The sequence below is a fragment of the Harpia harpyja genome, chromosome 9 (genome assembly GCF_026419915.1).
Source record: "Harpia harpyja isolate bHarHar1 chromosome 9, bHarHar1 primary haplotype, whole genome shotgun sequence".
Classification (NCBI taxonomy): Eukaryota; Metazoa; Chordata; class Aves; order Accipitriformes; family Accipitridae; genus Harpia; species Harpia harpyja.
Genome location: NC_068948.1, coordinates 42436866 through 42679712, shown reverse-complemented (window position 1 = coordinate 42679712; position 242847 = coordinate 42436866). Strand labels below are relative to the sequence as shown.

General features: G+C 41.1%; 9 protein-coding genes and 1 long non-coding RNA gene across 57 annotated transcripts; 7 read left to right on the top strand and 3 right to left on the bottom strand.

The window, feature by feature from the left end:
• Nucleotides 1-8812: 8812 nt before the first annotated feature.
• DRG1 (developmentally regulated GTP binding protein 1) lies at nt 8813-14453 on the top strand. 3 transcript variants are annotated; one of them, XR_008236548.1, is made up of 10 exons: nt 8818-9074; nt 9283-9406; nt 10087-10262; nt 10660-10729; nt 11294-11463; nt 12218-12348; nt 12557-12724; nt 13507-13639; nt 13723-13845; nt 14327-14453. XR_008236548.1 is itself a non-coding variant. In XM_052796265.1 (10 exons), the coding sequence occupies exons 1-10, from the start codon at nt 9033-9035 to the stop codon at nt 14424-14426; spliced, it is 1020 nt and encodes a 339-aa protein (XP_052652225.1). In that variant the 5' UTR covers nt 8818-9032; the 3' UTR covers nt 14427-14453. The 3 variants fall into 3 exon arrangements, 2 of the variants coding, with proteins under 2 accessions (XP_052652226.1, XP_052652225.1); XM_052796265.1 differs by lacking the exon at nt 13507-13639 and having other exon boundaries at nt 10087-10107; nt 10192-10262; XM_052796266.1 differs by lacking the exon at nt 13507-13639 and having other exon boundaries at nt 8813-9074.
• A 1332-nt stretch (nt 14454-15785) lies between these two features.
• EIF4ENIF1 (eukaryotic translation initiation factor 4E nuclear import factor 1) lies at nt 15786-38925 on the bottom strand. 5 transcript variants are annotated; one of them, XM_052796596.1, is made up of 19 exons: nt 38614-38925; nt 37946-38072; nt 34535-34608; nt 33595-33722; nt 32705-33000; nt 31813-32014; nt 30364-30539; nt 27690-27825; nt 27174-27353; nt 24833-25062; nt 23276-23347; nt 22721-22904; nt 22147-22226; nt 21632-21771; nt 21361-21445; nt 20163-20295; nt 18617-18961; nt 18224-18388; nt 15786-17672 (listed from the first exon to the last, which is right to left on the bottom strand). In XM_052796596.1, exons 2-19 carry the CDS (start codon nt 38063-38065, stop codon nt 17446-17448), a joined length of 2973 nt encoding a protein of 990 aa, XP_052652556.1. In that variant the 5' UTR covers nt 38066-38072; nt 38614-38925; the 3' UTR covers nt 15786-17445. The 5 variants fall into 5 exon arrangements, with proteins under 5 accessions (XP_052652556.1, XP_052652555.1, XP_052652558.1 ...); XM_052796595.1 differs by having other exon boundaries at nt 37946-38069; XM_052796598.1 differs by having other exon boundaries at nt 18617-18898; nt 37946-38069.
• A 1640-nt stretch (nt 38926-40565) lies between these two features.
• On the top strand, nt 40566-71673 carry SFI1 (SFI1 centrin binding protein). Of its 6 annotated transcripts, none has more exons than XM_052795548.1 (31): nt 40566-41079; nt 41627-41820; nt 43892-44071; nt 45147-45218; nt 47476-47583; nt 47888-47982; nt 49562-49679; nt 49956-50058; nt 51487-51643; nt 52444-52605; nt 53045-53115; nt 54316-54408; nt 54746-54843; nt 58605-58686; nt 59609-59787; nt 60020-60095; nt 60904-60999; nt 61422-61498; nt 62160-62262; nt 62777-62873; nt 63541-63701; nt 64135-64209; nt 64495-64569; nt 64948-65124; nt 65984-66111; nt 66770-66865; nt 68077-68338; nt 69027-69168; nt 69961-70084; nt 70794-70896; nt 71434-71673. In XM_052795548.1, exons 2-31 carry the CDS (start codon nt 41801-41803, stop codon nt 71539-71541), a joined length of 3438 nt encoding a protein of 1145 aa, XP_052651508.1. In that variant the 5' UTR covers nt 40566-41079; nt 41627-41800; the 3' UTR covers nt 71542-71673. The 6 variants fall into 6 exon arrangements, with proteins under 6 accessions (XP_052651508.1, XP_052651507.1, XP_052651505.1 ...); XM_052795547.1 differs by having other exon boundaries at nt 65981-66111; XM_052795546.1 differs by having other exon boundaries at nt 40567-41079; nt 65978-66111.
• A 107-nt stretch (nt 71674-71780) lies between these two features.
• On the bottom strand, nt 71781-101639 carry PISD (phosphatidylserine decarboxylase). Of its 7 annotated transcripts, XM_052795554.1 has the most exons (9): nt 87445-87505; nt 87166-87315; nt 82873-83289; nt 80453-80618; nt 78174-78410; nt 77906-78044; nt 76823-76969; nt 74910-75070; nt 71781-74611 (listed from the first exon to the last, which is right to left on the bottom strand). In XM_052795554.1, the coding sequence occupies exons 3-9, from the start codon at nt 83067-83069 to the stop codon at nt 74387-74389; spliced, it is 1272 nt and encodes a 423-aa protein (XP_052651514.1). In that variant the 5' UTR covers nt 83070-83289; nt 87166-87315; nt 87445-87505; the 3' UTR covers nt 71781-74386. The 7 variants fall into 7 exon arrangements, with proteins under 7 accessions (XP_052651514.1, XP_052651515.1, XP_052651511.1 ...); XM_052795555.1 differs by lacking the exons at nt 80453-80618; nt 82873-83289; nt 87166-87315; nt 87445-87505 and adding exons at nt 92682-92857; nt 97869-97963; nt 101555-101639; XM_052795551.1 differs by lacking the exons at nt 87166-87315; nt 87445-87505 and adding an exon at nt 92682-92857.
• Nucleotides 101640-101699: 60 nt separating this feature from the next.
• Nucleotides 101700-120276, top strand: LOC128145651 (melanotransferrin-like). Of its 5 annotated transcripts, XR_008236535.1 has the most exons (19): nt 101967-102139; nt 104349-104486; nt 106998-107161; nt 108301-108400; nt 109453-109629; nt 110110-110272; nt 110378-110442; nt 111120-111277; nt 112368-112554; nt 112715-112863; nt 113087-113177; nt 113477-113545; nt 113843-114025; nt 114313-114469; nt 115209-115291; nt 116536-116720; nt 117111-117297; nt 118061-118225; nt 118313-120276. XR_008236535.1 is itself a non-coding variant. In XM_052796106.1 (18 exons), the coding sequence occupies exons 2-18, from the start codon at nt 104435-104437 to the stop codon at nt 118108-118110; spliced, it is 2220 nt and encodes a 739-aa protein (XP_052652066.1). In that variant the 5' UTR covers nt 101700-101737; nt 104349-104434; the 3' UTR covers nt 118111-120276. The 5 variants fall into 5 exon arrangements, 4 of the variants coding, with proteins under 4 accessions (XP_052652066.1, XP_052652065.1, XP_052652063.1 ...); XM_052796106.1 differs by lacking the exon at nt 101967-102139 and adding an exon at nt 101700-101737 and having other exon boundaries at nt 118061-120276; XM_052796105.1 differs by lacking the exon at nt 101967-102139 and adding an exon at nt 101775-101854 and having other exon boundaries at nt 118061-120276.
• A 116-nt stretch (nt 120277-120392) lies between these two features.
• PRR14L (proline rich 14 like) lies at nt 120393-141358 on the bottom strand. Of its 5 annotated transcripts, XM_052796101.1 has the most exons (10): nt 141177-141354; nt 139316-139825; nt 137700-137781; nt 136409-136474; nt 130684-135526; nt 127188-127256; nt 126261-126429; nt 125856-125962; nt 124776-124847; nt 120393-124099 (listed from the first exon to the last, which is right to left on the bottom strand). In XM_052796101.1, exons 2-10 carry the CDS (start codon nt 139778-139780, stop codon nt 123823-123825), a joined length of 6150 nt encoding a protein of 2049 aa, XP_052652061.1. In that variant the 5' UTR covers nt 139781-139825; nt 141177-141354; the 3' UTR covers nt 120393-123822. The 5 variants fall into 5 exon arrangements, 4 of the variants coding, with proteins under 4 accessions (XP_052652061.1, XP_052652059.1, XP_052652058.1 ...); XM_052796099.1 differs by having other exon boundaries at nt 130684-136474; nt 141089-141355; XM_052796098.1 differs by having other exon boundaries at nt 130684-136474; nt 141177-141355.
• An 89-nt stretch (nt 141359-141447) lies between these two features.
• Nucleotides 141448-189765, top strand: DEPDC5 (DEP domain containing 5, GATOR1 subcomplex subunit). 18 transcript variants are annotated; one of them, XM_052795713.1, is made up of 44 exons: nt 141552-141611; nt 142017-142202; nt 143061-143178; nt 143926-144013; nt 144707-144753; nt 145247-145332; nt 146119-146202; nt 146885-146934; nt 147469-147538; nt 147886-147964; nt 148902-148963; nt 150396-150465; nt 150876-150948; nt 151687-151790; nt 152115-152189; nt 153037-153171; nt 153655-153716; nt 153823-153896; nt 155077-155146; nt 155664-155700; nt 156425-156545; nt 157619-157842; nt 159418-159621; nt 160136-160271; nt 162005-162102; nt 165467-165532; nt 166872-167055; nt 168219-168379; nt 169439-169556; nt 169728-169895; nt 170763-170982; nt 171870-172003; nt 172860-172968; nt 175838-175900; nt 177496-177647; nt 178425-178502; nt 178939-179071; nt 179913-180021; nt 180308-180532; nt 184470-184639; nt 185570-185741; nt 186856-186916; nt 187991-188073; nt 188962-189765. In XM_052795713.1, the coding sequence occupies exons 3-44, from the start codon at nt 143121-143123 to the stop codon at nt 189255-189257; spliced, it is 4809 nt and encodes a 1602-aa protein (XP_052651673.1). In that variant the 5' UTR covers nt 141552-141611; nt 142017-142202; nt 143061-143120; the 3' UTR covers nt 189258-189765. The 18 variants fall into 18 exon arrangements, 15 of the variants coding, with proteins under 15 accessions (XP_052651674.1, XP_052651671.1, XP_052651670.1 ...); XM_052795714.1 differs by lacking the exons at nt 141552-141611; nt 142017-142202 and adding an exon at nt 141448-141529; XM_052795711.1 differs by lacking the exon at nt 142017-142202 and having other exon boundaries at nt 141493-141645.
• Nucleotides 189766-189886: 121 nt separating this feature from the next.
• ANHX (anomalous homeobox) lies at nt 189887-203457 on the top strand. 6 transcript variants are annotated; one of them, XM_052795727.1, is made up of 10 exons: nt 189994-190125; nt 190793-191045; nt 191770-192043; nt 192685-192809; nt 193012-193135; nt 194378-194564; nt 195045-195177; nt 195452-195735; nt 200007-200094; nt 201994-203457. In XM_052795727.1, the coding sequence occupies exons 3-10, from the start codon at nt 191795-191797 to the stop codon at nt 202181-202183; spliced, it is 1380 nt and encodes a 459-aa protein (XP_052651687.1). In that variant the 5' UTR covers nt 189994-190125; nt 190793-191045; nt 191770-191794; the 3' UTR covers nt 202184-203457. The 6 variants fall into 6 exon arrangements, with proteins under 6 accessions (XP_052651689.1, XP_052651686.1, XP_052651690.1 ...); XM_052795726.1 differs by lacking the exon at nt 190793-191045 and having other exon boundaries at nt 189966-190125; XM_052795730.1 differs by lacking the exons at nt 190793-191045; nt 201994-203457 and adding an exon at nt 201531-201640 and having other exon boundaries at nt 189966-190125.
• A 7656-nt stretch (nt 203458-211113) lies between these two features.
• On the top strand, nt 211114-221053 carry YWHAH (tyrosine 3-monooxygenase/tryptophan 5-monooxygenase activation protein eta). Its single transcript, XM_052796776.1, has 2 exons — nt 211114-211555; nt 219627-221053. Exons 1-2 carry the CDS (start codon nt 211469-211471, stop codon nt 220281-220283), a joined length of 744 nt encoding a protein of 247 aa, XP_052652736.1. The 5' UTR covers nt 211114-211468; the 3' UTR covers nt 220284-221053.
• On the top strand, nt 211563-212640 carry LOC128145932 (uncharacterized). The gene is made up of 2 exons (XR_008236620.1): nt 211563-212386; nt 212481-212640. It is a non-coding gene; the product is annotated as an uncharacterized LOC128145932 (long non-coding RNA).
• Nucleotides 221054-242847: the final 21794 nt, after the last annotated feature.

The window sequence follows — 242847 nt, the reverse complement described above, 5'->3', positions numbered from 1 at the left end:
GGGCTGCGGTCTCCCCCTTCCCCAGCACCGATCCTCCAATGCCGAGCCGGCAGCGAGGCCCCCGCCCGCGGCACACGGGGGGGCGGCGGGGCTGCGCTCGCCCCCTCCCCCAAATATCCGGGCTGCGGCTCGCCCCCCAGGCCCCCCTCCCGCCGGAGAGAGGAGGAGGAGGAGGAGGGGCCGGCGGGGGGGGGTGAGGGGGGGGCTGCAAGCAACCTCCCCCCCCCCCCCCTCCCCAGGCACAAATCGTCCAATGCAAACCCTCCCGGAGCTGCAGAGGCGCAGAGCGGCCCCCACCTCCTCGCCTCGCCTAAGGAGAGCCGATCCCTGAGGGGCCAGGGGCTGCAGAGCAGACCGGCCTCCCCCCGCTCTTTCATTGCATTTCTCACCCGCCCCCCCCCCGCCCCCCCCGCCGTACTAGGATCAACTCTCAGCCTGACTAAAAGAGCGAGGCGCCGGCATTGTGGGGGAGGGAAGGGGTACCGCGGGAATTCTTCCACTGCAAAAATGCCCTCCCCTCGGGAGCGGTTGGGAGAAACGGTACCCGCGGGCCGGGGGCTGCGGGAGGCACGGGCAATTGCACAGCCCCAAGCGCCTGCCTCCATGTTGGGGAAACTCTGCCGCCCCGCCGAGCCTCGTCCCGCCCGGGGTTTCCCACGGCACCCAGCGCACCCCACGCTCCCCTGAAGTTAGCCTTCCCCAGGCCCTAGGTTAACCGCTCCGAAAGGCACCGCTGTAATTCACGGGCGGGGGTTGCTTGGACTGTCCTAGTGCTGAATCTTCCCTGTGCGCTCAAGGTCTCTCTACGAAGAGCTTCTCTTTCAACATCATCGTCATTACTCATTTTCAGCTGAAATGTGCTTTCTGTCTCAGGGAAGAGTTTTTCTCTACTTTTGAAGAAATATTCCCACACAGGCACACACTGTCTCCGAAAAGAGAGTTCTTTGTTTTGTTAAAGACAACACTTTTTCAAGTGTTCAAGGGCACACTTCTTTTGCATTTGTAACATCAAGACTAATTAAGAATCCTTGGATGACCTATTCATGATCCAATATCGTCACTTAAACTGTTCCATGGAAAATACTGAACTTAGCGCATGTGAGGGCATCACAAACTACAGAGCCTTCCAAGAGCTCGAACCCAGCATTTGAATTAAATAGTGGTGGAACTGAAAAAGCATGCTGGGTACTGATGTGCAAATGAGCGCACCAAGCTTCCAACTTCCAAAATGCAATATTACATTAACACTTAAGGCCACGCAGTGCCCTCAGCCTGTACGCCGGATTTCTCCTGCTTTTGATAGGAACTGTTTGTCTACGCTGCCCGCAGAATATTACCTGCGGCTTTTTGTTACTGCATTATGTATGCACGCTTCCTGATATGAACATATATTTTTAGAAATTTGAGGTTGTTCGAGTGGTAGCAATGCTGATGAACCCAGCTCAAATACACCGTATTATACAGATAACACGGTGCTCACATTCTGTAAGTCTGCTTGTGTGCCACAGACACAAGAGTTGTACTCGCTACAGTGAGGAAAATGATTATATTAAAACACGCTAGCCAGGCTGCATGCACACAGACAGAGAGCAGTTAAAGGATCTGGAATTTGCTTATCTTTCCTAGTGGCTTTGGTCAGTTGTGCACCTTTCCCCCCAGTGGTTTATTAATTTGCTTTCTTTTAGTCCCCAGCCCCTGACATGGTTCCTGCTTCCTATTTCAGTTCCCTCCTTGCCTGTTCTTTGTCTCTCCTCTAGGCAGGGGGAGGGGGGTCCTGCCGCTCTCACTGCACTTTCCTCCGAACTTTCTCCAGTTGCCATGGAATGTTCTGGTTTCAGCTTCCAGCCCTCCTGTTTAAAAGGCACCATCCAACACACCCTGCCTGCTTCTTTAGGTAAAAGCTAGGTATTCTCCCCAAAGCATGGCTGTTTCTTGGCAAGTGACCCATTCACACTTGCCATGAGGATGCCAGATCAGCATACTGGGAGCTCATATTCTGAGTAGTTGCTGGATGCTCATTAAAGACGACCGTCAGCACCTTGCACTCCCAAGGAAATCACAAGGAGACCAACATAGCCGTTTGCCTTAGCTCCTCAGCGCTCTGACATGGTTAACAGCTGGATCTCTCCTCTTAGTACTGCCACTCTTACTATACTGGCCTCCCCCACCTTATGGCTTCACCAACACGCTTAAAGGACCACTTCTTACAACTTTTTCTGGTCCCAAACTTACCCTGTCTCAGAATGTGAGACTATCAAAGTAGTCATTCAACTAGCATTTGTTACAACGTAGCCAAATTTCTCCTATTTGCAAATAAGCAGTTTGTGCCATACTGAGACAAAATTTGGCTCATCCGTATAAACAGACTGGGAAGATGAAGTTCCCTAAATTTAATGTGATGATTAAATGTCATTTCCCCATACTTAACTATCTAAGTGTACAGGTATGATTACCTTTGAACTCATTTATCATCACAACTAGTTAGTTACTGTCTTGAAGACAAAGTTCCAGGTGATGTGAAAGAGAGTTTTAAATTTTTATTTAAAAATTTACATTTTCAATATACAGAATTTCCTCCTCTTTTGAGATGATCCCTAATCTATTTTCTCGGACATCTTCTGCACTGGGATCTGCTAAACTTCTTTTGAATTAATCTCTCTTTTAAATAAAGGCATTTTCCTCAGCTACTTTATTCAGCTTCTCACTATTTCCTGTCTCACTCCTGCTCATGGGAATTCCTGAGCTGTCCCTAAATGTTTTGCAGCTGTCTGGTGTCTGCTGAAGCACTTTGATTGGTATTTCAATAGTATTAAAAATCCTCTTTTGCTCTGAACATGTGTGTACCATTTGGGACTGTACACTGTACATTGCTCACTTTGCTGCAGATCAATTGCTACTGGCCTTACTCAGAAGTGCAGCCCTTAAATTAGTCTGCAAACATACGAGGTAACAAAAGACTGTGTTAGTCAAATCTATTAAAACATATTTGGGTATATGTTAATTAGGCTTGAGTCATACCTATTTGTTGAACATTCTGATCTCATGAATCTGTGTGGGTCTTGAGGCTACTGAAATTTTTCAGAATAGTCTCCATCGTTATTATACTCTTTAAGAAGGTTAGTCACTATTTCACATGGATTATAATATCAGCAGAGACATTTCTGCGTAGCACTTGTGCCAGCTAATTCAGTCATATGAACCATTTCCTTTTTATGTGTGTTCCACAGAAATATATAACATTGCACATTTCATGGCACACTTGCAATTTCAGTAAGTAGCTGTCAGTTTTTCTGAGCTTGCACTGGAATTTTAATTAACTGCGACTGATCTAACAAGCAATTAATTCAGCATTCATTACTTGCTAGGTTTATTATTACTTAAATTTAGCTCTTAAAGCTTGCTCAATTTCTTATTGGGAATGATCCCATGAGAATGCTAACCCTAGCAGCAAGGATTCTCAGACTCAGAGATAGCAGTTTCCTCTGTAGTCCAGACGGGGGTTAGTGATTTGTCAGCTTTCTCCTCTAGAAGCTGACGAACAACTCTCTTGTTTAAAAATACCTAGCATTCTCACAAAAATGACAGCAACTGCTAATAGGGAGCTATATGATGCTATGAAAAGTATGCAGAAAGGGTTATTTTAAAACAGGAAAACTGCACTGTTTGCTTTTCTTCTTTTTGATCACTCTCCTCACTGCACTCGTGCTGTATAGCTGTTGCATGGCAGTCCACGACAAAGTCTGGGGGGCTGATGCTAAACTACAGAACTTTTTGTTTTTACACTAATTTAACACAGTCTTGGAAGCCAACCTTTGATACTTAATCTCCCTTTTGTTCCACTCATTTCTTCACTCTGCCCAGTTTAACTTGTACTAGACTGCCCAGAACCAAAGCAACCTGAGCCATTCAAAACAAGATTGCCACATTAAGGACCTGGTCAAAACGGGAATACAACCTAGGATTCCGACCCTCCATGAATTAGGCATCCATGCCTAGCTAAGTAAACCTGACAGACAAATTTCTCATGTAAAACATATACTACAATACAATCCTAAATATGCAATGCAATTCGTAAATGTTTGGCATTTACAGATTAATAGCTAAACTATGGTGCTGTCCTGAGAAGGACAACTTCTCCATAAACACCAAGTAAACTGGCATAAAAAAGTTAATTCAGGAAGACAACTAAGAATGGATACATCTGTATTTCTTACACCATTCAAAAGATACACAACTTTCTGTCAATTGCCTCAAGAGTCAATTAAGATGTGAATTGCGTCAACATCCAGAGTCACTTCACCTCAGACAATCAGTCTTATGGTCCCATTGAAGACTCAGTAATATGGATGTCAAAAATCTTACCTTTTGACAGCGAGTTCTCAAAATCTCTTTCCTCCAAACAGGTACGAGGCTGGCCCTTAGTGAGCTCATTATAACCACCTTAAAAAGGTTTGTCTCCTCTTCAGCATGAGCAGCTCTTCCCTGAAGTACAATAATAGGGTTAATTAGCAGCCAGTTCTCAAATCAAAGTACAATTCACGGGGGGAGAAAAAGGTAAATTTGCAAAATTGTAAAAGAAAAAAAACCAACAGAAAAATCACCTTAAAATTAACAGATTCTCTATATGCCTTAAATTGCAGTTAGCCTTTTTTCAGGAGGGAACTCTGGCAGGTTGGTTACAGTCCCATACCCACAATTCTTAAAATCATAAGTACTTAGGTCGAGGTTATCATTTGATACAGATTATTTTTCACTGGGCTGGTGATAATTTCTGAGAGGATATGAAATTTCAAGAGCCTTGTTTCACCTGCAATCACGATTTAATTTCCTCCCTGTCACCTCCCTCCCACTTTTTGTAAATCCTGCAGCAATCCCCACTGCTAAACTAGAAATGTAGTCCCTAGCAAGTCCACAAACACACAAGTAGTGTTAGCGTAGCTGTTTGCCAGTATATTCTGCAGCCTCTGTCATAAGGTGAATTACCAAAACCACAAGTGCTGTACTACCAGAGCAGCACTTAAGCTAAAACAACCTTCTCAGTGCATTGTAAATAGACTTGATACCCACAAGTGTTGGAGTTATTTATGAGAATAAAAAGGAGGAAAAGAAAAAAAAGAATTAAAAAAATACCTAACTAAGAGAGTAGGCACTGCCTATTTTTAAGAAGGGTCTTTATGTGATTTTAATGAAGCATACACTACACAAGTTTTCATGGTTAATTTCATACTCAGAGTTTTTACCATGTATTTTACAATGGTAAATTTTACATCGTTATCCAAAAGACTTGCAAGCCTCTCCTCAACATACTTAGTTTGCATGTCACGTAAGTAAAACTCTTACTTGAGCTAAAATAATAGCTGTTTCAGAAAGAATTTCACAATTTGGCCCATAATGAAGCAGCTTATTTAAAATTGGTAGTTTGACAGAAAACACACTAAATGCATTAACTTCTCAGCTCTCCTATTGAAGTGATCTACAGTTATCATACTTGCAGGGCAGTGCTATGGAAACATGAAAGTTTCAATCATTCTGCGGCAACTGCACATTCCTGTTGTGCAAAAATAAAACTGAGGCACAAGTAAAGGAAATGACTTGCTCAAAATCAATGAGTCAGCAGGACTGGAGTGTGTAGAATATGAATTTCTGAAACCCATTTTTGCTACAGCCCTCCGTCATTCAGATCTTGCTAATGAGGTATGTGCCATTTCAGTCACATTCCTGTCATTGTAGCTTGATGAAACAAACACTCCTGTTTTTTCCCAATCACTGATTCCATACAGTGTCATGTTTCTTAATTGTTTGATGAGACTTCAGATGCAGTCTTCCTGCATTTTCTAAACAGCCTATAGTATACTGCTTTCCTTACCTTATTAAAAATATTATTTGAAAAGTGCTTATGTTATATACTTTCAGTTTATCAGTTAGTAATTCACATGACTACTTGATCATTTGTCTTTTTTTACTCCATGTCTGAATCTTTATTCTGACATAGCAGGCAGTTCACCACCTGAGAGATTGACTCTGCAACTGTTGTGCAATTCACCACCTTTGGAAATATACCCCCTCTTGCACTTCATCTAGATTTCCTAAATGGAATTCTCTCAATTTAAAAAACACACATATACCTTTTAATAAAAAAAATGGCAATTCACATACTCCATCTTCTGTCAGCACCCACTGCAAAGCTCAATTAACCTTCCAAGTAGATCTGTCTCTTGCATCTCCTTTCATTTTCTCTCAGGTTCCATTGCAGACTTTTTCCTCTTCTGACATTATATCTAATTTTCTATTAATATTTTCCTTGATTTTTCCCTTCTCTGACGGAACTTTTTTTTTTTTTAATCAACTTTTATCATTTGCACTCTGTTTTCTAGTTTTGACTGCTGTCCTCAGAGGACATCATTTATCCATTCCCAACTACCCACCTTTCAGTCACTTTCCCAGTTGTCACACCTAACTTCCCATGGTCATAACCACCCTGTTCTCCAAGCACCACATCACATAAAACACCTTTATATTAAAAAATTCACAACAGTCATCACAGTAAATAAAAATAATTACACTCTATTCACAACCTGGAACCAATCTCTATTGAACAAGCCTTTCTGAAACTTAAAAGAGGGTGCTGTTATAAACTAATATAAACTACTTTAAATATTCTAACCAATTAGAAAGTGTTAATTTGACTAGAAAAAAACCCAGACAAATTATCTTTATTAATTAAACTCTTACTCCCTTCAGGCAATTAAGGACAATATTCAACACTGAAAGAAGTTTTTAGGTGCCTGAATTCCTTATAGGATCTCTGCTTGAGTAACTTTCTGGAAAAAAAAAGGATTTAAGAGCATATACTGAGCAGTTGTCCATTAAGAACGCTATGAATACCTAAACCAGGAAAACAAAACCCACCCACTAACTAAATTTTCAAACCATGTATTTTACTGACACCTTTGTTCATTCAGCCCACACTTGGAAAAATAACTTTTAGTTAGACTCAATATATGGGATTTGGAGTGAGTTTGTAAGGACAACTATTACTGTTGCTAGCTACATGTTCTGAAGTTAGCCATCATCTACTGCAAAAATAGAGGTGGTCTTAAATCCTGATTGAGCATGCAGGATTTGCATTTTTCTCAGTGTTTTTCCTGTTACTAAAAGGGATCCCAAATGTGGACTGATTGTATGGCTGAATTCAGCTGAGGCATAAACAAGTCCAATTGCATCTGAAGTAAGTAGGAAAAAATTTATACTGGGACCAAATCTGCTATGTCCTATGTTGAAAACAGATATTGTTCACAAGGAATAATGAGAAAACCATTAACAAATACATAACAGTAGGTGTGTTTATATTTACCCTAGCTTAGCTGAGCTAACATTACCAGGAATAGTAATCCCATTTTATTTGAGATTCTATTTTAGTAAGCTCTGTATAAGCTTATATTAATGACAGTTTCTACTATAAAGAGTTTATGACATTAAAAGCTGCTTTTTTTGATTAAGATGAGACAAGCATGGGATATGCAGAGGCAGAAAAAGATAGCAAATAGCAGTGCGGTTTCCATTGCACTAGTGCTTTATTTTTTTTTTTTCTTTTTACTGTGAGTTAAAGAAGACTTAAGGACCCATAACAATTCTATTACCAAAATCGTTAAAAGGTTAGTTAAATTTTGTCAATCGTATGAAGCTCAGAATCCTGTCTGAAGACACGGCATGTGATTCTGCAAGTGCCATATTATAAACACTTCTACAGTATGGGCCCAGGAGAGTACATCTTTGTTTAAAAACATGTTAAGTTTTAGATTTCGATACATCATATAAAGACAGACGTTGTAATAAACTGAGATAGAAAAGCCTTCCTGCAAAGGATACTGAATATGAAGAAAAAGTTTTCCATAAATTATTCCAATTCAGACAAAATACAACAGGGAAACAAACTCGGAGACTCTAAAATCCTGAAAACTTATAAAAGTATATTTCCTTATGTTTTAAGAATACTTTTTATTCCAAATCCAACTGTTTGGCTTCTTGTGATACCGTCAAAAGCTGGAGATACTCGGCTCTTTGAAGTTTGAAGGGGCCGTTACAAAAAATCCTTTATCTATTTAATTAGCCTGCATTCTATGGAGAGTTACAGATGCCCCTGGGGCAAAGTGGTATGGCCTGGGTTCAGCTGAAAGGAGCCCTGAGAAAGCTTCGGCGTGGAAGTCCTGGTTTTATAAAGCAACAGCTAAAGAAGGCTCTCCTGCGAGCAGTGTAGCAGCTCTACCCGATTCAGCAGGGCTGTGGAATACATACGCACATCTACACACCTGGTGATGAGCAGTACTGCAAGTAGACTACAAGGAAGACCAGGGCAGAGGATCTCCGCGTACGTCGAAGCGCCAGGTCCAGTTTAACCACAGGGAAAGGCACACACCACCTCCCCTTCACGGGCAGCGAGTGCCCCCGGCTCCAGACGCAGGCCCGCTCACACACCTGCGAGCCACCCTGCCTCACCACACGGCCGTTTTCCCTCCCACCGCCACACACTCTCACCACACGCCTCACGCGCGTTTTCTCTCACAGTCCAGCGCCCCAGCCTCACACCGCACTCGCTGCCAGCCCCGCAGCCCTACCGCCTCTCTCACAGACGAGTACCTTAGCCTCACAACGACCGTTTTTACCTCCCCCCCCGACCCTTCTCCCACCAGTTCTCTCGTAGCCCCCCCTCCCCCCCACCGGCTCCCGCTGCTGTGAGGCGGCGCGAGCGCTGCGGCGGTTGCCGCGCAGGGGGCGCTGTGGCGCCTGCGGCCAGGTCAGCGCGCGGGCTGCGGAGGAGGGGAGTGGGGGGGGAGGGCGCGCGCCCGCCGCGAGCTCCTTCCCGCCTACCGCTGAGGCGCGCTCCCGCGGCTTCTCGCGAGCCCTGGCCTCGCTCCCGCGAGAAACCGCTGCGCGCCTGCGCGGTGCCGAGGCCGGGGCCGGGCCTGAGGAGAGGAGCTGCGTGTGGTGGTGGCTGCCGGCCGGGGCCGAGACCGAGGAGACCTGCCGCCAAGATGAGCGGCACGTTGGCCAAGATCGCGGAGATCGAGGCTGAGGTAACGCGACGACCTTCTCCCCCGCCGGGGTTGGGCCAGGCACGAAGCGCTAGACGGGGCGGCCGCTGTGCCGCTCCGTGAGGCGGTGACAGGGCCCTGCCGGCGCCGTTGGGGTCGTGAGGCGCCGCGCCGGAGCGGGGCGGGGGGTGGGCGTGCGTCCCGGCAGAGGCTCTCCCGGTGGCGAGTCCTCTGTTCCGTCCTCTTGCAGATGGCCCGGACGCAGAAGAACAAGGCCACGGCTCACCACCTGGGGCTGCTGAAGGCCCGCTTGGCCAAGCTACGCCGGGAGCTCATCACCCCCAAGGGAGGCGGCGGCGGCGGCCCCGGGGAAGGTGCGTTGTTCTGCGGGACGGCTCCGGCCGCCTCGGAGGCCTCTGCAGAAGTGGCCGCTCCTAACTGCCGAAGTGTGGGGTGTGTGACGGAAATCGATCTAAGGGGGGCGGCTCCCGTCCGCTTAAGTCGTGTCAGACTGTCTGCGGAATAAATCGGAGCAACCTTCTTCTCTCCCTCTTGTCATTCCTGGTACAGGAACTTAGCCATGGTTTGTGGCCCTTTGTAGGGCTTTGGGGTGGAGCCGTTGTTGAAGTGTAAATGAAAGGGCTTCTGCATTTTGGCTAATATAATCTCGTATTTGCAGAAGTCTTAGGGGTTTTACATGAAGAAGCGTCTTGTAGCAGCCACCTGTTTTTATATGTAAAGGTGTGAACTGTCTAAGCTGTAGTGCTGAAAGGGAATGCTCCACCTACTCTCAAGTCAAGTATAGCCCACCAGGAAGCCTTGCAGCCTACACTTTATTGACAGGTCCATGCCATGGAGTGTTATACAGACAAAGTGGTGCAAGGCAATGTAGATTATGAACTCTTTGTTTCATACTCTCTTCCTTCTCGTAGGGAAGCTTACCTGGCTTTCACTCAGGCAATATTATTAAAAGTAATAGCGGGACTGCTGTCCAGAACCTTAAAAGATAGAAAATGTCAATCTTTAAATGAATATTTTTGCTCCTTATTTGCAGGTTTTGATGTTGCAAAGACAGGTGATGCGCGGATTGGGTTTGTGGGTTTTCCATCAGTGGGGAAATCTACTCTTCTAAGTAATCTTGCTGGTGTATACTCTGAAGTGGCAGCATATGAATTCACTACACTAACTACTGTGCCTGGAGTCATTAGATACAAAGGAGCAAAGATACAGGTGAGATCTTTTTGTGTCTGTGAGGATATAGATGCCGTGTTAATGGCTGAATGGTCTAGCCTGACATTAGCAGGTTAGAAGTGACTCGTAGAAGTGCTTGAGAATACATTGGAAATGCTTCCATGAGGTACTAATTTTACCCTGCTTTCCACTTTGTTCTGGGGAGAAGTTCCTGTGGTAGTCCTCATATTCTCCATGAGATGATCTCTTCCTTGTACCGACAGGGCACATGGGGTAATACAATATATAAGAATCAAAGGGGAAACAATTTTGCCATATTCTGTTCAGATTTGCAGTAGAGTCAGCTGTTTTAGGAGAAAGGTGAAAGTAGGATTTATTTTCTCCATGAAGGAAAGTATTTTTCTCATGACTTACTTTCCTTCCTCTGAACAAATAGCTACTTGATCTCCCAGGAATTATTGAAGGTGCCAAGGATGGTAAAGGCAGAGGACGGCAAGTCATTGCAGGTGAGTATATTAGAGCTGGAGGCAGCATCCTATCCCTGGTTCAGTTAGTACAGCTTATGAGAATGAAGGGTTGAATCACCATTTCTGATGTCTTTAAAAAGCTGAATTGTATGCTGGAATTGAGCTGCCTACTGTGAAGCAGTAGCCATTTTCATTTCGGTCTGTTTTCAGTTCTGGCTTTATGCATTTGCTGAGTTTGTGCTTGTTGACACTGCAGTGAAAGTGTATTACCAATTTTGAAGGCAGATGTGATCCCATGTTAAGCAAGACATGCTGTCTTCATTTCTTTACCTAGGTTATTGTCATCAATCTGGGGTCTGAATGTAGACAGGAAAGATTTTTCCAGCCTCTGTGATTCTTGTAACATGTCAGGATCTGTGTATCAGTGATGCTTGGCCAGCACTACAAACGTCGGTCTTATACTGGAATTTAAAAATAAGCAATGTACTGGCCTTTAGGGTTTTAGTATTGTCATCAGCCCACTGAGCCATATTTTATGTTGTTTTGTCTCAGATTGTGTGAACGTACTTTTTCGAGAGATTACTTTCTTTTTCTGATTCTTAGTTGCTCGAACCTGTAATCTCATTCTGATTGTTCTGGATGTGCTGAAACCCCTTGGTCACAAGAAAATCATTGAGAATGAACTGGAGGGATTTGGAATTCGTCTGAATAGTAAGCCCCCTAATATCGGATTTAAAAAAAAGGATAAAGGAGGCATTAACCTTACAGCCACAGTAAGTTGGAAGTTTTCTTTAACGAAAAAAAAAAATTGCTTGAAGAAAGAGGCATTTGCAGTTAATGGTATGCTTGGGACCATTCCTGTGCTGTGACTTCTTTAGAAGCTGAGCTGCTGTATTGTGCTGTAGTCAGTTACTTTTCTTGGAGGCCATCCGTACCTGTCTTGGGAGCCTGACCACCTCCTCATCCCCAAATCAGAGGCTTGGTTGCTTTCCAACAATTACACGATCCGAGGCCCAAAGGAGAGTGTGCAAAAACTGACTCTCACTTGGTGGCTACAGCATTCTTCTGGAGAAGGTTGCTCAGAGTTCCAGGCCTTGCAACCTGGACTACTCCTCATTTCCCATTTACCACTGATTCTTTAAAAGCGTGAAATAGTCAGAGATACCAAAAATCAGAACTCTGCTCTGGGATCTAAGTACCTAACATGTAGCTGTCTGGGCACTGGACTAGTAGATACATGGGTTTGTATCGCAACTGGTCCCAGATTGACAGGAAACACTACTTCTGAAATGTCTGATTGCAGCTATTAGTGGGGCATTAATATAAATAAAGCTGTTACAATTTAAATCTTTTTTTCCCTCTCCGGAGGCTAACTATGGTAAAATCATGGTCAAGTCCAATAAGTTACAAAGCAGCTATTATTTCTAGTAATCTATATGCAGCGATTGCTAGGTGATAGCATTATTAATTGTTATACTTGATTTGACTGTAAACTCTTCCATTCCTTAATGCTGTGCCTACGTTCAGTGTCCTCAGAGTGAGCTGGATACTGAAACAGTGAAGAGCATCTTAGCCGAGTACAAAATTCACAATGCCGATGTCACGCTGCGCAGCGACGCCACTGCTGATGATCTAATTGATGTTGTTGAAGGAAACAGGTACTGTTGGGACCCTGGCTTTGGCATACCTGCAGTTTGTATTACAGAGAAAAGAACTGTCTCTCAGGTTTGCTTCCCACAGAAGCTAAGCTAGCAATGTGGTATCAACATAGGAATATTCTTTTAAAAAAATGAAGTTTTTCTTTCCAATGAAGGTAGCAGTGTACTGCTGCTACGCTGCTGTAATGGTATTTCCTTGTCTTTGCAGGGTTTACATCCCATGCATTTACGTCCTAAATAAAATTGACCAAATTTCCATTGAGGAACTAGATATTATTTACAAAGTACCCCACTGTGTACCAATATCTGCTCATCATCGCTGGAACTTTGATGATCTGCTGGAGAAAATTTGGGACTACTTGAAGCTAGTACGAATGTGAGTCCCAGTTGCTGCCTTCTGTGGAGTTAAGTGTAAGGCTGAGACTGAAGAATGTCTCAAGAATGGATGAATGATGATTATTTTATAATGGTTTTCTATTAGCTTAGAACTCTAGCTTTCAAATGATGATGTCTTTTGTCACTGAAGTATGTTTACTCTGTAAATCAGAAATTGTGCTCCTCTTGTCTGTTGTGTGATGGACAGAGTTTCTTAAGAGTCACAAGTGCTATGTTTTGAACTTGTAGGGGAATTAAATGAGGACCTTGTGAAACCAAGTCCGAAGTACCTCTTAAAAAATTCCTGAAAGCATGGAATTCTAGTCAAACTTAGTGAAAAGTTGTGAATTTCAGAGGTAGTCCTCTATTCAGGCTGTCATACATTCAGCTGTCTTAACAGAACTGAATTTAGTTCTTCATCTAGCATTTCAGATATTTTTACTATAAATTATTCCAGGTTTACCTCATACTTCTAATGCATTTCTTTGGATGAATTTATTAATGAATCTATTCATACTCATAATACAGTAATTGTAGTCTTTGAAACTTGTATCTATCTTCCTGTGACAATATAAAAGCTACTGTAAAAAGGGATTTAGTATGTCTAGGTATCTGGGCTATAGACTTCAACAGTTTTTTTCCTAATATATGTTGAGTTTTTTAGAGAAAAAAAAAATCACAAGTCAGAACTATAATACTGTAGAAGTTCTTTTCCATCAACTGTTCCTGTTTCATCTTCTTCTAAGCAACTACAGAAAGCTCAATAGTGAAAAACCTTTGCAGTTACAAGGGAGAACCTGCTGCAGCCATTGGCTACCCAGATGCATTTTCAGCTTACAAACACCGAACAATTTACAGAGTATCTGTTGTCACCACTGAAATAGTGGAACTCGGCACAAGTGCCCAGGATGACAGAGCAAATGACCTATGAAATTTCATGATGGGTTGAAAGAGACAGGGAGGTTTTGGTATTGACCGACTGTTCCATCTGCGTTACAGCTACACCAAACCTAAAGGGCAACTCCCAGACTACACCTCTCCTGTGGTACTACCTTACTGCAAGACAACAGTGGAGGATTTTTGCATGAAGATCCACAAAAATCTCATTAAAGACTTTAAATAGTAAGTATTATTGTAAAAGAATAATTTATAGACAGTAGAAAATAATCTGCCTCTTGGTATATTCTTTCAGTCTCCTGTAAACTAGAAAGGAAAAGAGGATTTGATGGTTTTTCATGTTGAATGGAATAGATTTGCCTATGACAATTGATGCTTAAATTACTATAGTTTATGTTCCTATGCACTTTTCTGGATAAATTTCCTCTATGGGGAAAATGTTTTCCTTTATATTTGAAAGTAGCGCTAGATGCAGCATTACGGGCCATTGCCTGTATGCACAAGTATTTTCGATGACTTCATACTTTGTTTTGATCTGCTTGTACTCTGGTTCACACAGACCACTCATCCAGGTACTTGCAAGAGAACAAAAATAGCTCTTAAGCATTGCTTTCTGTATTAGCTTTGTGACAGAAATAGCTGTTGTTCTGCTGTTTGCGTATTATACTTCTAAGCCTTTCAAATTTGATTTCTCTTCTCCTTTCAGTGCACTGGTCTGGGGTTCATCTGTTAAACACAACCCTCAAAAAGTTGGTAAAGACCATACTCTTGAAGATGAGGATGTTATTCAGATTGTGAAGAAATAAAGTTGTTCTTGCATGGTTTGCCACTCCGCCTGAAACTTGTCATTAGTTCTAAGTGGCAAAGAACAGGCTATTTCTATCAAATCTGTAACAAATGGGTATTGTTGGTTTTTTTTTTATGGTAGTACCACACTGCATGGTAAAACTGATGTTTCTGGTCTACTTGTACTGCAGCGTCCCATTCTGGGAGAACTTAACATATGAGAAACTCACATTAAGTGACTTTCACAAGGGCACAAACCTTATGAGGAAGCTTTGATGCCTGGGATCATTTTCTGCTGCATGTGTCTTTCCAAATTGGAAAAAAAGTTCACACATCAGGAATTATGTTCTTCTAAATTAGAACAAAACACAAAAAGCAGAGGCTAGAGAACCATATCTTATGAAACAGTGCTAGAAGAGAGAGTTCTAGCTCTAGCTACCTTAATCTGAAGTGTTCTTGTTTGAATACTTCAAAGCTAGTAGTAGTCCTGTGGCTGTGGAAAAGAGGGTAGGTTCTGTGCATGAGCAGTCACTTTTTCAGCTGTTTATACTAGTGGAAGTAAACTAGATGCTTGTGTTCTACTGTGTCAGTGACTGGAAACTTTAAAAAAAAATTAAAAAGAATTCCCCCTTAGTTTAGAGAAGTCAAGTTGCACAAGAGAAGCAGGCTGCTGTAAAAGCAGCAGTTCTATTGCTTTTTTAATAGAAATGAATAAAGTTAGAGCTCTAACATGAGCAAAAAGCTTATCAAATGTATTACACTCTAGCATTTGCTCTCCTACAAAAAGGAAGTAGAGTGTCAAAAATGCTCCCTCTCACGTTAGGACACATGCAAAAAGAGAAGTACAGTGATTTCAGACACCCATTCAAGCACTAAATCCTTGCAACAGTGGTTGCTACTCAGCTTGTTAAGGAAGTGTTCAAGCCTTGGTTCTACTCCAAGCATTTTCCCTTTTATTTTTTCTAAGCTTGGAAGTAAGATTCCTGCATAAGTGAGCTGAACTACTGCAGATGTGCTGGGGCTATCAGCCTTGACTGGAAGGGGGCAGAGTTAAAGCTATGAACAGTGAACCTCATTCACCCTTTTTTTAGAGCTGGTTGATTTTACAAGTTCTTCTAGTACACTGGAATCTCATTCCTTACACTTAACCAAGGCTATAAAAAAATTGAAACGCAGCAATTTCATTGTATGTCTTCAGTGAGGCCGGTTACCTTCATCAAAGCAGACTGTTCCTCTCCCCCACATGGAAGATAAAACTAAAGTTGAAATTTTCTGCAGATTCAGCTCAAAACATGGTTTTAGCTTACACACAAGAACAATGCTAGAAGTTAATCAATATAGTGACATTATAGTTTAGTTAAGAGCAGTTGATACAGACAGCTGGTAGAATCAACTTTATTTACAGAATGTTACTGGGAAAGTGTCAAGTTAAAAAAGTATGAAAACAATCTTACAAGGACAAGCTGGTGATTGCATGTTCTACACAGATTGTTTTAGGAACAACTGCTAGAAGTAAGGGTGACCCCCAACAGATTCCACATTGGCGATTTCAGCTTGCTATTTCTGTACAACATTGTCTCTGCTGGACTGAAACAAACCCACCACAGCATGCTGGCAATTATAATATAGTCAAGTGATTTTTTTTTTTTTTCTGCTGCTGGTTTTGCATTCAGTGAGACCTAGGAAAGAGCAAGTCCGTGAGAATTCTGGTTTTGCTTTCACCTTTTTTAAAAGAGCACAATGGCCTAAGCTAGATAGAGGACATGACAGCAGTACTAGACTCAACGCAAGTGAGAGAGTGAAGTGAGGAACCATGCAGTAGAAGGATGGAAGAGAACACTTAACTGTTCAGGAAACAGGCTTAAAAGGAACATAGTATTTTAAAACCAAATATACACCATAAGATCACAAAACTACCCCATCCTCCCCCCTTTCAAGCCACAGAACAAGACTCCAAAGGCAAGCTTCACAGTAATTGCATCAGTAGATGCACACTAGATTGAGGACAGTTCTTGGGACTCCCTTCTGTAAATAGAAGTGAAGGCAGCATAGAACATACCACAGCTATGACTGAGGAGTTGAAGGGCGAGGATTCAAAGGTTCCATTTTGATGACCTTTAGTAACTGGTTTGAAAGATTAAAACAAAGAAAATACTGCAGCTAAACAAGGACCAGCACCAGCCCTCTTGAAAGAGCTATGACCATCAGGAACCTACAGTCTCTTTGCTTATGGCAGACTGAAGATCTGGCTTTATCATTACTGTACCAGGTCTCATCCTCAAGGCTGTTCAGACTAAACAATTCACTCATTTGGTGGCAAGAGTCATACACACAAGGAATCAGACCTTTGTTACACAGCAAGATGTGGGCTTTTTACTTTGACACTTTAGCTACACTGAGTGCACAGTACGTGACAGAAGAACGTGAGAGGGAGACCTAGAGGAGATGAGCAGCAAGAAAAGGCAAAGCAACTTTATCCTGTTCACTCACACTTAGGATATGCAACTTTAATCTTAAAGAAAGTCCCACACATACAATGGAGAAAGATCCAAACCATAGGCACAACTAAAGCTCAACTGTTACCAGCTACTCTTATGTACAGCTGTATAGATTCAAAAAGGCTATTCTATGTGTATATATACAAAAGATTGTTTATACACAAGTCTGTACACAAGGGTCTATACATTTAGTTTTCTGCAGGAGGAATCCATAGCTGCTACCTCTACACTAGAGAATATCAGCACTTCATTCACATATCTTACAAAACCAAAAAAAAAAAAAAGACACTTCCAGGATTAAACTGGCTTTGTCTTGCATCTAAATTTCTTCAGGCTTCACTATTCAAGCCATAATGGATCCTTTAGTCTTGATGCAGACATGAGACCAGGACAGGTGCCATGTGCTTTAGTCTCTCAAAAAGAAATTTTGCACAGAGTGCTAAAAATAAAAGCCCCAAAAAACAAACAGAGGTGAAGTCCTGACTATGGACATTTTTATCCAGTCTAAAGAATCACAAGTGTTCCACCCAGTGGTCACTGTTCACTGCCGGTATTCCAGTTCATCTACACTGATGACTTTGGATGGCATGGAAGGGAGAGGCTGCTGCAAGACATCTGAACCAAACCATTTTGCAAGGCCAATGGGAGAGCCACTTCTCTGGCTGGGGCGATGATCAAGCTGTGTGTGCCCATGAGATAATCCAGTCCGAGGCAGCACATTTTGAGGGGTTGTTTGTGCACCAGCGGCTGATCCCTGTGCTCCAGTGCCTGTGAAATGTAAAGCTATTAGAGGTGGAGTAATACATTCACCCAACAATGAGATTTGCCCTAGAGCAATCGCCTGATAAGGCATGTGAGCTGGACATGGCTTTTACTCATTCTACTAGCCCTGGGAAATCCAGGCCCCACGTGTTTATTCTCTTGTTAGTACTCCCATAAACTGCCTGACACTGCCAGTTCTGGACACAGTATCATGCAGGTTTTAACTGGAAGACCAGCATCAAATAGCATTTTGAGATAGGTGGGTAGCCTCTCACCCAGCAAGGAAGGAAAGACAGCACATGGGCTGCAAAAGGCAGATGTCAATAGCAACATCTATCTTGAAACTGAATGCTTCGCTTACAACTTTCTTCTGGCATAAGAGCCTGCAGTGCCCCAAACTGCTCAATACCCACACAAGATTAGTGATTATGAATATCTAAATTAACAAAGTAGCTTCCTGTTAGCTCAGCATACTGAAACAGGCCAACAAGTATAGTACCTGGAGCAGGCTAGTCAGTGTCCTGAAACTCACACTCCTGTTTTATGTTTTAGCCTACCTGATCGTTGTAGTTGCTGTTGCATCATCGCTAGCTGCAAAGGTGTCCCAGAACGCGGATTTAAGATGTGATGGCTTGCTGTTGGTAGCGGATAGAAAGGTTGGCCAAGGATGGGAGCAGATATTCCCTGCAAGTGAGACAGGTCCACCCCAGGAGGAAGCATACCTGTTGAACAAGTAGTGAGGAAACTTCTTACCTAATAAGCATAAGGAATTTAAAGCAAAACGAACATTTATATATTTAGATGGACTAGAATTTATTGCCTGGTTTTAAAAGGTAAGCTTTGACGTAATAAACTTTACCAGTAATGAGTATCAGTTTGTGCTGTTCCTAACACAAAGCCAGTCTTACAGAGAACATGCATTAACTTAAGGGAAAAGAAGTACGCGTTACCTGCTTGCAGTAGAGGAAGATGTTGCGGATGAACCCCCTGTGCCAGCATTCTCTGGACCAATCCTGGATGCAGTTGATGAGCAGGTCGTACAATTGGTACATGGGGAACAAGGGGTACTTGATGAACAGGACGAAGAAAAGGGCCTCCTGGTACTGGGGAGGCCATTGTAGGAGTCTTTCTACCAGTTGATTTAGGCCTGTAGTCTTGCTCTTTGGTGCAACGATTTGCTTGGGTAAGAGGTGTGGAACATGCAGAGCGTTGCAGTGCAGGTAGTTTGGTACCTAAGGTGGGCAAAGTTTCTTGATCTGCATTCTCCACAGAACTACACAGTAGGTTATCTGTAGCTAGAATTGAATACAACTATTATAGTCCACAGCTAGAGATTACACCTAAGGAAAATTAAAGCCAATGACTGGATCTGATAGCTAGATTCCAGGACTAGCTGAACTTTAGTCATATATATATATATATTTAATAGCAAGCATCTGTCATTCCTGGCTGCTTTTGGCCAAATTATTTCAAAACAGTAACGAGAATGAATGTGTCGCACAGAAATCCCTTGGCAGCAAGCTTAAATTAGGTCAGAATCAGCAGTAAATCCACCTTTAATTCTTATTTTTCCCTTTTCTTAGAAATTTTGAACTGGCAGCATGGATGAGTTAGTCCCAAAGGCGACAGGAGGTACAAGGGATCCTCCCTAGACAAAATTGTAATATGGAGTTGTGCCAGAAATCTAGCCTGAAGTTGTTTTCCAGTTTAGATGTGTGTGGAGGTTAGCAGCAGCCTTCTGTGTCTGACACATGCTTAGCAAGATTTGGAACACTAAGGCACCTCAAGAAGGTACTTCCACAGGCCATCTAGATCAGGTAGACAAGGCCTAAAATACCTTAGAATCATCTGCTACTAGTTGAGGTAGCAGTAATAGTTGGAGTGCTAAAAGGAAAAAAAGCCAACTGTATAATAGGAACTGCAAGCTACTTCTGTAGTTACCAGTATTGAAGACAGTGTCATTGCAATTAGGCATGTTGGTCCTACTGGGTCAGGCAGTTGGTATCGAGCATTTCCTTTTAATAGCCACTTATATCAGTTAGGGTGACAGAATGCTTCCTTGACCTGCTACACTTAAAAGAGCTTAATTGGTCTCAGCTTTGATTGTTCAGTTAAGATGTCCCAAGAGGGCTCTAAGTTGCTTGTACTCAATTACTGGTGTAGAGATATATGGAAGCATTATTGTTAATATGCCTGCTCGTCAAGACCAGATGCAAAGAAACAGTTTTGGTCCAGGCCTCTTAATATCACTAGTGCTCACAAACTGGCAGGTAAAGAAAAAATGGCTTTAAACCCAACACTGCTGGAAGACTGCACTTGGAAGTGTATCCTCTCCATGGCTCTAACCCTTCCTCTCATTATAGGCTCATTTCTACACCCTCCTCATCTCCACAAATCAGGAATGTCTAAAGTTAGCCTGGGCATATTATGTGCTGAAGCTCTTTGATGCTATTCCAAATCTCTCTGGTGTGTGTTATTTTAAAGCCATTACGATACCTTCATTTGGCCTCTGATTTTCATCTTTACCATCACCAACTTTCATTTTCCCAGAAACTGGCTCCTCTTTGCTTTTCTCCTTGCTCTCGTACATCTTACGAATCACAGAGGTAGGTGTAAAGGAAGGAGACAGCTGTAGAGAACATAGTAAGAAGCAACACCTTACTCAGTGCTCGTTATCTAGGCCACACTATCTTAGTTGTGGGTGGACACCAATTACAGCACATCCTTTCCATTTAAAGTTCCTTTGAATCAGCCATGCATGCCCATGATTTTACTTCACCTCATTTCATAGCTTTATTCTATCTTAAGCACTCTCTTTAGCTTTTGCAGAAGTCCAATACCTATATTAAAACCAGCAGATGTTCTCAAAGTTAAGTGTACCTTAACAGGCTTGAAAAAGTGGATGAGCTGTATTTTAAGTTACAGCTGTTTCGTCTCTGCTATTGGTTCAGAACAGCAGCTCAACAGGAGTTCCTACAGAGCTGCCTTATCTATATTAACTCAGGACTGATGCATCTGCAGAAAACTATTGCCTCATTTATATTTTTCCCCCATTCAAAGTCATAGCATCTGTGGAAGCCACTCATTTGGTATACAAACAAAAGTACTTGTTTGATTTAGCAGCTGATCATCTGTGTTAGTCCTGAGCTGCAAGTACTTGACTGATTAATTGAAAAATTTAGATCATAGCAACATTCTACACAGTACTGAAGGCAGTGAGGCAACAGCTTGGCTTTGAGGTTTTATTTATTTTCAGAGTGACCCTGAAGCTCCTAGGTAATATTTCAACCTACAGGCACTTAGGTAAGTCACTTCATAAGTGAAGACCAGTGTTCTCCAAAGTGGCTAATGGCTTTCAGCATTTGTCCTCTGAAAACTTAAGTGCCAAAATATAAGGGCCCGAGTTTTCATAGTTATCTTCCTTTGGTTTCAGGAGACCAGGTCAAGGTAATATTAATGGTGCTTCTTCAGTTTTAGATAAGATAGTGGTCAGGAAGGGCTGTTTTCCAAAGTGAACACATTAAGTTAAATATGAAGTGTAATTCATTCTTGTATCATGTGGCCACTGATAAAACATGAATATGATTAACTCCTCTGTGGCCTCCCTTTCTCCCATCGATTACAGTTGCTATAATCTAGTTACTGCAGATACTTTTACAGCTTTTCCTACAATCATTATACATTAGGTACTGACCATGCTAGTAATGGATGCTGTAGGGGCTGGAGAAGATGCATTCCCTCTGTGTCCTGGTGCAGGTGATTTAGTCACTCGCTGCTGCCTGTTGACAGACAACAAGTTAGTAAGAAGCAGCTCTACTCTTGGCACAGAATGAAAGGCAGGATTGCCAAAACCCAATACAAGCTTGAATGACTAGTACTAATATCTAGCAAAAGACAATACTCACATTAAAAAAAAAAAAAAATCAGTTGACAGTGTACCCCTCAAATTTCAGTCAGATACTCACCTGTTTCTGTAGCCATCTCTGCTTTTGTCCATTTGTGGTTTACCAAAGCCATGCTGATAGAAGTTTGCTGCCTGTATGGCCAAGTCATGTGGTAATGCTAGTCCCTCTAATGCAGCTTGTTGTATTTCCAAAGGACTCATCTGAAGTAGAGTTGTATAAAAACCACACAAATCAGAGATTGTATTTGGTTGGGTTTTTTTTAAGATACTGAAGTTTCACTGCTATAGCTACTAATGTCTTCACAGAGTGTCTGCCCACCAACAGCTATCTGTGTTATTGACAGACAACAGAAGTTTCAAAAAATCTTGCACTTGGGGTACTCTAAGATGGGTCCAATTGCAATGAGGTTTTGAGACTGTACTAAATTGGACTTTACATCCTCAAACTCGGAGTGAACTTAATTAAGCATAAACATCTGAATGCGACAGCTAAGCATGTGTTTCCACAAGTTAGTTCTAGACCACACAATGTAAAAAGAGATGAATACACATTAAGCAAAGAGCATTTAATCTAACCTGTGCAGCAACTGGACTCATGGGCTTCCTTACACCTGGAAATGGATCACCAAGCAATTGCTGAGAACCTTGTCCAAAACCTAAAGAACATTCAGCAGTTGTATTTAAAAGGATTAACAGTTTCTTTCAATATATACAATATACGACCTAAGTTAAACAATTCTACATGAATAAAGGATTCCTTATGAAGGCTCTCAGCTCATCCTTTAAATCTACACACAGCTATGTCTCTTCCTTGTCACTAGGCTGGAAAGCTACAGGGAAGCCATAGTAGTGTGTTTTGCAATACAAATGGCCAAGTAGTCTCTGAAAATTAGCTTCTTATATAGTAGCTGAGCACATTACTCCACACCAGAATTTACTGTGAGGTCTAGATGATCCATCACAGACATCTACATTTTTTTGAGATTAATTTAACATTAGAGACTAGTAAGTAAAAAGGCATCTTGCACTCAAGAGGCAGACACTGACCTAGTTACCCACCAAGTGCCAGGAAGTTTTATTGTTCTGCAAAGAATTCTTTAAAACAAACTCAAGTAATAAAAAAGAAAAACTGTTTTGCAAGCAGTCTCACCAATGGGTGAAGATATTCTATGGCGCAGGTAATCTGCAGAAGCAGCTCTAGTTGGAAACACAGGTGGAATCGGGGGAGAAGGTGCTCTTTGTGTCAGTAAAGAGGCTGCAGGTTCCAAACCACCTATGAGGCCACTTAACACATTTGATGAAGCAGGTCTGGTAATGGGTGGACCAAGAAGTTCCTAAGAATAAATAATGAAAGAATGTTCAGAGTAGGATCAATTTATACAAATGAGCTCACTTTACTACACTATTTATAGCAAGTTAAAAAGACAAGGTGGACTTGTACAACAAGATACTCCAATTCTGGATTGCCCTTAGAATTAGGCACTTGGCCAGGTTTTTTATTTTCAAGTTGTAATCATGGGAAATAGCATGACAAGACAAATTTCTAAGTAAACTGAATTAGTGACAAGTTCTCTTTCCTCTCTCTAGAGTCCTGTTTGATTAGTGATCCCATAATTGCCTTAAAGGTCTTATTTTCAAATATTTTTTGTTTTCCCATTGGGGATACACTTTTAAGTACTCCCCCCCCCACCCCAATAAGAAGTACCTGCAGAATATTCTTTGATAGAGGCTGGCCCGGCATCTCTGGAGGTGACAATAAGTGGCTCTCGAGGCTCTGCTAAGAAAATGAAAACATTGTAAATTAGATGTAGATACAACAAGCATCAAACTTGTTAAGAGACAATCCACATTTGTCTCAGTGACAGAAATAGTTTCACCTGTTCTGTTATAACCATAGTTTATGCATCAGCCAAATAAAATTCCAGCAAAGTTAAGGGCTGAACTGGCTCACAGATCTTCCCTAGCTATGAAAATGCCTAGTGCTGGATTGCATACAGGTAGTTCAATGTGCCTTATTCGGGTTTGGGTAAGATATATGAATTTATAATTGTGTAAACTGGAGATGAAATATCAGGCCAAGTGGCCAACTGAGACTATGCACAAACAAAAGTATTTGTGTATTAGACAAATTATTTAAGATATTCTTCTATGCATCAGAATTACATGTCAATGTAAAGGGACAGCCAGAAATGAAAGTCTCAATTTAAGTGTGAAAGTCTGCAAATTCTTCACAGGGAAAATTTACATTCTTCACTATCTTTTAGTGAAGTGGGATGAGGCTGAAAGTCCTTGGGTACAGTTTGGCAGAAAAAACAGATGCTTTAGACTTACTCAGTTGTTGGAAGTATTTTATGATGCCAGAAGTAGTTATTGATAGCTTCTGGGTCAAGCATACTGTTTAGGCAGTTAGTGGCAGGATGAAATTTCATACTACAATCTCTTCCAGCCTAAAGCTTAGTATCATCTGTTGTTTAATATTAATCTTTCAGCTAATAATTATTCAGTTTAGTTTAATCTTAATACAAATAATTTTACAATCCCATTTTAAAATATTAGACCATACACTGACATACCTCTCAAAAGTCACTAAAGCAAGACATCTGAGCTTCAAGTGTTAGCTGTACCCATACTACAGGCATTTTAACAGACATACCTTTTAATAGCAGCACTAAGGCAACCATTAAACTAACACTAGTGAGTCTTCCATAGAGTGGAGTGATGATGTCTGTAATACGGATAGTACCTTTTCTACAGATGTATTTTTGTTAAATAAGGTTCAGACAGGATGAGTTCAAATGTAGGAAAATTTTAGACACTAATCAAAGTGTCCTCTATAGTAGAAGATTCAGCCTTTTCATCATACAGGATCATTTTGGGGGCAAGTATTTATAGTCTAAGGGTCCAGATATTAATCAATGGTATTAGATATTCACATAGGTCCACTTTCAAGGTGAAAATTATTAGACTTCTCACATGGTATTAGAGTTCTGGGGCTTTCGGACACTTAACATGGAATCAACCCTGTGAACTCTGAACTGAGGAAAGCCCCACTTTTAATTACCTTGGCTAGGGCAAAATGACCAAAGCACCTTCCTTACTTTCCCCTCCAAGCAACAATATTCTAAATGTAAGCCTATATTTAATGTCACACTGCTGTATCCAGTCACGGCTCCCATGTTATCAGAAGGCTCATGTAAGGGGTTTCCAGTTCATAACCCATGTCTTAGCACAAGTTCAGAAAAGCCAGGAGTCTGCTACTTACATTGACTTTGGGCTGTGAAGGTAGAGTCCCACTTGCCTTCATAGTGCTGACTAGTTTGTTAAATGCAGTCATATCTCCATCTTTCTTGATCTGTCTGGAGCCAGCAACATTCAATGCTTCCTCCATTTGCTCAGCCATAAAAGGAGTAGCAATTTTTCCCTCCTGATCCACTTTCAGGCCTTTTAGCCCAGCTTCGACTTCTTCCACTGAAAGTACAACCCCTGAATGTGCTGAGAAATACAGGGGGAATACTGGTAAGCCACAGTTCTCTGTTTACAAGTGAGCTAATAATTCTTGTACAGCTGTTGAATACAAATTGTTTGAAAACAAGCAACAGCCAAAAACCTATCTTCTGATATTCATACTAGCTGTCAAACCATGTCTGACCTGTGTTTAGACTGATATTCTAATATCCAAATTAGGAGTATTGCCGTGAACAACTACAGGCACATAAGACTCCACAAGAACCCGTTCAGGTTTCCACTGATAAGTTCTCACTAGCTTTCATTTATACTGCAAGACATGTTATTACATTTTACGACTTCACCTGCTTTTAATAGAGAATATTCACCTGACAGCTGAGTTTGTTCTTTTTCAATTAGGAGAGTTCCATTTATCTTATACTCCAGGAGACCAGATGGTCTTACAGCCACAGGGTAAGCAATGTCAAATGGTCTGAAGCTATCATAAGTGGAGAGAATACATACCTGGAAAATTTAGATACTTTGGAGACTCAGTTACACACTTAGTTTGGTGTGCATAAAGTCTGAAGTAGATTTTTTGCTCAGAAATAAAAGCCACTATAGAAAGATTTCACTGGCATAACCAGAATAAGGTACAAGTGTTATTAAGCAGTACTTTTTTCCTGTGTATGCATATATAAACATCTGTCAGTGCCCAACATCAAGGCTAGACATGCTTTATGGACCAGCTAACACACATCACAAGGTATGACACCTTAAGAGAAAAGGCAGAAGAGACAGGAGCATGCCATGGATTGCTGTAGCAGATGCTGGCCCAAAGAAATAAGATTTACTGGAAATTTGGGCAAGAAGGTGGAGAAAAGAAACAATGATGCAGACATGCAGCATGGAACATGAGGAAAAATATGACATTGGTGGAGAGAAATTGACCTGAAAACTCCACAACACTTGAAGAACTGCACAGCATTTTATGGGAATAGAGAACCAACATCAGGTACTTTTGAGTGCATGGAAGCTTCCCCACAATTTTTTGTTCTTTCATCCTTGGTTTGTGAGGATCAAAGTTGAAAAAGCTTTTAGTAAGAAAGTCAGACTAAGCAGAACACAGAAAGGACTTGCAGTTCTATTTAAGTCAAATTAAGAAAAAGTTCTCCACATGTTAGCTGACACTCCCTACTCCCAGACTGGATGCTTAAGAATATTTGCAGTGCTTGGATGCTTTCCTTCCTAGCTACTTCACACAAATCACAAAGTAGCATTACTTTTTGTTCAGTCCAGTTTACATGGCAATACATGCTACTTGCCAAAGAGAAACCAATCTGGAATTAGACCTTCAGATTTCACAGAACACATGCATTTTGTACCCTCCATGCATGCTATGGGCCCAAACATGCAAATCCCTAACTTGGAAGTGTCCTTGAACACTAAGTTTAAAGTCAGCCCTGAACTCTGTCTAGAACAGCTGGTGCTAGCAAAAGTGAATTCTAACTAAGTTCCCTGGAATGCCATGATTCTAGCCAAGTTAGCATAACTAAGACAAATCTCTTCCTATGTTGCAGCTCTATATTAACCATTTAATTAATGCACTGAACAGTGAGCAGAGACCACTGTGCTTCAAGTGATAGCCACAGTCTTGAGAAGTTCAAGTTTACAGTACACACCTGAAAAAATTGACATCAGGCTACTGTTCCATCTTTTTAGATACTGATACTTAATGGATCAATGTGATCCATTATAGATGTTTGCAAGAATGACTTACACTAAGTTTTTGGTAAAGCCAGATTTTATATGCCACAGTTTCAGAGCTGACATTACCAGTCTCCAGTATGAAAAACTTATGTAAATGCCATAGACAAAGCTGGAAACTCAGATCAAGACTTGCATCATCTTAACTTATGATTATTACTGGCCAGTAAAGCGGTCTGATAGAGTCCCGATGTCATCCTGTGATTAGGATGAAAAGAATCAGTGATGATATTGACAACTGAGATCTGTTGAATACTGGATTTTCAGTAGTGTAAGTAAACCTGTAATACTTCCTACTCCTGGACTTGGCAGTTGAGGTTTCCAGAATACCAAGCCTCTTGCCTTGAGATACTGCATCACAAGAACTCGACAATATCTGAAGAGGCACTTACTGCTCTCTCTAAGCTTTTCCTTGTTGGCTGAAAGACTTGAGAGAAGAGGTTTTAAGTCCACTTTGGCTTTCTGTAGCATTTCTAGGATGTCCACTTTGTTTTCAGAGTGGTCTTCCAATGGAATGGGAGCAAAGTAGTTTCCAGAGTTCTGGCCAGGGGAGAGAATGGCTTGCTCTAGACCTGAAACAGCAAAACCAGGAGCACTGCGACATCAGTTTACCAACCCAATGTCTCAAGATGAACATACACTGGTAACCAACTTCAATATGTCACTGAAAAGTTATGCCTCACACCCCTTGCCCAAGATCAGCTGGAAAGTCATCAGGAAGCATGACATGAGCATTTATAAAAAAAGAACTTATAGGTGCTTACTCTAAAAGCTTCCAAAAGAATGTCAAGTGCTTAAACTGTGGGAGAATTCACTACCCTAAAGCTTTATCTGCCATGTTCTTATTGAATGAGTAGGAAGGAATATGGAAGGAGGCTATCTGACCCTGCATTGTCCTATAGTCTTACCTGCTAGCCTCTCCAGTTCCTCATGTGGTGTAGATCTCAAGCTGCTTGACCGACTTCCAGAACGACTAGGATTAGAAAACCACCTGCTGAACCTGCTGGCAGACACTGAACCTTCCCCCAGCACATCTTCTATCATCTAGATTATGGGGGGGGAAAAAAAAAAAGATACTCTTAACAGAAGCAAGATCAGCAACACATTTGAGAAGCTTTACTGTGCAATCAAGATTCTTCTGCTACAGACAACTAGATGCTACTCCCAGAGTTTAGCAGCTTTGAACTGTTTTTTTTCCTCCTAATATGGCAGCATTTGTGTAGTCAGCATAACCCATCATACATCTTCTATTTATACCAAGTATTTGTTCAGAGTAAAACTGTAACTGAAACAGCATAATCAGAGCATCCAAAGATCATTAACTATTCCATTTTAAAGTGGATATGCCAAAAAAGTGAGAAGCATTTGCCCCAAGAATTACAACAGATTATAACAATTAGTAATTCTGACAGTCAGATGGCTCAAGGCTGGTCCCTATCAATGTACAAAAGGAGTACTCTGATCCATTGGATTTTCTGCAATCACAATTCAATTCAGTTCCAGCACTGGCCAAGGACAGTGCCTAGAATGAAGCGCAAAGATTACTCCCTGACTTGCGAGCATCCCACAAGGACTGGGGGGAGAAGGCCAGTAGCTAAGGGCTACTTGCTTGCACTTCACATGCTGAACCATTTTGGGAATAAGAAGAGGGTTGCATTCTTCAAGTCAGAGTCTGCATCATCAGCAAAGTACTAGCAGCTAGCACTTTCTCCCTTCCAGGCAGAACTGAGGCCACTAAGCAGTATGTCATTGAGTTAATCTGTCAGAAGTCACTACAGTTTATAGCAACTGTTTACTTCTTTGCTCATCATTACAAGTATTTAAGAAACAGCGCATTATAAAATTTAACTCAAACTAAAGCTCTTATCTTGCAAGATAGCATCCAGTTAAAAACCTGCTTAATAGGCACAGATGCAGTTTTACCAAGCAGCACATTTACTTTTAGAAAAAAGAACAGCTTCCTTCTGCCAGAGAAGCTGTTTTCTCCGAAACAAGGGGCACTCGACACTATTTACAACAGCAAAACCAAGACAGTATTGATCCGTTTGGTTTTGATTGTTTGAATCTAACATATTAGAAGAATTAAGACAGTTATGTCAGGAAATGTACAAGTGTACTATAACACTTGTCACAGACATCACCAATACAAAGAAAGAATATTATGATAAGTTCTGGTTAGTCTGAAACTCGCTTTTTTGACAAATTATAAGCATCTGCCCACTAAAGTTTCATCAGCAGATATTTTGTGATTTGGGAATTCCCTGTTTTTGAAAGGAGTCACCATCTTGCAGATATGCTGAAAATCAGATTGTCAAGCCTAAAAGACACATCATTTACATCTTCTATAGGGAGAACAAACTCTCCACTATGTATGTATGACGAACTTTTTTAATGTAAGCAGCTTTTCCACATTAAAGACTAGGTCAGGATTCTACTTTTTTAAACCTTAACATTTCTAAACTGTATATCAGGTCTGTTTCTTTCCTGTCAGAATATGATTTTTTTTTTAACTTACCTTTCTACAACACTAAGCCTTTTTACTCAAATTCCATCTACTAATCAGTTATACCGTCTAGAATAGTCAAGAATAGCTTTTCTTCCTAGTGATGTAGAGGTCAGAATAGAAACATCAGCAGTTGATGGATTAGGCCCGTGTTTAGTCAGTACTTGCTGGACCTGCTTACCCCTTCTTGTGGTGAAGAGGAAAAAGCATGCTAAGGTACAGACCAGGTACAGCTTTCAGACTAAAAACAGTGAACACTAACCATCTACTATTACCTCTAGAAATCAGATAGATGTTCAAGAACTGCACACTACCAACAGAAGTACCAGAATCCTCATCAAATCATGGCTGGAGGTAAAAATCCACTATTGGAAGAAACTTGTGGTGCAAGTGTCAGTCTTTCTTCATAGTCTTGTTACTAGCTCCTAGGTAGCATCCCACATATGACGTGGGCTACACAGAGTATCTACTAGTCACATCAATAACATTGTTTAAACATGCTTTTGACTGAATTAGTAGGCTATGTTTCTTTTTCCAACTCAGTAGTAATAGTTCTAAATAATGAATTAACCAGTATACAGAGGTTTAAGTAATAAAGATTCAAATCCTGTCAGACATACATCCTTTCAGGCACATTACTGGTATCAATAACAACGCAACTATATCTGAGACAGTATTCATCAGGTGTCTCCAGGCTTACTGCCTTCCAGGAAGCTTGCACAACACATCCATTTGAATGGATTTGAGTGAAACTTCTCTGAACATATCTGTAATAATTTCAAAGATCATCCACCCAGGATGCTGATTTTGAGTCTTCAAGTAATGACCAAAAAGGAAAAATAATCAGCTAGCTTGCCTCATACACTTTCTTTGGAGATGGAGACGGTCCCAGGGATAACACTTTAGAAGTAACATCCTAACACTGCAAAGCTAAATCTCTGCAAATTCATCTTAGACTTACGCACTGCATGAAGCAACTTCACAGAGCAGTAAGTTTTAGCTTTCACTGAATGCAGCAGCAGCAAAAATGCTGCTTAAGAATACAGCCAGCTTTAAAAAAACAAAACAAAACACCTCACCGAAGCCAGGCCAGGAACACTTTTATCCAAGTTAAAGAACTCATTGAAGTCAAACTCTCCTGGAGCTGGTTCTTGTAAAACAGCTTCCCTAGGAACTTCTTGATCTGCTGGAGTTTCATTGGCAAGGACAGTTTGCGCTTCATCCTCTTCTGCCACTCCACCATTGCATTCTATCCCTTAAAAAGAAAAATCAAGTGATTGCCAAGTCACTGAACTTGACTATTTCCTATGGGAACAGTGCCTAACAGTCAATGCATTTGCCTAGGAATTAGAAGCATAGGACCAGAGTAATCTAGCCACCTATGTGATATTTCATCAGTTCTATTGTGCTGGCTGCCGTCTGCCACAACAGAAACTAGCACCCACTAGAACTCCTAGCACAGAGCTTCTAGTCTGTAATGAAGACTATCTACTTCAAGAAAATAAGAATTGCCATTGAATCATGTGTAAACAACTGCATCCTGATCAACCCAGGAAGTATACAGAACAGATCAGATGTTACATCACAGCAAGCAGATACAGCTGTTACAGTAAGTTAACAGCTGCTGCTGTTTTCCCATCAAGAATCCTTTGGCAGCTCCTGCCTTCTTCCTAGGTGCCCCAGAGAGCAGACTCCCTGAAAGCTGTTACTTGACATGAGTTCTTAATATTGTCAACATATGACAAACATTGCTCCTACTCCTCCAGCAGGAGCAAAGCACATGTCATTTTAAAGACACAACAAGCTTGTGCAGGTGCTGCAAAAAAGCTGTGACATGACTACAAACCTAGTATGCTTGAAACTGTACTACATTTTGGTTAAGTGAATACACAACTAAACCCGAACTCTTCAGGTTTATGTTGTCCACCTGTGGAATTTCTAGCATTAAGAAGTCATCCTCTCTTGCCTCAGAGAGATTTATACTACAGCTTTTGCAGTGGTAATAATAATTGTAGACTTGAAGTCCAATGACTGCAGACAAATTCAGATAGTCTCCAGATTCAGCTTAAAGCTGTATTACTGGCAGCTGTATGTCTAACTCAGTGTTCCTAATGTTAGTATTACTATAAGGAAAAAAAAATATTTCAAGTACCTCAGAGCATTAGCTTAGTTTAAACCATCTTTAGCACCCAGCAGGGTAGGGTATAGAAATGGACAAGACCCTTTTAAGAGTCTACAAATTCCTGGTATCATTCAACATCCATACAAGATTTTTTTCCCAGCTTCACAGTCCTGCCTGCCTTTTGAAAAAATAGTATTTTATCTCTTAAAGGTATTTGCCATCTGAAAGATCAGTCATGGGCCTTACATCTTATGCTTCAGGATGACCAAAACCTACGCAAGTTTAAGATAAAGGTTGGTAAACTGCATTATTCTTTACAATTGCCTGGATCTGTAACAATCACCTCTACACCCAGCAATATGCCATACTAGCCAACAAGCAAAGCTTTTGTCAAATCTGCCATTACCTTCCTTTAGTGAGGCCGTGCGTCGTCTTGTACGTTTTCTCCCTTTGTGATCTTCCTCCAAAATTTTATCATCAAAGCCGGTGAGCTCAATGGTTTCAGACTGACTTGTAGGACCAGCAGAAAACCACTCGGGTTCCTCTTCAGTGTAAGAGTCATTCCTTCTTCGCTCCCCAAAGACACGTTTGCTGTCACCAAATTCCCTCTGAAGTGGGATATTAAAAACATTAACCATAAAATGCTGTTTCATAAGATTCCTCCCTGACCTCCAAAGCAAGTTACAACCTTTTCACACCAGTTCTGTTTGGTTTTGTTTTGTTTTTTTGTTTTGTTTTGTGTTTTTCTTTTTTTAAGTTTTATATGCACACTCTGCATGCTCAGTAAGCTTTTACATTTTAAGCTTCACAGTTGAACTTCTGCTTCATTACACTGAAGGCTATTGGTCTGCCAGTGCCTGTATAAACTCAGTTTTGTATCCTGAAAGGTAGGCTATTGGTTGCTCCTTTTTAAGTAAAAAAAAAAAAATTACACCTGAAAGCATGGAAAGCTTCCATCTGCTGAGGTTAGAGACAACACTCACCAACAACTTCTAGGTCAAGAACTACAAGTGAACTATTAGACTTTTTAATATCTTTCTATTACATCTACCACAGGCAAGGTTTGTAAGCTACACAGTATTAGATGCATCCCAGTTGAGCTGTCCAAAGGACTGAAGACAAAGTTTTTGAAGCACTGAGTGCTTGCCCTTTACACCATAAAGGTGCTTTTAAGAAGAAATGGCCTACTTGCACAGAACACTCAACTGCTGTATGCAGTTAACTTGCCCCTGTTGCTTTTAGTGCAAAGTGTCCAAAACCTCTGATTTAATATGCAACCAGGAAAAGAAAGAACAAACCCTGAAGCGTTTATCTTTGTAGTCCCTCTCACGATCTCGGTCTCTTGCATCTCTAGAATCACGTATGTCTTTTTCACCACCCCGGTGGTCTTTATCAAAGTTACGAGAAGAGATAATTCTTCCGCTGCCAATCCTACGGCCACCAATAACACGGACACCATCATTCTCCTTTTCTAATGGGCTCCCTGCTCGACGTGAGCTAATAGCTGCAGTTACATGACAGCCGCCTCCAAAGCTTCGCCTTTGTGGACTTAAGACTACATCCAAGTCATCTTCTTTCACTCGCTCTCTTGGATCTACAAGTCAAAGACCACACAAAAAGCACTGAATTCAATGTATTAGTAAATACAAGCTAGTTATCTGTATAGTAGCCTTCCATTCCATAGCCTTGCTGCTATCCCAGAACTTTGCGAAGGAAAACACTCATGATCTATTTTTGCGAAGCTAATCTAGCTGAGACCACAGGAAGTGCAGAGGAAAAAAAATTAAATTTACAGTTGGATATTGAGGAATCATTGCAGTCTCCTAGGAAGTACCTGCTTTCCCACTATAGACGTTTTAAGTACTCAGTCTTGAATTGTAGGGAAATTGTCCCCTGCGTTACTACATTTACATTTTACTTGCATTATTACATGTGTATTTACTATTATATAGCAAAAATAGTAGGATATAATAACTGGCTGCTACTGAAGTTTGTTGTTAGATAAGTTACCAGAATACCAGAAACTAGACTATAGTCGGAGCAACCAAGATTTCCTTGACACTTATTCCGTGCAGTCAAACAACTTTCAGAGATACTTTGTTTAGTCTCATTTGTGTCATCCCAAAGGAAAGGTTTTGCCAACAGCCTATGTTCACTTTTGAGTCTTGTGCTATAAGAATGCACTTACCTACTATCCTACGCATAAGAGAAGACCGATCTGAATCCAAATCTTTTTTAAAGCTTTCCACTGGTGAAGTTCTTCCTGAACTCGGATATAAAGATGCATGCCACTTCTCTGGATCCCAGACACCATCACTATGAAAATAAAATTGCAGGATTGTTTGCTACTTGTAGTCTAATAAGTAATTCATAGTACTGCTGCTGAAAATCTGGAATTCACTGACTAGCAGTCTGTACAAGTGAAACACCTTTCATATCCAACTTCTAAGTCTTTGCCTTACTATACTTTATTACCTCATACACAGTATTCTGGATCCCTTCTGTAACAGTAAGGAAGTAAAATACCCAGCATCAGATTATAAAAGGGACAACATATGGACATGTTGTCCCACCAGTTATTGGCGAAGTTTGCCTGGTACACTGAAAAACAGCTCAAGTAGATCACGTGCCACTGTTTTTAAGCACTCAGAAAATTTTACCTCAATCTCATACTTGTACAATAAATTAATCTGAATAGTAGAGATACTGCTGTTTAGCAAACTTAGAAACACAAGCCAAAACACTCTCACCTTCATTTTTAAATAAGGTACGCTATCAACGTGGGAGTCATCTATCAAGCAAGTCAGCTTGTTGCAACATGACCCAGTCAGTCTGTGCTATACAGCCACCTATATTCTTGGTAGTTTTTCCTGCAAGTCCGTAAGACTCATGTGAAGTTATTTTCCGCTGGATCTCATGTTACAATCTTCATTCAAAGCACAAAATTCCTAGCTAGAGCATTAAGCCTTTCCTAGTAGATTAGTACTTCTGAAAACAGTCATACACTAAACTCTGCAGGACATATACCTTGCATCAATGTAAGTGCACTTCTTGGCTAAGAACTTTTTGCAATTTAAACTTTTATTTTGAAAAAAATGTATATAGTTTTTGTAGAATGAAGAAGATACCTGTCATATTTTTCAGAAAGACAAGAAGGTCTTTGCTTAGAGTAGGGACGCTCTTTAATATCCAGCAGTTCCTCCTAGGAAAAGCAAGCAGTTAATTCCAATTCTCACCCAGACAAGACTCAAGTGACCCAAAATATCTATTCCAGACTGCCTGTTCAATTTAGTGTTTTAATTTGACTACCCAAGTTTCCCAATACGTTGTTTCATTTACTGTGAAATAGTGCAGTGAAAAGTTGACCTTAGACAGCAAGTTTATTTTTCAGTTCTTCTGCCACTGGCCACTGAGCAAACACTTATTTGAAGTACTAAGACTTACTAGGTCAGGTTCGGTCCTCATTAACACTTCAAAGGCCATTCACATCATACATGTTTACCTATTCACTTCCCTGGACAGTTCAGCTTATAAGCAAGACAGGCATCATTGATACTGGAGCTAGTAAGTTCTCAAGATGGAATCAAAATTGCTACATTTAACACTATATTAAGATTCAGCAGGTAAAAAAAAAAAGCATTACCACAATACCAGTTACTAATGTAGATCTGCAAATTCCACAGAAGCTTGCAATTTGACCATCACCAATTCCAAGATACCTAAATGTATGTTATACAATTACCGACTCTACCCAACACCAAATCAATGCTGAATAATTACTTCAGTTTTCCCACTTTCTACCAGCTTTCAAATACAGTCCTTCGTTTACTATCGCACACCCCTGAGCAGTTAGTCATTTGAGGCAGACTAATAATCAATCTACACTCTCACTGCAGTTTGCTACACTTAAAAAGCATTACCAATGGTGTGATCATCAGTGCTTTGAATCATCGTTAACTTGGCTGCAGTCAATGTGCACATTTCTAATTAAACTTACTCACTCTCCCTAGGATTACCTTTCTTCAATCTGCCTCACTCCCAACTGTACTGAATTGATTCAGAACTGTGCAGAAATCAGTGGGCAGCTGGAAGGATAAAGAAATCCTAACAGCAGACACCACACATCAGCCAAACTGAAGAAGGAAATCCCTTTACCTTTTTCCCAAGGATACAATATCCTCAAGACCTTTTACAACATTATCCCTGTGTGATTAAAATCAGTTCGTTAGCTATGGGAGCTTCATACTTGAAAGTTTCCAGATGGCAGCTTCCTACCTGGACAAAACCTTAATATGCACACACACATACCTACATCTATATCCAAGCATCATCCTGTACTAGTCTTCAGCAAAAAGAGTTCCATTAAAGGGAGGGAGACTAGCCTCTCTGCCCACAGCTTCCCAAAATAAACCTTGATCTACAAGGAACATCAGTGCTGTAATGCTATCATTGCCTGATGCAGATATCACAAGTATTAACAGCACTGTCCATCACCAGACTTGAAACTCACTATTTTGTTGGCCACGAGAGGGAGTCCATAGACTCTCAAGCAGATCCTATTGCAATTCTTCCATTGAAGTGAGGAAAATTTGAATTGTTTCTTGGCTTTCACTCATTAGCTGTGCACCCTTGGAGCAACAGCTTCCAAAAAACTAGAGGAGACACAGCTTGGACTATATAACATTCTCATGAGAGTGGAGATTAACAGTGGCACTTCCAGAGTGTAGTTTTGGGTGGTTTTTGTTTTTTTTTTTTTTTTAATTCTCACACTAGTACTTTTAAGTGGATGGAGGAAAGTGTGTTTAGCTGTTATTAAACAGTTTTATTCCATTTAGAAGGATTCATAGTACAAGCCAATTGTTTTCCTACTGGTAGTAAATGCATATAAACTGTTAAAGGAAATCAGTTCCCCCTTCCAAATCAGCAGCACATGTCTTGAAACAGTGTTTCTCTCATCCCTAATTAACAGGAAACTGGATCATGTGAAATTGCCTTCCAATGTTGATTACAGGAGCACCTTAAACCAGCTATATTTAAGATGCTGCTTGTAAAAAAAAAACCCACAATGCAAGATATTTTAACACAGATTGATTTCTGGTGTTTCTTGAGTTTAGACTCCTTGGAAACCAACAGATAAATAAGACTAGATGCCTTCTGGCACTAGTTCTGCAACTTTATCCTGATCAGAAACTACAGCTACTGAATTAACAAAACTGAAGCTACAAGTGGATCAGTTTCAGTGTACAGCTGCCACCAGCACTAGCTGAATACCACCCAAAAAAAGCACGCAGAATTTGAAGCTGCATTCAGTTACTACTCTTGAGAGGAGCTGGGCAAGGCTGAACAAGTATAGATACACCACTTTTCCAGCAGCAAAAAAAGTTTAGAGAGCTCCTCTCCTTCACTTTATAGTTAATTAAATAACAAGGTCTGAACAACAGTATAGTTTACATCTCAGAAGGTTAAGTCTACATCTTTTCGAAGAAGTTAGAGATAATTAGAAAGCCATACTATTCCCATGTAAGTTTTGCCAATTATGAAGTACTTGGTTTATTGTTGATGTCTCATTAAAATAAGCTAGCCCTACTATCTCAAGAGAACAAAGCCACAATGATAATTTTTTTTTCTTTTAAAAAACAACCTAGTAGGAAGCTAACAGTTCAGAATTCCTCAAGTAAGATAACACAGTCAGCAACAGCACACTGTCTCACCCTGTTCCACACTTCAGGCCATTTGTTGCAAACAGTCTTAAGAGATTTCCACAAAGCAATGACCACCTGTTCCCACAGGTTTCAGCAATGGGAAAATCAGCCACCATTACAGGCTCTTTCTAAAAGCATGTTTTTCAGCAGTGGTACCAAAACCTCAAGCAAGATTTGAACCTTGAACCCCACAGCATATCAAACTCACTTAGTATTGAAAGAATCTTTATTTGCAAGTTATTTATTGTTCTTCCACTCATACACATATTTAGGTATCACAGCTAAACAAAAGCACCTGTATTAAAGTTTTAACACTAAGCACTGGTTCGAGTCAGAAGCACTTTGGCTTCCAGCAGCCAAATATGAGCAATTCTAAGATTACAAAAGGCATCTTAGTAAACACCTTAAAGCTTCCGATAAGATCTAGTGTGCTACATGTTCCAAGGAAATGGCATCTACTGTAAGGAAACATTTTGGTCAACTGCTCACAGGAACATTGCTGAAAGTAGAACTACAACTATGAAGTGCAAGTGCTTGGGAAAGCTGGTAGAACAACATACTTCAGTCTCTACCATAATCTCTCCAGCACATGCTGTGAGGTGCTCAGATATTAAAATAAGGTGGTGGGAATCAAAAGTGCATCAAGGACAGGACCGCGCAGCTACATCACACTTAAAAGGTCGCTCATTTCACACCACCTTGCAAATCCTAATCCAGGCAAACGCTTTTCAGCCTTCACCTTGCTGCTTCCCTCTCAGAGAAGCCTCCACCTCCCACTCTACTTCTGTGACCAACAGCTCCACGCACAACTTTCAGAGGAAAGGGGAGAGTGCTAACCTTTGTGTAACGATGCGGGTATTTTGTCACAATTCTGTTCAACTCCAGGAAAGCATCACCGTTTTCAGTTTCTGTTATGCCTCCTCTTTTATCCATGGTTACTTCAAAGCCTTTGACCATGGACCTACTTAAAACAAAACCAGGCCGTCAGCTTTTGAGACGTCCCTTTCTAATGGGTGCATCCACCTTCCAGCCTAAGACCATCCACTACTTGCAGAAAACAAACCCATTCCCTAACAGTGCCTTTTTTTTTTTTTTTTTCCCCTACTCGTAGCCCCCCCCCACAGCCCAGCCCAGCCGCTCCCGCGGGAACACTCAGCCCGATCCCGAAGCCCGCCGCCCCCGAGCCCAGCTCCTAAGCAGCTTTAGCACAACAAAGATCCCAAAGGAGAGGAGCCGAGCGGCAGGGCCGGGGCGGGGGGGGGGGACGACACCGGGACAACCCCCCCTCACACACACACCACCCCCGCCGCACCGGGAGGGGACGGGCCCCACTCGCCTGGCGGCGGGGGCAGCGCGGCCCAGGCCCCGTCCCAAAGCACCGGAGCCAAAGGGAAGGAGGAGGAGGACGACGACGACGACGGCGGCGGCGGCGGGGCAGGTGACTCAGCGGATCCTCACCTGCACCGCCGCCCGCCCCCCCCTCTCACCCAGGCGGTCGCACTCACCGCGCCGGTCGGCGGGTCTCCCGACGGCGCTCCGCTGAAGGCCTTACCGCCGCCCGCGGCGTTTCCTGCTCCCGGCCACCGGCTCCGCTTACAACCCCTACACCGCCCTCCCGGCGGCGGCGCCCGGCGCCGCGCTCGACCCCCTTCCTCCTTCCTTCCTTCCTTCTTCCTTCCTCCCTTCTCCTCCTCCTTCCCGCGCCACACGCGCACCGGGTCGGCTCCGGCCCCCTCCGCGCTGGCTCGCGCGCCCTCTCCCTATTCGCCCGACTCTGTCTCTCCTCAGCCGCCGTAACCGGGGCCTTCCGCTCCCCACCCCGCACCCATTTAATGGCCCGTGCGCAGGCGCGGCGGCGGGAGCGCGCACCGGGGCTCTCCCGCGCGATGCCTGACTGGGAAAGGCGGGCGGGTGGCGGGTCGGGGCCGCGCTCGTCCCCGCCGCGGGTTAGTCCGTCCTCACCCCCCCCTTTCCCCGCTTCGCTCCGAACCGTCTTCTCACCTTGCGAGCGCTGCGGTGGGTGAGGAAAGTTGCTCGGGGAGCCTCCGAGGGCCCGCAGGCGCTCTCGCCGGGCAACCCGGCGGGGGAGGAGGCCGCCGGGACGTGGTGGGCGCCATGTGCCGCGGGAGCGGGGCAGCCGGGAGGCAGCGGGGACGGGACCGACCCCACGGAGTGGGGGGGACGGGGGACAGAGGGGACGCGGTTGCGGGGTGGGAGAAGGGCGGGAAGCGGCGGCGCGAGCGCGGCCCCCTCAGCGATGGCTGAGGCGCGGCTGGCGGCTTCGTTAGCGCGTTCGTCGGGCTCTCCCCCTCCTCGTACCGCACGTTTGCACGGAGTAACTGAGGGGCTCGGGGAAGGGTCCCCGTCAGCAGCCTTCGCCCCTGGCAGCGGTACTGAGGTACCGACGGGAGCGTAGGCGTGAAATTCCGGTGCGCCACGCAGACCGCCCTGTCAGGTTGCGTGTATTATAAAACGCCTTTTGTCCGTCTTCTGTCAGAAGGGAAATTTGGGCTTCCCGCGGGACAGCAGGGGGTCAGTCGGTGTAGTGAGCGGAGTAGCTTACTCGGACCTGGCGAATCTTTCGGTTGTCACTGACAAGGAGCAAAAATCGCGTTCAACATCAGCTTGAGGCAGTTACTTGGTGAGTGAGGCGGCTTGCGCCGTTGAGGAGCCGTGTCCCCAGCACCTGCATCCCTGCTGCCACCCAGAAACGCGGTGGGGACCCCGGTTTTCCAGACACACGTGTAGGAGCAAGGAAGTACTTGCAGGATCTGATGAATAAAAAAAATGTTTTCTTCCCTGATCCCTAATGAAGCTGAATACCAGTATTAGAAACTGGTTACCTGTGCAATGAAACAAATAAACACGTCTCTCTTTTTTTCTTAAATGACAAAGCGCTGTATTATAAATAAGATAGCTTTGTAACTATTACAAAGTTTCTGGTAGCGACTTTGCTTTTCAGGGAAACGCAGCGAGATGCTGCAGGCACTGGCTTTGAGCGTGTCAGAGTGGTGCGTTTTTCACTGTAGCTTTCGTACACACGACTGTTGCGAGCTGACGTTCCGTTAGTTCCTAAAGGCACATCTTCCGTCACACGCCGGCTACCGGATACTCGCACCAGAAAAACCCAATGGCCCAGAAATGCCAAAAATGCTTCTTTCCCTCCACCTACCCCGCTGCAGCGTGGGCAGCAGTTCAGTGCCATGGCACCCTGAACCCCTTTTTTTCCCCCGCTGCTCGGGACTGCCGTTTATGCCCTAAACCGATCGGTATTTGTCCGGGGGGCGGCTGCACCCCCCCGGGCAGCCCCAGGGCTCCATCGGCCGGCCCGGCCCGCCTTCCTCCCCGCCGCTGCGGGGCGCTGCGCCGCCGCCAAGGGGTGTGTGGGGGCGGGAGGGCGGCGCTCTGGCCCCTCTTTGTGGTGGTGGGCGGGGCTCTCCCCGCTGTGAGGGCGGGCGGGATGCGCGGGAGTAACGCGGCCGGTTCCGTGCTGAGGCGCGGCGGGCCTGTGCTCCCCCCTCACCCCCGCCTTGGGGCTCCGGTCGTCTCCCGGTGGGGCTGGTGCCATCTCTCGCCCCCCCACCACCACCCTGCCGCCCCTTGGAGGCGGCTTGCGAAGGCAGACGCGGCCGTGCAGGCGTGTGCGGGGCCGTCTCGGTTAGGGAGGGCAGAGCCCCCGGGCCTGCCGAGGAGCGGGGTGCCGGTGACCCGTGAGGCGCTGCCTTCGTCTAGCCGTTAACGCAAGCCGACCGGTCCCCCGGGGCTGGCCGCGGCGGTGGGGCGGCTGGATCTGGTTGTTGGGTGGCCCGGGAGGCAGGTAACGCGGCCACGGCCTCCAGCGCCTCAAGGCAGGGCTTTAGAGCAGCATCTTGTGGTTCTTGAGTGTTTGTCCATAAGCACAAACAGCGTTCAGACTATAACTCTCCGCTGCCGAGAGGAGTTTCGTGCAGGCAAACTCTTGCCTGACTGCAGTAAGTGTTGGTTTTTTTGTTTTTTTTTTTCTGTCGCCCCTTAAACCTTGCTTATAGAAATGCCCACCTTGGATCTCACACTTATGAGGAGGTTGCTGATCATAAGTCACCGGGTGTTTTCACAGAGTCTTACTCTCCCTGAGACCTTTGGCAGGTAGAAGGTTCTGTGCGTACAGGAGTTCTCGCTGGAGCTGGTTGGAATTCATTTTTTCATTTTTATGTGCTTGTGAAGGGAGAGAAGCTTAATAGTTTAAGAGAAAAAGTGAAAAGGAGTAGGTTTGATCAGGTACTGGTTTTGTCACTCTTGATTATTAATTTGTTTCTGAGTAGGGGAACATAACTTAGGGTCATCTCCTTTTTATAGCATCCTTCTAGCATGGCTTTATTTAGGTAGGCACAGCTGCTGTCTTAAGATTCAAGCGGTTATGACTTTATTACCAACAGATTACGTCAGCACAGTATCGTTCAGGTCAGCAAGGCTGTGAGTGTGCAGACAGATGCTTTTTGTGTTAAACATCTAGAATTGCATTATGCTATTTGTATGCAGGTCGAGTGAGTGGAGTTCCTGTCATTGTTAAGATACAGACTGCGTTTAGCATAGACCCGTTTGATGGATTCATCACAAATAACAGGAACCAATTTATGCTTTGTCCAAAGCTAATACACAACGTTGCAGTGCAGAGAGTGCATTTGTTTACTGCAGGCTTGGAGTTATAGCAAAATGGAGAAATCCAGAAGCAGGTAAGCAATAAGAAGATGCTACCTTGTTAAAAACCTCAGCTGTAATTTTTTTTTTTTTTATTATGACATCGTAGGCATTCCATGGGACAGAAGAAAGTTGTTATTCGCATATGAGGGCTTATTGGTCTCTATGGAATATTGTTAACCAGAAAGCGTTCCTTTTAAAAACAAAACAAAAAACAACAAACAAACACACCACCACCACCCCCCCAAACCCATCACGAAACACAGCTTTATGTGGGTTTGCATTATCATGACATTCAAATATAAAAATGATGTTCTTGAGCTTGAGGTCTTAGACTGGAACGTAAGATATTTGGATGTTGTTGTTGGCCCAACCACACATTTATTTTGTGGTGTTAGTCAGTTCTCTTATTCTTCCCGTGCTTTTATTTTCTAACTTTACAAGGGACAAATGATCCTTCTTCAACTCTTATTTTTCGTGGTTACTTGCCATAAATTCTCATGGACATGGGCTGTTGTCACTACATATGTGTAGCACATATGGTGTTTCAAATCTAGGAAAATCTGTTAAAAATGACATATATTGGAAAATCATTAAGTATTCACGTGCCTCAGACTTAATACAGAACTTCTACATGCTCTACCCGAGCTTGATTTTTTTGACTACTTTGCGTTACGTTTTCATTGCATGTGGTCAGACCAGGTTTACCTTTGGAGCAATTTAGAAGGTTTTAAAGGGAATTGGGCCTAATAGACATGTACAAGAACTTTTGCTGAAAACTATTTTGCATAATTTTAAAAGTGCCTGAAACTCTTTTCTTCAAAAGTGCGTACCTAACTGTACATCTTGACATGAACAGAATTTATTCATCTGCCAGACGGGGCCCACCTCTTTCAGAAAACGTTCAAATAATATTTTACAGGAGAACAAGAATTTCTCTCTCTTTCTCGCACAAAATATAGGTCTTGTTTTCTTTCATTAGCTTTGTTTTAGCTCCTTGCAGCTTGCTGGCATAAGCCAAAAATACTGTATTTCCTCCTATGAGATTTTTTGGGGGTGGGTTCTGGTTTTGTTGTTGTTTTTTTTCCCCCCAATGATTTGTTGTTAATACTGTGAGCAGTTGTTCAGCTGAACTCCTGAAATTTAGTAGTGTGGATTGTTCCAAAAACTTCATAGAACCATTTTTTTTTTCTGGCTGCAGCCATGTTTTTCCTAGTTCAGTTCAGGTGATTATTAGGGTGAGACTTCAGACTATCCTCTTCTGTTGCCTGTTTGGGAGTTCAAGAATGTGTTTGTGGTTCTAATGTGCAAATTTTCAGGGTGGTGGCAGTATTTGTTTTGGGAAAGAGGCTTCAATACAACTGGTTCAGCAAGTTTTATCTGGTTAGATTTTTTTTTAATCATTCGTGTTTTTAGAAAATTACTGAGAAAATACTTGGGATTCATAAAAACATACTTGTTTTTCAGATTAGAACTACACGTGAAAGTAAACTGTATGATGGAAAAATACATCTAATTTTGCTTTTCAATGATGAATGTGTAAAAACAGGAAGGGATTTTTTTAGTTTGTTGGTTTTTTTTTTAAAGAAGAAACACAGTTAAAATATGAGCAAAACTAGGAAAGAGTTTCTTGTAAAATAACTGTACGTGTAAGTGCATTTCGTGTTAAAATGGGAAGTTTTCGCTTCAGTTTGCTAGTCCTCAAGAGAATTTTTCAGCAATAGACGGAATACTTTGATATGCTTGAGAATAAAAGGCAGAAAAACACATTCAAATCTCTGCAAAGGCACACTGTATGCACACACATGGGAGGGCAAGCACAAATGCATTTTAGTGCTTTTTCATTTCAACTTTAGAGGAGAAAGGAGTTGTCTGTGACATGATTGCAGTGAAATGTATCTTCCTGCTTGTCTTGCAGAAACAACTTTAAAATTCCAGATAGTGAAAAATGCCTGATAAAGAAACAATAAACGTGTTTTAACATTTTGTAGCGGTCAACTTCTATGTGTGATGGTATACCTTTGTTATAGATTAATTTATCGAAATAATGCCACTTCTTTGCAGTGAATGTAGTTTTACAGAAAATATTTCTTCTTTCCTTTTAAGTTCAAAATCTCTGAAGATGCATGAAATCCAACAACTACCTAGGCATCAGATGCATGCAACTGGGCAATCTGTTGCTCCCCAATCTGCCAGACATCGAGTTCAGGACAGAGGTCATGACGATCTGGATCAAGTTGGGTATACCTGGCATCCCAGAAGAAGGTTAAAAGAATTCCAAATCAGGTGATGAGTACAAAACATAATTTTCACAGGATGGAGCAGGGGGATCAGACCTAAAGAAGTCTGGTCTTAGTAGTACAAGTGCATGCTAAGGCAAAGGTTTTTGTTCACAGGTGTGCCAGACAGTTCTGAAGATGTCTTGTGGTAATTTGAGGACATGCATTGGCACAGTCAGATTTCACATATATTTGATTTTCTAATGTAAAATTTAAAAATAGCTATTTAACAGCATGCTTTGATGGGGACTGCCAGTGTAATGATTTAGTCTTGCCCTCCTCTTGTGTTTCTTTACTTCTTTTGTTTGTTGAAGGAATCTTGACAAAGGTGGGATGGTAATTGTTTAGAGATTAAAAGCCTAATATTTGTTGAACAAGTGGAGCTGATCTAGCAACTCAGACTTGCTGAAAGAGGGAGGCCCTGTTCATGGCTGTGTGCTTTAATTAATTACCTTGTGATGTCTTTGGTGCTTATTGGGGCCCTGTGTGTGCCAATTAACTCTAAAATCCGTTTGAAAGAAAAAGGCGGGGGGTGGGGGGAGGGTGATAATATCACAGTTACGGATTACTGAGTTGAACTGGTACTAGAAGCTTGCTGAGAAGTGAACTGCTGTGGGGGAGGTAGGAAGAAGGAAGATCTGCTGGTTTCAGGCAGGAATAAACATTAGATTGGCTCAAATATTCTGGAAACAAGTCTGACTCAGCTGGTTGACTTCAGGAAGACAGCTATGTTACCTCTTCTAAATCACAAAAAGGCTTCCCGGTTAATCGGCAGCCTGGTCATTAGTATCACTGGGTGTAAGCGGGCTGCTGGGAAGACATTTAAGCTCTCTAGGTTTCCTAAAGAAGTATGTCCCAATTCAGGTCTTTGCAGTGATGCTTGGGCCTCTGTTAATGCTTGGTGAATAGTCCTGTTACAGGTACTAATTTCAGGGTGTAAATATTTCATATGTGCATTGATCTCTGAAAACCAGACCCTTAGTTTTATTAGTGAAACTAGCGTAAAAGTTCCTATTTTTACTGCTGCCTGGGAATTAACGGAGGGAGAGTACAAAGGCAACTAACCTTTCCTTATATTCCAGATACTTAGCAAGGAAGTTCTTCCATCTTTGGGCAAAAAAGACATTTGGACAAGTTTTCCCTTCTAAAGCCAGGTAGATAAAATTACAGAAATCAAGGGTGGCGTTTTTTTGTGGGTTTGTTGGTGGTGGTTTTTTTGTTTGTTTTTTTTTTTTTGTGTGTGGTTTCGTGCTATACCATTGGGCTAAGAGAGCGCTGGCTGCCAAGAAAATATTTGGATATCTTTTGGATCACTTGAAGGTTTCCTTTGAATACGCTTCTTGCTCCTGCTTTTTGTTTGTTTTTAATAATCATGGTTAAACTTTACTAACTAAATTCGTACGAATTGTGGTTGTCTTGATGAAGTTGAACTGTACGTGTATATAAATGATGGGGTATGATTGTGACACCTGCTTTAAATTTAACAGTTTTTCAAAGTTATAACTAGAGATAGATTGTGAAATTCAGTTAATTTTATTGTTTGCACTATTGTTCTTAATGTATATCTATATATGCTTTGTATCTGTCTGACTTTGAAATACCTGTGGCAGATAATTCGTTTCTGTTGTTAGTGTTCTGTCAGCTGCTGAAAACTAACACTTTGATACTCTTTTCTTGTTTTGCTTTAATTTGCATGTTCATTCTTGTTTGACCACACCCTTGGGAACTGAAGCAGTTCCCAGTGGAAAGACCTGCATTTGCTACAGTCAGAATAAGTTACCCAATTTCATTGTACTGTATCAAATATACTCTGACTACATCTGCCTTAGTTGGTAACCAGAAGTTGTCCTGTGAATCTTGCTGTTCTTGCTATCCCATATACTGAATTTGCACTACTTTGTGTGTAAACTCAGGACAATTTTTTTTTTATTTTTTTTTTTTAGGAGGATGAGTGGAAATACGTTTTATAAAGTTCAGCAAAGAACATAAGCAGTAATTAATTTTTTTAGATTTAAGAGTCTCCAATTCTCCTTAGCTTTTATTTGCAATGTTCTGTTAATGCACCAAGTAAAATAAAAATAAAGTATAGCTCATTTCTTTTTTCTTTTTCTTTTTTTTTTTTTTTTCCTTTTCTGCTTGAGTGCTTGGAATGACTTAGCAACTTTGCTTGGGGTAGGTAGCTATGAATTGCAACTTGTGAGAGGATTCATATGTGTTTCACTGAGGGACCTCTAGGTATTCTGGGCCTAATCCTGTTATTACAGACATGAGCAATTTCATTAAGCTAGTGGGATAGTTGTGATCAAAGGTTGTGAGTCTGGGCTTGTGTGCTTTTTGTTTATTAGCTTATATGTTTTCATGGGTCCTTTTGTCTTCCTTCTCTCCATCACAAATACAAAGAGATGAGAAATTTTTTGAAAGTGTTTGTACTCCAGTTGATGAGACTTTCCGGTTCTTACGCTGCTGCCCAGGTCATCTTGACCACACCGAAAAATGTTTGAGATAATATTTTAAAATAAAAAAAAAATTGCTTGAAATAGTAGGTTATGACCATTATTTTTTGTTAGGTGATCGAACTGCTAATTCCCTCATGCAGACCCTCCTATATTTGAATTTTCAGTTGTTCACAATTCAGTTGCAATGTAGTGTCACTTCTTACCTGGTCAGGTATGTGTTAATTAAATCTGGGTATAAAAGCAGAGGCTGTTCTACTGAGGTTAAAGAATTTGAAGGTCATGTGTGACTTGTGAATCCATTTTGTACGTGGCTTAGCATCTGTTGGAAGGAGAAGGAAGGTACATGAGCAGATGAACAGCTTCGTTTTTAGCATAGACGATGTGTAACTAGCTGAAGGAGTTCTGAAGCCTATTTAAGTGATCTTTGGGAAGATTTTTTGGGGGATTTGGGATAACTTAAGATCAGCATGCTCTTTCTAAGAACACAATGGAAATATCAAAGTATTATAAAATCTAAGGTAGCTTTTGTATTTATTTCTATACATAAAATATTTTGTATTAAAATAACAAAGAACAAAATTAGCAAGGAAAATACACGTATCATTATCAACCATGCTGGTTTTTTGAGTAAAACAGAACTGAGGATAAAAGATGCGAGTTATTCGTAGGTTTAAAGTCAACTGGCACTGTGATATTTGGCCAGCTAGTTAACATCAGTCTTTCCTTCCTTGACTTTATGTGAAGTATTTACATAGCTGATTGCTTCTTGTCATACTTCATAGAGTCTTGGAATAAAGTGTCACAGTAGGGTAGTGTTTTTTAGATGCAATTAGATGCTGTTAGGCTAATCAGACAAGACTGGAAAAGAGGTAGCATAATCTTCATTAAAACTGATTTTTGGTCAACCTGGAAACCTGTATGAAGTTTCCCATGTCCAAATTTTTCAACTGTTTAGATGCTTTTATGACCAGAAGATTCTTCAAAAAACTTTTGGAGAGTGGAAGGAGTGGTGGACGGTTTGCAGAGAAAGGAAGCTCAGCCTCAGAGCAGGCAGCCATTACAGGTTTGTGACATGACTTCCTATTATTGTGTGTATATAGCAGTATGAGAAATTTTCCTTAGGTTCTGAAGGAGTTATTAATGCCAGTAAGCAAGTTACATCAACAGTACCTCTAGGCCAAGAGCAATGTCTTCATTGCTTATTTTCATATCTATCTTCTCCTCTTTCTTTTTTTTGTTGCTGTTGTCTTAGGATGAAGTCAAAATTTCCTATCCAACATATCTTTAAAGTGCAATTGAACTTGCAAGAATCCTACTTCTGGGCATTGGTAGCTATTTCACTGAATAGTGCTTTTTTCATTTTTCAGGCATTTACTCCAGAATTTGATATTCAAGGCTTGGAGAGCCTATGTATGCCAGCAACAAGGAAAGAGGAACAAATACTGTGTTGCAGAGTCTCATGGTAAGTGAAGTGATGGTAACTACCTTTATTTGGGGACATACTGAGATGGGAGTTTCCAAAGGAAATATTTACACAGAGTCTCTTCCCTTGTGCATGTTTGCACATTGACCTCCCCCATCCTATGGAAGCGTAATGCTTTTAGGTACAGATGGTTGTCTGTCTAAAGCTGGCAGGGGGGTTCTGTTTGATGCACTACTGTGTGGCTATATAGTTATTTAGGGATGCCAGTGAATAAGCTTAAGGGCCTCTCCATCTGCTCTGGATTGCGTTGTTTGTTTTTGGGGGGGTGGTTTGGTTGGTTTGGGTTTTTTTTTGTTTGTGGGGTTTTTTTGTTGGTTTTATTTTACTTTATCACATTATGTGTTCAAATAAATATTTTTTGTTAGAATGTGTTGCTGGAATTCTGTTATCAACTGTGGCTATAGAAATTAAACAATAATTCCCTGTGGTATTAACTGCACGTATTTTATCTGTATTCAGTATTCCTTCCAGCTTGTGTCTTGCAATTGAAAAGCAGCCTAAGCTTTTGAAGTGCCCCTTGTCTTATTGTGTAGATTCTTTGTTCTGCAATGGATTTGTCCTGTTCATGACATTGCTTATATTGGTTGCAACTTCCTTTGGTTTCAGGGAATATGTTTCCCTGAAGGGGAGGAGGACCCTCTTTTAAAGATGATGCTGTGGTTTTTCTTCTGTGCTGATTTGCAAAATAAGTTAACTGCTCTCTTTGCATATGCATGTAGCCTCAGAATATTGTATAGACTGGCACCTTTCAAAACGAACTGATAGGCTATCTAGATTTCCGTTCTTACTGAGTGAGGCCAGAGTACTTGCAGAAGCAGCTGTGTGTTACTTAGTCAAAAAGATAGAAAAGCAGCCTGTTTTAAGGTAGGTTAATACTTGATTCACCAGATCACAAGGAAATCTTTAAAAAGTGTGGTGGTTTTTTGGGTGTAAGTGTGGAGTGGCATAAAATCTATGGTGTTTTTTCTAATAACTTTGCTTCAATAGTGTCAGTTCTGACAAGCCAGACTGTTGTGAGGAGAAAGTGCAGTGCACTGCATAAAGTGGTAAACTGGGATTTGTGACACCACTTCTGTTTTTAGCTGTGTGACTGACCTGCTAAATAAACTTGACTTGTTTCTGGTTGATTTCTCTGCTTGTAATAGAGAATAACTCTTGAAAAGCCACTGATGAACCTGATGAACTTTTTTTTTTAAAATGAACCAAAGAAAATCCTGTAATTCTTACCCAATAAGGTTGTTATGCTGAATATTGTTATACAATTATATACCCTGTAAGCACTGAAGACAAAGCGATGCCGTTGTCTGATAATTCACGCTGCTCTGAACAAGTGGCATGATGCTGTCAGCATTTCGGAGATTCTTGTCAGTGTGGCACCCTCAGCCAGGGTGGATGGTTGTGGCTGCGGCTCTGGTGGCTGTTGTTTCAGGGTGTCCCACGAGGTGTCACTGCGGGTTGAGGGGACTGGAGGTCGGGGACAAGTGGTGTTACGGAGTGGTTAAAAAATGCCAGATTCTTGCATGAACTTAAGATGCTGTAATTTTTCTGTTGTGCACAGCAAAGAAGCAAAAATTGCTCAGGACCTGGCAGCACTGGCTTGTTTATGTTGATGTTCAAAGGACAAAACATGGGATGCAGTCTGTGGCACTGGCTTTCAGGGAAAGAAGCTGTTTGCGGTAAGAATGGAGTGGAAGCAGGCAGAGGGGCGTTGACCATAAGGCCATGGTTTTTACCTGTGTTCTGTTATCTTTTCCTGCAGTGACTTCGTTCATATTCGATTTTTTTTTTTTTTTTTTTTTGAAGGGTGTGTGTGTCTGAATTCTTCTGGTATGCCCATAGACTGTGAATGTAAAAGATTGTTTTTCGTACCTTTTTCCAGTGAAAGGAAGGTGATTTCTTGCACCAAACTATGGAACCTGTGTTTGAACATGTCTGTAACATTGTTTTGGCAGCATATCGTGGGCAGTGTGGAGAAGACGACACTATCAGAACAGCAGTGGACGTAAAATGAATATTTTAGCTCTGCAGCATTGGGCCCAGAGCCTGCAATTTCGAGTAAGTCCTAGGAGCTTCAGCTACTACCATTTCTGATGTTTAAGTTGCATGCGCATGTGACTAATTTTGCAGATTAATAAAAAATAGGCCTTATACTCATTTGCTTTGCAAATTGCAATACTTATGATGGAAGAACATATTAGGACATGAGGAAATGGAATGAAGCTGTGTCAGGGGAAGTTCAGACTGGACATTAGGAAAAGGCTCTTCACCGAGAGGGTGATCCGTCACTGGAACAGGATCTCCAGGGAAGTGGTCACGACACCAAGCCTGTCAGAGTTCAGGGAGTGTCTGGACGATGCTATTAGATGATTTAGTTTTAAGTAGTCCTGCAGGGAGTTGGACTCGATGATCCTTATGGGTCCCTTCCAACTTGAGATATTCTATGAAGAAGGTCAAAACAATATTTTGACAAGAAAAATTTCTTTACGAGCAATCTAGGCAAAGCAAACTGGATCCGTGTCTTATATTTGCTGGGAAGCAGACTGTCCAAAGGAATTATTACTGTCTTATACAATGCTTGATGATAGTGAAACTGTCAGAGTTCTCTCCACCAGAGAAACTAGCCACAGGTAAATAAGAGGTAAAAGAAAACAAGTGTGTGAGTTTGCAGCTGTGGCATTTTGAGCAGGGCATGAAGGGTAGTTGCATCCAGCTCTCCAGAATGCCAAACTCCACAGAGGTCCAATCCACTATCCCATTAGGAGGTAACATAGTACTGGTCAGCTGTTTGACGGCACCTTGCCTCTTTGTAAGACAACATTTCTTATGTCCTAGTGAATTTCTGTGAGCATGTTTAACTCAATTTGGGGTAAGAAAATACAATCCAGCATTTCATGTTCTTTTGAGAGGTTGTCAGCTCCTTCAGTAAATTGTTCAGCTTAGCTGATGTGAAAATAGTGTGGTTTTCTTTCTTTCACTGGAACTGTGGCTTTTTGTCCATTTCGTTAAAAACAGGTGATGGTATTTAATTTGGCCTGTGCTGTGAGATGATAACACTGCCTGTTTGAGGCCACTATTCTACTAAGGAGATAAACTTGTGACTTGGGAAATCTTACTGTATCTCAAGATGTGATTCTCTTTTATATAAAAATACTCTGTCTGAAAGAAAGCCTGTTGTCCAAAAAGTATTATTTTGGCCTTTTAATGGGAAAAGTGCGAAAGTATCCAAAAAAAAGGAAAAAAGTTTGATATCGACATTCTTTGACCTTTTCTATGCTGATATTCCTTTGGTGTTTGTTTGGTTTGGTTTGTTGTTTTTTTCTCCACTTGTGGGGAGGAACCTCACTGCTTATGGCTTTCACCTTTAGATCTTACATGGAATTTCCTATTGCCTATGTGTTCTTCCTCTTCTCTTCTTTGTTCTACTTCCCTAATCTTGTCCCTTTTTTTCCCCTTATTGCCCTGCCTCCTCAATTGTTTGGTCAGGCTTGGTTGCAGTGGCGAGAGCTGTATTTATACAGCCAGAATGACAAGCAGAAGGAGACTAGGGCAGTAACTCACCATCGGCACTGGGAATTAAAGAGGTGCATGGAAGCGTGGCTAGGATACTTAAACCTCCACAGAGAAAAGAAACTTCAGAATGGTGAGTGAAAATGGTGAGTTAGGGCAGAACAGGGCTCAGCCCCTTTGCTTAGGGCACAGTGATTTTTTTTTTTTTTTTTTCTCTATTCTAAGAGAGGCTGTAATGTTTCTGCTTGCTCAACAGATGATGAGGTGCAACTTGGGCTGTACACTGTTACAGGCCTGGCTAGCTAAGGTTATATACTGAACTGTTGGGAAGATCACCTGCTTTCCATGTGATTTAAAAGAAAATGCTTTACAGTTCCCTTGACAAAAACTTGCACATTGCCTATTATATTCTGACTGAGATAGCTGTGAGAAGGATATATTCAGGACTATTATCAGTCAATCTGTATGTGGATTTTCTTGATAATCAGACAAATCACAACTCATACAGGATGGTAAAGATTATTACACCAGTTCTTTTGTTTCTTCCCTTGAAGCCACTGGAATGAGTTCAGGCATTTGTGTGAATTGCCTGTTGATTGGTGGCAGTAGAAAGGAATCCAGCTTGGATATCTGGGAACTAGTAATAAGAGTATGCTGAAATGTAAGCAAGCTTGTGTATGTTGAAAAAGTGATGCAGTGTCTTAACTTCCCCTTCTTAAGTCAGTACAGCACATTCCTGCTTTGTAACTGCTTTTGTGATCAATAAGAACAACATAGTCTATAGCTGAGTATTACTGTGAATTTTTACCACCATATTTCAGTTTTAGAGTTTCTGTCACTTCAGAACCAGTGGCTGAAATGTCATGGCCTCATCTGAGATGAATGAACCCAGGATGGAACAAGTCATGAGTAATTTGTGTGTTTGTTTTCTAGAGCTGGCCCAAGAGCATCACCAAAGCAGGATAGTCCGGCAGTGTTTCTCTGATTGGCAGCTGTCATGGGAGTGCAGGAGAAGAGTGCATGCTCACCAAAAGGACATTGAAAAACTAGCAGCAAGGATTGCCTTATGGAGAGTCTTTGCACACTGGAAGCATTGTATCCAATCTGTATTTAGTCCCTAGCAGGGACAGCTTAAAAGCATTCCTGTGGGGGAAAGATCTGGTTAATAAGCAGGAATGTTGTGCAGTAGTGTGGGTGACAGCAAACCCTGTCATTAGAAGGATGTATGTAAGGCTATATTAACAATTAATAAAACTGTTGCAATTACAGTATGTTAGCCTGTTGACAGCTAAGAGCCTGCAGAAGGTAAGTTTGGGGAGGAATTCCTTACTTAACAGTGAATCAGAAATGTATTGTGATAAGCCAGCAAAATCTAAAAACTTGACTATAATCAAAACTTGCGCAGGTAACAGTGCTTGGAAATTCAGATATTGAAGCAAATATAGATGGAGATTTAGTGCCCCTCTGTGGGAGAAAGTTGTGTATATATCAGAACGGATGTTTCTGTGTAAAAGATACTTTAACTCGGTGACAGATGTTGTACTGTGTGTGGAAGAGACTCAACAGTATGAGCTGGCTGAAAAACACTACAAGCATCATCTGTTGGTAAGAGCACTGTTATGTGTCAGGTGGAAGAGGCTGTGGAGAGGATTCAAATACTTCTGACTGGCAGTGTGCTTTTAATACTAACAGTGGTGTGTGGGTGTTAGGTGGGGGATGCACCATTTTCTGTCATGGTGAGTTTGGATCAGGCATCAGGTTTCTAAATTCCAACTGTTCTGGAATCTGCTGTTTGAATCCAAATGGGGAAATTGTCCTGCTCTCCAAAATAGTTATTCTTCCAACTGGGAAAATGGTGACGTAGCAGATTAATCTTGATGGTATTGGGCTACTGTGCTCCCTGGCCATTTCACCATGAGATTGCATTTTCCCCTTGACTTGCCCTGATATTTTTTTTTTTCCTTCTCCACTCTACCCCAAATTTTTCTGTCTGCTTACACTCTTTTGCTACAAGAATTATTTTTTTTTCCCCTCTGTAGTAATGCATACATGCTTATTTTCACAGGAGTCCAAAGATAGCTTATTGCATATGCAGGTAGTTGGGTGTCTTATGTTTTTTTTTTTTCTGTGTTTTTTTTGTTTGGTTGGTTTTTTGTTGTTGTTTTGGTGGTTTTTGTTTGTTTGTTTTAAAAAAGAGAAATCCTTGAAGGCTGTCTAAAAGGTGGGCACAAGCAAGCCTCTAGCTTTTTTGGAACTGAATTATTTTCAAGCGTGGATCAGTACCGATCATCAAAAGAATGGCAATAAACCTGTTTGGATCATAGACTGAAAACATTAGTGACTATAAGAGCACTTTAAGGCAGGATGCTCTCATAATGCTATTTACCATGTTCATCCCTGAAGCCAGGTATTGTGGGATTGTAGACCAAAAGACCTTGTGCAGAGGAGACCTAAAAGGAAAGTGGATCTTTTTTATTTTTGATAAGGAGTGAGTTATGAGTCTTGAACTGAAGGAGGAGATAGATCGGGAAAGGACTTGGGTAGTAGTGTTGATGGCCGAATAAGGAGTTCGACGTCTCGCAATAAAACCCTGGGAAAGTGGAAGGGAATTTTAGTTTAGCTGGAGAAGTGACGATTTGTGAGAGGAAATTGATGCATGGCTTTGATTACAAGTTCATAAATCTTAGCTATTGCAAGGAGTAGCATCAAACATAGATTGTCTGTAAGGAGCAGCTGGTTCTAAACTTACCAGTGCTTGCTGATTTTGGATTACATGGAAGTTGTGTACATTTCTTGTTGTTACAGAAACTTGGGTTTAAGGGTCTTTGGCAGAATGTCATGAATGCTCGTCTTCAGCAAATGAGAAAAAATCTGTCATACCGTCAGCATCAAGTTACAGTGAGTTTGACTTTATTTTTGTTCTTGTGTTAGTTTTTCTTGAGCTTTCCTATTGGCTTCCACTTTCACCTACAAAATACTTTTTTACTAAATCAGTGGCTGTGTTCCTAAATACTAATAGCCACAGAAAATCTCCTGTGTAAGTCAGCTGTCAGTCTTAGATATGTTGTTTTAGTTTTCTGTTTTCCTATATTTGGTGACTTTTTCTTTTACCAGAAAAATTCATACCAGGTTATAAAACAAGCAGTTTCAGTAGGCCATTTAATAATTTCTTTCTTTGCATTCTTCTCCTCCCTCAATATCTATGTTTTTTCATGTCTTTGTTGTTTTGTTTCAGGTGCTGCAGAAGTTTTGGAACCGTTGGAAGTCCCGTTTGGAACATGAGGAAGAACAGCAGCAGCAGGCCTTAACATCAGTGGCTCATGCCCATTACAGGTACGCAGAGAAATATTAATATAATTTTGTGCAAATGTGGGATTTGTGGGCCTTTGGTTCTCTCTTAAAATCTGGTAATACCTTTGGGGGCATGACCATCCTAGTGCCAATTGCTCTTACATTTTCTATGAGTAATGGACAATTTATGTCTCTTGCTTCTCTGTGAAATGTGAGAGGGAGATTGATTAAGCCTAGCTCTGAGGCTTGTTTAGATTTAAGAGTGGGATGCTTTACTGGTAAGAGCAGTAGGTTGCAGCATGAGCATGGACAAAGCTCAAAATGCTTACTGCTGCTTTACTTTGGGGAGGAACAGGGGGAGTTGATGGCTTGTGTATGCTACCTCTGCTGCTAGAGGTACTCTAAGAGTGAAGGTAAGGCTTTTTTTGTAGAAGCTAAATTTATTTAGTTCTAGGAATAAGTCAACATTAACAAAGCAGCCAGAAGGCTTTCAAATTTGACCATGTTTGTTATGATGAAGTTGAAAGGGTATATATTTTATTCTTATGCTTCCTTTGTCTGTTGGGTCTTAATGCTGCTTTCAGTTGCTCCCAAAATTGCAGGACGTGCAAATACTCTAAACTTTGTTGCCTTAGAACTTCCTTGATTTTTGGGGGAAGCTTAGCTGGAGAGAATGAGACCTCTACAAGACAGGTCTGTGCTACTCAGTACAGCATGCTGTACTCCACAATGCTCAGATCCTCAGGCTACAGTTGAAACTGAAAACACTTCAGCCACAGTACCATGGTGTTGCTCTCAAACAAATGAAACCTGTTGAGATGTCACCATGTTAGTATATTAGTGCAACGAGCCACATAGAGTTGCTTGGTTTAAATTAGATGCAGGGTAGTAAAGGAAGGAAGGGAACCTTCATTCTGATGTGCAAGCTTGTGTGTGATGTTCTTTATGAGCTTAGCACAGCCTGCACTCAAAAAGATACTTGATTTTACTACAGCTCAGAGAACTACCTTGTGGCCTAATCAGTATCTTCTACTCAATAAAATTTCTATCTCATTTCTTTTAATCCTCCCAGCAGAGTTTGCTTTAAGTATTAAAATTTTCTTGATTGAGAGGCTAATCCTACAGAGTAACTGATACACTTGGTACTGAATTAGAGTTTATTCTTGTTTTATTTTCAGGGCATAATTTTTGCACAAATCTCTCAAATTGCCTGATGGCTTGGCATCAGGATCACTTTGGTTTTGCTCAGAGGTCACTGAAGAAATAAGAAATATTACTCTGGTTACAACTGACTTACAGTCAGTTGCAGTATGTGCAGTTGGATTCAATATGAAACAAACAAGGTGTGCCTGCAAGCTTTAATTCTGGCTCCAAGACCATTGTGGGACTCATAGGAAAAGAACCTGCACTCAAAATGATGATACAGTTGTTTCACAACTGCAGTTGCACCAAAATAAATCCATTACAGCTGCTGGAGTTATTCTTATTTAAGTTTGCAATATGAAATTGAGTGATATTGCTGGGAATCTTTCTTCTTTAGAAGTGCTTGGCATTTCTGTTTTCTGTTAATCGATGCTATAGGTTCTCATCACCTCTTAAAATTCAACCACTAGCCTTTGTCTCAGAGCAATGATATATCTTACTAACTACTTTTACTGGCATATTATGGAGGCACAGACATGCACAGGAGCTACAAGAGTGTGTACTTGTTCATTGTAGAAATCAGAGGTGGGGGAATATTGATTGAGAGGAAAAAAAGTATTTGCCTTTTTTTGAGATGCCTTAAAGGCCTTGCCTGGGCTTGTATTTTTACCCATGGATTCAGTGCTGAGTCTTCAGGTAGATTTATGATTTATGATGATACTAAAACCTATTTCCCATTTTCTGTATTAGAATACTAACCAAAAAAAAGTTTGCTTTTCTTGGGAAAGGATATGTTTGGAAATATGCTCTTACAGTGAGTCCCCTCCTGGGACACTTTTTCCAGTGTAAGTTGAGAGAAAAAAGTGTTTTTCAACATCAAATCTTCTTTCCTAGTAGACGTGGAACCTTGTACCTTTCATTGGCAGAGGATGGTCACACCATGTGTTCTAGATTCATACTGTTCTGTCATCAGAAGCCTGGCTTCACAGTTGAAAAGCAAGCTGCAGAAAGTCTGTTTTGCCTTGGATATTGGCTTGCTTTTTGGGAGATACACAAATTGGTTTGGAGGGCAGGCTGAATAATAAGGGCAGCTGCATTTCTGCAAGCAATTAAGAGTTTTTCCAACTGGTGTGAGAGTGCAGCTGTGGTGCATTAGCTTACCCTCTGGAGACAAGGAGAGAGAAAAGGGTCAAATACTCAGGAGGTTAAGCTTAGTGAAGATGAGTTGCAGCATGCAACTGCTGCAATGTAACTTATGCCTCTCTCACCAGGGAAAGGATGAACAGATGGTTTGAAGGCTCCCATTGGTTCTGTGGGCATACTTTGATTTCATGGGTCAGGAATGTTTTTGTGTGCAATCTTTTCTCTTTAGAAAGGGTATAAATGAAGTCCTATTTCCTGAACACAAAAGAACAAATTATAAGAAGTGTGTTCCTTGTTCAGAGGTCCAGGGCTGCTTTCCAACCAGACCTAAGTAAAACTTTCATGGCAGCTTGCCAGAACTCAGCTTCTCTGTTGGTCTCTGATGCGTGTACATGCTGTCTCACAAGTCAGTGCCCCAGTTGCTGTGTCTGGTGGTAAGGCCTAGGAGATATCCCAGAAGAGCCATCAGCTGAGATTTGTGGCTGTCTATGGATCAAAGACACCCTTGCTGGCAACTACTAGTACCCTCCAGGAAGACTTACTTAACTCATATTGTTTACCAACCTATAAACTTGTAATGAGCTCTAACAGCTACCTACCAAAAATTACCTGGTAAGAATCCAAAATATCTTTTGGGCCTCTTTAGACTAGAGAAGAGCTGAGACTTGCTGACAATCTAATTAGTACGCCCACATGACTGAGTTCTGGAAATAACTGATGTAGTTTGAACTGCGTGCTATTTCCACTAGGCTGTAGCTCAGACTTCTGGACTAGGACACTTCTACTGTATGCTTGTTCTGTGAGAGATGTATAGTGCTCCATCACAAATATATATTAATTGCATTTTTGGGATGCTATTTGATAGTGATTCTTGTGCATCCCTGGGGAGGAGGCAGACTAGCAAGTATTATCTTCATCTAGAGAGAAAGAAGCTTTGATAATGAGGGCAACTAACCTGACCTTGTTCATAAAAGAAAGCTTTGGTAGAATCCCTTTAGTGTTGAGATCAGACCATGCTGCTCTTTATTACTTGTTGTTATAATTTTTTTCAAGTCCTATTACAATGTTTGTTTGTTTTGTTTTTAAATAAAAAAAGTAGAGTAGGATTTTCAAAATATTTCCAAGGGAGGAGGGAGTGGACTATATTTACAGTGGAGAAGAAATAAAAGGTTATTATATAATTTTTTCTTTGTGTGTGTTTATAAATGAAATTAATTGGTCAGAAGGATCTTTTGAATTATCTGAATGAAAGCAGGGAGTTCTGGTAACTTCAGAAAATTAATTAATCTTGTCTCATGTATTCTGGGTAAGATTTCAGGGGGCAAATTGCCTGGTTTTTTTAACACAGAGAATAATGAGGACATATAGCTGCCTGATTTCCAAAGAACGCTTGCATGATATGAAAAATCAAGTAACTGTTTAAGTTGTAGATGGATTGGTCTTTTGACATTCATAAAAACAATCTCTTTTCTGAAGGAATTCTCTCCTTTGCTGACATTCTCCCTTTTTGCTTGCAGGAGGGTGTTGATGAAACAGGTATTTGACACATGGTTGCTGAATGCCTGCAAGCAGCAAGAATACCGAATGGGAGAGGAGAGGGTAAATGTAACTCTTTTACCTGGCCTTGCTTAGGAGATAGAGGGGATGATTTCTTAGTCACTGTCTGGGAACATGCATTAGCATGAGATGGACTTGGGTGTTGTAAATTCCCTTTTCCCAGGTGGGGGATCAAGTCAGGGGAAAAAGAACCAATATTTACTAATCACAATTTTTTAAGTTAAGCTGTTTATTAATAGTAGAATTAAGCTGTTATTATTAGAGGATAGCTATTCACACAGTTCATTCACTTATTCCCTCACCCAGTAAATATGTGTGTGCGTGCTCTCTCTCACACTCAGTCTGTTTCATAGTTAGCTGCTTGAAACAATAATAGGAATAAAGAGCCAACCCCAATCTATTGAAGAAGTGCAGGGTTGTACTGACAAGCTAGTTGCTTCTAGGTAGGTGTCCATAAAGACCCTTAAGGGGTCCTTCATATCCTGAGATGTGCATGTATATATATAATCCTGTAGTCTTTATACATAGCAGCCACTGCTGCCTTTTATGTGGTCAGGTTTACACAACTCATAGTTGATGGTAGCATGTGTGGGTGGCCTTGTGCAGATATGGCTGGCTCCTGGTGTTCTGAGATTATCGGTTCTTGCAAATTCAACAGGACTGGTTTCTGGAGCTTATCGGTTCTTGGGAGTCTTTCACATGCTACTTATCAGCTTGTATTTTTCCTCTCTTTGGCCCACTGTTTTCTGGTAACAGTTTCTCCATCCGCATGCATATAGATACCTGTAGAACATGTTCACATAAACTTGCAGCAAAGGGCCTTTGATGACATGTCCATTGCTGTTCAAGGTGAGAAGAGGAGAACAAACATTGGACAGTTCTGTGCATGTCGTCTTCAAGGAATTCTCTTCTGTTTGTAACTGGCCTGTGTCATGAATTCATTGCCACCTTCTTTCCATTATAGGCTGTACTTCATTTTGAAAGACAGCTATTGCATTGTTGCTGGCGCTTCTGGCATAGAAGAACAGCTGCGTGTTTGGAGGAGCAAGAGGGCTTGGTTCGTGCGAGAGATCACTACAGCAACCTGCTGCTGCTAAAGGCTTTCAGTCTGTGGAAGCAAAATACTCAGGAGAGAAAAACAGAGTAAGAAGTTTTTTTAAAAGGGAGATTTATTTGGATTGGCCTTGTGGTGGCTTACTTCTAAGCATTTCATTCACAAAGATTCTGACTCCTTATTTGTGCTTTGGAAACTACTAGTTTGTCTTTCAGTAAATGACTTACTGAAAACAGCAAGTGTGGATTCAAGTCTCTGCTAGAGAGGTTCAGTAACATGGATTGCATTGTAGGAGAAATAATTAAATTATGTTTCTTATAGGAGGCTCAAGGAGATGCAAGCCTTAAGATTTCAATATTCAAAGTGTCTGCAGCAGACGTGGAACAAGTGGAAGGAGGTGAGAGAGTTAACAGATGGGGAAGAGCTTGAATCCTTTTTGTTATGTTCGGATTGCTTGTACCCATATGGCTAGAAATTAAATTGTTTATTTTCAATACTAGGAATTCCTAAGCTTTCCTCCCTTTCCAGGTGGATAAAACTGTGTGGGCGGAACAGGAACTGTGTAAGGAGGAGAGGGAGTTCTTTGACTTCTTGTTCACTTGTCTAGGTATAGTGAGAATGGGACCATAGTTTAGGAGGTTTATCTGGGAATGTCACCAGAGTTAGTGTGATGAAATTGTCCCTAGACAGTACTGTGTATGTCCTTCTCAAAATTTTACTTAAGTTAAAAGTTTGCAGCAAGGCCATGGTGTATGGTCTGTAGTTGTGTACAGGTCATGGCAGGCCCTGTCAGATGGCGCTTCACTCTTATACTGGGCCTTTTCCTTACCATGATGTGATGTACCAGAGGTGCCTTGCAGCATGTCTTGAGAATCTGTGAGAAATTTTAGAGTTGATGCTAGTCTGTTGGTCCAGAACTGTTAAGCTGAGTGAAATGCGTCAGTCTTCAAGAGTATTCCTAAAAAGGGCAGGGAAAAAAAAAAAGCCTCAACTAGGCCTTTTGGAGGAATAGCAGAGTGCAGCACCAGTTTGAGTGAAAACCTATTACAGCAGGATAAAGCATGGATAAAGCATTGATGTTTCCCCAGAGACTGGGAATGGTCCTTTTCCCTCTGCTCTCTACCATTGCCTGTTTTCCCTCCATCACGGGTACATGTGGGTTTTTGGTTTTTGTTTTTGTTTTTCTTTTCTCCCCTGCATTATAGTACGTGGGACATCAACGTGAGAAATGGAGGAAGTTGGTGCAAGCAGACATGCATTACCGGCACACATTACTGGGCAACACCTTGGCAGCCTGGAAGGTAGGAGGGAACGTCCTTTTCTTTGAGGGACTTGTCTGTGCGTGCTTAAGTGTTTCAGTGAGAACTGAAGAGCTGCCCCGCTGTTTCACTCTAGGCACTTACACACCAAGTGTGCAAGGTAGAATGGAGGCTGTTGTAAATAGGGTTGTATAAGCTCTAGCATTGCTTTCTGGAGCAAAAGAACCAGTCTAATCTTGTGGCTTTGGTGAAGGGTATATAATAGCTAGCATTAACTAGTGTGTAATGACTGTTCATCTCAGAAAAGCAGTGTTTGATTTCCGTGGCTGTAACTTAATTTTTTTTCCCTATACTCTACTGTTGCTATTACTATCCTAAGCTCTGCTAAGAGTTTCTAGATGTCTCCTCTCCTCAGAGATGTTGGCAGTTGAGGGAAATTTTACCTCTCGCTGCTTTTCTTGCAGAGTTACCAACATAACGTACAGTGCGTTTTATACCAAGTAGCTGAAAAGGAGAAACAGCACACTAGACTACTGCTGCGGTAAGCCTATGTTTCGTTGTGCAGCGTGAGAGAGAAGTGACTGCACTGCAGTCAAATTACTCTCTTTCATTGCCACATTTGTAAATTTTTGAGTGTTCAGTGCTGGGAATTGACTCTACTGTGCGTTTATTTCTGTGCAGGTCATCTAGCTAAAAGAAGTCAACCTCTTCCTGGATTGCTTTAACTTTTTTTTTTTTTTAATCTCTGTTTAGTCCCATAAGAGACAGCAGAGAGCAAACTCTTATCATTCCCTACAGTGCACGGATTCTGACTGCTATGATACTAAAGCAGTCTGGAAGATGTAGAGGCTGTCTTGCGTTACAGGGAGGAGAGCGATTAAAGATAGTATCACTTTGTGTTTGTTGTAGTTGTTTTAGTTTTAACTACCTCATTTGTTTTAATGCTACACAACTTGAGTCACTTGCAGAGCCTGATTGACTCAGCTTAAGATGCTATATTTAAGGGTGTGTTCTGTTTTTGCACTGCCTTCTCTTCAGCAGAGACCTGAAGGGGCAGAAGTTGATTTGCAAGTCTGAGTTTGTAGAGGCAGCTGGTTTTGGTTCCCCTGTGAGTGAGAAGGTGCCAAATCCAAATGAACAAGTGAGAATCATTCTTAATGGTTTTTGTTTGTTTTTTAATTTTTTATGTATTTTGCCTTCAGACAGCTTCTGTGTATGTGGAGAGAAAATACCCTTGCTCTTATACGTGAAGCTAAGGCAACTACTCGGGCAGATGAGCACTACAGGAGAGCAATCCTGTCAAAGGTAGGGTCTGTAGAGCAGATACCAAGGTCTAAGTACAGATGGTAGTTTAGGCAGGGGTCAGGTAATGCAATTAGAAGGACCGAAAACTTAATCTAAGAGCCACTACTAAGAAAGGTCTAAAATGTAGGAGTCCCATCTTACTTTTACAGGCATCTTTGAAATTTGTCTCTGAGTGACCTCATGGTTTTTCCTCTTCCTTTCTTTCTCCCCATTTCCTAGAAGGAAGGGGAAACCAGTAGTATGATACTGCTTAGTAGTATTACCTGGGGCAGGGAGGACGGGGTGTGGTGTGGACAGACGGACGGAAAAGAAGGATGCCTTGAAAAATGCCAGGGGACCCTCTGAAATACTGTTGTATTTAATTTGTAGGAAATTTGAACTGTCTTGCTGAGCCTCATGAAAAATGAGATGGAAATGGTTATGGTGCCAGCAATGTGGAGTACATTGCTTCCCCTTCCAAAGAACATTGCAGTGTTAGTCTGTATCCTCTCTCTTGTTTGCATTACATCTTTAGGTGTTGCTACAGTGGAGATATACTGCCTTGCTACAAGTGCGTTGCCATCAGCAGAAGGTGACAGCTGTGATGGAGGCCAGAAAACATTTGGATATAGGTGAGCTGATGGAGGTATTAAACTCTCAAAAGACTTAATTATCTGTGTACGATCCTTAGAAAGATATGGGTTAGTAGGACAGTCTTTTGTGTCATTGTATAGATGAAATGACTGGATGGTCTATTAAGCCTACAAAGGACGTCCCCATATAATGGGGAATGACTTGGGACCCCAGTGATCTGTTGAAGGCAGCTTGTGTGACACTGCTTCTCTATTGGTTCCTTGTCTATATAAGGGATGTTAACACCTCCTTCCTCAAAGGAATTTTCCATTACTAATTTTGAGAAGCTCAGACATCTCTGTTTTGAGGGCAGTGCAAGTAATCTTATCAATTACTGCTTCAGTCTTTCTCTAGTAATTAATACCGAAAGGCCTTCAAACTCTGCAAGTGTTTTCATGGTACAAGCCACATTCTTGACATGAGAAGAGCACAGAGGGCAAATGATTTCCTAAAGATTATACAGAATGTCAATGGCAGCAGGGCAGATTTGCAAGTCATGGCTCGCTGTCCATTACCTGAAGTGTTTCATGATCTTTCTTCCTAGTGCTGAGTATTGTCAGTGTTAAGTATTGCTAAAACAGTCTGGAAGAGTAGCTGATCACTTGATACTCTCTGAGATTAATAATCTCCTTTCGGTACATTAGTTAATTTATCTTCTCCTAACAGTGCGTTTACAGACCCTGTTTCTTCACTGGAAGGAATTAACTAGGGAGTCTCTGATGCTGAGGGCTCAGCAGCAAAGGGCAGTACAGCACCACCAGCAGCACCTACTCCAGAAGTACCTGGTGAAATGGAAGGAATATCATCAGCAGCGTGTTGGGAAAATGGTGAGAAGGATCAGCAACCTCCCCAGCCAGTGACCCAGGGTGGAAAGTTATGAGTGTGGAGGAGCAGGCCATGTGCCCTGGTGAAGGGAATGGTAGTCTTGGCTGAGGAGGAGCATGACAGCCTTGTGCATTGAGGAGGAAGCAACATGCCTGTGTCTTGCCTGAAGAAGCTTTGGTAGAACTAATAGACTTAAGAGATGACAAGCTGGGCTTGCCGTGTGTGGGATCATTTACTCTTAATGAAATCCTTGCTGGGCTCGTAGATACTTGCAAATGGGGTTACACTGTAAGGCACTTAGATACTGAGGGTGGCCTCAACAGAACAAAAGGAGGGTGATAAAAAGCTGTTTGGTACCTCTTCTGCTCTAATAGCATTTGGCTCAGATAAGTGGAGTTTGTCTGCAAGTGACTCACTGTTTTGATTGCCTTACAGCTACTACAGACACAGGGAGATTGGCTAATGACTCGTAGACTTTGCTCTGCTTCCTTCTCTTGCTGGAAGACACAGGTAAGGAATTGTCCCCTGGGTAGGTATCTAGCTCTTTGCTGATCCTTATCCCTTCTCATTCATATGCCATTTACGCATGAGGACCACAAGAATTTATTTAAATGCTCTCTGGATTTTTGGTTCCACTAGCACAAGAGAACCTTGCCATATACTGGGTGAACTGAGTAGGTTATTCTGCTATGGCTCCGCCAGCACTTCCTGTTTGGTTGATGCTCTGGCTAGCATTTCTGGTGTGGGATATACAAACTCCTGACCTGGTTGCTGTGCAATTTTTTTCCCTGATAGCTATTGCGGCAGCGATGGGAAAAGCGGAAGACGGTGCAAGCATTGTGGCACTGGTCCCTTTCATTGCAGAGAAAGGTAAGGGTGTGTGGGGGTCGGGGCAGACAAGTGAATTTGCAGATGTGCAGATCATATGCAGATTTGACTGCAGTCAGCAGAGTGTGCACTGAATATCTGTTTCTTTTCATCTTTGGGGTGCTATATGTTATTTTAGGATGCTGGAAAGCTGTCCCTAAATCCTCTTATCTGATTAAAAAAATTTGCACGTGTTTTTCCCCATCCAGCCTCAGCTGACTTAAATCCCTGTCCTTTTGTCCTTGTGGTAGTGTCCTGCTGTTGCTGTAGCTCTGCCTATTGCTATCCAGCGGAAGGGAAATTGTTCCTGTCTGCAGGGGGAGTCCCTGGCCTGGAACCTGTCTTTGTAACACTCGCAGCTATCTGTTTTTCATGCTGTAGGTATTTGATGCTTGGCTCACATTTGCCAAGGGGCAACAGCAGAAGAAAGATCACGTTGAAGAAGCCACAGGAGTTTACCACACAACTCTTCTGAGAGAAGGTGTAACCCCGGTCTTGAGATACACTGCTGGCACGAAACAGTTGCAGGGACAGCTGCAAGCCCAGCACCAACTGAAGGTGAAAGAGACAAGTGATTGCTCAGATACACCCAGGACTGGTCTGGTCTGATCCTCTGTGTGTGTGTTTGTCTGTATGTATGTATCTTGGAGCCCTACATCTCCGCTCTTGTTTGGATCTGACATACACTTCTGCCTGTGGTTCAAAGCAAAACACTTTGTCTTTTCATTCAGCTGAGACTAGAGCACGTCAGACTTACATTGCTAATTGGGAACCTCTCTTAATGAAGCTTTTTCAAAACTGGCCAATTCCTACTGTAGACAGTATTGCTGGATGAAACCTTTGCATGTGGCTAGGGTCTGGTCTCTACATTCTGTGCTAGAACGAAGCATTAGAGGCTGCATCTAATCCTGTCTTAGCTTTAGCACCGCTTATACCTTCAAACGTGGGCTTGTGGCACTTCTCCCTTTGCGTATCAGCCCAGCCCTGTGTGTGGAAAGGAAGATAGGGATGCCTGTATTGATTGCTCTCTTCCTGCTCCTGGGCAGCTTTCCCAGCTCTTTTTTGGGTTTTCAGGACACTAGTCGTTCTGTTTGCTAATGTGCAGCCTGCCTCATTGAAGAAGTACCCAGTTAATTCTCCTTACCCAAATGTTACCACAGTAGACCTAATTTAGCTTAGAGAGCTGGTATGGCTGTGAGGTCATCAGAAATCTCAGTTCCTTTCTGTGGTGTTCTCCCTGGGTGGTGTTGTGTTGCTTCCTACTCTCAGCCATCAAATGCTCTACTATACTTTATGTTGGCAGGCAGCCGACAACCTTCACCAGTCAGTGTATCGTTGTGCCATGCTGTGGAAACAGAAGGCTCTCTCCAAGAAATTAAATAAGCCTTGTTCTTTTCTGTCACCTCTGAAGAAGCAGGTGACATTTAAAATGCCTGCTGTTAGCCCTGAGACAAGAGGACATTTAGCAGAGGAAGAGCCATGGCCTTCAAAATGCAGTCATCTACCATTTCACCTTGCTGATGGGGACTCAGTTCTCAGTGATCTGTAAGTGTAAAGCTCTAGTCCCTCCTGCGTTTCTCTGGCATATATGTAGTTTTGTATATATGTAGTCTATCTGTCTGCATCTCTCACTTTTGTATTCCCAAGCTTTCATACTGATGACCGAGTGACCTAGAGCTGTTACTGAAGCTCTTCTTTTTTTCACTGAAGTCATGTTTAGGGTCTGATGAAATGATAAACATCAAGATCCTGGCTGTGCAGAAACTGAACTTTCTTCTTGCCCCTTTCTTTCCCTTGGGGAAGCTATTCCTTAAAAAATTCTTGCTGATCATGGGGCAATTGCAAGGAATATTCTTCCATGAAGCTTCTGAGTCCAGGACAGGCGCCTTACAAGGAAATACAGTGATAGCTTCACATTTCTTTAAGCTAGTATATGCTGCCAAAAGAAGTAGTTCTGCCTTGTTCAGTTCTGTCCCTTCCACCACTCCTTGTGTTGGCACAATCATTCATAAGGTGAACCAGATTGCAACATTAATACAGGTCGAGATTTAATCGTTAAAAATTATTATTGCATGCAAGGGGAATGTTGCAGAGCAGGGATGAATGATAGAATAGGACTGTTTCTTTAGCTGCAATGCCAGCTTATGCCAATTTAAAATAATCATGAATCTGGGGCATTACTGAGTCTGTCTGTTCTTTTCAGAAATGCTATTCGACGAGCAAGATTACCACCACGGAGGCCTGACTTTCTTCTGGAATCTCTAGAAAGCAAGGAAATGCTGGGACCTCCTTTTACTAGGTAGAAAATCTGTTTTTAAAAGTAAAGAAAAAGAGGGTGACTTAGAGTGGGCCTTATGCTATGCTTATCCCCTCAAATCCCCTTACCTTTGTAATAAAGAACATTCAGTAATTATGGGACTGTGCATTGCTCTGTACTATCAAAAGGCCATGGTGACCTTAAAAACTTTAGGTTTCTTACATGAAACAGACAAGAATAATGGAACTTTCAAGTTAATTAAATAGCAACCAAGGCCTTTGTTGCATTAGTGACAGATTTTGATGGAAAGATAAGGCACATCACTTATTTCCAAAATTAATGGGCTGAATTAATAAGTTGCCTTTTCTGTCAGTCTTGCCACATAAACTTGGAAGTTTGAGTTGTGCAGGATACTTTTTGGTTCATAGATCATATTTGCTCCACAACAGGTTTGGGTCTGGATTTAACTGATCTACCGGGGAATAATTAATGATTCTGGTAATGCAGAGCCAGAACTGAATATTTCGCTCTGTTTCAGCTGAATCAATTTTGCTGCTCTAAAAGGAGCTACTTTTTTATTTTTACTTTCCCTAAAAGGTCTATGCTGCTGAAATTGTTCAACTAAGCAGTAGTTTCACTATCTATCTTGAGTGTTCTGCACTTGTTTTAGTTATGGTATCACTTCTTAGCCCTGAAAGTGAGGGAACTGAAACTGCTCTTGCTATAGAAGCTGAAGTTGCTTTTAAGCAGATGTTTAGACTGAACTTTTTTAATGAAACTGTTCTGTAATTAGCTTTAGAGAGGGGAAATATCTATCAATTTCCTGTCAAAATCCATCTGAGATTGCTGCTTCTGCTCCCCTCTTTCTCTTGTCCCCAAACCAAAATAAGGCAGGATTTTGTTAATGATTTGGATTCACAGCTCTAAAGAAATTGTTCAGCCTGGATTAATGTATAGAATTTGGAGCAGGGCAGGTAGGAGTAATGGAAACCTTAACTGCTTTGCTGCTTTTTTTTGTTTTTTAAACCATCGTGGTGTGTTGTTTTTTGGTTTGGTTTTGGGATTGTGGTTTTTCTTTTCTTTTCTTTTTTTTTTTTTTTTTTAAATTGGGGTTTCCCCTGCATATTAAAGCAGCTAACTGGGAAGCTGTATGCAAGGGAATAACAAGAACCTCCCTTTTTTTTTGCACTGGCTGCGAAGTACAAGACCAACAGGTTGCAATGTATAGGGACCTCATCCTTCTTCCCTTACAGATCAGAGGCACCCTTTCAGCAAACATCTGTGAAGAAATGTTCTGCACAGACTGGGAACTTAATGCTAACACCTCAAATGGAAGAAAGTACTTGTAAATGTGTCTCTCAAATGGGCAATACCTCTCATTCCTATCCATCTCTCATACATGCTGCTCTCCCATCTGTACCACCGTGGACAAATGATGTGCACCGTGCTGTTCAGAGGCCAGAGCTATGGTGTCCTTCATCTTTCATGCCCCAAATGAAAGCTGGAGCAGAAATGGTGAGTGTATTGCTGAAGGAAAAATTAGTGTGCTTACTGGGCTACTGTCAATATGCATGCTGCTTATTGCTGGTGTTTCCCGTGGCTCCTCTGAACAGCCGTTCCGGTTGTTGAGCTATTCTTTTCTTGTTCTAGCTGTTATCTTAAAAGCTGACCAAATTAACTGGCTCTGAATGCCCAAGAACTGTTTACCACCAGTCTGAAGCAATATTTCGTTAGCTGACCAATCCACATGTGTGTTATACTGTAATTCATGCCTTTTTTCTTGGTCTTGTGTCCTTCCTAGCCAGATGCTTTTCCTAGCAGTTGATTTGAGAGCGCTTCAGAGCAGCTAGTTTGCCAACCAGATTACAGGGATTTCAGAGTAACTCAGTTTAGGAGTAGTGGCTATGGCTGAGAGTCTCAAGAACTGAAATTCACTTCACCTGCAAGTAGATGCTTGCATTTTAAACAACTCCTCTGTTCCACACAGAATGGGAGGTGTTAATCTTGATGAAATATCTCCATCCTAGAAATGAAAGAACCCATTTCTTAAGCTCTGCTTCTTCTGTGGTATTTTATGAGAAGGGCTTAGTGACTACAGGGGATGTCTGAGTGTGAGTAGGGCTTAGTAGCTCAGGTACATCCTACTTGTAGGGCTTACTCAAGAAAACCCTTTGAGAAAACCAGTATCATTCTGACTTTGTAGAGAGGTCAGCCTGTGAGTGGTCACAAAGGACCCCATTCCCAAGACTCTCAACAGGACTCTGTGAAGAAGTTGCAACCAAACTTGCAGCCACATTTGCTGTCACCTGAAGACTTGGTGGGAAAATGGAGTCACCAAACTGCAGGTAGGTCCTCAGATCTAAACCGTAGCAGTTGTGTGTCCTCCTCCAATATATGCAAGACTGCAAGTCAACTCCACAAAATGTAAGGGAGACAAGGCAGTCTTGTATGCCTGCATCAGGTGAAGAGTATCAGCCATTCCTTTTCAGGATGGTAATACAGTTTTGTGGATTCTGCTGAATCGGGGAGCTTAAAACCCTGTTCTAGGGATTGGAGGATAGGAACTGCTAGGGGTCAGCTTTTAGCAAGAACGTGCTCAGGCATTCATGTATGCAAGGCTGAATGTACAGCAGAACTCGCTTCAGGAGGGAAGAATTCACCCAGTAAGGTTCTCTGTTTTCCCCATACTTACAGTATGGTTGTAAAGGGGACGGATGGTGTCTAAGCACCTCTCAATGTGGCGTTTTTACTGACGTAAGGGCATGAAATTTGTGTTCCACAGGACTAGACTTACTACTTAGTTCTAGAGTAGACATAAAACACTAAATCGTGAATAGGCCAAAATAGCATTTGTAGTACCGAACCATTCACTAGAGCATTTCTTATCTTTTTTTGTATGTTTAAACTGAGTCTTCAGTGCTTGTAGTGCTGTCAGGACTCCTGCCCTCTCACGGCACCTGATCTTTGGGTGAACAGGTACATGTCACAGGGTGACAAAATGTGTGAAAAGGACGCGGGAGGGTTCCATGTTTCCTGTCTACTAACCTGACTTTCCTTGATAAAAAGAAACAGATAAAAAAAAAAAAGATAAAAGTCTGCTCTACTTCCATTGCTTGTGCCTTGTATCTTCCATTCAGCTGAGGGGGAAGAAAGGGAGCATAGTTCCAGAGAAGAAGTGGTATTACAGAGAAAGCTGGAAGTTGAACTCCAACACATCAAACAGCAGATGCAGTACTACTTCAGCAGGAAGCAAGAACTCAAGTATGTTGCAAAGCCCCTTTAGCCAGACTTTCTTCATGCCATTAACTCAATATTGCAATTTTTGTATGCATCTACTTTGAAAATAACCAGTCTGTTAACAGCAGAACTGTGAATGAAACGGAGGAAAGTTCTAGATATTTTTATTTTCTCCTTTTAAGAGTTCACTCCAGGTGGGGAGAGTACATGTGCAACTTCTTTGGTAGTCAGCAAGTGGTTTAATTATACTTTGGCAGCTATTGGAGAAAGCATGACAAAGGTGTCATTGGGTGTAACCTGAAGGCAGTACAAATGAACTTGGCAGAGCAGCTGGAATTTAGCTTTTAGTTCTTTTATCATGAGGAGTGAGAACTTAGCTTTTACAACTTCAATTAAAAAAAATATGGCTGGTGTTTGACAACGTCTCTGTTAGAACAAGAACACATTTACAAAAATGCTTCAAAGAAAATGGGGCTTGGAGGGCATTCAACTGTCGGGAAAGGAAGAAGTCAGGAACTAGGAGTAGGAAATGGAGACAACAATTTTCAGACAGATTTCTCTGCTTTCCAGCATCCTTTTTTTTTTTTCCTTCTCTTTTATTTAAAGACTTTTACCATTCACTGGTTTGAGACAAAAATTTGGGTCTTATTGCAAGTATCAATTGCAAGTCTAAGTTGGCTTAGACTGCTGAGCTCCTAACTGGGATAAGAATCCTTCTAATCCATTTTATCAGGTCCTGTCAGCAGCAGGCGCAGATTCTACAGAAGTGGCTAGAAATGAGCATGCAACCAGAGGACCAAGATAGTGTACAAGGAGTTGAGGAAGAATTGGATCAGGTGCGTAAATAGCAAACAAATTGAAGTTACTTAGGTGATTATCACTATGCTATGCACTTAGCCTAAAGGCTAATGGTAGTTACTAAAATGCCAAGAGAAGGGAAACTTGTAATCAGAAGTGGGCTGATGAATGAGCAGACCAGACTGCTGTGTAGATGCATCTTCCTGTTTGTTCAGAAATGTAGCTCTAACTCCAGTAGACCTTTCTAAGGGTATTTCCAAGCTACATAGCAGGCTTTAATAGATTCGGTCTCAGAATTTTTTTCTGTGATTTCTCAGGACAGTGTGGCTACACTACAGTGACTGCACCTGCATTGCTCGCAGTCCCCAAGTTCATACAGCTGTGAGTGGGTATTGTACTGTTACCTCTAAAGCTAACCAGTACTTGGCTGTTCCCCAGTGACACAATCCTGTCACTTAATGGTTCTTAAGTGGGATAATATAAAGGCTGCTAGAGCTCATTCACTCTTCCTCTGTCAAAAAGACTAAATGCTCTCTTGCTGTGCAAAAAGCTTATGCAATTGTCTTCACTTTCAGTTGCAGGTGAGGATCAACACTCTCAGCAAAGCACAAGTGAAAGAGAGACATCATGTGCAGAATCTGGTTGCCCGCCTGCGTGACATCCGGATTGCTCTGGATATATAATGCATCTGAACCAATTTTCCAGCTCGGGGGTAGGACTTTTTGCCCCTTTCATAGCAGGGGAGGATGGAAGAGATGTATACATTCTCTCAGTCTATGTATGGCATTTTTATTTTATAAATTAAATACTCTTGCTTGTTTTGTTACTACAGCTGGTTAAAAACCAAACAAAACAGGAGCTAAATGCACCTCATGCTGCACTCAGAATACCTAGCTTAGGTTACCCTGACATTTCAGAAAGATAAGCAACACTGATAAGACTCTTTATTTCAAAATGTTTGCAGTTAAATGAGTTCATGTCAGTAAGTCATACACTCTGACATACAAAAATACCGTGCTACTGATACAGTTGAATTAAATGGATTCTCCATGCAGGAGAAATTCACAGCATTATCAGTACCCTCTAGGAACTTTGCTTTGCTTTCACTTCCAGGGTGCACTGCTGACCTCTGCATAACAAGCGATGTTTGTTAATCAGCTAGCTCTGCACAGTGTTAAGACCATCACAAAAACAGCAACTTGCACACTGAATCCTCTCCTCCTCAGATTTCTAAAAAGCAAACATCAGGTAACCTATCTATTACTAGGCTAACAGGAACCTTCAGATACTGTGGATGGTGATGCTGAGTAGGAAGAAATTAAAGCTTAACGTTGCTTTGGCTGTGTCTGGATGCCATAGGCCCCAGTGGAAAAGAGGGAAAAGATTCAGTTTTCTCTCATCCACTGGAACGAATTTGCTTTCTACTGTTAACATGACAGTGAAGTTTAGTCAAAAGGCTAGTCATAGCTTTATCTTCTTGGGGGTGATGTTTGCCTTAGTCTTTTCTCATTCTCACTGGTTTAAAAAAGTGCACATTTCTATAACCTGTGTATGGTAATATACTGCTGCAGGAGTAAACTTGCTAGTGCCAAGAAGTTTAACAAGAAAGGTGGCTGAGAGCCACTTCAAGCTTTCAACTCCTCCCAGTGTAAAGTGAGGAAACATTGACTCTCGGAGCCAAATGAATTTTCTCTTGCTTGTCACCCAAACAGCCACCATCATCTGAGTCATGGCTGGGCTACATCACTTAGAGGCAGTTTATCATCCCTTCTTTCCTCATGACAAGCTAAGTGTACAGGACTTGGCAAATGGGACATTTGTACAACAAAATTATATTCTATTTTCTGCAGTGCATACAAAGAAGGTAAGTTTTTTTTCTTTAGGAAATCAGAGCTGGTCAAAGCCTACCATCTCCTTGAAGTAGCAGAAAAGTAGCTCAAGCAAGGAAGTAATATGAGAAATCTTTCAGAGAGCAGAAAGGCAGGTTTCATAAGCATGTCCACTCCAAGCAGCTCTGGACAGCAAAGTCAGTTCTAAATGGTTGAGTGCCTGGACTTGAAACAGTTTATTCTCTAAAAACAATTGATATATTGCTTTAAAACTCAATTCCTCTTCTTCACTTTGGCACCAGTTTCAGACAGTGCCATATAGTGCCACATTCAGCAGCTCCAAAGTTGATTTAAAGTAGATTTTAACTCTTCTTAACATGAAGTTACAAAGAGGCTCTAAAGTTTTGTTGTAGGATGAAGCTTCAGCATAGAGCTTTCAGCCCCCAGCACATTCCTAGCGTTAAGTATGAGGGCAGAGGTCAGAGCTGGTGTGGGTTTTTTATATTTTGAGTAAGATGAAATTGTTGCCAGTCCATTATAGGATGGCCAGGTTGGCACCTAGGAGGCAACTTGGAATTGCTTCAAAGGTCTGTAGTATTTTTATACACAGTCAGTGCATAGGGCATTTCACTCTGTGCAATAAAAATTGGTCCTGAAGTAACTGAAAGTGTTCTGTAGAGGAGTTAATTCTTCAAGAACTTAGTGGCAAAGCAACAATGAAGACAGATACATAGTAGAAACATATTTTGGCTGCCATCTCATCGCCTCACACAAGAAAAACATCCCCTATGTCTTCTAACCCCTTAATCCAAGAGGTGAAGTAACTGTCTCTCATACAAACAAAATCTTTAAGGCCTGGAATAGCAAATTAAAACAATGGATTAGAATAGGACACACAGCTTTGCTTTTTTTTTTTTTTTTTTAAAGAAAATCCCAAAGATGACCACCTTCATCATATGGAATGTAGACACAGTGTTTTCAGGTTTAAAATACAGTGCAAAGTCCATTTTTACAGGGACAATGTCAGGTAAAAGAATTAAAGTTGTCCAACAGTAGAAAACCTGGATGAGTGTAATTTACTGTACTGATGCTGTTACACATTTTGCTTAATTTGGACTGTGAAGCCATACTAGCCAATTATACTGTTTGGTGCTCTATGCATTCACAGGCTCCCTTTTATATAAGAACTTCAGCAGAGTGTCTTAAAATAAAATAAATATGAGAACACATTCTTCACTCAAGGTCTGAAAAACAGATATTGCAGATAAGGTACAAGGTCTGACTCAGCTTGTCAATGTCCCTTTAAATACAGTTAATCTCTACCTCCACCCTTCCCCATTGCACTGGCACAGCCTAGGAAGGCTCAAAAGGGACTTACAGGCTCTAAGAACATAATTATCCTGTGGCACGTTGAGGGGAGGACATGAAAGACTACAGGCACAGGGTGGGACAGAAACCTCCACCATCAACATCTTTAAAGGCAGCTGTACCTGATACATATATGGTCATTCAATTCTCTTTCTGCATTCAGCAGCATGTAAATGTAGACCAAATACTCTCAAGTTTAACATAACAATGACATCCTCTTTATTCCTCACCCAGGTCCTGCTGAGTGATACATAATTGTTAAGTAAGTGAAACACTCAGTGGTGTGGTAAGAGTCCCTTTGTATAGAAAACCTTCTTGCTCAAGGGAGTTTCTATAGAGAGCCCAGTGCTTCTCCAAAGCGGATTTTCTGTCCAGCTTTGAGGTGGAATTTGAAGTCCTTGGGTGCCTCAAAGATTAGTACAATCGTAGAGCCTAAGTTAAATTCCCCTAAATGTTCCCCTTTCCTCATGGGGATTCCCTCCTTGTTGTTGTTGGATATGAAGCTGAAGTCATTGTAGGAACCTTTCGAGTAACAGGGACTGTTGGTGTGCAAGTCCTGTACAGAGAAGGAAGAAGCTGTTACTTGAGAATTTCAGTACTCTGTATTCATTAGCACAGCTGTAGACCACGGGTATCTAGGCATTTTCAATGCAGGAACTTACTTACAATTAAAAAGTGAGATAGGAATATTAAAAAAAATAGTCTGTACTGGAGAGGACTCCCTTTAAATCAGTCTTAGAACATCAGTATTGTGAAACACCTTAATTTCAGGGTAATAATATTTTGTAATTTTACTATACTGTACCAACCTCAACCATCAAACCCAGAAAGCTGCCTACTACCGTCTTGCTCACCTGGTCAAAGTAGATGCGGATAGAGCCGACATTCGTTGCTCCTACAGCTGTTAAAGAGAAGAAGCCATGTTTCCAGTCACCTGTAAGGACAACCCGTTCATTGTGGCAGAACAGTTCCTTGATCCAGCGAGCAACTCCAGGATTCACAGACATCAGAGAGCCTGCAATAGTAAGAAAATAATCAAGTTAAGTTGTCTGGTTTGTAGCAGAATTGTAATGCTACCTAAATGGTATTTTCAATATAACTGTAGCTGATCCAGTAAACAATTCTGTCGCTTATTTGCACGAAGAGAGGTAAATGCTAGGCAGAGCAAATGAAAGACAAGGCTGTAGTATAAACAAGGGGTCATAGAAAGATGTCATCTTTAGTCTTCTGTCCAGAAAGATCAACACTCTTGGGCAGGGCTCGTGTTACTTTGCATTTTTCCTAGCAGAATCACAGGGAAACTGAAGACCATGCACATCCTTCATTGTAAGGCTTGAATGCAATCTGGCACACCATCTACAGTTCTCTCTGTTAAAGAGCAAAGGGTTTCAGTTTTCATACCTGGAAATGGTTCTTTGTACCCCCCTGCCTCCCTCAGCCTTTGCTTATTCCCATCTACAGCTTCACCTTGACTGCACTTCCAGACAGTGAAAGCCTGCCATTAAAGTAGGGAGCAAAATCTGGGGTGGGAGTCCCTTTCAAAATACCTGTCATTGCTGAAGCCTATTGTAGCATCAGTCATACCTACTCCTCTATCCCCAAACTGAGGTGGCAGGGACTCATTTCCACACTATCTGATGCTATTCCTCCAGCAAAGATGTAACCAACCAACTTCACACTAGTGTCATCTACAAATTCACAAATAACAACTACTGTTCATTGGCATCCAATAGGCAGAGCTAGTCCCTAGTCTGAGATGGAATTGAAAGAAGCCTTCTAATAAGCACATAAGATCCATCAAACAAAAGGCTACAGGCTACTAAAAGGAAGCTAAAGAAACTTTTTACAGCTTAGGAACAGGTTTCACTGGTTAACTATCTAGTGCATGACAGCAGCCCCTTCCAGTTCTCTTTGGTAAATGGGTAAAAGTGGTTGCTGAGACTATGGCTGAAAACCAAGTAGCTACCTAGCTAGAGCAGACCAGGAAATACTAATAATGTGAATCGGTTAAAAAAAGTTTATTACAGAATAACCTCAAAAATTTAAATCCCTACATAGTCCTTCAAGTAATTTAGTAAGGTAGATTCATTACACACATTTTTAGCTGTAAAACGCATCTGCTTTGCTGCACTGAATCTGATCGTAGCATTTCACTAATACTCCTTTGTTTCAACCAAGGCCTAGCTTCAGTCTGGAACTTGACAAATTTCTCAAACTTTGTGGCAGGTCATTGTCTGTGTCTCTTTTTCATGGTGTTTGAAACCAAATCCACGTTTTTGCTAAATATCAAGAAGTAAAACATTTTTGTTATCTGCTGACCTAGAGTATGATGATCTGCGAAGAGGAGGACAAACACATCTGATCCCAGCTCCAGTAGCGTAACTGTTTAATTGCATCTTCTTTGCCAAGCACAGGCAGAGATCGTATTTTAGGCTACTGTTTGGTCTGATCTGCAGAACTCTTATTTCAGGTGCAAACTGAACAAATCGTGTTTGGGAACAAGTCAGGTCAGCTTGCATCACCAGTTATTTCAAAGATCTAAACCAGCTTGAATACGATATTACTGTTTTCACCATTTATACGTGATTTGTTCTGGTAAACTATACTACTATAAAATTCATTACCATTTGTGACAAATCACTTTTCTACCATTATCCATCATGCGACTGTACAACTGCTCCACTGGCGTGCCTCGTTCAGCAGTGGCCCACACCAGTGCTTCCCTCCATAGCTGCTCTGCGTTCGTTTTCTAGGGATGGAAACCTACCTGGGAAATGACGACGGTGTGACACCCTCCAGTCAGTGGGTGAGTGGAAGCAGTGATAATCCCCCGGTGCAAGGTAGATTACACAATGATAGAGCTCATTGCCCTCCTTTGTGACTAGTTGTTGCTGAAAAGAGTTACCAGGTGGGGCTGCAAAGAAACAACGGAAAGAAAGGGGTTAAAGATACTCTTCATGCAGTCGTCCACCACAGCCAAGCATTCTACATTAGAACGAGTGGTAACAGCAGAGAACTAAATGCAGTCCACTTGTATTGTTGAGACTACAAAAAAAATACACTTTGTCCAGGAATCCAATATTTCAAAGTGTTCTTTTCCCTTTACAACAAAATTAGACCCTGTATTGTTTTAATAATTTTGGAAATTCCTTAATTTTGGAGTTTGCCCTTCCCTAAACAGAAGAGCAGAAACTGAAATCCAGTGAAACAGAGTTTTTATTAAAGCTACCCTTTCAAGAACAGAATTTTTCTCAGAGCAACCCTTTTAAGAACAGAATTTGTGAAGAGGCCCTATTTTTATAAAACGCAGTAGTTGCATTTGTGCTCATGTTGAAAATAACCCTACTATTTGCAGAACTCGGTCTCTCCAGTTCCCTCACCAGTTTAGCAAAATGTGTTGCTTTCATCAAAACTGAAGACCTTGGAGACAGTGCTCCAGGTGCAGCAGAGCAGTAACAGCACAAGTCATTAGAAGTACAGTGCTTGAGCATAAATCTTGTTAGAGTAGCTTACACCAATTTTTGCTAACCAGGTGCTTGGGCACATTTCAGTCTGACAGCAGGAGTGCTACAGCCTCATTATTAGTGGCAGATCTTGGAGTCAAGTAGGAACCAAGCAATTAAATTCAGATAATCAGATTGAGCCAGACAAGAGACTATAATGCACTGGTGAGAAAGAGAACTAGAACAATGACATGTTTATCCCCAAATAAAACAAAACAAAAATCAGACCCGCTTTTGTTCCTGACAGTGTGAGAAAGAGAGGAAAAAAAAGTAATCTCTTTTCTCATGATCTCTGAGAACACTGAAAGGGCAGAGCAGAATAAATGCAGAACTGATGCAGAACTTACCCTGGCTAAAATGCAGTTCCTCTGTGGAGATGCGAGGTCCCAAGAAAGATTCCAGAGAATAAGTAACCCCTTTTACTTGCTCCACTTCACAGTTTTTTACCTGTCCAAAATTAAGGATCTTTCCATCAGAGGGACTAATCTACAATGAAGAAAAAAAAAAAATTAAATACATTAGGAATTCATTCATTCCTCACAAAGCAGACATGTTCCTTTGGGGCGTGGGGGAAGCTGGTAGCGTAGTGTAAAGCCTTCATTTCCTTTTACTCACCACACTGTGCAAACAGCAGACTGGCCGTGCTTGTGGTTTCAGCTTCCTGCGGAAGAATTCGCTGAGGTTTCTGTAGTGATGCAGATCTTCAACAGCTGCCTCCTTCATGTTCACTCCAAATGTCCAGATGTACAGGCTGTAAACAGGCTTCCGGAGCCATGTAGGCAGCTCCACCTGGTTCAGGCGACCCCAGGCTCGTGAGAGCAGTCGAGTTGGTACCGATTTGTACAGAGCAACCTAAAGAAAGATGGATTGCTCCACATCATTCAGTTCTTCCCACCAATGGCTTTCTCTTACTTCTCCCCATAAAACAGAAAGGATCAAACTGTTCCTGCTAACCAATCCCTGGAACTCAGTGGGTTATACCACAAACAAAGTAGCCTTTAAGTCAGCAAAAAATTAACACTGCACTGCACTTAGTCCTCACTCCCTCCATTCTGCTGAGAGCAGGTGAGGGACAGGATGAAATTTACTATAACCTTATACTGAAGCCAGCATCTCCACACCCCTGCAGGCTGAAGCTCCACATTCAAGTTACTGGAAACTGCCCAACATGAGGCTTACAGAAAAAAAAAAGACACATTTCACATATTCCAGTAGAACACTCATCACAAGGGTTTAATGTTACCAATATATTCATTTTTGTGAATAACCAAATGAAAATTGACTGAAAAATAATTTCTGTGTTTGATGACGTGCTTCTCAGATGCATCTACTAATGAGGGTGTTTTCCACATCCCAGTATTGTACTGCTCTAATGATACTGGTACAATCAAAGAAACATACCCACGTGGATGCAGCTACACCAGTATAAACTTATGCCAGCCTTACTCCTCTCACAACATCGGGAGCTGCTAATTACAAGGGTGTAAAGTGCCTTTATTCCTGTAGAAATATACCTTTGGACTTACACCAAAGCATAAGTTTTAGTAGCAAGAAAAACAAATGAAACAATGTTGGCAAGAGGTATATGCTGTTGTAACTGGAAAGATGACTCTGTCTTCCTGTTGGCAATTCCAGCAGGTAACTCTTCTGGGATTTGTGGTACTTCGTATCAGCCAAAAAGCTCACATGACCATGATGTAATCGGGGGAGTGTGGACCAAGGGAACTGAATCCTCTAAAACTAGTTTTGCCAAAGAAATAGTGATCTGCTGCATCTGGTACAATTTTTTTGAACAGTACAGCTCAGCTACATTTAGCTCCCGATGAAAAGTTGTGGGTTTTTTCATTTTCTTAGCAAGAGTCATCATTTGTTCTCAATATTAATCATATCCTTCATAATTAAGTCTTGGAAAACAGCCATAAACACAAATAGAAGCACACACTGGCTGAGAGCCTGTCCATCATATCAAATACAGCGAATTAAGATTTCACTCAGAAATCGCCATCCTGCATCACATTAAAACACAGTGATATTTCAGAAAGAAAACACCAACCTAATCTTACTTCAGATAAAAACTTCTAAATGAACAGTACCTTAGGTTATATAAGCTGAAGTACTGAACAAAAAAATGTTTTGCCATTTTATTTGACATGCCTTATACAGTGTTAATTTCTAAAATAAATTTTGCTCAGTTTTCCACAAACACGGAGAATATGCAGATACAACTGTAAAAATCACAAAAATTGTCAGACAAGGTATTTCCTAGTCGCCCCTTCTCTTCAAAAGAGCCTGGTTTTCAAGTTGATAGGATCAAACAGAACAGCTGTTCAATGAAATAGGCTTAAGAATGGCAATTTTGTTCCAGTTTTCAATCAAAATATTTGTGGTGGTGTTGCATTCTGAAATTGCATGACTTGCGGGGAGAATAACCTTGTGAAAGGCATCTCACACCCTGCTCTCAACAGTGTCAGAGCAGAGATTTGTGTAGCATTTGGATAGGCTGGATTACAAATGCTCAAAAAACTTGAGGAACAAACCCCCTCTGTGCAAAAATGACAAAGCAAGAGACCATTTCAATGTGGCCAGGAAAGGAAACTTGAGAAGAGGTTTGGTCTGCCTTATCCTAGCACTGATATTTCAGGTGACTGAATTAATTCAAAAGTTTCTGTTGATTTTCCTGGGTAGACCCCTGACTGTTGTCTGTGAAGCAATCAGTCGACACAACTATGAACAGTAAAAACTAAAGGTAAACATGAAGTGCATCTCTCTGCTTTCCTACTAGTGATCATCAGCCTGTCCTATATTAAGGATCTCTCCAGCCAGCTGCTGCCAGCTCCCTTCGGTATAAAACAGCTAACATACACGAAGCGCAAGAGAGACCTGCTCACACTTACCCTGCTCATAGGCCTCCATCCCACTCTGGTCAAGGGTTTAAGAGCACCGAAAGGCAGAAGATAATAGAGAATAGTCAGAGGCCAAGAACGGAGTTTCAGAGCAGGCCTAGACATACAGCTTAGCTGGCCCAACCTTCGCCTCAGGGCCAGCTGGGGAAATTGCAACCTGAAAGATTACATACACAACATAAGAGGGTCAGCCATCTCAGCCTCAGAACCACCAGCGTCTGATAGCTGGGGATGATTTATTCCTGCTAATCTTTACTTAAAACATTGATTCTGCAAGTCTTTACTCCTTTATTTTAATCAGTTCTTCCCCTTCCCAAAATAGGAGACCAGTTATCTTAAAAAAAACAAAAACAAAAAAAACCGGACAAATCCTCTGTCCAAAAAAACCAGTGTTCACTCTCACAGGTCACATTTTATGAATGACACCCTCAAAAATTAAAGGCAAGATCACTTGCAGGTGACATTTGAAAAACAAGACACAGCTGGTTCATCCAACTAACAACATAACAACATAACATGATAGTTTACAGTGGAAATAACAAAGAGCAAAGGTTCTTCTTCCAAATCTCAGAAGATTACATCCCCAGAATATGTTTCTTGTGACTGCTCCAGCTGTTGGATAGCCAAAGTGGACAGCAGACAATATTCTGAAAGCTAGGAATCTGTGATGCTGGGACTTTAATAATAACTCTATGGAGGGACACTTTTAAGGAAAGAACAGATACTCCAATGAAAGAAATCCTTGAAACCTAATAAACTGAGGTCCCTCCAAGGGTTCACGTGTTGAAGGCATCTTGACTAGATTGTGCCTCAAGTTGTACTTTGTATCACAAAAGATGACGGAGCCAAATTTACACAGACCTGTTGGTCATTCACGAACTTTGAGAAACAAGCAGTTACTTGAGAAACAACAGGAGTGGCACTCCTGAGTTAATACAATTTACAAATAACTGGTTCCAAAAGACATCCTTCCAGGTCTTAAAACCATCACTGGGCATCCTGGTTCTGAACAGAGAGCATGTGGACAAAGCCAATATTGCTAGTGCTGCAAGATAATCTAGTCTCCATAGCCCAATAACCAACTCCTTCGCCTCAAACCAACTGCATCTATGTTTTTTTGTCACGTGGACATCCTGACTGAGAGGAAACTCACTTTGCACAAATGGCCACGGGGAGAAGCTGAACTTGTAACTCTCAGAGGGAAAAGCTGCTCAGCTTATTAGCAGAGGACATCGTGGGCCTCAGTTCAGACCCTTGCAGGAGGTCTGGAGGAGAGATCCTTCAGGTCCCCATTTATTCTTTGGCTTCTACGCATGAAGAAACCACTGGCATTTCCAAGGCCACATTATCAAATGAAAGTCTGCCTACCTGAGGGCAAAATATTCAAGTCTTCTGGGCACTGACTTAAATCCTGGCTAAAAGATTGTTCTCCACACATCGCTGAAGCCAGTATGCCTGCAAGCAGGATACAGCTATGTGTGCGCACAAACTGGAAGTGGTACGCTCTGTCTGCCGTGAACAGCTCTCTCACTGGATTATATGATACGAAGGATGAACTATAAAATACTGTGTATGTCTTTCCAAGATGGAAAGAAGCTGGGAAATTAAAAGGAAATTTTCTTGCCAACACATTCTTTTCAGAACTTGGATCAGAATTAAAATATCATGCAGGCAGGTACAACTGTCACCACTTTGGGATGCAAGATGGTGCCTTTGGCTCAGATTCTTTTCTGCAGTGAACACAGCTGCTTTCCCCCCAAGAACTAATAAATAAAAACCAGAGAATGATCTGTGCATCACAATGCAAGGGGAAAAAACCAAACCCAAAAACCCCCCTGAGGAGATGAAGTGCTGTCTCAGTAGAGGTAAAGCCGGCTTTCTTCCCAGCAGGAGGTGGGACTGCCTCAACATGGGAAGAAGGGACACTTCACATTCTTCCTCCCATCCTTACCACCCACCAGCCTGCGGTCTGCTCGAGGGCTGGCGGGGCTGGGAGCCGGGTTGCCAGCATGGAGCGCGGAGGTCCCGCTCCCCCTCCCACTGCTCTCCCCCTCTTCACTGCAGTCGCTCATGGACCAATCCCTGCAGAGCTGCATCCTGGCAGCTCCCGCCGGAGCCCTCGGGCTTCTCACTGCCTTGGCCTGGTTTCACAGTGGTCCCTCGCTAATTTTTCCATTCTCCTAGTGATGGAGAGGAGAAAGGAAAGGAATGAAAGCCTCCTCATTCCCCTTGTCACATAACAGCACGCCCTTCTCTGCCAATTCAATGCATAAGGAGCTTTATAGTAATTAGGCCAAACAAAAGCTTTGCAGATGGCTGCTGCTCCTTCTGCCCAGAAGCCCTCCCATCCTCCCTCCCTCGTTTCTCCCTTCAGTCACCATTCCTGCAAAGCAGAAAATACTGAACAGTACCTGAAACGAGTTCTCCTATTTGGTGTACCACCGGCAGAGCCAGCCGGGCCTGGACTCTCCAGTTGTGGGTGCTGGTCCCCGGCACAGCTGCTGCTGCTGCCGTTCCCTGAACGCAGCCTCCGGACATGAATTTTAACTTTGTGGAGGTTGTAGCAAGAGGGTGGAGGGTTAGATAAAGCTTTATAGCATCTCACCATTTCCCTGTGTGCAGATCTGGTCCCTGCAGGGTGTTTGACTGACACATCGTCAGGGTGACGGTTGGTTGCAAGGCTCAGTCTTTTTTCCTCTACCTCTCTTTCCTTTGCTTGCTCCGGCACAGGAGAGAGGACACGGCGTCACAGTTCCTAATTCCCCCGCTGGTTTGTCTCTGGATTCCCCCTCTGTTTCCCACTTGAATCTCTGCTACGAGGGTTGCAGCTATTGCAAACAAACAGGCATTGTGTCATATTTCAACATCCCACTACAAAGCCGACTCTGCACAAGATAAAAACGAGCTGTCCGTATAAGCAGTCCTTGCTTCCCGCTAGTCAGGGTGGCCATTGAAACCCAACTCTCCAAAAAACACCCTGCAGTCTCAGGCTGCTGGGCAGCGATGCACTACAGTCAGATGAGCAGCCAGCTGGCCTTGCACAGCTAACCCCAGAGCCAGTCTGAATCCGAGGCTGGGAGGAGGAGTGGGGCGGAGAAGAGGAGGAGATAATTCCCAGCTTCAATTCTGCAGTGCAGCAGCTGCCCCTAAAAGAGTTCTGGACTGCTGCGCACCAAAAATCCTTTCCTCCTCTTAACGTCCAGCTTGGAAAGAAGAAAACAGAAAGGAAAGGAGCATCTTTCTATTTTACAACCCTTGCCAGACACCGACATCCATCTCCTGAAGTCTCTTGCCGTCTCAGAGACTCACATAGGGAGCAGGTAAAGAACATTCTTCTACAAATACCCAGATACATAATGAAATAAGCCAGTTTTAGGGCCAGCTTCAGAATCGGGTATGAAAGAAGTGTTAACATGTCTTATTATGTGACTCTCAGTACTGTCACAGTTTTAATGTCCAGTAGAACTAAAATACAAAACATGAGTAAAGGAAGCTGTTTTGGTTTCATTTTGTTTTTTAAAGACAAAAGGCTGCAGTATTTCTATCTGAGCATTCTGAATACACAGAAAGAAATTTCCCTCTTTGACCCTGCAGACCATATCTCAAACAGATTTTCTGCATCTCCTGTGACTGGTTTTGGATTGTTAAGGGAGCTTGAAACCAGACCCCTAGTTCAGAAAGTGGAAGTCAGCTAGCTACATCTCACCTCAAGATTAAACCAAATACCCAGAACAATTTAGGGGCTAACTCTCTAGTGGCTAGCCATTTCACTTACATTTTCTCTTAAAGTCTGGGTTTAAAAAACAAAACAAACCAAATTCCTTGTTTCCAAAGCTCTCTAAACACCATGAAAGCTGTATGCCTACAGAGTAGATCAAATAGAATACTAGTGCTCTGATGTGAAGGGTTGTACTGTGTTAGAGACAGAAGTGGGAGGGCCAGCAGGAAAAGCTAGAATTAACTAGCTAATGGCATCCCACTCAGGCCTCGAAAGGAAAAAATTCTAGAAAGAATTGTGTATTTTGATTGGCCTTCAAATATTACAGATATTCCCTAGAAACACCTCTGGAGTCCCTGCATTAGAGTATTTTCTTCAGGAAGAAAACTGCTATATGGTATTCTGTACCTCGGGAAGTTCCAAGACCTGTGTGCACGTTGTTGTTTAAGCTGAATTTTAACAATTGCATATTAAAAAAAAAAAAAAAAATCCAGTTTATTGAAAGAAGATAAATTTAAGATCAACTGAAAGCACTCAAAACATACTCCTTCCTCCCTGTGCCAACTTTTTTTGTTTTCCTAGTTAAAATATCATTCAGTCTTTCTCTGGCTGGCACAAGAAACTCCTACACAACAAAAATGAAGCCATCTGTATAGTAAAATGATGAAAGCAGTTACCCCAAATCCCACCAAAATTCAACGAAAAGCAACGAGGAGCACAGGGGAGCTATTTCTCCTAATTTGCCTGGAACATTAGAAATTACCACCATTAAATACTAAATTTTAAATAGAAACAAGCTAAATTGACAACATCGTTTCAAAAGGCACTTCATTGGACCAAGATGAAAATCATTTTCACACTGAATACGCGTCTTCACAAAACTGTGGAGTTTGTTCATTCATTTGGCGCTGGTGGAGCCAGGCAGGAGGAGGCAGAGCACCCCAACCCGCAGCCTGCCCTTTGCGCGGGCGGCTCGCAGCACCTGGCCATGCCCAGCTCCCCAGGACAGGCTGGCACCCTGCTCCCCTGTCTAATCTCCTTTGAAGACCTTCGCCTATGCATGAGATTGCAGAAAGACAACAGAGCAAACAGAAGTCTTAGCTACATTGTCTTCAGTAGTCTTCCCTTAAGGGTAAGGGAGATAAAACCCACACAGTCTTTCAGTAGAAATTCAATCTTATCCCCCAAAACATTTTCAAGAAATTATTATATTCTAGACTGAACAAGCCTGATTCTCTGAAAGCATGGAACAAGTTAAATAGCCCACCTGCTGCCTAGAAACAAATGGACATTGAAATGTTCTACAGCCCAATGCAGTGGGAACTACCACCCTTTAGTTCAAAACAAAAAATATGGTGCAAGAGAGATTCCTCTCCAGAAAGGGAGAAATATCAGTGTTAAAAGCTTTTTTCCTCCACTTCTTCAAAAAACTGAGTTCAGGTGAGTAAGAAGACCTAAGTTTCTCTTAAGTTCTGTTCTACTGACCTCATTACATTCACCAAGATGCAAATACCCGAGTCCTGCTTAAACGCTGACATATATGGCAGGTTGCCACCCCTGTTGCAACTGCCCCAGAAGCAATGTGCCATTCCTACAGTGTAAGAAGGCTGAAATGAAAAATCCACGCTGAGTTTACCTACTTTCCTACCTACTTGTGAAAGGAACAAGAACTGGTCATCAACCAGCTCATGACAGAGGAACTCATATAATGGCGTCTCAATAGCTGGACTTCTTGGGATGCAGGCAGTGCCACAAAGCCTGCGTTATCAGCTTAGACAAGAATCTTATTGCTGGTTTGCAGGAGGTTGGACAGCAGTACCAGACTCCCCCACCTGTCTGAACTCGCCCAGAATCCATGTTAGGTAAATCAAAGCAGCAGTTACCAGCAGGTATAAATCCCTAGAGAATTATTATCTAATAGAGAACTGCTAATCTGCCAGCTATGTAACACCGTTCTGCTCTGTCAGCTCAAATAAGCATCAAATCCAGTGGCCCCATTTAATTACTTATCATTACTACCTCAAGCCCTTCCCTCAAGTTTTAAAAAATAATACAGCAAGGCGTTTGCAAGAAAGACTAATATACAACTGAACTTCAAACCTGCGGTCTCAATTTTAAATCATAAGCACGAATCGTTAGGCTTGGAATGCGCTCGTAGAGTGCTCAAGGCCCTCTGGTCACATTTTCTACATTTGGTAACTGAACTACTGTTTAAAAAATGCACCGTACGCATCCAAATGCTGTATTCTATGTAAGTGCCAGCAAAAATAAGGTCTTGCAATCAGGGGAGAGGTACTCAGTGACCATTTATTAAAGGTTCCATTCCTTTCCCAGCAGCATCTGTTTAATTTCAGACACGTAATCCCTGCTCCCACCCAACCTTCTCTGGAGCCAGCCCAGCAAGAGAAACACTGGATGCTCCACACCCAGTCAGGAGCTCCTGAACTCCGAGAGCATGACAAAACCTCAAGCTCTCATGCTGCTGGGGAAACCCGAGCGCAGAGTTAGCATCTGCCAAGGCCCCATGATTTTCGAGTAGCACGTTCACTTCCAGCTCTGCTGGGGAAGTTTGCCAACTGTACCGCTTTCTGCAGATTATTGGTGCTGGCTAATGAAACGTACCACGCTCTGCTTTATCCATCCTTAATTTCTAAATTCTTTACTTTTCATATGAAGAAGCCTTTCTACATATTTTTTCTTAATTTATTAGGGTTTAATTTATTAAGAAAAAAACTTTTGATCGTTTTCCCCTAATTTTACGTTGCTCTTTTAGTTGCATTCTATAGAGAAAGAGTTTTATTTACTTTTGCAAAGTGACATGAAACTTGATGACACCTAAAATACACTGTATTATTTTAATATTTTGTAGTAATATTTTCCATTTCACGTCTTAACCCCCCCCCCCCCCGCATTTTAGCTTAAGATACCTGTAAAGCAAACTCCCTGTTGTGTAAGGGATCTCTGATGGAAGCATTAACCCCGTTACATCTTCCCAACAAAGCAGGACCTGGCAGAAGCTGAACAAAGCCCCCGGCGGCTCCTCCGGCCCCACCTGCCCTCCCCCGCCGCGGAGGAAGTTAACAACGGGACTCTGAACTCCGATAACGCTGCTCCGAGAGACTCATTTTGTTTGCATCTGTTAAGAGATGACTCGTGAGAGAGCCGAGACTTTGGAACGACTCTCCTGAAACTTCCAGCCAGCCAGAGGCTCAACGATGACGCCCAACCCTTGGCCACCAGACCTCGCCCGTCCACAAGCCCTTACCCGATGCCGGCCAGCAGAGCGAGGTCTCCTCCTTCCCGGCTTTTTTGCTTTCCCCCGCTGAAACGCGATGCCGACCCGCCCTTTTAAAGCAGTTTTCAGACACGTGAACAAAGCGCCGGGTCGCGCACACCCCACCACCGCGCACGGCCGGGCCCGGCTCTCCCGCCCCCGCGGGGCTCCGTGGTCGGGCCGGCGGGGAAGGGGGGCTCCCCCCTGGGCCGGCCAACCCCACCCCCCCCACCCACCCCCGGGGCCCCTTCGCCGGCAGGACAGGGGACGGGAATGGGGGGTTCCACCCGCACCCCCCCCCCACCTACCCCGCCCGGGCAAGGGGACACCCCGCAGCCGCTCGCTCCCCGCCGCTGCCGGTGCCGGTGCCGGTGCCGGTCCTCGCCTTTAAGGAAGCGGCGCGGAGCAGGCGGCCCTCCCCCCGGGCTCGCCTCCCAGCCACTGGGGCTCCAAAGCGGCTCTGTCTTCCCGTAGGGCCCCGTCCCCCTTCGGAGGAGGAGCCAGGGCAGGAGAACCGAAAAGGAAGAGAAACGGGAGGGGACCGGAACACGGCGACAACGGTGGCTCGGCCCGGGGAGGAGGGGGCTGGACCTCCGGGGCTCCGCGGGAGAAGGGGTCTGGCCAGGGAGGCATCCAGGCCCTGCCAGGCTGGGGGTCGGACGCTCCCGGGGAACGAGGAGGTCCCTTCATCACCGCTCGGCTTCCCAAGGAGCCACCGGCCAAGGCAACGGGGAAAGCGACTGTGCCAGGGAACGAGACCCCGGCGCGGCTCCGGCTGCGCCTTCCCGGTGGTGTCCTGGTGCGGCGTTAACACCGTAGAATCACAGAATCATTTAGGCAAGATCATCGAGTCCAACCATCAGCCATGCCCACTAAACCATGTTCTGAAATCTGACCATCTGACTGACACACACAGTTTCGGCCAAAGCAAGAAAGTGCTCCCGAAACGCTCGGATAAATTGCTCCATAATCCCAGCAAGATGCTCAGGAAGTTGTACAAGAGAGAACAGATTTACATCGTCAAAAAGCCAACTCACGGGTCAGATTAAAAAAAAGTATTGATTCTACTAAGTTCAACTTTCCAGGACAGCTGAGAAAAATATTTATACACTGTCACACCCTTCACACATTTTGATGTTGTTGAAATTTCACCGCTTTTAACATTTTCTGACCATCTTTGTCACGTGCATTGGGCCACTCTACAAGAAATTTTTTCATAATTGCATATTTGCTCAAATAAAACTCCAAACATCAGAACATGGGAGCAAGAACGACGAGTAAGAGACCAACCAACCAGAGATTGTTTCATTCTTCCAAAGTTGGATTAAAAAAAATAATGAGATTTTTTTCCATTATTAGCTCTTTCCTGAACTTGATGCACACCTCTTACCATAATACTAAATGTCTGTCTCCTCTGGGCCAAGGAAAGCACCTTCTGTATTGTACTGCCAAAATAGTATCCAGTATCCTCTGTTCCATAAATACGAGCAGTTTTTAATATCAATAGGAAAGACTGGTGCTCCTACCTCTGAGAATCAAGATCCTAAACCCATACTCAAGCACTTCCCCACTGTATTAAGCTGTTTTTAAAAACTGTGGCCCATGACAATAAGCTGAGGTTTGAAGAGAACTGTGTATTAATCTGTCATCTGTATTATCAGATGGCACTACAGCTCACTTCCCTTAAAGGTTCACTGTGTTTTTCCTGGTGCACGTCACTCCAACAAACACTGCTTTTTGCTTACACAAACCAGAACAAACTATGGAAGCAAAGGACAGCTACGAGAAGTTCCTCTCTCTAGAGGAAAAACTCTTGTTCATCTGGCCACTCTGTTCATCTGAACTCACTCTTTGGCCAAGGTTGCCCATAGTAACTCTTCGATCCCGTATCAACGCTGCCTGGTGCCCAGGTGAAAGGAAGCAAGTTGCCTCTAGTTAGCATATGGATGGCGTGCTATGCATGGAGATCCCAGTCAGGAAATGTTCTGTGACAGCAAGGATTTGAAACAATAAGCTTCCATCCATCTGATAAATATCTACCCATCTCCCTCCAAGCCCTCTGCTTTACCTCATCTAATTAAATGAAAGCTGATCCTCACTGGTATTCACAGTAGGAGACACACTAAGGCGTTAATCAGCTCAAGCTCTTAGCTACATAATGTCTCTAAGAAAATTACAGGAAGAAAAGATCTACGCTAAAGAAACAATAGTTTTGTCTTTCCCTGTGGAAAAACTTACGGGACACTCGACTTCAACCAGATTCATTATTTTCCCCCATTCTTTTATGGAGCTTGAGCAAAGCAAAACCATATAGGAGTATACTCTTCTTAATTCAATCAAAAACTATGCACACTTCTATGACAAAACCGATATGTACCTCTGGAACAGGGAGAGATTCCCTGCTTGCATAACATGATGATGATTACCTATTTCATACCTCTGTCTTCCGCTCAGAAGCAGGGGAATCTGCCTTACAGAGCTGTCAGGTGGAAGATGGTGCGTGTTCGCACATGAACACGAGGTTGGTACTGTGGAATCAGAACTTCATAGCAGCAGGCTCCGCAGGGAGGGGATGTGCAGCAGTTTCTTCTTCTATATTGCCCTTTCAAAGCCTGTTCAATCGCACTTGGTCTCTTTTTTGCCTATGCAAAGGCTTATTCTGCTCTAAAAAACAAGCTGAAACCCCTCTTTTCCACACTCCTAAGCGTGCTTCCAGGGATGCAAAAACCAGAATAATGGAAAATGATAGGTCAGCAAAAAAGACACTGCTTTCCAATAAAAAGGAACAGCGCAGCTCTTATTTTTCTTGAATCCTTCATTGTTTGGAATATTTCTTGCAACCTCTGAACACAGTTTCTCTTTTTCCTTGTAACTGTCAAGCTTCCTTTCCCTCCCACAGAAGCATTCAACAGAACTTAAGCACATCAGGAAGGACTAGGAAACCTTGTTAGTGTCTCCTACTAGTATCTGCTGCATTTGGAGCCCTGCTTATCAGTTTTAAATACTTTGTGTGATTCCCCACTGCAAAAAACAAATCCTTTAGAGCTGTTTCATCAAAAGCAATACTCGTAGCTTCACCAAATAGCCATCAAACAATAACAAAGCAGCATATCAGTATGATGAAAGAAAGCAAATTTAATAAGGGAATTACCCAATTTCATACCTAAAAGTACAAACAGTAACAAAAAAAACATTTGTTTTCGAGTATCAAAACTGAACTGACATCGCCTTTTAAAATAAATACTCCAGGAACACTTACCAGTTCTTTTTTAATCAAAACATAAAACCTGTTTGAAATAAGCTTCAGCAGAAAAAGAATATACAGAAGACAGATTTACAGACAAATTCCTCAGGAGGTATCACTGCCTAAACTGTTAGCATCTGGACTGTCTGGATCATATCTGATTTGGGTCACTAGTGAAAATGAATTTAGGGATTCCAGCCTAGTCCCCCACAGGCATGTGGCCAAACCACTCACAAACTGGCAGTGTGCTCAGGAATGCAAAGAAATGGGATGCTAAAGGTCAGACTGAAGCATCTCCTACACAATCCTACAATCCTAGGATTTTTAACTCCTTGCCTTCAGAAATGGCACTGAAGCAGGCACTCACCTGGCTGTTTGGAAGAATACCACATATACTTTAAACTGTCTAACATGGAGTTGTACAATACACTTAGTATTTCAAAGGAGATAGAGCAGTTACAGGAAATTATGAAGTATTTCTTACTTCAATGCTGCAATGGATATTTGACCTATGAATCCGACATACCTACTGCAATTCCACAATAATTTCTGAACTCCTTGGAATCCAGAAGGAAAAGGCAAAAATCCCTCAGGATCACCAAGAGCCATTACAGACCTAGGTGTTACCTACAAAAAAAAGGTCTTGCTATATATTCACAAAGAAAACAGGTAAATTTTTATTAACTAGGTATTAATTCCGTCTCAGCTTCCTTGTAAAGTATGTAAGGCATGAAGGCATAGAGGAAGTAACTGAAGTGCCAAAAGTAGCACAGATTGAGCAGCTAGTGAGAAGATAAACCCTACAACTACTGCACAAGCTGTACCCGTAGCTAGAACTGCTAGGACAAAAAAACCCCAACAACTCAGCACTGAATGTTTTTTGAATTTTATGATATGTCATTTTAGTCCTGCCTATTTTGATTTCTGTATTTAACTCTGTAAATTGCATAATGTGCTTAATTTGCTACCTTGCAACGCAAGGTGGGGAAAATGAGAAAATGCATTGCGCTAAGCAGAGCTACAGCTCCATCAATTACTGCAGATGCATGCCTCATGCTCTCTCAGGAGTGCAAGTGGACAGTAGGTTGAAGATGAGTCTGCATCGTGCCTTGGCAGTGATGAAGGCCAACAGCATAGCGGAGCACAAGCCAAGGGAAGGTCATTCCATTTTACTCTGTGCATGTGAGACCAGATCTGGAATACTGTGTCCAGTTTTCTTAGGATCAGAAAAGATGTTGATAGACTTGAGCATGTGCAGCGAAGGGCCAGCAGCATGGTCAAAGGGTTGCAGCACATGGCCTTTGAGAATGGGCTAAGGGTATTGAGCTTGTTTAGCCCGGAGAAGACTTAGGAGGGACCTAACAACAGTCTTCCAACTTCCAAGAAGAGGTTACTGAGAAGATGGAACCAGGCTCTTTACTGCGGGAGATGGAGAGGTAACAGCCATCAGTTGAAACAGGGACAGTTCTAACTGGATATAAGGAAAATATTTTTCACTACGAAGGTAATTAAGCATTGGAACAGGCTGCCCAGGGACACTGTGGAATCTTTGTCCTTGGAAATTTTTAAGACCTGAGTGGACAAAGCCCTGAGTAACCTGGTCCAAATTCAGGCCCTGCTTTAAGCAGGAGGGTGGACTACATGACTTCCATCTGAATGATTCAATGCCTACCAAACTTTTTTTTATTCAAAATACGTAATACAATCACTTGATTAACTATCCCCTCTACCTCTGATTTGACAAGTATTTAAAAAAATAGTGTCAGCCGTACTAAAAGATGGCGGAGATGCCAGCAGTTCCTAATGTATCATTACATTGACTTCAGCCAAAATTATAGTTACTTAAGTGACAGAAACTTTAGTTCCATGATTTGTCAAAAACACATTGGCAGTAGAGGACAAATTAAACATTCCTTTGTTGGAATGAAAGCAAAGGAGCTTTGCCTCAAATGTGCCAGAAGCAAAACTGCCCCAAGTTTCTTACCTCCCACTCACTTGCAAGCTTCACAGGCACCTCTATGCCCCTCTTCTCCAGCTGTTCCAACTTGTAATCTTCATATTTTCTGTATCCTGCATATCCCCCACCTGTAGCAATCAGAACATGGAAGGGGCGCAGGCGGAAGACTTGCCCTAGTGGAGCAGTATGAAGCTTCTTCCTGTCTGTAACAGAAAAAAAACACACTTCGGGATAGAGAACAACTACACAGTAAAGAAAAAAGTTATTATGTGCAGTGAGGGATGTCAGCTTAGGTGATGAAAACGTGATCAGAAATCTATGAGACAAGCTATGTTTCGATGCTCCTAAGTACTCCAGTTATTGCAGCTCAGCAAGTTACTGAAACTCAGCTGACAAGCACTGACTGGTCATCTGTGTTTTTAACCTCATCCCCCTCGCCCCTGCCACACATCTCTCCAACATTCTTCCCCCCAAAACATATAAAATGAGCTCCCTGAAAGCACTATCATACTTTCCAACTATGAGATCTTCTATGCTGTTACTATATAGAATCATCAGTTGCTGGTGAACAATCTGTAGTACTGAAGACCTTCATGCTTCTCAGTCATTAAAGCTTTCATTATAGTTAGGGAATCCCCAAATTGTACCGCTAACTGGAAGAGGGAAGGAAATGACGACCTGCTTTAGTGTAGGTTTGGTAAACAGGATAATAGGCACATTTCTGCTGTAATACAGGTCATCACATGGAAGAAAAAAAAAAAAAAAAGACGTCTAGTATTATGTCTGTTTCTTACTGAGAACTGCCACACTCCTCCTGCATAACACAAGCCCTGCATGTCATCTGTGAGATACATGCACACCACATTGGCACTGAGCAACAGGACAGCCACACAGAGCAACCACAGCAGTGGGAAGTATTTCCTTTGCAAAAATCTTCAGAGAAAACAAATATGTTTGGGCTTAATGGGCTAAGTATTAGACTGCGCTTCTATCTGTGTTACAGTCAAAGTCTGAAGGTTCTCAGCAATGAGCATAAGTCACTCCCGGACAGAGAAAATGCCCAGAGGAACTAATTCTGATTGGTGTCATTTCCACAACAATCGTTAACATGGGTGAGCCAGAATCAAAAACAATGGACTATATCTTGTTCCATCAATGTCAGGCTTAGGGTTTTACTATGAAAGGATGCATTAACAACCAAAAGAATAAACACCAAATCTCTTTCTAGGCACGCATAGAGACAAAGCATAATTGCTTAGCAATCTGGGAAGCTTTAGTTCTAAGTAGTAGAGTTGATTAGAAACATTCAGCTATTCTTCATCCATTATGCGGCAAAAAGATGCCCAATAAAAGTAATTGTTGCTCACATTTTGTTTTACCAAAATAATATTTTTGCTCATTTCTTTCCTACGTATGTGATTTAAAACAATGTTTGAATTATATGTCCTAAAATACATCATAATACGAAAACAGCTTTATTCTTACAGGGAAAAAAAAATATCTTATTTTCTGGGGGAAAAAAAAAAAAACCAAAACCCCAATAACAAACAAACAAGGCAGCAACTACAGTTACAGTTAAGATTCTAGAAAATATTCTGCCCTAAAGAACAATGCTCAATAAAGGACAGGCATCATTTAGAACAGCTAAATGTTTATAAAGACACTTTTCTTTTGAATTTACAAAGACTCTACAATCTTTCAACTTTGCATCACTATTTCCACAGAAATATCTGTACCGAAGCCAACCATACTCTTTAGCCCTAAAGCCTTTAATTCCCTTCCCACCACATCTTTGGTCCTAAGTTAGCAAAGCTGCTCAGCTGTTTCACCAGAGCTTAGCAAATTCCCAAACCAAAACCCCTCAGTGGGAACAGCTCCTTCTGGTTTGTATCCAGCAAGAGGCTGTTTCCACTTCAAGAGCCCCTATTGATTACACCGATGTGAACATTTCTCTTCCTGTGCTAGAGACCAAACCATTTGATGTTCCACAAGCCACAGCAAACACAGTTTAAATTGTTGATAAATGATTTGAAGACTTGACTTTTCCCCATCTCCAGCATTAAAGAAACAGCATTTCTGTAACTGGTATCCAAACCATGATCATTGGCAAAGACATCTAACACGCCATTGTTAAGCTTTTTTTACCCTGACAGAATAAAATTCCACACCTCTCAGACACGAATGAAATTCACACAACCAGTTTACAAATTCCAAGACAAAAAGATTAGTTACTGATTCTGGCAACAAAACCATGTTCAGGCAGTTGGCACTGTTGAGAGATTTCAGCTGAACATCATGTTCTCTAACGATACTAACACTACTGCAGCTCTCTGGCAAGCAGCATGAGAATATGAAGAAAGCTCATGTCTTGGCACATGAGCCAGTAGAGACAAGTCCAGGACAAGAGGAGAAAGGTGTAGGATTTTTAACATACTAACGACACATTTTTAGATGCTTTGAACCCTAAATCTGAACTCCTTACAGGTAAAGCTAGCCTATTTCAGATTTCTTTTAAACATTGAGTATATTCAGCAAATGAGAATAAAAACAATTTCCTTCTTTGGAACAGATGAGAAAACCTCATTACCTCAGAAACATTAGAAAATGCAGGATGAGAAAGCAAACTGTGTAATCAAAGGCATGCTCTAGTCTATGCAATCAGATGCAATGATATAAATATTGCTTTGTTACTCTGACAAAATGAAGAATTTCTTCTAGGAAAGGATACAAATGTGTAGGGGAGGCTGTTATAAGGGGTAGAGATAAAACTAAAGAAGAGTTATTTGCTCTTCCTAATGACATCATTTGCAAGTCATCTAGATTTAAATCCACACCAGAATCTGAAATATCAATGGATTAGAAAATGGCTGGCTAAAAAGTTAATTTGTTCAAAGCCAACTTCAGATGACTTTTTCTTCCATGTGATCAACAATTTTGCATTATGCGTCTCAGCTTCCTAGATATTTTTTTTTCCCGTAATGACTAACTTTGATTTCTAGGCTACAAAGAGCTGCTGTTTCTATTAACCTGTCCAAGCATATTTTTCAATAATGAAATATCCGTATATGGCATGCCAGACAAAGGATTTGGACAGGCAAGTTAACCCCCCAAAATGGTTATAGAAAATGGGATCCACACCTCAGCTGGCAAGGAAAAAAAAAAAAAAAAAAAAAAAAAGACAACTGCATGCAGTTGTTACACTAATATACAACAACTCATATGCTACAAGTTTACAGACAAATACTTATTAGAAACAAATAATATTTGATCTTCACAGCATTACCCAGCTACAGTAACTCGAAGTGCAAGCACCATTTTAATCAGGTCTTAAACATTTCATGTAAACCTACTTTGATTTCCTGATTTATTAAAACTACAAGTACAGTTTGAAATATAAAAGGATATTTATACCTTTTCTTTCTTACAGACCTGAAACTGCTGAATTCTGAATTCCTCAGACCTCTCAAGGTGAATAGCTGATAAGACTTGCACTACAATGCAGGTAATACAGTTGAACATTTTCAACAAATTCCCACCTGGTTTGTGCTGTTACTTTCTTTTTTTTAATACAGAAACACTGTCCTAACTTGAACCTCTCTGCCAAATTGTGTCTTTAAAAAAGTAATTTTTCCACTGTAGACTCCTCAGAAAACTAAGTAATCTGCAGAAGTTAATTAAGAAAAATTAACCTATGATTAATGGGTTTTAATGCGCTACACAGAGATCATCTTCACTAGAAGAATTTCAGATGTTTTGAAAAGTTTAAAGTCTACATTTAAAGAGATTCCATTATATACGCTCTTCCCCAGAGTCCTTCCTCCTCTAGCACCCGATAATAGTATCACAGTCAATCTGATTAAATTTGCTTTACAAAATAGTCTACTTTCTTCAGTTGTTGAGAGTAGAGAGAGTTGAGAGTACAGGGAAACCTGAAATCCCTCATTTTGCATACAGCTGACCTAATGAAGCCAAGAAAGTGACACTGTTGTTACACGACTAACTTCTAGTTTACAATTTGTTGTTAAGTTGTACAAAAACACTCACAGGGGAAAACCTTGATTCATTAGTGTGCCGAGATGGATGTGATATAAGAAAGGTGCATTTGTATTGTATTTACATGCAATAAGCCATGTACGAAGGATGCAGAACTGCCCAGCTATTGTAATGTATGAACATATAAATTAAATACCAAACTTGTAAAAAAAACATATTGCCAAGGAAGATGGAAACAGATCCCAATATAAATTTCCCATAGGAAAAAAAAAAAGAAAGAAATAGAGAAAATAGAAACATAGCAGCCATTCACATTATTATCCTAGCTCCTTTTCTGCTGGCCCTGTTACACAGGTTTCTTCAGAAGTGGTAATACCAGTGAAAAGGATGATTGTCAAAGTATCAACGAAGCTTAAAAAAAGGCAAATACCATCAAAGGGGGCACATTAAAAGAGACCATTAGGGCAGCAGATGTCACAATGACAAAGCAAGCTGGTTACTTGCTGATAAACACACACAGGTATAATACAGTGTTAGAGTGAACAAAAATAATGAGAAAAAACAACCCAGAAAACAAACAATTGCACGGTCTATTCATAAGCCCCAATGGAGGTATTCCTGATTTGGGGGGCTGACATTCCCCCAGGTAGGATCAGCTTTGCCTTTCCAGTTTTAGCCAATACTGCTCTGCATACTATAGCATCTTAACTGCTGCCCAGATTTTTGTCTCTGCAAGGCTCCTCATACCTACAAAATCATTGTGGAACAGATGGCACTTCTAAAAAGGCAGAGAAGAAGCTTTAACCATGGCTAGGGAAGCTATTTGTCCAAAATGCTCCTCTTGTTAAAGGAAATGATTTCTGGCTTTTGGGTTTCTGGTTTTTTGTTTGTTTGTTTGTTTTTAATTTATTTATTTTTATTGCTACATTTGCTATCCAAGTATTCCAAAATAGCTGAGAAACAATGAATAACACCTCACAAGGAATCTCATTAAATAGGTAAATACACTTCTTTTACTATCTGGAAAATGTAACACCAAAGGAGTAAACCATAATTTACAAGCTTGTGTCTATGGAAATGCCATGAACTGAATAGGTCTCTGATGCTGGACTCCCACTACTACTTTAATCTCAAGAACTTCACCAATATGTGACCGTAATTTGCCTAACTTTGAGTAACCCTGAATTTGAAAACACTGGGTAGATACAAGCCTTCACTTACCACTGAAAAATGTCCTAGAAGGTGGCTGCTTCCAGAGGGCTTCAGTTCTAACACACAGGTTCTCATGTATAAGGAAGTTACAGCTAGTCAGCAAACTGCAAATACAATAAACAAGAAGCAGTTGCTTCAGTACAAATGTTTAATAATGCAAATGTAAGCAGTTCAATGTAATGATAATGTTATATTCAGAAGCTGAATAATATAGGAAGTAAAAGTCCCCTCAAAATATCATAAAATTTCCACTGAGCCTATTCCCTTCTGGCCTATTCCTTCCCTAAAAAAACAAAAAACCTGACAATCCAACTGCTCCTGCAGATACTTATTTTATGTTGCATCTATTTTATCCTTTCTTTTTCTTACCAAATATGGACATATGTTCCTCTTGAGCTTAATTCTATTGTAACAGTGATAGTCTTCTGAGTATTGTATGTGCTGATCTTGGCAATAGCCCTTTTCGTGCAACTAGTTATGTTGTCATTATGTACCATATCTTGGGCTGTTTGGAGTTCTAAAATGTTTGTGATGGTGAATACAATCTGAGTCTTTTTTAAAAAGCAAGATAATATAATCTAATTTCATCTTGTTTTATGCACTGCCCTGACCTACATGTTTAGTAATCTGTTACTCTTTTTTTCTTTTAAATAAGTGATTCTAGAACTGATGAGAGTTACTATTCTCTAAATCTGCTTCCAGTTTAACATAGACAATTTTATCCAACAGCATGCAAAAGACTCCTTTTAAGATCAGTAAATTACTTGTATTTTGCTGGAGAAAACACAAATGTTTAAAACACGATTGCTCAGCTTACAAGGAAAGTACATACTACAAGCATCAGTATCTTCTATAACAACATGGCTAACGTATTCACTTCCATCCAAAGGTAATGTTTATAATGGACAAAGTTGAATTCAGCCATGCTGATCAAAACAAACTCTGCTTCAAATGTAGTGGTAAATTTTGTAATGATTGTTTAGTGCTTGGGATTATTCCATCTCCACCAGGCTGCTACACAGGTGTGTCACGTAGGAAACTCCTACAACAGCAACTGTCTTAAGAGACACTTAGGAATTGGGTTCATGTATCTCCTTCGTTGCCATGCTGGCGAGGAAGAGGAGTACCTAGAAAAAGCTATGGATTCTGTGAGGAGGTAGTGTCATTTATTAGACCAACTGGTATAGCTGGAAAAGTAAAAAGGCTGCCAGGCACAGAAGCTCTTCTTTAGAATTTGTCTTACCACTCTGTATGCTGGTGAACTGTAATGCGAGTGGTTCTGCCACTCTGAAAACACATAAAACAGACTTATAACTGGCCAACACAGGGAAAAGGTTCAACCAGGATTTTTCATATGTTTCATATATCATATTTCATTTAATGTCTCTAATAAATCTGAAAAGGATCCATCCAAATTGTACAAGAACTATTCCTGTTCAAAGTCTGTAATTAAGCACGTTTAGAGAAGTACTTGAAGATGGCATGGCAACACCACACCCTGCTGTTAGACAGGATCACAGGCCCAAGCCAGGGCAGGATTGGGGCAGAGTTCTCACACCAACAGGCTCGGTCCCTTGGGAAGAACCAGGTCTGGCAGGTCTTTGTGCAACCTACTCATTCCTGGGATGTAAATGCCACAGCTGGGATGTCTTCATTTGGCCCTCTGACCTTTTGTCTGCTCTTCATCAGATACATGCTGAATACTGAATTACTTCATTAGCTTACAAGCTACTGCATCATTTAGGGTGATTCAATTCCAGGAAGTGATTATTAAGAGTTTTAAGAAATAATTTTGGGTGTCTACTGAGTAGACATTATATAGACATTATCTTTTTATTTAGAAAAGGAGCCCACAAATAACACATTTCTTGTCTAGAAATCACATAATGATACAAGCAGACACTTGCTAACAATGTTTTAATGTTAGCCAAGGATAAATAGCTATAGATTTCACTTATCCCCATAACATGGTGTCAGTAACATTTCACTCTGCCCTTCAGCTTCATGGTCTCTATTAAAACCACTGTATTAACCCAAATGTGACAGGACAGTCCCTCCCCAAAACATAGAATCCGGTAACCAGGTGCTAAACATGCCACACTGCTGCATCATCTCCCAGGATATTATTTCCTTAGCGAGACAGAAAAAGCATCCCACACTGCTGCAGAACCTGTATGTTTGACATAACAACATGATGTAATTTTATCATGAACAATGAGGTCAGCTGATCCACATGGCTCATACACCAGAGCTACACTAATTTGCGGTATTACAAAGCCTGCGTTACAACATATTAAAACACCTGGGATAAAAGGAGTACTTGCCCATCAGCAAGCTGGGATCCTGTGGGCTACTTCTAAGGGATTCAAAAAAAATAAGAACAAATCCAGTTAGCATTAGACTTAAATTTACCAGAAAAGTTTGAGAGCCCTAAAAAGTCAGGGAAAAAAAATAATTAGAACTTAGCTACAGCCTAAAGCACTAGTATTCTCAAGACACATACTAGTCCTGATACATAATAACCTACAAAAAAAAATGCACAGCCAGAACAAAACTAGCTGCGTTAGCTTCACAGGAGCATCCAGGAGCTGTTCATGTTGCCAAGGTAGAGTAGGGCATACTGGGACTGGGTACTTCAGTAGATAGATCATCACAGAAGAAGGATGCAATAATTAATTGCAGACCCTAGCTCTTACCAAAACTGTTTTTGGTGTCCAACATGGGAAAACCAGTCTCCTCTCTACTCTGAAATCTGTCTAAAAAGAGGTAAAGATGTCAAGACTAAATAGTTTACTGTCAGCCTCACCTTCCCTGCTCCTGACAGCCTGACCTTGATGGGTACAAGTGTATAGGAGAGCGTTGGCCTCCTGATTCTGCCACCTGACTGGAGGTTGTTGGAGGGGGAAATGCCGGGACCCCAGTTAACAACTTCAGCCCCTCGGTGACTTCAACCGTGGCGGGACAAGGGATGACACTCCGGGGCCGGATGGTAACGGCGCGCTCTGCACATGACATGTTTTCTCCAGGTTTTGAAAGAGAAGGTGAAGTAAAGGGACTGTGTGTTCTGTACAAGAACACAGAATCGTGTCCTATAAACAGTATTCTTAAAATTGTTTCGTTGCAATGGAAAACATTAGGAGAATATCTCCTGTGAAGAACCGCCGGGTTCCCAGTGAGGTGCTTCTCCTCACAGCTGGTCCTCCCCGGGGGGTTACATAACCTCAGGGGCAGTAGCTGCCCCCCTCTACCAATTTCTACTAAACACTTACACACTGACAACTACAGACTGTGAAACCGAGTTAAAATTATACAAGGCCACACGCTTTTCTTTCTTAAAAAAATGTAAACCCTTCACCTTTCTTTCCAGCTTGGAGAACGAGGACGAGACTCCTCGCACATGCCCAGGGGGACAGGGCCGAGGTACCAAAACCAAACGTATTTTCACCCCGGCAGGGAAACGTCTGCGAACGAGGCGGCCGGAGAGGAGGGGGCGGCTGCAGCCCCCGGCCCGGGGGAGGCCGGGCCACCGCCCAGCTCCTCCTCACGCCCCCCGCCCCCGGGGGACCGGCTGTCAGTCAGCGGCAGACCGCTTCGCCCCCAGCGCTGCCGGGAGCCCGACAGCCTCAGCCCCTTTGCCGCCGGGCCGGGCAGCGCGGTGCCGTGCTGTCCGTCCCGCCCGCCCGCTGTGCCCGTACCTGCTCCTCCGCAGCGCGGCCACGGCGCCCCGCGCTACGGCCGCCGCCATGTTCCCGCTCCGCCGCCACCGCCTCCTCTGCTGCGTCCCGCGCGTGAGGGCGGGAGACGGGCGGGGGGCGGGGCCGGGCGGAGGGGAGGGGCCGGCGCGGCTGAGGGGAGAGCGGGGCCGGCGCGGGGCGGTGGTGTGAGGGGACGGGGACGGGGATGGGGATGGGGTGTGGAAGGGGTCGTTACCTGAAGGGAATGTGGTGTGTAGGGACGGGACCGTTCCTCAGGGGAGAAACGGAATGGGGAAACGGGTACGAAGGTGTTCCCCAAAGTGGGATGTGGTATGTGGTGAGGGTTGTTCTCTGGGGGTGGTGAGGGGACAGGGTTGTCCCTGAGGGGATGTGGTGAGGGGGCAGGGTGGTCCCTGAGGGGATGTGGTGTGGGGACAAGGCTGCTCCGCAAAGGGGGTATGGTATCAGGACAAAGCTGTTGCCCAAAGGGAGGTATGGTTTGAGGAGAGGACTGCTTCTTGGGGAGCTGAGGATGCGGCAGTTGGGGTTCAGCTGCTTCTCAGTGTTGCTGTTGTTGAGGGGCAGGTAAGTCCTTGACCACAGATATGGGAACATCAGGGATGTCAGGGCTGGGGTTTTACTGGGGGGGAAATGACACGGGACAGAGACAATGCTGTTCCTGCAAGTGAGATGTCGGGCAGGGTAGTGCAGTAACATCTGTTCCTACTCTGGTGTCCCTTGCCTGTGTCCTAGCAGCACAGAGGCGGTTTTATAGAGATTATTTGGTTTCCACCCTCTTAGATGCATCCCTAGATAGACGCATAGATGCTACATTACTGGGAATTAGCTAATTACCATTTTCTGACGGTGGTGGGGGGGTAGTTTTGTAGGGTGAATCAATAGGGAAAGAATTCCAGAGTCCTGCCACTGTGTTTCTGCATCCTCAGTGCTTTAGGATGCGGTCCTCTCAGCAGACCTGACTACATTTGTGATTAATGTTTGTTTGTTTTCCTGACCAGGCCTAAGTGAAGTCTACAACACCTTCATGTCATCCTTTTTTTTTCACATCACCACAGACAGCAGCATAGTATCTGTACAAGTATCTTAGACAAGTACAGGAAAGCCTTTTATTTTTAAATATGTAAAATTTGAGCAGAGATCCAGATGCAGCCCTCATGTAATGGTAATATTATTAGCTGACTGAATTGCTGGGATGTACATATATCCCGTACGTAATGGTAGGATTGGCAGGAAGTAAAACCTCAAAGAAGGTGGGATTTGATCCTGTTAGGTGCTTTGCTACAAGCATTGCAAGAGCCATTATTAGCTTTGATGTCTAACTGCACCCTGCTGGTGGTCCTGATGGACAAGTTTCCCCAGAAGTGATTCAGAGGTTAAGGTGTAGTTAGATGAAACACACTTGTTTGTAGTGTATATTAATTGACATTGACTGAACTGGTTAGTGATCTGCCCTGATCTAATCTTTCTCCCTGGAATTAAAAGTAAATATGTGGACCTTTAACTATTTTAAAATTACTTTTAGCATGTGTTTTGTTTTTACATTTGTGTTGCTTTTTTTTAACATCTGACCGCACTCACTGAGGAATAAAACATACTTCCCAAAGGGTACTGAGCTGTGCTAGACCTGTGCAGGTGAGCCAAGTCAAAGGGTGGATTAATACCACAGTTGTTCTCTTAGCAAATGAGAGAACGAAGATCTTGGGGCTTGAGACCATTTGTTCAGGGAGTGCAGGAAGGAGTGAGAAATATAACTCCTTCTGTGATCGGATTAGTGGGAAACATAACACCTCAACAAATGTTGCAGATCTAGTGAGGGAACTTGTGAAACGCAGAGATAAGCAATGGAATCCATGTATGTGAATGCAAAAGAAGCAAGTGGGGAATAAGGACTGTGAATCACTAGGAAAGAGTACGTAAGGCAACAAAAGAAATCTGGGAAAAGTGTTGGCAAAAATACATGAAGCAGAGAAAGTGCTAAGAAAATCCATAGGATGAAGAAGGAAAACAAAACTAGGAAAAAGACTTTCTTTCTCCAGGACTCTTGGACTAGTCAATTCTTCCCTGAACAGGAAAGATGAAACCATATTAGCAGTATTTTATGCATCATCAGATCAATTTAGTATGCATGCTTCTGCTTTATATATATATATATATATGTATTTTTTTCCCTGCTGTAGAATTAATGACGTTAATAATGGCTGCTGTAGAGTAATTAAGAGGTAATACTCCAGGCTAAGTGTTAGAAAACAGGGAAATAAGCCAGTTTGGATGAGACTGCTGTGCTAGAATGGAATGAAGAGAGTCAAGAAAATCAACAGTGTCACAGTTCTGTTCTGAATTCTTAGGGAGGCATGGGATTACTTTTTTTTTAAATTACTCAGTAGATAAACCATTATCCGGTGAAAAAATAAGGTAAGAAGGTCCCTTCAATATTCTGTAGAGAGATATGTTCAGTAGTTTGGACAACTCAGCTTTAGGTATCTTTTTTTGTAAGATAGAGGTAAGTCTTACCTATCTATCTCCCAAAGGCACTTTGGTGCCTTTTGAAATAGGAGAAGCACGATTTGTTTCAAAAGCAGAGGCTTACATTTCTTCCTATGTCTGTTCATAACAAAGCAGAAAATGCACGGGTATTTTCCATCTATAGATAGGAATAGGACACTGTCCCTTTCTCCTTTGCATACAAGGATATACCATCCTCTGACAGTTTGGTTTTTTTCTTAAATCTTGGTTTATTCTTGTTGATGCCTGAAACCCCTTTGTTATCTTCCAGAAGCTTTGGTCATCACTGTGGAATTCCTGGTATGAGAAGGCAGAGCAGCAGGATAGAGAGAGGATCCTTGCTGAACTGCTGTAATCATGAAGACAGTGATTTTAATTGTTCTAATCATCTTCACTTTGCTGTCTTCAGGTAAGGCTGATACAGGGAGGGAAAGAGAAAGGTGACCTCTGGATGGGTTACCAGGATACAAACTCTAATATGTGCTTTGGTTTTATTTTCTTCTGTGCAAAGAAGTTGCAGCTAGAACTATGCCTGTGATTTCCATTTGCCTGTATTTTTCTTGTTTGATCATTGGCAGATGGTGACCCTGTTAGTTTTGAAGCAGCTTGATACACTAGTTTCTTAGTAATTCAGTGAAGGCTTGTTTCCTTTGAATAGCTGAGGTCTGTGTACTCATAAAAGCTGTCAAAATGAATCAGTGTTATTTCAAGCTGCTCCCCTCTAAAACCACAACGGGTTCTTTTTGGAATTGTGCCAAATTAACATCAAAACAAGTGGAATACTAATGTCTGATGCTATGCTCAAAGAAATAAGAACTTCAATGTTTTAATTGTAAACATTATTTATTCCAGGCAATATTTTTGTTTAATATTAATAGATCGCCAGAGAGCCAAATGCTTAAACACCGGGAAATTACAATGTTAGAGATGATGTAGTGTTTTCTATTCATTCAGTCCTGGTTTTCATTACATGGTATAAGATTCTCTCAAGTTACATAACTGCATGGTATTTTTATATGTAATAATAACTTTTTTTCTCCTTAAATGTATAGTATCTTCTTGAGATGTATATGATGATGTATTTCAGAGTAGAAGGCATTTAATAGGAAGAATACAAAATAAGTCATAGTACGTCCAAGATGGAATAAAATTGGAGTCTAAAGCAAAAGAGAAAATTTTGTTGACGTGTCTGGACTCCCATAAGATGTAGCTTTATAGTCAATTTAAACTAATCGTACCCCTGACTCCTAGTGGAAAAGGAGGTTTCACCTTCTTCTTGCATCTTCTTAACCCCTTCTTTCTGCTGGCGCTGTTTTGGGGTTTTTTTAATTGGTTACTTAGTTTTCAGCTGGAAAAAGATCTGACAACTGAATAGTTCAGTTCTGCTACAGTTCTGCCCAGTGTTCCTGTGCAGGTTATTTAATCTCTTTGTTTGGTATCCAGAAATGAAGATAATTCTTACTAACTTCCTGCTTGAAAGAAGTAAGATTTTGAGGATTTTGTTGTTAATGTTTATTCAATACTCTGTTCAACATAGTACGTGATTCTTCATTGTCAACAACCAAATTGTCCCTAGTTCCTGTCTTTCATAGTGGGTGTTGTCATGGAAGATAAACCTCTCTATCTTGAGGGAAATCCAGCAAGGTACTTGTCATTGCTGAAGAAACACTTACACAGTACATTGTTTAGAAACAGAAGAAGGTCCAAGTCACAGAATTGCCATCATAATTTTGAATAGTTCTAGATCCTCACCTCCTGGGTTGAGGGGTTTGGTTTACTCTATTATAAAGTAGCATTTAATTGTCAATTTCTTCCAACTTAACATTTTCATATGTCTCCTCTGATCTAAGGTTCTCAGACCCTGGAGCTCTGATATGCATCTTATTATTTAAAATCAGGTAGTATTTGTCTGGAAAGAAAATGGGAAGAAAATACTATTCTAACAAAGCATGGTGTTCAGTGGGAAATGCTGTTCTAACAAAGCATGTAGCTCAGTGCTGTGAGACACCTGGGACTTGGAACAGTAGTTATTGTCTCTTTAAAAAACAACAATCCCCTCTTGAAAGACTAAATTCAACAAAGCTAAAGCAACTTGATCCGATCTTAACATCCTCCCTCCATATTTCTTGTTCTTTCGCAGGCTTAGTTCTGAATCACTAGAACTTTGTAACAGAAATATTAAGATTGGTATGGATAAATTATGCATGGGAATATGTGTGTGTGAAAGCATCAGAGGAAACAGCAGAGCAAAGGTTAGAAGAATGGCCTGTATTGATAACCAAGGACACAACTGACAGCAATAAAACTGATAAACCCTGGGGAATGCATTGTTTACATCAAGATTAGGAGGTCTGTGCTCTGATAAGGTCACATCACAGTTGACTTGTTAGGAGAAAAACTGCAGTCTGATAACAGAAAGATGGTAACAAGGTTACCCTACATTGTGAGTGCCATTCCTCTTCTTGCTATCCCAACAGGAAAACAGACCATAGCCATACAGATGTCCTTGCTTTTGTTTCCTCATTTTGGGTGACAACCTTGCCTAAAATTCATGGAGCATGAAGCAAGGAAGATTCTGAGGCAAAAGATCATGCCATAATAATTGTTGATTCTTGAAAAATCTACCCAAAAACTAGTTTGTTGCTGCCAGTCAAGAAGAAGCAAAGAGACTTAGTAAAGATTCAACAGCAAACATTCATTGTCCTCCCTGTTAGGCAAAAGTGATCCTGGTCAGACTGCTTGGGCACATTTCTTGGGTGCCTGTAAGTATGTGGATATGCGAGTGTGAGTGAGCAGAATCAACTTACTTGTGAAGTTAAATAAAATAAAATAACTTCCTTCTTCCATAAGGTCTTAAACTGAGGGTTTTTTTTTTTTTCACTAAATCCTGCAAATCTTGACTTCTTTTTTGATCGTCCAGGGAAGAAATTCCGATGGTGCACCCTTTCTGACCTAGAACAGAGAAAGTGTGCTGAACTGTCCAAAGCACTTACGGCTGTGCTGCCCCTTGCTACTGTCAACTCGTTTGCTAGGATTTCTTGCATCAGAGCCCACAATACACATGACTGCATTGATAAAATCAGGGTGAGTTCACAGAGATTTTTAAAACTGATTTTGAGTTCAAATCCTCTTTTGAAGACGTAACTGGTAAACAGAATTCATGGGAGAATAAAATGATACTGAAATGATGGTATTGCATATATGACAAAGTACACGGTAGCTTGAGAGGCAAGAATTAAAACCCATGAGCATTCTACTAGATGTACTATTTTACCCCAGCTAATGTCCTTGCAATTTCCGGGAAATAAGTAAAAAGCTGCTTGGAAATAAATGGACAAGACCAAACTAGTAAATTAAAACGTGCTCAGAGCATTCCCCTTGCTTGTGGGTTTTGGTCCTGCTCTGACTATAATGACTATTTTCTCTTCCCTTTCTTCCCTGCTATTTTTAGCCCCTAGTCAGTCTTTTCTGAAGTAAAGAGCAAAGCCTTTATTCATATAAAAACCTTTAATTTGAAAAAGTTAGACATCAGACCTTTTGTAAGTGTAAGCTCTTGTAATTGACCAGTTCTGGAATGAAATTTTCATAATGCTATATGCTTTGAAAAAAAATCACTAATGAAAAAGGAAGATAAGCATGTGCTGTAGAATAATTTCATTAACATACCTAAAACTTGACTGGGATAGAGAATTTCAGTTTCCATTTTCATTCAGTCCCAGTTGCCCTCAATGGAGTCCAAATCTGACCTGGAAAACAAAATGAAGAAAACCTTTCTTGTTGGTTCAGGGAATAATTTATTTCATGTTTTCATTCAGTCCTGCAACCCTTGTTAATAGACTTCAGTTCCATTTTCTGGGTTACGGAAAGATTATAGGCAACAGAACTCTGAGAAGGATTTGGGGTGTTGGGGGAGCAGTAGGAGAAAATAGGGGTTGCCTTTGTCTTCAGTGGCATCAGAATTGTGTTTTTGGAATGGAAGGCCCAAAGACGAGGTGAGAAAGGATGTTACTGGAAAAGAACCGGTATTTTTTGAAGGTAACTCAGCCTTCATTGCTAACATTTCACCATGCTTTGTAGCAGGGATTCAATTAAAAGCAAAGCAAAGCAAATGCTTGTAAAAATCACTGGTTGCTACTTCTCAGGCAAAAACTCTGCTCTTGAAGCTGCTCTGTTTGTTTCCCTGTAAACGCACTTGTTTTGAGGGTTTTGCTGTTGTTTTTAAGGTGAATAAAGCAGATGCTGCCTCCTTGGATGCTGGAGATGTTTACTCTGCTGTAAAGCTCTATGGTTTGACAGTGGTGGCAAAGGAGATCTATGATCAAGGTAGGTTCGTAAAGCAAAAGAATAAGCTGTACTTCTGATTTGGTTAATAAATTGCTGTGCAGTGAAAGGCAAAGCTCAAGAATTCTTGAAAAGAAGTCTATAAGTTTTCATTAACTTTATAGGAGTACGGAGGTGACTAACAACTGTTTCTAAAATACTTAGTGATGATGAATAAAATACTAGTGGTGCTTTGTATCTAGTGGCCTTTCTGCCTGTGGTACTGTCACTAGGACAAATTGTATCTGCACTTGCCCGCAAGGAGTTCTACGTCTTGTAGGGAATAAGAAGGGGTTTATTCCATCTGTGTCAATTCTTATACCATACTCTTTACTAGTGCAGCTGAACATTTACTAGTAGTTCTTTAAGAGATTAGCTTCTCTCATGACTTAATTCTCTCCTTCTCACCCTAAAGAGACAATAACGTAAGGTGGAGAATCTTGTTACAGTAAGATTCCTCTTCATTCCTGGCAGAGCTGAACAGTCTGTGCAATGAATGATTTATAAGGCAAGAATAAGTAAGTCTGAGCCAAAATCAAGCATACAGCAGAAAATACTTGTGGGACATGAATCTGAGAAGGAAGCCAAATTAGCAGATGGATGTAGGAAGAGACTAAGAAGGGGATAGTATAAGAACATAAGTTAATTTTGTTTTGGCTGAAGAACTATGAAATCATAGTGGAATTGATATGTTTCAGGTGGTAAGCATGTTCTGAGGATAAGACATAGGAGTTCTTTCCATTACAATACCTAAACAGTGTGATACAAATGTTCAAAACTCTTGAGAAGCAATTGCATTGGATGATGGAGCTGGATGATCTTGTAAGCCTTTTCCGCCAGATTTTTATGTTCTTGCTTTGCGCATCACTTGCATTGCTCAGTTTGATGAGGTGCTGTGTCGCCAGTATATGGTAAAGTTGAGTACATATGTTTCATATGTCTAAGATTTTTTTTTCCTTAGCCATGTTCACAGAAGTAGTTGAACTCCTGTACACAAATGGAAGCTGCAGAATTGGGATTTAGTTATTTCTGTTACATATTTTGTCCTATCGCAGGAAATTGTGTGTTTGCTGTGGCCATTGCCAAACGAGGAACTCTGGATATCCAGAGGCTACGAGGTGTGCGCAGCTGCCACAATGGAGCGAGATGGACATCAGGCTGGAATATTCCACTTGGCTTTCTCCTTGCAAGAAATTATCTTTCCTGGGATGAGGCGCAACCTCTGAGCCAAGGTGGGTAATAGGAGCCGTAGGGCTATGTCTCGCCCTCAGCAAAAGTGAGTGAAATGCAGACAGATGTAGAATGAACTGAGCTGTGCAGAAATTGAAGGCTTTGTGGATGAGATATCCTCTTGGAGTGTTTTTGATACTGGCTCTTAGCTCTTTTCAGAACTCTTCTAGTGATCTCAAAGCAGCAGAATTGTTACCAAAGCAGGAAATCTTTGTGTTCTCTATGCAACAGGGAACAAATCTTTGCAATATCTAACCGGCACAAAGATGGTTTTAAACAAGCAAAATTTGATCACTCTGTTTCCAGCAAATGTTTCAAATTTGAAGTTTAGACAATGAAGCTACATATGCTGATTTATTTATTTATTTATTAAAGCACCATAGTCCTAATAATGTCCATGATAAGTTTGGCCCCTTTTCCTTCTTCCATTTTTTCCTATTTGACTTTTTTTCTTCCCCCCCCCCCCCCCCCCCCATCTGCAGTAATCAGTGAGTATTTCAATGCAAGTTGCATCCCTGGGGTTGGTGTTGCTGCTCCTCGACTGTGTGCTCTCTGCCAAGGACAAAAATCCTATGTCAGAGACAAGAACCACTTCTGTGAGACAAGCAGTAACGAACCCTTCTATGACTCTGGGGGAGCCTTCAGGTGAGCTCTGTGACACTGCTATGAATTTACCTTTGGGGAAAAAGAACTTGTGAGGGAGGAAAAGGCAGGTGACATGTTAATAGGATGCTGTTTGTCTTTCTGCAGGTGCTTGAAGAATGGAGTGGCAGATGTTGCCTTTTTAGATCACCTAACAATTACGAGTGCCACAGGTAATCCTAAAAACTCAGATTCCTTTTAACCTCTGGCTGTGCTCTTTCCTGCATGGGAGTTTGGGGGATACGCCTATATTTTTATTGTTTCCACGGAAAATTCAATCCCTGCAAGCAGTTCAGTGGTATTTCTTGGCTCTCCACGCAAGTCGGAAGGAAACAGAAGAGGAAAGAGTAAGTGAGAAATATTTGCTCACGGGAGATTCTTAGAATAGGAGCAGATGTTTTTATACAGGTGATTTTTTTAGCCTAAAGTCTCTGATGCAGCTGTCAGTATTTGCATTGCCTGAGTTATAAGGTTCCTTTTAAAATTCAGTGTATTGAGCTTCTAGAATGTGCAGTTCCTGTATACCTGTTTTGTATTTTTAAACTTAGTCGAGCTCTGTACCAATGTTTTTGAAGGTGATTAGCAGTAGTAGTTACAAGTAAGTATTTTTAAACAAACATATTTACAGGGGTACAGCTTAAAGAGTATTTTGGAGTATCCCTGGCTGAGGTCCCTCTCTTTGTTAAGAGAAGAGTGTATCAAAGACAACTTTCCCAAGTGTGCTTGGCACACTGTGCTGCTTGCATAATCTTTGAGCAACCTCCTCTGAAAAACATTTTACCTTCCATCTCTGTGCCTGCTGCCAAGTCATGTCTCACTTCATAGATTCATGAGTATCCCCTTGTTTCAGAGTCAGAACAACAGGAATATGAACTCTTATGTCCTGATGGGACTACAGCTGAGCTGACTGAATACAGCACCTGTAACTTGGGCAAGGGGCCTGGCCGTGGCGTCATCACCCGCCACAACTTCCAGAAGATCACCAACAAATTTCTTAGCATGATCCAAGTGAGTGGATATTACAAGCTGTCTATCTCCAGACACAGGTTTTTCTTCCATCTTTGTGTGGAGATTACCACTCAGTTTGCCTTCTTTCTTGAGAAATTTATAGTTAGTGTGAACAAAGCACAAAAAATTGGTTGTTCTGGGGAAGGATCCTGCATTGGCTTCTGGAAGAAGGTTTTCCTTTTCTCTAAAGTGTTCTTCTGTAGAAGGGTGGGAATAAATAAGTAAAGATGGGGAAGATGCCATAACACCCAAACTGGAAAATGGCTAATGATGTTCATCCAGACCTGGAACTTACATGAATTCTTATGTAGCTGAGGGAGACGCATAGATTCAGGCAGGGTTCACCTTTGTTCCTCACTTTTTCTCAACTTATAAATAGTATCTGTTACCTTGACATCCAGGAATCTATTTGAAGCTGAACCTGAAATGTGTATTTAAATGCAAATTTAAAGAATTTATGAAGCCATCTGGCCCTTAAAATAGTCCAGTAGACAGTGAAAAATTCAAACCAGTGGGCTGGGTTGTGCAGTCACGCAGACTCTGGTAGATAGCAGTTGTACAAAATCTCTTCTTTATTGAGAGATCTTCATATGCCTTTGTCAGTGCACTTATTAACACATCTTAGCTGTGTTCCCCCATACGTAGCAATGGCTATGCAGCACTATTCCTAGTACACTTCTCCGTGCCTTCTGTTCCAGTACCATCAGGCTGAACAGAGCTACTTTGCACACAGTAATTCCCCATCATAAAGCACAAGAAATCTTGCACCCCTTTACTGCACTGATCTTTATTACAAATGTTTCTCACTCAGCTACACTCCCTCAGTTGCCTTTCCAGGGTAGGAGACATTAAGCATAGCCCAATAAATTGGAATAACTAAGATGGGAAAAAATTCTTCAAAAAAGTGAATCATATAATGCTTTTAGGACTGGAACCATCCACTCACTGCTGTACCTGTGGGCTTTGTCCCACTGTCATGGAACCCTGAGTGCTGTGTTACAAACAGTTGATATGAAGGGAGGGAAGGATGAGGCTGTTACTGGAAGGATGAGCACATTTGTTGCAATTAAAAGTGTTGTTCTTGTCCTAGCGCCTCTTTGGGCGAAAAGGAAAAGAAAGAGCCAGGTTTGAACTCTTCACTTCAGCACCCTTTGGGGGAAAGAACCTGCTGTTCCGGGATGCCACTCAGCACCTGCAGCTTCTTGAGGAGCAGCTAGAGATTGCCTATATCCTTGGTCTGGATTATGTAGCTCTCCTTAAGGGACTAGGCCATGAAGGTGAGAAGCCTTCCTGTAGCTAAGGAAAGGGAAGAAAAAGTTCTCTTTCCATGTTATTCCTCCCTGCCAGGCACAGTGCGTAGACCTAAACGTCCCTTAAGAAAGAACAGATTGGTGCATAGGTGACATGATCTCACTGAGCTCCTTCCTTCCAATTCAGGGAGCTCTTTGGACAACAGTGTTGTGCGCTGGTGCTGCATCAGTGATGCTGAGCTTCGCAAATGTGAGGAGTGGGCGCTGAGTATCAAATCCGACCCATTAGTCTGTGTCCAAGCAACTTCCATGACGAAATGCATTGAAATGATAAAGGTAGGAGACTCCCTCTGGTCAGAGTATATGATAAGACCGCACAGGGTGTGTATGTCCTTGTCTGAGCTGAACAAGAGGAAAAACAGCTTCTACACTAGAGAAACCAGTGGGAATGAGAGGGAATTTATGCAGGGGAATTTCCAACCAGTGGGGAAGTACAGCTGCTTGGTTACACAATTCATGCAAATCCTGGTTTTGTTATTTTCTGTAATGCTGTTGGCAGAGCGGTGAGGCTGATGCAGTCACCCTGGATGCAACACATGTCTACATTGCAGGGAAGTGTGGATTGGTGCCTGTAGCTGCAGAATGTTATGGTAAGTTCTCACGTGACCTTAGCAAGAAGGGAGGGAATCAAAAAAGTACCATTAAAAATGTAGTTAAATTTCCACAGTTTGTGATGTTCTGTGATGGAAGCAGGAATCCATATATATGTCCAAATACTCTTCCCAGCTCTTCCACTAACTGGCTCTAGCATTTGGTCTGGCTGTTTATTATATCTCTTCTGTAAAAGGGACAGAGATGCTGACATGGCATAAGATGATTGATGGGGTGCTGCCATGTCATCTGAATGACAGCAGTCGCAAGATCCTTAATGGTTTTCTCTCCTCTCCAGGGGGAGATTGCGCCCCAGCTGCTGAGAGCACGGAGGAAACAGGGAAACTAATGCTTCTTAAGCACAAAGGTAACAGGACAACTTTGAGAAGGCAAAAGGTTTCAATTTTCCTGAGATTGCCTCTAGGATTTATGTAGGAATGTATTTGCATGTTGGTTTGGGAAAGAATTTGCTGTGCATGTTCAGTAGGAGCTTTACAGACAATGCCACGCAGCTAGGAGAAGAGCTTTGTGGCTAAGCAAAGAATACAGATCCTCTACTGTAACTGAAGATACTGTGACAGGATGAGGGAGGGAAGAGGGGGGCTGTACCTGTGTGGAATACTTAATTGCCTTGGTATCACTGGTTGTTGTCATTGTTTTACAGCACTGCCGTCTGCTTATGCTGTTGCCCTAGCTAAGAAAAATGCCAAACAGATTAACATCCATAACCTTAGGGGAAGGCGATCCTGCCACAGTCACCTGTATAGTCCTGGAGGATGGTTACTTCTCTCCAGATACACAGTGGGAACTCTGGAGAATGATACTGAGAACTGTGACATTGGCTCTGGTAAGAGCTGCTCTAGGTTATCTGTTGACTAGACCATGGAAATCTGAAGCCCCAGATTTGGGAGTAAAATAGAGATGGGGCCATGAGGATTTGATGAGCAAGTGGTGATTGCAGTCTCGGAGGGTGTTGGAGCAGCTCTTCCGCCTATCTGACTATTTGTGATTCTTCACACTATTTAGCCCTCTTCTTGCTAGCTATTAGGATGGAATTCCATTCCTGTCTTTTCCCATGCACCAAGAGCCTTTGGAATACCTTGCCTTAATCTCACCTCAGTTTTCTTTACTCAGCTTATCAGAATTACTTTTGGAAGGGATGCATGCCAGGAGCAGATGGAAACCTGTGCAAGGTGTGCATTGGAGACAGTGAGGTGGAAGGGGCTCGAGTATCTAGCAGATGTGCTGCAAGTCACAATGAACGTTACTATGGCAATATGGGAGCACTCAGGTAAGCTTTTTGTGAGAGTTAGAAATGCAGAGCAATAGCCAGAATTGGCTTATTATTTTGCTGATGGTTTTCTTTGGAGGTTTGTTTTTGGTTTTTTTGTTAAGCAACTGGCTACGTAAACTTTTGCTAGCATTTATTTTGTTTTCGTTGCAGTTGCTATAGGATGTTCAGCTGACTGGTGATTTAAAACAGTCTTGAAATCATTTCCAGAGCCAGACAATGCTTCCAAACATGTAAGGTTTAAAGCATTGGTACTGACTCATTAAAAACAAGGGATGAAAGACAGTTAGAAGGGCAGAGAGCAGAGGTGTTGTGGTAAGAAGCAGTGTAGGGTGCAGGAGGTAATTAAATAGACTGGAGATATTAAAAAAAATAGTTGAAGACAGAGGAAGAGAAAAATATTGAAGCTGAAAGCACTCTTATAAAATATATATAATGCATTTAGTTGAATTACATTCTCTTTCCTGGCTAGGCACAGGTGAGGCTGCATAGACATTGTGCCACAACTTTGACTTGGGAGTTGCTTTAACAGATGAAAGGGATTGCCTTATCAAATAGGTGAATACGGTCCACTGAGATCTATATTGACATCACTAACTTGTTCCATGTAACAACCAAGTAATTACAGATGAGAGGGATACTTCCAGCTACTCCTGGTTTAGCTTCAGATGACTGTCCAAATGTCAGTCGTCGTGTAGTGGCTGTCTCTAATAACTTCTTGGTTTTTTTCCTGCACTAGGTGCCTAGTTGGCAATCCCAGTGGAAGAAGCTTTGGAGATGTAGCTTTCCTGGAACACTCTAACCTACTCCAGAACATAGAGAGTGAGATGCAGATATTCTCTTTTCCTTTGAGAATGTTCATTAGCGTCAGTTACTTCCCACACAGTGACCATCACTCGTGAGGATCAGCTTTTACAGGTTTAATCTAAGTCCATGAAGTTGTGTTTGTGACTGGAAAGTTGCAAGAACCTTCCTGCATGTAGGTGTTCCAGTAAAGCTCAAAATTCAGATACTGTTCAGTTTTAGAGAGGAAAGAGGAAGAATCACTGAGTGCAAAGATCAGTGTGTGTGTTTGGGTGGTATTCATCCTTGGAGACTGTGCTAATTTTTGGAAAGCGCAAAGCTTTAAAAAGCAAGTGACCTTTCCCACCAGACCTTCTCCCATAGGCAGCCATAGCACATGTACTCGTTCTTTTTAATCAGAGTTTCAAGAATTAAAATGGCAGATAAGGGCGATGCTGTGGGCTGTTTGTGCTAGGGGATGTTCTATGGCTTCATCATGACACAGAAACTTCCTCGTGTAGTTTCACAGGCACTTAGGAATAAACAGTCCAAATAGCTTAATAGGTAACAATACTGCAAATTATTTTGTTTTTCACAGTTTCTAAAACAACATTGTTACTACACTGTGAAATGTTTAATATTTCCTCTGGGAAATACTGATCTTTGCAACACTCTAGCAATTGGATTGTGTTGATGAAAATGGTTTTGGCTACAGTACCTTAAATCCTCAATCTCTTAAATTTTGCTTACTTCTCCAACAGCCAAAGTATGCTGTCTTTTCATAGAGTTGAAGAGAAAGGGAAGCCCCATTTTGTTCAGTCTGATAAAGCACACTGAAATTCTATTTTAGGCAATTTCAGTAACAGAAGAGACTTTTCTAAGAGGAATCTCTCTAAAATCAAGTGGAGTTATAAGGGCCTGGAAACCCACAGGAATTCATGCAGCAATGAGCATTTTGTCTGGGGAAGCAAAGGAGATGCAGGCTGAATTGCTTTGTTTTCAGAAAGCGATCTGATTACAGATGAAGATGAGACATGATAAGCTGTTCATATGCCTTGGTATTACTCTAGTTTTTAGTTGATAGGTGCAGCTTAAGTTCACTGACCTGTTTCCTCAGTGAAAACACTACCTTGCTCCTTATGTGTTCCTAATAAATGACCATGTAGCATGGAGTATTTGTTTTGAACATTCTGCCTCTCAATTTTTAACATTTTGCATGAGATTCACCCTGTTTTCTCTTTCATTTTTTAAAAGGATTTGCTTTCACTTCATCTTCTTTTCAGATCTGGACAGCTCTGGTTGGGCAAAAGGTTATGCCGCTATTGACTTTGAACTCTTGTGTCGGGATGGAACGCGTGCTGCAGTCACAGAATGGGCAGGCTGTAACCTTGGCCCCATTCCCCCCAGCACAGTCATGACTCGACCAGTCACTGTCACTAAAATCTATGACTTTCTAATGAAATCCCAGGTAAGACAGAAAACAGGGAAGAAGTTAGCATGTTATCGCTTGTTATGTATGACTGCTGAAAACCCTTTCAAGATCAAAAGCTTTATGTACTAAATACATGAAGTGCCTTCAGGTCCAATGTGAAAGAATTAAGAATGTGCATAGGATATTGAGAAAATAATTATTTGGATTCTCTAAAGGGGCATTTTGGCACCAGTTGCCATTCTGCAGCGGTCATACTTTTGCTGAGAAATAAGCCACTGCAAAACTGCATCTTTTTGTACCTGTAAGGACAGTGCTAGGTGAAAATGGAACCTTTTTTCTGCTAGATCTTGCTGTAAAACTGAGGGTCACCAGCTTAACTTTGCTATTTATGATTCAAGCTGTAGAACTTATTTCTTTTCTGTTTAGGAATCTCTGGGAAGCAAACTGGATTCTGAATTCCATCTCTTTCAGTCGAGGAAGTATGGTGAAAGTGATCTGCTTTTCAAAGATACTACTCAGTACCTTGTTCATGCAAGTCACATGAGCTATCAGGAACTTCTTGGAGTGTCTTTCTTTCAACTGGCAGAATCAGTATTTAATTGTACACCTGCAGGTAAAGTCAAGTTTTTAATTGTGAGTTAGAGAAAAATGCAAAGCAGGAAGCCTTCTGTGCATAGCTATTGCCCTTTTGTTTAGACTGAATGGAGAAGTATGTTCTAGATAATCCTGTTAGTAACAATTTTCCAAGGAGTACTGTGTTTGGAGCTCCTTTAGAGCCTCTTACAACTCCTATCCAAAAGCACTGAAACTGGAGCTCTGCAGGAACAGAATAACCAATACATTTTAGAGCAAATATGAGGTTACTGAAATAGGACTGTTTTATTCCCACTCTGAAATTTTTCCCTTCAATTCCAAAGATCAGTTCTGGGAAAAGGGAATATAATGTTCATCTGGATATGCCAAACTTGGGAAAAAGATAACGAAATTTTATATTTAATTCTTGAATTAATCTCCAAATAAGTTAAATAATTTCCTTTTTAAAAAGAGTGCATTAGAGAACTCAAGATCAAAACCTTTATAAACTTAAGGAATGGCTTTTTCATGATTTTCCACTGTATGAAGTATGCATTTAGCTATCACTAAAACTGAAACTGTCTCTAAGCCAGGGTCAAGCTGTTTTGGGATCTGAAAATCTGTATTGAAGTAAATGAAGATTACACAGCAAATTAGACTTCTGTGAGTCTAAGCTGTTAAAGGACTAAAATTCAAAGGGGGAATTTTATCTCTATTCTGCTGTTTTAGTGAATAGTATCTGAAGAATGTGTTATTTTTAAAGCTGATAGCATCTTTAAGTGTATACTTTTACTGGTTTGTAGGCATCTTAGACTTCTGCAAACAGGATATCTGTGCATCCTCATCAAACTGACAGCTAATACAGAGGCTTTGCAAGGCATATATATCACCGTCAATGTTGAAAACAAGGAAATATGCAAGTCCAACCTATCCAAAGCAGTCAGCAAGGAAACAGTCATCTCTAGAAAGTATGCTGAATACTCTTTTTTTAAAGCAGATTTTTATGTTTATGATAATGTAATACTACTCACATGTCACCCCTTTCTTGTTTGGAGCATGGCATCATGTGGAACAGCACAAGCCAGTCTGCATAACCCACAGCACAGAACTAGGATCAGCAATTCTGTACAACTACTATGGAGAAATTGGCATTTTTGTGGAAATAGCAGGGCCAATAACATGGACTAAAATACAGACTGTCATAATTGGCACAGGTTAGTTGGTAGCAGTTTGCCTTGCTTGTCTTTATAAACTGTTTCCATACAAAAAACAAACAAACAAAAAATCAACTGACATTTTGGTAGTTGCAGCATTGTCCTCCTGTACCCATGATTTTGGTTGCAGCTAGATAGTCCTTGCTGAATACATATATATGTTATAGGTTGTATATGTAACTGCTATCAGAATCAGTAATCTTTTCTGCTTTTAACGGGGAAGAATGTATTTGCTTTTTTAACCAAGGATTTATACTAGTAAATCAAAACATTTTTATCTGACAAATTAATGTATTAAGGCATCTAATAGTGAGCAGAACTGGATGCTCGCAGCCTTAAAGTGAAGGAAAGCAATAGATATTCATCCTTGTAAGAAACTCTAACTTTGAATCTATGATTCTATGAAGCGTCAAAATATGATTTATCAATTAAAAGAATTGGTTTTACAAGCAGAAACTGCCTGAACATGATATGAAGCCTTTTGAACAGAATGCATCATGTATTCGTTTTGCCTGTTAGTGGATAAAGATTTAGAGTAGATGGCTCTTCACGGTCAGGGCTCATTTCAGTTTGCAAGAGTGTTATCACCTTCTGTTCCCATGCACCCTGAACCAGGCAAGGTTAAGATTTTTAATTAAAAAAAAAAAAAAATTCTTCACCCCAAACTGTCCAGTCCTTGCTACATATATTGCAGTTGTATTAACCTCAGCTAGCAATAAATGACATGCAAATAGTGAAGACATGCTAGCTGCAATAGAGATAATCTCCATGTATCTGTCATATAAAGGAAAAAACGTAAAAAAAACCCCTCCACCAAAACCAACGCTAGGCAGCAGTAAAGTACTCGGTTGTAAAATACACTGCTAAGAATACCTGGTTTTAAACAGTTTGTTCCATGCCTAGCTTGTCTTTCCTGTTGTTTGACTTAGTCACCCCTCTTTTCGCCCTTTTCACTTCCTGAGAAAGAAAAAATTTGCAATCTATCTGACCAATAGCAAGGGTTTTAGATCCAGTGCATCTTAGCTGAGACTGTTCTCTTATCTATCCCATTTGTTCCATTGTTTGACATTGACTAATCAAACAGAGAGAGGATGCAAGTGCAAACTCATCTACCTTTCAGAGAAAAAGGGGAAAGCTAAACAGTGAATGAAGCAAGTCCCAGTATGGTAACAGACCAAAATCCTCATAGACTGTGTTGCAGCCAGCCAGCTATAGCCCTGAAGAAGCTGGGGAACAGGAGCAGGATGCTTGTTTAGGTCTCTGAGGTCCTCCCTTCCTTTCTTTACTGGAGCTTACATGCCATCTGCAGGACCCACGCAATACTGCACTTCAATCAGAAAACGGAGTTATAAGAACAGAGTTAAGAAATATATCTGCCAGCTTAGTTTTGCCAAGAGCAGCATGCAGCTGAACAGCAATAAATTGAAAAGCTGGGTTATACACAAGATTTTAAGGGTTGGAGGGGCAGGGGTGTTGTTTTCTGGCATAGACATTACAGATGCTTAATCGGCCTTTTTGATGTTCCTATGCTTCAGCTTTGGTTTAAAAGCACCAGTCTGATGCTTTGCATAGACTGTAGTACATGAACCAGTAGCCTGCTTCAGCTGTGAATCTCTCACTTCTGAATCTAGCAGGAACTGTCTGTGCTGTCTGGCTCCTATCACCTTAAGAGATGGATGCTGTCTCAGCGCTATGAATAGTAGCTAGGATCATGCTTAAAATCCCCCGGTCTGTTTCTGTTCCTGTTAAAGCATGGCTATGGATGAATGAACACTAGAATTGCTGTTCCATGCCTCACTAACAGCCCACCCAGTTACTTAGTTGTGTTAATCTCTTTGGAGATTTGACCTCTTCCCCCCACATATGCAAGACAGATATATCACGCATATTTACTGATAAAAGCCTAAAGGCCTTAAAAAACTGAAAGGTTCTCAGAAAAATTTATTTCCATAAATTAAAAACACACACAAAAGAAACAGTAAAATTTTAGATTCACACAATATTGAACAGAAACAAAATGCCAAAAGCATGATGGAAGCTAATGGCACAAGTGTACAAATTCTCAATGAGCTATTTGTTAACTTGATAGCATCATATAGACTTTTAATCCACAGTTACCATCCATATTCTAGAAGAGCACCTGGAACATAATATACAAAAGGCCCACCTCAAATCAAATACAATAAATGAGGACTGCTTGCAGAAAATAATATCCAGCAAGCATCAGAACTCAGATGTATGCAGCCACAAGGCCAGCCAGGCAAATGCTGTAACATACATTAAAGAAGCCTTAGCTGGCCCAGTTGTAGCATGATGAAAAGTCTGATTTTTTTTTTTTTGGAAAGTGATCTTTACCTCCCATAATCAGCAAATTTAGCAAAGAGCTGCCTGGTTCTGCAAAACTTACTACTAAGAGACAGTACACAGCAAAAGCCTTCCAATTCTTCTCAAGCTGCTCTAGTCATCATTCTGCGAGCAATATGTACAATGTCTTTCCATGATGATACAAAAAAAATCCCCACTGGAGTGGGTTCGCTTTATGAAAAGGCAAGTGTACATATCCTTCAGCTAGGGATGGATGCAAGACCCCCAAAAATGCATCCTCTATACTTTTTTCTTTCCATTATCTGGGACAGAAGCAGCTCAGAGTGGCAAATACCTAGCTTTTGCACAGTCATCACACCCAGTGTACAAGCAGCAGCTGCAAGGAACAAGGCTGTTCCATGAGTGCTGTAAACAGGAACAGAGGTGGGAAAGGAAAAAAGAAAAAGTGCACAAGCAGGACTGACATCTGTATGCTGGAGTGGGGGAAGAGATGTTTTGTCTCAATTGGCTTACATCTCTGTCATCATACAAATACTAAACCAAAACAGAATAATGCTGTATATTTGGGTTTCCACAAACAAACATCTGGGACAAGCTAGGCAACTGCAACATCATTTTATAACTGCTCCAGTTATTGTGAACAAAAGAAAGAGAACTGAGTGTTTTCTTTGCTCTGCTCTCTCTGCTGTAGCTGTTAAAAAGAAAGCTAAGAAATGTTATTTCAAAGCAATCAGAAACAAGACAACAGGGAACAGACAAAAAAACCAAACCAACCCCAAAACAAAAAAAACCCCACAACCCAAAGGAAAAACCCAACACGTTCCATGTTTTGAAGCACATTAGAGGTCTGAACTTTACCTGGACCCAAGTTTCCTCCCTCCCCACCCATATCCTTGTTTCCTTAAAAGCCCCAGTAACGTTACAGCTCAATTGTGTCACAGCACTAGAAGCCTCCCATATTAACAGAAGGTGAATAAATGCTGTGTAACAATCCCATTCTATAGCATAAAACCATAAAAATATATATCTCACTCTTGCTACAGCTTCCAACCAGTCAATAATTGGGCTTATAAACCAGCATAGGGAAAGTTTCAAACATTTTTTAAAAGCAGTCGACCTTTATTTTCTAGGGATTTCTTTTTATAAAAATAAAGAGGATCAATTAAAATGTTCTACAGCAGCCCAAGTAGGTTAACCAGACCTTGCTGCTGAAATAGTACTTCAATACGTTCAAAGTTTGCCTGCCTTGTTATTTTACCCTTAAAACCCAAACACCACTACTTTAAGTGTGCACTCCTCTCTTTTCTTCAGTCTTCCTGATTAAAGATAATTAGCCTCCAAAACAAGACTGTAAACTTCTAGGAATCCCAGCACATAAACTGGGAGCAAAACAAGCCCAGATTACATTTCTTTCAAGACTCAGGCACACACAGTATAATAATCTTCTTCCATTTCTCTACTTTCAAAGCTCTGGAATTCAACAGATTGCTTTTTAATTTTAGTTTTCTGTTTGGTCAGTAACAGAAGCAGCAGAGCAACAGAAGATGATGGTATTTTCAGTCCTGCATTTATTGGGACTTTATTAAAAATACCCACCCACTAGATATTTGCTCATTTTGAAGGTAAATAAAACTCTATTATATGGGTAGGTAAATAAGAAAGTGCAAGTTTCAAGTGACAAGTGAAAGAAAGAACAGACTAATTAAATTTGAGCATCCCAGCAATGACAGCTTTGCCTGAATAACTTCTATAGGCACTAAAGGACAGAAATTACCTGAACTGCAGCTAGCATTCATTTTGAATTATGCTTCAAGTAAGTTTAACAGAAGTTATCCCAGAAGGGAGCTCTCTTCCCTCAAAAGGTATAGCTGAGAAATTGCCCAGTGCTGCATCAGATAATTACAAATGGCCTTACATAATGAAAAAAAAAAAAAATTTCCACATGCTAGGAGGTCTTTGTACAACACTAGCTATTATATACAACAGTGCTGTACAGAGAACATCTAATTACGAGCTACATGAATTGTAAATCTAAAATGGTAAGAAAACCCTCAAAATGGAAAAAAAATTATTTTCTTGTTCGCATTAAAATCAAGTTTATATTTTTAATGGAATTAAAATCACTTAAAAATTAGTCTCAAAAATTTTGCTGGTGTTCCCTGCATGCAGCAGCTCAGCTCAGTTAAATAAAAACCTCTACTTACGTATCCTACAGCTTAACATCCTCATGGGCTAATTACCTTTTCCGCTGGAGAAGAGGTTGGCGTCAGCCAAGTAGGTAAAAACTCTACTATTTGGGAAAAATTAGTACTGGGCACAATTTTTTCTTAAAATATTACCTTTTTTTGAGCTCAGTCATGTTAAAAGGTGTCCTCATGCAGCAAATAAAGAAATGTATACAAAGTGCAAGTTATTTAAAGTCTAGTTATGTGGGGCTTCTGCTGCCTGAAGCCAGGAAGGGCACAGAAACTCAGAAGGAACCTTCTAAGTAAACAGAAGGAAGGAACAAATGAAAGCAAACCCAGACAGCTACTTTTAATTATTAAAAAGTTAGTGGTATATCAAGAATGTGTTTGCTAGAATTCATCTTTATCAAACACCATATCTCTTCTGTCAGGTTGTTCAAAATAGCCATTACAGTAACAACAGCAGACTCAAATGTGCAAATGATCTGGAGTACAGAGTTCTAGCATCACTGAAGGTGCACTACTTCCTCCTTTACACTCCTACTCTACCCCCAAAAGGTGTCTAAGCATAATTAAACATTAGCAATAATTTCCAGAGGTTGGGGAAGGAATGGTAAATTGTATGTGGCTGTGTTACACTCAAACAGGGACCTAGAAGAATCCCTCCAATAGCATTTAAAAAAAAAAAAAAAATAGCACCTTAAAGAGGGCCACAGCCAAAAACTGATCATCAGAGATTACAACAGAGTGGTAGAGTAATGTATGAAGTCAGTAGATTTCTCCCAACAGGACTAAAATACTAAAGGAGCTGATTGGACCATTTTCAGCTAAATGGCTCCCTCAGATGCTAGAGGCCTGCTCCTGCTCAGCCTCCTTTGCAAAAAAGGCTTCAAGATCCATTAGCTTCTGACTCAGAAGAGCATCTAACTCTGCACTCTGTAGTGCAGCTTTTTTTGCTCGGGTGAAACTACCCACTGCTTTGATTTTGCCTCGTGTCTTCCTTTTCCGGGGAAGAGTAAAGTCCTGAAACTCTAGAATCCGCTTTCTCTTCTGCTGGCTGACAGAGATCAAGCGTCCATTTTTCTCCTTGGGCTCTTCAAAGATTGTTTCCAAGCTCCTGGTAAAAGCGAAGGATAGAACTCATAAATACTCAAGAAGCAGTTAACCACCTTACAAGGACAGGGAGACTGGTGGATTTCATAACCCAAGTAAACACACTTCTAACTTTTACATTTTTACAGTCCCTCCACACCTCTTGTAATGTATACTTATCTACAGCTTACACCTTCTGCGTGTTACTGCTAGCTAAATAATTTGTTATTGGTGCATAGGCATTTGGGTTGAATCTCTATCCATATTTCTGTTCAAAAGCACAATTACAGAATCTTAGTTTTATAGAATAAATAAGATTTGAACATTAAAAAAATGTTGTGGTCTTGATAATCATGCTATACTTGATGACAGGCAGTTATTCTTAGTATTTTAAAGAGTATTTAGTTGCCTTTGAATTTTGAAAAAGTACTGTACTTGGATGACGGCTGGAATGAATAAGTAGATGAAAACAATATACAAATCCACACTTAAACAGCTGCAAATTCTTATTTCATATTCTACTTCACTGCTTTCCATCCAAATAGTAAAAGATACTATTTTTGAATTAACTTTCTCTACCACTTTAAGCTAGAGCAATTTTAAAAATTTATCTCCCTCTTAGCTTGCAGACACCTTTAATGTTCTCTCTGCTTAAGTAATTTACATTTATCTTAGTTTTCTCATTAGGAAGCAGAACCAACCTGGCTGGAGGAGGGGACTTATAGTTCTTGTTTGTGTAAATTTCTTCTAAACTAAATTCTTTCTTCTTAAGCCTGAAAAAGTAATGAACAAATCAATCAATCAAGAAGAATTTCAAAACTACCTCTCTTCACAACAAGCAGATTTATGAGAAACAAGTATGGTTTGCATTCTATGCCTAAACACTAACTAATTATGCCTTAACTAATCGATGATAGGGAGGAATGAAAAATGAAGTCGTTGAGTACCTAATTTCACACAGTCTTTTTATAAGGTCTGGGTCAAGGCTTGCCATTTCTGCAGAGGTCAATGTTCCTTCTAGCATTCTATGATGTTTTGAAATACTGATGCTCAAAAGAAGAAAGGGAAATCCCTTCACAGGTCACTTGTTTGTGGAAGCTAAGAAAAGACTTACAGTTTTGCAGATTAACATTTCATCTCTTCGGACTGATTTTAAGTTATTGACACTTAATTAGCAAGCTGATCTCTGAAGAAATGCATTCCTTTGTCAAAGCTGGCACTTCTGTTTAGGACAGAAGTGAACAAAATACTAGATGGCTGACTGGAAAAGCTTTATCAATATCTGGCACTGTGATTACCCACATTTACACTGAACTGATGTTTCCCTAAGATCATATACCACAAAGAAGGAACTGTGAAGAACTCCAACATAATTTGCATCAACAGAACTTCCTAACAGATCACTTCATCTCACTGTGCACTGCAGAGTGACTTATTTTCAATGTATGTTAATCAATATGAACTTCTTTCGAGAAATCATTCCATTGCAGCTTAGTTTTTCACATTTTGCCTAAAACCCAGTCAGTAGTTCATATCCCATAGTCCTTTTCTTACTTGAAAAAAGTTCTGTTCAAAGACCAATTTCTTTCTTCAGTCTTTTATACAGTTGGTACAGCTGTGTCAATCTTTTCTTATAAAGGAAGCAAACATCAGACATCACTCAACTGGGAGCATACAAAATAGTGGTGGTAAGAGAAGCATTTATTGAAATGATTACATTATTATGCAGGAAACGTAAGCAACAGAAGCTAGTATGAGTCCATTTAAAAAGTACTGCTCACCTTTTTGGTTTGGGGAGTCCCATTGGAGTAAGGTTAGGGTCTGGCTTAGGAACAGTTTTCCTGATTCGGATTTGTGAGACTTTCTTTGGCCTCTTTTCTGGCTCAGTCTTAAGAAAGAAAAAAAAAAAAAAAAAAAAAAAAAAGTTAAAATTAAGGAAATAATGACCACGCTAGTCAGCAGCAACAGAATTCCCTTTTGAGTATACATTATCTATAGAATAAGCATTCCTCTTTGTTTTATCACCTTCTGTCTGCTTGAATAAAAGAAAGCAGCAGCACAGATGAGGACTAGTAGCCTGTTTTCTCTCCTCATCTTTAACAGTTACTAAATAATATTCAGCAGCAGCCGCTTCAGGTTCTGGGGAACCAAGAGTCTGAGATATCTAAAATCTAAAATGAGCTCACTTTTTTCAGTTCTGTGTCATCCTGGGGTCTAAGACAGGCTGGAACGGAAGCATCAGCTTCATCAAGGGCACGGACCTGGAGCTCAGAGGCTGAAAGCCTGGGGGGAGATGGTGATGATTCTGGAAGTGAGCAAGACTTTGGTAACGGAAGAGGGAATGAAGTTTCCAGGCTGTAACAGAGGAAGAAGGGAACATATGTAGATTCATACCCAATTTATGCTGCAATAGCATTCCATGCTCTCAGGTGATGTTCCTAAATAGCAACATGGCCACAAAAAGCAATGAGTTCACAGGAATTGCTTTCTCCAGTAAATACATACAGTAAAAAACTGCTGCAGCCCGCATTGATACTGAAACAAACTAAACTGCCAGTGTATTTGAACATGTAATTTTAAATCCTCTCTTTTCCTTTTTGTATAAACAGTTTACAGCTCTATTTAGTAACTACTGAAAGTGATTAATCCTCCTTTTCTGCCAGCAAATTTCTTTGACCCAACTATTAATTTAATACTTTTTGTTTACAGATAAATTTAAAAAGATAGCTTTTATATCTGCCATCCCAACACTGACAAAGAATAGAAAGAAGTTTCAGCACCTAACGTCCAGTCGCCCAGGCAAAAAGAACATATATCCAAGTAAGGAAACAAACTTCTATAGTTTCACATATTCATTTCATAACAAGCAGCACAACATGGTTGAAAGGAACAGAATTGTTCTGTGCAATGACCTACACGGTGTTTGTATTAATGCCCCTCCACACTTCTCCATTACATGATCCAGTCAGTTTATTTCACTAACATTTTAATCAGAAAGCTATTCTTGGAGTGAACTGCCAAAAGCTGAAAGCCAAAATGACATAAGCAATGTCTTTCTGAGAAAGCTTACGATCCCACTACTCAGAATAAATATCAAAGTCCAAGAGACTCACCATATCTCATGACCTGCAGCCTGTAGTGCTTCCATACTCTGTACAGGTAAGTGCGGTAACATGGCATAGCTGGTTCAAAAGAATAATGAAAAAAAAAAACCAACAAAAAAGACAGACAGAAATTAGGTCTACACTACAAAAAAGATGAGGGAAAAATTATTAGTATAAACTGGACTATAAGACAAAAAATGCTAATATCAGGAACGAGAATGAAAGACTCAAACGATGTAAGAGCAAGCCACATCTGCCATTTAGTCCACTAAATTTCACTGACACCTTGTTAGGGAAATAGTCCTCCTTTCACTTAAAAATGGTAGTGATGAGAAAAGGAAATAAAAGTACAGAAAGAGAGGGAGACAGTATTAGTCTGAAAGTTGTAATTATTTCTATGGAAGTCTGTATTCCTCATTCAAAAACCCCAGGTTTTAAAATTAAAGTAACCAAAAACCTTGAAGGAATTGGTTACTAAATGAAAAAAGTGCATAGTGGCACCAGTAACAAGTGAACGGAAGGATTTCCATAAGATTAACTCCTTGTTGTCTCCAACCCCCACATTCTTACTTGAATATTCTTAATCGATTGGAATAACCAAAGGCCTTTCCATAAGGGTTGGTAATTACCATAACTCTATGGCATAAAAGTCAGCACAGCAGCTCTAAGTCTTTTAACATTAAACTTTATTTTTGTGCCCACACTATTGACAGCAGGAAGAAAAAAATCAGTTGGGACAGCTTTTATTACATTAAACAGCAGATCTTGTACTTGCTGTTCTCCCAAACTAACAGCTAAAGGTACTTCACTGTTCTAAAGCAAAGAAGTTACAGCCAGACTGGAATGCTACAAAATAAATGAAAACCAACCATGCTGGCAGTACAGGTAAGTCCAAACATAAGGAGGTCAGAAAGACCATTTCTTGTATTTGTCATTTAATATCAGAACTATAACATTTTGTTGCCCAAAATGTTCCAGTCACTGTCCCAACACTACTGGAACCTGTATCAATAGTGCATCAGTCTCCTCTGTGCTAGAAGCAGAGCTTCCTGTTTTATGCAATAATAATAATAAGAAGAAAAAATTACAGGGAGAGAAAAAAAACAGTTTAGAAATTTTGAATCCAAATGAGCATTAATTAGAAAAATGACTTAAAGAATGTCTTATTACTGGCAGTGGAAGTGACAGAAGATTTTTAGGCAGGAGAACTATACTAGTTTCTTGTTTTCCTGGTTATTGAAAACACTAACTATGAATGAAATAATTTAAAGAGGACAAATCTCTTCCAGAAGAAAATGGCCTGCAGAGAACTTGGAGCCACTTTTTAATTTTTCTGATTTTTAACTATCTTAATCAAAACAGGCAAAGATTTTTGTCATACTGGAAGCTGAAAATTCTTCTATACTGCACCAAACATACTTCTTGTATTCTTGTATTTATATACCAAACATTTATTTCATAGAAGATTTTTTTTTTGAGTACACACAAATTTAAGAGAGATTTACTGAATTATCATTTTGTCATTGTTCCTGTTAATACCTTTAAAAAAAGATTTATTAGTTGCTGAGAACAGGCTGTCAATCTTCAGCAAAATGGAAACTAAAATGGTATGAAATATTTAAAAATGTTAGGTTTTGTTCTTTACGTTGTTTTATAACCAAACCTTTAATACTAATTTTTGCTTAACTGTTTTAGGAATAGAATTTATTTGCTGCAATTTAAACTTCTGCAAACATTCTTTTCAACTCACTGCATGCTACAGTAACTTCACTTTAAAGAAAATCTGAGAGGGGCAGAAGAATTAAGGCTACCTCATACACATATTTGTAAGGTATTTTAGAGAAAAAACAAACCGAGTTTTACACGATTTTAACTTTGGGTTATTTTTCACTTGAAGTGATAAGGTTTGATTTGGCTTCTCTCCCTTTGGGATAAAGATCATTCACAGCAAAACATCTGGTTTTCAAATTACCCTTTACGTCAAGGTATTAAATCCTCTTATACTTTCGCTAACTGGATATGCTGTAAGAAGCTGTCTGGGAGTCTGTTGGCTTAAGGATGGGAGAAAACATGAGAGCATAAGTCAGCTCTGATCTCCCAGTCCAAGGATAACATGCCTCAACAATACAAAATAATAAATTCATCTTATACACAGAAGTAAGTTTTTAAAAGGTGTTTGTTTTGTTTTTAAAGAATGGCAACAATGTCTTATTTTTAAGTTTAGTGCTCAAACTGTAGTTTACTAGTATGATTACTTCCAGAGTACTAATTTGTACACTAGAAAATTCAGCCTGATATATTGACTCATATGGATGAAAAAGAATGCAGGTGCAATAGAAAGTGCTGCGAAGTTGTCTCTATGCCATTATTCAACTTCATTCTTTTAGTGCAGACAGCTCCCAGAACGAAGTAGTACTTGCATAAGCTCACTCACACCGTTAGTAGACGTTAGAATTTATACTAACAAGTGATACGCTTAAAACTTTTAGGTATGTTATCCATTTATACAAAGCAAAATGCAGCATTAGTTATCTGGCAAGATTTTTGGTTATACGGATGTCAAGCTATTACATAAGATAAGCCAAATGCAACAGTTCTCTAGAGACTGCCATATTAAACAAAAGAATTAATCAAATGGACTTTTCTACAGTGCTCATGAGCCTATACTCTGTCCAGGAATCTCAAGACTATAAAATCAGGGACTGAACTGCCCCATGTCACTGAGGCATAACATAAAGGGCAAAATCTTTGCTCAACAGCATGCAAAAATCCTGTAATAGAGCTAGGAACCTCTTCTCTCATTCTGTTTCTTAGTAAAAAGATCTCAAATGCCGATAGCAAAGTTAATTAAATAAACAGAGTAGATTTCAGTCCTCTTCCCACTCATAACGAGAACGACATGCACAAAAATTCATTACCAACCTGAACTGGAGCTACAGTGGCTTGTGCCAACAATGCATTGGGCACATACTATCAAGGTTTCAGTTAGCGTAGAACAGTCATGGAATACAATTAAAAATTTAACTGAATGCCATCCCCCACCCCTTAGGACTCTTCCTAATCTGATATTGAGCATATTGAGCATTTTACAGTGGTTCTAAGTGGCACTTGTGGCTCAGACCTCTGAAAAAAACTTTCCTACCTCAGAAATCCAGTTGTTCTGCAGTCACTCTGAATAGACCTAATGAAGTAGCTCACCTTTCTGCATTATATATTCTGATGCATGGTGTGTATATTTTGCAAGGGAGAAGAAAATAGAGTTAGCCATTCTGCCAAAACAGGATAGTATTAAAGAACTGAAGGCAAATATATTTCAATTCAGCTAACAGACTGTTCCATAGGGAAGAATCTTCCACGTTGAGCCATTTTTGAAGCAGAATGTGTAGATTTGGAACAGGGGAAACTGACCCTCCAATGCAAGCTGCAATTACCCTCTCCCTCCCAAAAAGGAGCAAGTATATACCCTATACATATTTAATCTCAGAAATAAGTTGATGGGTTTTACCTGTTCTCGATGCCCACACTTGGCTGCCACTTGCAGTGATTGGAATGGAGAGGAGTGATTTCGGAGGGACAGGCAGAAGGACCATGCTGACTCCATATGGATAGTACCCTGCCCAATGAGTATGGCAATGAAGAGACGAGGTCATCTGATACAGAAGTTGGATACCTTGCCCCTTTCAAACCCTGTGCGAATTGCGATATAAATAGTCTCTGGATGGTAGGAATATGACTGGTTAAGTTTCTTCTTCTTGTCCAAATCCTGTAACATCCAGGGGAAGAAAGTGCTAACACTGTGTGAAGGCCAAGCATGGAGGAACTTCCTCTTCTTTCAGCTACGGCATTTCTTCCACGGTCAGGATGAAGGGCAACAGCCCTTGGGGTTGTTACAGAGAGAGAGGAATGCAGCTCATTATTTAGACTGGAATCTTCCTTGAAAGCTGTTGTATCTGAACAGCTCTGAGACAGGAGAAAAGAAAAAGTCCAGTTTGAAGGTGGTGCTGGCATTTCTCCCAAAACTGATCTGTGATGTACAGAGTGCTGGGATGTAATCCCTGTGAGGTCTGCCACATGACTGGAGTCCAATTTTATGTGAAAAGAAATTGGGAAAACTGGGGTATCCAAGAAAGAGGTTGGAGGCTTGTGGCTCAAGTCTGAAAAAAGTATTTTGGTAGATTCTACAGGATAAAGTGCCAAAGGCTGAAAGCTGAACATCTTGGTGCACCAACTGTCAGCCCAGCGTGAGTGTAAGTTCCTGTTAATGCAAGAAAAGGCTTCCAATAGATTTTTAGATGTACGTTGGCTGTGCCTCTCACCCACTGGAAGAATTTCAGAAGAATATGGCAGAGGGTCTAGGTTAGGGATGCTTCTGGTAGGTGCCAGGAGCTTGCTAGCCATTGCAGTCAGCTTGCTTAACAATGCTCGTTCTTTGGTACATTTTCTAAATTTCAAGCTGTTCAACAAACTGCACCTCTTGGCCCTCTGCCTTGGCATATGCACAGATCTCATGGCTGTTTCAGTTTCCATTGTCGGTGGTTTACATGGAAAGTACAAAGATTTGAGAAGTGTGTTTTCCTGTTTAGGGAATATTTCCGGGGGAATTTCAAAAAAAGGTGAACTTTTAATTTTTTTGCTTTTTCTTACAGTTTTTGGCTGATATGATGTGGGAACTTTTTTGCACATCCTTGCAGGCTGTCTTTTTAATGGAAGAGGTCCTCTTAGTTTATTTGTAGTTCCAAAGGCACCAGGGATTCCATCATACCCTAAATTAAGGTTCAGGTTTTCCATTTCTGAATCCTGAGTCTTCAAAAACTGTGAACTAATAATATCTGTGGTAATCTTTGGCCTTTTGACTTCTTGTAAAGTGCTACATAGTTTATTTTCACTGCTTCTGACAGCAAAGATCTCCTCTGGAGGACCTTCAAACTTCGTGTTTCTTGATGTCACCAGCTGATCTGAAGAGCTGCACAAGAGTTCAGAACTGTGCAACATACTTGGTTGCAGTGTGATTTTTGCTTTCTTTTGGTATTCTGACTTCTGTTCTTGTTGTGCCTTGTCTGACAGATGTGCTTCCACCTTTTCATATTTCTTCTTTCGTTTAAGTACCTGACATTTTTCTATTTGATCAAGTCTCTCTGAACCTAAAGCCTCCTTCTCCTTGCAAACTGAATGAGTTGGTATAGCGTCCTGGCCTTCTGTAATCTCCTTTACATTACCTTTGCTCTGTGCATTTAATTTGTAAGGCACACTTACTCCACTGCAAACCACACAGTTTGGGGATGATTCTTTGCAACTGTTTGATAGTATACCCATATGTGGATAAAATGCGGGTGCTGTATTATATTGCAATTCTGGTGAAGTTTCTGCATCAGACGCATCTTCAGCTTGACAATCACGCATAGTTTCTGAAAGGAGACTGGTACCTGCTAAGTTTGTGAGCTTTGTATCATTTTTTCTTTCTTTTGAAAGATTACTTACGTTAGATCTTAGGATTTCTTCCAAAACCTTTCCATAACTCTCAGTACTGAGAGGGACTATTTTGCTGCCAGACTCTTTTGAATCTTTTAACAAGGCCCATAGAGAATCTTCTCCATCAAAAAAAGAATCTATGGGCAACTTTTTTCTAAGGACTACTTCTCTTCCCATCTTCTCTTCTACACATGTATTCATAAACTTCTCTCCACAGTGAGTACTTTCTGGTGAGGTCACATCCATGTCTTTTACAGTTAGCATGCTATGCCCCTCATCTCTCAGACTTTCTTTGCTGTGTGCACAAATGCCTGAGCTTTTTGCACCGTTCCGAAAGCTAGTTGCCGTTTCATTCTCTGAAGATGGAATCTTAGTATTGCTGGCTTTTCTCTTAACAAATGTTGTTACAGAAAGAGGTTTTGTCATGGAAGAATCTTTGCTAAAAACTTCAGCTGAAGGTGAATCACAATTATCTATTAGTGTGTTCTCAGATGACATACACAGCTTTTCTTTCTCAGGCAGAGAGATTCCCAAGTCCAGAGCTGATGGTGTTTCTGAATCCGCCTGAGTCTCATTAAAAGATTCTTGGATGTCAAATTTTCCGAAATCGGATGGACCCTTTTGAGCATCAATTTCTTTACCAGACTCAAATGTTAACTGTGGGCAAGGGTTATTTAAGATAGATTTTATTCTCAGACTTTTTTTGTTTTCTGTCTCTGAAAGTACATTCATATTTTCTGGCTTATATGACAGACTCCCATGAATTGATGAGAAGAGCGAAAATTGGGCACTAACTGTATTTTCCTGGTTCTCCACCAACCACTTCATCTTTGGCAAAGATTGCTGCATTTTGTTACCTGCTAATACTAGCTCTGCTTTCTCTTTTGCACATTTGATAAAGCAAGCATGCTGTGAGTAATGTGATTTGCTATCAGAAAAGCTTTCTTCAAGAGTTCCTTTATCTTCTCTTTCACATTCTTTCTTGTGTTCTTTTAGTTTGATTGTCTTCTCTTCAATTAGATCACTGATGAAGCCCACATATCCTGAACAGTCTTCATTTCTCACACCATTTAAAGAGTCCAAATCCACTACATTCTCTTTTAGAGTTCCTTGAAAATTGTCTTCTCTTGCATATTTATGAACTAAAGGAGGCAGGTTGTCACTTGTTTTTAATAGTATCTCTTCACTTTGACTAGTGCCAATTGATATTTTGGTTTCTTCCACAAAAGTAGCCGTAGTTTGTAAGCCAGTGTTTGGTTGGTTGTTTAAGCTTTCTAAATGTTGCTTGCTGCCTGGAACTCGGCCATCAAACTCACTCTGACATGCAAGACACTGATTTTCCATTGGACGAAGGGTCTTTTCTGTTTGGCTAGCATGTTGTGTTTGAATATTCATGTTTTTGAGTAATGGACATGTATCACAGGTTGAAGCACTACACTCAGAGGGATTAGCTGTGAGTGATGACACTTCTTTCTTCTCATATGTGCCTAGTTCTCTCTTCTTTGGGCCTAATGGAGAGTTGCAAAATCCAAAATTATGAACACAGGTTTTTTTGTTCAAGTATCTGACTAGTAGCTGTTCACTAGTCTTATTTCTCTGATTGCCTTCAGGAGCCTTTGTAGAATCCACAGTTCTTATTTTATCAAATTCATCGGTCTGGAGAGCACACACGCCGATTTGTTCTTTTGCCTCATCTCTGTCACAAACAATTTCACTGCCATCTGTTACTTTACAAAGATCAAATTGTTTCACAACCTCCATACTCTTATTTGAAATCTCATCTCTTACCAAGGTAGCAAGAGACTTCTCTGCAGTATAAGCTGAGCAAAACATGGTTTTTGCTGTGGAAATGTCATTTATCCCATGCAGATCTATACCTCTGTTGCCCCAGTCATCTTCACAAGGAAGAGATCCACATGCCAAAGGGAAGTGTGCTTCTGGAAAGATGATTGCCTTTTTACTATTATATCCAGCTGAAGCTTCTCTTTCCAAATTATCAGTTTCTTCGATCTTCTTATCAACCTCAACATTAAAAGAATGACTGTTTGGGAGAACATCATCTACACGTGTACTCCCTGATAAAATACAGGAAGTACTGGCAGCTGTACACTGGTCTTCTATACTCTGATTATTACAATTCCATGTGTCATTATGTTCATTTTCTAAACCAGTGACCACAGTCTCTATATTTCCCTCTGAAGACTTCATGTTCTTTTGGGAAATTTTGCTTGTCATATTAGGGTTATCAAAAGTCCTGGAACTTACTGAGGACTTAAATTTGTCTTTATGAAGCACAATTTCAGTGACTTGTTCCCCTGTTGTTCCAGAAGCGCCAACTGACTCTTTTCCAGATAGATTATCCTGAGCCTTGTCCCTGCTTGAAACTTCATCAGCAGTACAAGGAGGACACTCATTACGATAAGGTTCTCTTGATTTTTGTGCAACAGGAGGTAGAGTTACATTTAGCGTATAAATCAAATTAGTTTCTTTGCCAGTGGTCAAACTGTCATTACTATTAACTTCTGTAGCTTCAACTAAACTGCCAGCCAACTCTTCTGATGTTGTATTACTTTCAGATTCCTTTTCAAGCAGTTGTGCCTCAGGTGAATCTTTTTCTAGCTTGGTACCAAGATCCAGACAGCTGTGGCTACTGGGAGGAGAAATTTTACTGGAGGTATTATAAAAGCATATGTCTGCCTGTCCAATTTCACGGGAAGCAATGTTGCTCGTTTCCATCAATAGACTATTTTCTTTTGTATCACCCTTGCATACGTCACTGACAGAGAATTGCCCCTCGTCCTTTTTCACACCTTCTGATGGGACCATTTTAAATTTTTCTTTTGAGAACTCCTCAGGAGATGAAGCAACAGAACTAAAAACTGAAGAATGACAATGCTCAGAATTAGCACTTTCTTGAGCTTCAGGCCAGCTACGAACTTCAACGTTATGTCCCACAGCAATTTTTGTGCACACTTCAGCAGCTTCTTCAAATTCAGAGCTGTATGATTTACCGATACTAGCACTTACTTCCCTGTGATCAATTTTAGCACTAGACAATCCTTTGCTCCTTACCACTGAAATCTGCTCTACTGGTACAGACGTGGAGGTTTGATTTTCTACAAACCCAGTTCCACGATCATAATGAGTCTGACTTTCGATGTTTTGGGGAAGATACTTTTGGGGGGTTTCATTGATAATTCCATGGACTGCAGTACTATTGTTTTCTAGTGGTGTATTTCTGAAGTCCAGATAACCGGTGCTTTTCAGAACTGAACATACAACTTCAGAACTTTTTGTGGAGAGTGTTCTACAGCTTTCTACTGATGACAACCTATGAGATTCATTATGTTTAGGTACAGGACCAGTACAGAAGTCATGAGCATTGTTTTCTTCATCCTGCTGGTAAGTCTGGCAATTAGCAAGTGATGTACTGAATTCATTAACAGGATTTTTTCTGGGTAACTTTTCTTCTCTAGTCTCCAAATTAGATACAACATTACCCCCTGTTCTCAATGGCATGGCAGTATGGGCTTTCAACCCATTATATTCATTTTTTTCTTGTGGATGCTCTGTGGCTGATTCAACGTCCGTGACTTTTAAAGGCTCTAAAAAAACTAACGTGCTGTTTCCAGAAACCCCAGCTCTGGCCATGACTGTGTCTATGTCTGGGCATTCATTGCGCTCAGGTGGAAGACCTTTACTCACTCTGTCATTCCTGTATCCTGCTTTACTAAATATCCTAGTCCCATCAGCCTTCATACCTTGTACTTCTTCAGTGAGCTTTGGCAGAGTTTCAGCTGTCACCTGAACATTTGCTTGGTTTTCGCCTGCATAAGAAAAATAAAGCAAATCAGAACCATATACTAAATTTAGAAGGCATTCAGCTTAATAAGTTCCTTTTAGCATTGTACAGAATATTGTGTACAGTGTTGGTTACCAAAATGTTTTTAGAAGTGAGAATCGATGCTAGAAATTCTACTCCAAGCCTTTAGATGAAAAAACAAACTACCCCACCACAAACCTAAGGTAACAAATGCAATCCTTTTCAATACAGACATTCCCCATGAGCAGCAGGCATCCAAAGACGTACTGAATTTTTCAGATTCCTCCAATATCGAGCTAGGTGCAACGCAGGTCCTATAACTCAATACATAGGAAATCATGGCCAACATCGTAATGCTTATTTGTAACATCAAAGCTCAACGTAGCTGGGTACTTTATCTGCTCTATCCTAGAAATATGGCGGTGCATTGAGCAGCCATCTCCATTTCTTCTTCCTTGAAGGCATTTCTGTCAGTAAGTCATCCATAGGTAGACAATGCGTATCTCATTCTGTCCAAGCAATTATGATTATTACTAAACTTTTTTGTAAAATCACAAAGAAGGTACTAATTAAAAAAATTACAGTTACTGCAGAATATCTTCATATTCAAAACTTTACAGGGAGCATATTTGCTCAGAATTCTGCAGATCTTTTTCATATTTTCTAAGGACCAAGACTAGATGGTATTCTTCAACTAAGTACAAGTTTTGGTTATGAGAGCACATTAGGAGAAAGAAAATTACTAGATGCAGGCAAAGTGACCAAAGTATTTGGAGCTAGAAGATTATGGATCCTAATGAAATCAAGAATGAGTTTTGTTGTCCTCTTCATTTGGATTCTGCACTTTTATTTTTTAAAACATTAGAAAATTAATGAGTCATACTTTTTCACATCTTTGCTATTACTGCTCTTGTATAATCCAGCTTTGAAACAAAAGGAAATGCAAAACATCTGCTCTTAACAACACCTTCTGCTTTGGGGTAAGTAAGTATTTGAATTAAATAACTAAAACACGTCTTGTACATAAAAGGTCTTCAGGCAAGTACACATGCTGTCAGGAAAATGCACAGGATTAAGTTTTCATATTGTTCTAGCTGTGCAGGGTAATAGTTTCTACTGTAAAGCAAAATAAACGAGCTATCCTACAATCACTCATCAATTTTAAATTAAAAAAAGTAACCTGGGAGAGAAGCAGGGGGTAGATAGGGATGTACAACTAAAATACGCACCTGTGTTCTTCAGAGATCCCACTATTTCAGTGCAACAGGTTCTCGAAGACTTCACCTCATCCTGGTTTAAGTGAGGGTCCTCCTGAAACAAGCCAGAAATATCAGTGGAGATTGATGGAATTTCTGAAACGTTTAGCACATTTCAGGGACTGTACCTGCTCAGCTAGGTTAGCTCTGAACAAGAAAACCACCAAGAAACCTCAGAACATATCAGCCCTTGCACAGAGGCAGCCTTGCATTGCAAGTGGTTCACACAAGCACTTGTCATTCCTTTCTGATCCTATCAATCACTATCATCTCACCATTAAACAACGATGCATCTGGAAAAGATTTGTATTTAGCAGCAACAAAGTCTTGCGATGCATCTAAAACATAAGTTGCTTAAAATGCAAATTGTCACAAATTTGAATCAGAAGAATAATCCAGTCTCCAAGTCTATCTCGCATCCCCAAACCATCGCTGTATACCTCTGGTAAGATGCATGCATTTTCTGATCTTTATTAGAACTTGCTTTCTACCTCTCCTTCCCTTGGCTCAAAAACACAAACCCAGGAACACATGACCTAGGTCTACTTGCAAAAAAACGCCGAGCCAAACCAAAACAAACCCCACAACCAAACTATCTGCATTTTGAAATATGTGACAATTCATCTTGGAAAACTGAACGACTACGGAAAATTTAATTATTTTCATAAACTTTCAAATAAATCAAACAGACATCAAAATCCAAGTTAAAACCACAAAGTATTTTGCAACATCCAGTAATTAGTGTAAAACATGCACCTATGTACCTTATCCAGATATTTCCTGGCTGGTATGTGTTCAGTCACAATACTTTTTTTCCTCCCCTATGTTCTTTTGGTGTGGTGAAAACTATTTACAAACTAAAGAAAACTGATCAAGAAAGTCACTAAAAATCTCAATTTTTAAATAGAGAGTTTTGTGACTCTTCAGTTTTTAATAGAGTATTCTTTGGCACATTTTTCAGAAGCCTTTGCCTAGAAATAACATTTTACCATCAGTGTTTGCTAGAGGGGAGGAAAAAAAAAAAGCCATGACCATGTGAGTCTCTTGTTTTGAAAGCGGAAACTAACAGAGATTTCCTCTCTAATTACAAACAATAATTCTAAAAATGAAGAATAATCTTTATTTTTAGATTAAAACCTGAAATACTAAACTGGAGCCCCCTGTAGCATTATAATACTATTAGCAGACTGAAATAGCTATTATTTAGTGGTTAGTACCTTGACTGGGGATGACGGTACCGGCAGAATACGCTATACCCACAAAATGTGGATACTGGGCAAAGAGCTTTTGAAGTTGTTTCTCTTCTCCTTTTTAGTCACCAGTCAGTTCTGTTCTTCATTCTGTTACATACCTGCCTCACACCATTCCAACAGTATTTAAGAAAGTGAAAAGCTTGATATTTTAAAATAGGGCTGGTCTACTGAGGTATAGTCTAATTTTTCAATGGACCCATGATAATCCAAATAATGACACACATGCCAGAAGACACAAATAAGAAACAGGAAACCACATGGACAAAGTCCTCTGCCTAGTCACTCTAACCCTAAATTCAAAATATCACGCAGGGATGAATTTTTGCATTTGCTTACTTGTTTTGAACAACTTTCCCCAGGTCTTAAAGCACAGCATTCAGTGTGATACTCCTCAGCGTCTTGTGCCTCTTTGTCTTCTTTCTGGTATCCATCACTAGAACAGTCTAGTTTCCTAAAGTTTCTTTTTTTGTTTTCTTCATCCTCTTCAAGGTCTCCAGCCTTTAGTAATTCTTCAGTAAGGGATTCTGCTGGCCCATGAGAAATCACCTTGAGCATATCACCCAAATCCTCTGTCTTCAGGCAAAAGTTTTCTACTCCAGAAGTCCTATGATGCCCAGCTGACAGGCTGTCACTGCGTGCCAGCACAGGCGTCGATACCTCAGATTTTGCATCTAATCCAACATTAGGCTCCGATACAGCCATAAGTTCAGTGGAGATGCTCTCTGGCAGTCCAGTGTACAATTCCTCTATTACAGCAGACACAGAAGAATCAAGGAGAGATTCCACCCCAGATGATAGCATCAGGGCAGCTGAAGATTGGTTGTCCTGAGCTGTTCACAGTTTACCCTAAAAATAAAAGCAATGTTAAATCAATGTATGTAGGAGTAAGCTCTAGATTAAAAGGAAAAGCTTCATTCTTCAAGATTCAAGCATATATGTTTAAGAAAGATACTTCCAAATAATTTTTTTAAGAAAGGAGCTGAGAAAAGTTTGAGTATCTAAGCAAACGCTTCATTAACAAAACAAGAGAGCATGGACAAACAGATATTCCCGAGCCTCATTTTCACATTCAAACGCCTCCCTGCAGATATAACTGTGTCTTCTGGAAAACCTGAAAAGAGACTATAAAGCAAATCGCTAGGGCTTGTATTAGACATCCTTCTCCTTAGCTAAAACTAAAGCATCATTTGTTTTCCTGGGATTTTCTTAAGTTTCTACTCTTTGGGAAAAAACCCATCTTTTCTTTACAGGTTTTCTGCCTCAAAGGAACACTTCTAAGACATCATCCACCCCACACCGTGCCTCGTAGCTTCTCTCATACGAGCACCTGACGCGCCGTACGTAGGACGCATTGCACCAGCAACTGCTTTTCCGCACACAGCCCCGGTACCGGCGTCGGGATCCGCTTCAGCCCAGAATGAGACGCACTGGTCCCAGCAGCCTGCTTTGCCAGCGAGAGCACAGAGCTGCATCGCAGCAGAGCGGCGTTCCGACTGACCCGACCCGAGCGCCGTCGGCATGACGAGAACGCTACAATCGAGGGGTTCCTAAAGACACACGCATGAACAGGAATGGGCGAAGCCAGGGTTTTACAGCAGCGCCAAGTTACTCGCTTTACAAAAACACAGGTTTATTAGCCCAGCCTTGACCTCCCTGCTCCTTAAGCAAAGCCAGCCTAGAAAGAAAGAAGCTCCGCCTGCCCCAGCCCGACGGGAAGGCAGCAGGACAGCCGTCTTTAGGAGACGATCCCCTTTCTAGCGACACGGACCGGTTCCAGCTAGGCGCCGGCCTCCTTTGTTCCAAGCACCGCAGCAGCGGGGAACGGGCTCAGCCCCGAACCCTTCTCCTTCCTCCGGAGGCAGGAGCTCCCGCTTCTTCGATCCCGGACAGCGGCGGACCGACCGGAGGCGACAGCCCTTACGCCCCGGCCCCGAGGCAGCGCACCGGAGGAGGCCGCCGCTCTCGGTAATTATGCAACCGCCGGTGTTTCCCCCGGTGCTGGCAGGGAGCGGGCTCGGCCCCGCAAAGCCCCCGCCGCGCCCGGGAAGGGCCGGCCACCCCCCCCTCCCCCCCCGCCCCGGCAACCACTCGCCCCCCGCCCCGCCTCACCGGGGCCGACGCTACCCACTCCCAACCGGCGGGCGGAAGAGGCGGGCTCACGCCGGACCCGACGGTGGCAGCGGATCGTTCCCCTTACCTCAGCGGCAGCGGCCGCCGGCCACCGCTCCTCGCACCGCCGTGCCGTGCCGTGCCGCCCCGCGCCGCCCCCCTTCTCCGGTCAACATCACTTCCTCATCCGGGCCCGCCGCTCAGCTCGCGCGGACCGCGCGCCCGGCCCACGCAGCCGTTGTGCCGTTGTTGCTGCCGTGGCCTCGCCCCCGCCAACGGCCGCGCCGCTTCGCCCCGCCCCGCCCCGTCCCTCAGCAGGGGCCCCGCCCACCGTGACCGCCAATCCGAAAGGGGTTGGCCCGGCCCGCTCCTTCCCACGTGACGCGTGCCTGTGCTGGCCCCTTGACGGCCCCCGGATGCGGAAGTAGCGAGTGGTCGCCCGTAGGTGGGAGGGGGGGGGGGGAAATCTCGTCGGGACGGTGCCGCTGAGGCCGGTCGCCGGCGGGAGACACGGGACCGGGAGGTTAGGGTCCCCGCTGCTCGTTCCGCGGCCGACTGTAAGGGGGGGGTTTGCGCTCGGGCTCTGCCGCAGAAAAGCCGGCCCTGGCGGCGCTGCTACCGGCGGCTGGCTCAGTCCCGCGGCGGCACGGAGCGTTGAGGCGTCCGAGCTCCCGCCGTGCATCCTCCCCTTCTCCTCCGTCGACCTTCCCCTGGGGTTGCCGGGGCTCTGGCGCGGGTCGCCGCGCTGCTCGCTCTGCGGTACAGCATCCCCGGAGGATAGCGGCTCCCGACGGGCCCCGCCGCTGCCAGACCGCCCCTAGGAGCTGCTCCGGGGGGAGGGGGGGGGGGCGGAAACTCGGGCCCCTCGCTTTACTCCTCTAACTAATTTTATAAATGTGCAACTGAAGAAACGCAGGCGTTTCCATAGCAGGGTTAGCGAGCGTGAGAGCTGGCTGGGAACGCATCGGGTTTATTCAGTCTCCCCGTTCCACCCGTGCGGGGCAGTACGCTGCCGGCCCTGCTTCCCCGCGCCGTCCTCGGTGCGAGTCCTGCCGTCACACGCTGCAGCCGAGTCTCTGATCGTTCCAGACCCACGTCAATCCCAAGTTCGAAGGTTTTACAGAGTTTGTTTTCACAAACTTTGGATGTGCGGGTTTTTTTTCCCACCGTGCCTTTGTAACTCGGTAATTGAATCGGCTTTCTGAAGAGCGCATCTGCAAGCTTAATACTTTAGTATTGTTGAAAGGCATACTTCTAAGTTCCTCTGCGTTTTCATTTGCTGTAAGAGTACAGTTGTGACTAGAAGAGCTTGTATTTTAATTTACTGACGTGGCTATAGCTTTATGAAGAAAACCTTATTCCTACTGATAATTTCCAGTTGGAATGCACTTCTAAAAAGAGTAAATCATAAAAGTAAAGGTCCTCCTTTGAAATATGCTTTATGTTAAATGAAAGTGGCAGAAAGAAAAAATGCGGTGGTTGATGCAGTTAAAGTAATGCACACCGGTGCCTCCGATGTTTGCTTGGCCCTGTACCTCTGTACCGCTGCCCTCTGCTGGGTACAGCTCTGCTGCGCTGCTGTGAAATCAGTCCGGTTGTGGATTCCAGCATCTTTGGGAGACGTGGGAAAGATATGTGAAAGAGATGGAATGACAAAATCAGGAGATATAGTTGGCAGTGGGCATGAGTCTGGGTATTTGTTTTAATGCGTTTAACACAACGTTCAGAGTTTATCCTTGAAATATGAAAGATGTGATTTTAGAGAGTGGTACTAGCTCTCTGACAGGAGGCTGGTAGAAGAGGTCGTTACTAAACTTTTAGTCTGACGTTTATTAAACTTTGTAGTGTGCCTGCCTTTCAGGGGTGGCGTTCTTGGCTATGGGGTGGTACAACATTCTTTGATCACGCACAGAGTATAAAGAATGGTTTTGTAATGACGAGAGATCTGTGTTTGCTTTCATTTCTGTATTAGGTATGCAAGATGTCTTCAACTGTTTTTACTCAAAGCAGCTGAGAAGAACTGGAATTCAAGATGAGAACCAACAAGGTGTACAAGCTCGTCATACATAAGAAGGGTTTTGGAGGCAGTGGTCAGTATCTCCTGGTTTGTAACAGTGAGACCAGCACTCTCTTACTTAACTGAAAGCAAATAACTGATTTATTGATCTTTTTAACAAAACAGTGAAGATGGAACTTTGATGTAACAAGCAGTATTACCAGCCAGAGTTTGGAAAGCTCTTTTTTAAAAGCAAGGTACAGCAGAATGAAACTGCATTTGTCGGAACAGAACGAGATTGCACCCATAAAATAAAATTGCTTTATTCTACCTCTTCCCCTTTTGTTGCATTGCTTTTCTTTTAAACTTGTATTTCAGTCACCCTAGTAAGTGACAGACATGTCAGTGACTTATGACTGTGTGTAGGTGTGTTTCTGTGTACTAAGAACAATGTCATTTATTTGATTGCTCCCTACTTCTAGACTTACAGCATGTTAATGAATCTTGTTAAGATTCTGTAGCTATCTACTTTCCTGCTGGTGTTTCTTATATGAAAAATACAAAATATGATTCTGCCTGCCTAATTAAGGCACGCTCTTTTGCCAAACAAATCTTTTGTGTAAGTTCTGTGATTTGAAAGAGAAGTTTTCCCCACAAGAGCGGCCAGACTGAACTGGCTGGATAGGGGCAGTGTCATGTAGTGAATACAATACATTGCTGATGTGTTAATCCTGGGCTAGTGTATTTATGTCGAGTAAGCTATTGCATATGAACATGCAAGCATCTGTGTTTGGTATATATCTGTTCACTGCAGTTTTCCTCATTCATTTATGTCTTGTAGATGATGAACTGGTGGTAAATCCTAAAGTATTTCTTCAAATCAAGTTGGGAGATGTTGTGGAAATTGCACATCCCAATGATGAATACAGGTGAATTCCCTTTTTGCTGATATCCATCAGGTGTGGTTAGAGTACTGAAAGGGCGTGTTCATGTGCGGCGGCTTCCAGAGCAAGAGGCTCTTAGAGCTGGTATACCTTTGCTTCAAGATGCTGCCATGGTTTTTTTTCTGCCTGAAGAAAAGTAAAGGGGATAACTGCAGCAGGAGCTTTTCCTTAAAGTTTATGGAATTGTTTTTGTTGTTAGTTTGCTGACCTTTCATAGGGCAAGTAGCACCTGAACATAGGATCTACAATGTCTTTATCTTCTTCATCGAGCTGCTTTTACCTGATGAGATTATTCTTCTGTCCTATAGTATATCTTAGGCAAAATGAAAACTTCCTGGTCAGCTATAAAAACATAAACCTTCTTATATGAAGCTGTTCATCCTGCAGCCTGTATCTGAAAAGTACCAGTGTACTTGTATGAGGTTCTGAGAAGTTCCTGTGTGACATACTTTCCCATTTAGAGTATCACCTTCACCTAAAGAGTAACTTATAATAGGTGTAAAGAACAAGACAGGGTGACAGGCAGGGAGGATGCTGTATGAAACTTTCTAGAAAAAATTAATGTTTCTCTTGGCTTATCCCATGCTCCATGTTAGTAAACAGTTTTGAGAGGGTGATTTACCAGAGTAGACTATTGGTATCTCACCTTGTCTATCTTTTTTTTTTTTCACATGCTAGTCCCCTGCTTCTACAAGTGAAGTCACTTAAGGAAGATTTGCAGAAAGGTAAAACTCTAGACTCATAGTATGCATAGTAAAACCATAGACAAAGATTATGTGATTGGGCTGTACCTGTGATTGACTAATGCATGTATTTTACCTTTGTAAGAAAATCAATGCTTTGTGTATTTAGGAAAGGAAAGATTATAATTTTATCAGAAGATGAATAGCCAATTAAAAATCTGCTTTTGATTTAGTAATGTGGGGTATAATTTAAACAAAATTGGCTTTTTAGCCTTAATTTTTTGTTTCTGCATTCTCTGACTAGCTTTGTATCTTTTCTTCTTGCAAGAATTAATTCAGCCTAAACTTTGAGTTTCTCTCGCCTGCTTTCATTTTAATGACTCTTAAATTGGGCCGTAGCTGAAGGAAGCTGTTGTCTTGCTGAGGCCCTAAGTGTTTAATGACAGTCTCGCTGTATTGCTTTTGTATTTGTAAACCACTTGAAACCTTTTGGGGATGTTCACTTCTCTGTTGTCCTTTCTCATTTTTGTGGCAGAAACTATAAGTGTGGATCAGACAGTCGCACAAGTGTTCCGGCTGCGGCCATACCAGGATGTCCATGTGAATGTTGTTGACCCAAAGGTGTGTGGCTTTGCAACTTTTTTCCATCTGTCCCTCACTTAGCTCAAATCAGAGCCATGTGAATTTCCATCTACAGTAGTATTGGAAAAAAAGGCCTTTATTTTTTATTGAAATGTATTTAGCCTTCTTTCCTAAGAAAATGAGGCTTGGGCAATTGAACTGCTTGTTTGTTTGTTATGTGTCTCTTTCTTCTCTCCCTACCATCCCTGCTCTCTTTTTGAAGTCTGTGGACCAGCTTCAACACAGCTTGATAGAAATTTAGAAATTTCAAATGTCTTTAAATTCCAGAAATTCAGGATAACCAGGCAGAGTAAACAGTAAGTGGCCTAGCCAAAAGAAGAGCCATGGCATGGATTTGCATTATTTGACACCAGAGAGGCATATCTTGTAAATGTCCCAGCTATTAAAAGAGCTTCAGTCAGAGCTTACATTCAGCACAAGACAAAAATCTGCAGGAAACGAGGCTTCTGTAATGTCATGAACAATGGAAATAATTTGTTTTACTTGTGCTTCCAATCTGCACTGAGACTTGTAGCACAGATTGTATCCTTGGGCTTTTTCTGGTCACATTGTGCAGTGTCTTGCAGCTCACAGTAGTTCCAGGTACACCTGCAACTTTGGCAGTTATTCTGATGTGACTTCCCTTTTATCTTGCATCTGTTAGGAGTATTGACTTGCTTTAGAACAGCCCTCCCTGTAACATTTGGTTCTTACCGGAACAGATTGAAGGGTGCTACTTAGAAACAACCAGTAAAATCTAAGAACTGTTTTTCTTCTGTTTCCCAGGAGGTGACCTTGGACTTGGTGGAGCTGACTTTTAAAGATCAGTATATTGGGCGTGGGGATATGTGGCGACTGAAGAAAAGTTTGGTAAGGCCTCTGCTGTCCTCATGTGTAGGGTGGAGACTACCTACCTTTTTCTTTGCTTGCTATAAAAGAAAATAAGTGTTTTACAAAATACAGAAAACTGAGGACAAGACCACTATCAGCAGCTCCTGAGGAACTTATGCTGTAAATGGTACATCAGGGTACCATTCTCTAAATGGATGTAAATGTGTCGCAGAAAAAATTAATCCCATCATTTCCTACTCCATTGCCATAATGTTAATTACTGCCTTGGGCACTGAAAATGCTGTTGAGAGTTTTTTTTTCTTATGTTCTGAATTTTAATGATTTACTACATTTGGCAGGAATTGAATCCAAATATTTTTCAAGTAGAAGTATGCTAAAGTATCTCCTCTCCAATAGCCCCACTTAATAAGCAACTATTAGAATATTTTGTTTCTGTATCTCTGAAGAGCAGTCTTTGGCTCTTCTAAGCGCAGTGAATTAGACAAGTGAACCCAATAAAAGTTCATATGTGTTAAAAACTATTTTCTGTTGTCTGTTGCAGAGGTTCTGTAGGCTGAGATAGTAGTAGTAAATATGCTAAGTGGTTTTCATGATTTTATGGCAGAAGTCAGGTGTTTGAGCTTGAATGTTTTTTTGTGTAAATTGGTCTGCTCACTCTGAGCCTACTGTTCTTTTAACACCTGTAACTATTCTTTCTTAGGTCAGCACATGTGCATATGTCACCCAGAAAGTTGAATTTGCAGGTATCAGGTCAGTGCCTCCTCTGAGGGCTTACTGTTACTTACGACTTTAGATTAATGGGTCCAGAGGATCCAACTGGAGTATCTACTCTGAAAAATTCTTCATGTTTTATTGTTCTCTTACTCTTATGCAGATGTCTGTCTGCACCATGAGGTGGGGGAAGGTTTCTATCTGATTTGGGGTGGAAGAAACTAATAGTAGGACAGCCAGCCACACTTGTTGCCTCTGATGAATGCCAAATAATTTTCCTTTTACCTCTTATAATATTTCGCCCCTTCCTAAGATGTGTTAATAGCTCAGATGAGGGTTACTTCAGTTGCTGTTGAGATGACAAAGGGACAAGGAACTGTGCAGATGCAGAGGGAAATGGCTGTTTGGCATCTTTTGGATTAAAGATCGGGTTTTAACCAAATAAACTTTTACTCTGTCTTGAAGTCATCCTTGAACGCAGATTTTGGTACATCCCTTATTTGCTCAAATACTGATTCTCTAATCTTCATATTCACTCCGGTTAGCAAATATTCTGCACTGCTTTTCTTCCAGGGCGCAGGCAGGTGAACTGTGGGTAAAGAGTGAGAAAGTCACTTGTGGATACATCAGTGAGGACACTCGGGTAAGATTTCAGGGAGCAGAGGAAAGGAAGTTTTTTCACTTCCTTTCCTTGTTGGGTTTCTTGTAATTCTATCTTGCTTGCAGATTTGTATGGATCATTTGAATTGGCTGTATTGTAAGGTGAAGAATGGCCATAAATTCAGGAGAATGAATGATTAGTAAAGTTTAACTTTTCTGCGCTGGCAGCACTAGGAATTAGTCAGGCTGTTGAACTGCCGGCTTGTTAGAGGGTAAATTCCCTATGATGCAGTGGGCATAGTCATAGAAGTTGCTCTGTAGTTAACTTCTGCATTTGGCCCTTTTAGTGAATGTACCTTGTTTTCAATAAGATCTTTCATTCCTTTGCAGGTAGTCTTCCGCTCCACTTCTGCCATGGTTTATATTTTTATCCAGATGAGCTGTGAAATGTGGGATTTTGATATTTATGGTATGTAGGTAACTGACCTCCCTGATTGTGAATGTGTATGGCAGCAGCTATCCTTTCTGCCCCTACCGGAAAACTGCCACAACTATTTATTTCTGCCACTACTAGGAAGCTAAAATATCCTGCCATTGGCCTATGCAGTGCTCTGAGGGGCACTGTGGTGCATTATTAGATCCTTACTTGCTTTTCTGTCTCCTGGGCATTCCATAATTTTCCTGTCCCTACTGTAGGGCCTGGGTACTGTTAGCTCAGTGACAAAATCAAGTGGGACAACTGACTATGAACCTTGGAAAGGTTTTCTGTGGATATGAACATGTTTGATGATGAGGGCAGGTGCAAGCCTGTGTGAATCCTGAAACCAGAAATGTATGGAAGTCCTGTGCAAAGAGGACCTTGATGTTTTAGATTTCTCTTGACTTTGGCTTAGCAAGGAAGCAAAAACCCTGCCTTAGCCCTTGTGAAGAGTCAGTTAGAAGTATTAAAACTGTAGGCATTAAGAATGAGTCACTTATCTGTGTCACTGTCTTTTTTTTTTTTTTTTTTTTTCTGGCTTAATTCTTTAGCAAACCTCTTACCACTTCCTTTGACCATGTGTTTGGGCATATGCAACTGGGCAACTATTCAAAACTGAGCAGGGAATCAGTTGTGCATACTATGCCTGAAAGATAGTACAGATGCTTTCTCAGCATGCTGCGTATGTGTTGGAAAAATGAATTTAAAGGTCAGATCCTTTTGACACAGAGTCTTGTTTACATCCTCTGAAACATAGTCATGCTTTTTAATCTTTTTATCATCTTTGCTTTAGTGATCTTAGCATTCCTTATGCATACAGCTGCTCTGATTCTAATAAAAATAATTGTCCTACAATCTCAGGGTTAAATATACCCTATAGTTGAAGTAACTGCTGTTATGTGATGCTTTGGAGATGTTTACTTTGCAGGGGACCTATACTTTGAGAAAGCTGTGAACGGTTTCCTTGCTGACCTCTTCACAAAATGGAAGGTAAATAGCTGATTGAATTCATTCTGTTCTGAAAGAACAAGTCAATGCCATCTTAATGAGCCCACTGATATGCCAGTTTGAGGAAGACCCAGGTTGTGTCAGGCAGTGCTAAGATTTACAGCACTATGAGAGGTGGCTCCTGGGCATCAAAAGAGTGGTTACTGCAGGTCTGCATTAAATCATACATGTGCCGAGTGACCCCAGTACTGATCTGTTGTATCTGCTGTGTTTGTATCATGCAATTTGTTTGTGTGGAGGCTTTGACTGCACTAAAGTCACTAAATGTGTGATATGGTTGTTTGTGCTTGTGCAGTAATGCACAAGTCTGGTTTACACAATTTTATTTGTTCTGGGACTCGGTTCCGAATATTTCCCTGGTACAGTGTGTATGTAATCTGTTTAGTGCTGCAGTCTTTTAGCATGAGGGGTTCCAGGTTGTAGCATGTGGGCCACTGATGATGTGCAGTGTTCTTGAAAGCGAATTGCTTCAAAAACAAAGCCTTACTACCTCTTATAGCTGAACAACCCAGAGCTGTCTCCTGTCTCAGTGCATGATCTGGCTCAGAGCCAGGTTAACTGCTGTTAGCAGTCCTGCAGCAGACTTCCACTGACTTGAGAGAACCATATCAGTACTCAAAAAAAGGCATATATAAATTCTGCAACCTAAGTTGAAAGAACAGCTAGACAAGGCAAAAGAGTCTGAAATCCTAAATGTGTAACATCTATGCATAGTGCAGCTCATGATGGTCCTGAATGTTAAGGAGAGCAGGAGCGTGCCCAACAGATTTGTCTCATTTTCACTGTGCTTTTCATTCATTGGAAAGTTATTAGGAGCCCTGTGTGACATGTCTGTAAAATGCGTGTTTCACTTTTAGTACTACTATAAAATGTTGAATATGGACCTGAGTGATGCCAGGGCTCACGGGGCTTTTCAAACTTTTCCTTTTGAGGGGATGGCCAGTGGGCTCTTTACAGCTTAATTCCATTGCATGCATTAGCACTGTAACTGTTTAGTGAAGTTTTAATTTCTCTGGAATTGTTAGGGGCATCTCTCTAAACAGAAGCAAATAAGAATATCAAATTGCCATGAGTATTTATAAAAAAATTAAGTCAACTGTCTTTATTTTTTTAAACAAAAATGTTGTATCTTAGCAACTACAGAGAGGAGTTTCTTTAGAGACTGTTGGAGAGTGCTCTTGTTAAATGTGACATAGCCTAGAAGCACAGAATCTACAGGACAGACCATTATGTTATTTCGTAGAGGCACATGCAGCACTCATGGAGGTATATTAATACAGCAGTCTGCCTTTTTCTAGTTACCTTTGGCCCTAGGTGTGAGGGGAAGGAGGGTGTTACCATATGTGTATATACACAGTTTTCTACTGAATGTGACCTGTAAGGTTTTCTTTTTTCATCTGTTTTTCCTGGACAGGAGAAGAATTGCAGCCATGAAGTGACAGTGGTTCTATTTTCTAGAACATTTTATGAAGCAAAATCTATAGGTATGTAAATTCTGTATTTTCATGTTTCTGTTTTTAAACCCATCTCCTTCTCTCTTTAAAGTTGGTCACAGGTTGCCAGTGACTTTTTTCCCTTTTTTTTTTTTTTTTAATGCCCATGTCCAAGGTATTCCCTTCCAAGCACAGTGGATACACAGCTATTCTTATGAAAGTACTGCAATGAAAACCTTATGTAGAAGAATATACGGCAAATTTTCCTCATCATACTCAAGCTGTTATATTGGTTTAAAAGCAATTTTAATATTGTGTAGGAGATCTGATATTTCTCAAAGTGGTTTTGTTGGGTTTTTTTGTTTTTTTTTTTTAAATGGAAATAATAGCTTCTTACTAGAAAAGATGAGTCATTTCTATACAAGAGCATAGGATAATACATGCTTTTGTTTCTGTTTCAGATGAGTTTCCTGAATCACATCGTGCGTCAATTCGGCAGGATCATGAGGGAAGATTTTATGAAGATTTTTACAAGTATGTCTTTCTCCCAGTTCTTTTACCTCTTGTTCTACAGTATATATGCAACCCATGTGGGGAATATCATGTTAGTAACTGTAGGACCTTGCAAAGAATTAAGACAATGAAAAACATCTATGTCTGAAATTGGCAGCAAATTGATAAGCAGTCCCCATTCTATCAGTGAGTGCACACCCATATTTGCCAAGTCAGTCTTCCGTGTGCATGTGAATATTGTGTTGTCTGTGCTCTACTGGAATTGTCAGTAAACTTAAAAGTTCTGTAGTGTTGGGAGTGGTTTTTGCATAAGGCTTGGCTATTTTTCAGATCTTTACATTCTTGAGTAGCTGAAGAACAGATGGTGCCATTGCTGAAACCAGAAGTGTTTGCAGTTAGGTACTGGAGCTCTTTGGCTGATGGTCACAACAGATGAAGCTGTTGAAGCTGTCATGTGATTCTAAACTTGGACTGGTTAGCAATCTTACTGCTTTGCAGAACAGTGATGCTAGTTGATACATAAAGTTGATCACCCATTTAGAAGTGAGAAATTATTCTGGCTGGGCATGTGCCCAGCTTTGTGTGTCCATCTACACCTTAGTGATTGCTACAAGTATGCAGTAATTCTAATGTGCTGCCTAGCAGAAGGAAGAGACACTCGCCTTTTTGTGCATTCCTTTTTCTATAGTTTGTTCATTCCTTCTCACTTCCTCTTCATAGCTTTCTTTCATGATCCTCATTAAGTTGTGCTCTTTGTAGAGTTGTAGTTCAGAATGAGAGACGAGAAGAGTGGACCTCATTGCTTGTGACCATTAAAAAGCTTTTCATCCAGTATCCTGTGTTAGTACGACTAGAGCAAGCAGGTACAAGAATCCTCCTTTCCCATGCTTTTACCCTTTTCTCTCTCTCTCTCTCTTTTTTTTTTTTTAAAGTTGTCTCTACACTCTCTAGTTGCAGTTGGAGTCTGGTATTGTACAACTTAGTGCTCTCCTGGCTCGACTATTTTGCTTGGGTCTTTCTGTGAGATACACCAATACCAATTTTGCCTGTAATTTGTTGGAGTGATGGGATTTACTACAAATGCAGTTTTATTTTGGTTTGTTTCGGGGTTTTGTTTGTTTGTTTTGTTTTGTTTTGTTTTAGAGATGATAATTTTTTTCTTTTTTTCCTTCTGAACACCTGTCCAGAGGGCTTCCCTCCAGGTTACAATTCTACCTCAGCACAAGGGAACTACCTGGAGGCCATAAATCTTTCATTCAATGGTAAGTTATGAACAATGGGTAAAAATACACAGGGGAAGAACCATTAAAGCAGCTGCCAATAAATGGGTGTTGACTTCTGTTGCCTGTTCCTTAACACTGTGAAGAGGAGGGGAATATTAGGTGGTTAAGTTATCATTTTCAGCCTCAAAAGAATTGGCTTGTGTGTCTCTGGAAAACCAGTGGCTCTCAAATAACTGAGTATTGGGTATTTCAGGCTTCAGGAACCATTTACAGGGCCTTCTCAGGATGAAACTTTTTCTTCCAGCTGTATATTTGTATGAGAACCTCTTGGTATAGAAGTTGAAACTTTAAATTACGGAAGCATTTCAAAATCAGGTTAGATCAAACATGATTTAGGTGAACCTGATCCATCTTTTTTTAGCAGGGAGATGGATTTGATGGGCTGGAAGGGCTCTCCAAAGATATACTTTTTGTGATACTGTACATCAGATGTTGTTCAGTCACCTTAATGGCTCCCATGAGAGGGAGCACAGGATGTTATTTAAATGATTAGTAATGGACTTTACCTTGTTGGGGTTTTTTGGGGTTTGTTGGTTTTGGGGTTTTTTTGAGATGTTATAAAGGAAACACTAAGAATATGAGGAAAAAATATTCCTTTTTATGTATCTGGTTCCCATCTTCTCTTCTGCCCTAACTCCGATCTCTCCTGTAGCTTTATTAACATTTATCGGTTGGACGAGGCTATATACAAGCCCTCTCATGCTTGCATGTACTTTGTGGAAACTTGTTTAATACCACTGTTAACAGTCACCTCCTTTGCTCTGAAAAAAACCCGACCATCCAGCATCTTTTTTCTTTTAAAGTATTCCCTAATTCTTTCTCTTAGTGTTTGACAAGCATTACATAAACCGGAACTTTGATCGGACTGGCCAGATGTCTGTGGTTATCACACCAGGTGTGGGTGTATTTGAAGTTGATCGACTCCTTATGATTCTAACCAAACAGCGGATGATAGACAATGGTAAATAACTAGTGATACTGTGTAATCTTTATGAAGGCAAACAGATATATTTGGAAAAGCCCTAGCCTTTTCTTGCTATGAAAAAGTATCTATTGTAACTTGTGTACTCTGGGAAGAGGGGTTACAGCTGGGAGACTTGTGTCTGCACTTCATATTGAAATGGGCAGATTTTTGGAGACCTTAGAGGCATTTAATTTCTTTTGTTTGTGATACAGAACTTCATCTGTCCATGCAGACCTTTCCCTTAAAGGATAATCTTGCATGACTTGCATTGGTTTAGAAGAAACATTTCTTACATCCCCACTGGCACTGTTGGTTTGTAACCATACCACGGGACTGTTAACTACCATTTTCAATATAATTACATCTTAAAATCTGGTATGAATACAAGTTGGGCCTTCAGCTCAAGTTGATGATCTGTTTTGGCTTAGTATATCAGTCCTGCTTGGTACATAGCTGAACTCTACTGTTCCTTGTTTACAGGGATAGGTGTGGACTTGGTGTGCATGGGAGAACAACCACTGCATGCTGTACCACTCTTTAAGGTAATGCATGCTTCTTTTCCCTTCTCTCTGCTCCTACTAGAAATGTTACTAGTTTTGTGACTAGCTAGACACAACTAGTTGCTATGCTTCTGAATTACTCTTACAGCTCCATAATCGCTGTGGACCTGGCGACTCCAGATTGGGTGATGACTACAATATTCCACATTGGATAAACCATAGGTAGGTGAACTCTATCAGCCTTTGCTAAACACTTCTGCTTTATAATCTGTTGAATTCTATTCTTTCATTGTTTATTTCCTCTGCTCTCCTTGTGAAGCAAAGACATATATTACAATAGTCTTGCAGAATTAGGAATGTTCTTGCAGAACTCTGGGCATTAATGCAACATGTCAGATATGATAGGCAATTTGCAGAGGAAAAGGTCTTGATCTTAAGTTCTCTTTCCAGCTAACTTAGTTCTAGCCTTTAGCTGTGCTGGAAGGAAGTCGGGAAGCTAAACAAAAAATACAATCACTTCAACTAGGTTGGTTATTAGTAAAACCAAATACATCTCAAATGAAGAGTTACGGGTAGAGAAAATGTGGATAACATGGATAAATGTTGAAAGAGTTGCAGGAAACACTGAGGCTCAGCGTTACACTGCTTCACTCTAAGACATGGTAGGTTTCCTTTCTGCTTTCTGGAAAACATTCTGTGCCATAATACTCTCTCTTCTTTCCCTACACATAGAGATCAGGGCTCAGGATGAAAACTACCACTTCCTCCTCAGTTCTTGTTCTGCTGTAGGATTATTTTTTTTCTCTCTTTTAATACCTCCTTCTATCTGCATGCATTAATTGACTGTCCTAACCAATTAGCATTTATGGGTTTCTTATACCGAGTATTTTTGAGTGGCTGGAAGGCATCTGGTCTTTGCCATAGATGAAAAAGGTGTTTGAAGGCTTATAATAAGGCAGGATTTAAAAGATTCAGATAACAAGAAACAGGTCTTAATGACTAAATTATTTCAAATGGGAGGAGGTCTGTAGTTTTCAAGTAGCTGATGCGAGTCATTATTGTCATGTAAATTAGGGAGAGAGTCATGTAAACTGCACAGTACTGTATAGACAGTGAAAGTGGATACTTTTCTGTAGAAAGAGGAAGTGAATGGGGGAATGCAGATGTAAGCATATTAAGAGGTCCAGACTGAGGCTGTATGGGAATCAAAGGCTGGTCTTTAAGGAAAGAGTAGCTTCTCTCAAGTTAATAATTTGTCAGTGTTTTCCATATGTCGTCTTATGCAGAGGAATGTATCCCCTTTTCTCCGTCTAAGCTCAAATTCACGGGCTGTTTGCTGTGGAGCTAACCAACTATGTTCAATTCTTAGAAGGCAGCTGAGCCACCCTGTTTTTCCTTTCAGTTTCTACACATCCAAAAGCCAGCTCCTGTGTAATAGTTTCACTCCACGGATCAAGCTGGCAGGAAGGAAGGTAGGTATCTTTCTGATTTATCTTGTCAGATAGCTTTTCTCAGCCAAGCATCAGAATCTTTCTAGCAAGTATTCAAACAGCTATAACCAAGTTTCTGTGTTAAGAGACAGTGAAAGCAAAGCTGTAATGATTGTTGTGGGGATTGTGAATGAGGGTCTAGTTTGTAGGTCTTTCCTTTCTAGGATGAAACTAGGTGAGAAATGTTTTAGCCACCATAAAAATTAGTTTCATTCTGTAACGAAGAACTTCATGGAGAGGAAGAAAGGTGTTGACAAAGATGTGTTTTTTACACAGGTCTGTGACCCCTATTGGTATTTAATACTTCTGCAGTGGTCTGGCTGCCTCACTGAGTCAGCAGGATAAACTTTAAGTCTGATGCTTGATCGCACTGGGGGATATTTCCTTAGAACATGCTGACTGTTTCCCTTCTCTCTGTCTTTTGTCTTGCTCTCTCTTTTTCTTTTTTTCTTTTTTGTTTTTTTTTGTCACTTCACACTTCCTTTGTTGGACCTTCCAGCCACTGACTGAGAAAGCAAAAAATAACCGAGATGCCTGTAAGTAATTCTGTTCTGGAATGATCTATCCCACTGACTCCCAAACTAACAAACAGCTGTAGTAAGACAGTAAAAACATTACCGATGAGTTGTGGGAAGGGACAAAACCATTAAAAGCACATAGTCATTATCCGGGATGTTAATGTGCATATGTCAGTTGCCACCTTGGCAAATAACTAATACGGATGGGTGAGCTTCTGCCCTGGCTGCTTGTCACCTGGCTAGAGGAATAGATGGTATCTGGCTGGTGTGCTAGCGGTACTGTTTGTGGGAGTAGGACAGGAGGGCATTCACTGGCTTGGGATGTTGTCAGTGCTATGGCCACAGAATTACAGTGGGAGATGCCTGCATTCTTCTAATACCACCTCGTTTCAGGAAGGTGTATGTTCTGTAAGTGAGTCTGTCCATTCTTTCAAAGGTGCTTTAAAATGTGCAGTTCCCTCATGAGGGAACTCGAGGCACCTGTTTATACAAGGATTGATTTGTTGATTATTAATTTAATGTCTTGGGTATATGGGGGACAGATATTGGGGCCTCAGCAACCCTGATTCAGAGGCACCAACTTTGATAATTGAGCTGCTCCAGCTGTTCTGCTCATGAGACTTTTATGTGTGATTTCTTTTGGAATAGACACTTTTCTTAGCAGTGAGAGTTGGATACTTCTAACTTGCAGATCTCAGACATTCTTGAAAGAGGTTCCAGTGCTATATGACTTTTATTTCAGCATTAGGGGCTCCAAAAGATGCTGAGAATGCCCTGCCTATCCAGGTAGATTATGATGGCTATGATGCCCAGGTGTTCAGACTGCCAGGCCCATCCAGAGCCCAGCGCTGTACTACTTTCAGGTAAGAGGCTTGTGAGTGTACCAGTTCTAGAGAAGCCATGTTATGGTTGATGCGTAAAATGCTTTGAGAAATACAAGGAGAACTAAGCTTCACGTGCTTACAGTTGAACAAAAAGCTTTATCTGTAGCTAGTATTTATGGCTGGTTATCTGGTATTTTACTTCTAAGGTGGCGTGTGGCATCTAGGAAAAGGCATAAGTATACTTTTTCCTTACATCTTTAATTTCATCTGAAGTAGAATGAAGCTAGTCTTCCTTGCTAAGTTCGTAGCAGATTTTGCAAGCTGGATAAGAAAGTACTTGCACAATAGACTTGCACAGAGTTGTAGAAATAGCATTAGGTTGATGTACTGCTTAGTAACTGGTGCTGAACAGAGTGGTGGGGAATCTTCCCTGAAAATGATGCCTTTCTGAATGAGAGAAGAAACAGAGAAGCTGAGTGCAGGTTCTCAAATATTCCATGGTCTTTCATCTGAGAAGAAAGGCTAATTATTCTCTGGTCCTGGCCAAATTCATTGAACAACCTATAAATTTTAGTGCTTTTTCAGGAATATGGAATTGATGAATTTCTTTTGAAGTATTTTTTTGCTTTCCTCCTTTCAGTAGTATTGTCTAAATCTGAGGAAGCTGTGCATGTAGACTTACTTTTTAATATGAGCAGCTTGTAGAAATCCATGCTGGAAGATGCCAGTACGATTTAATGTAGTTAATAATTCCAAGTCGTTTCCCTATAGCTATGTGTTCCTAGCACTGTAGGCTTAGGTCTATTATCTTCTACATCACATCGATATTACCAGCTTGGTGTGGTGTCTGTAGAATTGCATAGTCAAGCATGCTCTTTTCACAGCTGTTGTGCTGGAAGCATTTTAATGTTCTGTTTTTCTATTATATGATGCACAAAAGTTATATAGTACCCACATAGTCAAAAAAATAGTGATAGCTTCCTTGTAGTCCTCTTCTTGAGTTCACCTATTGAGTATTGAGTCTCTTACATGACTTGGGCCTGTTCAAGCCCCTTGATAACCCAGGAATTAATCTCTTCTTCATATCACTGGACATATCTGTTTATTTTCAGCAGGTCTGTGAGGGAGAGAGAAAGTCGTACCAGAAAGAGCTCTAGTTCCTATGACGTCTCATGCAGCCCTTCTCTGCAGAGCCGTACGCTGCCCCCAGAGGAGGTGAGGAGCCAGGCTTCTGATGACAGCTCACTGGGCAAGATGTCCAACATCCTGATGATCCCACGGCCTCATCTGCACCAGTGTGAAGTCAGCAGCTCTTTGGGCTATACCAGCACCAGAGGTCAGCCTAAGGCAGATGGGAAAGTACCTTAGGTGGTGAGAGGGGAAAGAGAAGTTGGAAGTTTGTGTTGGCCACTGCCAGGCCAGCACAGGGGAGATGGTGCTTATATTAGCATGCATGGTACACCTTTTCCGCAGCTTCAGCTACAGCCGGGTGTGTGTTCTCCCTTTGTTATCCTTGTCTAATTCCATTGCTTTTTTTTATTGGCTTGTCCTAAATAGAAGTGTCCTGACACTGATTTGCTCTTTTCCCTTGTCTATTGCCTTCTTTAATATTTGACTATTCTCCTGTGCCTGCCTGCAAATGTGGACATATACAAGTGACTTTTTATTATCCAGGTCACCTATAATCTGTCAAATGAGAATTGGCCTTAGTAACGAGCCCTGGGGGACCCTGCTTATAACTTCTCTCTATAGGGATTTGTTGTCATTAAGAGTCACTTTCTCGATCCTTCCTTTTGACAATGTACTGCTGAGCTATCTTGGTGTGTTAGCAGTGCTGGCAGTCTCCTTTCTTTCCTTCCAGTTTAATTTTGTTCTCAGACAGTAAGTGGTATCTTCTACAGACCCAACTCATTTCTAGGTAAATTGTATTCCTCCTGCAATTGCTTGATCTTCTGTAAAATTCTGTCCCTGAAGGCTCTTTATGGGGTTTTTATGTCATGCTGTATGACACCTGATACCATATTCATCCTGTTACAGGAACTGGATTTACTGGTGTGGAACTGCTATCACACAGCGTACTTCACATTACATTTACCTTTCATGTTTTCCCCTGCTGTCAGTTAATATACGCTATTTTTTTGTATTTCTGTTACTCCTTTAGTTTGAAGGATAGCCTTGTGACCCAGCTGAAGGTGTGCAACTGGATGGGGATGTGTGTGGAATAGGACTGGTGGGGAGGGAAGAGTCAGAATAACTGAGGGTTTTCACATGTTCTAGTTGGCAGTATAGAGTGGTAAATGAGACCCTTCTCTTTGGGATTTCTGTTTATTGAACAGAGTAATTGCTACTTAGTCATCTGGTTTATTTCTCTCTCCTATTTCTAAATGACTGCACTTCTTTTCTACATTGAATAGTAGTGACTAACTGCTAGCTTGCTGAGATTGTGTCCCATGTCTTCTGGAAGTAATCCCTTATTTCAGTGGTCAAATCTGAATGTTACAAAAAAGACATATGTTGCTCAGTTGTAGCTTCTAGCTATGTTTTTGCCTGTACATCTCCCAATGTATGAAACTCATCCTGAAGTTTCTGGTGTGTCAGTCTTTTGATTTCTCACGAATTCTCAAAGCTCTGAGTAATTCTTCATAGTTGACTTAGCAAGTGGTTTCTTTATGGCTTCATTTAGTATAAAGTGACACAGTATACAGCAGTGCTGTAATGGCAGATGAAATAATACTCTCTCTTGTCTGGATTCTTGTTTATGTTGTAACTTGTTTTCAGCTTCTCTCCCTGCCTACTCCTCAGCTCTCCTTATTCCCACTTACCTTGGGGAATTGTTATATCCCTAAGCAATTAATTCTCTTTTGCTTGGCTTCTGCGTGATCTCATGCTGACTTTAAGTTGTGTTTTCTAGATGTCCTTGAGAACATGCTGGAGTCTCAGCAACGTGACTCCAGTGCCCCTGGGAGGTTCCATGTTGGCAGTGCAGAATCCATGCTGCACATTCGGCCTGGGGGATATACACCCCAGCGAGCACTGATAAACCCATTTGCCCCGTCTCGCATGCCCATGAAACTTACATCTAACAGGAGGCGCTGGATGCACACTTTTCCTGTGGGTAAGTCTGTTTCATACCATATTAGATCGGTGTTACTTTTTCCTTGTCCAAGCATTAACACAAGAGAACCAACGTGAACTCTTGTGTCTTGAAGTACTCTGCGCTGTAACAGAGACTGAACAAAGTGTATAGGCTTGATAAATCAGAGATCCTTTTTTTTGAAAATATTACCATCTGTTGGCAAACTTGCAGCATCAGGTATTGTGGAACAATCTTACAGTAGATGGAGGCTGTTGAAGTGAATTGTAACACTAATTTGGGTTGACTTTCAGTGCTGAATTGTTCTCATATTTGTTTAGCGCCTTGTAAGTAGGCCCTCCAAAATGTTTAGAAGAATGTTCTGCTTCGCTGGCTTCAGAGAAGATGCCAGGGGTTCAAGTCTTTGGAGAGTTCATAAAGATGCTTTCTTAATTTCCATTAGTTAGCATTGCATATTTGTTGACAAAAGGAGGGTACAAGCAACTGAGGAATCAATTCAGATGTGGTGATTAATGATCAAACTGTAACTGTGTAGGTCCATCAGGAGAAGCTATCCAGATCCATCATCAAACCCGTCAGAATATGGCAGAAATGCAGGGCAATGGGCAGCAGGATTTGACGCATTCCTCTGCTGAGCTGCTGGAACTGGCTTACCACGAGGCAACTGGCAGGTGAGGTCCTTAGGATGAATCTGTGTAGACTTTGCATGAACATCCCTTTTCCTTAAAATTTTATATATGTTACAGTAAGGCAGCTACAGGTTGTGATCTTTAAGTTTAATAATACACTGTATCAGTGCCACATATGCAATATATACTTTTATTTTGAGATATAAAGCTCTTTCGGCAAGGCTGGAGATGGTTTACCTCCCCTAATTTGGTGAAGATGGTTGTTTATCACATAGGGCTTGCAGTGCGCATGCAATACAATGCATCATTCTTGGAATTGTTCAAAATTGCCTTACAAAAGCCTGTGTCTTTAAATCTTGACTTATTATCCCAATAGCTGTGACTGTCATCCTGGAATAGAAAATTTTTTAGCACAGGGCATAGCTTTGCCTCACAGTAACTGTTGAGCAATTTCAGTGCTATCCATTCAGTCCTGTCTTCCCCGTGCTGATAAGAAATACAGCAATCACAAACATCAGGGATGGATTGCAAATGAAAGTACCTGTGTTCGTAAACTATTTTTCTTTTGAAAAACAGGCTTTGGTCAGTGTTGGGAGCTTACATTGATTGTTGGCTCCAAGTAGAGAAAAAGATCCCAGTGTTACTGGATGTGGCATAATTGTGGGGAGGCTGTTTTTACAGTGAGAGAAATTAGATCATTCACTTCACCTAGGCCATTTTTCAAGCTGCACAATTGTTCTCCAATCTCCAGATAGTCCTACCTTATCAGGTTTTTATGTGATTATTCTTTTATTGACAACATTTTGTCTGTGTTTTTCACTCATTATTAAATGTTGTTTACCAAAACCATTTTGTAGCTTAGGCAACTTTAGAATTCCCAATGAGTTTGTTTCTTTCATCATTAACTTTGGTATCTTTCCAGCTATGTGTTTCCTTCCTCTGGTATGCTTATAGAAATTCATGTTACATACTGTTTCTGGATGTCCAGGGTGAGTGAGTACACTGCTGGTATCCTCTGCCTTTTTAATTTTCATGGTTTTTTCCTGCTATCTTCAAGAATTCCTTCAGGGGATTGCACTGCCTAATTAGTCTTTCATGTTGGTTTTTTTTTTCTCTTTTATAGGGAAATTGTTGTCCTGTTTTATACTTTGTATTGTCCTTTAGAATACTCTAATCTCTTTCTGTGTTGCATAATTTTAATATTACATCATCCTCACCAACTTTGTTCCCTAGTTCTACTTTAAAAAAAAAAAAAAAGATTGCCTTTTTATTACTTCATAAGTACATCCAAGTGTGGTAAAGTATCTTGTCATTAACGCCAATCACTTGTGTCATTCTTGATAATTCTTTTTCTGGATCCCTTTGTCATCTCTGTGGATGATGTAGTCATCCAAAGCAATTTGCTCAGTCTGGAATATTGGTTTTGTAGACCATGAAATCAGCTCTGTAAATAACTAGCTAAGTTTTATTTCTCTCCTGGGAGGTATGCGAGTAGCTGGTTGTCCACTGTCCTGCAAAGACAGTGCATTGGTTATTGCTAGAGGCAAAGACCAAACACGTATGGGCAGATATGGAATATTGTTGTGGCCTTCTCTGTGCTGCTTTTGTGCCTGTTACCATCTCTGCAAACATCATTAAGAACATGGTTTCACCACTGGCTCAGCTGAGATGGCAGGCTGATTACTTGTTATTTGTTATATCAGCCCTTGTTAAAAGCAAGGAGTGGCATGAGCAAGGAAAGTTTGTATAATACAGGTTACTTTGTTTTTCTCTAGGCATATCAGCTCTCGGCATCCAGGTGACAGTGCCTCTTTCCTGAGCTTCAGCGGAACAGAAGAGTACTCTAATGGTCTGGCTGGCAGCAATGGTGCAGGTAACAAAGCAATGATAGAGCATGGAGTTGGGAGAGAAGGCCCTTCCTTATTAGCAGTGACAAAGTAGTAGGGCCAGAAGTCATGGAAGGTGGGGAGACCAGGCATTACAAAGTAGAAAGAATCAATAATGGAAAAACAGTTTTCAACTTTGAGTGATCTGTTAATGCTCTTACTTGGACTTTTTGGTGTGTGGTAGCTTTTGAGTTGGGTTGTTGTTTTTTGGGTTCTTTTTTTTTGTTTAATGTGTTTCTACTTCTCTAGGTATGTCTTATAAACTTTACTATAGTAAGATGCTCATTGTTTACATATGATAAGCTCTCAGGCAGTTGCTTAGTTCCTTAATAACAAAGCACTGACATCCAGACACAAAAAAATAACTAAATATGCACTGGTATTGTTCAGAACTTCTTTTTCTGGGTGGGGTTGCCTTAAGGTGTCACCCTTTGGTTTAAGAAACTTGTTTGAATATATATATTACATATACAAGCTGATGAAAAGAATAAAGTTTGGTCCTATCTAGGTTTTGAGAGAAGCTGAAAAAAGCACGTTTATTTTGTGTGGTAAGTTCTGGGATTCAGTGTTTTCTAGCATTTCTTGTCATTATCTACAAAAGCACTTTCTCTAGATTTTAGACTTTTTGAAAATGGCGCTGCTTATACTAAATGTTATTCACATAGCCTGAAATATTTCATCACGTTTTTGAGAGAAGGCACATGTCTGTACTTTCAGTTGAAGATTAGCACTGTCTTTCTTACCTTACCTAGACCCCTGAATTAGTGGAAATTCTCAACATTTCTTTTGAATCCTGTAAGTGGAACAATATGCCACACTAAGCATTCTGTTGTGTTGTCTGGTTTTTTGTAACCTACTTCCTGATTTTACGGACATGCTTTTTAGATAGGCACATGGAAAAAAATTCTATCTTTTGAACTATAGCATTCAAGAATTCTGTTCTTTTTTTCAAAACCAATTCAAAGATTATTTAAAAAAAAATAAATTCACCCTTCTGAATTACATTTGGATGAAAACAATTATGTTTTCCCCTATGCTCATACCTTGAAGAGCCATAAAGAAGTTAACAGACTTAATTTTCTTGTGTTCACATAGTCTCATTAAAAGTGATTTTGTTCTGTTGTTTCCTTCTGTGAATTTAATCTGAATACATTTCATTTTCTTGCTTTACTTTTTTTTTTTTCCCTGCCTTCCAGATAAGCTGTTTGTTCTTCCAATTGCTAAATTGCATTTCAGCTGTTGGATGCAATTTGCACAATGTAGATGCAGAGCATATCCTGGCAATAAATGTGCTTGCATTTTATAGAAGTCTTTTGTGTCTGTAGATTGGATATAAATCATGTATGTGGTGGAAGTTAATCTGTGTCTGTCTGTGTGACAGTCGTTATGAGCACCTTCCCTGAAGAAATGCCCTCAGCCATCTGTAGCTACCACACTGTGACTCAGTGATTTGACTTATGTTTCCTCCCTTATGGTTTGAGTCACCTATGAAATGAAACAGTTTGGGTTTTTTGTTGTTTTTTTTTTAAAATTTCCAAAAAAATGATTTTTTCAGTTCGTCTGGGTCTCCTCTGCTGCCCACAGCATGTTTTGCTGCAACATGGGCTTCGCAGTGAAAAATCACCCCATCTATTTACACTGACATTCAGTATGTTGTCTCTATTGTCCAGCAGATGGTAGATGATAGTTCAGAGCAAATAAATCTCGTTGCAATTCCCTAACTAGATGGCAGATGGCATCAGTGGAGCTGGTGAAAGATGAACGCCAATTTGAGCCAGCTCCTCTGCTGTTCTACTGGCATCATCATGGAAGCAGAAAACCCTCCTTTCTGTTAGTAATGCTATTTAGAGTAACATCTATGATGTTGATATCAATTTCCTGGATAAATCTACATAAACTAGTTTTATAAAAGTGGCTTCTTTTAAATATTTGGAGGCTTCCTGAAATTTGTATTTTGATAAATGCATTTTAAGCTAGCAATTTTTCTTGTCTCCTTAGCTGCTTGTTTCCTCTTATGTGCCACAACAGCTGTTTATACAGCTACATGGTGAACCAGCTCAGGGAACTGATCCAAATGAAGAGTAACTGGGTTTTTTTCTTTGCTGTATGGATTGTTTCACCGTAGCTACATAAATATTGATGCAAATACAGCAGACAAATGTGAAATGGGGAGTAGGAAGAACTGGTCAAGGGGTACCATAGCATCATGTTGGCTTGGTGTTTACTGAGCTGTAGTTTTAGTATCTGTTTTCCAGGTTAGTGGGCTGCTTACAATGAATCCATTTGACAGTGAGAAAAATCATAGTGTTTTAAGTCCTAATCAAAACTTGAACATAAATTTTCATTAGTCTCAAGTCCCTTATTAGTCTTAGTTTAGTATAAACTGAATTTTGCTCAAAAACTGAGCATCTTTTCGATAGCTATCATTTTGTCTCCCTTCACAATGAATAAAAACTTCCTTACTATTCTTTTAGTGAAGTGTGAACCAAGGTATGTCTTGCAGGTTGAAACATAATGGAAGTTGCTGCCTTTTCAGAACATGGTAGTTTTAAACAGTCTGTAGTTAATATATTGGACCTATTTAGGGGAACTGAAGGCTTAATTAATGTTTTTCAAATTTTCAGCCTGGCAAGGGATAAAGAGGTAGTTTGTATTTGCTGAGTCAAGAAGATCAGCTGTTTGTTTTGTTGCCTCCCCACCCCCTGGCAGAGAGCTGAAATGTGTACTGGTAGTTTATGCCTAAAAATGTTGGAATTGGAGTAAATCTGTGTTGTGATTTTTCATAAATCACTTAGACTCTTTAGAGTCTTAGATAATTAGAATCTTATGCATGGGTTCTCTTCTACCACTGAGTCAGTCTGCTACAATTTTCTTTCTTGCTGCTCCTGTGTATTATGAAATTCCTTCCTCTTAACTTATCCTGTGTTCATAAAATCAGAAAACCAATAAAAAAGATCCTGGTTTTGAGTACTGGATGTATTTAAAAGTACTTAGCTGCTGAGACCTTGAGATTAGCAAGCTAAATTATTACAGGTGACTCTTCTTTTTTTATTATTTGCTTTTTTATGGTATCTACTTTTCAAGATGTGTTTCACCATTTCGGGGAGGTTGTTTTTGCTTGTTTTTTAGCTACTGAACACTTCTAATGAGATACTCAAATTTCATCCAAGATGTCTTTTTTTACTCATTAGTTGGCTTTTTGTATTTTTCTGCTGTGCAGAACCCTGAGTTCTTTCTAAGGAGAAAAATGCCATATTCTTAAAACATTTGCATGCTTTTGATTTATTTTTATTTGAAATGAAAGTGAAGTGCACAATTGCTTAAAATAAAATACATATTTCTTTCTTGTAGGGATGAATCTCAAAACTCAGAACAAGGATTCCTTGGAAGATGCTGTCTCTAACTCTCCGGATCCAAGTAAGCAGGAGAAACGTTTGGAAAAGGGTTTGCATAGGTGGGAAGATAGGGAGGGAAAGGGCATGTACATATATAGAGGCATCAGGAGGTGGTAGGCGAGAAACTGAGGAGCCTACTTGGCTTTTGGCAGTATTTTATTTTGCCCTGCAGTAATTTGCAGGTTTTCCCTGTACTGTGTGTCTCACTGTGATTGCAGTTCTATATCTCTTAAGACTATATGAAACTGGTTGTTGTATTACATCTGAAATTCTTTCCTTACCAGACACTATTATGCAAAAAGCTAAAGCTGCTGAACTCTTATCTGCCTCTCAATAGGAAAAATTTGCTTGGCACTGGCTAACTGAAACAGAAGTAGTACAGTCAGTTTCTGAATTTGTTACCATTTACTGAGAAATATCTGTCTTCATCTAATACAGAAATAAGTGTGTGACTGCTTAAGAAAACTTTTTTTTTTTTCTTATAGCGGTCTGTCCTGTATTACATTCCTGTGCAGTGTTCCTGCCATTAATGTTAACATTTTTATAGTAAAATAACTTTCTGTCTGTAATATCTCTATGGCAAGATGTTAAGAATTAGTAGTTGGCCAAGTGCCTTGATATAGGTCATTTGAGGCAGGTTAGAATGTAGTGCAGCAGTGAATTGATGATTTGATATAATTTAGTTAGCTTTTGCTTTTTAATGTCTAGTTTTAGATCTCTAATCTCAAAACTGCAACATAACTCTAGGAAAGGGTGTGGGGAAGGATTGCTTTTCGAGTCACTATTTTTCTGGTCTTCCCACTCCTGTGGATCTGTCTTCTGTTTTTGAAACTACAGAAATACTCCCTTTTCTGCTGTTGTACTATTCCAGAAAGAGGCTGGTCTGTCATTCTTTCTCTCCTCATCCCTAGCTCTTTCTGCAGTTGTCTAGGATGCAAAGCTGGTCTTGTTTAGACTTGGAATGTTGATCTGTTTTATTAATAATGAGTAACTGCACCTGACTCGCTGTAATTTTGCAAGAGTGGTGGCTATGTCAGCTCTAGCTTTCAATCAAGAGAAAATTAAATGTATTAACTTTGAATGCCATTTGCATGATGGGATTGAATTAGCATGTGCACTGCATTGTTTAACAAACTCTGTCTCTTTCTCTCCCTCCCTTCTTCCCGTCCTACTTTCCTTTTCCCTTCCCATCCCACCCCCTTTTTTGTCCCTGTTGACTTTATGCCAACTCTGTTTCTGTCCCTCATTCTTTCTAACTTTCCTCTTCACACATTTCTTTCATCTTCCTCTGCACCCTGTTTTTTCATGGGTGACCATATATACCCCCATTGTCTGCCCCCCCCAATGATACAACGAGGCAGTTCTGACGCTGTCTGCTCCCCCCGTAGTGCCAGGCTTCTGTTGTACAGTTGGAGTGGACTGGAAATCTCTCACTACTCCGGCATGTCTCCCTCTTACTACGGACTACTTCCCTGACCGTCAGAGTCTGCAGAATGATTACACTGAGGGTTGCTATGATCTCCTCCCAGAAGCTGACATTGACAGGTTTGGCCAGCACCTTCTCTGTAAAGTAACTTGTATTGATTCAAAGTGCTTAAGGCGCAGTTGATGGAAGAGGAACACTTTGGAGACTGTACAAGAGAAAGATGAATTGCTAACATTGTTAGCAGCAGAACACTTAGATTTTTCTCTTTTCAGTGGTAACTTTGCACCTTTTCTGATGTTACCATCTGACAGTATCGTGTTCTGCAGATTTTATGTTAGAAATTGTTTGCGTACAAAACTTTACATCTCTTGTTCTGTTGTGTTTCAATCAAAAAAATCAACCTCAAGCTATTATTTTTGTTAATCTATTTTCTAGAAAGTATTTTTGAAACAGTAAATGAGCAAATGCATGTGTATACACAGTCATTAAGATGCTTATCCTCGCTTTCAGGGATTTTAGTTTAAAGAATCTTGGTGGAAAATAGTGTTAGTGGGATAAGTAGAACTTCTCGGCTTGTCTTGGAGGTCTCTGGTAACTGTTCCTTAATAGGGTTGGTTTGGTTTTTTTCTGAAGCTGTGTCATCTTCTTAAACACTTTTCAAACTTGCCACAACTTGTAAGACATCAGAAGGACCTGTTCATGTTGCTGCCTTATGGGAACAAAACAAAAATATTAGTCAGAGTGATTGAAATGCATAGGAAATAGCAGGATTAATGAAGAAATGTCAAATGTCCGTTTATAGCAGGAAGGTGAAGTTCAGAGCAGAAGTAGTTGTAATAAGATGCCATAGTGATGTGTCTTTTAATCTCTGTGTGCTCTAGACTTCCTGCTGTGGGAGAGGGTGGAGCATTGCCTGCACACTTGCAATTCTGAGCTCTGCTGAATGTTTACAAACTGCACAGAGATTCTCTGCAAAATGCTGTAAAAGTGATCATTGGTGAATTTATTGGAAGTTTAACAACTGTTGTAAGCAAATTTGTTACTAGTTGCAAAACTGCTTTCAAAGGCATTAATAAGTATTGCCAGACAGCTAATTACCACCTGTTTAAAATAGAAAGGTACCCATTTTTCTCTCCTGTTCCTGCAGGTTGGTTTTCGCAGGCAGAGGGCTCCACTTGCACAGAGCCCAGTGCAGGCATAAATCCTCAATTGGGAAGTGCAGAGCTAAGAATAGGTGTGTAGTCAGCTTCCTTATTCTAGTCTGCTTAACCTTTGTGTTCAGGAGAGATGAGGAAGGAGTGCAGATGACAGCCCAACAGGTGTTTGAGGAGTTTATTTGTCAGCGTCTCATGCAAGGCTATCAAATTATTGTGCAATCCAAACCACAGAAACCAGCCACAACTGTGCCACCCCCGCTCAGCAGCAGTCCCCTTTACAGTCGAGGTGAGTGACTTTGTATTGACAATTCAGTCTTTTGTCTTTCTCTCCTTCTGCCAGTCCCAGTAACCTCTATGAATTGGGCATAGTTGCTGATTGAAGCCTTCTGTTCTTTTTTTCTTTCTTTTTTTTTTTTTTTTTTGGTGGTTTTGTTGTTGTTACATGAAAATCTTTGCTGGGGGAGAGCCTGATCTGGGGCAGCACAAACAACTCAGCTGCACCATGAAGGGACAGGTGCAGGACTTTTGAACTGTAATAAGAAACTGGCCTCATTCATGATGGTGAACCCAAATGAAACATGGCTTGAGTGCCGTTTGGTTGAATACATCTTAAACACAATTCATATGGTGACTGCAGAAGACAGACACAAAGCTACCAACTAGAAGCAGTTTCCCAACTCTAAAATAGCTGTGAAGGTTCCATGTAGACAGGTAAAGCTTCATTGTCCTGAAACCATGAGTCAGCTAAACCTCGTTGAACCCCAGAGGACTGGAGTGGGTTAAGAGGGTATCATATTCCTTTGAGAGAATCTGACTTACTCTTTGACTTCTGCCTTTTTTTCTGGATATTCTCTAGACAAGTCAGCATGATACAGTGTTCATAGAGCAGGGAATATACATGAATAGGATATGGTTGTTATTCACTGGTTTGGGAACAGGCAGCAAGGCTCCTTTGGTAAAGTGCCGAGCTTAAGTGGTTAGTTCCAGGAATGAAGCACAGAGAGGAAGCGAAGGTGGAGCCCAGCTTTACCATCATACCCACCAGTTTCTCAGCACTTCATATTGTCTGTTCTCTGGTTGTCCTGACTAGAGAAGGTCTATATTTGTCATGTATGAATTGTGAATGTCCCCCTTCTTCAGTTGTGATACTAGGAAATCTTAACTGTAAGAACAAAAGGCTCATTGTGCATATGTTCCTTAAAAAGGTGGCCTGAAAGATGGCTTTTTGTTTGTCTTGAGTTCAGAAGCCCAATTCTAGAGTCTCTTTCTATAGGTACAGTTTGTTGACAAAGGTCTGGCTATTGCAGTAAGCTGAAAGGGGGTGTGTTTTGCTTTTTACAATTAGGTCTTGTATCAAGAAATCGACCTGAGGAAGAAGATCAGTACTGGCTGAGTATGGGCCGTACTTTCCACAAAGTAACACTAAAAGACAAAATAATTACTGTGACTCGATACCTGCCAAAGTGAGTATCTCTCTGAGCTGTTTGCTATCAATGTTCAGATGAACATGCTTTTCCAGCTGTCTGTACTTGCTTGAAAGAACTTGCTTGTAGAACCTTCTTTCTCTTTAGGAGTCGAAAGAGAAGCACTGCTATTGATGATGCTGAGATTAATGTTTGCGTCTTCTCTTTTAGGTATCCATACGAATCTGCTCAGATAAACTACACTTACAGCTTGTGCCCGTCACACTCTGACTCTGAATTTGTCTCTTGCTGGGTAGAATTTTCCCATGAGAGACTAGAAGAGTACAAGTGGAATTACTTGGATCAGTATATCTGCTCTGCTGGTTCTGAGGATTTCAGGTGAGATCTCCTTTTCCATCCAGACTGTTCTGTGTCCTAATTGCCTCTTTTCCTTTTTGACCTAAAATTTCTTCAACAAGTTCAACCCACAAATGCTCAATACTCCAGGGAGAGTAACTGGCCTGCTTTCACTTGTATGGTGCTAGCAGCTGTTGCCTTGTAGGAATCTTACTCTGTTGCTGTTGCATTATCTGATCTTTGATACAAAGTCTTGATCGCAAAATTCAGCATAAACTATTTTTTTTCCTCTGCTACAAATGCAAAGAAATATGATGGCATTTTGTACCACACAGATGCTTTTCTTGGCTTCTTACTCATTTCTGGATCTGACTCAAAACTTCCATTTAGTTCGAATCTGTTGAAGGCTTGCTTGAGTCCTAGGCTTAGCTTGACTGTAGTCCTACTCCTAAGCTATGCAGAGCAGGGTTTCTTATTAGCAATGTGGAATATCTCCACTAGTATCAATATGCTTTTTGATATCTTCTCTCAACAAAACCTTTGTTTCTTTTCATGTCTTAATCAAAAAGGTACTAATGTGTACCTTTAAAATTCCTGCTTCTTTGCTTATTTTTAGAGAAAAAGCTGTTTTAGCCTATCTTTTACAGAAAAGAAAATATATTTCTATGGTACAATTACTTTGAAGATAGCCTTGTTTTGTCTTTTGCCTGTCAATGTTTTAATACTTCACAGTCATACTCATATTGCTGACCATTTGTTTGCATATCTGCTCTTTCTCATTCAGGGACAGCAGAATGAGATTGTCACTACTCACTGAAATTTACAGCAGATAGATATGTATTTTACTTACTGTAAAATCCTTCATAGGAAACTGTGCTGAACTCTGTCCTGTCTTCCATGTTCCTTCAGCCTTATTGAGTCACTGAAATTTTGGAGGACCCGCTTTCTGCTTCTGCCTGCCTGCATCAGTGCCACAAAGCGCATTATGGAAGGAGAAGTGCACTGCGATGTGTACGGTGACAAGCCCCGTTCTGATGAGGAGGAGTGGCAGCTCCTAGATGGATTCATTCGCTTTGTGGAGGGTTTGAACCGCATTCGTCGACGCCATCGATCTGATCGAATGATTCGAGTGAGTCAGCTTTTAGTTGGGTGAGAAGCTGAGTTTGAGTTTTATCCGAACCATCTAATGAAGCATTAGCAGAGAGACCCTGAGACAATCCCAAGCAAGTTGGAGGGTATATGTGTATATGTGTGGGTAATCCACGCATAAAGCATAGTGCTGACTCATGTACTATTTCAGATTTCAAATAGTATGGCCTTGCTAACACCTTGCTATTCTTGAACTAATTACATTTACCTGGAATGTGTATCCCATGCTGCTGTGGCTGGAACCAGAATCAGAACAGTTAGCTCACTCAATGAGAAGCCAAGCTCTTCTGCATAGCAAAGCCATGCCTTAGTCTGTTGGTGCTCTATTTTTTCCTCAGCTGATGTTCTCTTACCATAAGGCTGATGCCACTTCTTCGCAAATGTGCATTGCTTTGTGCTGTAGGTGTGGTTAGCCTGGACATGTTATTGCACCTTATGATGCAGATAATTGATAAAAAGGGATCTGTGAGGTAGTTAAGCTGGTAACTTCTAGCTGGGTTGGCTGTGTGCTGCAGACGTAGGAAATGGATTGTGAAAAGAGAACCATATGGGTGAATTCCTGGTGAACAGTAGTTTCAAGAGGGTGATGAGAAACTGGTCAGTGTGTATCAAATTCTCTTCCAATTCACACGCTGAATGGCGTAATCTATTTCAGAGCAAATCCACCTTTTCCAAAATAACATCCATTTTATTTTGAGAATAGCATCCACACAAGACACTAGGCTGTTCCATTTCTTGTATACCTGTGGTTTAACTCCCTTTTTAAAGTGTACCTATTAAAGATCTGCTGACGTGAGGTGTTGTGTTCTTGCTTACTAGTTAAGCCTAGCTTGACTGAAGTCTGTGCTTTCATTTTTTCTTTGTTAGAAAGGGTCTGCCATGAAAGGCTTGCAGATTGCTGGTCCAATTCCCACCCACTCTCTGGAGCAGTCTGGGCCTCCCATTGGGAAGAAAGGAACCTCAGCACTCTCAGCTCTGCTGCAGATGGAAGCCAGTCAGAAGTGAGTCTCTACAACTAGGCTGTGTGAAGACCACTAGAACATCCTTCCTGTGTATTCCACCTGGGCTGGCTAAAGCAGATTTAGGGAACTTTGCCTCAAAAAGGGATGTGGGATCCTGCTTCTTTAGTATCCTTGTGGCAGGCAGGGCTGGGGAAATACTGTTTTTTTCCGGTGACTTCCTTGTGTTATGTTTCCATTAATAGAATGAATATCAAAGACTAGAAAGGAACATGGAGACTAGAGAAGTGAATGTCCAGTAATTTAGAAGGAGCATCTTTTAAAGTAGCATTTCAGTCCATTACACATCAGATTTGTCATCTATTTGTGATTTGCCAGTACGGTTTTATCCACATAAGAAGAGCTTAGCTGGGACATAAGTGTACACAAATACATGACACCAGTTGAGTGGTCTCAGTGTAAACACTGGGTAACAAATAGAGCCTAAAGAAAATAGCTTGTTTACACTGATAACATCTGTTAAAATACCTGTGAAACTTCTGAGGTTCTTTCTCAGTATTGATCTAGAATGGTTCAAAGAAACTCAGAGTACTAATACCAGATATGCTGTAAACACAATTTAAAACATTGTTGCTGTTAAATACATAAGAGACTTTAATATTTTTTTAATGATAAGGTAGTATTACACATGCATAATAAAACTGAGTAAGTTCAAGTGTCCATGTTGTTTATGTGGGGTAAAAAGCACTTACAGAACTTTGGATTGACTCTGTGCTTCAGACTGTGGGAAAGCAAATGCCTGAAAATGCAGTAGTACCTCTCTTCAACAGTTGCCTTCAGGTGGAAGTTGACACAGAGTATGTTTGAACAAACTCTGCATTCCTTCCTTTTGTTTTAGGACACTGGGGGAGCAGCAAGCAGCAATGCTTTCTGGGAAGAGCTCTGGGCAGCCTTCGGAGAGTGGGAGCATTGCTATCACACCTACCTATATGGACAGCCCTCGTAAGGTAAAGACTTTCTGGTCTGTCTTTAGCTACCATTTTTACATAAGAATTTCTCAAATAATAGAAGGTTATTTCTCTAAGCACATGGCTACGTCATACTACATCTTACTCTCTAATCCAGCAAGGACTGGTCCTGGACCGGGGATGCTCTTAAGGCTTTGTGCGTAAGGGCGTAAGAAGAGGTTGGGGCACAGCCATCCGTCAATTCTTTAATACTATGACAATGAGATAGAATCCCTGGGATGCTATCTCATTGTGTTTTGCTAATTTAAGTGGTATTTGTTAATTAGTCCATTTCTTTTTCCGGTAGCACATTTCATTTCAGTCAGGGTTTGATTTTTAGATTTAGTAGTACAGCGCTGTCTGCATCTGTATGAACGCTGTCTTTAAGAGCAAAATCAAGCTCTAGACCGTGACTGTGTGAGGCTTCAGTGGAATTTTAACAGCAGGAACTCCAGTCACTTGCATCTGCTTCGAGGAGAGGATGTGTTCCTGAGTAGTGATTTAGATGTCATGCCTTCACTGGCTGGACTCCAGGCTGGAGAAAACTGTCTTCCTGGAGCTCTCTTCAGACACTTAAAGAAAAGACTGTGCTATCTCTCAGCCTTCCTGTCAACTGTCCTGTGAGTGCCAGGAGGGCAGAAACTCCACCTCCAAGTCCAACCAGAAGTACTTGAATATTTTTCTGTATTCTGGCATGAAGGTCTTTCAGCAAAAGTAACAAGGAACTGAACGAAGATACTATCCTCAAGTGTGACCTGTCTTTGGGTTCAACAGTTGAAGTATTGCAAAGAAAAAGTTCTCAGATTCCCCACTATCAATTTAACCATCGCTTTCAGTGGTTTTTTCTTAGCATCTAGTGTTTTGACATCCACCCTTTTCTGCCACCACCAGGGAGGGACAAGTGTTGTGTTACTCTGGAGACCTGGATATTGCTAGTTGAAGTGATAGAGTAACTGTAGTCATCTTAGTAATAGACACCTATTTGTAGAATGAGAGTGTTTCCAAAACACAGATGAGATTCTGGAGCAGGTCATGCTAGGCTTGGAAAAAATAGGTGCAGAAATTGACTTGAGACATGTTTGCAAACTTCCAGATCATAATTCAGGCTTTGCATTCTCCTCTTCTACCATTTTGGAAAATTAACTTCATCAAACTTCCCTCTTTAAATACGGAAATTGTAAATATGTCTTTCTACCAGTAAAACCGGTGAAAATTCGACGTAGGACACAGAACAGAAGCATGTTGTGTCTGGTGGTTCTGTGCGGCAGAGGGAAAAAGGCAAAATGGGCTTCCGTAGCAATAGCACACTGGTGTGTTGGAAACAAAGTAGCAGACTTTGTGCAACCAGCAACTGCAAATAAGTAAATGAGATCTTGTGTAATTTTAAAAGTAACTATATTCAAAAGCCTTTCTGGAGGGCTAACCGGGGAATCTGGAAGAGTGTGTTATCAGTTGAAAGCCTTTCACATTACAGTAGTAAACACTGCTATAAATATTTACACGTAGGGACTGGGAGAGAAGCTATTGGGATCTCCAAATTGATGGTTCACGGTTGTTGGAAAGGTGCCAGTGGACAGGCAGCCTTATCAGGCAGCTTTGTGCTCACTTGGAAACATCAGCAAGTGTGTGCCTTGTTCCCAGGACAACACAACTCCTTTAGGGCTCACCAGCATGGCTATGTCTATTGACTGTCCAGAGCCTTGCAGCCAAAGTACTGACAAATTGTCACAGCTGTGTGCTCTGTCAGCAGTCAAGGGAGCAAGTGCTTTTCTAGGATGCTGTTCAGTGCTGGAGTTATTCCAAAACAAACCTGAGCCACTGGCTCCACCTTTACTCTGTTTCAGAGTAGGACTGACAAGTCACTTCAGCCAGTTACTGGGCAGTACAGTATGATTTTAACAGACTGAGTTAGCTTAATGCGTAATCTGTTTGGGAAGTTTTTACCCTTATGGATACAGGGTGCTTGGCTCTGTTTCTGCACTGCGTAAACTGCCAGCCATATAACCCTGGTGTTGATTCTTTCCAGAAAATGTTTTGTATGTACATACCAGGGTAAGCATCATCTTAATTGCAGGCTAGACAAACTGTTTTGCCTAGGGAACAGAATAAAGAATTGCAAATAGGGAATGAAAATCTAGTTGAGTTCCACTGCATTGTCTTATGTGATAAGAGAATCTTGACACATCTTTGAATAGCAGCCGGGGATAAATTCATCCAGGGATTGCAAGTAGGCGGGGAACATAGCACAGGCAGTATCTGTTTAATTTTGCATCAAGTATTAAACACAATGTTGGAAAGATCTTTGCAATGAATTTTTCTTCCCTTTCCTTTGCACCGTACCAGACCTGCATTTGAGAGGAAGAGTGTGCTTCCTGAAAAGAGCTTCTTTGCCTCTCCTTCTTTATCGTTTGAATGACTGACAGATTAGAAAAAAAAGCTGTTCTCCTTTGGATATTTGTCATTACACACGCAGTTCTACAGGTTTCTGTATCACTATTCAGCTTTGCATTTGGGATGGAAACCCACATACTTTAGAGCTCAAGCCTTACTCCTGTGAAGTGTGGAGGGAAGGCTGTAGTTTCAATTGGCTTCTGATCAGTGTGGTTTTCAAAACTTTGAAAAAGCATCTGTGCTAAGGAAGAGCAATGTCTTGTTACAGAGGGAGAAAGTAAGGGTATGTGTGTGAATAACTCCTGATGCTCTGTGTTCTGCTGCATCAGACGTTCTGGGTCTGTTTGGGATTTGCATTCTCCTCATACTTTCTCTCTGTGGTCATTTCGTATTTGCACAACCTTGTATTTGCTTTTCTTCAACTCCTTGTTCCTGTTGCTGTTGCCATTAATGGGCCTACTTCCTCTGATGCCTTCAGGATGGGGCCTTCTTTATGGATTTTGTTCGCAGCCCACGTACAGCTTCAACCTTCTACTCACAGGTTAGTTTTGAATGGGGTCTTGTCATCTCTGGCTTTTGGACAGAGGTGATGGAGAGCATTTGTTGTCCTGAGCTTGCCACGTGGGGAACCTGTGTTAGTTTCCAGATCTGCTCGTTGAGAGGGAGATGTGCAACATTAGCAGGACAAAATGACTGGTGGTCGTGGATGCGACTATTTCCTTCCACCATTCAATGTTTGTGATGTGCTTTGGATGTTCATGTGCCCTGCCTTACTGTCCTTTGCAGTACTGTCTTGTCAACTACTGAAGCTTCTCTTTTTGTGTTTCAGTAAGTACTTGTTTTCCATCTTCCCTTGCTAAACAAAATGGCAACAGCTTACTCATCTCCTTCTTGGCTAAATTTCTTCTATGGTATTTGACTGACAGGTGGTGGCTCTGGGAGATCCAAGTCAAATTGTGTCCTTGGATTCTTAAACAACTGAGGGCTGAAAATATTGGTGTCATTTTGGTTTAAAAGAGTCATCGTGACAGAACTTGTTTGTACACTTAACACCGGTTAGGAGTTAGCAATAACATGGTGTCCATAGAAAATACTGCTGGTTGAAGTGAGCTTTGAGAAGGGAGAGTGGATTTAGCTGGCTGTGGGGACTGTAGGTTCCACATTGGAGCATCTGCCGTTTTTGGCTGCCCAAAACCAGGCATCTGCCGTTGCAGAGTGAGAGATCTTTGGGATGTGAGAAATGGCATAAATAAAGGACTCTGGTCTGGCTATCAGACCTAAGTCAAACTACCAGCTTTGTGATTTTTAGCTGTGCATGTGCTGTGGCTTCATCGTGGCAGATCAGCCCTCATATTTACACCAGCTTGAGTTACTGAGTTACTCTGCTGTTCGTGTTTCTCTCCCCCACCTATCTAGCTTTTATATAAGATGCCTTTCCTAAACCATACGTGTTAATGACAGATGGCAATTACAGCCTGTACTTTGCTGAATCTTTCAGCATTCATGTTCTTTTTGAAACGATTTTATGTTAATTTTGTGAACTATTCAGTCTACCGTTGGAGTAGTGCAAGTGTTCCTGCGGGAGGAAAGTGTTCTTGTTGTCTTGGCAACATAGGTGTGGGTGGGTGCCAACCAGCCTCCTGATACTACCCTAAGAAAGGAAGGAATATGAGCTGATTTCATGCATTATGAAACTTGAATTCCATGTGATACATTTGCATATTTTTGTCTGAGAGTTAGAGTTGAAATGATTTTTTTCTAACTGCTTACTACTTTTCCGTAGTGATTAAGTTTCCTGTTCTGTCCATTGTATGATTATAATCGCAGTTATTCACTCAAGTTGAAAATGTTAGGTTGGGACTGGTGTTGCTGGTTTGCCAGTAGTTCTCTCAACACAGTTGTTGCTGGGTTGGTGATCCTCATCTTACTGGGGTCTGAATTCTGTGTTTGTCGGTAGTTCTGTAGTGATGACAAAACTAAGACTGTATTTATCCTTTCTGCGTATGCTTGTGCTTGCCTTATAGTACTGCTTGTTGTTAACTAACTTGAGCTTGAGATGATGCAGGGAGGGGAGAAAATGAGAAATGGATTACATCGTAAATTTCATAAAGATGTTGCTGTGTTTACTCCTTACAGGTCTCTATAGATCAATCAGTTCCTGCAACCTCCGATGGCAACACATTGATAACCATGGGGCAGTTACCTGATAGGAGCAACACACAGACCTTGGGAAGTTCCCAGAATGTTGCAGACCAAGGATATATCACAGCTGGTGTTGCAGAGGGCAGGTAAGAAAAGCACAGTAGTGCTATACTGCAGTTCAGTTCAGTTACATTCCCCTTTCTGGTGTCAAGGAATGGGCACTTAAACAGGAACCTGAGAACAAGATGTGCTGTGTCTGTCAGCACTAGAAGGCACTTGTCACAAGACCTTACTGCAGCATTTCCACATGCAGAAAGATTGGTAGTAAAATAAGCCCTGCAACCCAGTTTTCCAGAATTAAATGAACACAAGGCTTGATTTCCCCACCCACAAAAAGAGCTTCATTCTTCAAGAAATGAAGAACAAAGAAATTCCATTTCTGAAATCTGTTAGCAGAAAACCAGGCTTTGAATTGACATCTGTCTTCTGTCTGTTTTAGCAAAGGGGTGGGCCCTGCAGGTCTAGTTAGATTGAGTAGGTTGATGAAATCCAAGAGGTTCTAACCTGGAGGCGAGACACCAGGGAGGAAGCAACATTGAAAATAAACTACATTAGCACCTGCTTCCTGCAGTTGTATATTACAGTAACAAAGAAAAAGCCAACCTCAAAATGTTTGCTCTCAATTGCTCCCGAGTACATCTGTATGTAATACAGTGTGCATTGGTTCAATATAGCAATGACCTGACGACCTCAGGGGGAAATACAGGTCTGATGCTTTTAGTTGTCCTTCTTGAGATGAAAAAGGAAATAAATGTGGCAAAGTCATTGTTGGGAAGAGGAGAGAGCATTTTTCTTAAATGTGCGTATTTGAACAAATCTGGCAGCTTCCTTGACTTTTGAACATGCTTCTGTTTACTTCCCAGCTCTCAGCAGTGTTCAGCAAGCACTCTGACTTCCTCCTCCACCTTGATAGAGATTCTTGAAGCCATGAAACACCCCACGTAAGTTTTTAATATAAATATGCTTAACATCTGTCTAGATGTTTTGTAAGAGGACATGAGGCATGGAGTCACTCAAAGGAGAGCCCCATGTCAGCTGTGGAAGAGTTTTAAGCTTCCTTTTGTTATTCAATTCCAATCTCTCCAACAAGGAATTTTATAGAAATTGAGGTACGAGTATTGCTGCAGAGACTCCAATTATTAGAATTCCAGAATCTTGTCAAAGCAAGAATTCTCAGTAAGACGCTAAAGTGCTGTCAATGTCAGCTCTTCATCTTGTTATCAGAAGCTAATGGTATGTCACTCTGGGGGCATGGTGTGTTTCTTGTCCGGTATCTTTAGCCCCCTTTTTTTCCCCCAGCAGTGATTTTTGTCTTTGTAACTTAGAAGAACTATCAATCAGTCTGTGTTAACGTGTGTGTGACTTGCTGTGATTCAGCACAGGGATCCAGCTGCTCTCTGAACAGAAGGGCCTCTCTCCATACTGTTTCATCAGTGCAGAAGTTGTACACTGGCTGGTGAATAATGTGGAAGGTGTGCAAACCCAAGCCATGGCAATTGACATAATGCAGGTAAGAGAACTATCAAGGGGTATATGGAGGGCCAGAGATACCTCACTCTGTGACGAAAGTAGAATTGTAGAGGAAATCATAGCAATAATTTTTGTTTCGTACTAAAATCCTCTTATTGATAGGTATTGAAAACAGTCTTCAACAGACTATGAGGTAATGATGACATTTTTTGGATTCCCTATCACAAAACAGCAATGTATTCTTCAGCAGTAATACATATTATTTTTTCCACCTCATGTATGATGACAGTTCTGTGTATAACCTCCAATTAGCTAGTAGTTACTAAGAACTCTCCATTGTGTTAGAATTATGAGGCACTACAGTGTGATTTGGTTTGGGTTTAGTTTTTGTTTTTCTTCTGATAATTAGTTAATGGAGTTGTAATAAAAACAGCATATGACCTCTCTTTTATGGATGCTGAAGTATACACACCTTATGCAAGATACACTGCTTGTGTTCATGAATTTTTTTTCTTCTCTGTCGAACTATGTCAGGGCAGAAGGTTGGAAATGTTTTGGAGTTCATTCCTCTGCTGAGATCCCATATCAATTAACAGAGAACCTAGAATGTTTCCAACCTCTTATCTTCCTATAAATCCATCTATAAAACCAGAACAGGGTAAGGGAGGAAGCCAGGTATCTGTGGAAAAGTCAAACACAATTTCCTAGGGAGATAAGGACTTGGTAACATTGCTGATATTCTCGTTAGGCACGTATCTGGGCAAAAAGATGTCAAGAAAAAGAAAATTGTTTCCTAATGTTCTCTAGCAACCTTTTTATGTAACTGGAAGAGTTACTTCTCCTTTTTTATCGTGTTTGCTCTGTTTTCTTTTTTTGTTCAGAAAATGCTAGAAGAGCAGCTTATTGTCCATGCATCTGGAGAAGCTTTACGAACCTTTATTTATGGCTTTTATTTTTACAAGATTGTTGTGGACAAAGAACCAGACCGAGGTCAGCATTGTATTATTACAAGACTTTCCTCATTATCCCTTCGCATAATCACTAGCTGTACTTGATTCTTATGGGTGCTGCAGCAGAAATGCATTTAGGGAGCAACCAAAAACACTGCTCTAAAGAGAGTCAAAAGAAATTCAGCCTATTTGAATAAAAAAAAAATTGCAGACAACATAACCTAATTCTTTTTCCTTCCTCTTTTTCAGAAAGAACTACATCTCTTTCTTGATCTTGAACACTTGTTTCTAACTGCAATCTGTCCTTCCCCTTGCTTTTTGTTCAGTGGGCATGCAGCAGCCTGCCATGTGGCACACAGCTGCCATGGATGACTTCTCCGCCTTCCAGAGGAAATGGTTTGAGGTGGCGTTTGTGGCAGAAGAGCTCCTGCACTCGGAAATCCCAGCATTTTTCCTGCCCTGGCTTCCCAGCCGCCCAGCCTCCTATGCAAGTAGGCACAGTTCCTTTAGCCGCAGTTTCGGAGGACGGAGCCAGGCAGCTGCACTATTAGGTAGATGCACAGCACAGGTGACAGCTGGGGAAGTTCAAGGGGATAGTTTGAAAGGGGAAGAGCAGCCAGCCAAGGGTATGATCTCACGTGGACCAGCAATAAAGCTGCAAATTTCATGCTGGCCTTACATGTGTCTTGCACGTGGACTTGTTCTCATATGCTGGAGGTGTGTTTCACTGGCTGAGCAGGCAATTTCTGCTTCTGAGTACTGGAATACAGTAAAAAGTATTCTTTAAATATGTCTTGTTCCTGGACCTCCCCTGCCATGTCATCCTCTAGAATTCAGAGAGGAAAATACTGACTTTGTCTCCTTGCAGATCCAGAGAGACTCTTCACAACCTGTGACAAGCATGGAGTTGTGATAAGTTGTGAGAACAGCAAAGCAACCAAACTGTACTTTAAATGACACATCTAACTGCTTCTTAGTGGCAAAAGCCACAGTGAGATCCAGATGTGTTAGAAGTTTTCTGTGATGTGATGGACGTTTCTTGGCTAATCTGATCCAGGCATAGCCAGACTCCTTATATTTAAGTCTGGGAAGCACAGCTACAAATGATCCCTGCAGTGTGGAAGCATTAGGGTTTGCATATGGAAGATCTTGCTGCTGGCCAAGATACCATTACAATAACTAAAGTTCTGTAATGTGTGAAGTATAACACTGACTGCCACTAACAGCCCGTGAAACATACTGGCTGCATGACTGACTGTGTTGCTTTGTCAGCTTTTTGTTGCATTTCCAGGCCAGCCTGAGTCACTTGCTTTTTTTCTTCTTTCCCTGTTTAAAATTACGAGAAAAATCATTGCTATGGAACTGCAACTTCAGATTTACTTAGATGCATCTTTTAAAGGCCTATCAATTAAGCATAAAAAGAAAATTCTGCTGTTCTCCTGTTTTGTATATTTGACCTGCTGAAGAAAAGTGACTTACTGCTGGTGTAGTATCTCTTAAACCTGAAGTTACAGTAATCCTTGTGTATTTCTGAAAGCCTTGTTGGAAGAGGAACAGCATCAGAAAGTGTTAAGGGATAGGAAGTCTGAACTAGTGGTTAATTCCCTGAAGCCAACATATGCAGGATGTTTTTCCCTGTCACACGATAAATCCATTGCCTTGGCTAGTATCCAACCTCATTAGGTCAATGATTGGCCAGAGCTGATGCCTGAACATAGGCTGGCATGAAAGTATTGTGATGGCTGGAGGTGCTTGGGCCAGATCTTGTTCCTGCTTTGATCTCTTACTCACTGTTTAGCCCAAGAAAACCACTTTACTTTTCTACGTCTTTCCACTTTTGTGAGATGAGAAGACTGAGACTCCATAAGCTTGCACCTAGGGAAATGGGCAAAGAAAGAAGTGTGCTTTAGTGCCCCTCTCGCCTTTTCTTTAATGCCAGTCAGGAAAGAGTGTATTTCTTCAGCATGTGATGTAGTTACACACCCGTGTAGCCCTCCTTTTTCATTTCAGTTGGAATTATGTCCATTCTGCTATTTAACTAATTAGCAGTCCTTGGATGAATGAAAAATGCCTCCAGATTCCTCACATGCGGTCTGCTTATTCCAGGAATAATAGTTTCTTAGAGAAAAATCCAGTGTGGAACCTTTTTCTTACAAAGGAACTGGTTTAATTGATGTTTCTGTGCTGTCCCTCTTCTAAACAGTATTCCAAAAAAAACTTTAGCAGTTCATCTGAGGCAAGGAGCTTTACTAAACCCAGATGACCTCTGGTCCACGTGACTTCATTTGTTCCTCTCTTGGCTTTGATTTGGTTGTGGTTTTTATTTCTTCCTCTCCCCACCTTCCCTAAATGTCAGGCTGTGACATAAAATTGCATGCAAGCATTGGGAGCTCTGGAACAAGCTCCACGTATCTCTAAAATCTTTATCCCTCCGAATACCCCTATCACTTGCCCAGTGATTGTCCCCTTTCCCTTCCCAGTGGAAGTCTGACCTGTGATATACCTAATCGTGTCCCTTTTGATTTATAGCAATGCATGCACTAGCAATTGTAGCGTAGTCTGTGACTGGAGAATAACCTGCCTGCTCCTCTCCGATTTACTCAATAAATCATTAGTTAAATACTCATTGGTACAAGACAATTGGGAAGCAGGTGAGTCCTCTTAAAATCAGATCTATGGAAGCCAGAGTTTATTCTGTTAAAATTAAGTTGGTTTTAATCTGAAGCTTCTGAATTCAGACACATGGATATTTCTCATCAGTTTTTAAGGTCCTTTGGATTAGCTCACCTGGTTGGACTGTTTTCCTGTTGCTTTACCTGTGAATTACAGCTGCAGGCAAGATGGAGAGAGAAGCTCCAGCCCTAATGGGGAGTCTGCATTATCTGGAAAAAGGAACAGTCTAAGGGAGCAGGGAGCTCATTCTTCACAGTGTGCTTGTTTGGGCACACTGGACTGTGGTGTTATCACTGACCTCTTAGCTAATGACCAACATCTAGCTGACTGAGCTGCTTTCGCTTTACAGCTTTTGGGATGTTGTTTTCCAACATACTTCGTTACAAAACTGGCACGGTAACCTTCTAACCACAAGCATTGCATTCACAGTGATATTCCACTGAAAAGGAGCAAGAAAAAGAAAATCACAAGATGTTGGTCTGTCTGACAATACCAGACCAACTCAGAAATTGCAAATGATACATTTTCCAAAAGACGAAAATAGATCTTATGTACAAAACAAAACTGGGTGATGTTCTTCCATTTTTACTGGTTTTTTTCTCCCCCCCCCCCCCCCCCCCCCCCTTCTGAAGCTGCAGTAATAGCAATGTAAAGGATTTTCTTATAACTTTGAAAACTGTCTCCAGCTAACTTGCAATAGAAGTGAAGGTGGGAACTTTCCATCTACCTTGAGGAAGAACTTCAAACATTTTTTTTTTAAATGCCATTAAATTATAAGGTCATTTAAAAGCTGACCATATAAAAGGGTGCACATCTTTCTCTACTTAAGCAAGAAATAACAACATCCATCCTTCATGCACACAATAAAAAAAAAGGGCAAAGTTTTTTCAATAGTAGTTTTTGCAGCCCTTTGTTTTGTGTCAATTTTTGACATTATAGAAATGTTAAATTTTGTATTTGCCTAAAGAAAAGTTGAAAGTGACAATGTGGTTCGTAGCAGGACTTTGGTCGCAAAGTCAGGAGATCTGGGTTCTATCCCTGGCCTTGCAGTCTGCTATATGACACCAGCCAGGTCACTTCCACTTTCTGTGCTTCTCTTCCTCTCTTGCCTGATATCCGAGATTTTCTTTCACGTGGATGCTGGGGTGTCGGGCACAAAGGGAGCTGGAGCTTGGGCACTATCCCAGCACTTACTGCAAAGCAATAGAAGGTATTGCAGTGATCGTAATGCTGCTGCATGAGTCTTGGCTGACTTTTCATGCTTTTACAAAAAGTGTTGGATGTGCAGTTTTAGCAATGCGGTAATGTGGGCTATTGATACGGGGTTAAAGAAACTAGAAGTTTAACTTCTAATCTCCTTTAGCTGTGGAAAGTCCTGGAATGCTCCTGCCCTGTGTAACAGCACCCTGTTGTGATTTCTGGTGGGGGCGTATAGAAATATTAAAACCAATTTGGAATGTCTTGGGTATGAAGGAGTTGATATTGTCTAGCCATATTTAATTATGGCACCGGTCGCTTATTGATTAGCTGCTTGACTCTTGGTTCTGTCTCTTTATTGCAGCTGAAATGTCTTTTGACTGCTTGGGGACATAATTCTGTGGCACAGACCCCTGATATGAGTAATACTTCAGGTCTTTTGTGATCTGGATGAGCAGCATTCTGGGACTATTCTGCTAGCCCAAAAATATTTGGGGAGGAGTGGGAGGACAAATTAATTTCCAATAGCTTGTCTTGTTTCTTCTGTTCTCTTCATCCTGTCTCCTACCCTCTCTTTAATGCATCTTTTAAATATACCCCTATTCCTTGGCTGCGTAGCTGCTACAGTGCCTGAGCAACGGACAGTGACGCTTGATGTGGATGTGAATAACCGCACTGACCGTTTGGAGTGGTGCAGTTGTTATTACCATGGCAATTTCTCCCTGAATGCTGCCTTTGAAATCAAGTTACACTGGATGGCAGTGACTGCAGCTGTTCTTTTTGAGATGGTAAGAGTCCTTGTGTTCTGGGTGGCTGCAGCAATGCCCGTCTGGCCTCTGTATCCTTTAGACTACTGGGGACACTGTCATGGGAAGTATTAGGAGAGAGTGGGTTGGATCTGCCCTTATTTCCATAAGTAATTTTACTAGTGCTTGTTAGCATTGCTGCATCTGGTCATCATTTATCATGCTATCTATAGTCCTTCTGTCTGGAGGATAGTGTTCTGCTTTTAGTGGGTTTCATGCACAGTATGCAGAGATCAGTATAGGTCAAGGTGATAAATTTAAGTCCCCCTTAGGCAAATCTTAAGCCCTGAGCTGGGTCTTTGGAAAAGAATCTATTTCACATTGCATTCCTTCTATCCCCAAACCTGAAAACTTTAAATCTCAGTGGAATTGCTTTCATGACAGGGCTTTTCCAGGCAATGTGTTCTTCCTGTTCAGCAATACTTTTTAGCTTTTTTTTTTTAACTTGCTGAAAACATTTTGAATTGAAAATGCAAGTGGTTTGTGTCACTTCTTAATTTTAGATTTGTTTTCCCCTTTGTAGCTTCTGTAAAACTCAAATTATTTAACACCAGGTTTTACCCCACCCAGCCAGATAGCACTTGCTTTTGTTTAAAATCTATTGCACTGTTCCAGTAAAGCAGCAGTGCTTAGCCACTGATGATAAGTAGGCTGAATCAGTTCCTGAAAAATGTCCTATTTTAAAGTGCTTTCTGATCGATGTGGCACTTCAGAAAGGAAAGCCTGATGTCTTGTGCTTGTACTGCTTTGCTTACAAGGATGCTTGTGTGCTTGCCATGCAAAGCAAGCTGAGCCTGTGGAGAATTGAGCATGTCTGATCTATTCTCGGGGAATAAGTTGGTCCTATGCACGTAAGTGCCCTTCTTCAGTTTGGCATATGTTGTATGATTCATTGTTTGAATCTTTTCTCAGGTTCAGGGTTGGCATCGGAAAGCCACATCTTGTGGTTTCTTGCTAGTTCCAGTCTTGGAAGGCCCATTTGCTTTGCCCAGTTACTTATACGGAGACCCACTTCGAGCTCAGTTGTTCATCCCACTCAATGTTAGCTGCTTGTTGAAGGAGGGTAGTGAGCATTTGTTTGATGGTAAGAAATGTTCTTTGGTTTACCCCTTCGTATACTTTTCTGCAAGCAGGTCCCTTCTGGCATGTAGCTGATGTGAAGAACCTCATTTAGCAGACATGCATTAGCTGGATGAAGGGCCTGTTTCTACCTTTCAGCAGCCACCCTCAGACAGGTGGTGATCAGAGGAGGCTGTGCCGGCAGGCTAATCAGCATGCAACAGTGTTATGAAGTTGGCAGCAAGAAGTGCCAAGGCACAGGAAAGGTTGACTCCCCAGTGGTCTTTGTTGCCATAATGTTGCATACCCTTATAGAGCCTATATCAAGTAGTTATTGTTTGACATGATGCTATACTGTAAGTCTGTTTTGCTGGCAGACCGTGCCCACCGCTGCTCTGCATTTGTATCCTGCATATGTTTATTCTCCCCCTCAGTGAGATTAGGCTTTCATGACTGCCATCCTCTTTTTTTTTTTTTTTTTGTTGTTGCCATGGTTACATTCACGGTAAGAGTGTTTGCACATGAGATTAAGAGCTAGAAAGTGCAATCTCCTTCTCTGCAATGTGACCTCGCCTTTTTGAGTGATGCTGTTGTGGTAGGTCTCAGGTGGAAGCTCAAAGATCAGAGAACTCTGTCCCCATGGAGGGAGAAACAAAATTGCATCATGAGAAGGGACAATTAGCAAAAGGCTCTGTTTTAAAATGGTAAAGATGATGGTTTTCTTTATTTTCATTAATGTTTGACCCAGTGTCCAGGTGTAAATGTAGAACAATCAGTGACAAATCCATATGCTGTGAGGTCACCATAGCCGCCCTGACTTTGAACTAAGTATTTGCAGACCACTCTGTGGTGATATACAGCAGCCCACTCTCCTTCCTTGCCCCCTCCTGCACACCCCATTATGTTCCTCTCCATCTCAAGAGACACAAAAGCTAAATTCAGGGATGAATCTGCTACTGGAGTGTATAAGTCACGTCTCTAATAAGATGGCATTCAAGGGACAGCTGACAGAAAAAACGTGACTAAAAGAAATGGCTAGAAAAAAGTGCACAGAGGTCTTCTGAGGAAAACTGAAGTCTTGAAAAATAAAGAAATAAAGTGGCTTTACTAGGTAATTGTTACCTTTTTGTTTGTTTCAGGCTTCGAACCAGAAACATACTGGGACCGTATGCATCTCCTTCAGGAAGCAATAGCACACAGGTATGTACAGAGCAGAATGACTTGAAATGTTCATATCTATCTTGGTAATAATGTAGGATGAAGACCTGTGCTGAACAGTCACTCCTGAGTCGCATGGGTTCTGTGCCATCTGCCTCTCTGAAGTCTGCTTGCAGGTTATTAGACTAAAATATAACTAGAATGCCTGGAGGTGGTTCTGTGGGTACAAGGGGCAGGTAGATAGTGTTTCAGCCTGTCACTTATTAGCAAACCATACCCTCCTCATAGGGAGGGCGTTGCCTTTGGAAGGTGCCCTGTTTTTCTAAGTTAGCAGATAGACTGTAAATAGATTTCTTTCTGAGAAGGGACAGTTACTTCCTTCACGTGTACTTAACAGTCTTGAACTGGATGATGACCAATGATTGACAATAGCCAGGAGACTGGGATGGGAGCAGTACATAGGAGGTTGGGCCCAGTTTAAGAAGGAATTGTTGGAAACTTTGCATACTATCTAGCCTAACCCCTCTGTGTGCTTGAGCTGCCAGTTTGTTTCATGGTCTTGCTGCCAAGGTCTTTTTCATGACAGAGAGACTGCCTTTTGTAATGGACTTTAGCTTGGAAATAAGCTTTCATTAGCTTAGAAAGCAGGAGAGGAACAAGTATTCTACAAACAGCAAAGAACTGTCAGGTGAGCTGCTTGAAGTTCTGCGTGGAATATTGCCCAGCATGAAAAAAAGGATGTTACAGCTTGAAACATACCCAAGGAATGTCTGTCTTGACTATCACTCTTCCCCCATTGATGTGCAGCTGCCCCATTTTGTCAGAGACTGCTCAGTGCCCTCCCAAACTGAGCTACTGGTGCTCTTGTTTCTCTCACGAGTTAGGACAGAGGTCAGTGTGGAGTTACAAGCTTTCACACTGTGCCTAGCAGGGGTGGAGAATATTTGGAGAAGCTCAGCTCTCTTCATACCTTTTCCCCTTGCCTTCAGGCCATAAGAAGAGGGAGCCTTTGTGATAGTGGAAGGTTTTCCCTGGTGCTCCTGCCTTGGGCTGAAGGAATCCTAGCTGGAGTGGCTCTCTATCTTTTTTTTAATTCCCTGGTGTTTGTTTCTCCAGATTTGGATTTGTGCAAGATAAATACTCGGCCTCTGCATTCAACTTCCCAGCTGAGAACAAGCCCCAGTATATCCATGTCACAGGTGAGCAATACTTGGCAGGCTTTGGGGCAAGGAGGAGGCTATTATAAACAAAAGAACCATTTTACGTGCAGTTTGTGTTTTGTGTCAGTGATGTTGGTCTTCATTATGTCCCCAGTCAGATGACAAGTAGGTGTATCAGCCAACACAAACGGGAAAACTGGAAAGGCAGTATGAAAAGCACAAAGTGTTGCTGCTAATCAATGGCATTGGTTTGAAATCTTGCTTTATAGTGTCTCTGAAATTTTTCTTTCCAGGAGATGGAGAAATGAAAAAAAAAATAAAAAAAGGCAGAGCTTATTCCAAATGCAGTGTAAATAAATATGTATCTAGAAGCCAGAAGGAGATAAAGGTGTTGGGACAAGTCAGTGTTCTGTTCTCATGCTTAAGGTCAGTTGTAGATGCATCTCTACCCATGCACACTGTGTGGGAGATAGATAAAGTACTTAGGATCCACTTGCTGTCATTATTATTCTTCATAAATGGTGATGTATCCGCACTTCTAACTAAGCTCCATGCATGGCATATTAAAGTAAAATAACTTAGTATGTTCAGAGGGGTTGCTAAGACATGAGGAAGACAGCTTTTGGAAAACTGCAGAAGAGAATGGAAATTGATACAAAGTTAGAAAGATGGATCAGAGCCTACGTCTTTGCTTTGTTCCCTTCTACCAAGAGAAAGGCAAGACTAAGTGTGCTCTCTCCCAGTGTTGTAATTTGCAGGAAGAGGTAGCATGTAAAAGCGAAGGAGGAAAAGTGTATCGCATTTTATCTTGCTAAAAGGCAATTAAATGAAACTCAGTCCAGTTTCCGTTTCAGAATTCAGTGAGTCAGCTACCAGCTGTAGGGACTTAGGTCTGCCTAAGACTAAAGTCCTGTCTGTTTCCTCCAGGGACAGTGTTTTTGCAGCTACCATATTCCAAGCGGAAATTTTCTTGTGGGCAGCAGCGGCGCCGGCGCAACTCCACTAGCTCCACCAACCAGAACATGTTTTGTGAAGAACGCATTGGCTACAACTGGGCCTACAACACCATGCTGACGAAAACATGGCGGTCCAGTGCCACTGGGGATGAGAAGTTTGCTGATCGGTTGCTAAAAGACTTTACAGACTTCTGCTGGAACAAAGATAGCCGGCTTGTTTTGTTCTGGACTGATTGTCTAGATAAAATGCATGCTAGTGCTCCATGAAACAGGCTTGTATCTCTTAGGGAGACAGCTAGAAGCTTTACCTTGTGGCAAGGAAGTAGAGGTGAAGGATAACTGGAAAAGAGCCTCTCTGTTGGATTCATCTTGAGGCTCCAAGATGACCTGATCAATAATGCTGTTGATATTCAACAGAATTTGATTAAGCCCTTGGAAAAAGAATCTGAGCTCTTGGCTTGCCAATATCTATCACCTGACCTCAGCTTGGTTTCAAGTAGCTGCAGTCTTCGATTGCCAAAACTTCAGTTAGAGCAGAGGTAAAAGGAGGGAGAGTGCAAGTGGGTTTCAAGGGCAGTTAGATTCAGCACAGAGTGTGATGGTAGCAGCTTACAGTCATTGGAAATGATTGGTGCTGTTTGCATCTGATGTGCCTGACAGCAGCCTGCCTCTTTCCCTTTTGAGGTGTACCTGATTGTGTGAATATGTAAGATAAAATGTGAGACACACTTGTTAAATTTCATACATGTAAATAAGTAAAAATGCAGAAAATCAAGTGACCTGATGTTTTGTTGTAACTCCAGACAGCAGTACAGAATCGGGGAGTAAAGGAGAATAATTGCCAAAAGGAAATACTGCTGCTTATGTTCAGCATGATAATGAAATGCTCGAAGTTCAGTGGTGGGGCTTTGTCCTTTAAGCATCCAGGACTTTCTGTCTCCAGCTCTGGATCTAGAACAGTGTCATGCAGCAGGAGCAAGAAGCTAGTTACTGTCCTGCAAGGCCAGCATCCAAGCCTAAGGAGAACTCAAGGGCGACTGAACACGAGATGCTGCCGACTGGAGGAACAAGGAGGATTACGAGCAGATTTTTAGGATATGTCTGCATGCAGCAAAACGAAGATGCCTACGCTCAAGTATGTAGTCTTTGTCTTTGCAGAGAAAGCTTGCATATGGCGCATGGCCTGGGCATGAGCTAGTTATTTAAGTGTGGATTCAGGGCGGGTTCAGGACCTGCACCCGGGAGCGCTGTGCGTGGGGGGGCTGTTGACTCCTGCTGCGAGATCGTTACTATTGTTATCTGTCCTCGCTAAATTGAAGTCAGCAGAGGGCTGACACATTCACAGTGGTGTTCAGACCTGATTCAAGAAAAAAATCATTGCTGCTTCAGTTTTATCCCCTAAACTGAGTCTGGATGACTCATCTGTTATTAGACAGCACCCACCTAGAAAAGGTGGGTTTGAGCTGCATGCCTCTTCATTCAGTTCATCTCAGCGTGTCAAAATTACCAGTGCACGCCTGGTCCCTGTTAACATCTTCAAAAATACTCTCTACTATTGAAAGCAACTTGCTGCCTTCTATTCTACATCATTTTACTATGGAAGTAGCTGTGCAGGCAGCAGTTGCTTTGTCAAAGCAATTTAAGGGGGGGGGGGGGCGGGGGTGGCTTGCAGGGGCAGCCCTGCAACACCCCCCCCCCCGCCCCGTGCAAGGACCCGGAGGCCACCAGAGGCTCCGCACCTGCAAACCGGGATCGCTTTTAAGGCTGCAAAGCTCTTCCCTCCCTCCTTCCCTCCCCCGCAGGAGGCCCTGGACAAGGGTGAGGTTTCGGCTGGCTGCAGCACTGGCCTTGCGCTCCCAGGGTCCCGCAGCCCGGCCTTTCCCGGCGCAGGGGCGGGAGGGAGGGAAGGAAGGAGCCCCCGCCGCCCTCCTCCGGGGCCCGGCGGACACGTACCGGGGCCCGGCGCTTCGCCGCGGGAGGAAGGGGCCGGGGAGCCGGGGCGGGCTCCGGAGGGGACGGGGCTGCCGGGGGTGTCCGTGCTCCTCAACCTCGCAGGTATTTAACAGCTTTTCCTCCTTTTGTCCGGTGGGGCTGGAGTTGGCCCAGGGGTGGGGTGTCCCCGAGGGCATCGCGGCGGCCCCCTTTCCCCAGGAAAATGGGCGAAAAACAGTCCCGACGGTCATTTAAGTTACACTTTGCTGTAACTGCCGGCTGCTCCTGGCCTGTCCCATGCCATTTTGGAGAAAAAGCTCATTAATTTCACCTGAATGTCTCTGGGCTTCACGTTCTGGTAGTTTTAACCTGTAAGCAGAGGATGTAAAGCTTCGTGTTGTGATTTGGATATGGGGGTACCTGATCCGAACAGGAGCGGAGGGTCTGGAGGCACATGTGGGGGGGGTGGGCAGTGCTGGCAGCTCTGCAGCACCCCAGTGTCCCCAGCTGTGCACACAGACCGAAGCGGGGAAGACTGGGGCCAGCCCAGCGTGTGGGTCCCCACAGCAGCCCTCCTGCTTTGGCTGCCTCCTTCAGTCTCCAAGTTTTGGGGCAAGTTTAATGTGTCTTTTTGAGCTCAGTTTTCTCAACTACAAACCTGGTGTGGCTTTGGCCTTTCAGGGCTGCTTTAGGTCTGGTTTTATTTTAAGTGTTTTGAGGTCCTCAGGCTGCTTTTAACAGCACAGTGAATTTCTTTCCTTTAAACAAACAACAAAAAAGCATACCATAGAAGCTAAAAATAGGAGATAATAGTTTTTATCTAACCACAACTTTGTGCATTGCATAGAAGAAGCTTCCAACAGGACGTAAGGATGAAGCGGTTCATGGCCATGTTAAATAGGAATAAAAACAAGGACCCCCCACCTGCCAAGCTGCTGGATCTAGCAGGACAGCTTTGCCAGGACCTCCAGAGCTCATCTCCTAGTCTGGAGAAGCTGGTTGGGGCCATGATGGGATGCAAACACAAGATGTATTTTCTCACTAACATCCATGTTGTCCGAGCTTGCGTGTTCGTTCATATTCATAATGGGCAGCATGACACAGCCTGCAGACTCCTGGAGGTAGGGATGTGTTCTTTGTTTCTTCATGGAGACAAAAATCATTATTAGAAAAATAGTAGTTAGTGCAGAGGTACCTGAACTGCAGCACGTGGAGCATTTCCAGCTGGTGTACGGCTGTGGAAGGTGATATCTGTGTGTTGGTTGACCTGAAACACAGGATAAAGCCTTTGCTATAGGTGGTTACTATCAATCAGCCAAGGGGAAGAAGGTAATTGGGTGATTAGGGGGTTGGTTGTAGTTTGTGAAAGCAGGATTTTTGTTTTCTAGTGTGGTGGTTCTTGGAGTTTTTCACAAACTTAAGGCTCAGGACATAAAAGCCTTAGGGAGGCCAAGTTTAGAGGGCTTACCAGGATGGGAAGATATGAGGAAGGCTGGAGGGCACCACTCAAGGTGAGGGATTTTGGTCTCTAGATCTGGTAATGTAGCCCTTTTCACCAGGGGAAAAGAAGGAATTAGGCAGGCAACTCCCTGCGTACATTAGAGAAAGTACAGCGAGCCATATACTTGGATAATGCTACTAGCTTTGTCAAAGCAGTAAGAATCTCTGAGTAAGTTTCTAGTTCTTGAAGGTTTTCTCCTATTTTATAGGGAGCCTGACTGACTACCTGGAAAGAGTTTGCTTACATACTGTTTTGTTTTAGTATTGCAAGGCTGAAGAGAAGGAGGAGCTGGTGCAACTTTGGCATGAGATTCACTACCAGAGGGTTATGGAGAAACACCACACGGATTTTCTGACACCACTGCAGAAATTCCGTTGCAGGAAGAGGTACCATGGTGTGGGGAAATGGAAATTTTTTTCTCTGCTGTAGTTAGCAGATGCAGGGGCTGTTTTTGCATCTCAGGATGGCTGCTTCTTGGAGCTAGGTTTTTCTTGGCACTTTGACCACTTGTGGCAATGTGAGCAAATTCCCATGAATGTGAATGACTCTTTTTGGGTCCTTTTTAATCCTGTTTTCTTCCGTGTACAGGAATCCTCCGCCTGTTTCCCTTTGTCCTGAAGGTTTGAAGAATCGAAACTATTCAGATGAAGTACGTCAGCAACTGCGCAGGTTTGCTGCAGAGGTGACGACAAATCCAAACAAGAAACAGCGGGTAGGGATTTGCTACTTTCAGTCAAGTCTCTTAGTGACAGAAAAGCAGAACTCTGCGATCAGGGGTCTATAACTGGTTTCGTTCTAAATTCTTGCTTTCAGAAGCCCCAGTGAGGCTGCGATTTCCCATATTTGATCTTTTCCTAAAGGTTTCTTTAAAAAAATCTTCAAGTTCACGCTAAGTAATTTCACTTGCTTTGGACTAAAGATCAGGGGAAATAACTTCCTTACTGGGCTGTTAACCATTCTAATTATGTAGTGATTGAGCATAGGCAGCAAAACAGCCATCACTCAGAAGAGCTGTATTACAGTGATAAATAGTTCTGACTTGAATGAGTTATAGCCTGTACAAAATTGCAGTTTGCTTACCAGAATATATTTTGTACTGACGTATCACATTAAATTCACAGAGTTTGAAAATGCGATAGGCTGTGTTGATGTATGCATGTATCTACCTTATTTGGACAGGGACGTATTTGTAATGAAAGTGACACATGAACTAATTTAGTAATCCTTGTTGATTACTACCTTGCAAGTTGAAGGCTTCAGACTTTAAAGTCTGCCTCTGTGGTGCTCAATTTTTCTAACACCCTTCTTATATGAAGCAGAATGGCCTGGGGAATAGTTCTGCAATGTCAAGATGGTTTATTTCTTTCTTCACAAAGCAGCAACAACTTCCAAATTTTCATTTTAAAAAAACAATCTGAATTGGGAGCATAATGAGGTTGCATGATAAAAGGTCAGGATACAATGATCACTTATGCATTACTTTCCCAATACGTTCTTCACTTATGTGATCTATTATTTAACAGTTTAATACAGCAGAAATTTTTCTGTGAACGTGATACAGATGTTTATACTGCTTACAGTTTGTGAAAACTATTTAATGTGGTAAATGCATTAGTGTCATGTTAGTGATGTGAAGCTGTCGTTCTGTGGGAAGAGCATGCTTTGGTGAGGTTTTACATTTAAATATGGCAATATAAAATAGCAGTATATGGTTTCCTTTAGCAAACAAATTGACTAGGGGAGCAGGGTTGAATGTGTTTTCCAACAGCTCTTCTGAGTTTATAAATTGGTCTCGATGAGATCCACATAGACTTATCGGAGACCTAGTGAACAAATGTCCTTGGGTTTGAAAGCTCTTTTGCTGGGCTGCTTTTGGAACTGAAGGGAAAAGCCTGATTATTCGGATGTGGTTTATTCTTTTTCCATTGATCTCTCCCTACACCTGGTTTTGCAGGAAGGATTGGCTCGGGACATGAACCTGCAGCCAACTCAGGTCTATAATTGGTTTGCAAATTATCGACGACGTCAAAAATCCTGCCTCCCTCGTACAGAAAAGCTCAACAGCTCATGTCCTGAGAGGGCTTTGACTTACCACACAAAGGAGCAGCAGGATAAAGGATCCTACATTTCACAAACTGAAGGTTTGTTTCTTCCTAATGGGCTTAGGGTGTGATCCAGAAAGCTGAAAAACAATTTTAAATTCCCTCAGGAAGGGAAGGATACTCCTTCTCCAGAACAGCGTCTATATGCTGATGGACCGAGTGGACACTGGAGGACTCTACTTCAGTGGAGTGCCTCATTGTTTGGCTAGAGGCTATCACTCTATCAAAGGAGCAAACATTTATAATGCCTGTGCAAGGACAGGTGAAAAGAGATGCCCATCTCAGAAGGGGCACCAAATGAAAGCAAGTACATGGGAGGCAGCAGGTTTTAGCTCTCAGATTCTGGTATCAGGGCAGTACTCCGGTAAAACCCAGTATTTCCATGACCCTTCACAGAATCTTGACCAAACTTCAGTCACGAGGAATAAGAGGGTCTTGCTACATTTGGCAAATTAGACTTGTTTCATTGCTTTTTGGAGTAACTAGTGTTCCTTCACCTGCCCGGCCTGCACCTTTCAGATGGATCTTGTGTAGGCATCGGCTCTGAGCAAGTGGAGATAACCCTTGTGCCCTGTGACCCAGGGTGGGAGCAGTCAGCTGCAGATCTGGATAAGCCTCCTGAAGGAACTTATTTAAAGATGCTGGAATCCAGGTGATGTATGAAAAGGTCTTTAAAGGGACAGTTCAGAGATGAAGCAACCTTTAAACTTGTTCATGGAACTGACTTTCATGTCAGTTCCCAGGGGACATCACTTAGGAGTTGTGACTCCATAGATGGGAATGGTCCATGCCCAGCATCAGGCAGTCGGAGCATCTAGCAGTTCACCTCCCAGCTGTCAAGGGCAGGATTCGAAGATTTAGCTGGGGGCATCCTCCCTCTTTGTAAAGCAGTATGTCTGGCTGATTTGTTTTCTCCATCATTACAGCTTTATGCAGAGCAGTGAGCTGTATGAAGGAAGGACCACTCACAACACTGAACAACCTGTAGCTTTTTACACTGAGGCTGTGCTGGAACCAGGAACCTGCTTTAACTCTGCTGTCCTGCAGCCCAGAGAAGTAGCGAGCAGTTCTGATGCCAGCCCCCAGCTGGATAACTTTGTCCTGTGCTCTTGTGGGTCCCTTAGCTTCCCAGATGAACGGCTGGCCATGTGGCAGGCCCCTTGCAGCGCCAGAGGAGTCTCTGGCTCGATGTGGACCCCAAGTATAGAAGGTTAGTAAAACTGCACCCAGATCGTTGACCTTAAGAGTTTTCAAGCTTCTCTTGCCTTTGTTGTAAATACTCTTGCTCACTTACGTGGCTTTCCAATGTCATGACAAATGGGAGCAGGGCTTATCTTGAGCTCTGGAGTTCTGCTCCCATAGTAGCTCAATGAAGAAAACCTGTTGATTTAAGGCGTTGAAACGGACATTCTTACTCTTTTGCTTAAACAGTAACTGCTTCCGTAAGATAGTACTTTTCCAGCAAGGTGGATTCCTTTTAGCATTTCCATTGGAAGATTCCCTTCAGGTGTTGTGTGCTCACCTTGTCAATTTGCAAGCTTTTGGGTTTTTAAATGCCTGTCATTCTTAAGAGATTGCCTGAGCAGAGGCTGGGAACTTTTTAACTGTGACATGGTGCTTGTCTTCAGCAACACATTCTCAGTTTCCTTCCTCCTTCCTGCTATTCTTTCTCTCTCCTCTGTTTCCTTCCTGTCCAGTCTTGTTCAGCATTCCCACCATCTCTTTTCTTCTCCCTGTTCTTCAGAATAGCCTTGATAGGATACCTAAGTGATGTCCACCTGCTTTTGCTGTAGGTCCACAGAACAAAGTGCTGTGACTGCCACTCACCCAGCCGCTGGTGAACGTGGAGCAAGGAGGGGAGGAATAGCTAGGTCAGAGGTTGGGGTCATGTTATCTGTAATTGTCTTTAATACGAGCATTTATTTCAGCAGGTATCAGAGCTCCCTTGAGCAGAGTCCCTCAAGGTGGCTGTATTGAGGCCAGTTCAGGAAGACTCAGTCAGCAGTCAGATTTAGAGGTTGAAAGCTTCATCCTTAGAGAAGGACAGCTAGGGACCCTGGAATCTATTCTTCCCCACAGGTAAAGTAGTGGAAAGCACTGGGCTTCTTAAAGGCAGGAATAACAGTGATGCTGTGGATCTAGCCTTGTCCTGATCCCTGCGTTGAAGAGGGTTGCAGAAAGAGTGTAGTGATGCATCTCATTCCAGGGGCCTGACTCTCCTTGTGTCCATCATATTTTGCAGATATTTATATCTGTGCAGTGGAAATAGGAAAAGCTGTATAAATGTATATGTGTTTTACAGTGGTGGCACAACGGAGATTCGGGGCCAGCCTCATCAGAAAAGATATGAACCCCTCTCTTTAAAGCAGGTTTAGCTTCTAAGCTATTTGCCCATTTTTCTTTTTGGCAGAAAATCATATCCTGTACTGATCCAGTGAGAGCTGATGCTGTGGGCTGGGTTGGTAGGGCCCATACTTAATCCTAAAATAGTTTTTGTAGCTTCATAACCTCATGACAAGATTATTCCATAGTGCAAGCTTTCCAAATTGGAAGAAAGACAGGCACTGTTCTGTCTTTCTGTTTTCCACCTGTAACAAATGTTTCAGGCTGCAGGTTTTCTCTGGGACTTGAGATAAATTCACAGAATGCAAAACAACAAAAATCTGTGCCATCTTCTGTATGTTATACAACTTCCATAATGTTACATAAAAATAAAAACTGCCAAACAGACATTACGAAGTTCCTTTAATTTACTGATCTGCAAGACAGAGCAGGAGCACTAGCCCCATTTCATAACCCTTCTGCTTGATACTGTCAATAATACGTCAGAGGCAGGTAGAAGCAGTTTTATTCCCACTTTATAGATGAGGAAGCAGAGGCACAGACAGGCTTTGTGGCTTGTCAAGCAACAAGGGAAGGCAGTGATTCACTGGAGATAAAGATCAGTGGGTTTTCACCTCCCAGTTCCCTGCTAAAAACATTTCTGCCTTTTACCCCTGTTTCCCAGTTGGCTTGGTGCCTACAGTTCTTCACATTCGTGTCAGACTCCTCGCTCTGAATCGCTGGGGAGAACCCAGGTCTGGGCATTGTAAACCCACCTCAGTCTGTGTTTTAGGATTCACAGTTTTAAACAGTGGCTAAAGGTCATGAAAGATCAATGAGGCTTGCTGGCAATATTTTGGCTGGATTTAAAATTGTATGTTCTGACTCTAGAGTGAGCTCATGTTTATTTTTAAAATATGTTCCGCCAGTAGCAGAAATCTATGGTGAATGTCTCCTTGTTGGGTATGTCAGTTGTGCCAGGAATCCACACACCCTTTATCGTATTCCTGGCAGGGGCAGGACTTGCTCCTTCTTTGACACCTTCTGGTGAGGATATAGTTATTTGAACTCTATTCATAAACCCTGTTTAGTGGCCTGGTCCAGCTCCCCCCAAAACCTTGAACTCCCCAAAATACCATGAATGCTATGGAACATCGATCTCTTTAGAAATGAGTGATGCTTAGGCTGCAATTTCATCTAGGCCCTTTTTGCAATTTCTCTCTAGAGAGCTGGGAGACCTTGTGTGGATAGTCTTGGGTAAGATCACTGCTCAGTGAATGGCAATGAATGAGGATCACTTTTGTTATCAGGCAGAGCCCTCTAGCAGAGTTACCGGATTAGAGAGAAGTATGGTGTCACCAGAGTCATCTTTAGCAGTAATGTTGCAATGAGCATCAGTCATCTGGGAATGAGTGTTGCTATCCTGGAAAGAGAGGGCAGTGAAGTTATCCCCGCTTTACAGATAAGAGTAAAGCACAGAGAAGGAAATTATTTAGCCAAGGTCACCCACCTGGAGTGGACTTAGTGTTATGCTTTCACTGCCCTGCCAGCACCTGTGACTCCCTGCTTTGTAAGTGCAGAGGTAGAGCTGCAAGTCAGACAAAGGACCCTTAATCTGCTTGTCTCATTTTTAAAGGTGCCTACTTGGAAAGGACTTGGCCTGAAAGCTTATTAGAACAATTCCTGTTGATTTCTTTAATGGGCTTTTTACAGTCGGTCCTATGCATTTGGGCTGTATCCAAACCTCTTATGATCTACAGGACTGCGAGGTGGGAGTGTGAGGGGGAACCGGGCTGGAAGCTGACTGTCTCCATCTGCTCCTGCTGCCTGACAGGAGAATTTGATCCAGCTAGCGAACTGGAAGTCCCTGTGGACACCAAACAGATGCTCGCTTTTACAGATAGTGGTGGTGTATCCTCCTCACTCCTCGAGTTGGGACAGGTGGAACGTAGCCCAGCTAATGGTTCATGCAGAATATAACTCTCTCATGCTTCCCATTTCAAACAGAAAAGCACACTGAACTCTATGGAGCAAGACAGACTGCATTTGTGAGCCAGCATATTGATTTAGAAAACATCAGTGCTGAGATGTTCATTGCAGCTTACCGCTTCTGCCTGCATTTTTGGGATTCCAGCTTGGAGTGCTAGGAATCTTCCTGCTTGTTAGGCTCTCCCCTCTGGATAACCCAGCACCCTGACACTGGCAGACAGCAAGTTCAAAACGCACGAGGCTACTTTTTGGCATGTAGCCTAATTAAATCGCAGAATTTTTTGCTAAGGGCATTGTGTCTGTCAGTGTAAGTGGGCTATGAAAAAGGATGAGACAAATTCTTGGGGGGCAGGGGGTTGAATCCATTTGTCGTTAGTACATGTAATTGCCTGAATGCAGTCTCCAGCAGAGGAGTCCCAAGACTGATTGCTGGAACCTGGAGGGTATTCCAAGGAAGGGCAACTTGACCACTTGCCTTGTTTCTTGTACTTTTTTCCTATGCTCTGTTACTTGGCACCTTTGGTCTGGGCCTGTGTGGCCCTTCATACCCTGGGCTGTTCTGGGTGCGGTATGGACAGTGTTGCTGGAGTATAGATACTTTTGAGTTGGTGATAAAGGGAGAGAACATCCCACTGTCAAGTACCCAGTGTCTCCTACTTGACCCAGTGCCCGCAGACTATGACCTCTTTCGGGATGTTGGCAGAGCCCCGAAGGGAGGTGCAGACGGGGAAGCTATGTCCCCAGAGTCTTGACTGGCGGCCTTGAAAAGCTATAATAGAATCGTAGCCAATGTTGTGGCTATGTCTAAAGCCACATGTTTATCTGTTTTGACTCTTAAGATCTGTGTTTTTTAAAATATGTTCCAGGAGAGACACATTTTGGTAGACTTCTCCTTGTTTATGGAGAGTGTCCTGAGGGCATAAGGAAAGTTGCAAATCGAGATGTCATTCCTCTATACTGCTCCTGGTCAGGCTAGTCCTCCCAGGGCAGAATCTGTATATTCAGGCCATAACAATTTGGAGAAATGGGGCAGGTTTGTAGACAGCTTAACGGAACTCTGCTGAAAGAATAGTCTTGCCAACAGCCCCTCTTGTCCTGCTGCAAAACATTACAGTAAGTAGTGAGTAGAGCATAAATACAAATGCATTTGTATATCATATTTTCTTCCAGTTCCTGTCAGACTGTGTTTGGCAAGCCTCAGTGCCCACCTGTTTCTGCACCCTGCATGGAACAAAGCCAAGCCTTGGGACAAAGCCAGGTAAAAGAACACACCTAATGTTCAGAGAAAGGAGCTCAGCCCTATACACACTATCCAGCTGTAGCTCTCACACAGGAGATGTCAAATCTCACATCGTATGTAGTATGAAACATGTCTGATCTAAGCAGAATCCAGTTCAGAGCAAACTGAGCATTCCCTGGGTAGCATCCAGCAGATGCTAGGAGGAGAGGTGTTTTTGTTGTTTTTTCCACTTGGATTGCTTATCAGACCCTGATTTTACTAAATGTGTCATTGAAATGATAGCCAAAGCAACCTGTGCAGATCCAAAGTGTCATTTAGATTTTGAGCAATGGAGGACTCACCTAGCATTGTGGAAAGAAGATGACAGGAAAATCGCTGCTTGAGGGTCCTCCCCTCTGAGGGGTTCTGCAGAATTTGAGTCTACTCTCTCAGACATCTTAAAATCTTTCATGTAATTTTCATTTCCAAGTCTGTGTTATTGCTGAGGAAAAGGGATTTTGCACTGTTCCGAGATGGCTGATAGCAGAGCAGTGTTATTATAGGAAATGATAAAAGAAGTTACTCCCGTGATCTGGATGCAGCCAGCATGCCTTCTCATGGTGATTTTAAGGCAGTAGAGAATAGAAGTTAGAAATCTGGTGCTTTCAAGGGGGTGGGAGCACATCTGTGAATTAAATGTTACTTAAAAATAGGACCCAAGAAAGCCCTCTCTAAACTGTACCTTGAGCTATTTTTTGGCTTCACATGTGTTGGTCTACTGATCAGTTATCCATTTGTGTTTCTCTTGCAGTGTAAGCTGCTGGGGAAAACCTTTTTAAGAGATTTTTAAAAGCAGGAGACCATATCTGCTGGCCTCATTATAGGAAGCGGCTGCAGCTCTGAGGGCAGTAACAGAACCTCTTTTGAGCCTTTGAAAGCATCAATATAAAGATCTGTATCTTGGAAAGTGGCCTTATTACCAGCCATAATGTGAGCCAGATGAGCAGGAAAGCTTTGGGCATTAATAATGAATGAGCCTTTTCTAAGATTTCCAGAGCATGCAGTCTCTGTAGCTAGGGTTTTCATCTTGCTGTTTTGCATTCTTGCACTGATTTTGCAATGGTATAGAAACATGACACTCAGTGCAATGTGGGCTGGGGAGCAAGATACCATGTGATGCCTGCAGATGTCAAAAGGGGACATCTTCAAATGTTTGTAATAATTACTCGGTTCAGGAATTCAGAAAAGCAATTCTTGCATATTTTAATGTGCACTGTAGGAAAGGGAAGAGCTGGAATGGGTAAATGATCTTACAGCATTCTACAGACTTCCTGGGCACTCTTTTTCTTGCTGAATCAACTTGCCCTAGGCTTGTTGCAGGAATATGCAGATGTTTGGTTCCTATGTGTGAACCACAGGGGTCCAGATGTACACTTCCTTTTGTCCACACATGACTTTCAATTTGCTTTTCGTAGGTAATGCATCCCAGCAGAGCCAAAATGAGAGAAAAACAAAACAAGCAAACAAACAAACAAAAGTTAATTCATTTTGGAGACATTTCTTTCTCTCCCTGAACAGAGCTCCCTCCTTCAGGTGATCACTCCCTTCTTAATTATTTCATTCTGGTCTTACCCTCTGTTTTACTTGCTTTTATAGGAGCCAATGCCTTGGGCAAAGGGAAGGGAATTGCTCTTCTCTGAATTACTAAGAGTTGAATTGTGCACTAATTGTGCTTGTAATTTTTACACCCACGTCCTGAACTTAGAGGGGAACAAGGACTTTGTCACTTCATGCACACAGCCCTCACCACTAACATTTCCTCCCATCGCACAGTCTTGTGCCACTGCATGTCTGCCCAAAGGAGCTCTTCCACTGTGAGCAACGGCATCATTAAAGATCGTATGTGGTGAAGCTTTGATTCATTCCTGTGTCTTTCAGGTCCTGGAGGATCCAGTTGCTGACCCGTTATCCAGCGACACGTTCTGGGCAGCATGGCTGCTCTTTGAATTCTCAGCTGGTGGACGAATGTGACCTGCCTGCAGAGATGCTCAATGTGGTCTGCACTTCTCCAGGAAACACCCCATCCTTTCCTTTTTTTTTTTTTCTTTTTTTTTTTTTTTTTAAATGAATGAGGGGTTTGACATGGAGGTGAATAGAGAGAGTGAGGTAGAAGGATGAAGACTTTTTCTAATGGTTACAAAGTTTGCTTTAGTTACAGTTGTATTAAGGATTTTGCAAAGGATAGAAGAAACCAAAGGTGCATTGTGGATTGTAGGTTTTTACTGGAGCAGTCTGAAGCTGCACTGTAGATGCTAAAAATAGCAAGTCACTGGTTCTGTGGCAGTTACATATTTCTACCCATAGCACTGGTCAGCTCTGAGTCTTTCATTACATCATGAAGGTAAATGAAGCTCCTGTACTCAAAAAGAGTAAAATTTAGTTACATTGCCTAGTGGTTGGATATTAGTTAACTTTTTCTCAGGCCTGGAAAATAGGGTCTTGGCTAAGTGCTGGTAAATACTGCTATTTCTTATCCCTGCATTTCTGTTGTACTGCTAGGTGTAACTTCTGGAGCATCCCATACTCCGTAGTGCCACAGATGACGTGAACTGGAGCATGGCAGAATTTTCAGTGCTAAAGTCAATGTTCTTGCAGGACTGGGGGACAGCATATCAGTGTTGTCAGTATTTAATACTACCTGCAACTCAGATTGCCTGGGAAAGAAGGATGAATGGAGGAGGTGGGAGCTGCTGAACCCTCTTGATCCATTTTCAGTCCCCAGACCTAGATGGACTGAAACTGCCAAGGCAATTGTGTCACCCTTCAGGTGGTCTGCAGCAGTCTGACAGCAGGCAGCAGCAGGCGAGCACATCCTATTCAGACGAGTGCCCTGCAAAGCAGTGTGAGTTGTGCAGACTCTGTTTCCTACACGCTGTAGGAAGTGTGGGGCTAATACTGTGTTTGGCTGAAGGCTGCTTACTCCGCGGGGGTAAGCAGTTTCACTGCAGCTCTCCTGGAGAGCATGCGCAACTCTGTTCCTTTTGCCCAGTACTTTTCCTTACTTAACCCAGCCTCAAGGCTGCCTGTTACACTCCTTCATCTCACACTGCTCAGGGATCAGGAGCCCTGTTTCCTTTCTCTTGGAGACTAAAAAGCAGAATTGCGTATGAGAGCACTGGGGCATGAGTAGCAAAGCAGACCCTTGATGCAGGTTTAAAACTAATGCTTCAAGTCATTGGGCAGTCTTCTGGGTATTTTCCCTAAGTATTACTGCTGTTTTTAAAATCTGTATTGCAAAAGGGGTAATCCTTGCCTGAACTCCAGCCCTGATATACATGCAGTAGTTGTCTCCAGTACCTTTTGTAATAAAGTTAGCAAATAAAGGTTATGAATGACTCTTTCTCCAAGGTTCATTTTTCAAGGTAAGGGTGTGATTATTCACACGTGGTATTTAATTATATATTAAAACCCTAGCACCAGCTGTCCTGGGCACACTTGTGTGTGTTGAGACCCAGATACTTCCTTTGTTTTGGTGGATCTCACACGGAAGGCCATTTTCTTGTTGTCAGAGGTTTTGTGTTCAAAATGGCAACGTTTGGAAGGGTTATGCATACATTCACACTTTCGTTTTCTTCAGCAATGAGGCCTTGGGTGGATCCGAGGAAAGGTGCTGGGTGACTGCTGCCCTCCCAGAAACCCGTGAGGGACGCGTTCGCCCCTTCCCCACAAGCGGGCTCCCCGCCTCACCGCCCCTCTGGGCTCGGCCAGCGCGGTGGCCGCTTGTGACAAACATGGCCACGCGCTCTTCCCGCCGCTGTGGCGGCCACGCGCCGCCTTCCTGCTTCCTCCCTATTGGTCCACCGCGCCGGTAGCAACAGCGACAAATATATCCTGCCGTCCCCTGATTGGTTGCCGCCTCCCGCCGAGCCGTAGCAACAGCGGAGCGGGCGCGCGCGGCGACCGTTGGCGGCCCGCGCGGGGTGGGGCGGGGCAGCGAGCGCGGCCGCCTGGGCTGAGGGAGCCTCAGGGCTCTGCGGGAGAGGGGAGGAAAGTAACTCTTCCGAGGTAGGAGGCAGCTACACCCGGCACTGCTGCTGCTGCTGAGGGTAGGCGAAAGGTACCGCGAACCCAGCCACGCTGCGTAAAATCCATTTTCTAGGTGTTTGCGCTGTGGTGGTGAAGAGCTGCGTCTTCTGCGGCCTGTGGTGGAAAGAAAACAAGGCGCTGCCGTGTGCCAAATAGCGAAACGGCTTTCATGCAGAAGCAGCAGCCCGGTAGCAAAATTTACACTGGATCTTGATAGATTTTTGTATGAGTTCCCAAATAAGGTACTTTAATTCTCACCCCTAATGATATGTCATGTCACTGCAATTACTATGATTTAGCTAGTCAATGGTATGTGATACATGTGGATGAAAGCCAGGGTGGTTACGTTTCCCTGCTGTTGATGTATTGGAGTAAAGAGGAATGATGCCTCTCTTACAATGAGACATATTTCAGCTCCTTTCAAATATTTAGTGCTGTTCCCTGCCAGGGAAGATGATAAAGATTACTCCACCTGTATAGAAATTTTAGGTACCTGTCATTCAAAATTAAGTAGATTATTTTCTAAGAAAACAACCCATGCTAGGGAGTGCAGGTATTTAGGTTTTGGAAATAACTGACCTTTGTTCTACCATCTTAACAATGCCAGTGTCCTAAGGCCTTGTAAGCTTTTTAATAGTTCAAGAACAGAGTTGTTTTGACTTTTTAATTAAAAAGAAGAGGATCAATTCAGAATTCTTAAGGAGTGCTAGAATTACAAGTGTCTTTCCCGAACTTAAATCTGAAAAAGGCTTTGCAGCTAAAGCAGAATTAAAGCTTTTTCTCTTGCACTTCACTTGATGAATTTCATTTCCAAATTTGGCACAGTTGTTCTTTGGAGGACAATTGCATTTTCTAGGTCATTTCCCAGATGAAATAACTTATTACTTTTCTGGAAACTTACGTTAGATAATTCAAAGCTTGATAAGTGAAATCCAGCAAATTAAAAAGTATTTCTCTTTAAGAGGTGTAAAGTTAAGTGGTTGAAGTACAGTATATTCTGGCCCACTAGCATCTTTACCCTGTGCCACCTGGATATTGAATCTGCACAAAACACTTTTGAGGAGGTAATTGCATTTGGACGAGAATTTGCAAGCTGTGCCTATGGATGATCTCACAGGACTTGACAATGCTGAGTCACAGGTGACTGAGCAGGGTTCAGAGGTAGGCTGCTGCTTCCCCATCCATGAGCTAGAACAGATGGGATGCATAGCTGTGCAGTAGAGGAAGAGATCAAGTGAATCTCTGCTGAATGCCAGTGATGTTTACTTAGCATTTGGCCTTCTCTGCCTGTGCTGCTAGGTGGAATTAGTCATTGAAGGACTGCGTAGTGGAGTTCTTCATACTGTATTCACATTGGGCTAATATTTGAATTGTTCAGTTTGTGTCCTAGCTTGTTCTCATTTCCTAGGTGTGATTTGCATCCAGTCATGTTCTGGTTTCCCTACCCTACCATATGTAGCAAGCTCTGGATGTGTTTATGTTGTTCTTCCTTGGAGCTGTATTTAGAAGCACTCTGAGCATGTGGGTGACCTGCCCTGAGCTGAATGTGCTGTACCTGCTGTTGTCATTCCTCCTCCTCAACATGGCATGGCCTATCAAAGGAAGGAGCTTGCCCTAGATAGAAAAAAGAAAGCCATTTTTATCTCAAAATGCATATAAGGGCCCAAAGAATAGTACTTACATGTGTTAATTGATCACAGAGAGGGGATGAAAATCTAGGAGCACTTTCAGAAGTTCTGTTCCTTAGCTGTCTGAGAGGGACACTTTCCCAGTAGGCAGGCAGCTGTATTTCCCAGCAGTGCTGCTAGAGGCAGCTTTCCTCTTGGCAGTTCGACAGACAGGCCTAAGACTCACAAGGTCAGAGACTGAGCTGTTGCTCAGAATCGGTAGTTCTAAGTTAGAAGTGTGGTACAAAAATGGCTGTATGGAGGACCTGCATGGCAGCTGCCGGTGAAAAACTACTCTGAACTAATCCACTACAGTGCTAGAGAGGATTAATGATATGAGAAGCAGCTTTCCCTGCTTTCAGTCCCATTGTCGGTTCCGCTAGCTATCACAGTTACTGAACAGGCACATCAGAGGCCCACTTGGGACAAACATTAGGAGGTACAACTTCAAGGCCAGTATTTTGCAGTTTCTTGTTCTGGATGCCTGGCCCGACTTGCTCAGGGCCTCATTTTCAGAGGAAATGAGCACTTATGCAGCAACTCAAGTAGGGCACCCAGAATAAGAGGCTGCTTTTGAAAATGTTGGCAAAGGCATTTTGTTTTATCTCTGCACTTCATTAGTCTTATCCCCAAAGTCTTTCATGTTATGTTCTACAGTGAAAGGTCATTGTTCCAGATCAATCATTTTCAGTGGGATTTAATCCAGTTCTAAGTCAAACTAATCCATTTTGGTAAAGTTTGAAGAGCAGTAAAAATTCATTTGTTAGGACAGATCTGGGCTTGTTTTTTAACTGTGTCTGCTGATGCTGAGTCCTTAATTGTATACACCTAGCATGAGGTGTCTTAGGGCTGGTTCCAGAAGTGCTGGACATCTAAATTCTGATCTTATCTGTAGACTGCAAATGCTCAGCACCTCTGAAAAACCCTGGAGTTTAGTAGGATTGAGGTTTTTTTTGTTCTTTTTTAAATTTTTTTTTTTACTTTCAGTATTATCATAGGTTGGGGTTTTTTTCCTCTTACACATAGAGTCTTTTTTCAATATGGTGCTCTGGTGACAGCTGCTGATAAGCAGGCTTTTTCATGTTTTCCTGTTTATGCTTGTGAATTCTGGTTACTTTCCTTTGATTGCATACAGAATAAAAACACATTCTTATATCTGGGCAGGACTAGCAAACACTGTGGTCTGAAGCAGCTCCTGAAGAGTTAAAGCTGCTTTCAATTAGCTACTGTGTTCTTGCCACTTAAAGAAACCCCCACAACTGAGCATGCTTCACAACCTCCTGTGCATATCCCTGAATCATTCTGGCAAGTAAAAATACTGCCATAATCTTTTATTCAGACATAGGACTTACTCTTCACTGGACTCTGAAATGAGCAAGTGCTTGAAAATAGCACATTTTGCCAGAGAGTTCTGGGGATTTATCAACTCATGTCTGCACAGGATTTTGAACATGCAAAAGGCTACTGTGTGTGAATGCTGAGTGGTATTAAATATACTGCAGTGATCCCAAATAGGTTTCAGTATATGGACCTAACCTTTCCCATGAGGGAGCAAGAGCTTCCTAAGTTTTGTACAAATGACTGCCCTTTTGTTTTGAAGATATTCCCATGAGCAGCACTCAGGCAGTATAATCTTTCTCCCTTCATTCTAGGTTTTACCTTTGAGTTATGAGGGAGGTTCTGTGAGAATGATTCAAGATATAATATGAAATTGAAGTATGACAAAGAGTAGAATATTTTCACACACACTGTGACAGCCTAGAGGGTTCTGTTGCTCGTTAAACTGTGGTGTATGGTTTGGCTAGAAATATATCATTGAAATTATAGTCCCTCGTGGTTTGGGAAAGAATCATCACACTTCAGCTACACCCACTCCTATCTCGTGCTCTGATCATGTCATTGGTTACACCACCTTTCCTCCCTGATGCGCATTTATCTCACTTTACTGGGGGGATGTGCTGCCAGGATTCTAACAACAAAAATTATAGATAGTCCTAAGCCTGCGAAAGAACCTGTCCTTACAGCACTATCTGAGCATCATGCCCCATGTAAGTGCCAGTCACAGTATTTCCAAGATCAGATGCCCACAGACTCTCCATCTCTCTTTCTCTAGCATACTCATCTCTACTTCTTTTGCTGTGATGTGGAAGCTGCTTAACCTCCCCCATCGATTGGTAGTTGCTTCTGTTCTCTCTCTCTTTTTCTGTGTCTTGTCCCCCAGACTTCTATCATTTAGCAGCTCCCTAAATAAAACATTTCCTTGCTGCAGAAAAGGGAGGGAAGATCGTTTGCTCCATGGATGAGGAGGATGTTAGTGGCAGGGACTCTGTAGTGCCACTGCTTTAGTTCCTTAAGTCTCAGGAAGAGTGCTGCAAAAGGTGCGTGATCCCTCACTGTTACCAGGACAACTAAAGGGGGAGGCTTTCCACCATGGGGAAAGGCTGGGAATGGCATGGGGTAGTTTCCTTGCGGTATTTCCTCTTCGCCAGTGTACCTTCTGGCTCCGTCCCCTCAGCTAAACGTCAGCACTGGGGAGACGCCCTCTGAGACCACTTTGGTGTCCCCAGTGCCCCTGTGTGGAGCCGAACAGTGAACTAGAATGGCATTTCAGCAGGGAGCTATTTGTGGAACATAGGTGCTGTCCAATAACCAGATATGCCTGCGGAGCAGAGCCACTGCCTTAGGTCATAGTGCAATTTTCAGTACCATAAGTTTCTCCATCTACAAATTCTTGCTGGGTGTGGTCACTTTACCAACAACTCTCAGTCCTGCCTCATGAGAGCAGCATTTCTGAGCTCCTGCCTGAGCTTTGCTGGGAATCGCGGAGCTCTGTAACGTCATGCGTGATGCCTGGCATCTGAGCTTGGCAGGCGAACCACAGTTAGGCAGTGTTTTGCACCCCATTCAGCACTCTAGTAAAAGGTCTGCTGAAATTTCCATTTCCTTTCCATTTTTATTTTTAAGACATTGTAACTTGGCTTATAAATATTGTAGCAGATTAAAACTCATTGTTTGAGCTCTAATTTCATTTTATTTGTACCTCTGTAGATCCGTGGAGCCACTGTTATGGCTGAAGATCGAGAGCACTAGGCACTGTACGCACAGGAGAATATAGGTACTCTCCCACAGACCTTATATGTGTGAAATGCAATGTCTTCACTTTCTTTAGGTTGCAGTTGGGCTGTACAAATGCTGCATACAAGGTTGACTTATTTTAGCACCTTTCCTTGCAACTGTTGGATTTAGACAGGTATCTGATTTTAGAGCAATGAGGGTACGTATCACCTTGCAGATTCAAGGTTAAGAATTTTTGAGATGCTTTAGGCTGAGAAATAGCCATTATACAGAAGCTTCAATTAAAAAAACCAAAAGCATTTAATAAGAATTTTTTTGTGCGTGTGTAAATATATCCACATATATTTGGCAGATTAATTAATGCAGATTGTCTGGTTGAGTGGGTGAATAACTGGTTTTAAAAATACTTTGTAATCTGTTTCCCTTGGGAGAACTGCTGTACGAGACTAGAAAGCTTTTAGTAGACCCTAAAAAATTTTCAGAACCATTGGAACACTTTGCAGACTGACTAATCCCTACTAAGCAGTTACTACAACTGCAGTTTCCAAACTGGAGAAGTGCATTGGGCATTTTGGGTCAGCCCATCTCTCACTAGTCTTGCATAAATGCTAGATACATTAAAATCTGTATTTTTACATTGAGTCGTACCTTTTCAGGAACATGTTCCTGCTGTCTATAGATAAAACTTCATCCTAGGTAAAATCAGTATGAGTTTTGCATTAATGATGATAATGAATTAGACTGATACTTGGGATCCATTCTGTTAAGATTTTATATGTCACTGACTTTTCTCAGAAACAATGAAAATAAAATCCCATTAGGAAGGAGGCACCGTTCACCTTGCTGGTGTGTACGTACAACTGTGTGCTTCACAGTACTGCAAAGAGCTGTTTCCTGAATGTTCTGGCAATCAGTTTGTAACTTACGTGTAATTTTTATCTTTCATGCTTTATTATGGATAATTACCATTTATTCTTGTCATAATATTTATTTATGTCCTTCAAAAAAATTAGCAATATTCATCTCTTCCCTTTTAAAGCTAAATGCAGTGTTCATTTTAAATGATGTTAGGGCTTAATGCACAAAAGCCAGCAACGTCAGAGTTAAGGCTGAAATCTTTTGGCTGACACAATGGACTGGATTTACTGGATGGCAGCAGTGCAGGAGCGCTGAGGGTAGTGGGAGAACAGTGTGTGTCGTGAGTGAGACCGGCCTCGGCCCGGCCTCCAGTGTGTGCTAACACGCTTGCTTGCTTTCCTCCTCTTCGGGGGTGAGAGCAGATGTGAGCTTAAATTGATACACGTGCTGTGGTCAGTGGCCCTGACGCTGAACTGTCTGACGGTGAGCAAGTCTTTCACTCAGATGTACAGCAGCTCCCTGTACATCCAGAGGTGTTTAAACGCTGGCTGTGGGTTGAACAGAAAAAGTTAATCTCTGATTTATCGTAAAAGAGGAGTAGCATGGATGCAGCCACCGGCAGCAGCGGTGTCATTTGTGCAATGCTTTTCCTTTGAGATGATTTTTAGGCAGGGCTGGTGCCCTGTCAATTTATGTAAGAGGAGCTCGACTGTTACAAATTAAAATAGGTAGTAAAATTGAATGTAGGTGCATCTCTTAGGCGAGGTAGCCAAACTGGTCCGTGCCTACCACCCCCACCGGTAGGAACGTTTCGGAGCAGCTGGGATACGAGATACACTTATTTCGCTGGAAGGAGACACAACTGTGTAAATACTGCAGGACAAAGCTGGCGCTGGAAGGCCGTGGTAGCACAAAGCCGTAATGGCGCAGAGCAGGGTCGGACACGTGAAGGCGGTGCGTCGTTCCACACCGAGCGCAACACGCGCGGCAGCCGGGCTCCACCGGCTTCCCTGGGCGAGGCGCCTACCGGGGGTCGGTGCCGGCGGCTCTGCGCCGTGTCACCGGACGTAGGCGGGGGAGGCGAGGCGGTGGACGGTGGCGGAGCCCGTCCTGAGGCATTTCCACGTCCGGCGGGGCGCGGGGGAGCAGCCCCGGCCCGGCCCGGCTCCGCAATGCCCGCGCCCACCGCCCACCTCCACCTTTGCAGCAGTAAAATGCAGCACTCGCAGCGCGCATGCGCCTCCCCCCAGCCGGCGCCCCGGGATAGCTATTTATAGCAAGTGACGTCACCTAGAAATAGAACGCGGGGGAGCAGCGCCCCCTCCCCTCCCCTGCAGTCCCCTCAACTCCGCCCCCTCGTTGCCTTCCTAGCGCGCAGGCGCAGGCGGCGGCAGCAGCGCGAGGCTCCGAGCCGGGCTGGAGAGGAGAGGCGCGAGCTGCACACGCCGCGGAGGGGACGCAGCGAGCGCGCGGTTGCCCGCCCTGCTGCGGTCCGTGAGCGCGAGGCGCCAACCGTCGCCTGGCACGCGCGGCCGGCGGGTGAGCGGCGGCTGAGGCGAGCCCAACGGTCGCTGAGGGAGCGAGCGGGGCGAGCGTGAGGTGGCGGCTCCGTTTAGGTTCCCTACTCGCACCGCCCGCGCGTTTCGAGGCGCAGATCCCCGCCCCCCCCATCCTCTCTCTCCGAGGGGCGCAGAGTGCCCAGCCCAGCAGCCACCACGGAAGCGGCTATGGGGGACCGAGAGCAGCTGCTGCAGCGAGCCCGCCTGGCCGAGCAGGCGGAGAGATACGACGACATGGCCTCGGCCATGAAGTCGGTGAGTGGGGCTGGTAGCGTGGCGGCCGTGGGTCGTACCCGGGGAGGAGTGTGTAGGTTGGGTGGTGGCGGGGGAGGGAGGGAAAGGAAGTCCGGGCTGGTCCGAGGCGGAGTTGGGTCCCGGGGAGGATGCGAGCCGCCAGGTCCCACCCGTCGCGGTGAAGAAAGGAGGGCGGGAGCAAGAGCCAGACCATCCCGCCAGGACCACCTCGCCGCCGTGCGGGGCGGTGCCCGTTACTACCTGCCTCGGGGAGAGACGAGACGGCCAGTAGCCAGTCCCAACCGGACCTCGATCCCCCTTTTCTTTTCAATTTTATTTTCTTCCTCCCTCGTTTTCCTTCATTCTCTCGTATAACGACTCCCTTGCAGCCCTCCCGCTCCCTTGGCTGTTCCTGCCCTGGAGGTGTGGCTGTCCCCATGCCCTCCTCTCGCCTCTCTCCCCCACCCCCGCCAATCCGGCGCGCAGTGCAGCAGTTTGAATACTGCCCGCCTCTCTCCTCGTCGCGGCGGGAACGCAGTGGATTCTTTCTCTGGCTCCTGCTCGAGATGGGGTCCATCCTCGCGCACCGCCCCCCCCCCCCCCCGGCTTCTTGGGGGCCAGCGGTGGGGATGACGGGTTTGACCTTGGGGTGCGTCTCCCCTTCTAGGGGAGTCTGGGACAGGCAAGCGGTTGGGGGTGCTGGTCGGGTGGGGTGGCCGGGAGGGGCGGGGGGTGTCTGGGGAAACGGCGCACGGCAAGAGGACCCCCTTCCTTTTCTAGACGTTTCTTTTTCTCGCCGTAAAAGGCACGAATAGAGGCCTCACCCACAGACATCAACGCTCTGACTCAAAGGTGGTATGGTAGTTGCATCCGGGTATAACAGCTACCCAGTGCACAGAGAGCGTTTCCCAAGCTTTAACGTTGCCTTTTTGCCTTTTCTTTGTAGGGCAACAAATTCTCAGTGTGTTCCTTATCCAGTTGAATACTGACATGTGTTTAAACAATAAGTTACAGTTGCAACTCGGCTCCTTTCAGAACCAAGCAATGAAAATTACTTGTACTGACCTGTCTGTACTGATACATAATAAAATTGCAGAATGATCAAACTTACTATGTCTAGTCCCTTTTTTAAAACCAGTATTCGTATAATCTGAAATTTAAGGGTAATGTTAATGCCAGTAAATGCTTAGCAGTGTCTTTGCTGTATCTGATTACAATTGTTCTTGCCGATCTGTCCTTTGTGAACACCAAAGGCCCCAAGAGGAATCAAGTTTCCCTTGAGAGTACTGCTGTTTAAAGACACAATATTATTTTAGTTTGGAAGAGCAGCTTCAAATGGACTTGACATTTTTGTTCTAAGAATCAATCCATTTGGTCGTGTTCAGGGGCTGTGATGTATGTCACATCCCTTAAATGAGGGCAGTAAAGAGACACTTAAATTTTGCTGCTCTTGTTCACTTTTGCTTTTGTGTCATAATAATTACTACAACCAATCCAGTTCTAAAGTGGCAATACTTATGAGTATCTCAATATCAGAGGCATTAGACATTAAAATAAGCTGTATTTTAATGATATCGCTAGAATTTTCAATGCATATAATGTTGCAGTAACAGCTGTTTCTCTCTCAAATCTTTCAATTGCTAATTCTAAAAGATGAACCTGAGAAACCACTGACATCCACTGCTGCTCTAGAAGGCTGTATTTCTAGCTGTAGTTTCTAGATAGCTTTTTATTTTTCCAAATATTGCTGAACTGGCTCCCTGAACATGTGTGAAACAAACAGAACACAGTTGCTATGCTTCAGGAAATATGTAAATAAAGTATATATAACTAGTGCGTATGTCCAGTTGTCTCTTTAAACTGTCCTAATTACTATGCAATTTTCATTCATCTTAGAGTCACGGTTTTCTCATCTGTACTGCTACTTTTGCTCTCAAATAAGTTGTATAGTGATGAGCTGCTTTAATTGGGAGCTTGAGAACACCTTGTGAAGGAGCAGAGTATTGGGCATTTATGAAATGTTACATTATAGATACTTTAAAAATATAAAAAGTAAAGCCAAATTTTAAAGGCAACAGTTTCCTTATTTTAGGCTGTTCATACACTGTTGCATGCCTATAATGTAGCATCTCTTGGTTACTTGGCTTTCACAGGTGTTCACTCTAACATGGTAATTTCCAGAATGCTCTTCAGTGTTTGAAGTTGATTTTGTAGGTCTGAGCATAAGCTCCTATGAAACGTTGTTATGTGGGCTGTCTGTTCTGACAGCCAATATTTCCTTCTATTTCAGTGATTGTATGTAACAGCTATTAAGAGAACTTTTTATTCATATAGAATAACATTCAAATAATCTTCTCGCACTCAGAGATGTTAGACTTCCTTCAACAGGAGATCAGTGATCTAACTCGGGTGTCTATTCTCAAAGCAGGATATCTTGATTTGAAAAGTTTCTTTTAAAAATCTCTGAATTTAACATCTGATGGTTTTCAAAGGTGCTATATGAAACTAGTGCGCTTCCAGTGTAAATAGAAATCTGGATGATTAATTTCCATTCTAGGTATTTATCACCAAACTTTTACAATACACAATATAGCCAACAGCCTGATAGTTACTCCTAAAACATAAAGTAACAAAGATGACTTTAGCCAAAGCATGATTTTTGAGACTGACACTGAAGGAAGAAAAAGTATGACAAAACTGCCATATCAGCTGTCAGTATAAAGCTGGAGAAACACTAATTTTTCAGTCCTGTCAGCCCCTCCTTTTAAAGAAAAGCCAGATGGAAGTAGCAATTGTAGCTTAAATAAGGAAACTACTGCTCAACAATATGTTTGGGTTTTTTGTTGCTGTTAAAATTTTTCTTGGAAGAATTCTAGTATTTTGGCTTATAATGTGTAGACAGGAGAGGAAAATGAAACTTTCACTTAGTTTGCTCTTTTAAATTAATGAGTTTAGTTTACTTTTTTCTAGCCAAAATTATTTTAATAGAAAATACAATCATATGTAAGTGTGCCTCTACTAAATGGCATTCTTCTAAGGGGTGTGGCATTCTCATTGCATTAAATGCTGCTCCAAGATTCCAGCTATTTGAAATAACCCTACATGGTAGGTAATAAATGACTTCTCAACACACTGGGGAAAGATATGCTTTTAGTGTAAGTGTTAAAGGTTCTCACTTGATGGAATGCACACTCTAGCATCTTGAGAATACAGCATTGGGTACCTTTGGTTTTAGATCATTCCAGAAATAGGTTAAACGTTTTAGCTGTATAAAACCGTAGTATTTCAGACAGTATTAATCCTAATACGTAGTGCTTAGGACCTCTTAATTTATGTTGCTTTTCTAGTATAGCTACATAATGGGTAGAGAGTAATTTACACTTTAAAATTGGTGAGATGAATCTGAGTTGTGTGAGATGTTTAATTTTAAAATTAGTTGTGTGTGAAATACTACTCAGCATGAAATAAATTTAAGTCTTGGAATGCTCTAAAGTTTTTTAAGCAAAATAGCTTGAGGTTCTAGTTTAATTTGTAGGCTTTATCTGTGTACATAAATGGACTCAAAAATTTGAGATGTTCCATATTTTTAGTATTGTATCACCAAGTTCTTCACATCAGTGTCTGGTTTTGGGTTAATGAAATATGTGTGTGTAGGAGGGGGAATGAGATGCCTTTAATGTAAACAATATCCTCCACTGCTGTGAGATTACTTCCTTACTGTGGTTTTATACAGTAAATCTAGCTCTAGAACTTCCAATGCTTGATATAAAACACTGAAGCCACATGATGCAAGAAACTGATCTGGTTTAAATTCATTAGTCTGGTTTCTATTTGTTCAAAAATTATGAACTGTATAACTTTGTATCAGGAGAGTTTTAATAATTAAACCTGACTTTATACTGGCTCGGGTACAGTCATTTTTGCAGCAGCTCTCTAAGAACTGGCTCTAGCTGTGACTTACATGCTCTGGCTAACAAAACAGAAGTATAATCACACACATTCAGTTGACCTGGGTCAAATTCTACTAGGTAATCCGACAGTGCATCATAGATCTGCTATCAGTTGTGGAACCTTCACTTTGGTGTGTTTTCCATGTGAAAGTAACTCAGCTTGGTGTGGCCTATGAGCTGATACAGTATTGTCTCTTATATCTTGTATTCTTGGTACAAAAAGCAGACTGTCAGTCTGAATGAAAACTGCTAGCAGATGATAGCCTGTGTGTTCAACTGCATCATCTGGCTCAGGGCTGAAAATAACTCCAACCTTAGGTGTGAGAGAGAGGGGGGTGTTAATGTAAGGAAAGTATAGAGTAACATCTGAGTAAGTAAATGCTACATTGAAGTCATACTACTTCATGGATTTTCATCTTTTAAGTGCTTCTGTTTTTCCTAACAGCCATTATAAGAAAGTATGTCTACATCTAAAATGTGAAAGTAAATTATTGCAGTCCAAGATCTTTTCTGTTAAGGAAAGGCTATAGGTAGAGTGGAAGATAGAAAGAAATACATTTCTGTCAGCATTTCAAATTTTCTTTTTCTCTACATCGTCCCCACACGTGAAGAGAAACATGTCTGTTTTTATCTACTTTGCTAATGTATCGGAAATAGATAAAAGAGTAGATAGCTCCATAAAAGTCACATGCTTTCCTTTGAGTCTAGTTTTTTGTAATATAGCTGTTCCACCAGGGAGGTAGATGTGATTTTTAGATACATCTACATAGAGTATCAGCATTTTTTATCTAGGATGGGGAATGATTTGCCATGGACTTGAGCCGATAGTAGTTGCTGATTCTCCAAGATACTTCAGTAACTTCTCATACAACTTAAAGCTAGTAAACATCTCCTAAACATGTTGAATTAGCTTCTCTGTTAATTTTTCCTTTTTACTTTAAGGAATGGTTTCAAGGTGAGTTTGAGTCAGTCAGGGGAATATTAAATTATATAGCAGTCTAGTGATGATCTGGAATAGTCTCTTAATGAAGTTCTTTAATCTTATCTCTTAGATACTTTCATGTTTTGATTAAGAGGTTAACATTCTTTTTCCATGCATTAACAACTGTTCTGCAGTTAGTCCTGAGAGATGGCTTTTTTCCTGGGCTTTTTTTGTTGTGCTTTACGTGAATGTATCTTGAGTATTCCCTGCTATTTCTCAATCTTGCTATGTTAGGATACATTCGGTTAGTCTGGTGCTTATTGGGAGTTTTAGCAAACTTACTCAGCCCAAGCGGATGCAACAGCTAAACCTTAACTTGCTGGTCTAAATATAGTATGAAGATGCTTCCGAAAGTTACACTGCATTTTAGATTGTACTGTAGACCTACTTTTAATACTGAATGTTGAGTAAAAACCAGCCAAGATTACCCGAGTTCATGCTAGACTTTACAAGATCCTCCCTCTATTAATGTGAACTTCAGAAATTTCTGCAAATATGCGGTTTATCAACACTTGCATTGAATTTTGATTGTGATTAGGGAAGGTGGGAGGGCTTTTCAGGTGTAGGTTATCTGCAATTGCAATGGCTCCTGTGCAAGTGGACTTTATAAATATTTTTCAGGGCAGGTGTTGTGATGCATTTTCTGCAGCTAAAAATGAATAACGCCAAAAGAGAGACAATAGACCAGAAAAAAACCTGGTATATTCTTTCAAGGCTAGTGGTATTCCTGTATTTTGTCTCTTGTGACAAACTGGATGAAATTTGAAAACTGATTAGTTTATCTCCCCTTAAGTAAATACACCAGCTATATAGCATAGTGAAAAATTCAGGTTTAGTACTCAAAAAATTTTTGGTGGTTCCCAGGACATTTGTTATGTACTGTAAAAGGCCATTTTGGTGTTTTGAATACACAGAAGACACCTGTCACTAAAAGTTTATATTAGTCATAAGGAGGTGGAAGAAATAATTATAACAAGGTTTAGGATGATGGCATATCTTTTTTTGGTTATTGAATACTTAAATACCAGCATACAGTAGGATATTTAGTTTGAAGCAGAGGGAAAGGGATGAACATGAAGGTAGCAGTTAGCTGAGGGTAAAGAACAGAGGTGGTAAGTGGAAGATGAGGTGAAAAATGGAGGTGATGATGTATGAGGTGAAGAATTAGGATAATTGTGGTTGCAGTCTTCTTGTAGCTTTAATTTCTTTTGTATGGAGTCTGGACTGCAAAGCCAAGAGATGGTATTTCTGTTACCATTGTCCTGTCCCACTAAGTCTCATCGTCAGTTATTTTTGTGTCTTGTGTGCTTTTCCATACTCAGTTGTTATTTTTGTGGGTAATATAGCTAAGTAGTATATTAACAGATCACAATGTTTTTCTTTTTTTTAATACTGCAAAGATAATGAAGGCAGGTGGGGAAAAAATTGATTTATTTGTGTGGTTAAATGATAAGTTTAAGTTTTAGCAAAACATTACTGACTCCTTTAGATCAACCACTGTGTTTGAGAATTTGCAGTGAACTTTCAAGCTAAGTCCTCCAGGAGTGCAGGAATGACCAAGTGATTATTAATCTTCTTTGGTGGATTTCTTTATTCTTGTAAAAGAAAGTGCTGTCCTAATAGATTGTAGGGAATAAAAAGCTCTTAGCCTTTACACCTTGAGGGAGTTAATACTAGAGAAGACGATATAGGTGGGTCATAGTAGAGATTGTTGAAGGAGGTATTGTTGGGAGGATGATTGGAAGCTGTGAAGAAGGTTATGAAGGTGTCATTAGAGTTGATTCCTGTGCGTTTCACCCTCTGTAGATTGTCTCTAATTGTATTAGGCCAGGCAGAGCAGTGTCTTTTGGGAGTTTGGGTTCCTGAGCTGTGGGGAAAAGGCATTTTGGAGATGAAACTAATTGACTTCGAATATTTTAAGAGCAAAACCTAAATTTGAAAGTAAGCTCTCTCTTAATGTAACAGTTATAATTCATAGAAATTATTTTTTAGACTTGGAACAATCCACATTTATTGGATGGTTCACTGGCTGCACCAGCAATCTCAGAATAGTGTAAATATTTGTGACTTGATTATTTGTAGTAAGTATTTGGTTGTGAACCTTCTGATGCCTGTCAAGCAGTGTAAATATGCACATTTTAAAAGAAATAGTTAATGATTTTGGCAGTGTCTGAGCAAGGACAAGTTTACTTTCACACCAAAGTATGTATCCTTAGAATTCTCGTGACTTCTTTTAATGCAGTTAATGCAGTACACTTAAAAGTGGTGGAGTTACATTTTTCATCCTAATTCCTGTGAGTTTAATTTCATGTTTGTAAATTTGCAGAAGTAGAACAACTTAAAGTGATTAGAAGTCTGATAGGTTTTATTCCCTAAATTAACACAGCAAGTGAAATAGGCCTAAATACAGTATTAGAAGTATTATCCTTGCTCTATCTCAGCTTTTTGTAGTAGGAATTTGGAGTTGATCATGGCTTTTTTTTCTCGATTTTCTGTTCTATTTCTCTGCAGTTGCTTTCACGTCCTATCCCTGAAATTTGTCTGCAGCCACCAGTTAGCAAAAATCAGGATAACTTTTGTATTACACTGTATAATTGCTCACTAAGTGACTGAAAGATACTATGAAACACTAATTCCATTTGTACTTAGCAGAGCTTAATCATAATGACTACAGCGCTTCCATCTCTGCTGTTGAATGAAAGAAAGCAGCAGGGGAAAGAAAGGCAAGAACTGCACCAGTTTCCAGTGTTTGTGCTGTGTTCCAGATTCATAAAACTGGTATTCTAGGTGCATTTAAATTCATCACTAAGTGTTTAGTCTGCATAATTACAGCAGACTTCCTAAAAAACCTGAGCCTTCCTTCTGTGAATGCTTCTCCATTACACAAGGCTGACTCACTTTTGTTCAGTGACTGTGCTTTGCAATGGCTTCTAAATACCCATTCTGTTACAACAGAACTGTGGGGTTTTCACTCATTTAAGTCTTGGCTGCAGAAACAGTTTTAAACTTTCAACGTTGCAAAGTGACTCCTGTCTAGGAGGAATTTTGGGATCTAGAAGGAGTTTTGAATCTTGCACTTAAGGGTGGAAGTATTGAAGGAAGTTTGCGTGCTCTTCTCTAAGACAAACCCTTTAAATTTTATCTTTGTCTGTATTTTCAGGTAACTGAGCTGAATGAGCCTCTCTCGAATGAGGATAGGAACCTGCTGTCTGTAGCCTACAAGAATGTAGTTGGAGCTAGACGATCTTCCTGGCGTGTCATCAGCAGCATAGAGCAGAAGACTATGGCAGATGGGAATGAGAAGAAGCTGGAGAAGGTTAAAGCCTATAGGGAGAAGATAGAAAAGGAGCTTGAGACAGTCTGCAATGATGTTTTGGCTCTCCTAGATAAATACTTGATCAAGAACTGCAATGACTTCCAGTATGAGAGCAAGGTCTTTTATCTGAAAATGAAAGGGGATTACTACCGCTATTTGGCAGAAGTTGCTGCTGGAGAGAAGAAGAACAGTGTTGTGGAAGCCTCAGAAGCTGCCTATAAAGAGGCTTTTGAAATCAGCAAAGAGCATATGCAGCCCACTCACCCAATTAGGCTTGGGCTGGCACTCAATTTCTCAGTGTTCTACTATGAAATCCAGAATGCTCCTGAGCAGGCCTGCCTTTTAGCCAAACAAGCCTTTGATGATGCCATAGCAGAGCTGGACACACTAAATGAGGATTCCTACAAGGACTCCACTCTCATCATGCAGTTACTTCGAGACAACCTCACTCTGTGGACGAGTGATCAGCAAGATGAAGAAGCAGGAGAGGGCAATAATTAAAGAGCTTTCCTCCGATCCCTCTTTCATCCACTTCACCATCCCCATCATCACCAATATTTCCTTGCCACAGTCACACTAAATATCTAGTGCTAAGCATATCTGTATTGTACAGCTGTTCAGATCTGCTGTCCACTTTATCAAGAAGCAGTTTCAGATGAGTCTTCGTGGGCATTGATGGATTGATTGGTTTATTGGCCCTATTTATCTTAGTTGCACTTGAGCAGTGCAGAAAGGTGCATAGTAAAGGAGGCATTTTTAGTTTGCCTGTTGATTGGAAAATATGGGAAAGAATAATGGAAAGTGATTGAAGATAATTATATTCCAGTTAAATTTTTTTCCATTTGAAATGAGCTGACAGTTCTGTTAAGCAGTACATTTTGTGCATGCAAAGTAAATTAGCCACCCCAAATTTTTTCAATGAGAACAGTTAAGCTGATGTGAAATGACAACCCTGTTCATCAGTTTACAATAAACTGTTTGAAATGTGCAGTTTCAGTAGCAATTTTTTTTTTGCCTCTAACTTATGTGCACAGTTTCTTTTAATGCAGTGCATCTACCTAAGAGTTTTGATACTTGTAACCTTTTGCAGTTGTTTTGAAGAATCCTGAATTTATTTTTTGTAAACTCTTTGGCTGTTTAGTTGTCTGTGTATTCTGACAACACTATGTCAATATTAGCCCATGTTAAGATGGATGACTGAGATGCCAGACTTCTAAATTAAATGTTTTGGAATTAAATGAATAAAATAAAATGCTGCTTCGGGGATGTTATCTCTACATAAGCTGTCCTGTCTTTTGTTCAGAGCAGAGATTGAGTTACCTAACACATCACTGATGGGTTAAAACATATTTAATCAAAAGTTTAATGAGAAGTTGCATCACATGCTCAACAAACAAAAAAACCCAGTATGCTGAAAAGAAGGGAAAAAAAAAACCTAAAGAAAAAAAAAAACACAAAACCCAAAACCACCCACAGCCATCTAGAATGTGATACTGCTCACCTGTGTTAAAGTGGAGTTTCCAAAGGTGGTATATTTAGTTATTTGCTTGGTAGAGCAGTTGTCATGCAGTTCTACTCAGGAGCTGAAGAGTTGTAAAGACCATTACTTGTCATACCAATGTAGGGCCTTGTATTTGCTTCTGTCCACTGTAACTTCTAAACTTGTTTTTCTGAAGTGCTGACCACCAAATCACCTTTACACATGAAAATCCCAGTAACTCTTTCATATTTACCTGCTGCAACAGAAGCAGTATTTGTTCTTAAAGAATTCCTCTCTATTTTAGCTAACTTAAAGTCTAGTCCCCAAGCTTATGTTGTTGTTTTTGTGTTGTTTTTTTTTCTCCCAACAGTTAGTGTATATGTATACTTATTGGTTCCATACATACTTCTGTAATGGTATATTACAGAAGCAGGAAAAGTTAGCTGTTATGTGTCGCTGTATCCAGACTGCTACTGGCACCTGAGCTAGCTCAAAGGTCATGTAAGTTCTCATTTATCTAAATCTATTTTTCTTTGATGTGTGCAATAAATATTACTGGTCTGAATACTCACAACAACTACTCATACTTTTTAAAAGAAGTCCACTGGTTATTTTTAGGTATCTGGAGGATTAGAATTTTTAATGGTAGATTTGTGTGTATTTATATATTCTGTCATCTAGATAATTCTAGCTTTATTACATCAGTAAAGTTGGCAACAATTGAAAGACTAATGCAACATCTGAAAAAGATGAAAGTACAGATCCTTGATGTGCTATTGTAGAATCTTGAGGTGCTTGACCTCCTAAAGTAGTTTGAAATGTGTACTTAATATAAATCACTACTGTCTGCCAGGGCCTATTCTGGAAGTCACTTTTTCTTATTTGCTCCTGTTTCATCAAACAGTATACAACTCCCTGTTTTTCTGTTCCCCTTTTTGCAAGTAAACTTACAGGAGTCTTCTGGCCAGTAATATCCATCTGGGCTTTACCTGTCTCCTAGATTCCTATAGCTTCCTTTCCTTCCACTCCAATCTGCTTACCTGCCCCTGTGGAACCAAGGTAAAACTCGGCAATAAGACTGCCTTTTTATGTTGAAACACTCTGGCTGGTTAATAATTAATATCATTGGCAATCACTAGGTTTATTTTCTTCCTGTTTATAGAAGTACCACTATCTTTCTGTTAATTCAAAAGCTAACGAGTCCTTTCTCATTTTAGTTACTGTCTTGTGCAGATCCTTTGTCACAAAACTATGAGCTTTATGTAGTCTGCAAGTGAGTCAGCAGGTCTCTGACATCTCTGGACTAGGCAGTTGAAGATTAGCTATTGACCTGGTGCATAAGATCCAAAATGGACACCAAAGGGATTCTGTGGTGCAGTTCCTGGGTGCTTTAATAATTTCTGGTAGGAAAGTTTATAAAGTATACCAATCAGGTTGTTGTGGTTATCTGTGTTGCCATTAATCTGGGTAGATCTTTGCTGGGTATCATAAAGTATGAAATTCTATTTTGAAATAGCTTACTGATTTGACTCTGCTGGAAGGGTGGATTCCCTTCTCCCAAGCAGTATAAATTTCAATGGATAGATCTGTTGTAGCCATAAGTATCAACAGATAAGAAGATAGTTGCATATTAGGAATATATGTGAAAAGTTGCAGTTCCTTCATCATCTCTTGATGATGTACTATCATGTCATACATTCTCTCTGGTTGACTGAAGGCATTCTGACAGTTTGTGAATGTGGAGGCCCCTCAGAATGATTATAGAGGTGACAGAAAATTAGGAATGCTAGCTGTGGGGTATTGCATACTGGACTTGGTATGCTTGCTCTGTCTAAAGGTAATCGATACTACAAAACTATCTAGGCTTTGTACCAGGTATCAGGATCTAATAGCATAAGCAGACGTGGTTGGAGAGTAGCAGCTGGCTTCTAAGAATTTTATACCTTGTGCCAGGATCTTCAGAGGAACTATCCCAAAGAATTAGGAATAGCAAGAGCTTCCTAATTGAACGTCCCGACATAAAACTCACCAAAATGACAAAATTTCTCAGTGAACTGTCAAATGTAGGCAGCTTATTATCAAGTGCTCCTAGCAAAGCAGAATTTGGTGAAGAGCAAAAGATTCAAGTTTATAGACTAGCTCCCTCTGAAACATGGAAGAATTGAAATTCATCACGAGGAACAGCTGACAGGTTTTTTTCCTGCAAGTGGTAGCATGTGTTTTTGCTGGGCCACCTGTGGATTTAAGATTATTCAAGCTACAATCTCAGTATACCTGAGTGATGATCAAGTTCTTTTGAGGGTGATGAACTTAAAGGCAGGTGAGTGAAATTATTGGGTGTAATCAAGTAACTGTGTGCACAAGGTCCCAATCCCAGAAGTAGTTTTGGCTTCATTAAAACTGTGGAAAGACTGTCTGTACTTAGGTGTATGCTTATTTTGTGTGATCTGCCTTTTAGCTTTGTAGCAGTGGATGCTTCCTGGAGGACAAGGACAATTCAGCTGCATCTTCAAATAATCTGTACATTTTTTCAGGAAGTTCATTAAATATAAATGTCTTATTGCTCTGTGGCATAAAAAGCATTTCTGTCCTTGCTAGGGGTTCATAAACGAAAGCTGACAGACACGGTTGCTCTGCATAAGTTGATGACTGCTCATCTAATGAGTCTCAGGAAGTCTTCTAAGTCAAATTCTTTCACTTGCTTCTGCCACTAGCAGTATAGCAGTATATTAGATTTTCAGTAGGAGAGCAGATACTTTTACGTTCTCCAGTTGTCAGTGAATGATCCAGTGGCACAGAGAGCATGTTTTTGTGATTGTTTTTTGCTAGGAGTCAGTAGAGAGTGTTCTGTAGAGCAAGAAAAATGCTCCAGTGCAATCCATATTCTTGCTTCTACTTCAGAAGCTTTTTCATTTTCTGGGCCCTGGGATTGCTATATGCTTTTTTGTAATCCTTATTGTAGCAATGATCTGGGGGAAACCAAAGCAGATGAATAGCAGGTGTTGTTTATTGCAATATTCTTCAGCGGACCATAGGATTCAGATATTTTGGAATTGGTATTTCTCTTAAGTGAGACCCCCAAGTCATGTCTTCTGTCTCTCAGTTTCTAAAATGAATAAAACCCTAGGCTACACCCCATTTATTGTTTGAAGACACCAGATGTATTCACCAGAAGTGCCTTGCTGAAGTCCACAACGTTCTGTGAAGTAGTAATTCCACAGGAAAGACTAAAAATTGAGTGACTTTCCCCCCGCTGGGAGCTTTCTTTACTTTGCCTTATTTCAAGCATAATGGGATGCTTGCTAATCTTGAAGCGGTGAGGGTTACGTTGGTTACATAAGGGTCCACCTGAGTATTACTCTCATCCAGAACCAATCTTTCTATGGCTTTCACAGGCAAACTTTGTTGAAAGGTTAAGTCACTCTGAGGGTGTTGATATAATATTAGCAAGGTGTATGAGTATCCTTGAATTTTTAGCAACCTGATAGCCACTAACAGTAAAGCAGCATTTTCTGTGAAACTATATGGGCTTGAAAGCTAAAGGATAGTCAGACCTTAAATTAATAGTGTGGTCTTTACAGGGACAGAGATACTTTCAGTCTATGTCCTAATCTGCTCAAACATGTTCAAATTTTATATAAACGATTGCATTCGTCTCTTAAGAGTACACACACACACACCCCCTTTTAAACCCCACACTAGAACAAAATGTGCCAACGCTATGGGAAACTAAACTTCTTAAGCTGTATGTAATAAAGGGCTGCTTATACAATGTAAGCGATAGCACTGAAGAATGCTGACTTTTTAGACAAGCAGAAACCTTAAGAAGAGTATGAGATTGAGATCTCCATGGATAACACACATCAAAGAACCACAGTTACTCTGGTAAGTAACCATTTTTTCTAGTGACTACTTTGGTATAACTATGGGTTTGAAAATAGTTTTTCCATGTTGCCTTTCCTTTTTATATAACTTCTGTTCATGGTTTTCCATCCTTAAGACTCGCACTTGTGACCTAAATCTGTAAGTTGGATGGACTGACTTCTAGAGCCGAATGTATTTCCAAAGGAGCACAAGGGTACTTCCTAATCTGCTCCCGTGGCTTCTTTCAGCAGCTGCAGTAGGCTGCTGTGTAGCAATCTAGAAAAGAAATTACGGTAGTACACTTCAGATTGAGGGAAATGAAAAGACTGGCTGTATTTTAAGTCATACATGAGAATGACTTAATAATAATGGAAGTCAGAAGGGTGAAAACCTATGTCAATACATGTTATCAAATATTCTCTGTCAGTGTGGGACCAACCTGAAATTCTTCAACAAACCAGTTTGAGTTTAAGGACAGAGAGAAAACAGGAAAAATATTTCAGTGCTTTGGACTATTGTTTTTTAATTCTATCCATACCACATATTTGAGCTAATTTTAACATAGCTGCTCAAGAAAAATTAACTAAAAAAAGAAGTGTAACAATATGAAAAAACTTTTTGGATATATTTTAGGTTTATTGAAGAAGCTCACTGAAATCAGTGGCACTTTTCTTTGAAGAGTGTGAAGTTAATTATACATATAATAGATAGAGGATGTTTAGATCTTGTTCTGAACAAACCCAAAATACTTGAAGTTCCACCTAGATGCAGATAGTTTAGTTTCTGAGTCTTAATGATTTCTGAGATAAATGAAATTGTATTCCAAACACTGAGGTTAGGCCAGGTAGATTTTTAATTAGTGTCATTAATTGAGCCATCTGTTAGAAATAAAGTCAGTCAGTCTTCCAACTACCTTTAACTGCATGCCCCCAAGCTAGCAAGTACTTTGTTGATACAATTGCTTTCCCAAACTAGGCCCAGGTAACTGTTCTTCTATATAGTTGTTAACAGTCATTGTCATGTCTGTAAGAAAATAATCTATATGTGTGATTATTCAGGCTCCTCATTTGATTTTTATGTTTGTGTCTATGTAGTTTGAAAATGATAGATAAGTGTAAAATATTTCCAGAAATACTGCAGGAGGCAAGAGACCTTAGAAGTTAAGGAAGTTTGACTTCTGCATGTGAAAGAGCAAGATTAAACACTGGAATATTGTACCTTCAGAAAAGAGCTATTTCAGATAATGTTTCAGAAGCAGGTAAGACAAAAAAGCTTAAGGAGAGTATGATAAATTAAAAAAAAAGGTTTCCATGAAAATGTACACTACCATGGAAACCTTTTGGAAGTCCTTTTGTAATCTAATTCTCTATTTTGTTCTATTGAGTAATAAAATATCAAACATGAATAACAAGGAATGTGTCCTGTTTCAAGACTATAAACTGATGTGGAATCTGTAAGCTTCTGGATTATTATTACTGTAATAGTAATCTTCCACTAGTTAAGCATATATGAAAAAATATTAGACTTTCATTATTATTGTTCTTGATGAAAAAAACAGAAAAACAAAACACCATTTGAGAAAAAAATATTTGAGTCAACAATTACATAGCAACAGGAGCAATAAAAATGTAGAATGAACTGTTCTCTCTTTTTTAATCATCTTTGATCATCTTTTGATAATTTTACTTTCTACAGTTAGAGAGTTGAGTCAGCATGCTTAGTAGACTCTGGCCTTAAATCTGTAGTGTTATTTACAGGAGAACTAATCTCTTTTGGACTATATAGCCATTCCTTTAGTCTCCTCAAAACAAAAAAAATTAAAGTATTTTTATTTTAGCTTTCAGCAAAAATTGTTCCAGAGCTGAAATTAATAGCCTTTTGGTTATTGTTTTAGATTGATTTTTTTAGAGTCTACATCTAAATTTCGGGATATTATATTCCATACCACATGCTAATTTAATATCCCATTGAAATTTATATTTGCAAGTACTTGAATGTAAGTATTTTTTAAAATACATACGTTATGCAAATTCTGCACAGTATCTACTCTGAGACATTTGGCAGATGGAAAGTGAGTTCGTTCCTGACTGAAAGAAATGAGGCAGAATTTTGTTAGAAATTGATCTTTTGCTATGCTTACAAAGAAAGATTTAGTTGGGTTTGTTTTTTTAAAATATTTAAAAACATTGCAAAATTGTTTCTTAATTGCAGAACCAATGTTCAATGGTTATTAAGTCTTATTATATAAAAGAGCTCTCTCATTTTGTATCCCTGAGCCTATATTTGACATTGCCATTCTTACTTTGAATTACACAGGGCAATTGGAACACAATTTCATCTGTGTAATTTTTCAGTGTCTGCTCATTCAAGAACCAGTCACGTGTGTAGAATTAGAGTATGATCAACATCAATTTTCTTCATATTCTGATAATATAGAAGAACACAGAATAGATTTCTGTGTATTCTGAAAATAATAGTCTGATTTTTTTAAATGGTAATGCTTATGTGGTGGAAGGCTAATTTAAAACTGTAGCATGTTTAATTGTTCTGCAAAAAGTTAAGTCTTGTGCCAGTTCTCTGTTTCCTGTTCTCCAAAGATATTAAGTTTTACTTGTGATCCAGATTATCTATTGTGTGATTGTTTTCCATAATTTATCTTGAAAGATATGTATTTAATTTTGAAAAATGTATAAATTGGTATCTTAGAGGGAACTGCAAACAACCTAATCGCTCAGTCCATATAACAACTGAATTTTGTATTAAAAACAGATAACATTTTGAAAATATTTGATTGAAAAACAAGAATTACAACTGGAAGTCAAAGACTAGGAGGCAAGGCATCACAAATTAAAGTAGTTCTTATAGACACCTATTATTCTAACCGTGGTTTATGTTTGCATAAAGTAATTTTCCTTAACATTGATTTGATTTAGCTCTTCAGATATAACTAGTGTTAAAAGTGTTTTGGAAATAAATTTGAAATTGTCTTTGAAAACTTGATTGACAATGAAGGTTTACAAATATAATACTCTAATAATCTGTTACTTATATACAAAGTATATGTATGTATCTTATAGTTCCTTGAGACCTTGAATGATCCTCAACTTTATGGACATTGATGGAATTTGATGGAATTAGTGAAGATTCACTCGTGTAAATGAAGTCAGAATCAATTTATACAGAACTGCAATGTAGCATAAGCCATGTTGTCTTCTTTTGCCGTTGTACCATCATTTGGAGTAAAATTGGAATTGATTTCACTTCTTGTGTTATAAACTCAAAGCATTTAGATGTATTTATTGTTCCACTCTAGCAATATAAAGGCCAGGAAGAAGGCAATTTGTTAAATATTTGCTCTGTGTGGCTACTGAAAGGGATTGCCAATCATTAGTGTCACCCAATTGCAGCAGTAGGTTGCTGTATGCTTGGGCAGAAGACAGCATAGTTTTACTTTTCTAATATTTTGAAATAAAGTTCTGTTAATCTGCATGTATATTGTCACTGTGGAGATCATTAAGAAATTTTTGAAGGAAGTTGTCCTATCAGATTCCACTTCTCAGTATGAAGAAACTTTTTTTTCTGTTGATTGTTGATACATTAAAAACATCAAATAGAGACTACTGAGGCCCTATAAATCCCAAAGCTTATGCAATGCTACTGTTACAGTTCAATACTCTCTGTGAATTTACATTGGAAACCACTGGTCTATTTGAACCAAATTTTCTAGACAAGTAAAAGGCTCAAAGGGATTCAATTCCATCAAATTTCATGTACAAAGTGGCTGAGTAGAGCAAAGAGGTCCTATTAGTGCTCAATTTTAGGAAAAGCTGAAGTGTGCGCTTACTTCTACTGAACAATATGAAATCCACACAGGAGCTTCATTGTCAACATACAGGTTCTTTGTACTCCAGGTTTAAGTTAAATACCATTTGAAAAATCAGTACCATTCAGTAAGTAGTACATTCTACTTTTTGCTTATATCTATACCTACTTTTTAATCTATTTTTCATCTGTTTAAATGGTGTGCTTTTCAGTGCAAAGACTGCCTTATCTTCTACTTATATATAGTGTGCTGGTCTCTTTGGATACCTGATGAGTTTGGTGTTATTTGTGTGCTATTTCAATGAAAAAAGTGGTGATGGTTTAGGTAGAAGTACCATCTAGTCATAAATATACTCAACAAATGATGTATATAAACTCAGTGTGTTTCCTCTTCGTTCCACAGCCTCCTTATCAGTTGTCTTTCTTGCACTTCCTTCTGCTGTTGTATTGACTGAAGTTAAGCTCATACATTCCTAATACATAAAAATAAAATTTGACTCTTTAGTTACACATATGAACAAGGGTTAAAAATCACAATGCAAATATATACTTGCTGTGTATTCTGAACTTCACTAAACAGCTCTGGTTTTTTTTTTTTTAAATTGATTCGGTGAATTCTATCAGTTTTAATGACTTGCTTTGTCTTTGTTTGCAATTGGCAATAGGTAGTTCATCTGCCATATGACTGACTTGTGTGGAATACCTGCAAGTTTTAAGCCCTGTGCATAAGGCCTGATACACAATGAGCTAATAATAATAAAGTCTGATCAGCTAGTTGTACTCACTGCTTACTTACAAAATGAAAATAAAATACTGTTTAGCTACTATGAAAAACTAGAGAAGATTTTATGTACAGGGATATATATTGAATGTTTCATACAAATAGCTTTTGTACAAATTGATTTCAAGGTAGCACAGTATAAATTAATATTCCATCAGGCAATTATGCAAAATAAATTGTCAGCTTTAAATTTTCATGAATATTTAAGATTTATTTTTAGAGTAGTTTAATTAGATGCTTAAATATTTCCTAGAAATATGAAAGCTGCATGCTGAAACAATACAATTAACATACAGCACAGTTATTATAACACATTTTTCAAGTTGGAAGAAACATGCTAGTACAGTATGTGTCTCTGCTGTGATAAGTGCAATCAAGTGAGAACACATTTAATATCAATGCTTTGCTGGGATTAAAGTACAGTTAGGGTGGGCACATTTTAAATTATAAATATACTGTAAAGCACTGTTTGCCCCAAAGAGTTTATAGCCTGGGGAAAAGAAGATGGACTGTTTATATCTTAATATTAAAAAAATATTTACTGTATATGTGGTTTTTAATGACATGTGTTCTGATTCTTTTCCCCAATTGGGTTATATGTTATCAGAGCTTTTTGTTATATCACAGCTAACTTTGAGCATTGAGAAGAATTTATGGGACAGTAGCTATATGGATCAGTTGAGAAAAAGAGAGATATGTAATGAAAGGAACTAAAGATTGTTTGAGAGAAGCAGGTAGAGTATGTAGGAACAAAATTACAGGGAAAAAATATTGATTTTTTCACTGTTCTTGTAGGGCAAAAATGCTTGGGAATTGAGAATATGTGAGTGACGAAGCAATACCTTCCTCTTTAAAAATTTAGCATAAGTGCTAAATATAATAAATATCAGTACTTTTTGGCTATTGTCAGCAAGATACTTTTTTGTCAGTAGAATTTGGTTTTCCACAATTGTAAACTGCAGGCAGTGAAGACTGAGTATAGGTTTGTGAGAGCGCTGTGTAACTTTCCATGTATTACAGTTATAAGTACTTTTTCCATTTTGTCATTAATCACAAGGTTAAGTATGTTTATTATAACTCTTTCCTATATGCCAATTGTGATTTAATCTTACAAAACTATAAATATAATATTTATTATATATAATTCAAGTATATATATTTCTTTTTTTCTGAATTTTCAGTGTTACATGCTGCCTTATATTTTAGTCTAAATGATTTTAACTAATGATTACAAATCAATTTGGTCTGTCCTAACTCAAACATAATAGCCAGATGAATTATTTTCATTTGGTTAGGTATTTATTTGTCTGCGAACCCCAGAGTGCATTAGGGCAAAGCACTGTGAGTATTCCAGCAGTGAATACATTTTTATGGAGGTAATCATTAAGAAATCACTTATGTCCAATTATGTACTTAAATTAGTATGAGCTATTTTCACATAATTTGATAATGTGATCGATTCCACTTTAGGATTTAATCTATTGGTAGTTGAACCCTTCCATCTCTGAAGAATTATCTGGTTTCACAACATGTCTAAGGGAAGAAACAGGTCAAAACACACTGTCCACGTGACTTCCAGTCATGTTGTGCTGGAAACCCAGTTATATTTGCAGTAATTGTATTTAAAATCTATGGCATTTGGAGAGCTGCATCCTTGTTTGGCCATCTGAGGAATGACCTTTATTCAGAGTTTTCTCAAGGAGAGGCTACTGAAAGAGGAGGGATCGCAGTAAAGTGTTGATTTCTTTCCCAAGCATGTACCACACAGGTTGGAAGGAAGCAGGAATTGTAGGGGTTGGCAAGAAAAGCATTGTGCTAACAGGGTTTCTGACTGTTGTTGTGTCCTTGGCATCACAAAAGAACATCTGACTCTTGCAGAGGGTAGAGACTAGTAGATGTGTGTAGTAACGTAATTGAGTAACTGCTTTCCCTGCTGAGTAAAATCGAGAATGTTCTCTCTCTGCAGTGAGCAACTGGTGTTTGTCCCTTGTTTACTTTCTTTTAAATCAGAGAAAAAACCCAAATCCCAGGTGGTTATTTTTTATTGAAGTACAGTCCTAGTTACTTCAGTGAGATACATGCCCAGGAGTGTCTGAGAATTGGGGGTGCTAGGACTTTAAAACATCACCCAAAATAAATGGATATTTGGTGCGTGTTGCGGAGGTGTGCGCGCCATGCCGGGACAATCCAGCACGGCTGGGGACCATCTGTAGCAGCTTCCTGTCTCCACGGCGACCGGAGCCGTACTGGAGCAATCCTCTCCGTTCCTGTCTCTCCATCCCAGATCCAGAGAAGAGAGCAGAAGGTCTAAGCCTGCGTTTGGCAGGGAATGGCACTGCTCTCTCCAAGTGTTTGTTGGCGGGCCGCTGTGTTGTGTCAGTGTGTTTCTGTTGAGATTCCAGCATGTCCTTAAAGGGCAGGAACATCTCTTCTTGTTCAGTTGTGCCACCTCAAGCTTTTTAAGGACTGCTATTTGCCTCTTCTGAAACAAGTCCTATTAAGCCTCTCTGGGCTGTAAAATGGTATGGAAGGATTGGGAAGTTGAGACATTTGCTGTCATCAGTATCATCAGAGTCCAACATCGTTAATAGATGAGAATGCTTTGGTACTACTGCTGATTCATTCTGGTTTTCACAGCTGAGATTTCCTTGCTTTGAGATTGGCCCTGCAGTTCTCTTTTTCTGTGTTAATAATGTTCATTTTTGTACACTGCAAAGTATGCAACACTGCAATGAACATCGTTAATTACAGATGCTTAAATTGTTTCATAATAAAAAATAAATGGTTAACTTCTAACCTTGGAAATACCTCATGCTGCAAGTTGTTATGAGCCACTGGGATGGAAGGCAATCTATAAAGGCTCATGTCTAAAATTTCTAGTAATTCATGATAAGGCTGATTTGGAAAACTTCACAGGGGAAAACATTTCACTTTGTCAGCAAATTATAAGATTTCTTTGTAGAATTTTAAGATTGCTACCTGTTACAGTATGAGCTGTGTTTTGACTTAGTGTTTGATATTGCTAAGAAAAAAAAGTGCAAGTTCCATAAACTGCTCATCTAAATTTCATCTTGAAGGTTCTGTTTGTTCTTCTTTGACAGCTGAACATCATTTCACTGAAGAAGAAACTTAAAATCCCAACGGTGGGAATAGTTCTTTCCTTTAAATATTTTCTCATCCTTCCAATCATCTGTTAGGTGGCTTGCTTGTCCTGTCTGGACCTTCATTCATTTCAGTGTTCAGTTGTTTAAAAAATAACTGAAGATTCTACAAAACTAAATTAAGAAATAATTATTTTAATCTTCTCTTAATTTGTAAAATCTCCCCCCCCCCCAACAAAATATTGTTATAATGCTGAATCTGACAAGGTAAAGGGCTTAAGAACTGAGCTATAAAAATGAGAGAAACTAAGTAGTCAAGTTCTTCTCATCCAAAGACAGATGCAAAAGAAAAAAAAAAAGAGATGATGGGTTATTAAATCAATTTAATTTTTAATGAGCTACATTCAATATAGATAGTTAAATCACAGAGGCTGAACTGCAGGGATATTTCTTTACTGTTGCACTTTTCTTTGAATTTTGAAATGATACGCTAGGACCTGAGTCTTTTCCTGGACTAATTATCATTGATGCCCAGTTCACTAGCTCTGACGGTGAATGCAGTCAGCCCATACTTGAAGAACTTTTTGATGCTTGGAAATTTATGATACATTTACCAGGTTATTTATTCTACAACAATGTAGCATAGTCGACCTTGTGATTGGAATGAACAATTATTCTAAAACAGCCATTGTGATAAAATTATCTTTGTGGATAAACTCTAATGTACTGTAAGTAAAGTTAGAATTTAGTCTTTGATACTCTGTCATTAAATGATTTGTCCTATAAGCTTTTGTTGCACTGTGTTGTCCTCAGAAGACGTGTAGGTATTTTGGAATTTACAATAAAGTGTCCATCGACATTTTACTGGGAGTGAAAAACTCAACAGTTGAGGGACCTGACACAATATTAGTGTCATGATATGTCACTTCTGACTAGTCTAAGAGTGAACAGAATTAACTATTTTTTTAGCTTAGTAAAGCCCAGCTTTAGCTGAGCTTAGTAGCCCAGTGTTAGTTGTGTTTAAAACAATTGCTTAAACTTTTTACTAAATATATTGTATGTGTATGTATTTTGTTAATTCTGCCAAAAAAGTTATGCTGAATCCTGGGGTTAGGAACTGATTAAGAACCACTATTGTGCCAGATCTCTGGGTAAGGTATTATGAATTATTCATCCTGTTATCCTAGTGCAATCACAATAAAGTCTTAGTGCTAATTAGCAGGTGGATGGGATGACATAAAGTCAAGAATACCCAGGAGATATTTTGTTCAACAGTTATACTAGTTCCTGCTATCATATCTTTTCTACTCTTATAATTTATTTCTTATTTAATAGAAACAAGTCTAACTTTGAGGTCCTTTCTGTTATTTCAATGTTTATTTTTTAAAAACTTAGTTACTTTTTTAGGGTTAAACTGGGCTGAGAGCTGAAGCATTTGACAGCTTTTGGGAAAGCTGTCTGCAAGGTTTTGTTGTTATGTCTCGCTATATTACTTTGTCCATATTGGGGAGCTTTCATCTATTACCTGTGAGCTTTTTTGTCTTGTATTAATCAGAGCAGAATTTGTCTTATTTTTAATGAATGCAGAACATCTATATGAGCAATTGTAAAGTATAGCACTTACTGTGGTAATGAAGTAATTAGATATTTGTACATATTATTCTTTATGACTTAAGGGAACACAGTTTAAAATAGCTAATAGATTTCTTTTTTCTTCCTTTTTTCACTCGGCCATTAGTCATTACTCTATTTTTCATCTTTCTCTCTTTTAAGTCAACTCTCAGCATTTCATTTTGTTTGACTTACTGTTGGCATGTATCATTGTTCGTTAAAGGGATTTATCAGAAGTCAAATTGAAGGGCATTATCAATTCACCTTGTATTTTGCCACTGTTTCTTAAAAAATGCTATTTTTTGGAAATAAGACTGCAGCCTGAAACATAGCTTCATTAAGGCAGATGTTTCAATCTCACAGTTCAGCCTGAACACCCCTCCCAAACCAAAACCATCCTCCCCACCACCTATTTCCCAGTTGTTTTTTTCTCTAGCAGTCCTTTTCCTTCATTTTTTGCTGACCCTGCCAAGATTTCCTTCTACCCCACTCTCCCTGAAGAAATACCTTTTGGTAACTACATGAAGATGTAACTGGTGGGTAGGACCTCTTGAGTGTATGAGAATGCCCAGCTTAGCCTGTTTTTTGTGCGAGATGTGCACAGTTAGCTGTTCTGTGAATATCTTTTGATTTAGGGAGGAAGAGCATGAGGACTGAAGAATAACTTTGGGCAACTGATGCTGGCCTTGCCTTATGTCTCTCTCTCTGGAGTTTGTGTTTCTGCTCATCAACAGCATGAGATTTTTTTTTTCCTCCCTTTCCTCTCCTCCTCCCCTTTTCCTGTTTCTCTCCCTCAGCCACCACATCCTTCCTAGTGCTGCTTATCATGGAGATTTTTCTTCTCTCCCTCAGTTCTCACTCTGCTGTGTATGATTAAGCATCTGGAACATTTCCAGCCTGGTGACTGCAGAGTTTTGCAATGAAACTCCTTTGAGATTTACTGCAGTAAGGCTGCCTCTTGAAATGCACTGCTCTGAAGGAGTCAGACTTTATGTGCCCTAATGCCTTTCTTTGTATAGATTTTGAAAGTGCTTGGCATATTAAATGCATTGTTGCTATCTGAATAACAGCAACAATCTGCATGAGGTCTGGTAGTAGAAAAATGTTTCCTTGTTACAAACTGTAGGAAAACCTTTGTCTAGAAAACCACTATCTTCCTTTCTGCTGAAATGTACAGACAGCTGACCTGATGGACACTCTGCTCCCACTGACTTTTGAGATTCTGCTTTTTGTGGGTTAGCCTGAAACAAAAGTTGCATATATGGCTACGCTCAAACTAGGCAGGTTTCTAAACTTCATATTATTTGAAATTTGGGTCTGAATAGACCAACTGCTGTTCATCTTAGCTTCAACTGTAAAAAATGAGTCACTTTTGGTAGATGTCACAGCTACAACATTGCATTGCTTAATTGCTGTGTTACAATCACAGTTGCTACCTCTGATTCTAGATTAACTCCTTCTGAAATGAATGGTAGAGGTCAATTATTGTGCTAATTAAACTCAATTAAGGTTTTGCTTAAGAGAGAATATGTGAAGGTGCCTTGCCGGATAGAAAAATATTGTGTGATAGACTTGGAATCTTCCTCGAGAACATTGTCCTAAGCTTTTAGACTGCAAGCTGTCCTCAAAAGGCTCTGCTTTTTGTTACTTTATCTTTCACACAAGGCTGTGTACACTGATAAAACACTATATATCAATAATGCCAGAGTTTCATTGCCAGGAAGCTTTTTTGCAGGACTTTATAGCCATTTAACATAAAGCTGGTAGTAACATTGTCTGCTGGCTGAGACTATCCGGAATTAAAAGACAATTGAATTCAGAAAGAATATTTATCTTCAGCAAATTCAAACATTTGGAAGTATAAAAGAATTGGAAGAAGATCTAGAAAATTAAAAAGAGGGAAGAGACGCTCTTTACTTCCATCTTGGTGAGGGTCTGAAGGAGCTTTCAATCAATGGATAACACATTTTCATTTGTCAGTTGGCCAGGTTCTTGTTATCTTGTCTTCAAGTACAAAGAACAGAATGAAAAGGGCAAAGGAATCTTCTCCTCAAGCCCTGTACAGGTGTGACAGTAGCCTCTGGTTATTGGCATTGCTGTGACGGAACCCCGGAGTAATCAGTTAGAGAATGGAAATATATTAGGAAATGTACTTTGTATTAGAAAAAGTACCTAGTTTATTCCATAGTGTGATTTCACTTGGTGTCTCTCTGGAGGTTTCTGACAGTTTCTTATGGATTGTCAAAAGTCTTTCCACTAAATCAGCATTTAAGCCATGCCTAAGCTTCGTGTGACCCTGCATGCTGTGGTTCAGCAACTCTGACCTAAATAATGTATCATTAAAGTAGATAATGGAATTAAGATTTTTTTTTTTTTTTTAAGAACTAGTAGTTGAAATTTCTCAAAATGTCTCCTTTATTGCAGTCTCCTTCCTGTTCTTATACTCTGTCCACCTATTCCTTTTCCTTGCATCTGTCCTTCTCATAAGGCTCATATTTTTACCTCCACTATGTTTTATCCTGCTCTTCCCTGCGTCCTCTCTTGTCCTCCCTGACCTATCTTCCCACTTAAAATATTTCCTTCCTGGCCTCATGGAGCATTGCCATGGTGACTGCATGATGTCATTGCACTGGGAATGGTTGCCTGGGAAACCGCATGATGTCATTGCACTGGAGACAGTTGCCGTGGTTACTGAGTTGGCTGAGGTAACTGGGGAAAAAAGGGCTTGTCATCTGACCAGTGCCAGGAAATGTTCCCATTAATGGGAATAAAGAAGAGACTTTTATTTATATTTTTATGTTCCAGGGAGGGCTGCTTGTGATTCAAAGACCGACCCCTTTTCTTTTTCTGATCTAACATGCTCTGTTTGAGCTGCTTTCCATTGGCCTGTGTGATCTTGCTCACCTGTTTCTACTGTTGAATGTTATTGTGAATATCAAGGCACAATAAAATGGAGAAAAGCTACGTTGTCCTGTGGTTCTGTGTAAGATGGGTTCCCACCTTCTGCTGTTTGATTTTTCCTGTTTGGTGCCTTTTGTCTCTGGGATGAATAGCCCAGCCCAGTTGTTATTCCAGCAGGTGTCAGAGATACAGTAACGGTGAATGTCACATGCCTGAGTTTGCTTCATCTGCACCAGGCTCTGTGTGCATCTGTAATTTGTTTCCCACTTCTTTCCTGCCTTTCCCAACTCCTATTTTGTCCTTGCTGAAATGTACCTGTCTTGTTTTAATAATTCCAGGTGTTCCAAGAAATATCCAATGTGAAAGGTGAAGCAGAGGTTAAATAAAAAGTAGGAGGCAGCTATTAAAGACCAAGAAAGGTATGCAAGAGCAAGTTTGTTAGCCTTTATTGAGTGCATAGAACAATGTGTATGCATGTGTGTGAGGCTGATCCCGATTCGTGTAAGGAGGTGTGTAAATAGTGGTTAGAACTGTGTGTCTAATGAGTCTGTGTATGATGTGCAGGTCAGTAGCTCTGGCAGAGTTTGTGTGTGTATAAACATACATAAAATTGTTCTATTGATAAAGAAGCTTTTAAAAAAAATGGCTTTTCCAGACTTTCTGCAGTTTGAGTGAATTACGTGTCTGAGGTATATTAGTCAAATTATGCATGCGTAAGTGTGACTATCCCCACATACTAAATAAAGAGTCTTTACTCTCAGTACTCATGCAGACGCTCTAGAGTTCACTAGAAACTGTAGTTACAAACTTCCCATTAGTTAACCATGAAATAGGCCCTTCTGTGACCCCCCTGTGTATGCTCATCCTCAAGTTGAAAATGATAATTTGGGTTAAAAACCTTACAATTACTGTGGAGCTGAAAACAAGAATGCTACCAAAGAAGATATGGAGAGTGCTGGTGGCAGGCCAGGTAACTGAGGACTGAGGAGTTTTGGAGTGCCTGAACTATTGATTGAAATCCAGGGCTCCTGAAATATTGGGAGGAGGCTGGAATGGGGGTAGCATCTCAGTTTTGGCAGAACTAGGTGGAGAGTTGGGAAGAGAGAATGTAACTTCATTGGGTGGGGAACAGAATTTCCAGACTTAGTTACTGGGGGAAAAAAAGGGGCAGGGGTTGGTTTTTTTGATGTTTGGGGTGAAGTAGTAAAAACCTTTTAGTAGACTTTTGTTTTGGATTCCCTTCCTTATACTTTAAAAATACTATTTGATTAACTGTTTACTTGTTCAGTGTACTGCACAAGTAATCTCAGCCCCTGTGCCAAAACAACTGTAAAAGAAAATTGTGTTTCACATCTATAACTAGGTAAAACTGCAGGAAACAACAGTTATAGGAGATCAGATGGCAGTGAGACAGAACAGCTAATGGAGGTGGAAAGCAGCAGCTGGTTGGTGTTGAGGGGTTCCTAACAGTCAGGTGAGAGATGTGAATAATCACTGACCTGTGTTTCAGACCTGTGTGTAAATTCTTAAATTCTAACTTGATAACAGTGTTTAGTTTATCAACATGCAATGGTGGTGTTTGCAAATCAGGCTGCTTTGGTCATTTTGAGCTAAGGGACTTGCATCGCTGTGAAATATGTGTCAGTAATCATGCAACTTTCCTGGGCTCTAATGGACTGGAACAATCTTACAGTGATTAGTATGGGATAATGTTGAATCTGTAATTGAAGGGATATTTGATCCTACTACTAATGACCAATTGTGTTACTTTTCCTGTTAACTGAGCTTCAGAATGACCCCTGAACTTGGGTTTGTTTTATTTCAGCACTATACCTGGCGACTTGCATTTATTGTATTTAAGTACATTTTAAACATTTACATTTGGATCACATTTATTGGTAAAATATGAGATTTCTTGCAAGAAGCTGGACTGTGTTTGTTTAACTGTCAGAGAGGTATGGGAGAAGGTTGGTAGAGCTTGTTTTTTTTGTAAATTTTACCTGTAATCCGCAGTCAGGTTCATGATTCATATTGCAGCTACCTGCCTCTGATCTTTCACCAACGTCAGGTTTTTGTAAATATTTAAATAATGATTGTATGCTGTGATATAGCAATACTGGAGATCTTATACTGCTAAAGAATCATAGATTTGTTTTCCACCAGCGTCAACCACTTGGGGTATCTACATGGTAAAATTCTGTGTGTAGTAGAGGAGGCAGCATGCAGTGCTGCAGGGTAGACAATCGTATGAGCTGTGTGAGCTCAGCTTTTGCTGGCTAATGCTTCCATCTACTGGAGAACTTCATTCTCACAGTATTCACTCTGTACTGTACTCAGAGACCCAAAGTCTTGTTAATTAAAACCCCAAAGATTTATTAATTATGAATTATTATAATAAAAATAGTTTCTCTGTGACATTAAGTAGCTAACACAGAATGCTTTTATGTGGTCTATAGCTTTACGTTTGAAAGATGTGTAATTGTCTGCCTATCTTGAATCAATACTCTATGTTTTATTCTAAAATATAGTACCTAAGACAGTAGTAGTATAAATTAAAGTACAGAATCTAAAAACATTTTCCTAGTGGGCGATTTTGTGACTTGTGACACAAAACAGTGTTTTCAGTAAGACACTTTATGACCGAACAGGATGGGGGCAGATAACCATTGAGACATGATGTATTTTAGTACTGGGACTAGAAAAGTTCACTCAGTATTACTTACACTCCTACAGCACATCAGGGTCTTTGCCTATGCTCCCTAATCAGTACTGATTTGCCATTTAGTGGAATGACTCTTCTAGTGGTGGCTGAGAAGAAATGGAACAAACAGTGGCTTCTGTTTTTCTTGTTAGCATCACCGTGATCTTTGAGCACCTTGAAGTGTCTGATTAGAGAATTTTGGAAATAAACTTGTTTCTAGAGACACGTACCTATAGTACCTGTAGCCCAGCTAATATTACTTTCCAGCCTGCCTTTCTCTCTTTAATGAGTGATTCTTCTCATTCCTTCCTGTAAATCCATTGACCTGTTGAAAGGACAGCACAGAATAGTTGCTCTATCCTTTCGTTATTTATTATTCTTGTTAGGTTTTATAGGAAAGGTGTACAAATAAAAAACCCCACCCCAAACTGTAAAATGTACAGAGAATAAACAGGTTTTGTCCTGTGTTACTGTTATTTATGACAGTGTTGTTAAAAGTAATAATATCTGAGCACCTTTGGACTTGATACAGTGGCATTACAAATAAATATAACATGCTTATATTAGATATAAATTGTAAATTTATATATAAAGTAAATTACAAAGTATATGTAAAATTTATAAGCTTGTGTGTAAGACTAGATGTTACTAGTTAAAGGAATAATTTTAGAGGAATTTATACAAACTAGGTAAACTTTTGTATATAGTATTATCCTATATGAAGATAACATACTTAGCTGTATTTATTTATTTTTATTTAAATATATCTATTAAATATATTTATTTATATTTGTATAAATAAATACTTAGTACAGTGCCTTTATAAAAAGGACCTAATGTCAGAGCACCCTGCCCCTGCCTACCTGCAATCTATGCAGTTCTGTGCCCTTTGGGATCATTATTACAGTGAGATAAGTATCTTCAGTTGTTCACATGAAAGCTTGACATGCTCTCCATGTTGGCCTTCCATAACTAACTCTGTAGAACGCATCAGCTTTTGAATTTTATGTTACTGTTAAGCTTCTTGAAATACCTGTGATTGATAAGGTGCTATGCTGTTTGGGCGTATAACTTAATTATACAGTAACCACGCCAAGTGCTCTTTGGTTTATGGCGGGGAGTTGGAAAGATGTTCCAAAACCAAAGCACAGGAATGGATTTTAGGGGTTTAATGTTTTTGAAATGACGAGAATGGTAGGAAGTATAGACTTTAGATTTTCATTGGTTGTTGTTCTACTGTTAAGGAAAAATAGTTCGAGGTATTTTCCATTGATGATACTGTATGTTTTATAAGTAAATTGATCCTATGTGTGGCTGTTTCTGTGCTTTTTTGAAAATAAACAGCTCAGTACTTCTAGGCAGTGTATATTCTGCCCTGAGTGTTGAGAATGTGGGGAAATGAATCTGTGAATGGTAGAAACACTACAGCCTATGTCCAAAATTCATAATTTGTGTGGACAAATAACTACTGTTTACCTTAGCAGCCATCAGAAGCTACCTTTGAGTAAGATTAACTGAGCTGGATGTGCAGTTTAAGAAATTATGTGGAGTCCAGAGGCAAAACCATAGGCATTTATAATTTTCCTTGTGTTTTTACTTCATTCGCAGGAGCAGCAATATCTGAAGCTTGGTAGTCATTTAATAAAAAGGATTTTCTTGGAGTTAAAAAAAAAAAAAAAGCTGTCAGTCCATTATATTATGTATGCAAATAAATGCAGAAATGCTTTTCTTTGACCATGCAGGAGCACATTCCACTGCTGATGTGAGAGCTTTCATCCTCAGAGTGTTTTGGCTGTCAGTATCTTTATGGCTTACATACCATCTAGAGCTTTAGCAGACTGTAACTCACACGTGTAAATCTGTGTACTATAGGCTTTAATCTTGGTGCTTCAAATAGTTTTCTCAGTTATTAATAATTTAGTATTTAGTCAATTGACAATTTTTAATTTTCATTAGGAATCTACTTAAAGTGGCCTCAATTGCCTCTTACATGGTGTCGCTGTAACTTTGGACAGTGCCATACCCCAGGGAAATGATGGTTTTGTATGTCCTTCACCTTCTAGGATTGTAAACATAGGGATGTTGTGATGTTGTGTTGATAGATGTGATTCAAATCGTAAGTTGGCATCAAATTGTAGAACCAGTATCCTAGCAGATGAAGAACATGAATACAAAATTGTTGCACCACAATAATCTGTGGCCAGATTCACAAAAACTGATGACAAATTTTTCATTGGATAAAGTACGAGGCAGAAAATGTTTCAGGGTAGTTTTCCCCTGAAAACTACGTTTATACCATGTTAAGCACAGTATGATGCTCCTTAAATTTGGAGATAATGTTGGTTATTTTGAAGGAAGAAAAGTGTGTGTGTACAGGAGGAAGGGAGGATAGCTATTGATTTGAGCAGTTGAGTCATATGGAAATCAATTTACTTTTCAGTTCCTGGAGAATGAGCATTGCAGTTAGTTATTCATGACTGCCTCATACTTTCTACCTTTGTGTCATTGATGGAACAGAGAGCAATTCTGTTCTGAAGCAGAAAGCTGCTATGTGTTGACTGCTTTGTTAAACTGGGAGTAATGATTTCTTTCTGATGCTTGAATGATGCAATGACGGCAACGTTCACTGGTGAAACTGTGACTGACGTACAAGTTTGCAAGCTTTATAGAAGTTGCCTTCTCTACACTTTTGTGATGCTCTGTTGTACAGTGTCAGTATTGGTTTTGAATATCATTCTACTATATCTTGTGAAGTAGCAAGCAGAGGCAATTTCATTTCAACATTCTTGAGGTTCAGTTATGCT

Excerpts from the sequence above, each read along its gene's own strand:
- DRG1 (XM_052796266.1), top strand. The coding sequence starts at position 9,033 with ATGAGCGGCACGTTGGCCAAGATCGCGGAGATCGAGGCTGAG. Across the intron at positions 10,263-10,659 it reads ACAAAGGAGCAAAGATACAG|CTACTTGATCTCCCAGGAAT; the intron begins GTGAGATCTTTT and ends CTGAACAAATAG. Across the intron at positions 10,730-11,293 it reads AGGACGGCAAGTCATTGCAG|TTGCTCGAACCTGTAATCTC; the intron begins GTGAGTATATTA and ends TCTGATTCTTAG.
- EIF4ENIF1 (XM_052796596.1), bottom strand. The coding sequence starts at position 38,065 with ATGGTCAAAGGCTTTGAAGTAACCATGGATAAAAGAGGAGGCATAACA. Across the intron at positions 25,063-27,173 it reads GGAAAAGCTTAGAGAGAGCA|CACATTCAGGGGTTGTACTT; the intron begins GTAAGTGCCTCT and ends TGTATTTCTCAG. Across the intron at positions 21,772-22,146 it reads TGAGTCCAGTTGCTGCACAG|ATGAGTCCTTTGGAAATACA; the intron begins GTTAGATTAAAT and ends ACTCTACTTCAG.
- SFI1 (XM_052795544.1), top strand. The coding sequence starts at position 41,801 with ATGGAGAAATCCAGAAGCAG. Across the intron at positions 47,584-47,887 it reads AGAGCAGGCAGCCATTACAG|GCATTTACTCCAGAATTTGA; the intron begins GTTTGTGACATG and ends TTCATTTTTCAG. Across the intron at positions 54,844-58,604 it reads GTGGCTCATGCCCATTACAG|GAGGGTGTTGATGAAACAGG; the intron begins GTACGCAGAGAA and ends TTTTGCTTGCAG.
- PISD (XM_052795551.1), bottom strand. The coding sequence starts at position 83,069 with ATGGTGAGATGCTATAAAGCTTTATCTAACCCTCCACCCTCTTGCTAC. Across the intron at positions 78,411-80,452 it reads GATGGAGGCCTATGAGCAGG|GTTGCTCTGTACAAATCGGT; the intron begins GTAAGTGTGAGC and ends ATCTTTCTTTAG. Across the intron at positions 74,612-74,909 it reads TCCGCATCTACTTTGACCAG|GACTTGCACACCAACAGTCC; the intron begins GTGAGCAAGACG and ends TTCTCTGTACAG.
- LOC128145651 (XM_052796106.1), top strand. The coding sequence starts at position 104,435 with ATGAAGACAGTGATTTTAATTGTTCTAATCATCTTCACTTTGCTGTCT. Across the intron at positions 112,864-113,086 it reads AATGCATTGAAATGATAAAG|AGCGGTGAGGCTGATGCAGT; the intron begins GTAGGAGACTCC and ends TGCTGTTGGCAG. Across the intron at positions 114,026-114,312 it reads GAACTGTGACATTGGCTCTG|CTTATCAGAATTACTTTTGG; the intron begins GTAAGAGCTGCT and ends TTCTTTACTCAG.
- PRR14L (XM_052796099.1), bottom strand. The coding sequence starts at position 139,780 with ATGCTATCATCTGGGGTGGAATCTCTCCTTGATTCTTCTGTGTCTGCT. Across the intron at positions 136,475-137,699 it reads GGGATCTCTGAAGAACACAG|GCGAAAACCAAGCAAATGTT; the intron begins GTGCGTATTTTA and ends TTTCTTATGCAG. Across the intron at positions 126,430-127,187 it reads GCTGCAGGTCATGAGATATG|CCTGGAAACTTCATTCCCTC; the intron begins GTGAGTCTCTTG and ends CCTCTGTTACAG.
- DEPDC5 (XM_052795714.1), top strand. The coding sequence starts at position 143,121 with ATGAGAACCAACAAGGTGTACAAGCTCGTCATACATAAGAAGGGTTTT. Across the intron at positions 147,539-147,885 it reads ACATCAGTGAGGACACTCGG|GTAGTCTTCCGCTCCACTTC; the intron begins GTAAGATTTCAG and ends ATTCCTTTGCAG. Across the intron at positions 153,172-153,654 it reads ACAGCGGATGATAGACAATG|GGATAGGTGTGGACTTGGTG; the intron begins GTAAATAACTAG and ends CCTTGTTTACAG.
- ANHX (XM_052795726.1), top strand. The coding sequence starts at position 190,088 with ATGTCTGCATGCAGCAAAACGAAGATGCCTACGCTCAA. Across the intron at positions 192,810-193,011 it reads AAATTCCGTTGCAGGAAGAG|GAATCCTCCGCCTGTTTCCC; the intron begins GTACCATGGTGT and ends TTCCGTGTACAG. Across the intron at positions 195,736-200,006 it reads GTGGACCCCAAGTATAGAAG|TTCCTGTCAGACTGTGTTTG; the intron begins GTTAGTAAAACT and ends ATTTTCTTCCAG.
- YWHAH (XM_052796776.1), top strand. The coding sequence starts at position 211,469 with ATGGGGGACCGAGAGCAGCTGCTGCAGCGAGCCCGCCTGGCCGAGCAG. Across the intron at positions 211,556-219,626 it reads TGGCCTCGGCCATGAAGTCG|GTAACTGAGCTGAATGAGCC; the intron begins GTGAGTGGGGCT and ends CTGTATTTTCAG.